Genomic DNA, 226,498 nt, shown 5'->3' with positions numbered 1-226,498 from the left:
TGGCTAGACCACATCAGCTTTAGTTTCAGATACTGATCATATGTCATCCAGTAGTCACCATTTGCTCACCCACAGAAAACCCTATTTAATCAGCCTTGGTACTATAAGAGGGTTTTGGTCGCTTCTGGTGTGAGAGAATTGGTCATTTGCAAAGATGTTGCCCAAGGGATGCCCAGATGTTTTACCCTCCTGTGGGAAGCTTCTCTTGTGTCCCTGCATGAGAAGCTGGAGCTGACAGAGGGGAGCTCACCACGCTCCCCGAATTCGAATCACAGACCTTTTGGTTAGCAGTCCTGCTGGCACAAGGGACGTGAGAGGAAATCCACTCCTAGGAAGGGGAATTCATTCCTGAAAGAATTATCATGGGGATAAGATGCCTCCACTGAACCTTTATCACCAGTTCTTGTTCCCTCAACAACCCAAAATGTTCAAAATCCAGATGTCCCAAAAACAGAAACTGAGGTGACATCTCAACAGTGGCACAGACAGTTAAACAAACATTACATGGAAATTAACATTTCCCTGTTTTTTTTTAGAAAAAGGCTGAAGTTACATTTAAAAAAATATCTGTTCTGCATGGCCATCTGTTGGGAGGACTTTGATGGTGTTTTTCTGCCTGGCAGAATGGGGGTGGTTTGGATGGCCTTTGGGGTTCTCATTCAACTTAAGAACAAACTTACAGACCCTAACTCGGGAACTGCATATATATCTATATAAATAAAAATGTAATGTTCATTTGTGGGATGAACATAACTCAAAAACCACTGGGCGAATTGACACCAAATTTGGACACAAGACACCTAACAGACCAAGGAGTGGCCATCACTCATAACCCCCCCCCCACCCAAAAAAAAAACAGTGGAAAGGATTAAAAAACCCCAAAAAGCTAAATGATGAAAAGCTAAATGATGATATAGAAAAAAAAGGGAAGGAAGAGGGAGGAAAGGAAGGAGAGAAAGAGACAGAGGCAGAAGGAAGCATGGAAGCAAAGAGCGAAGGAAGAGAAGAGGTAGAGAAGGAAGAAAGGAGTGAAAGAGGAAGGAAAAGAAAAAGAGGGAAGGGAAGAAATAGGTAGAGAAGGAAGGAAGGGGAGAAGGAAAGAAAAAAAGAAAGGAAGGAAAGACGGAGCGAAGGAAAGAAGGGGAGAAAGCAGAAGGGAAGGGAAGAGAGAAGGAAGGATGGAAGCAAAAAGCGAAGGAAGGAAGGAAAGAGATAGAGAAGGAAGAAAGGAGAGAAAGATGGAGGGAAGGAAAGAAGGAAAGATAGAATGACGGATGGAAGCAAAAAATGAAGGAAGGAAAGATAGAGAAGGAAGAAAGGAGAGGAAGATGGAGGGAAAGAAAGAAGGAAAGATAGAATGAAGGATGGAAGCAAAAAGCGAAGGAAGGAAAGAGATAGAGAAGGAGGAAAGGAGAGAAAGGGAAGGAAAAGAAAAAGGGGGAAGGAAAGAGGTAGAGAAGGAAGGAAGGAGAGAAGGAAAGTAGAAAAGGGAAGGAAGGAAAGAGGGAGTGAAGGAAGGAGGAAAAGAAGGAGAGAAAGAGGGAAGGAAGGTTGACCACAGCAATGCATGCAAGCACAACTTGTGTGTGTGTGTGTGTGTATGCTCTACCAATATGCCACAGCTGCTAGCCAGCCTTCTCTCTTCCTTCCCAGTTCTGATCTTTATACCAGCTTCTAGTCCCCATGACTGAAGCTGTTCTAACACTTCATCACTGGGCCACCTTTTTGTGATTTATTCAACCTTTGCAAAGCCATGTTAGGATGAGACGCAACCACTGTGCAGGAAAGCTGAAGGTTTTAAAGCAGGTGTCGGACCACTGGTGCTAAATAACAATATTTAAATTTAATATTTACAGAGGAGTGGTTATCCTTAAACAGGAGAAATCAGCATTGTAGGTCTCAGTCCAGCAACATGAAGAGAGAGAAATGTGACTCTGTAGGAAAACTGAATGGTAACATGGATCCTTCTCTTGCTTGTTGAAGGCAGTCTTTTGGCTTCTGTAGCAGAGACACGGTTGCCTCTGGAAGACATCTGGCCAACACAGGAGCTTGCTAGGCTGTCCTTAGGAGTGATGTTCCATGTAGTCTCTTGCATTGTACTTCTTGGAGGTCTTGCTGCTTCTTACTGGCAGTAGAAGGTGAGAGCGTCTTCTTGGTTCCCTCGGATGAAGGCAACAGGTGGATGCAGCCCCTTGGAGACTGTCTCAAGCCAAGCCATGTACAGGGCGCTTGGACAGGCCCCTTTCCGCACCACAGGAAGGCTCCTAGAGGGCAAAGGAAAACAGAAAGGGGGATTAGGAAGCACCAGCAATCACAGAAACCCAAAAATGCTTTTAAGGAGGCCTAAAGCTCTGTTTCACCCTATAGACCAGGCATGGGCAAACTTCGGCTCTCCAGGTGTTTTGGACTTCGACTCCCACAATTCCTCACTATAACCTGCAATGAGAGACTCCCCCCTGGGTACACAAAAAACTGGGCGACTTGGAAGGCACTGAACAGACTTTGCTTTGGCACCACAAGATGCAGAGCCAACCTTAAGAAATGGGGCTACAAAGAGGAATCCACGGCATGCAAGTGTGGAGAAGAGCCAACCACAGACCACCTACTACAATGCAGTGTGAGTCCTGCCACATGCACAATGGAGAACCTTCTTACAGCAACAACAGAGGCACAACAAATGGCCAGCTATTGTACAAAGAACATTTAATATAATGCCAAGTTTTAAAACTTTTTTTCTTAATGCATTGAAACTGTCTGCTTGGTTCTCTCCTGATACGATAAATACATAAATAAAATCTACCTTGTTGTACAAATATGTTTCAAAAGAGAAAAGTACTACAAGGAAGGAGTGCATTTGTGTGTGTGTTGGAGGGATTGCTATACAGAAATGTCTCCTATCCTATACCACCACCTTAGTAAGAATTATGGAGTAACTCACATGACAATGAGGGCTGCATTTCGAGAGTGGTCCTGCAGGATCTCATGGAGACGCATGTGCTGTTCGGACTGGAAAAGACATTTTGGAAAACGAGGATGAGGGACTCGCAAAGCAAATGGTCATTCTTTCCCTTTTACCCATTACACAGCTTAACCCCAAACAACACTCAGAAATAACTCGGTATCTGCAGGGTCATGGTTCCAGAATCCTGAGCTGATAGCAGATGATCGAGTTCTCATTAAGAATGCCAGGCACACATTCCTCACAAGGACAAATAAAAATTAGGTTGTTGTAGGTTTTCCAGGCTGTATGGCCATGTTCTAGAAGCATTCTCTCCTGATGTTTCTCCTGCATCTATGGCAGGCATCCTCAGAGGTTGTGAGGTCTAACTTTTCATCAACCCCTTAAACATTTTCAGAAGATTGTGAAACAACCTCTGAGAATGCTTGCCACAGATGCAGGTAAAACATCAGGAGAGAATGTTTCTGGAACATGGCTATACAGCCTGAAAAACCTACAACAAGCCAGTTGTGAGGTCTGTTGGAAACTAGGAAAATTGGGTTCCCAACAAACCTCACTGCCTCCAAAGATGCCTGCCATTGATGCAGGCGAAACGTCAGGAGATAATGCTTCTAGAACATGGCCATATAACCTGAAAAACATACAACAACCCAGTTGTGAGGACTGTTGGAAACTATGAAAATTGGGTTTCAAACAGATCTCACTACCTCCGAGGATGCCTGTCATAGATGCAGGCGAAATGTCAGGAGAGAATGCTTCTGGCACATGGCCATACAACCCAAAAAACCTACAACAACCCAGTTGTGAGGTCTGTTAGAAACTAGGAAAATTGGGTTTCCAACAAACCTCATTATCTCCAAGGATGCCTGCCATAGATGCAGGCGAAACGTCAGGAGAGAATGCTTCTGGAACATGGCCATACAGCCCAGAAAACTCACAACAACCCTGTGATTCTGGCCATGAAAGCCTTTGACACTACATCAAATAAAACTTGTTTTATAAGGAGTAACAAAGGAGCAAATAAGCAACTCAGTGGGTTGATTCCTAATTGCAATGGCCATGACTCTGTAAAGGCTATAAAAAGTAATGAGGACAAACTGCTAAAAGTAATTAAAGTTAACAGTATTTTCAACAATTTAGAATTTTTACTAAAGTCTCAACTTCTGCTAGGGTTGTCCGCTCACAACCTAATAATTTCAACTTTCTAAGGAAGGAGGGAACAAGAGACATAATTTCTCCTATCTCTTCAATGCAAATGGAGGTGAACACCACCTGTGATGTGGTGACCCTATCCCACAATGCACGAATTGCATCCCACAATCTTCTGCAAAAGTTTAAGGGGTTGATGAGAAGTTAGACCTCACAACCTCTGAGGATTCCTGCCTTAGATGCAGGTGAAACGTCAGGAGAGAATGCTTCTGGAACATGGCCATACAGCCCAGAAAACACACAACAACCCAGTGATTCTGGCCATGAAAGCCTTCAACGATACACAGAAATCACTTAGTCGTACAATGGAAATGGCACCCGCAGAAGTTCACCTTTTTCTTGTAGATTCTGAGATCTTCATCTGTGACCTTCCATGGTGCTTCCATCTTCATCTCTTCCACCGTATCCACACCTTTCTGGCCTTCATTGAGTCGATACGGGGCAATCAGGTCCTCAAATTCTTTGCGACTGGAGAGAAGAAGTCACACAAAATGTGGTGAGACGAGAATAGTACAGAGGATGAGGAAAAATTAACCAGAGAGGTAGTAGACTGAAGTGGAAATGGCCTTCTATGGCTCACCACAAGTCAGGAGGTCTCAAAGCAAGAGCACTCCCTTGCAAAGTGTGTGCATATACAGCCAACCCTTCTCATTTGCTGGAATTAGGGGCAAATTTATAGTCTGCCTTTCCTCTTTTAATGGGACTAAAGAAAGCCGACAACTTATTTAAGGCAACACAAAAGCATTCATAAAAGTATAAATGTAAGATTACAAACTACCAGTTTATGAGCTTTAAACATTAAACAGTTACACAATTAATTGGCATTAAAAGACTATATAAATTAACATTTTGTGTGCAGACTCACACAGCATTAGAAGAAATAAAAACCCAATTTTGTTAGAAGTCTGATGGCACAAAAATATTTTGACTTGCTGATGGAAAGAGAGCAAGGATGGGGCCATCCTAGTCTCTCTAGGGCAGTGGTTCTCAACCTGTGGGTCCCCAGATGTTTTGGCCTTCAACTTCCAGAAATCCTAACAGCTGGTAAACTGGCTGGGGTTTCTGGGAGTTGTAGGCCAAAAACATCTGGGGACCCTAGGTTGAGAATCACTGTCTAACAGCTGGTGAACTGGCTGGGATTTCTGGGAGTTGTAAGATAAAACACCTTTGGACCCACAAGTTGAGAACCACTACTCTAGGGGTTCTCAAGAAAGTTGGTGGACAAGAAAAGAGGTTTAAAGATGGGCTTAAAGCCAACCTCAAAAACTCTGGCATACACACTGAAAGTTGGGAAGCCCTGGCCATTGAGCGCTCTAACTGGAGGTCAGCTGTGACCAGCAGTGCTGCAGAATTCGAAGAGGCACAGATGGAGAGTGAAAGGGAGAAATGTGCCAAGGAAGGCATGTCAAGCCAACCCTGACCAGGACCGCTCCCCATCTGGAAACCGATATCCGCACTATGGAAGAACATGCGGATTAAGAATAGGGCTTCACAGCCACCTACGGACCCACTGCCATGGCACCATATCTGGAAGATAATCATCCTCAAGCTATGAGGGATCGCCTAAGTAAGTAAATAAGTCTAGGGCAGTGGTTCCCAACCTTTGGTCCTTCAGTTATTTCAGACTTCAACTCCCAGAAATCCCGGCCAACTTACCAGCTGTTAGGAATTGTGGGAGCTGAAGTTCAAAACACCTGGAAGGCTAAAGGTTGGATCCACTGCTCTAGGGGGAGAGTTTCATAGTCTGGGAGCAGCTACCAAAAAGGTCTTTCCCTTGTTCCTACCAGAGAATCCTGTCCTGGAAACCCTACTATCCACCTACAGAACCATTTCTGGAGAAAAGTATGAAGCACCAGGGGATAAGGTGGATCCACAGGTACTGACCTCGTCTCTTCTGGCCTCCACATGATTTCAGGCAGCACCACAACCTCATTAAAACCCAAACGGAATTTGTTCAGCAAAGACTGAATCCTGAAAAAGAGATGGAAGAGTAAGAAGTCTTGCTCTGGTTATTAGGATTCTGTAAGCAGGGAAAGGGACTTCGAAACCCTACAACAGTGTGGTGTGGGTTTGCTCCAGATACTGTTGGGAGTGCAGTTCCCAGCACTCCTCACCATTGCCTGTTTGACTGGGAATGAAAGACTCTAAGTTCTATCATTAGACTCTTAACAAGATAAGCCAAGCCACCTGGTTTCCACTTTTGCATTAGACCATTACAAGGTGATTTGCTTCAGACACAATGGTTCCCGTAGCTTTCATTAATTGGGAACAAGGAATTTTGACAAGGGCAGCTTTTCACACACCTCTAAGGTGATGGCACAAAAATTTGGATCTGGCATAATTCTTCTAAATCTTGTTTGTGTCAAGGGACCTCTCTTTAGTATGCATGGTGAATTAATATACAGTAAGTTGTTGTAGGTTTTTTCGGGCTATATGGCCATGGTCTAGAAGCATTCTCTCCAGACGTTTTGCCTGCATCTATGGCAAGCATCCTCAGAGGTAGTGAGGTCTGTTGGAACTAGGAAAAAGGGTTTATATATCTGTGGAATGACCAGGGTGGGACAAAGGACTCTTGTCTGCTGGAGCTAGATGTGAATGTTTCAACTGACCACCTTGATTAGCATATAATTGCCTGACAGTGCCTGGAGCAAACTTTTGTTGAGAGGTGATTAGATGTCCTTGTTTATTTCCTCCCTATTGTTGTGCTGTTGTAATTTTAGAGTTTTTTAATACTAAGGTAACTCTAGGAACCCCCAGTGGCGCAGCGGGTTAAATCGCTGAGCTGCTCAACTTGCTGACCGGGAAGTGGGATGAGCTCCCGCTGTTAGCCCCAGCTTCTGCCAATCTAGTAGTTGGAAAACATGCAAATGTGAGTAGATCAATAGGTACTGCTACGACATGAATGTAACAGTGTTACATGCACTCATGCCTGCTACATGATCTTGGAGGTGTCTATGGACAACGCCGGCTCTTCGGCTTAGAAATGGAGATGAGCGACACCCCTTAGAGTCTGACTCTACTAGGCTTAATGTCAAGGCAAAATCTTTACCTTTACTAAGGCAGCTCTATAGGAAGTATAACATAAAATTGCCTGGAGAACCTAGTAAATTCCTAGAAACACCATATTTCCAGATATGAATAAATGAAACTGCAGTTATGGGTCTCACTGTATTAAAAATAAAATTGGTGAAGCTCTAATGCCTCATTTTTCAGTCCAGACCCCCACCCCACCCCAAATCCCACCCCTTACTCTTCTTTGTGCTCTTCAGCATTGGCGATTTGGCTGCTGAGGAAGACTCGGACTTTGCAGCGGCTCCAGCGTTTTCGGCGAGTAAGGAGGTAAGGAATGAGAAGGGTCAGCCCTGTGGGAACAGGCAAAGAAAGTCAGCGTGGAAGGTTGAAAAATAGCATGGCGGTTGTGGGCAGGCAACTGTTGGGGATAGATTCATTGCATCCTACAAGAAACATGGAGTCAGGCACTTCTGCCTTGTTGTTCCCCGGCAGCCTCCCCATTCCAATATCAAAATAATTGGAAGACCTTTTGTAATACAGGAATAGCATTTGGGGGTGAGGGAGACCTCTTCCAAATAGCCACTTAGGGTGAATCTGCACAGTGGAATTAATGCAGTTTGAGACCACTTTAGGCTACTTAAGGTGCATTTGCACAGTGATATTAATACAGTTTGACACCACTTTGCTATGGCTCAATGTTAAGAAAACCTGGGATTTATAGTTTGGTGAGACACCATCTTTCTTGGGCAGAGAAGGATAAAGACATTGTAAAGCTACAATTTCCATGAGTTTAGCACTGAGCTGTGACAGTTAAAGTGGTGACTAGGACGCGGAACAAGAGAGGAGATTCCATCTGAACATGAAGAAGGACTTCCTGACTGTGAGAGCCGTTCAGCAGTGGAACTCTCTGCCCCGTAGTGTGGTGGAGGCTCCTTCTTTGGAAGCTTTTAAACAGAGGCTGGATGGCCATCTGTCAGGGGTGATTTGAATGCAATATTCCTGCTTCTTGGCAGGGGTTGGACTGGATGGCCCATGAGGTCTCTTCCAACTCTTTGATTCTATGATTCTATGATTCTATGGTGTCTGTCTAACTGCATTAATTCTGCAGTGTAGATGCATCCTAAGATGTGACCTAGTGCCAGGCACGGAAGGCTCAAATTTCATGATAAGGAGCGATATACGTTCCCCATCTATGTCATAGCTTTGCCTAAACCACTAACAGCAATGCCTACTTTAATTGAGTAAGAGAAGTGATAGTTATATATCATTTTATGCTTTTTTTCCCCTCAGTGCTACGGTGTTCAGGCCAATATTTCCTCTGATCTCCAGAGAAATGGGCTACAGGCCTCCATTCCTCTAGAGCAGTGGTTCTCAACCTGTGGGTCCCCAGGTGTTTTGATCTACAACTCCCAGAAATCCCAGCCAGTTTACCAGCTGTTAGGATTTCTTGGAGTTGAAAGCCAAAACATCTGGGGACCCACAGGTTGAGAACCATTGATCTAGAAGTTGTCCAATTTGGATAGAGAGATACATACCACCATCATCGAAGAGCCAATATATGTCAATGTTTTTCTTCTTCTGGTTGCCCTGGAAATAGGTCTCCAAGTGTGTATCGGCACCAACCATTTTGAAAGTTTCACCTGTGAGCAAGAGGTAAGCAGGGAGTTTATGTAGAGTCACCATGCAGCCTTCTCATAAGATTGCCTTTTAATAATAAATTTGGAAGTTCTTTAGATCTAAATCTAGCAAACACCCCATTCAACTTCTTGCTTAGGAAGCAGACAGAAAGCCACTAGGATATTTGCTTAAATGAGTTCCATATTTGGAGAATGGTGAGATATAAATTAAATAATACACAGGACTGTTCATGGAGTTTGTCTTCAACTCAACCTGTTAAGACATATTTCTCATTATTGTGGGTTTGGGTCTTGACTTCAGAAGCCCTTAAAGTTTACAAAAAGTGTAGATATACTTGGCTGACCATGTTTGAGAGTTTAACTTCTGTGGATGTGATTATTCATAGATTTGATTAACATGGTTCCTCTCTTTCAGTGTGGTTCTATGATCAACTTCTTCTGGAAGGTGACCAGAGTAATACTGGAGAACCTAGAGTAGTGGTTCTCAACCTGTGGGTCCCCAGGTGTTTTGGCCTACAACTCCCAGAAATCCAACTGTTTACCAACTGTTAGGATTTCTGGGAGTTGAAGATCAAAACATCTGGGAACCCACAGGTTGAAAACCAATGACCTAGAGCTTCCAAGAAAGAATAGATCTCTAAGAATCCCTTGCTCTTCCAATACAATATCATGATCAACCTACAGTGGAAGTTGACATAGAGTCCCACTGGAAGACCTAGTTCTCTGCTAGAACCAAGTCTAAAAGATGGAAGCAGGAGGCTCTGCTTCATCCAGGAAACCATAGATGATTGTGAGTTCCCTATAGAGGTCTAATGAGGGACAGGAATCTGTTAAAGCAATGGTTCTCACCCTGTGATCCTCTATTTTGGAACTATAGTTCCCAGAAATTCCAGTCAACATAACCAATTCTCATGGACGCTGGGAATTGCCCAAAGAGGATTCTAGGAAAGGGTATGAAGATTTTGAACTTACTCAGTGCTTAGATACAGGGACAATGGACATGACACTATACTAGACCCCTCCAGGGTACCTTCAACTTACGTCTCTGCCTCTCCCGTCCAATGGCTCCTTCTGTATCGTCAAAGCCCATGTTCACTGACAGGGGAGAGATGAGAAGAGTTAGTCAAGGCCAGAGGCTTAAAAGCAGAAATGATCACTAGATAACACATGCCTGAAGCCCTTAACCTCTGCAGTCCTGTGGACATGGGGTGGAATTTAGGTCAGCTCCTTAGTTAAGAATAATGAAAGCTTGTTGAACATAGTTCCAGAGCTTTGGATACTATAAAATTGTGCAGGAAGACGTAGTGATGCCTAGAGAAGTGTTCTCTCTAGAGCAGGCCTGTACAACCTGCTGTTTGGGTTTCCAACTCCCAGATGCCTTAACGAGCTTGTCCAATGGCCAGGAATTCTGGAAGCTGAAGTCCAAAACACCTAGAGGACCACAGGCTGTGCAGGCCTGCTCTGGACCTTCAAGGCAATTCTGTGGTCAACTTCCAATGAAGTTCTGCCAGAGGTTGATAATAGACTCTTATTAGAGACCCAGGAGAAGACTTCTGTACTCATCATTAAGTCCCCTTGTACAAATCTATAGTATGCTTTGGCCAGAAGACTTAAGAATTTGTTCATTAAAGGTTATTAAAAATAATTTTACATGGAGGATCCTGGAATAGATCTATAGCATAATATGTGGACCTACCATAATTAACTAAGTAATCTCTCCTAGCCCAACTACCCCAAAGCTATTGTCCTTCCAATCCTGCAAAACATGGACTGTCTACAGATGTCATGCTCAACTTCTGGAACAATTCCATCAGCATTGCCTCTGGAAAATCCTGCAATGTATTCATTTATTATTTTATTTCCAACTTTTGTTCCCCGCCCTTCTCAACCCCCAAAGGGGAACTCAGGGAGGCTTACAATGACAACAATTAGATGCCAACATATACAGAATTCATACAAAATATATCAACATTACACATTAAATAAAACCATTGTTAAAATCCATTTAAAAAACATTATTAATAACCATTTAGCCAAATCAAATCCAATTCAGCGTCCCAAGACTTGGTCAGAGCCTGTCCATTGGCAGTTCACGTAAACATTGAGATCGCTATTAAGCCTGCTCCCCAAATGTCTGACCCCAGGACCATGATTTAAAATTCTTCCTGAAGGAGAAAGGAGGAGATATTGACTGTCTTCCTGCAATATCTTCCTGCAAATGTCAACATGCTAGAAGAAGCAAAGACCACTAGCATTATAGTAATGCTCCTACACCAGTGGTTCTCAACCTGGGGTCCCCAGATGTTTTTGGCCTACAACTCCCAGAAATCCCAGCTACTTTACAAGCTGTTAGGCTTTCTGGGAGTTGTAGGCCAAAAACATCTGGGGACCCTAGGTTGAGAACCACTGTCCTACACCATCAACTCCACTGGACTGGCCACATTGTCTGAATGCCCGATCACCATCTCACAAAGCAGTTACTCTACTCCCAATTCAAGAATGGAAAAAACCCTGACCAGAACTGCCTTCCACCTGGAAACTGATGCCCTCACTGTGGAAGAACATGCGAATCCAGAATAGGGTTCTACAGTCACCTATGAATCCATCACCAAGACCTTACACTTGGAAGGCAATCATATTTGGACAATGAAGGATCGCATAAGTAAGCAAGTATCCCACAATTGGACAGAGACATCATTCAACGATGTCCCTCATGCCCATTTTCTTCATGAAACAGACTAGACACAGTGCCATCTCTGGATAGACTCACCTTGGGCCTTCACCATCCGGGAAACGTCCAATCCATCACGCATCCGAAGGACACAGACTCCAACACTCAAATCAAAACAATCACTGCGAAGGAGATTGGAGAGAACGGGTCAAGACTTGATGTTCTTTCATACCCTCCCAAAGAGTTAAAGACCTTCCATCTAACATGGCTTGTTATCCTCCCCATTGTGAGAAAACCAATTAAACTGAACACCTACTGAAAACTATTTGCTAATTGAAATTTGTTCCATGCAAAAAATGTGATTTTTGTATGAAAAAAATGCCTTTTCTGTACAGAAAAGGGCATCTCAGTTCAGAAAAGGCTGTCGTCTGCTCTGAAATGTTTTCTATGACAAAACCCCCACCATGAATTTGTGTGTGTGTGTAGAATATCTAAGTCCCATATCATGAAGATTCTCAGACATCATAATTTCCTGATTCTCGGTGGTACCAGTTTTCCACGATTTTCCAAATATTTTTGAATATTCTGTCCATTCCTAATATGCACACACATGCAGCACACATTTCTGCTTCCACAGTGTTAAACTGAATCCAGACCAAAATGTTCATCCACTTCAATAGAGAAACTGGACCTCCCCCCGCCCCGGTGATGCAATGGGTTAAAGCCTTGTGCCGGCAGGACTGAAGACCGACAGGTCGGAGGTTTAAATCTGGAGAGAGCGTGGGTGAGCTCCCTCTGTCAGCTCCAGCTCCCCATGCAGGGACATGAGAGAAGCTTCCCACAAGGATGGTAAAACATCAAACATCCAGGACTCTCCTGGGCAATGTCCTTGCAGACAGCCAATTCTCTCACACCAGAAGCGACTTGCAGTTTCTCAAGTTGCTCCTGACATGAATAAATAAATAAACATATTGTAGAAGGCTTTCATGGCCGGAATCACTGGGTTGTTGTAGGTTTTTTAGGGCTATATGGCCATGGTCTAGAGGCATTCTCTCTTGACGTTTCGCCTGCATCTATGGCAAGCATCCTCACTACCATATAGCCCGAAAAAACCTACAACAACCCACTAAATAAATAAATAAATAAATAAATAAATAAATATAAACTGATGTATGTATAATAATATTCTGGCCCATATATTCCACCAGGTTGGATGGTTAGAATTCACATTTATGGACGCATCCAATATCTCTGCCCAATCTCATTCACAATCATGTTCCCCCGTTCCCCCTTCCTGTTGCTTCTTTGTCCAGTCTGTATACTTACTGGATTATGCCTACATAATTCTCCATGTTTTGGGGAGAGTCAGTTTGCCAGTTGTGTTTGTAACCCAAGACTACCGTGTTGGGTTTGAGGCGTCCCAGACCAGAGACCTGTGAGAAGAAACTGCTTTTAGCTTGCAGCTGAGAAAGGTGGAGAAGTCTACAAAGGGAAATGAGTAGAGAGTTGGAAGGGGCCACATAGGTCGTTTACTCCAACCATACATGCAGTACAGGAAGTCCAGCTAGAGCAGTGTTTCTCAACCTTCCTAATGCCATGACCCCTTAATACAGTTCCTCATGTTATGGGGACCCCAACTATAAAATTATTTTCATTGCTACTTCATAACTGTAGTTTTGCTACTGTTATGAATCGTAATGTAAATATCTGATATGCAGGATGTATTTTCATTCACTGGACCAAATTTGGCACAAATACCCGATACGCCCAAATTTGAAAACTGGTAGGGTTGGGGGAGGGGGGGGTTGATTTTGTCATTTGGGAGTTGTAGTTGCTGGGATTTATATTTAACCTGCAATCAAAGAGCATTCTGAACTCCACCAATGATGAAATCTAACCAAACTTGGCACGCAGAACTCCCATGACCAACAGAAAATACTGAAAGGGTTTGGTGGGCATTGACCTTGAGTTTTGGAGTTGTAGTTCACCTACATCATACTCGGACAATGAAGGATCACATAAAGATAATTGTTGGACTCAAACAATGATGGATCTGGACCAAATTTGGCACAAATACTCAATATGCCCAAATGTGAACACTGGTGGAGTTTGGGAAAAATAGACCTTGATATTTGGGAATTGTAGTTGCTGGGATTTATAGTTCACCTACAATGAAAGAGCATTTTGAACCCCAGCAATGATAGAATTGAGCTACACTTCCCACACAGAACCCCCATGACTAACAGAAAATACTGTGTTGTCGAAGGCTTTCATGGCCGGAATCACTGGGTTGTTGTAGGTTTTTTTCGGCTATATGGCCATGGAGATAATGCCTCTAGAACATGGCCATATAGCCCGAAAAAACCTACAACAACCCAGAAAATACTGTGTTTTCTGATGGTCTTTGATGACCCTCTGACACTCCTTGTGACCCCCCCCCCGGGGTCCCAACCCCCAGGTTGAGAAACACTGAGCTAGAGAATTCCCGGCGGTAGGTTCTCTAGCCTTTGTGAAGATATCTGGGGAACGAGAGGCCCCACTCTTCCTATCAAGTTCCTTCTAATGTTCATAAACTAGGAGACAATGTAGCAGTTTGCTTTTGCCTGAGCCTACTGGGAATGGCAAGCTTTTGCCCTGTCTTTTCCTTCTTGCTAACTACTTTTGCACGTGGAACACAGTTTACCACAAATGAAGTAAGCAGAGTACAAAGAAGGAAACAGTTAGCAGAGAAAGTAGGACGTTTTAAAGCAAGCCAAAAAAGTGAAATGGCTGAATATTAACTGAGATTTTCTCAACAAAGATGGGACAGTTACATCTTGTAGCGTACAAGGTTGGGCACTGAGACATCAACCAAGAATGGTTGGTGTCAGATGATTGGACAGCTCCCTGGACTAGAGATGCAGAGTCTCTGAAGATGTCCTCTTTGTTCAAAACAGAGCTTAGTCCATAGGTTTGGAGGACGATTCTGGGACATTTCCTTAACGTATAGTTGGAGCTTGGAGAAAATTATTTCTTTTTTGGACTATAACTCCAAGATGGCTTGGGGATTTGGGGAGTCGTGGCCCGAAAAAAAATACCTGTTCTGGCTCTATTGTACATCTTGGTCTCCTTCCCTAATTCTGGAGCTCAATATCTCCTGCAACAACCAGGAAGAACCGAGCACCTCCCAAAGTACCAGCTGCCTCTCTAGCCATGATACCTGCATGAGGCTCGTGGCTCCAGCTCTTAAGTTCTCAGTGGTAATGAAGTTGTAGAATGAGCGGATCTTGCGTGCATTAAGCCACCGGAGTTGTTCATTGTAGTTCTCGGCACATGAGAAATCGTGTGGCTGTTGATAGAGAATGGGGGATCTGTTAAAATGACAGCGTCCCTATGGTCCTGATTCCCTCCCCTGCTCCTCTCCGCCAAACCCACAAATCCCGATCTAGAGGTAAACACTCACCTCTGCCACATTCCCGCATATCATGAGGCTCACGGTTTTGGTGAAGGCGGCAACGAAGTCCACCAAGGCTGGGCGGAAGTTGGGCGGACCTGAGAGCACCAGGCATTGAGGTCTGTGAAAGAGGAAGGTTCACAAATCAGCCAGGAAGCCATAGAATCATAGACACATGGAGATGGAAAAGACCACAAGGACCATCCAATCCAACCGGCTGATAGGCAGGAAAATACAGTCTTACTACTTCATCACATTAGGCAGGGAAGTGTGTGCAGAGGAGAGCAGAGAGGAGCTCAGTCTTATTCGTTTTTTTAAGGAAACAGATGTTTTCCCTACCTTCCATCACACTGTTAAATGTCTCTCAGTTTCCTTTCAGTATTCTTTCACGCTGCAGAGATTTGGCCCTGCCCACCATCCCTCTCCTTGCTCATTGTTGAAAACCAGGAGGGAGGGAAAGCACCTATGCTCCATGCTCTTGCTCTCTCTCTTTCTTTCTCTCTGTCTCTCTCTCCCTCCCTCCCCCCTCTCTCTCTTGGCTGCCCCACAGAGAAGGGCGTTGACCTTAGAAAACTGTAACTCTCAGGACGGCATAGTATGGAGCTATGGTATGTAAAGTGGGGTCCAAAAGCATTCCTTCCTTTGTGTAAATGCATCAAGAAAAGAGTATGGACCTTGGGAAACTATAACTCCCAGGAGGACTCCTAATTTGTAAAACACCTTAATATTTTTTACAAAATAACAATTTTTAAAATAGTAATTTTCAAACACTAATAGCCACATTTCATTCCTTTGATTTAGATACCACTGAGCCAAAAACCCTTTATCTCCCAAGGAGAACAAATTCTCAAGTGTATAACTTTGTAAGTAGCTTAAATGTGTTGTAACACATGGTGTTTAATGGATATGTTCAACAAATATTGTTGTAATAACAAGTGTGAAGACTTAGCAAGTTTCTTTGAATACATTCTAGTATAAGATATTTAATATGTATATAATTGTAGCAAAATATTGATGTATACATTAATTTCAGTCCACCAGAAGAAGGCCTGAAGTAAGGCCGAAACCGGTCATGGGTGGCTGATCCATATGCAACCCAACATAAAGAAGATACGACACTGAAATTATTTTAAAGAGATTGTACCAAAATTTACACAATATTGTTTGACTGTGAAATTGAACAGTATAACATGTTTATATGACTGCATGCTGAATACTATTATTGTTTACTTTCTGCATAAGTGGTACTTGTGTTGTATTTAAAGTGGGTTGCACGGGCATTCATTCCATACTGAAAATGCACCAAGAGAAGGGTATGGGCCTTGGAAAACCTACTGGATGACCTTCTCCCAGCCTCATTGCAATGCCATGCAATGGCAAACCTCCTCTGAATTAATTTTGGCACATGATTACTTGGGAAAAACAATACTAAAGTTTTGTTTGTGATTTCCCGCTCATGCCCATTCACTGACAGCAGTCATTGCTTGACATTAAAATCATCAAATAAGGAATGGACATTGGTGAACCAGGAGGACTGAGATACACTGACCAAAAGTAAGTTTACATTTCAGGCTGTCACCCTAAATATACTTGCTCAAAAGAAAGCCCCAGTGGACGTATATTTAGTAAGGTAAAGGTAAAGGTTTTCTCCTGACATTAAGTCTAGTTGTGTCCGACTCTGGGGAGTGTTGCTCACCTCCATTTCTAAGCCGAAGAGCTGGTGTTGTCCGTAGACACCTCCAAGGTCATGTGGCCAGCATGACTGCATGGAGCGCTGTTACCTTCCCGTTGGAGCGGTATCTATTGATCTACTCACATTTGCATGTTTTCGAACTAGGTTGGCAGAAGCTGGGGCTAACAGCGGGAGCTCACACCGCTCCCTGGATTCAAACCTGCAACCTTTCAGTTAGCAAGTTTAGCAGCTCAGTGATTTAACCCAATGCGTCACCAGGGGCTCCAGTGGCTGAAACCTAATTACTAATCTTAACTAAACCCATTCAGTGGTGCGGTATGTCAACACTTATGCAAATCCTGTTGATTCATGGTGTCTAGATGGGATTAGCAGCTGGATTCAAGATAGGGGGACTTTCATTTGAGCAAACACAATTGCGTTACATCTACCCACTCCTTATCACCCCAAAAGACAAAGAGGGTCAATGAAACCCCATTGAATAAACAATAATGTTCAACTTACCGGAAGTTCTTGACATGGTCTTCCACATCACTCAGGCTCATCGCATGCGAAAGGGCCATTTGGTAGGAACCAGCTTGCACCGAGGATCCCCAGTTCACCTCTTGGGGGGAAAAGAAGGACGACACACATCAGAAACAGGTTCAGCTCAATTCTTCCCATCTCATCTTCAATGCTTATTCAAATATAATGATTATGGAAACCTGGAAATGTCACCCCACTCCCAGGAAAGATTTCACCATGCAGAAATCTGTCTCACGTCGAGATGGCATATTTACCCACTCAGCTGAGGGACAGGGGAAATGTACTAGGCAGGGAAGTGTGCTGCCAGATGCTTTTCTGTAGGTCCCCGAGACACCCTCTAAAGCCCATAAGCTTCAAAAAGGTAAGAAACAGGTAGCAGCCAGGTTTCTAACTGGAGCAATTCACAGGGAGCATACAACCCCTCTGTTGAATCAGCTCCACTGGCACAATTCAAAGTGCTGACCTTAGCCTAAATCCCTAAATGGTTGCGGTCCAGCTTACCTATCCAAATGTATCTCCCTATGAGACAGCTAGAGCATTAAGATCGGCTGAGGAGGTCCTGCTCTCAGTCCCACCACCTTCGCAGACGCGATTAGTGGGGATGAGAGACAGGACCTCCTTGGTGGTGGCGCCTTGGCGGCAGAACTCCCTCCCCAGCAAGATCAGATTGGCCTCTTTCCTTCTGACATTCAGGAAATTACTCTAAACATGGCTTTTTAAAGCAAACATTTGGAGATGAAGCAGCCAAGATAACTTTGAGATTGGCACGATGTCCAATGTTTTATGTTATGTTGTTTATAGTTGATGTTTTATAGTTCACTGATTTTAAAATATTATTATATGCCACTTTAGTTATGTGCTGTGTTATGTGCTTTGCCATTTACTTTGTTGTGAACCACTTTGAGTCCTCCTTGGGGCAAAGAAAAGTGGTATATAAATAAATACATGCATGCATGCATACATACATACGCAATTTTCCAATTTTGTTCAAGTGCTGAAGAAACCACACCAATGTTTGCGCTTTGTTTGTACCCAAAATCCCACTCAAAATGGATGTGGAAAGGTTGAAAATTAGCTAGGAATGAAGCTAAAGCAAAACTTGAAGTTTTGTTTGAACTTCATTAATATGTGGAAATGTGGTCCTGCCACTGATATTTGCTCACCTCTGATCTAACCTTCCCTCATTTTTAGGGTGGCAAAAAAAAGTATGTATTCTTGTCAGAGTGAAGAGAGAGGGGACCAGGAAGACAGCTCCACCTTGTCTCCTCTACTATGTTAATAATAATAACAATAATAATATATTATTATTATATATTATTATTATTTTGTCGTGTCAGGAGCGACCTTAGAAACTGCAAGTCGCTTCTGGTGTGAGAGAATTGGCCATCTGCAAGGACATTGCCCAAGGGATGCCCGGATGATTTGATGATTTATCATCCTTGTGGGAGACTTCTCTCATGTCCCCACATGAGGAGCTGGAGCTGATAGAGGGAGCTCATCTGCCTCTCCCCGGATTCGAATCTGTGACCTGTCGGTCTTCAGTCCTGCCGGCACAGGGCTCTAACCCACTGCACCACCAGGGGCTTTATAATATAATTTATAATATTATAATGTAACACAATATAAAACATAATATTAATACAATATTATAATTATATACTTTAAATAGTATTATTAGTACCTTTACCTTTATAATGGTATAATACAATATACTAATGTATAATACTGATATTGTGCTATGCTATTAATATATTATATTTTATGTATATATATATATATCTTGTAAGCCGCTCTGAGTTCCCTTCGGGGTGAGAAGGGCGGCATATAAATGCTGTAAATAAATAAATAAATAATTGTCAGCTCTCCAACTGAAGCTCCCAGGGATTGCATTTATATGAACGGCCAATAAAAAACCTCCCACCTCCTTATACCAGGCTCGACCAAATAGCGAATGATGCACGCAGTCTGTTGATTGATTGGCATGTTTGTACGTTTTACAAAAACATGGTGACTGAGGATTATGGGAGCTGGAGTGAGACATATCTGGAGAGCCCTGGAGATGTTCCAAGGTTGCCTCAACTACTTCGCTGAATAGGAAAGAGACTGTGGATTCTGGTCAACTTATCTCTCATCTGCCTCCACTCTCCCCAAAACACAAAAGAGATATCCTTGGCTTTTCAGGTTTAACCTCAGCCAGCCTCACCAGGTTTCTTGTAAGTGACATATGCCAAGCTGACGAAGATTATGCCAACGACGATGAGGGCCGACCACCAGGCCAGCAGGAACATGATGACCACAGAGATGATGGCTCCAAAGAGGGCTGTCCACTTGCTGAAGTACCGGAAAGAAGGCCGCCAGCCTGGTAGGACGCACGAGAAGAGAGCATTGCATGAGTTGAAGGCATCCAGGTATTCATAATAACCAAAACAAACCCTAATTCAGCTTTTCTCAACCTGGGTATTGGGATCCCTGGGAAGGTCATAAGGGGGGTGTCAGAGGGCTCATCAAAGATCATCAGAAATCACAGTATTTTTTGTTCTCCATGGTGGAAGTTTGGCTCAATTCTATCGTTGTTGGGGTTCAGAATGCTCTTTGATTGTTGGTGAACTATAAATCCCAGCAACTACAACTCCCAAATGTCAAGGTCTATTTTCCCCAAACTCCACCACTGTACACATTTGGGCATATTGAGTATTTTGCCAAGTTTGGTCCAGATCCATCATTGTTTCACTCCACCAGGAGGTAGGTGAACTACAACCCACCAAACCCTTCCAGTATTTTCTAGTCATGGGAGTTCTATGTGCCAAGCTTGCTTCAATTCCATTGCTGGTAGAGTTCAGAATGCTCTTTAATTGTTGGTGAACTATAAATCCCAGCAACTACAACTCTCAAATGACAAAATCAATCCCCCCCCCCCCCCACTAACAACCCCACCAGTATTCCAATTTGGGCATATCGGGTATTTGTGCCAAATTTGGTCCAGTGAATGAAAATACAGCCTGCATATCAGCTATTTACATTATGATTCATAACAGTAGCCAAATTACAGTTACGAAGTAGCAACGAAAATAATTTTATGGTTGGGGGTCACCACAAGATGAGGAACTGTATTAAGGGGTCGTGGCATTCAGAAGGTTGAGAACCACTGCCCTTTTTTATCCTATCCTTGGTTGATGCTCACTCAGGATCAGAGCGAAAGGATGGCAAACCCCTTCTGAACAAATCCTACCAAGAAAACCAAGTGCCTTAGAGTTGCCATAATATAGACGGACAGAAGGCACACAACAAGGGGGCAGGGACATGATCTAAAGGTGATATTGTGGAATATTGTGGAATATTGTGTCCAATTCTGGGCACCACAATTCAAGAGAGATATTGACAAGCTGGAATGTGTCCAGAGGAGGGCGACTAAAATGATCAAGGGTCTGGAGAACAAGCCCAATGAGGAGCGGCTTAAGGAGCTGGGCATGTTTAACCTGAAGAAGAAAAGGCTGAGAGGAGATATGATAGCCATGTATAAATATGTGAGAGGAAGGCACAGGGAGGAGGGAGCAAGCTTGTTTACTGCTTCCATAGAGATTAGGACAAGGAACAATGGCTTCCTGACTGCGAGAGCCATTCAGCAGTAGAACTCTCTGCCCCGGAGTGTGGTGGAGGCTCCTTCTTTGGAAGCTTTTAAACAGAGGCTTTTAAACAGAGGCCATCTGTCAGGGGTGCTTTGAATGCAATATTCCTGCTTCTTGGCAGGGGATTAGACTGGATGGCCCATGAGGTCTCTTCCAACTCTTTGATTCTATGATTCTATGATGACAATACGGCTTCTGGAAGTAAATGGGATATGCAAAGCCAAACATTTGGGGCTGAACTTTGCCCTTGACAAAATCTAAGCCATCTTCAAACCTGATCTAGTAATCCTTCCACCAGTCAGAACCGAGTAAATCCAGTTTGCTGAGCAGCTTCAAAGCTGGTCTTTCCTACTCAATTTAATCTACTCAGAGAACAAGACCTTCCCATTCAGCCACCCCACACTTCAACTTCCCAGACAAATTCATTATCAGTGTGATCGCTGCACTCAATGTGTAACTGAAAGAATGGCAAATTCCTTGTCTGTTTACTTCCACTGTTTACTCTTTCCACCACACTTCCTTCCCCTTTCTTTGCACCCTGCAACATCAGGAACCTGCCCCCATTTGCGCCCAGGTAAATCCATGTGCAATGTATTAGCCAACATATTTTAATGTTACCCTACCATAAAGCCATAGAATCATAGAGTTGGAAGAGACCTCGTGGGTTTTCCAGTCCAACCCCCTGCCAAGAAGCAGGAAAATTGCATTCAAAGCACCCTAGCATTTCTGTGCTCTCAAATAATATGCTGTGTCTAAGTTGGTTCATCAAGTGCTCTGCTATGGCTGACTTCTCTGATTGAATTAGTCTTTCATGTTCCTTGATTCGTGTTTGAGCACTGCTGAATTTGGAGGTCCCTATATAGACTTGTCCACAGCTGCATGGTATATGGTAGACTCCTGCAGGGGTGAGAGGATCCCTCTTGTCCATTGAGAACATTCAAATCACTCTAACAACCACCATGTCAGACTACACAGAGAAGCCACTGAATTCCACAGGAAACATTGAAATTGAGCACAGTCTGGCTACCAGTATTTTAAAAATACTCTAAAATCAGAACAGTAAAGAACACCACTCAAAAACAGGGGAATTCCAGAGAAGAAACAATCAGGAACAGCTAATCACCTCCCAACAAAGGATTCCCCCAGGCAGGAAGCAGCCAAGCCTTGAAGCTGCAAGGCTTTTCAATGCTAATCAATGCTAATTGCAGCAATCACACTTGCCTCCAACAGACAAGAGTTCTTTCTCCCACCCTGGGCATTCCACAGATATATAAACCCCACTTGCCTAGTTTCCAACAGACCCCACAACCTCTGAGGATGCCTGCCATAGATGTGGGTGAAGTGTCAGGAGAGAATGCTTCTGGAACATGGCCATACAGCCTGGAAAACTCACAGTAATCCAGTAATTCTGTCCATAAAAGCCTTGGACAACACATTGCTTATGTTTATTCAACAGTGAATTGACTGCCTTGAAAAGTGGTGCAGTCTCTTTCTTTGGAGGTCTTTAAATGGACATCTTTTTAGGTGCGTTAGTTGTATATTCCTGCATGGACTAGATGGCTTTGTGGTGTCTTCCAACTCCACAATTCCATCATTTCACAACAGAGCACCAACACAATGTCCACACATCTATTTTTTTACTGCATTCCACCCCAACCATTTCCTGGATACTGTCCCACCACCATTGCCTTACCTGGGGACTTGGTGATGGTGGCATGGAAGCAGCTGAAATTGATCAGGGCGTAAGAGCACAAAAAGAAATTAGAGATGATGGGTGCAATGGTGTTCAGCTCAGCTGGGGAGGCAAAGAAGAGGAAAATCAGCAAAGAGGCACCATCTTCCAACACAGAAGAGGGATGGGAGGAGATGTTCACTTGGGTGTACCAATCAATGTGCATGTGCTCACTTATTTTCAATAGTACTCACTTCTTGTTTATTTAGTTTCATGGTACATTTTCTCTTCCTTTACACAATTTGAGTCCTTGGTCATTAAATTTATTTAAAAATTCCTATCCCACAGAGTTGGAGGTACAATACTGCTTCTCACCTACTCCTTTGCCCTCGTCTCACTTGCCATTCTTCTTCCCTTGCGCAAGAACGATCTCACTTACCAATGAGGATGAAGGCAACTGCCAGGATGAAAGTCAAAGCATAGGCTCTCAAGGGCTCCTGGTTCTTTCCGTATCCCTTGGCAAAGAAGCCGATGAGAGGATAGAGGTTGTCCTGGCAGAGGCACTGTAAGAAAAAAGTTGAACCAATATTAGGTCTTGTCAACCTGGGTTGATATCTGTTTCTGCGTGATGAATACAGCAGGCCTTGGAGATGGCTTAGCAATGTCCTAGTTCGAAACCCACTGTTCCTCCATATTCCTTGGGACTAGACATATTTATTTATTTATTTACAGTATTTCTATCCTGCTCTATCTCACAGCAGATGGGACTCAGAGTGGCTTCCAGTTTTGGTAAATATTCTATATTCTATATGCTATATTTTGGTCTTGAGAGACAATATTAGCTTTTGTGCTCCTCACACAAAAGTGGAATAGTGTCAGACTTCTGCATTTTCAAGTTTAAGTTTTGTGGATTTGATTCCTCATAGGTTTGAGTAATATGGTCTCTCTAAGAATCTCTAGGTCCTTCAGTGGCACTCTTTAGTCAACTTCGGCAAAGGTTGGCAATTAAGTCTCACTGGAGGACCTGGAGATTCTTGGAAAGGTATTTCTTAAAGTTTGTTTTATTCATGTTTCCCACTTCCACAGAGGTCCTGCTCCCCAGATCTTCATGAATGTGGAAGGCTGATTGCACTTGGGGACAATCAATGGAATTTATTAGGCATATTCTGGATCGATTCAAAAGGTAGCAGTTGTTGTTGTGTACCTTCAAGTCATTTATGGTGACCCTAAGGTGGGTTTCTTAGCAAGACTTATTTATATTCATTGGGAGTTTGCCATTGCCTTTGGATGGCTAAATGAGAGTGACTTGAACAAAGTGGTTTTCCTTGGTTGGACAAGGATTCAAATTCTGATCTCCAGAGTCGATGTCCTTCATATAAACCACTTTTATTTATTATTTATTTACATTATTTATATTCCGTCCTCACTCCATAGGGGACTCAGAGAAGATCACAGAACACATATACAGCAAACATTCAATGCTATTATACGTATAACGACAAGACAGACAACTGTACATAGATATATAGGCTTTCCCATCTTCAGCATCTTGGAGGCTGTGCTTGGTTCCAGCCACAGGGGGGTGCTGTCGCTCCATCTTCCCTGCCGAAGAGCTTTTGTTTATACACTTCCTCCTTGATCAAATCACCAGCATTTCCTGGCATTTCCTTATGGATGCCTTAAATACTTCCCTGCTTAAAGCGGTACCTATTTATCTCCTCACAATTGCTGTTTTCGATCTGATAGGTAGGCAGAAGCTGGACTGAAAGGCCAACTCACCCCGACCCAGGCTTCGAACTGTCAGCCTTTCAGTTGGCAAGATTTACTGCATTTGGCGGTTAACCTGCTGTGCTAAAGCCCAGCCCTTTCCCCAAGTTGGTTGCCAGAAGAATTCCAAAATCTTTATTTTCACCACTCCAGGACCTTATTGTCCTGTTTGGCCACATTTTCTTGGTCAGGCCAAAGAAGCAGGCTAGGTTATTGTTGAGTCAAGCTGGGGCTAAAGCTGATAGCGAGGACAATGGGGAAATGATAACAGAGGCTGAGAACTGGGGATTTTCCCGATCAAAACAGTAGAATATAGTGGTCATGGCTGTGTTTACATCTCCATTCTACTCTTCAATCTCTTTCTCCAATGTACCTGGAAGACTTTGGGAGCAGAGACGAGGCAGGCCAAGGCAGAAGAGAGGGTGGCAGCAAAAATCCCAGCTGTGATGAGAGGGCTGAATGCTGACACCATGCTCATGGTCTAGAGAGAAACAAGGAGATCAAACTTTAGTAGGGAAAGAGGTCTCAGCTTCAGAAGCATTTTCATCCAATGAACAATAAGGTGAGAAAGAGCATATCTAAACTGCAGACTTAATGTTGTTTGATGCCACTTTAACTGCCATAGCTCAATGCTATGGAATAAGGGGAATTGTAGTTCAGTGAGGCACCAGCATTCCTTGACTAAGAAAGCTAAGGACCAAGTAAAATTACTGTTCTCATGATTCCATAGCATTAAACCATGGCCGTTAAAGTGATGTCAAACCGCATTAATTTAGCTGCACCATAAAATAATCAAAACAGGATGCTGAAAGAGATAAAAACAAGGTAAGCAAGGCAAAAACAAACAACGAAGCTCACATAATGCTCTCGTTCACATTATGACCTTGTCCCACACCATAAAACCCACTGAAAAAGGATCCTGGCTTTTCCTACCTGGTAATCATTGGCCAAGCCATATTCGCAAGTTCCAGACAAGGTGCACTCGGTGAAGTTCCAGCCGTAGTTACAGCCCAAGCCGACGCAATCCCCACCGGTGAAATTGCCAGCTCCCAGAGTGTCGTTTATGCTACCGGTGGCATCACGGATCACACAGGAACCTGGGGAAAAAGAGAGAGAAAAGACCACCTTGTAGGGCTAAGCATCTGGGATTGCTCCATGGAGTCCCTTTGCAAATTGTAGACTCATTACCAATGGTGGCAGCAATAGCCAGGTATGTCAACGTGGTTAGGAAGATGGCCATTAGAGTTCCTTGAGGGATGGCCACTGCTGGGTCCTGCAAAGGAAAAAGAAAGAGAGAGAGACAGTCAATTATATGTTAGGGCATGTAAAAATCCTTATGGTGAGTATGTTAACTGTAAATGCAAAGCATGAAGCTGATTGGTTGGGCCACACCCTAGAGCGGGGGTCCTCAAACTTTTTAAACAGAGGGCCAGGTCACAGTCCCTCAAACTGTTGGAGGGCCGGATTATAATTTGAAAAAAGTATAAATGAATTCCTATGCACACTGCACATATCTTATTTGTAGTGCAAAAACACTTTAAAAATACAATAATTAAAATGAAGAACAAGTTTAACAAATATAAACTTATTAGTATTTCAATGGGAAGTGTGGGCCTGCTTTTGGCTGATGAGATAGGGTTGTTGTTGTGGTGGTGGTGTGCTTTCAAGTCGTTTCAGACAGGTTGATCCTGAGCGACGGCCAGGTAAATGACCTTGTAGGGCCATATTCGTCCCCCGGGCCTTAGTTTGAGGACCCCTGCCCTAGAGGCTAGCTGAACCTGGGAGTTTTGGCAACAGTTACATTTTTGGCCAGTTAGCTGTGCAGAAGCTTACAGAGACAGAGAGCTTCTGAAAGAAGGTCTCCCACATGGACTCCTAAAGACCATTTGAATTTCTCTCAGAGACATTGCAACTGTTCACATGACTGTATATATGTTGCTCTGCAAAGAGTAAACTTTTTGTATTTTGTGACCTCACCTCTGAGGATGCTTGCCATAGATGCAGGCGAAACGTCAGGAGAAATGCCTCTAGAACATGGCCATATAGCCCGAAAAAACCCACAAGAACTGAGTAAACTTTTTGTTTAATCTGCGTGGCATATTTCTCTGGCAAAAAAAGTGTGTGGGCTGGTGAAACGTTAACTACGATGATTTTCATTCTGATACACTATACCAGGGGTCCTCAAACTTTTTAACCAGATGGCCAGGTCAAAGTCCCTCAAACTGCTGGAGGGCTGGATTATAATTTGAAAAAAAAATGTATGCAAAAAACACTTAAAAACCATACAATAATTGAAATGAAGAACAATGTTAACAAATATAAACTTATTAGTATTTCAATGGGAAGTGTGGATCTGCTTTTGGCTGTTGAGATAGGATTGTTGTTATTGTTATGTGCTTTCAAGTCGTTTCAGACTTAGGTTGACCCTGAGCGAGGGCCGGTTAGATGACCTTGGAGGGCTGTATCCGGCCCTTGGGCCGTAGTTTGAGGACCCCTGCACTATAGTCATACAGTGGGCCTTTGAGATCTTCAAGAGTTTGTTCCAGGATGCCCTGTAGATACCAAAATCCATGGATGCTCAAGTCCTGTTATATGCAGTGGCATCCCTTATATAAAATGGTAATCAAATGGCATTGAGAGCCTGAAGCTCTGTGAAATATGAAGTCTGCTTTTGCTCAAGGGCACGATTCCTCTCCCTCCTCTCTTCTCTGTTGCGTTAATGGAGTGCCAATAAATCATGGATTCTGTAGTTTTACAAGGTCTGTAGCCTTCTCTGCCATGTAGTGCTGATGCCTCACAAAACTACAACTCCCACAATTCAATAATGTTGAGTGGTTGGCTTTAAAGTTGTGTCCAACTGCATCCATTCTACGATGCAGACGCACCCTAAGAACACGTTGGCATTTCCTTCCACTTCATATATAGAAGTGCCATCCACACACCTTTAGATCTCCTGAGATGTTGGCACCAGCTAAGATCCCTGTGGCTGATGGGAAGAAAATGGAGAACATGCCAAAGAAGCTTCCAGATTCGCCTCTCCACTCGGGCCCAATGTTCTCCAGAAAAATGTCGCCTATGAGGGAAAAAAAGGGAGCAAAATAGTCTAGTGATTGATCCAAACACAGTGGGGAAGAAGCAGACCATGAGGAAATGTTGTTTGGGGACTACAGCTCTTACCACGATAGCTGAAGTAGCCTTTGGCCATCCGCTCCGGCGAGGCTGGGATCAGTGTCCCAACGAAGTAGTTGACGAAAGAGACCATGATGACAAAGAAGAACACAACCTGAGCCTGGAAAAATAAAAAAGAAGAAATAATTAGGAACTGTGGGAGTTGAAGTCCAAAACATCTGGAAAACCGACATTTGCCCATGCCTGGCATAGATGCACTTCACACTCTCTCAGGGTCAGAAGAAGACAATGGAAAAGGTTCGGTTAAGGATCACCATAGGTCGGAAAGACACACAAAAAGGACATATTTAAAGCTATGCTTCAAAAAGACTCAATTATTATTTCATCCCAAGGTTCCCAGATATCCCATATTTCAGCTTTAACTACCTCATTTAATTCCTTCCTTGGAAAATGATTACAAACCCAATTGTTGTTTTCCTTCTCTTACCTTCGCCTCCCATTCCATGCCAGCCAGAGCAATGCCCATCAAACCCGTGACAGTGATCACACCCACAATACGGATGTCGTTCACTGGGTCAGTCATGATTGAATCAGTCTCCTGTTGGAATATAATAATGGAAGTGAGAAAGAACTCAACTGTAGAACTAATGCACCAAACTGCCTTTCCTTGAAGTGTTTTGCTTGGTTCATCGACCCTACCAGCTGTTAGGGATTGTGGGAGTTGAAGTCCAAAACACCTGGAGGGCCAAAGTTTGCCCATGACTGGTGTACACAAACTCTACATAGATATGACCCATGGTTGGTGGCAAGAGAAGGAAGAAGGACCCAACAGAGTTGGGGAAATTTGAAACATTTCAAGAAAGAATTTGGATGCAAAACCACAAATACGTAGCTAAAACCAAAACAAAAAGAACCGCAAAGTCTCAGTACTTCCAGGGAGCTTTCTCTAGTCTGGATAAGCCAAAAACTGGACAAAGAAGAACATCTAGAGAACCTGATTTGGGGTCAGGGAAAACTAGGATGGGATCAGGTTGCACCATACGTACCACCAGAAGATCCTTGACTGTTTCTGAGAATCCCACCACATGCATAGCCACTGCGACAGCGTTGGCAAAGGAGAAGAGAAGACCGATGGAGCCACCAAGTTCTGGTCCCAAGCTGCGGGAGATGAGGAAGTAGGTGCCTCCTGCAAGAGAAGCCATTCAGGCATCAGTCACTGCTCAAGGCTGGCCCATCCATTACTTAATTATCTACTGAATTTAATTCCCACATTTCTATCAAAGTAGAACCCAAGGCAGCTCATAGACAACATTTGTTTAAACTAATCTTTCTTATGGTCAAATTCTGCCAAGATGTCGAGGGCAGAGTTGTGTTGGTGGACCTTCAGGTTCCTAGAGATGTGTTATTTCCAGATTTAGAGAAAGTGGGTTTTTAAAATTGTTTATATTTTATATTTATATTTCAGTTTTTAATTTTTTTCTCTCTACAGAAAATTGCTTCCTATCTTGGAAATTCTGTGATTTATAATATAATCATAAAATTGTAGAGTTGGAAGAGATCTCGTGGGCCATCCAGTCCAACCCCATTCTGCCAAGAAGCAGGAAAATCATATTCAAAGCACCCCCGACAAATGGCCATCCAGCCTCTGTTTAAAAGCCTCCAAAGAAGGAGCCTCCACCACACTCTGGAGCAGAGAGTTCCACTGCTGAACAGCTCTCACTGTTAGGAAGTTCTTCCTCATGTTCAGGTGGAATCTCATTTCTTGTACTTTGAAGCTATTCTTCTGCGTCGTAGATTCCAGGGCAGGAGAAAACAAGCTTGCTCCCTCCTCCCGATAACTTCCCCTCACATATTTATACATGGCCCTCATCATGTCTCCTCTCAGCCTTTTCTTCTGCATGCTAAACATGCCCAGCTCTTTAAGCCGCTCCTCATAGGGCTTGTTCTCCAGACCCTGGATCCTTTTAGTTGCTCTCCTCTGGACACATTTCAGCTTAGAGTCAACATCTCCCTTCAATTGTGGTGCCCAGAATTGGACACAGTGTTATTCCAGGTGTGGTCTAACCAAGGCAGAATAGAGGAGTAGCATGACTACCCTGGATCTAGACACTAGACTCCTATTTATGCAGGCCAAAATCCCAGTGGCCTTTTTAGCTGTCGCAAGACACTGTTGGCTCATGTTCACCCTCCTCCCCACGAGGACTCCAAGATCTTTTTCACCCGGACCGCTGTAGAGCTAGGCATCGTCCCCGTTTCTGTATCTTTGCATTTCATTTTTTCTGCCTAACTGGAGTATCTTGCATTTGTCCCTTTTGAAGTTCATTTTGTTAGTTTTGGCCAATCATCTCTCTAATCTGTGAAGATCATTTTGAATTTTGCTCCTGTCTTCTGAATTATTGGCTCTCCCTCCCAATTTGGTGTTGTCTGCAAACTTGATGATCTTGCCTTCTATCCTTCATCTAAGTCCTTAATAAATATGTTGAACAGGACCATTCAATTTTATCCATTCTTGTCCCTAGAACAGGTCACCAAAATGCAGAAATAAGACTCTAAAGAACTGTTCCAGGGCTCCAATCACTAGACTTCTACAGAGTAAAGTTGGATAGGGTCTTCACAAATGTGCAAAATTGTGCCAAAAATTGGGTTTCTTGGAAATTTCCTTACCCGCTTTGACTTTGCCATTGGTGGAGATGGCTGAAATGGAGAGGCCAGTGATGCTGGTCACGATGGAAGACATTATAATGATCAACCAAGTTAACCCTGAGGAAAGAAAGAGAAATCCATGGGTTGGAGGAAACATAATCAGATGACCCATGTTATACCTCTTCTCTTTGAACCCATTTTTTCAAAAGACTTCCCCAAATTTCCCTTCCAAAATACCCAAAATTCTCTAATTGCTCTCCAGAATCTCGTGATGAATATGTTTCATCCTTGAAGGAAACCTTTAAGAAGTTCTCCAGAAGGTTCAAAATGTTTTTGTTTAACTATGCAATGTTTACCTGACCCAACTGCTTCATATGTGAATATAGTGTTAATTTCGAATGAAATGTTTGCTGAAACATATTGAACTGTTCTTTTTTGTGTAGGACTACCTATATGCTTTTGTGTAGGACCTTATCTTTATTTTTTCTTGTTATTTCTACTTCTGATACCAAACTTGCTGCTAAACAAGTCATACCAAGGAACACATCAACTTTGTCAACTGAGATGTATCTCTATAGTGCTATAATTGTGTAAAGATGGTTCATTTCCACAAATTTAATCCCAAGCCTCCTTATATCGGAAAATACTCTTACCTATCCCAGCCTGAGCAGTTATCCATGGCAAACGGAGATAAAGGATCACGCCCCAAATGTTCAACATGCACCGGATCTTTGGAAACAAAAGAACGTAAAATTGAGAACCTGGGCACATTGGTAGATTACATAATAATGGGAGGAGACAACTCAGTGTCCACCCATATGGCAGAATTATAACAGTTTGACAGCACTTTAACTGACATAGTACCATCCTAGGGTACCTTGGGAGTTATAGTTTGCGATGGCACCAGAGCCCTCTAACAAGCAACTACCTATTAATCCAAGAATCCCATAGCATTGAGCCAAGGTTGTTAATATGGTGTCGAACTGCTATTATTCTGTAGTGCGGAGACAGCCTGCCTTTATTCCCAATTGTCTCCACAATTGGAGGGCTCATCTTGCTCCTCCTGGTTCTAATGTATTCATTCTTTTCATTTGCCGACTTTACCATGACTCCGGTCACCCAACCAAAACGAACAGGTTCTGTTTCTGGTTCTTCGTCAGCTTCCACATCTTTGTCTTCCCCATCCTTGGTACTGGAATCATGAGATGACTGAATAAACAAAACAGGGAGGAAAGGAAAGGCTAAATACACTTCTGACAATTGGGGAAATATATGAAATTTCTCAAAACGTGGCAAACGTTGACCGTAGAAGATTGGAAGACCTAGAAATTGCTAGTGGTCCCTGGTCAAGTGGTCCCTGGTCAAAGGGGTCTTTGGTCAAAGAGGTCCCTGGTCAAAGTGGTCTCAGGTCAAAGTGGTCTTTGGTCAAAGTGATCCCTGGTCCAAGTGGTTCCTGGTCAAAGGGGTCTCTGGTCAAAGTGGTCCCTGGTCAAAGTGGTCCCTGGTCAAAGGGGTCCCTGGTCAAAGTGGTCCCTGGTCAAAGGGGTCTCTGGTCAAAGTGGGCCCTGGTCAAAGGGGTCCCTGGTCAAAGAGGTCCCTGGTCAAAGGGGTCTCTGGTCAAAGGGGTCCCTGGTCAAAGGGGTCCCTGGTCAAAGAGGTCCCTGGTCAAAGGGGTCCCTGGTCAAAGGGGTCTCTGGTCAAAGGGGTCCCAGGTCAAAGTGGGCCCTGGTCAAAGGGGTCCCTGGTCAAAGGGGTCTCTGGTCAAAGGGGTCCCTGGTCAAAGTGGTCCCTGGTCAAAGGGGTCTCTGGTCAAAGGGGTCCCAGGTCAAAGTGGGCCCTGGTCAAAGGGGTCCCTGGTCAAAGTGGTCCTTAGTCAAAAAAAGTTTGGGAACCACTGACTTACAGATACCCCTCAGGTAAAAATTCTGTTTTTAATTAATGTTTTTCCACAAATATTTGCCGAGATTCAAAACCCCACAAACATGAAGGACTGACTGCAAAAGTAAGCACGTCACCTCTGCATGAAGACAACTAGAATTAAAAAAGGTTGACTCATCACCTTGCTATTATGTTTTTGGACTTTTAAGGGTTTTTCCAGTTTAACATCAGAAAGCATTTCAAAAGTCAGTCTGATGTTATCACCCAGCATAACTCTGGGGTGGATGCTGACCTAGATATACCATATTAATTAAATATGCAAATAATAACCAAACCAATTTATGTTATCATCTCAGATCAGGACTGAACTTTTGGAGCGCAGGTCAAAGATAACACTGGCCAATAAACATTCAGGTGCCTCAAATGTTAGCCCTGTTTATGGGTATATTTGACCTGCTGATTCCATAAACACCATCAGATTTCTCCTGTCAGCTCTAGTTTTTGAGATACAGAACATATGCCATATCCCACTGTTCATCTGTTCGCCATAGAAAATAAGGATTACCATCTTTAAGCAACTAGGTGTGGTCTAACCAATGCAATTTTCTGAATCGATGTCCCAAAGATACCCTAATCAGGTCTACAAACCAATATAACAAGAAAAAAAACTATAGTTCAATAAAATGACCCCCAAAAATCTGATCAGAGGAAGGCTAATTTGGATGACCATCACTCTTCAATGAAGGGCACCCCTTAATTTCTCACCGGTTCTGCATTTCTGAGCATGTCCAGTGACGGCCGGACTTTCCGACGCCCAGGCGGTGCTGAGTTGGCATAGAATTCATACCGCGGGCAGGCATCAATGGTGGTCTCATAATCGGGTGGGGCCGAGCCATCTTCCTCCATCTGAGAAGCAGCTATGATATCTGCAGGGATTTGGGGCGCAGCTTTAGCTTGTTCCATTGGGGGTTCATTCTGTTGCTTCCGGATCTTGAACGGCCCCAGTGAAAAGACAGTTTTGTACGACTCTGAATCCTCCATGTTCTAATTCGGATTGTTCTCGTCTCCTGTTAGGAAATAAACAAAGGACAGTCCAGAGTTAAAAGCTGAGTCTCACGTTAGTTATGACTCATGTTAGTTCTTGGATTCAGAAACAATACATCTACACCCACAATTAATGCCGTTTGATACCATTGCAGTACCATGGCTCAATGCTGTGGAGCACTGGATGTTGAGGTTTGGGGAAACATCAGCACTCTTGAGCAAAAAAAGAATAAAAGATCCTTCGAAACTTCAGCTTACAGGAGTCCATAGCATTGAGTCAAGGCAGTTAAAGCGATGTTGAACTGCATTCATTCTACAGCAGTGGTTCTCAACCTTCCTAATGCTGCAACCCCTTAATACAGTTCCTCTTGTTGTGGTGACTCCCAAACATAAAATTATTTTCGTTGCTATTTCATAATTGTAATTTTGTTACTGTTATGGATCATAATGTAAATATCTGACATGCAAGATGTATTTTCAGTCACTGGACCAAATTTGGCACAAATACCTGATATGCCCAAATTTGAATACTGGTGGGGTTTGGGGGAAGGGGATTGATTTTGTCATTTGGGAGTTGTAGTTTCTGGGATTTAAGTTCACCTACAATCAAAGAGCATTCTGAACTCCACCAACGATGGAATTGAACCAAACTTGGCACACAGAACTCCCATGGCCAACAGAAAATACTGGAAGGGTTTGGTGGGCATTAACTTTGAGTTTTGGAATTGTAGTTCACCTACATGTAAAGAGCACTGTGGACTCAACCAATGATGGATCTGGACCAAACTTGGCACAAATACTCTATATGCCCAAATGTGAACACTGGTGGAGTTTGGGGAAAATAGGCCTTGACATTTGGGAGTTGTAGTTGCTGGGATTTATAGTTCACCTACAATCACAGAGTATTCTGAACCCCACCAATGATAACATTGGGCAAAACTTCCAACACAGAGCCCCATGTTGTTGTTAATTCGTTCAGTCGTTTCCGACTCTTCATGACTTTGTGAGCCCCCATGACCAACAGAAAATACTGTGTTTCCTATGGTCGTTTGTGACCCCCCCCCCCCGACACCTCCTTGCAACCCCCTCAGGGGTACTGACCTCCAAGTTGACAAATGCTGTTTTATAGTGTAGATGCAACCTAAGACAATAGTTAAGACAAACCTTAGTTATTGTCTAATGTCTAGTGCTATTTGTTTTAATGTTATTGTTTTGTTTTATGAGTTTATGTATTGTTGCATTTGTTATGCTGTTGTTTTACTGATGTATTGGGCCTCGGCCTTTTGTAAGCCGCACCGAGTCCTTTGGGAGATGTTAGCGGGGTATAAATAAAGGTTTATTATTATTATTATAAGAGTGCTTAGACCAAGAATATTTAATTTCCGAATAAAATTATAGAATTACAGAGTTGAATCTAGCCCTCTATTCAAAGAACCTCAGCAGAAGCATTCCAAAAACGTAGCTGTCTAGATTCATTTTGATGTTCTGAATTGTAGTTTTATCAGGTCTTTTGACTTATCTGCAGAGGAGTTCTGGTATCTCACCAAACTGCAAATCCCAGGATTTCATAGCAATGAGCCACAGCAGTTAAGGTGGGGCCAAACTGCCTTAATTCTGCTGTATCAATGCATTCAAAGATTTGTCTTCTATGAAGTTTTTTTTTTAAGGGTTGCATTTTTTAAAGTACAAAAGTTTGGTACAATAATGAAAGCATTTTTTTTTAAAAAAAAAAAGAACACCACACAAGTCTATCCATTTTCCAGGATATCTGATTGATAGACTCCAACAGACTCTTCTAGAACTTTACGACAAACAGATAAGAAAAGGGATTAACTCAGTCTTTTCCCAGCAAAGAAGATCTTGTTTGAACCACCAAAGAGTAATTGTCGTCAGTAAGTGACATTACACTGATCCAGAAGAGATAAAGACCGGCAATCAAACAGTGGTTTGCCGGCAGCGGAAATGCTGAGCTGAGGATATAAAGAAAGCAATGACCAAATAGTTAAAAGTTGCCAGTAGGTGATATGGAACACACAAGAGATGGAAAAGTGCAATCTAAATACGGGTTAACATGGACAGTAAACGGTATTATACTGTTAAACTGTGCTTGAAAAGCACCCCCCTGAATAGCTAGAGCTAACAGCAGCAAGTGATACAACAAATAGAGAGAGTCAAGCATATATTTAAGCTGACAGCAAAAGATATAAAACAAATTAGACGCAGCATTTCCCGGGGGGGGGGGGGAGGTGGTTGCGAGGGGATGTCAGAGGGGTTGCCAAAGACCATCAGAAAACACAGTATTTTCTGTTGGTCATGGGGGTTCTGTGTGGGAAGTTTGGCCCAATTTTATCATTGGTGGGGTTCTAGAGGCTCTTTGATTGTAGGTGAACTATAAATTCCAGCAACTAAAACTGTCAAATGTCCTGGTCTATTTTCCCCAAACCCCACCAGTGTTCACATTTGGGCATATTGAGTATTCATGCCAAGTTTGTTCCAGGCCCATCATTGTTTGAGTCCACAATGGTCCCTGGATACAAGTGAATTACAACTCCAAAAGTCAATGTCAATGCCCACCAAACACAGTATTTTCTGTTGGGAGTTCTGTGTGCCAAGACTGGTTCAATTCAATCATTAAAGGAGCTCAGAATGCTCTTTCATTGTGTTGTTGTTCATTCGTTCAGTCATTTCCAACTCTATGTGACCTAATGGACCAGCCCATGCCAGAGCTCCCTGTCGACCGTCACCACCCCCAGCTCCTTCAAGGTCAATCCAGTCACTTCAAGGATCCCATCCATCCACCTTTCATTGTAGGTGAACTATAAATCCCAGCAACTACAACTCCCAAATGACAAAATCAGTCCCTTCCCTCAACCCCACCAATATTCAAATTTGGGCGTTTCAAGGATTTATGCCAAATTTGGTCCAGTGAAGGAAAATACATCCTGCATATCAGATATTTACATTACGATTCATGACAGTAGCAAAATTACAGTTATGGTACAAAAATAATGTTATGGTTGGGGGTCACCACAACATGAGGAACTGTATTAAGGGGTCGTGGCATTAGGAAGGTTGAGAACCACTGAGCTCGAGGTAAGAAGAAGAGAGCCACTGAAAATAAGTTGACATTAGATGGTATTATACTGCGCAGAGGAGATTAAAAGGACAAACTATCAAATGGTTAGAGTTGAAAGCAAATAACTAGAAGACAGAGCCAAACAAAATGTAAAGTTGGTGCAGAAGATACCATACAAAACAAAGGCGTAAACCAAAATCTTAGTGAAATAGTTCAAGTTGACAACAAGAACGCTTGGGTACACCAACAACACCAGATCCCATCTGATATTGGAAATTAAGCGGAGCCTGTCCTGGTTAATATGTAGACGGGAAACCACCAACAAATAACTTACCCTGTAGTTTGTATTTCAGAAAAACGAACTGGCAAAACCAACTCTGAATACTCCTAGGAAAACTTTATGAAATTCATTGGGTCGCTATAAGTAAACTTGATGGCACATGTATAGAAAGGTTATTATACCAACCAAGTGGGGATACATGTAGTTGAAGGAGGAGAACAAATGGAAAAAAATGCAATTATGGGGAGAACAGAAAAATATGGAGATGACAGAGAAGAGATAGATGAAAGAGATGGAGGGACAGGTGTCTGTTTCCGTACCTGGTCTTTTTGTGTGTCTCTGCGATTCTGTCTCCGTCCTCAAGTAGTGGGTTCAACTCCTATCCCTCCTTGCCTTATAAAGGTCCTGGAGAATATCAGCGGCTGGGCTTAACTCTCCAGAACTGGACCCGACAGCCTATGTCTGCCCCCTTGATCCCTTCTACCGATCCCTTTACTAATACCCTCGCCTCCATCTCCAACTCCTCCTCCTTCTCCAAACAGACAAAACTTTCCAAGTGCACAGCAGGTGGGTGGAAGGGATTGAGAAGGAACATCTTCAACCCCCCTGCACACACCCCTTGTGCACACAGGGCTAACTTTGGCCCCTGTTTGCTTGCCTTATCTCTCGGATTCCCTTGCAATGGTGTTCTTTCCACTGGGCAATGGAAACTCAACAAGACAATGGAAGGAAGGGGAGTGTTGGAGACTCTGAGATCTGCCCTGCGGTGAACACGCTGAGCCCACGCACCCGTAGGACCAGGCCAAAGGGTCAAGACCATAGGCAGACCAACTGAGGCAATACGCAGGGGGCAACACTCAATTTGACCATAACTTTGGCCAAGAGCTGGACAGTCCTGGCATTTCTGTGCAACTTCATGTGCAACTTCATGACATAAAGCAGTGGTTCTCATCCTTCCTAATGCCACGACGCCTTAACACAGTTTCTCATGTTGTGATGACCCCCAACCATAACATTTTCGTTGCTACTTCATAACTGTAATTTTGCTACTGTTATGAATCGTAATGTAAACATCTGATATGCAAGGTGTATTGTCATTCACTGGACCAAAATTTGGCACAAATACCCGATATGCCCAAAATTGTGGAGTTGGAAAGGTGAACTGATTTTGCCCTTGGGAGTTGTAGTTGCTGGAATTTATAATTGACCTACAATCAAAGAGCATTCTGAACTCTACCAACGATGGTACTGAGCCACAGAACCTCCTTGACCAACAGAAAATACTGGAAGTGTTTGATGGGCACTGACCTTGAATTTTGGCATTATAGTTCACCTACATCCAGATAACACAACAATGATAGATCTGGACCATACTTGGCATAAATATTCAATATGCCCAAATGTGCCCACTGGTGTAGTTTGGGGAAAACAGACCTTGACATTTGGGAGTTGTGGTTGCTGAGATTTATATTTCACCTACAATCAAAGAGCATTCTGAACCCCACCAATGATAGAATTGGGCCAAACGTCCCACACAGAACCCTCATGACCAACAGAAAACACTGTGTTTTCTGATGGTCTTTGGAGACCCCTCTGACACTCCCTCGTGACCCTCAGGTTGAGAAATGCTGACTTCAGGGTGCATTTACACTGCAGAATGAGTGCAAACTGACAACTTCAGATGCCATGGCTCAGTGCTAAGTAATATTGGAATTCCATAGTTTGGGGTGGCACCAACATTCCATGGCAGGGAAACTAAACACCCTGAAAAACTACAACTTACAGGATTGCATAGTATTGAGTTAGACCTCACAAACAGATATTGACAAGATCAGAGGCGGCCCTAGGTAATTTTCAATGGTAAGCAAACAGTATTTTGGCACCCCCCCCCCCCCAAACCAATCATTGATATATATTTTCTGTTCGTCATGGGAGTTCTGTGTGCCATATTTGGTTCAATTCCATCATTGGTGGAGTTCAGAATGCTCTTTGATTGTAGGTGAACTATACATCCCAGTAACTACAACTCGCATATGTCAAGGTCTATTTTCCCCCAAGAGCGCCTCAAGAGCGTCCCTGGGCAAAATCAACTATACAGCAAATGCTTACTTTGCGTAATGGGTTGAGCCGCCCCTGGACAAGATGGAGGTCAATATCTAAAGGACAACTAAAACGATCAAAGGTTTGGAGACCATGAATCCCAAACAATGGTTTTCAGCCTGTGGGTCCCCAGGTGTTTTGGCCTACAACTTCCAGAAATCCCAGCCAGTTTACCAGCTGTTAGTATTTCTGGAAAGTTGAAGGCCAAAACATCTGGGGACCGACAGGTTGAGAACCATTGCCCTATGAGGAGCGTTTTAAAGAACTGGGTATGTTTAGTCTGCAGAAGGTTGAGAGGAGACATGATAACCATGTATAAATATATGAAAAGGTGTTATAAGGAAGAGGGAGCAAACTTGTTTTCTGCTGCCCTTGAAATTAGAACTAGGAGCAATGGGTTCAAATTACAGGAAGAGAGATTCCACCTAAACATTACAAAGAACTTATTGAACTCTCTGCCTTGGAGTGTGGTGGAAGCTCCTTCCTTGGAAACTTTTAAACAGAGGCTGGATGGCCATCCGTCAAGGATACTTTGATTATTGTGCTTTTCCTGCATGGCAGGGGATAGGGCTAGATGGTCCCATGTGGTCTCTTCCAACTCTATGATTCATGGCAGTTGAGCTGGTGTCAAGCAGTGGAGATGCACCCTCAATCAAAGTTGAATTGAAGACCCTGTAAAGCTACAACTCCCAGGATTCCATAATATGGATCCATGGTAGTGAAAGTGGTGTCGACCTGCATTAATTCCACAGTATAGATGACCCATAGTGTACCTCCTCCTACAATCACAGATGGTTGTATTCAGGATCACATTTGCTGGATCAATTCTGTAGTTGATAGGCTTTGGGTTTGTTTTGGTTCCTTATTAAAACCATGAGGTCCCCCAACGTGAGAAGGTTGCAAAATGGTTGCAAAATGGTGTAGTTAATGACTGCATCGTATGAGTCAGATGTACTAGGACAGCCTGTACACAGAGCATACTCTTCAATTATCCCAACTGGAAGGGACAGACCAATTAACCCTTTGTCATCCCACTATTTTCTGCTGCCCCAGCTATACTGCAATATAACGAAGCTTTAAACTAAATCATCAGGAGAGGAGAGACAGAATTGTGCCTTTCTTATGCTACGTCTATACCATAGAATTAATGCAGTTCATTCCCCACTTTAACTGCCATGACTCTATGCTATAGAGTTGTAGTTTTCCAAGTTCTTTAGCATTCTTGGCCAAAAGTGCTGGTGCCTCAACAAAAGACAGCTCCTAGGGTTTCATAACATTGAGCATTGACAGTATGGGATCAAACTGCATTAATTCTACAGTGCAGATGCACCCACAGAGAAAGCCAACGTGGAATAACATGAGCTTGGCTGCATTAAAAAACAAGATAGGCTTGAAACAATGTCAACATTGAAGCGTATGTGGAAATTTAATTCAAGCAACACTTGTTTTCTCTCTTCTGTTCAAATATAAAAGGCATGAAAGCTGTTCTATTGGTCATACAATCATAAGGTTGAAGAGACCTCTTGGGCCATCCAGTCCAACCCCAATCTGCCAAGAAGCAGGAGAATTGCATTCAAAGCATCCCTGACAGATGGCCATCTAGCCTCTGTTTAAAACCTCCAAAGAAGGAGCCTCCACCATACTTTGGGGCAGAGAGTTCCACTGCTGAACAGCTCTCATAGTTAGGAAGTTCTTCCTTATGTTCAGGTGGAATCTCCTTTCCTGTAGTTTGAAGCCATTGTTCCACAATCTAGTCTTCAGGGCAGCAGAAAACAAACTTGCTCCCTCCTCCCTATGACTTCCACTCACATATTTAAACATGGCCCTTATCATGTCTCCTCTCAGCCTTCTCTTCTGAAGGCTAAACATGCCCAGCTCTTTAAGCCGCTCCTCATAGGGCTTGTTCTCCAGACCGTTGATCATTTGAGTCGCTCTCCTCTGAACACATTCCAGCTTAGAGTCAACATCTCCCTTCCATTGCAATGCCCAGAATTGGACACAGTGTGATTCCAGGTGTGGTCTGACCAAGGCAGAATAGAGGGGCTGCATGACTTCCCTGGATCTAGACATTAGACTCTTATTTATGCAGGCCAAAATCCCATTGGCTTTTTTCCCTGCTGCATGACATTGGTCCCTCGAAGAGCACCACTACCACCATAAAGCTTAGCTTTGAAAGTCACTGAAAAACAGCAATTAATTTTATAGGTCATTATTACCACTTACTTTAAAAATTGCTCAGATATGTAATGATGCTTGTAAAGAAAAGATCAGTAAAATTAATTACCAATGCTCTTTTATCCTGCTTTTAACAGGATGTCGAAAACAATCAGATGAAAGCTTTCAATGACATCTAAAAACCATGTGCTCACAAATGCCAAGAGCATTGCTACTAGTGGCAGAGGAGATGGTGGTGGTGAAAAAATGGCAATGAATTTAAAATACCAGGTGTATACATGTATGTATGCCTTGAGACTGATGGTTTAACTGATGGTTTAGAGGGGATTGTGGGTTTTCCTGTGGCACAAAGTAATGGGCCCTTAAGTCTAGGGAATTCAGGTCTTGAAAATGATGGTTCTCTCTGTGAGAAAACTGGCTCAGAAAATGCAGGGCCTCAAGGTCAGTCAGAGGAGCCAGAAGGAGCAACAACAGATAAGGAATCGAGTGAAGAGCTGAGTGATAAGGAGGGCTCCCAGGAGAAACCACTTGTGGCTATGGAGTCACCAAACGTTTTTGTTTACAAATCAGAGCCGATAATAGATGATGTCAGTCTGAGATATTACGTGGGAAAGTTGTGAAAAAAATTAACGGGAGACGTAATGATTTCATCGGTATACTAAACAACAAGTTATTTATCTTAAGGGCAGTTCAGGCAGCACTGCATTACAGTGAGAAGTTAAGCCTGAGTTCTTTTGTTCCTGGTTCAAACCTTGATTTTAGATTCTAATATCTTGGAAGTTTTCCATGTTCCTGTTCATGTACTCCTGTTCAAGTTTTTGCTAGTTTTATCTTCTAGCTTGTGAATTTATGCTGTCCCTGTGATTTCTGGTTGTTCCTGGACTTTGTAACCTCTTGAACTTTATGAGACATTTGGATTATTGTTTGGCACAGACAGCCAATTATCTCACACCAGAACCCTACTTGCAGTTTCTCAAGTCGCTCCTGACATGAAAAAAATCACCTGTTGCAAAACCTTTTTGGATTATATATCTTTCCTTCTTATTCCTGCTTTTTATATGTTTTACAATACACTGTTTGCTTATATTCCTGGACTCTTGTACGGTGTGGTGGTCATAGGTGTTTCCAGCTCTGGAGTGCAACAATTCCCATCAATTTCATAGGATTTTCTTAGGCAAGGAATGCTCAGAGGTGGTTTTCCCAGTTCATTCACCTGAAATATAGCTTACAGCACCTGATATTCTTTGGAAGTCTCCCATCCAAATACTAACCAGAGCTCTTGCATTCTTCAGCCATGGTAAATGGAAAACAAAATAGCAAAAACTCAAACAGAGACAATGGCTCTTCTAGATTGGTTCAAAGTAATGTCAATTCTCATGATAAAGCTCTTTGAATTTTTCTGGTTACGATTATCTCTGAGTCTACTATTCCATTGTTTTGGGACGTTTTGCACAATTGTTCCTGGATCTGTGGTATGACTCTTCTTTTTCTACTACTACTGAGAATACTACTACTACTACTTCCTCCTCCCCACATCCTTATCCTCCTCCTCTTCTTCTTTTTCACCCTCCTCTTCTTTCACTTCTTCTTTATCTTCCTCTTCCTCCTATTCACTCTTTCTTCTTCACTTTCCTCTTCCTCTTCTTTCCCTTCCTCTTCTTCCTCCTCTTCTTCTTCTTCACCTTCATTCTCCTATTCTTTTTCAAATTCCTCTTTCTCTTCTTCAACTTCCTTTTCTTCCCCTTCCTCCTCTCCACCTTCCTCTCCCTCTTCCTCTTCAAATGCTTCCTCTTCCCCTTCCCTTTCTTCTTCACCTTCTCTCGCCTCTTCCTAGGAGAGTCTGGACAGAGTTGTTTTTTTAACAAAAAAGCTGATCCCCCCCAAAAGTGTCCAGACCCTCCTAGAAAACCACAATTACTATGCAGAGCTTCAAGGCAGGAAAAGTAGATGAAGGAGGCCAAAGAATGGTTTAACCCAAGGCAGCATTCTTGCACCAACCTTGTTTAACATCTTTACTAATAATAAGCCACAGCCACCACTAACGAAGAGCTTTATATATGCTGATGACCTTGGCCTAGCAACATAAGCAAAAGACTTTGAAACAGTTGAAAACATATTTACTAATGCCTTGAAAGTTCTCTCCAGCTACTAAAAAGATAACCACCTGAAGCCTAACTCTGCCAAGACACAAGTTTGTGCTTTCCACCTACATAACCATGAAGTCAACAGGAAATTGAAAGTTACCTGGGAAGGCCAAGAGCTCAAACATTGTTTCCATCCAAAATTTCTTGGTGTCGCTTTAGACTGAACACTAACATTTAGGAAACATTGCATGAACATCAAAGTAGTTGCACGCAATAACATTCTGCAGTTGAGTTGTCTTACTCAACTGTTGAGCATGGCTGCCCTGTTTTGCACAAGCCTGCCCACATGAAGCAGGTGAATATAGCACTGAAAGAAACATGTAGAATAATCACAGGATGTCTTAAATCTATAACTGTTGATAGACTCTACAAGTTAGCTGGCATTGCCCCCCATGATATGCGACGGGAAGTTGCAGCTAACTGTGAGAGAAATAAGGTTGATCACTGTGATAGCCATCCACTGCATGGATATCGGCCTCCTCCCAGTAGACTTAAATCAAGGAAAAGGTTCATGAGAACCACCACTCTTCTTGATGTCCCTAGAGCAAGAGTATCCCTCTGGGCAGCTAAACAAGGAAATCCCAACTGGATGCCCCCCCCCCCCCCCCCCCGCGAAGGTCTTCCTCCAGGGCCAAACCAAGAATGGGCAGCTTGGAAGTCCCTGAACAGACTCAGAAGTGCAGTGGGCAGATCAAAAGACAGCCTGGCTAAATGGCACTACCTAGAATAGTGTTTCCCAACCTTCCTAATGCCACAACCCCTTAATACAGTTCCTCATGTTGTGGTGACCCCCAACCATAACATTATTTTTGTTACTACTTATAAAATAACTGGTAATTTTGCTACTGTTACAAATCGTAATGTAACTATCTGATATGCAGGATGTATTTTCATTCACTGGGTCAAATTTGGCACAAATACCCATCACGCCAAAATTCAAATACTGTTGGGGTTGAAGAAGAATTGATTTTGTCATTTGGGAGTTGTAGTTGTTGGGATTTATAGTTCACCTACAATCAAAGAGCATTCTGAACTCTTTGGCACAAACTTGGCACACAGATCTCCCATGACCAACAGAAAATATGGGAAGGGGTTTGGTGGGCATTGACTTTGAGTTTTGGAGTTGTAGTTCACCTACATCCAGAGAGCACTGTGGACTCAAACAATGATGGATCTGGACCAAACTTGACATGAATACTCAATATGCCCAAATGTGAACACTGGTGGAGTTTGGGGAAAATAGAGCTTGACATTTGGGAGTTGTAGTTGCTGGGATTTATAGTTCACCTACAATCAAAGAGCATTCTGAACCCCAACAATAGAATTGGGTCAAACTTCCCACACAGAACCCTCATGACCAACAGAAAATACTGTGTTTTGTGATGGTCTTTGGTGACCCCTCTGACACCCCTTCGCGATCCCCTCAGGGGCCCAGGCTCCCAGGTTGAGAAACAGAAACAATCCTCCACCTTGTGCAACTCTGGAGCAGAACAAACAACTCAGCATCTGAATGCTTGCCCACAATGACCTGCCTCATGCACAGAGGAAGAGCTGTTTAAAGCTACAGACAATGTAGTTGCTGTTGTCTATTTTTGATCAAAAATTATTTAATGTATTGTCGAAGGCTTTCATGGCTGGAATCACTAGTTTCTTGTGGGTTTTTTCGGGCTATAGAGCCATGTTCTAGAGGCATTTCTCCTGACGTTTCGCCTGCATCTATGGCAAGCATCCTCACAACCTCTGAGGATGCTTGCCATAGATGCAGGCGAAACGTCAGGAGAAATGCCTCTAGAACATGGCTCTATAGCCCGAAAAAACCCACAAGAAACTAAAAATTATTTAGCCATTTAGTCACCACTTCTATTTTTATCAGTTTTATACTTATTTATGCAATCCTTTTGACATGAAACTAACGAATGTCTCCTCCTCTAATCCTCTTCTGCTCCTTCGCCTCCTCTTTGTAATGCAGGATCATAACCTTCTTCTTTCCATCTTACTTCTGCCTCTGGCATCATATTTTCCATTGAAGACAGACTGCCCTGGAGCACACCTCCTTTGTTGACTGATACACCTAGACAACTTTAGCATGTCTTCTCCTCCTTTTATTTTAACAGCAAGTATTAATTGTTTTATTTGTGTTGCAAGTTTATAATTACCTATTGTTAGCATCATCCTTGTTATTGTTGCTGTCATTATATTGCCCTTCCTTGTTGTACACTGCTTTGAAAATCCTCAATAAAAATTGAAGTAACATAATAGACACGATGCTTTGGCCTGGAAACTATTCTTGTTTCGATTTCCAGCCAGGCAATATGATTATTGGTTGAGGTTTGTTCTTTGTTCTTGGCTTCCCATAAAGTTAAGCAAGGCGTTTTGGAAAAATCATTTTACAAGATTGTTGTATTGATTCTGGATTGCAGAAGTATGTTGCTGATGTTATCTTCTTTTCTCATCCACCATCCTTTTCTTCTTCTTTTCTTTACGATTAGATCTATGTGCATATCAAGAATTCAACTGGTATAGGATGATCCTTTCTTGGAGGTAAGAGTATTGAGACTTTGGACCAAAATACAGTGTAAAATAGGATAAATAACAAACAGTAAGCTTTCAAAAGTTGTATGATTCCCCGTATCTATGTTCCCAGTCTTTGCACGGATAATTGCAAGCACTTTCATTTCAATGAGAACCATACTCTATTTTTGGAAAAGTGAAAAATGGCTCTTCATGTACAATTGGGGAAATGGAATATATGAAGATGCGGAATCTGGAGACTACAAAAACATCTGGAAGCTACTTCTCACTTTTTTCCTTCTAGGGATGTACAATGTATTTTCTAAGCAATGTATTTTCTACCCATAGTTTTTTGTCCTATTGATATTGTATGTGTTATTGGTTTATTGTTTGTTATTTTAAATTGCTTGTATTGTTATTGTTATTGCTTGTATTGTTGTATTTTGGGCTCCGCCTCATGTAAGCCGCACCGAGTCCCTTGGGGAGATGGTAGCGGGGTATAAATAAAGTGTTGTTGTTATTATTATTATTATTATTATTATTATTGCTTGAGTAGCAGCCCATCCCACCTCTGAATTATAGCAGTTTTACACCACTATCTATCATGGCTTCATCTTATGCAATCTGGGATTTGATTTAGCACTCATGCTCTCTATGACAGAAAAAAGGTACCGTATATACTTGAATATAAGCCTAGTTTTTCAGCCCTATTTTTAGGCTCAAAAAGCCCCCCCTCAGCTTATACTTAAGTCAAGGTTATTTATTATTGTACTCTGTTATTATTATTATTTTAGTTACATTTATTATTTTACTCTAATTATTATTATTATTATTATTATTATTATTATTATTATTACATAGAATCATAGAATCAAAGAGTTGGAAGAGACCTCATGGGCCATCCAGTCCAACCCCCTGCCAAGAAGCAGGAACATTGCATTCAAATCACCCCTGACAGATGGCCATCCAGTTTAAAAGCTTCCAAAGAAGGAGCCTCCACCAATGAACTAAGAATCAATTGACTCATGTACCTGTACTGGAGGAAAAGGAGCAGGGCCGTAGCCAGAAAAAAATTTCGGGGAGGGTTGACAATTTCAGGGGGGGGGTTGAAAATTTTGGGGAGGGTTGAAAATTTCAGGGGGGGGGGGGATGAAACTTGCCTCCTAGCTCACGCTGAAGCAAAGAGCATAGCAGGGGGCAATGCAGCCTTCCATAGCCTGCAGCTCTGACCCTGTCAACCACCTCCACCAAGTCTGGCCTCCTTAATGAGAGCATTCAACACACACACACACACAACTTGGTTGCTTCACTACACCACACTCCGGGGCAGAGAGTTCCACTGCCGAAATCTATTATTTTATTACATTTAGTATTTCACTTTATTATTTTTGTTATTGTTACATTTATTATTTTACTCTATTTATTATTGTTATTCTTACACCAGCCATCCCCTGCCACACGTTATTGTGGCCCAGTTGGTGTATATGTGTTTTGTGTGTGTATACAGTATGTGTGTATATATTTTTGTATAGATGTGTATATATGTGTATTTGCATGTGTGTGTGTGTGTGTGTGTGTGTGTGGTTTTGCGAATGTGTTTAATGTGGGTTTTTTGCTTTTTAAGTTTTTCTACTGTGGTTTTCAGTGTTTTTATGAGTGATGATAACTTGTTGGCCTGATAGGAGTATTGTGTCCAAATTTGGTGTCAATTCGCCCAGTGGTTTTTGAGTTATGTTAATCCCACAAACTAACATTACATTTTTATTTACACGTGCCTTTCATCTCAAGAACAGAGAAGCATCCCGAGCTCTGAAGATCACCTGGGAAGGAATCCCACTGGAGCATTGCAGCGCACCCAAATACCTGGGAGTCACTCTGGACCATGCTCTTACCTACAAGAAGCACTGCCAGAACATCAAGCAAAAAGTGGGTGCTAGAAACAATATCATACGAAAGCTGACTGGCACAACCTGGGGATCACAACCAGATACAGTGAAGACATCTGCCCTTGCGCTGTGCTACTCTGCTGCTGAGTATGCATGCCCAGTGTGGAACACATCTCACCACACTAAAACAGTGGATGTGGCTCTTAATGAGACATGCCGCATTAACACGGGGTGCCTGCGCCCTACACCACTGGAGAAATTACACTGCTTATTCAAAAACATTTAACCTACTGATGCCCCAATTAATGTTATTTGTATCAATTTTTATTTTGAAATTTACCCATAGCTGCTGCTTTTCCCACTCTTGGCTTATACTCGAGTCAATACATTTTCCCAGCTTTTGTGGTAAAATTAGGTGCCTCGGCTTATATTCGGATTGGCTTATATTCGGGTATATACGGTAGGTAATATCTCAAAAAACAACACATTCCAACATTCCACAACAGTGAGCCATGGCACTAAATGTAGTGTCAAATGACTATAATAAATTTTCCAGAACATGGAGATAAGCATTTCCCCTATTACTCTTTTCCACCCAAGCTGCTCTGAAAGACAGGAGCCAGTCTCAAATGTCATACCATTATATCTTGGCAAAGGTGTGCTTGCCGTTACATAATATGCAAAACAGGAACTGGGCGGTGGCATTTCGGGAAGAGTTGAATGCGGCATTCCGACTCATGAGGATTACCTTGCTGTGCGGTCTGTTTACTTCGATTATGCTGCTGGCATTATGACATGTCAAGAAGCATGAATATAGTTGCCAACTTCTATTATTGACTTGCGTGGCTCCGCCACTTAGGACGTTGGTGTTCTGGTGATTTCCCCGTGCTCTTGCAAAAAGGCACAGGAGGTTGTTTCCTCATCGATCAGCAACCTTACCTAAAATATATAGTTCACCTGCAATCAAAGAACAGTCTGGACCCCACCGATGATGGAGGGATTTGACGGGACTGACCCACCATGGTGGGAGTGGTAATTCATCCTCCAGATGGAGAGCATACTGAATTCCACCAATGATGCATCTAGAGCAGTGGTTCTCAACCTCCCTAATGCCGCGACCCCTTAATACAGTTCCTCATGTTGTGGTGACCCCCAACCAGCAAATTATTTTCATGACAACTTCACAACTGTAATTTTGCTACGGTTATGAAGCCTAGTCAAAGCCATGGTATTCCCTGTAGTAACCTACGGATGTGAGAGCTGGACCGTTGGGAAGGCTGAGCGAAGGAAGATCGATGCTTTTGAGCTGTGGTGTTGGAGGAAGGTTCTGAGAGTGCCTTGGACTGCGAGAAGATCCAACCAGTCCATCCTCCAGGAAATAAGGCCCGGCTGCTCACTGGAGGGAAGGATACTAGAGACAAAGTTGAAGTACTTTGGCCACATCATGAGGAGACAGGAAAGCCTGGAGAAGACAATTATGCTGGGGAAAGTGGAAGGCAAAAGGAAGAGGGGCCGACCAAGGGCAAGATGGATGGATGGCATCCTTGAAGTGACTGGACTGACCTTGAAGGAGCTGGGGGTGGTGACGGCCGACAGGGAGCTCTGGCGTGGGCTGGTCCATGAGGTCACGAAGAGTAGGAGACAACTGAACGAATGAACAACAACAACATGAAGCATAATGTAAATATCTGATATGCAGGATGTATTTTCATTCCCCATACACCCAAATACCCGATACACCCAAATTTGAACACTGGTGGCGTTGGGTGAGGTACTGATTTTGTCGTTTGAGAGTTGTAGTTGCTGGGATTTATAGTTCACTTACAATCAAAGAGCATTCTGAACTCCACCAACGATGGAATTGAACCAAAGTTGGCACACAGAATTCCCATGACCAACAGAAAATACTGGAAGGGTTTGATGGGCATTGACCTTGAGTTTTGGAGTTGTAGTTCACCTACATCCCGAGAGCACTGTGTACTCAAACAATAATGGATCTGGAACAAATTTGGCATGACAATCAATATGCCCAAATGTGAACTCTGCTGGAGTTTGGTAAAATAGACCTTGACATTGGGAATTGTAGTTACTGGGATTTATAGTTCATCTACAATTAAAGAGCATTCTGAACCCCACCAAGGTTAGAATTGGGCCAAACTTCCCACACAGAACCCCCATGACAACCAGAAAATACTGTGTCTTTGGTGACCCCTCTGACACCCCCTTGCGACCCCCTCCAGGGGTCCCGACCCCTAGGCTGAGAAACGCTGATCTAGAGCAAACATTCCCAAAAAACTTTAAGTATTGATGGAGTTTTGAGGGTTAATCTGGCATGATGTGAGTTGTAGTACACCCACAGCCTTATGCATTTTGTAAAATAAAAAAATACCACATCAAATAACCTGGGCAACGCCAAGTACTCAAGCTAATAGTGATATAATGGCAGTGGTGGCTATAACATGGTGACATTGAAATCCAAATCTGAATTTTGGGGATGTTCGGTAGGGCAAATGTCCCATGTATCCCTTGAGCCTTTGCTAGGACTAGATTAAAGTTTGATGGAAGATCGATATTACAACGCTATGATTCCATGTCACCTTATATTTTGGGAGAGAATCTATATTTTTGTGTGTGCATTTGTGCCAAATCATGAAAAGGGACAGGATTGATGCCTTGCAGGAGAATACGGGACAGTCCAGAATGCAGTGTGCATTGCAATTTTAGCACAAACTGATGCTGCAATTTCACAATCATGCTGAAGTAATTAATGGCAGGGGGGAAAGTAATCCCATTTAAATTGCAGAGAATGCAACTGTATCAGGAGGGGAGATCCATGCAATCTAGAGAGAATGCCTAGCATTTCAAACTACGCTTCCCAGCTGGTGCAAGTATAAAATAATAACATAACACTTTATTTATATTCCTCTCTATCTCCCCGAGGGGACTCAGAGTGGATTAGAACATATACAAATAGGCAAACATTCAATGCCTTTAATACAGTGGAATAACAACGACACACAAATACACAGAACAAAGGTAAAGGTTTCCCCTTTCATTGCCGGCTTTTGGAGGTGGTGCTCAACTCTGTCCATGGGGAGGTGCTCTTGTTTCATTTCCAAGCCATAGAGCCTGTTCCTGGTTGTGTTGCCGGCATAGGCGCCTTTATTACCTTCCCGTCAAAGCGGTAACTATTGATCTACACACTGTGCTGTCACACGCTGGGCCTGTGCATAAGACTGTAGACAGGACACATATTCCGTGTGCCCAACGGGACGCCGGGGCTGCTTCAGATTAAAGGCCCTTGGATTTCCTTAAAACAGAGTCGTTAGATTGCTTAAAGGTTCAACAAAGTTCTTTAATAATGAAAACAAACAGGTACTTTAAGGCTTTCTTAACAGTCTATTGGCTCCTTCTCAATCTTGTCCACAGGGAACAGGCACTGTCTTCATAAGTGTAACTAATGGGGAAATCCTTTATGGGGAAATCCTTCTAATCTGGGCAGTCTGTCTTTGCCTCTGTTGGCATGGAGCCCCTGCACCCAGTACCAAATGCTTCTGGCTTCCGCAAGTGACCCTTACCAAGCAGAGCTTTGTAGACTTCCAGGGGAAAAAGAACTCAGGTTTCCATGATGGCTGACTGAGGTCCTTCAGCAAAGGAAATGTAGGGCTGTATAACCCCGGCCAAGCTGTGGGCTGTATATCTCCCCGGCCAAGCCGTAGAAGACGAAGCTTTCTACAGGAGCTCTTGGTATTATGTCCTGCATGAAAAGCTTCTCTGTGTGGACTGAACCCAAAATGGCTCCTATTCCCTCTAAAACCCAAAAGGGGGGGGGGCTGGACCAGGGAACCTAACTATAATTGACAGGTGGCTTGCCCTATGATTGCAGCCAAAAGAAACCACCTATCTGCAGAGTCCCTGAAACTTAGGACCACAACAAACATTCAATGCAAAGCAAGCAAAATTGGAGCTCCAGGTACAGTTGTACCTGCACACACACATTTGCATGTTTTCGAACTGCTAGGTTGGCAGGAGCTAGGGCTAACAGTGGGAGCTCATCCTGACCCACTGCTTCAGACTGCCAACCTTTAGGTCAGCAGTTTCAACTGTTTAACCCACTGCGCCACCACAACACCACTGCAGCCCTTATGAGATGTATTGAATGTATCTATTTCTTTTGCTCCCCTTGAACAAACTGAATATTCTGAGAAATAGTGAGCAATGGCACTACCAGGAACTCTTGAGTCTGCAAAATCTAAAAATAAGGAAAAAGGATCAAGCCTAGAGGGAAAAAAGAACTGTGTACATATTTTGAAGGGGGAGGGATAGGCATAAATAAGTCCAATCCAAATAGTCCATGGTTCTATGACCTCATTAGTGCCCTATATTTTCTGATCCGTTGTACCTCCCAACTCTCCCAATTTGGCAGAGAAGGTGTTAGTTAATCCTCTGTTGCCCCACTTTTTTACTGGCGTTTAGTACGTTTCTGTTTCTCTTTCCTCCTCTCCTTTTGTCCTCAGCTCACTTCCAATGCTGAAAATGTGAAGTGTAAAGATAGTTGGGAAGTCAGACTTCGCCATGGTGGTCCACGCTCCTGTCACGTCCTGGATAGACTACTGTAATGCACTCTACATGGGGTTGCCTTTGAAGACTGTTTGGAAGCTTCAAGTGGTTCAACGAGTGGCAGCCAGATTGCTCATTGGAGTGGTGTACAGGGAGCATACAAGTCCTCTGTTGCATCGCCTTCACTGGCTGCCAGTCTCCTACTGAGCACAATTCAAAGTGTTGGCTTTAGCCTCTAAAGCCTTAAACTAGGTGTTTTGGCCTACAACTTCCAGAAATCCCAGCCAATTTACCAGATATTAGGATTTCTGGGAGTTGAAAGCCAAAACATCTGGGGACTCACAGTTTAAGAAACACTGCAAGGTTCTGTCCCAGCTTACCTGTCTGAACGTATCTCCCTCTATGATCCACCCCGGAGGCTAAGATCATCTGAGGAGGCCCTGCTCTCAGTTCCACCACCTTCGCAGGGGTGACTGGTAGGGATGAAAGACAGGGCCTTCTCAGTGGTGGCCCCTTGTCTATGGAAGTCCCTCCCCAGTGAAATTAGATCGGCCCCATCCCTCCTGATGTTCAGGAAGAAAAGTAAAAACATGGCTTTGGGACCAAGCTTTTGGTCAGTAAAGTGGATCAGTGCAAGAAGAGATTATAAATAACGTAATGATGACTTGGATCAGACCTGGAGTACGACTTGGAGTGTGTGATTTTAATTGATGTTTGAATATTTATGTTTTTAATTGGTTTGGATTTGAATGCATTTGTTCATTTATCGATATGTATATGTATATATGGCATCACATTGTTACCTTTCTAAGGCCACTCTGAGTCCCCTTCAGTGTGAGAAGGGCAAGATACAAATGTGGTAAATAAAATAAAATAATTTGCACTTAGTTAATTCAGCAGAAGGGAGAAGAGCCGGAATTGCATTCCAATGCTCAAGCCAAGTGTCCTTCCAATCCATCATTCAGCTACTGAAATGAAGAAGCTCTGCTTCTCTAACAGCTAGCTTTTGAAAACCCTGTAGAAATTCTTCTGGTGCAGCTGGAGCAGCTTTTCTCAACATGGGGTTCGGGACCCCTGGGGAGGTTGCAAGGGGGTGTCAGAGGGGTCGCCAAAGACCATCAGAAAACACAGTATTTTCTGTTGGTCATTTGGTTCTGTGTGGGAAGTTTGGCCCAATTCTATCATTTGTGGTGTTCAGAATGCTCTTTGATTGTAGGTGAACTATAAATCCCAGCAACTACATCTCCCAAATGTCAAAGTCTATTTTCTCCAAACTCCACCAGTGTTCATATTTGGGCATATTGAGTATTTGTGCCAGATTTGGTCCAGATCCATCATTGTTTGAGTCCACAGTGCTCTCTTGATGTAGGTGAACTACAACTCCAAAACTCAAGGTCAATGCACAGCAAACCCAGTATTTTCTGTTGGTCATGGGGGTTCTGCATGCCAAGTTTGGTTAGATTCCATCATTGGTGGAGTTCAGAATGCTCTTTGATTGTAGGTGAACTATAAATCCCAGCAACTACAACTCCCAAATGACAAAATCGATCCCCCCCAACCCCACCGGTATTCAGATTTGGGCATATCGAGTATTTGTGCCAAATTGGGTCCAGTGAATGAAAATACATCCTGCATATCAGATATTTACATAACGATTTTAAACAGAGGCTGGATGGCCATCTGTCAGGGGTGATTTGAATGCAATATTCCTGCTTCTTGGCAGGGGGTTGGAATGGATGGCCCATGAGGTCTCTTCCAACTCTTTGATTCTTTGATTCTATGATTCATAACAGTAGCAAAAATACAGTTGTGAAATAGTAATAAAAATAATGTTATGGTTGGGGGTCACCACAACATGAGGAACTGTATTAAGGGGTCACGTCATTAGGAAGGTTGAGAACCACTAATAGTGGTAATGGTTATCTTGATGTTCTAGACCAAGCATAATTTGGAAAGCCCTCTCATAGCCACAAATGGATAGGCTGGGTGGGATTGGGGAGGGTGGGTATGAGTTTAGAAGGCCCCTTTATACTATTTACTGTATTTGAATTCTGTTTTTACCACACGGTTACTATTTAATTGTTTTTTAACTTTTGTATTGCATCCTTTAATCTTGTCTAGTGTGGAGTGTTAACCACTGGGAGAAAGGTGGGGTATAAACAAAGATAATAATTACAATTACAATAACAATAAAAATGCACAGAAAGGAACAGACCACCACCATCACCTCTTCCTCCACATTATTACAGTAGAGTCTCGCTTATCCAATATAAATGGGCCGGCAGAACATTGGATAAGCCAAAATGTTGGATAATAAGGAGAGATTCAGGAAAAGCCTATTAAACGTCAAATTATGTTAAGATTTTACAAATTAAGCACCAAAACATCATGTTTTCCAACAAATTGACAGAAAAAGCAGTTCAATACACTGTGACGTTATGTAGTAATTACTATATTTACGAATTCAGCACCCAAACATCGCAATGTATTGGAACAGCTGTGGATCCAAGTGGGAGACAGACTGCGTTGGATAATACAGAACGTTGGATAAGCGAAGGTTGGATAAGCGAGTCTCTACCTTACTAAATTTCCTCTATATCCTGCCTTTTCCCAGTACTTGGTTGGTTCCGAGACCTCTTACAAATTATGAAAGCCAGAGAGAACTACAAAAAAATTGAAGATTAATATTCCATGGAAACCAGAACTATTCTTGCTAGGAATGCATGGACTCGACATAGAACAAAATACGGACAAGTTACTATTTCTGATTACGACGGCTGCTAGAATTTGCTATGCAAGAAGATGGAAGCAAAAAGAAACCCCAGATGAAAATGAGCATCTAACGAAGATATTGGAGATCAAGAACATGGATAGGCTTACCTTTCTTATATCAAAAAGTAGAGGAATAAACATGAAAGAAACAAATTGGGAAAAAGTAACTGAATACTGCAAAGAAAGAAACAAGATCTTATTATAATAATTTAAAAAAATAGTAAAAACACGGCAAGAGAGTAAGGAGAGAGAGGAAGGAACAAATAAGAAACAGAAGATGAGGGGAGAGAGGAAGAAGAAAGAAAAGAGATGCCCATTTAGAAGATACCGGGAAGTCAAAACAACTGCCTTGTCTTTCTATCTTTTTTCTTTTCTTTTTTTCTTTTTCTTCTTTAATGGTTTCTCTCCTTTTTTTAAAAATTATTACTCTATTTTATTATTTTTCTTTTTCTATTCCTTAGTACCTCTTTATTCTTTTTATTTTCCTGCTATGTTCTTCTCTTTTTTTGTTTTAACTATATTGGAAAACTTCAATAAAGATTATTAAAAACAAACAAACCACTACATATCCATAAATTATATTTATGCGTTATTGAAAATGTTCAATAATGAATGAAAACCATTGAAAACACATTAAAAGGCAGAATATCAGAAGCCAACAAAACACCATGCCATTATGAGAACCTTGGAATCACACTCAAACTTAGGACCACAGGGAAGGACTGCAAAGAGAGAGCCTTCCTTTAGGGAGGAGTTGCAAAATATGAGACCCATCATCAAGAGTCCTTCCACACAGCCATATAACCCAGATTGTTAAGGCAGAAAATCCCACAATATCTGCTTTGAACTGGGTTATCTGAGTCCACACTGCCATATATCCCAATAAATGTGGGATTTCATTTAGCTGTGTGGATGGGGCCCCAGACAGTCCTTTTCCTTGTTCCCAATGAATGCAGTTTGAAAGGTTGAGGAAATGTAGAGTTGGCTCTGCAGTTTAGACCTTGAAGAAGTTCATAGAGGGAGACATGGTCCTTCAAAGAGGCTAGATCTGAGCTCTCAAAGTCCAAACCCTCTCAAAGTCCAAACCAACCAATCTGAGCTCTCAAAGTCCAAACCCTCTCAAAGTCCAAACCAACCAATCACCAACCAACCAAAATATCAACCTCAGTCCACCTTTCTACTCACTCAACTCTGAAAACAACGCATGGATGACTGGCTGGTGACAGTTCACTCCAATCCCGGAGCACAAAATGGAAATGTCTTCCTGATTGATTGGTTGACTCCCAGCTGATAAAGCCACAGAAGGATGATCCTAGGTTGTAGGTCTCCGCCCCACTGGGCTTTTGTAGACGTCCATCAGATCCAAAACCACAGGCCACGAAGCCTAGCACCCCACAGGGACCGTCGAAACTTGAGCCCCACCCCAATCAGAGATGTTCCTCTTATGAAACTGGCGTGGCTTTCTAGACCTGAAGACCTGATGCTTGGACAAGGTTAATGTAGATTAATTTGCTATTCTAACCAGGGCAAGTTGGCACAACCGGAGGGCGGAGAAGACAGCGCCAAGCCCTGCCGACTGGTAATTAACCACACATATAAGTATTTTTTTAATGGGGCTCAAGCGCTTCCAAGAATATTGGCTGAAACTAGTTAGCTTGGGAAAGGAAGGGGAAATCCTTGCCTGCAAGGGATGTTACAGACAGAAATTAAACATTCTCCTGCCAGAGCAAACAAACAGAACCCTGAAACTATTCAAGAACCTGTCTAGATCTCATCTAATCTTGGAAGCAAAAAAAGGTCAGCCCTGGTTAGTACTTAGATGGGTGATGATAATCAGTGAATAATACCAGGTGCTGTGGGCTCTATTTCAAGTGACAGAATTGGCAAAACTCTTGAGTCTTTGAGAATTTCAAGGTAGAAAATCAACATTATCTGATTTGAACTGGATCTGCGGGCTCATCCATCCAGCACTATATCCCAGAATATCAAGGCAGAAAATCCCACAATATCCGCTTTTAACTGGGCTATCTTTGTACACACACAGATAATGTGGGATTTTCTGCCTTGATATTCTGGGATATAGGGCTGTATGGAAGAGCCATGAGTCTACACTGCCATATGATCCAGTTCAAAGCAGATAATCTGGATTTTATTAGCTGTGTAGAAGGTGCCAAAAAAACCTTACACAATTCATGATCAACGGATGATTTGAAGGCACACACACGTCATATGCAATGTTGTTATCATGTGCCTTCAAGTCCACTGCAAATCCCAGAATTCCCCGGCATGATTTCAACTGTTATGGCAACATCTCTTGAGAAATCTTGGGAAGTGCAGTTGAAGAAAGAATAAAGTATGGCCCCTGTATCTGCAGACTCAGTGTCCACATTCGACTTACTCAGACTTCAAATTATGCTCCCTGGAAGTGTTTATGGGGCCTTCCTCTCTTCTCCAGTGCAATTTTCCAGCCAAAGTATGTACAGTATGACTCCCATATCCAAGGGAGAGGCTTTCCAAGACCCCTGTGGATACCTGAAACTGTGGATAATAGCAAAGCCTGTATTGTGATTATACTAGAGCTGGAAGCAGATCACAGAATCACACTGGTGGAGAGAGACCAACAAACACTTCGGTGAGGGAATGAATATATTTTGGAACATGAGTAAGTGAAATGGTGGATATTAAATTCACGGATAATAGGGTCTTATTGTAAATTGGAAGCATAGGTTTTGCTATTATCTATGGTTTCAAGTACACTGTTTGCACTATCCCTTGCCCAGCCCTTTAGTTGCCTATGGCCTCTTGGTAGTCCTAGCCAGTGGTTTTATTGAGCCTAGACTGATGGAGTTATAATTGCAATTGGTTTACATTTTTATTGTGATGTTCTAGTATGATTTTTGTATTTTATGATGCTTTTATTTTAATCCGTTTGTATGATTTTCTTCCTGGACACTGAATGTTTTGTGTTTTATGTTGGAAACTGCCCTGCAGGGCAGTTTCCAACATATAACACAAAACATTCAGTGTCCAGGAAGAAAATCATACAAATGGATTAAAATAAAAGCATCATAAAATACAAAAATCGGGGAGATAGGGCATTATACAAATAATGTTTTTTATTATTTCTTATATATCCATAGAGACATCCCTAGTGCTCACCAAAATGCAAACTCCAGAATTCCATAAGAAGTTGCCATGATCATTATAAAATTATTGCCTTAAATCAAGAAATAGTTTTGTAAGATCTACAGAGATACATGCAGGAACACCTCAGCAAGCGAGAGTCCAAAAGTGGCAGGCTAAAACCCAGAACTTCAAGCCATGGCTGATATCGAATGAGAGACTCCCTCCTGGGCACACAGAAGACTGGGCAACCTGGAAGGCACTGAACAGATGGTGCTCTGGCACCACAAGATGCAGAGCCAACCTTAAGAAATGGGGCCACAAAGTGGAGTCCACAACATGTGGGTGTGGAGAAGAGCAACCCACAGACCACCTATTACAATGCAGTCTGAGCCCTGCCACATGCACAATGGAGGACCTTCTTATATCAACACCAGAGGCACTCCAAGAAGCCAGCTACTGGTCAAAGGACATTTAATATAATGCCAAGTTTGCAAACTTTGTTTGTGTTTTTAAATATATTACAACTGTACCCTCGGTTCACTTCTGACACGATATATAAATAACTTATAAAATTATAGTGTTACTATTCTATTGTGAAAGACCCCCAGAGAGAGGTCCTTTTCTACCCCTGTCGTTCTCCCGACTCTCCTTCTCTCATCTCTAGTTCTTCTCTTGCCTTGTTTATCCACCAAGCTGTCCTGCTTCTGCAAATCCCTTTGTCTCTTTCTAACCCTCTTTATTGTTTAATGGAAAAAACAGTGTGAACAAAAGTTTTCCAAGACCAGTAAGAGACTGGATTTTCTTCATCTCTTGACACGCAATTAGGAGCACAGATAGGAGATAAAAGATCTCTTTTCCAGGGGTGTTGTCCTGTCTGATTGGGTTCCTGGCAGAACATACCACATAGTTTACATATCCATTCTCCTACCACAACTAATTTCTTGTGCCCATGGACCTGATGAACTTCTCAAAGGGCTGAGAAGGAAACTGGCAACATACGGCCAATCCTTTCTAGGTGATCATAGTTTGCCAATTCAGGGTTGTCTTCGGCTTTGTGATTTCTTGGCCGAAATCTAAGATATAAGGACAGCACCTGGAGATAAAGGTTATGGATTCAATGCCAACCACATTTGCTGACAACTTTTCATCCACAGAAAGAAAAACATGTTTATAGGTCAAGGTTTTCCCTTGACATTAAGTTTAGTCGTGTCCGACTCTGGGGGGTGGTGCTCATCTTCATTTCTAAGCCAAAGAGTCAGTGTTGTCCATAGACACCTCCATGATCTTGTGGCTAGCATGACTGCATGGACTGCCGTTACCTTCCCACTGGAGTGGTACCTATTAATCTACTCACATTTGCATGTCTTCGAACTGCTACTTTGCCAGAAATTGGGGCTATCAACAGAAGCTCACCCTGACCATGGGTTTGAACCACCGACCTTCAATTTAGCAAGTTCTGCAGCTTAGTGGTTTAGCCCACTGCACCATCATGGCCCTAAAACATTGTTTATCTGTTTGCAAATTAAGACAGAAATTTTAGGGAAAAGACTGTTCCCAGATCAAGGTGAAATGAGAGAATTATTGGGTTGTTGTAGGTTTTTTCGGGCTATATGGCCATGGTCTCAAACTTTTTAAACAGAGGGCCAGGTCACAGTTCCTCAAGCTGTTGGAGGGCTGGATTATAATTTGAAAAAGCATGAATGAATTCCTTTGCACACTGCACATATTTTATTTGTAATGCAAAAAAAAAACACTTAAAAACAATACAACAATTAAAATGAGGAACGGTTTTAACAAATATAAACTTAGTATTTCAATGTGAAGTGTGGGCCTGCTTTTGGCTGCTGAGATAGAATTGTTGTTGTTGTGTGCTTTCAAGTCGTTTCAGACTTAGGTTGACCCTGAGCAAGGGCTGGGTAAATGACCTTGGAGAGCCGTATCTGGCCCTCGGGCCTTAGTTTGAGGACCCCTGGTTTAAACCATTGCACCATGTTGGGTGCTTTCAAGTCATTTCAGACTTAGGTTGACCCTGAGCGAGGGCTGGTTAAATGACCTTGGAGGGCCGTATCTGGCCCTCGGGCCTTAGTTTGAGGACCCCTGGTATAGAGGCATTCTCTCATGGTCTAAAGAATGCCTCTAGACCATGGCCATATAGCCCGAAAAAAAAACTACAACAACCCAGTGATTCCGGCCATGAAAGCCTTCGACAATACGAGAGAATTATTCTTTCTCACTTATTCAGAGAGATAGATACAACCCCCGAAACCCTGTGACTCAATGGCCTAAGGGTTGTCATAATTCAGAAACTGCAGTATTTGAAGGCATACTGCAAGAAGGGTTAATAATTATTATTTTAAAAATATTCAGGACCATCCAGTAGCCTGAGCCACCAAATAGAGTCTGAAACGCTCAATCTGAAAAAGAATTTCATGTTAATTTCCAAGTTTTCTCTGTTGAGAATGAGACTATAACTATTATTTGGGGAGGGAGTACAGCAGTAACTTCAGACATTGAGTCCCCACTCCTCTACCTATCTTGTCCTACTTGGCCTTGACTATAATTAACTTTCCAAGCTGTTGCCTGGGCTATTGGCCAACATTCCCTAGCGGTCACCCATTTGTAGCTACGGATATCAGGCAGGCCCAAGAAAGCTCTAAACAGAGCAAGCTCCAAAGGTGAGAGGATTGGGATAGGGATCTTCAACAGGACAAAAAACAGCTTGGAAATCCTTGGAGACCAATTAGGAGATTAATGTGAGGGTGGGTCCACATGGGAGGGATGGGATTTCAATATCCATGCTGCTTTGGTCTTCTGAAATGACATAGATCAGCACTTCTCAACCTGGGGGTTGGGACCCCGGGGGGGGGGGGTTGTGAGGGGGTGTCAGAGGGGTCACTAAAGACCATCAGAAAACACAGTATTCTGTTGGTCATAGGAGTTCTGTGTGGGAAGCTTGGCCCCATTCTATCATTGGTGGGGTTCAAAATGCTCTCTGATTGTAGGCTAACTATAAATCCCAGCAACTACAACTCCCAAATGTCAAGGTCTATTTTCCTCAAACTCCACCAGTGTTCACATTTGGGCATATTGAGTATTCATGCCAAGTTTGGTCCAGACCCATCATTGTTTAAGTCCACAGTACTCTCTGGATGTAGGTGAACTACAACTCCAAAACCCAAGTACAATGCCCACCAAACCCTTCCAGTAATTTCTGTTGTTCATAGGGGTTTTGTGTGCCAAGTTTGGTTCAATTCCATCTTTGGCTGAGTTTAGAATGCTCTTTGATTGTAGGCCAACTATAAATCCCAGCAACTACAACTCCCAAATGTCAAGGTCTATTTCCTCCAAATTCCACCAGTGTTCACATTTGGGCATATTGAGTATTCATGCCAATTTTGGTCCAGACCCATCATTGTTTGTGTCCACAGTGCTCTCTGGATGTAGATGAACTACAACTCCAAAACTCAAGGACAATGCCCACCAAAACCTTCCAGTAATTTCTGTTGTTCATGGGAGTTTTGTGTGCCAAGTTTGGTTCAATTCTATCTTTGGCTGAGTTTAGAATGCTCTTTGTAGGTCAACTATAAATCCCAGCAACTACAACTCCCAAATAACAAAATCAATCCCCCCCCCCCCCAACACAACCAGTATTCAAATTTGGGTATATTGGGTATTTGTGGCAAATTTGGTACAGTGAATTAAAATACATCCTGCATTGTATATATTTACATTACAATTCATAACAGTAGCAAAATGACAGTTATGAAGTAGCAACAAAAATAATGTTATGGTTGGGTGTCGCCACAACATGAGGAACTGTATTAAGGGGTTGTGACATCAGGAAGGTTGAGAACCACTGACGTAGATCATAACTACATCTCTGCACAAAATGTGCAATATATGCTTCAGTGGCTAATTAAACCAATCTTAGTGTAAACATATCCCACAAATAGAGGTTTAGGTCTCATCATCGTTGGTATTGTGTGGCTTCAAGCCATCCGAGTGTATGGCGACCCGAAGACAAAGCTATCACAAGGTTTTCTTGGCTAGCTTTGTTCAGAGGCAGTTTGCCTTTACCTCCCTCTGAAGCAGAAAGAGAGTGATTGGGAGTCTTTGCCTGCTATTTTACATTTTTTGGAACATGATGACATGGCTAATGAAGAGAAAGCAACCCAGTTGACATTAATATATTCTCACTTCGCAGCCAATTGCTCTGGTTTGTGTCATGCTTTTGGTTTGGGTGACTGCAGGGTGCATTTTCATGTATGTCAGCTTCCAGTTCTGCCACATTCCTTCACCTGTTTCTTTGTTTCCTAGTTGTCTTTTCCAACAGATTACTCCTTTTTGGGGGCAATGTCATGCACTGACAGCCCTCCGGTGAATGCTGCAGCCAAGCACCAGTGGAAACTACGTAATGAAGGCCACGCAGACAGTTTCTTTGCTGCAGCTTTGCACCTGAGAGAACACCACCATCTTGTGGACGTGACAGTGTCCCTTGGCTTGAAGACCTATGAAGCCCATGGTCCCCTCTTGGCTGCTGTGAGCTCCATCTTCCGGCAGCGTTTGGAATGTGGGGAACAAGATGTGATGGAGTTGGATGGAGTGACTACACGACGAGGCTGGGAGGCCATACTGAATTTTGTCTACACTGGAGAGTTACAGGCTACATCAGAATTCACCGGGGAGATCTTAGACGCAGCTGAAGCACTGGGCGTCCCACGCGTGGCTGAGATTTGCAAGACTGCATTGCTTGGGATAGAAATAGAGGGCAGGTTGAGTCCAGCGGAAGAGAAATGGGAGACGCTCCGGAACCTGGAAGAGCTTTATGTCAAAGGCATAGGCTGGAACCTGGAGCTCAAGGCTGAAGAAGAAACATTCCGAGGTGAACAAGGCAAAGAACCGAGTGGCAGCTTAATATGCAGATATAATAGGTTCTGTGGGTTGAGGTGAAATTGGAAACCTACATTTCTATACCTTCCAACTGTCCTGATTTGGCAGGGTCAGTACCAATTAATGCTCTCCCTTCCTCTTTTTTGTGCACTGCTTTTAAAACATCTCTGTTTCCATTTCCGCCTCCCACTTTTCTCTTTTATCCCCACCGTGAGTTCAAAGTGCAAAGGTTGCATTCAATTAACTCAGCAAGGAGAGATGAGAGAGCAGAATCTTACCCTTCCCTGTAAGCCCAGGGCAAAAGCAACCTGTGGCAGTTTCTCCTAGCCCAGGGGTCAGGACCCCTGGGGAGGGGTTAACGAGGGGCTGTTGGAGGGGTCACCAAAGACCATCAGGAAACACCTTATTTTCTGTTGGTCATAGGGATTCTGTGTGGGAGGTTTGGCCCAATTCTATTGTTGGTGGGGTTCAAAATGCTCTTTGATTCTAGGTGAACTATAAATCCCAACAACTACAACTCCCAAATGTCAAGGTCTATTTTCCGCAAATTCCACCAGTGTGCACATTTGGGCATATTGAGGATTTGTGCCAAGTTTATTCCAGATCCATCATTGTTTTAGTCCTCAGTGCTCTCTGTATATTGGTGAACTCCAAAACTCAAGGTCAATGCCCACCAAACCCTTCCAGTATTTTCTGTTGGTCAGGCGAGTTCTGTATGCCAAGTTTGGTTCAATTCCATCCTTGGTAGAGCTCAGAATGATATTTGATTGTAGATGAACTATAAATCCCAGCAACTACAACTCACAAATGACAAAATCAATTATTCTCCAACTCCACCAGTATTCGAATTTGGGCATATTGGGTATTTGTGCCAAATTTGGTCCAGTGAATGAAAATACACCCTGCATATCAGATATTTACATTATGATTCATAACAGTAGCAAAATTACAGTTGTGAAGTAGCAACTAAAATAATGTTATGGTTGGGACCCACCACAATATGAGGAACTGTATTAAGGGGTCACAGCACTAGGAAGGTTGGGAACCACTGTCCTAGCCTATTCTCTCAGTAATAACATTGGCTGTCTTGATCATACACCGATGTTGATTTGGCGCATGTGGCATGCTTTCCATTTGTAAGATGTTAGAGGATATGGATTTGGATTGAGAGGCTGAGACTTGAAATGGTGACCAAAATATGGCCATTGGTTTGCCTGATCTCATCTTCCCTTTTTCCAGTTCACCGTGTGGCTTTGGCATGCGGTTGTGAGTTCTTCCATGGCATGTTCACCAGTGGCATGAAGGAATCCCGTCAGGGGGATGCCCCTCTCTGTACCCGCTTTACGTCCACTGACCTGAGCATAGTCATCTCCTTTGCCTACTCTGGAGTTCTGGCTGGTGGATGGGATTATCTCTTTGATGCTGCCCAAGCGGCTCTGCAGTACCAAGTCTCGGGCATCTTGGACCTCTGTCTCAATTTCTTCCATCATAGTCTGAGCCCTGAATCTAGTCTGGATGTCTTATCCTTTGCCCGTGCCTATGGTTTACATGATCTGGAAAGCACTGCTGAGAACTATGTCTTGAGGAACTTTGCTCTTGTCATGGAAACCCCCAAGTTTTTGGATCTTCCTGTCAACCAGCTGGTGGATTTCCTCAGTTCTGATGCCCTCTATATCCTCAATGAACTAGAGGCCTTTAAAGGAGCTGTCCGGTGGCTGGATGCTGACCAGGATGGACGGATGGACTGCGCAGAGAGAGTCATGCGCTGCATTAGATTCCCCTTGATGTCCACTCGGGAGTTCAAGCAGGTGCGGACAGAAGAGATGATGGCCTCCCCAGGTCGCCTCTATAACCTCATGGTTGAGTCTTTAGCCAGCCTCCCACCAGGTCCCTCCAAGATGGAACAACTCCCTTGCCGGGTGAGATATCCCAAGAAAGTGATTGTCATCAGTGGAGGAGATCTTATGGCCAAAAATATGGCCACTCGCAGCCCTACTGCAGATGTTTGGTTTTCCCACAGCTTTCGCAATGGCATTGGGTTGGTCAAGCAAGTCGAATGGCGACGTTTAGAGGATCTCCCCGAAGGGCCACGTTTCCGGCACGCTGTGGCAGTCAAGGATAATGTGATGTACATATTTGGAGGAAAACATTACTATGGCGTCAGGGACACCATGTGCTCTGTATTCAAGTGAGATGGGAATCTTACTACTTGGATTATGGGAGGTCCACCTTGCAGGCATAATAGTAGAGGGGGCTGGAAATAAAATTGGCCTTATTATTATCAATTGCTTCAACAAACTGGGTTAATAAAATTTTATCTGGAGATAATTATTATTTTCATGTCTGTTGGAACAGAGACCACAGTTTAGGAAAGCTCTAGAAGAATGTTATGTGCAATCCAAAGATGGAAAGTCCCAAAGGCAGGGCAAGCTAGTGTCAGAGATAATATCTTGACGCTCAGCAATCAAAACTAGCTTGAGCTGACCTGACTTCTGAAGTTTATATAGGCCTCTCCCACCAATCAGAAGGCCAAGTTGGGAGCCAATCATATCTGATAAATCATTAAAGGGATTGAGAGGGTTGGAATAGTCTCATGCTTCTCTATCCTGTCACAAGTTGATTGGCTGTAGTTTCCACCAATGGACACTGAGGACAACTCTAGTAGATCTTGCCTCCCCATCTGATGTGCCCATTCTCAGAGATTCTGTAACCAGATAAAATGGAAAATAGGGCGCCTTGCCCTTCTAGGAATCAGACTCTCATTAGGGTTTTAGATTTGGGTGGCCTAGACGAGAGATAGGCATATGTGGGAGGCGAGTGGGGAATTTTAGTCCATGTGGAAACCTTGGATGGCTGCAGTCATTGCAAAACAAATTACATTTTGTGCCCCAAATGCCTCCAAACACCCTCTAGAGAACCTGGGGACCATTTCCCATTGTTTTTAGACATTTTAGGCAAAGTAAGAGTGCTTTTTAAACTGAGGGGAGGCTCACAAACATAGGAAATGTCCTCCCATTCATGGAGGGCATTTGAGTGGAGGAAAATCGAAATAGTTGACTCTATGGGGCAGAGGCCCACAAAAATAGACCTAGGGGACTCCTTGGGGTGGACATTGACTACCTTCAATCTAGAAGTTTGAAAGCCATGGGCTGGTGGATCAGTTAAGCCTATTGAGACAAATGCGAAAGGACAGGAAAGATAATGTGTATAATGAGAACTATTTTTGCAAGTTTGATCCAGAAATGGGAACAGAATCGTTGTCCATCCCACCCAACTGAGACCCCTTCCACACAGCTGAATAAAATCCCACCTTATCTGCTTTGAACTGGAACATATGGCAGTGTGGACTCAGATAACCCAGTTCAAAGCAGATATTGTGGGATTTTCTGCCTTGATATTCTGGGTTAAATAGTTACGTGTAAGGGCCCTGATACTATGTTCCTTGGTGTGTTACAGATTTGATCCCCTCTGTCAGCATTGGGAGAGATTGGCTGACATGACAAGTCTCCGGAGCTATTTCCCCGTGGTCTTTCTGGATGGCTTCTTCTATGCTCTGGGAGGTGGCTCCAACGATGTCTATTGCCTGGATTCGGTGGAGTGTTATGAACCCAAGACCAATACCTGGAGGTAAGGGGCCAGGAATTTTTCAGAATTCATTTGGGCATACCTTTAGAAAGAATGCATAGGAAATTAGAACAATTTCAGAGAGGGTTCTTGAAAATAGTCAGGAAATGTTGAAGGAGTTGCAGTTGTTTAACCTGGAGGAGAGCAGCATGAAAATGGGCAGAGGATGAGAGAATCATTCAAATCCTTTGAGGATTGCCAAACACAAGAGAGTAAAGGAAAAGTCCTTTGTGCTGTCCAGAAGACAAGATAAGAACTTATGGAAAGATGAACTTTGGTTGAACATTATGAGGAATGTCTTTGAATCATAGAACCATAGTTGGAAGAGACCACATGGACCATCTACTCCAACCCCATGCCATGCAGGAAAAGCACAGTCAAAGCACCTCCGACAGATGGCCAACCAGCCTTTCTAGGAAAGCCTCCAGAGGAGGAGTCTCCACCAGACTCCAAAGCAGAGATTTCCACTGTTGAACAACTCTTATGGTCAGAAAGTTTTGCTAATGTTCAGGTGACATCTCCTTTCCTGTAAGTTGAACCATTTGCTCAGAGTCCTAGTTTCCATGGCAGCAGAAAACAAGCCTGCTCCCTCTTCCTTATGACATCCTTTCACATATACATGGCTATCATGTCTCCTCTCTGCCTTCTCTTCTGTAGGCTACACATACCCAGCTCTCTAAGGGCCCTTCCACACAGCCCTATATCCCAGAATATCAAGGCAGAAAATCCCTCAATATCTGCTTTGAACTGGGTTATCTGAGTCCACACTCAGATAATGTGGGATTTCTTGACTTGATATTCTGGGATGTAGGGCTGTGTGGAAGCGCCCTAAGCCTCTCCTCAGAGGACATGGTCTCCAGACCTTGGATGATTTTAGTCGTCCTCCTCTGGACCCCTTCCAGCTTGTCCGTATCTCTCTTAAATGCCCAGAATTATTTATTTATTTATGTAAAACATTTATATTCCGCCCTTCTCTCCCTAAAGGGGACTCAGGGCAGAGCACAGCATATATACGGCAAACATTCAATGCCAGGACAAGAATTCATATTTGCATACATAATTAAAAACATTTATCTCAATATTAAAATACACCATTTAAAACCATCCTGGTCATTAGCGTCAAATCTAATTGGCCTGGTAAAGTTTCATATCTCTGGGTTGTTGTAGGTTTTTCGGGCTATATGGCCATGTTCTAGAGGCATTTTCTCCTGACGTTTCGCCTGCATCTATGGCAAGCATCCTGAGAGGTAGGTCTGTTGGAATTAGGATAATGGAAGTAGGAAAAGCCATTAAATGCTAATCAAGGTGGTCAGTTGAAACATTCACACCTAGCTCCAGAAGACAAAAGTCCTTTGTCCCACCCTGGTCATTTCACAGATATATAAACCCATTTTCCTACTTCCAACAGACCTCACTACCTCTGAGGATGCTTGCCATAGATGCAGGCGAAATGTCAGGAGAAAATGCCTCTAGAACATGGCCATATAGCCCGAAAAACCTACAACAACCCAGTGATTCCGGCCATGAAAGCCTTCGACAATACATTTTTCCTATCTCTGCTTTATTGTCCTGTCCCAAAGCCTTGGTCCCACAGCCAAGTTTTGACCATCCTTCTGAAAGACAGGAGTGAGGGGGCCAATCTGATCTCACCAGGAAGAGAGTTCCATAGCTGGGGGGCAATCACCGAGAAGGCCCTGTCTCACATCCCTACCAATTGCACCTGTGACAATAGAGGGATGGAAAGCAGGGCCTCCCTGGAGGATCTTAATCTCTGTGATAGTTCATAGGAGGAGATGCATTCGGACAGATAAATTGAGCCAGGGCCTTTTAGGGCTTTATAGGCCAAATCCAGCACTTTGAATTGTGCCCAGTAGCAAACTGGCAGCCAGTGGAGTTGGCGTAATATGGAAGTTGTTTGCTCCCTGCATGCTGCCCCAGTTATTAACCTGGCTGCCTCTCGTTGGACTATTTGAAGCTTCCGAGCAGTCTTCAAAGGCAACCCCATGTAGAGAGCATTGCAGTAGTCTATCCTAGATGTAAGGAGAGCATGGACTACCGTGGCCAAGTCTGTCTTCCCAAGGTATGAGCGCAGCTTTTTCTGTCGTACGCTGGGCCTGTATTTGGTTGACTTTAAAAATAGGATGTGTAACCTTTCCCCAGCGGGAAGCCAGGGGCCCAAGGAGAAATTCTCAGAGGTTTCCACTACAAAGAATCTTCAGATGGCTTGAGAAGTACAACAAAGTATTTTATTAATTAAATCAAACAGGTACTTCAAGGCTTACTTGATAAACCATTGGCTCTCTCAATCTTGTCCACAGGGGACAGGCACTATCTTCAATAACATTTTCTTTAAAGGAAAATTCCCCTTTTTAACATCTCCCAGGCTGACTGAAATCCAACCCTCACTGATGTGAGCTCCGCTACTGGGCCGAACTGCATCTCGGACGCCGAGTGGACCTACCAGCAAGGCAGTGGATATTCTCCAGCTGGAGTTCTTTAGTCTTTAAGGCTGTTTTCCTGGAAATTTTTAAAGCTGTAGGAATGCTTCCCTGGAGTTCTTAAAGGTTGAAGCTTTTGTACAGGGGACGTTACACACATCCTATACATCCTATACAGATGCAGAGCCTTCACAGCAGTGTCACCGTCACTCTGGAATACTCTGCCACCTGAAGTCCGTGCCTTGCGGGACTTACCAGCTTTCCGCAGGGCATGTAAGACATACCTGTTTCGACAGGCTTTTAATGTTTGATATTGTTGTTTTTAAATTGTTTTAAACGGCTTTTAAATTTTGTTAGATTTTAGCTATTCTTGTAAGCCGCTCCAAGCCCCAGGGGAGTGGCGGCATATAAGTTTAAATAATAAAATAAATAAATAAGTTAACCTGACTGAGACTAACTAACAAAATGGCCCACTTCCCTTCCCAATTGCCCTGAGCAAGGGGCAGGACCAAAACTTAACGATGACGGACAGGTGGCCTGCCCTATGACTGCAGCCAAAAGAAGCCACCTATCTGCAGAGTCCCCGAAACTAAGGACTACAAACAAACATTCAATGCAAAGCAAACAAAATTGGAGCTCCTGGTACAGCTGTTCTTGAACACAGCTGGTGCATAAGTTTTAATTGTGTGAAAGCTCCCCTGGCCACCGCTGCAACCTGGGATTCCAGGCTCAGTGATGAGTCCAGGAGGACCCCCAAGTTTCGAATTGGACATAGTATTCCAGCAAGGTTTGACCAAATTGGAATAGAGGGGCCCCATTATGCCTTTGATGTAGCCGCTATACTCCCCATCTTGTTTTTCCCCTCCCTTTTCTTCTCTCCAGGTCCTGTGAACCCCTGCCTGCTTCACTCTGTGGCCATGCAGCTTGCGTCTTAAATGGTGCCATTTATGTTTCCGGAGGTAGCGATGGCTCGTGCCGCTGCCACTCCACCTTGATCCAGTATCGCCCAGGTGCACCTCCCATCCTGCTGTCCACCATGCGAGAGGAAAGGGCAGGACATGTTATGGAAGTCTTGGATGGCCGACTCTACGTGGCAGGGGGCTTGCGTTGGCGGGACGGCCATGGAGGTTATGCTGATCAACTGGCCTGCGAAGTGTATGACCCCAGCCTCGACCTATGGCTCGCCCTCAGTCCTCTGCCACAGGCCCACGTCATTGCCGCCTCCGCCGTCCTGGAAGGCGAGCTCTACATCTTGGGGGGCTACAGCCACAACACCTATCGCGACACTCACCTGATTCACTGCTATAACGCCATTCATGACCGATGGGTCAGTGTTGGGACATTGCCTCAAGCTTATGCCGACCTCAGGGCTTGCATCTTAGAAGTCCCCACTAGTTTGAGGAGAAAAGAGGCTTTGCATCTAGATGCTCCCAGTTTGGAAATCCCTGAGGATCCTTCCACAGAGTACCCACATTCATGCTGTAGTTAAGTGTTTCTGATTCAGCCACAATATAAATAAGCATCCCTTTGGCTCTCTAAATCAGACATGGGCACACTTTGGCCCTCCAGGTGTTTTGGACTTCAATTCCCACAATTCCTAACAGCCGATAGGCTGTTAGGAATTGTGGGAATTGAAGTCCAAAACACCTGGAGGGCCAAAGTGTGCCCATGCCTGCTCTAGATGCTTTGGGTTTCAAATCTCCGGATCTCCAATTGTGATTGTAAGGGATTTAGGAAACTATAGTCCGGTGGCGCAGTGGGTTAAAGCACTGAGCTGCTGAGCTTGTTGACCAAAAGGTCGCAGGCTCGATTCCGGGGAGCGGTGTGAACATCTGCTGTCAGCCCCAGCTTCTGCCAACCTAGCAGTTCGAAAACATGCAAATGTGAGTAGATCAATAGGTACCTCTCCAGCAGGAAGGTAATGGCACTCCATGCAATCATGCTCGCCACATGATCTTGGAAGTGTCTATGGACAACGCCAGCTCTTCAGCTTAGAAATGGAGATGAGCACCACACCCTAGAGTCAAACATGACTGGACTTAATGTCAGGGGACAACCTTTACCTTTTAGTCCAACACATCTGAATGCAATCTACTTTCAAAGATATATTTGCAGCATCTGAGATAAGCTGAGGACAAAGGGGGAAAAGGTAGATGGAGAGAGAGGCCAAGACATTTTAAAAGCAGTTGAAAAAATGGGATGACAGAGGAGTAATTAAAACCTTAAGTGCATCTGCACTGTAGAATGAATGGATTTTCCCAACACTTTTAACTGCCTTTGCTCAATGCTATGGAAGCCTAGAAGTTGTCGTTTCCTGAGGAATCGTCACTTTTTGGCAGAAAAGGCTAAAGACCTTTTAAAACCACAACTTCCATGCTTACATAGCATTGAGCCATGACAGATAAAGTGGAGTCAAACTTCATTAATTCTACAATGTAGATGCAGCCTAGGAGTTTGAACTTCAATATGAGGATTATTATCCCCCCCCCCCCTTGTCAGGAGCAACGTGAGAAACTGCAAGTTGCTTCTGGTGTGAGAGAATTGGCAGTCTGCAAGGACGTTGCCTAGGAGATGCCCAAATTTTTGATGTTTTACCATTCTTATGGGAGGCTTCTCTCATGTCCCCACATGGAGAGCTGGAGCTGACAGAGGGAGCTCATCCGTGCTCTCCCCGGATTCGAACCTCTGACCTGTCTGTCTTCAGTCCTGCCGGCACAAGGGTTTAACCCATTGCACCATGGGGAGCTCCTCAATATGGGATCTATAGACCAATTTGCATAAGTACAACAAACTTTAATTACTGTCATCAGAAAGTGGAAACCAATTACGCATGAAAGTATTGAAGTGGAGATGATAGAAAAAGAGTATCTATAATGTTCAAGAGTCCTTTGGTTATGGTTATTACCTGGTTATTCACATGTGTGAACTGGCCTTGTGCAAACAAAAATCTGATGGGTTGTAGGTTTTTTCGGGCTATATGGCCATGTTCTAGAGGCATTCTCTCCTGACGTTTCGCCTGCATCTATGGTAAGCATCCTCAGAGGTAGTGAGGTCTGTTGGAACTAGGAAAAAGGGTTTATATATCTGTGGAATGACCAGGGTGGGACAAAGGACTCTTGTCTGTTGGAGCTAGGTGTGAATGTTTCAACTGACCACCTTGATTAGCATTTGATCAAAAAACCTACAACAACCCAGTGATTCCGGCCATGAAAGCCTCCGACAATACATTAAAAATCTGATGTCCACATTTCCCAATCTTCTGCATTTATACTGCACTAGATTTTAATTAGAATTTTATTTGTTGTACTTTATATACTAATAAAGAAATGTATGTTTTTTTCCTGCATCTGTGTGTCTCTACTGCATCTCCAAAAACATGACCCCTGATATTTAGCCTATTCTCTCAGTAATAACATTGGCTGTCTTGATCATACACCGATGTTGATTTGCCACATGTGACATGCTTTCCATTTTTTAAATATTAGCAGATGTGGATTTGGATTGAGAGGTTGAGACTTGAAAGGGTAACCAAGATATGGCCACTGGTTTGCCTGATCTCATCTTCCCTTTTTCCAGTTCACCGTGTGGCTTTGGCATGCGGTTGTGAGTTCTTCCATGGCATGTTCACCAGTGGCATGAAGGAATCCCGTCAGGGGGATGTCCCTCTCTGTACCCGCTTTACGTCCACTGACCTGAGCATAGTCATCTCCTTTGCCTACTCTGGAGTTCTGGCTGGTGGATGGGATTATCTCTTTGATGCTGCCCAAGCGGCTCTGCAGTACCAAGTCTCGGGCATCTTGGACCTCTGTCTCAATTTCTTCCATCATAGTCTGAGCCCTGAATCTAGTCTGGATGTCTTATCCTTTGCCCGTGCCTATGGTTTACATGATCTGGAAAGCACTGCTGAGAACTATGTCTTGAGGAACTTTGCTCTTGTCATGGAAACACCCAAGTTTTTGGACCTTCCTGTCAACCAGCTGGTGGATTTCCTCAGTTCTGATGCCCTCTATATCCTCAATGAACTAGAGGCCTTTAAAGGAGCTGTCCGGTGGCTGGATGCTGACCAGGATGGACGGATGGACTGCGCAGAGAGAATCATGCGCTGCATTAGATTCCCCTTGATGTCCACTCGGGAGTTCAAGCAGGTGCGGACAGAAAAGATGATGGCCTCCCCAGGTCGCCTCTATAACCTCATGGTTGAGTCTTTAGCCAGCCTCCCACCAGGTCCCTCCAAGATGGATATTTAGCATGCAAAAGATCTTAGTAGTGTGTGCCTTGAGGTTATTGCTTTTTAAAATAAATGAATTACATTTACATACTATTTACACTCATTGTAAATAGTATGTAATGCCCCTGGTGGCTCAGTGGGTTAAACCGCTGAGCTGCTGAACTTGCTGACCGAAAGGTCGCCAGTTCAAATCCGGGGAGTGGTGTTAGCCCCAGCTGCTGCCAACCTAGCAGTTTGAAAACATGCAAATGTGAGTAGATCAATAGGTACCGTTTTGGCAGGAAGGTAACGGCATTTCATGAACTCATGCCAGCCACATGATCTTGGAGGTGTCTATGGACAATGCCGGCTCTTTGGCTTAGAAATAGAGATGAGCACCAACCCTCAGAGTCGGACACGACTGGACTTAATGTCAGGGGAAAATCTTTACCTTTACGTACACTAATTGGTGGATCTTAGTAGTGTGCGCCTTGAGGCTATTTGGTTTTTAAAATAGATGAGTTATATTTACATACTATTTACACTCATTGGTGGGTGTGAGAGCTCAGAAACAAGTTAAGGCTTAGTGTCTGTCATCCGTCTCACACTCCGTAGGCCAATGCTTGGAGCACAACCAATGGGCATGGCTGGCTGACATGAGAGCAAAGTGGAGCATCTGTGGGGAGTGTTCATGAGGGGCCACGACGTTTTGGATTTGTTGCTGCTGAGGGGGCCGACCATGGCGAAGAGTCACAGAGGAGGAGGTGGATGGGGAGGGTGCTACCAGGGCCCCTTTGCTGGCCTCCAATGGCATGGGCTTCAAGCAGCATGCCCTGTTGGCTGAGGAGGAGGAAGAGGCCAGGGAGATGGACTCTTTTGGGACAGCAGTAAGGTTGAATGGTGTGTCAACAAATCCGGCTTCTTGGTGGCCGATGATGGCAATGGAGCCGAGCAGGAGGTGCTGTAAGTGAAGCTGTTGGGAATTGTGGGAGTTGAAGTTCAAAGGCTGTTAGGAATTGTGGATATTGAAGTTCAAAACACCTGGAGGGCTGAAGTTTGCCCATCCCTGCTCTAGAGCCTGGAAAGTGAAAACTTGTGCATCTGCACAATCCACGGTTCTGAAGTAGTTACAAAACTAAAGTTCTGGTGGTGAAAACTAGGGAGCGATGGTGCTTTCCTTCTACAGTGTTGCTAAAGTTCTGGTGGTGAAAATTTCAAAACTCTAACAAACCTTTCCAAATTTTGTTATAGATGGCAGTTCCTAATTTGTTCTGTCACAAAAATCGCCAATAACGAAATAATAATGAAATTTTCATAACACTAACAAAACTTTCAAAATTTCGTTATAAATGGCAGTTCCTAATTGGTTCTGTCATAAAAATCACCAATAACGAAATAATAATGAAATTTTCATAACACTAACAAAACTTTCAAAATTTCGTTATAGATGGCAGTTCCTAATTTGTTCTGTCACAAAAATCGCCAATAACAAAATAATAATGAAATTTTCATAACACTAACAAAACTTTCAAAATTTCGTTATAAATGGCAGTTCCTAATTGGTTCTGTCTTAAAAATCACCAATAATGAAATAATAATGAAATTTTGTAAGTTTTGTTAGAGTTCTGAAATTTTCACCACCAGAACTTTAGCAACACTGTAGAAGCCAAGCACCAGCACCCCCTAGTTTTTACCACCAGAACTTTAGAATCATAGAATTGGAAGAGACCTCATGGGCCATCCAATCCAACCCCCGGCCAAGAAGCAGGAAAATTGCATTCAAAGCATCCCCGACAGATGGCCATCTAGCCTCTGTTTAAAAGCTTCCAAAGAAGGAGCCTCTACCATACTCCGAGGCAGAGAGTTCCACTGCTGAACAGCTTTCACAGTCAGGAAGTTTTTTCCTAAGGTTCAGATGGAATCTCCTTTCTTGTAGTTTGAAGCATCCTAGTCTCCAGGGCAGCAGAAAACAAGCTTGCTCCCTCCTCCCTGTGACTTCCTCTCATATATTTATACATGGCTATCATGCCTCCTCTCAGCCTTCTCTTCTTCAGGCTAAACATGCCCAGCTCCTTAAGCCACTCCTCATAGGGCTTGTTCTCCAGACCCTTGATCATTTTAATCGCCCTCCTCTGGACACATTCCAGCTTGTCAATATCTCCCTTGAATTGTAGTGCCCAGAATTGGACACAATATTCCAGACGTGGTCTAACCAAAGCAGAATAGAGGGGTAGCATTACTTCCTTAGATCTAGACACTATGCTCCTATTGATGCAGGCCAAAATCCCATTGGCTTTTTTTGCCGCCACATCACATTGTTGGCTCATGTTTAACTTGTTGTCCACGAGGACTCCAAGATCTTTTTCACACGTACTGCTCTCGAGCCAGGCATTGTCCCCCATTTTGTATCTTTGCATTTTGTTTTTCCTGCCAAAGTGGAGGCTGGATGGCCATCTGTCAGGGGTGATTTGAATGCAATGTTCCTGCTTCTTGGCAAGGGGTTGGACTGGATGGCCCATGAGGTCCCTTCTCTACCAAAAGAGTGCAAGCCACCATTCCTAGATGTCCATAGCATTCAGCCAGGGCGGTTCAAGTGGTGTTTGGTGCATTAATCCCACAGTGTAGAAGATGCAGTGACTCTCTCTACCTCCCCACCACAAATACAAAGAAGTGCACTCCAATTGCAAGGGGTTAAGAAGCTAAGAGGCTTTCCTCGTGGATGTGGGATAGGGAGGGGTTAAATAAGCAATGCCTGGTTGCCAAGCCAGCCTTGGAGGAGAGGCGGAGCAAAGGAAGGGGAGCAGAGCCGCGCCCCATGGACTGCAGCCCTGGAAGAGTTGCAGTCTTCCCTCGCCGGTGCTGATCTGGAGCCCTTTGGGAAGGAAAGGGTGAGCTTGAGAGAGTCAGACAGCAGAGGCTGCCCCAGGTTCCCTGCCTTCCCCATTTTCCTGGGCTGACTTACAAGTCAATTTGCCTCCAACAAGCCTGGGCAAACTTGGGCCCTCCAGGTGTTTTGGACTTCAACTCCCACAATTCCTAACAGCCGATAGGCTGTTAGGAATTGTGGTAGTTGAAGTCCAAAACACCTGGAGGGCCCAAGTTTGCCCAGGCCTGCCCTAGAGGGAAGGGAGCAGTCCTGGAAAAAAGTAGTCACTTCCTGCTTTGGGTGTGGCTAAGAGAGGGTGTGTCCACACTATAGGATTATGTGGATTTGAACTTCCCTTCTCTGAAATGCCTGGGAACCCCAAGTATTTTTAAGGTGGCATTTTAATATTGCAATATTTTCAGGTGTACGCACATATCTGTATTGCATGAAAGTTGACTCTTAAGATACCTACCTTTTTCCTACATATATACTTATTTGCATGCATACTCACACTTATATGTATGCAATCCAAATCTCTGTCTCTATTTGGGCATTATATCTTAGAGCGGGCCCCCTTGATGGCGCAGTGGGTTAAACCACTGAGCTGCTGAACTTGCTGAAGGATGGTTGGTGGTTCGAACCCGTGGACTGGGGTGAGCTCCTGCTGTTAGCCCCAGTTTATGCAACCCAAATCTCTGTCTCTATTTGGTCATTATATCTTAGAACGGCCCCCCCCTGATGGCGCAGCGGGTTAAACCACTGAGCTGCTGAACTTGCTGACCGATGGTCGGCGGTTCGAACCCGTGGAGTGGGGTGAGCTCCTGCTGTTAGCCCCAGCTTATGCAATCCAAATCTCTGTCTCTATTTGGTCATTATATCTTAGAGCGGGCCCCCTTGATGGCGCAGCGGGTTAAACCACTGAGCTGCTGAACTTGTTGACCAAAAGTTGGCGGTTCAAACCCGTGGAGTGGGGTGAGCTCCTGCTGTTAGCCCCAGCTTATGCAATCCAAATCTCTGTCTCTATTTGGTCATGATATCTTGCCCCCCTGATGGCGCAGCGGGTTAAACCACTGAGCTGCTGAACTTGCTGACCGAAGGTCGGCGGTTCGAACCCGTGGAGTGAGCTCCCGCAGTTAGCCCCAGCTTATGCAATCCAAATCTATGTCTCTATTTGGACATGATATCTTAGAGCGGACCCCCTTGATGGCACAGCGGGTTAAACCACTGAGCTGCTGAACTTGCTGACCGAAGGTTGGTGGTTCGAATCCGTGGAGTGGGGTGAGCTCCTGCTGTTAGCCCCAGCTTATGCAATCCAAATCTCTGTCTCTATTTGGTCATTATATCTTAGAACAAGCCCCCTTGATGGCGCAGTGGGTTAAACCACTGAGCTGCTGAACTTGCTGACCGAAGGTTGGTGGTTCGAATCCGTGGAGTGGGGTGAGCTCCCGCTGTTAGCCCCAGCTTCTGCCAACCTATCAATTCAAAAATGCAAATGTGAGTAGATCAGTAGGAACTGCTTCTGCGGGAAAGTATCGGCGCTATAAGCATTCATGCTGGCCACAGGACCTTTGAGGTGTCTACGGACAACACTGGTTCTTCGGCTTAGAAATGGAGTTGAGCACCAACACCCAGAGTTGGATAGGACTAGACTTAACTGTTAAGATACCTAGCTTTTTCCTACATATATACTTATATGCATACATACATACTCACACTTATATGTATGCAATCCAAATTTCTTGTTTCTATTTGGACATGATATCTTAGAGCGGGCCCCCCTGATGGCACAGCAGGTTAAACCACTGAGCTGCTGAACTCACTGACCGATGGTTGGCAGTTCGAACCCAGGGAGTGGGGTGAGCTCCCGCTGTTAGCCCCAGCTTCTGCCAACCTAGCAGTTCAAAAATGCAAATGTGAGTAGATCAGTAGGAACTGCTTCTGCAGGAAGGTAAGGGCGCTCTATGCATTCATGCTGGCCACATGACCTTGGAGTTGTCCATGGACAACACCGGTTCTTTGGCTTAGAAATGGAGCTGAGCACCAACTCCCAGAGTCGGACACAACTAGACTTAACGTCAGGGAAAACCTTTACCTTAACTATCTTAGAGCCAGCATGTTTGCAATGCCAATATACCCCTCAACCTCTGAGGATGCCTCCATAGATGTGGGTGAAACGTCAGGAGAGAATGCTTCTGGAACATGGCATATACAGCAACCATGAAATGCCTTTGGATTGAAACTTCATCCATGTTTCACATTCACCTTAGACACAAGATAATGCCTTGCATGGTATTTTTAAATAATTTTGTGCATGGAGGAATGTTTGTCATCATGGCAAATGTGTATTTCATAGTATTGCAGACAATTTTTGCAGGACCTTTAGATTCCCATCCCTGAACGTTTCAACCACAACACTATGCTGTTTTCTCCTCTCATTCTCATTACTCAGTGTTATTATTTTTTCCAATGAGTCATGTTGTCTCATGATACCTTCAGAGCCTCAGCTCAGTTGTTTTGGGAACCAAACATTACTATTGAAAGTTGCTCCAGAAAACAAGCTTGCTCCCTCCTCCCCGTGGCTTCCTCTCACATATTTATACATGGCTATCATATCTCCTCTCAGCCGTCTCTTCTTCAGGCTAAACATGCCCAGCTCCTTAAGCCGTTCCTCATAGGGCTTGTTCTCCAGACCCTTGATCATTTTAGTCGCCCTCCTCTGGACACATTCCAGCTTGTCAATATCTCTCTTGAATTGTGGTGCCCAGAATTGGACACAATATTCCAGGTGTGGTCTAACCAAAGCGGCATAGAGGGGTAGCATGACTTCCCTAGATCTAGATACTATGCTCCTATTGATGCAGGCCAAAACCCCATTGGCTTTTTTTGCCGCCACATCACATTGTTGGCTCATGTTTAACTTGTTGTCCATGAGGACCCCAAGATCTTTTTCACAAGTACTGCTCTCGAGCGAGGCCTCCCCCATTCTGTATCTTTGCATTATTATTATTATTTTGCCTAAGTGGAGTATCTTGCATTTGTCACTGTTGAACTTCATTTTGTTAGTTTTGGCCCATCTCTCTAATCTGTCAAGATCGTTTTGAAGTCTGCTCCTGTCCTCTGGAGTATTGGCTATCCCTCCCAATTTGGTGTCGTAAAAGAAGCATTTCATCTCTTGCGTTATGGCCACCTTTTCCTTGTGCCGTTGTGACCGACTTCTCTTTGTGCCGTTGAATGTATCATTTTTTTCCTTGAGAAGGGTGGTGCCGTTTTGTTTTTCATGAGAACAATTGATTGTTCGTTCTGGCAGAAATCTGGATTACCAGCCAACTGGAACAATAAGCAAACCCAAGCCAGTCTGTGCCTCTACCTTTAAGAAAGTCTTTTCCTCTTGGCTCATACCTTTCCAACAGTCTCAGGTGTGGTGAGCATGAGCACTGAAGCAAGTAATTGATTATACTAATGGTAATCAGAGTTTCCTTCTCCAAGTGTTTTGTCATTAATTGTTTTGTTAGATTTCTACAACAATAATAAAAATCAAACACTAACTCAAAAATAACTCCATAATAGTCTCCTTTGAAGCTCTGCAATGGAAAAATAAGTGCCAAATACTGCATTTGTGCATCTGTTTTCAAGTTGTCTGTCTTTTTATGGCAACTCAGTGAATGTTAGGCAAAAGTATGATAGATGGGACCCAATACCGAGACAGTGCAGCGAGTGAGAGATGCAGGTGCAACAGCGTCGTGGCAAGATAGTTTGCCAGAAAAAGGGGGGAGGGACAACAAACAAGCATAGTGCTTAAGGCTATCCGGATATCGTATGCAAACACGTTCAAATACATAACATCTTCGCTTCTCTAATTCTGACCTGTGTTGCGCAACCAGCATTGGGTCCCAGCTATCATACTTTTTCCAAATGTTAAAGGGAATGCTTAGGGATATGTTGAAATATAACTTACAGTACCTAGTAGTCATTGATGGACTCCCATCCAAATAGTAACCAGGGTTATCTGTTGACTTTATGGTAATTTGGCCCTTGGGTATTTTATATTGCCCTCCCAAATGGTTACGGGAGTTTTCATTGGGGTGGTCCCTTCTTTCCCTTTGAATGGGAATTATATTTTGTGACTTTTATACTCCACAAATAGTTTTGCATTTATACTTGTGTACTCTCTGCCTTTTTTGGCTTTCCGATATAAACTGCAGAACCATTCTTTATTTTTAGGACATTAATTAATGCATCAGTTGGCAAGTCTTTTCATCGTGAACTGGATGATGACAGGGAAATGAGGCAGAGCTTCTTTGCAGACACACCACCACAGTGAAATGGGCAAACAGAAGGCAGGTTGTGTTGTTGAAGGCTTTCATGGCTGGGATCACTGGATTGCTGTGAGAATAACTGAGAATGCCATGCTCCAGAAGCATTCTCTCCTGATGTTTTACCCACATTTATGGCAGGCATCCTCAGAGGTTGTGAGGTCTGTTGGAAACTAGACAAGTAAGGTTTATATATCTGTGTAATGTCCAAGATGGGAGAAAGAACTCTTGTCTGCTTGAGGCAAGTGTGAATGTTGCAGTTGGCCACCTTGATTAGCATTTAATGGCCTTGCAGCTTCAAAGCCTGGCTGCTTCCTACCTGGCTGACTCCTTTGTTGGGAGGTGTTAGCTGGCTCTGGCAGGTTCTTCCATCCTCTGGACTAGAAACACGGACTGCAAAGTAGCAAAAGAAGCTAAATAAAGATTGCAAGCATTGTGCAAGTCTGTGTGATTCAAGGGACCTTTGGACAAGATGGACTCCAGTACAGAAATATTTTATTATGTCAGCGCTTTACATTAGCTGAGATTAGGAACATAGGACCAGTGAAAGTGCAAATAAAAATTTACTATTTTTTATAACCTTTCCACGGATGTTGACCATAGGGTCACACATAGAGATGTGTTTTTTGTTGGAATCTGTAGGTCATCTGGTATAACTCTGTGGTTACCTTCTGCAGAAGATTGACCATAGAGATTCCTGTTGAAAATCTTTAAATCAAATCTGTGAATAAGTTATATCTACAAAAGTGCCAACTATGTTTTGAATTTTTTTTTAATCGTGTCAGAAGTGACTTGAGGAACTGCAAGTTGTTTCTGGTGTGAGAGAATTGGTTGTCTGCAGGGACATTTCCCACGGGGCACAGGGATGTGTTACCATCCTGTGGGAGGCTTCTCTCATGTCCCCGCATGGCACATCCTTTGAATGTGCAACTGTCATTTAAACAGCTTCTGGCTCATTTAATAACATTAAGGAGCTAAAGGAGGATAAAGCATATTTAAAAGTAAATATTTGGAAGGTCAACAGCTTGAAATTTAATTATTTCTAAGTAAATTGAGCTAAGATTCTGTTGTGAGGATGCGCTCTGTCAATTGTATCATCAATAACTAGCTGTGTGAGCTTTTAAAAGTTGTGAAGGATTGTATAAATCTAAGTGATAATGATTCCAAAGTAAAATGCCAGGATTAGATGACGGATCTAACCTAATGTGTGTTGGTTCGCTGTTGTGGGGGTCTTGGGATGGTGATTGTTGTCTGTTTGTGCACGTGTTTGTTTTTGTTTTTAATGCTGATGCGTTCAATAGACTATTCAATAAACTTTGCTTTGCTTTGCCAGGATTAGATGTTGGGCATATTTCGTAATATGCAAATACAGTGAACCAATCTGTAGTTTCAATTATCTGTGGCATGTTCCAGAACTAAACCCGTGTGGATCTGGAGAGCACCCAGTACATGGATATATAATATTTACTAACTGAGCTTTAAGTGCACTATTTCATTGTTTTTGATATACCTATGGAGAATTATAGTTACTAAGAAATTTATGGAAAACCATTGAATATCAAGGAGATAGATTTGGTGTGTCACAGTTGTGCCATCTATTCCTATATCTCTTAAAAGATCGTAAGGTTAAGTCTCCTTTAAGGACGTTGTTGAATGTTTTCGAGGTCCGGACTGGATAGTATGGACCTGGACTGCAGGAGGATACCAGCATCAATACAGTTGGCTGTGGTCCACTTGCTTTTGTGTCATTTGGGAACAGTGCCATGTAAAAACAACTGAGAAAAATCGGTGTAATTAATTATCAGTTTATGTAGACTTCCTGCATTCATTCTTTTCTTTTGATCCCAGCAGAAGATTCTGCTTCTTGCTTCCTGAGCTCAACGGATCCCACTGCTCTTCCCAGTATGGAGACGACCACATACCCCACTTCCAGTCCTGTTTCCTCCATCCTCCAAGATCTGGAAGAATCCCGCAGCCGACTCTTATGTCCCATTACCCCCAAGGCCTCATGGACAATCGCAATGCAAACTCCCAGCTCCTGGAACGAGCTGAAGCCAGATCAGTTGGCCACAATGGGAGCTTTGAGTATCCAGAAACGTTGTGGTTTGCTCTCTGGACCAGCACAGGTAAGGTCAAGTCTGAATTTGTGTCAACTACAAGTAGTCTTTGTCATTAGGATTATAACATACATTCTATGTCTAAATACTGTGTGCATTACAGTATTGTGCATTTTATTATCTAAGTTGTGTTGAAATGTGCAATTTGTTTTTCTGGGTTTTGACTTTCGTGGATTTGATTAATATAATCTGTCTAGTAATCTCTGTGACAAAATGTAAAATCATGCGTAATTCACGTCTGACCAGTCCACACACTGTATTGCCAGAGAAAAAAATATGCCATGCACATGATCAATAAAGAACAAGTAGTTTACTCTTTGTAATACAGAATAACATATATACAATTATGTGATCAGTTGCATGGACTCACATAAGTCCTTTTATAAGAGATTTAAAATGGTCTTTCTTCCTCACTACCTCTGAGGATGCTTGCCATAGATGCAGGCGAAACGTCAGGAGAGAATGCCTCTAGACCATGGCCATATATCCCGAAAAAACCTACAACAACCCAGTGATTCCGGCCATGAAAGCCTTCGACAATACATGGTCTTTCTTTGTCCATATGGAGAAACTCCTTTCAGCAGCTCATGAAGCAAGAGCACACTCCAAACTCTCTCAGCTTCTCTTCAAAGCACATGTAGTTTGCAAACTACAGATGATCTGCTGCGATGCAACTTGAGCACAATGGAGGACCTTGCATGCACAATGGAGGACCTTCTTATAGTAACACCAGAGGCACTCCAAGTGGCCAGCTACTGGTCAAAGGACATTTAATCAACTACCAAGCTTGCAAACTATGTGTTTTGTTTGTTTGTTTGTTTAAAATGCAATACGACTGTTTGGCTTGCTCCTGACACAATAAATAAATATTCAAGCACCTGCATAGCTCAAGCTGGAAAAATGTAACAGTATCCAAAAGTCCTAGGCTCAGCCAGCTCCCTGGGCATAGCCCAACCAATCAGCTCTGTGCATCTTATTTTACAGTTGACACTCACGCACTAACTGAGTTCTTACATGCTCCAACAATCTCTAGGTTCTCCAGCATGAATTTGTGGTCAGTGTCCACTAGATATTGATCACAGCATCATGCTGGAGGACCTAGAAATATTTAGAGAGACTTCTTTGGGCATTTGTAGATCCAACAGTACAATTCTGCGGTCAACATCTCAAGGGGTGTTCTCAGTCCCACCTCTGTCTCAAGCATGGTTGATGGGAACGAGAGAGGGGACCTTCTCCAGGATCGCTCCCCATCTATGGAACTCTCTCCCTAAAGAATTAGAAAACATACCCTCCTCGCCTTTAAAAAACTCTTAAAAACTTATTTATTCACTTTGGCTTGTGGAGAGGAGGGCAATTAGTAAATCTCCAAACGCTTGCCTAGATAGTACTGGAAACTCACCTCAGTCTGTTGGAACTTGTAAACTTTTTCATATTTTAATGTTTTCTTAGCTTAACTTATTAGATTTTATCATGTAGTTAAATGTGTTTGGATATGTTACGTTATGCTTACTTGTTTTAATTTTGTTATTCTTTGCTCAGTTTTATATAGTCTTAGGTTGTTTTATTGTATTTGATTTATTTTATACTTGTTTGCTTTGGCATTCAATGTTTGCCAATTTGTTGCATTGCTGGAAACTGCTCGGGGAGGTAGGGCAGATTATAAATAAAGTAGTAATATTATTAGTGTCCCAGATAATAACAGGTGGTTTAATTTTTTTTTTTACAGTGGTCCTGCATTTCTAAGCCCCACAAAGGGATTATAATAGTATTATGTGTGTTCATTTATAATAATAATAATAATAATAATAATTCAACATACAATCATGTTATCTCTTATCTGACTGTATTTATCTGTGTTATTTATTTTTGGGGATCCCATTAGGTAGTTTCCTTGGGAAGATTTGCTCAGAATGGTTTGCTGTTACCTGCCACTGTGGCTGAGAGTGTGTGATTTGTCCAAGATCTCTTGATGAATGGAGTTTTGAACCTGGGTCCTAGTCTAGTACTGAAGCCACTGTTCCATGTTGGCTCTAAAACAGTGGTTCTCAACCTGTGGGTCCCCAGGTGTTTTGGCCTACAACTTCCAGAAATCCCAGCCGGTTTACCAGTTTTTAGGATTTCTGGGAGTTGAAGGCCAAAACATCTGGGGACCCACAGGTTGAGAACCACTGCTCTAATATGTAGTGTAATATATGTAAAGGTAAAGATTTCCTCTTGATGTTAGGTCTAGTTAAGTCCAACTGGGGGGTGGTGCTCAGCTCAATTTCTAAGCTGAAGAGCCGGCATTGTCTGTAGACACCTCCAAGGTCATGTGGCCAGCATGACTACATGGAGCATTGTTACTTTCCCGCAGAAGCAGTATCTATTGATCTACTCACATTTGCATGTTTACAAACTGCTAGGTTGGCAGAAACTGGGGCTTAGGACTGGAGCTCACCCCACTCCTTGGATTTGAACCACCAACCTTTTGGTTAGCAAGTTCTGCAGCTCACTGTGGCCACTATATATGTACTGTGCTTATATTATAGGCAGCAAACATGGAATTGTAGTTTGAGTGTTGGATTAGGATTCCAGGAAATTGGGGTTCAAATCCCTACTCCACTGTGGAAACTGGTTGACTTTGGGCAAGTCACACTCTCTCAGCCTCAGGGAAAGAAAGATGGCAAGGCTCCTCTCAATAAATCTGGTTAAGAAAACTATAGAGCACAATCAAGTTCAAAGCACATAATAAAATGTATTTATTACAAGAAATATTCAGTTTTAGTGAACGGCTGATTTTAGTGTATATCCAGAAAGTATTTCATTGTCTTGCCTTCTTTCTCACTCTCCAAGCAGTATTAGGAAATATAATTTTGTGGAACTGCTTGCAACAACAAATTTGTCACAAATGAAAAATACTTAGAAAAGGGAAACCAGTTAGTGAGAACAGTGTGAGAATAATAATAATAATAATAATAATAATAATAATAATGCAAAGACTGGCACAAGCCAGTAAAGGTGGTCCCAGTGGTGATTGGCACACTGGGTGCAGTGCCTAAAGACCTTGGCCTGCACTTAAACACAATCAGCACTGACAAAATTACCATCTGTTAGCTGCAAAAGGCCACCCTACTTGGATCTGTACGCATTATTTGCTGATACATCGCACAGTCCCCGACACTTGGGAAGTATCCGATGTGTGATCAAATACAAACGCTTACATAGTGATCTTGTTTGCTGTGTACTCATCTTGTTGTGTTTCTAAACTCTTCCAGTATGTTTAGTTGCTGATTATTCTTCTCTGTTTGTTGTGCAGACAGAGTTGAATAGCGTAGGAAAGGGAGAAGCAGTGGGTGGGATCATGCAAATTCCACACCAATGGAGAGAATAAGAAACCCTGGGATGTCTCTGTAGTGGAGGAGACAAGTACAATCTAGGATGAAATTGTCCCCAAATGAAAGCATTCCTTGAGTGGTGAGCAAGTATGGTGTTTGGAGAGGACCTTGGCAGGGCTCTTGTACATGTTCATAGCACTCACTATAACCTGCAGTGTCATTGGAGGAAGGGCCTTTGGTGTCTCCTGATTCGTGAGAGCTATAGTTCTTTGTGGAGGTGGGAGCTTGTCTGTGGAAATAGACACTCCACCCACATAAACACATATTTTCACTTTTATTATGTGTATAGATATAATTCCCTCCAGGGTATATGTATTTAAGGCATATGAAACATAAACAAACATTGTTTTTGGAATTTAATCCTATCTCCAAGTGCCATTATGCATATGCAAACATTCCAAAATCCAAAACGCTTTTGAGGGATGGTCACCCTATACATTGAAGCATTTAAAATGCATTAAAAACTATATATGATCCTTAACAATAAAATCTCACAGTGTTCAAAAGACTTTTATCTGCTGAGGGGGGCAAAGCAAGGATGGGGCCACCCTGACCTACCTGTGGGAGCTGCCACTAAGAAGGCCCTCTCCTTTGTTCCCCCAAGTGATGATGGCACAAAGAGAAGGGCTCCTCTGAATGTTATTTTCTTCTTTACTTTGTCTTCCAGATAGCACCATGTCCAACAGCTGGTGCCAAGAAACCTCTGCCTTATTCTCCATTCTCTGACTCTAACCCACAGTGGTTGGAAAATCCCTTCTTGAAGCAACCGATTTCTACTCCCTTGGTTCTCCAGGGGCTGGAGGAATCCAGAGCTCGCCTGTTGCGACCTATTGCTGTCTCTGCCCCCAAACTGGCTTCTGTGGAGCCTTCAGAAGTGCAGGTCTGCTTCCAAATGGATCCTCAGCACAATCTCTTTATCCAGACATGCCCAGGGTGGCAACCAGCCTACGGAGCTCAGGATGATGCTCTGGAAGTGGAGCCACTGCAGGTAAGAGTGAAGCTGAAAGTGAGTTAGGAACTCATAAAAGCCATGGCCTCTGATAGCCAAAGTTGTGCAAAAAGAATCATAGAATCATAGAGTTGGAAGAGACCTCATGGGCCTTCCAGTCCAACCTCCTGCCAAGAAGCAGGAATATTGCATTCAAATCACCCCTGACAGATGGCCATCCAGAAGTGCTATGGAAAGAGTTTTGACCTGATAACTTTGATCAGCCAGAGAAGATTGGAAGGAATAAACAGGGCTTCCAATTCTGTGGTGGACAAGACCATCCAAAGGCATTTTGTTGTTCAGAGATGATGACTCCTCACATTACCTTTACAAAAGTCAATTGGGTTGGTGGTTATTTCTGCGTTCACTACTAGGAATGGGATACTATTATCTGCCACGCTTGAACGCAGACTGTTTGTCAGATGTATGCCTTCTCCATTTCAGGAAATAAGATCACTTTGAGACAGTAAAGCTCTAGTTAAGAAAAAACAGGAACATGTTATTGTATCCCAGTTATTGAATAATAATAATAATAATAATAATAATAATAGGCTTCCCTCTCTCCAAGATTACCCCCCAATTGCAAACCTGTGTCTTCAGAGGGAGTGTGATCCCGTCCAGCACAAGCTGTATTTATTTATTTATCTATTTATTTAAAACTTTTATATCCCAATCTTCTCAGCTCCGTAGAGGGACTCAGTCGGCTTACAGCAAGGATTCAATGCTACTAATACAAATTAAAACATCATACAACAATACAAGATTAAAATACATATAGATAAAATACATATATACCAAATCACCATGGTAAAATCATGTTCAACTCAGCCCACAGTCTGTAACCCTATGCCCTGTTGTGCCTTTCGTCTGACCAGGAGTACCTTTGTCTTGTCTGGATTTAGTTTCAGCTTGTTGACCCTCATCCAGTCCATATATACCTCCATTAGTCAAAATGCAATAGAAGGTATACTTTTTCCTTCATTTGACCAGATAATCAAAACACCTTCCCATTCCCACTCTCTGTTTTCACATGACAAAAAGCATACTTTGCTCTCTTAACAAAGCCCATCACTCAGTCTGAACAAGATATTCCCAGATCCCTAGCTAAGGAGATGTTGGCCGTACCACCCTACTACCAAGTAATTTATTTTACTAACAGGTTTCCTACATTACACATGACCCCATTACATATACAAGCATTAAAGCAAATATAATATAATATAATATAATAATCACAATGATGGGTATTATACACATATAATTGGGTAGCTGATACATACTGTAGTACAGTGCTATACAGAAAGCATGTGTGGCTATACGCAATAGCCATGTATGGTTATTTATTATATTATTTATTATTTACTATATTTGTATACTGCCCTTCTCAGCCTTTCAGGTGACTCAGGGTGGTTTACAGAGGCAACAATTCAATGCCCCAAAACATCATAAAACATTTAAAACGTTAACACATGATATAAAACCATAACAAGAGTAATAAAAACATAGATCATTTGTGTCTTCTAATTATAAACTGATTATATATGGCAAAGGTACATTTCGGGACAGAGTGAGCAAGGCACAACTTAAGGATAGGATTGTGACACTGTCTTAGAAGGTCCAGAGCAGGACAAAGAGCACAAAGCCTTCTCCTTTAACACCTTGCCACCCCGTTATCTCCGATTGGGTAAAAGTAGGTATGCTTTCTGCTTCCCATGTAGCATCAACAAGATGGAGATGAGATGGACTTCGATGGAACGATGCCAGAGTATGTTTTGACAATCCCAGAAGACAAGTTGAAGGTGCAGCAGGATGAGAGCGAGCTCTCTGGAGAAGAATTAGCATTGGAGATTGAAGATCAGGATGTGAAAGAACAAAAGGTAGGTATGGTAGTAACATGCCCTGTTTGATGAATGGACTCTCATATCCCTAGGGGAAAAAAATATTTTATCTGTCTAGATTATATTCTACACAGATAATAATAAAATAATAATAAAACTTTATTTATATACCGCTCTATCTCCCCGAGGGGACACAGAGCGGTTCTCAGGTAAAAATCACAGAACATACAAAGCAAAAACAACATAACCATAAGATTAACAAAACAAAATATGCATAAAAATTGTCGCCATAACACACATATATTGAAAGTAATCCTGCCTGTTCAAGGCAATTTAAAAAATTTAAAAGGCCGGGCCAAGATTTGTGCAAGCCCAAAAACTCTAGGAGGGCTGGGAATAAAATGCAATGCTATGGCAGGCAACAACAATATGAAGTACAGGTCTGTGGCTGTTCATTCCAGGGCCGACTAGAGGAAATGATCTGGGTAATTGGTAGGAAGAATAAGGCCGTATTCGACAATGTGTAGGGCTGAGTTAGAACTGGCTATTTTCAAAGGCTTGTTGAAACCACCAGGTCTTCAAGCTCTTACGAAAGGAGGGGAGGGATGGGGCCTGTCTTATTTCCCTTGGAAGGGCGTTCCAGAGGTGGGGGGCCACCACTGAGAAGGCCCTCTCTCTCATCCCTACCAACCGTGCTTGAGACGGTAGCGGGACCGAGAGGAGGGCCTCCCCGGAAGATCTTAGAGTTCGCGCCAGTTCATAGAAAGAGATGTGATTGCGGAGATAGGCGGGGCCCGAACCATTTAGGTATAGTGGTTTGACTGCTGAATTACGGTTTGAATCACCAGTCAATCATGGAAAATTGCTATAAGACCTTGGGCAGGTCACATAAAAGGAAGGCAGTGACAAACATCTTCTGCATACAGTACAATCCATGGGATTGGAATTTGCAGTCTCACTTATCTGACAAAATATGCCTCTAGGCATTTTCTGGATCTTCCAGTGCGACCCTATGGTATTCTTAGGCTTAAAGTAATTCATTTTGTTAGGATTTGCTATTATTTACACGGTATATCTCTGTGAAGCCCAGGAACGTATCCCCTTCAGATATGGAGGTCAGAATGTGTATCTTGCCAATATAGGTCTATGATGGACTTAGGTCTATGATGCATAAACTTGCTCCGTGATACATATCACCTTGAGCTTTGTATCTGTGATGCTAGCCTATGATTTGAGGCTCTCACCAACTCCTAAATCTGGCCTTTGGAGAAACTTCATACTGAATCTCTGTTCAGTATTAAAAGTAGGAGGTGGTGCCTGGTAGACCAGAACTTTGCAATTTCCTGCATAGGGTCAGGCAGGAGATCTCCAATGGAGAACCCTACACAGCCTTTCCCCTTTCTTTCTTTCTTTCTGTCTCTTTTTAGCTGATGCTGTTGAGCTTGGCCTGCTGCTCACTGGTGGAAGGAGCAAAGTTCGGGAACCCTCCTGGAGAGCTGCAGCAAGCATTGACGCAAGTTTGCAAAAGTCTCTCAGAACACGATCCTGAATTCATCCTCAAGGTAAACAGGGAAGATACTGGAAGCCCAATTTCTGGCACTGCATCCAAAGACTTAGAAAGGGAATGAAGTATTATGAGTAACCCTGCACTGCAGGTCAATTTGAACCCAAGTGAGTGAGCCATGACAAAACCTGCATTTTTTCCCTTGCCATCTGCTTTGCTGCAATTGCATAGTTGGTTTCCAGGGAGATCATTGCAAATCAGAGATGGCTGGGAAGGGATTTGCAAGTTTATTTAATTTATATTTTGCCTTGGGTATACTTCAAGAACAACTATTATCAGCCAATTTCAATTTGTTTTAATTGTTGTTATCATTTGAAATGTTTTAATGTTGAGTATGTGATTAATGTAGCCAGTTTCTATGTGATTATTTGTATCTTGTTTTTCATTTGGATATCAATTTTTATACAATAAGTTCACAATCATTATTATATTTATTCAACTGCAGTATTGCAATTGTTTTTTTTTTTTTTTTGCATTTGTTTGGGCATTGAATGTTTGCTGTTTTGTATTGTAAATCGCCCTGAGTGCCCTCGGGGAGAGAGAGAGGTCTATAAATAAAGTTATATTATTATTATTATTTGAAACATGACTCCACAGCAGACACTCTGCTGGATGTTGAATTGGATCACACGTCAGACACTTCCCAAGTGTCTAGGACTGTGTGATGTATCGGCGAATAATGCGTGCAGATCCCAGTAAGGTGGCCTTCTGCAGCTGACAGATGGTAATTTTATCAGCGCCAATTGTGTTTAAGTGCAGGCCAAGGTGTTTAGGCACTGCACCCAGTGTGCCGATCATCACTGGGACCACCTTGACTGGCTTGTGCCAGAGTCTTTGCAGTTCGATCTTTAAATCCTCATATCGTGTGATCTTTTCCAGTTGTTTCTCTTCAATCCTGCTGTCACCTGGGATTGCAACATCGACAATCCATACTTTGTTTTTTAACATGATTGTGAGGTCAGGAGTGTTGTGCTCCAAAACTCTGTCTGAATTCGGAAGTCCCAGAGTAGCTTGACATGTTCATTCTTTGTAACCTTTTCTGGCTTGTGATCCCACCAGTTCTTTGTCACAGGCCGATGGTCTTTGTGGCACAAGTTCCAATGAATCATCTGAGCAACGGTGTTATGCCTCTGCTTGTAATCTGTCTGCGCGATCTTCTTGCAGCAGCTGAGGATGTGATCTGTTGTTTCATCTGCTTCCTTGCAGAGTCTACACTTGGGATTTGTTGTCGACTTTTCAATTCTGGCTTTGATGACATTGGTTCTAATGGCTTGTTCTTGGCCTGCCAGAATCAGGCCCTCCATCTCCTTTTATTATTATTAACTAGCTGTCCCCTGCCACGCGTTGCTGTGGCCCAGTCTGTTGATCTGGAAAATAAAGTAATGAGAAAGTGTTGGTTTCTAATATATGTAATGTCTTCCTGCTTGTGGGTAAACAGTATTTCTTGCTGTTTCTTTGTCAGTGTTGATGTGGAGTGTCTGGTTTGCCTACTCTGGAACATGTAACATACGATTGTCCTTCTTCAGAGGTCCCTGTGTGTGTGGGAATCATATTTATATCTATGGCTGGATGGCTCTTTGTCAGGAGGGCTTTGATTACGTTTTCTTACCCTGATGAAGGGAGTTGGACTGGATAGCCTTGAGTATTCTCTGTTGGTCATGGGGGTTCTGTGTGGGAAGTTTGGCCCAATTCTGTCGTTGGTGGGGTTCGGAACGCTCTTTGATTGTACGTGAACTATAAATCCCAGTAACTACAACTCCCCAATGTCAAGGCCTATTTCCCCCAAACTCCATCTGTGTTCATATTTGGGCATATTGAGTTCTTGTGGCAAGTTTGGTCCAGATTCATCATTGTTTGAGTCCAGAGTGTTCTCTGGATGTAGATGAACTACAACTCCCAAACTCAAGGTCAATGCCTACCAAACCCTTCCAGTATTTTCTGTTGGTTATGGAAGTTCTGTGTGCCAAGTTTGGTTCAATTCCATCGTTGATGGAGTTCAGAATGCTCTTTGATTGGAGGTGAACTATAAATCCCAGCAACTACAACTCCCAAATGACAAAATCATAATTTTTTAGAGTGATTGTCACTCCTTGTGTTGTGAGACGCTTTGTTGCCAAATTTGGTGTGATTTCGTTCATTGGTTCTTTTGTTTTTAAGGAACTCATTATGCACAGAGCATTTATACATACATACATACATACATATATATATATATATATATATATAATCATTATTATTATTATTATATGGTGTCATGGTTTGATAATTGGACTAAAACTGGAAAAAGGATTCTATTCCTTAATGGTCTGTGGAAACCTTGGGCAAGTCATAATCTCCCAGCCTCAAAGGAAAGCAAAAGCAAATCTCCACTGAACAAATCCTTCTAGGAAAACCCTGTTTACTGTAGGGTACATTGGCTGAGAGAGCATGACCTCCCTAAGATCTTCCAGTGAGTTCCTAGGGTTGAGCAGGGATTTGGACCCTGGTCTCCCAGCACCTTCTTCCAGCATCTACGACAACATCCTTCTTGGGTCTCCTTTTAAAAGTCTTTTTGACTATTGGTGATGTCCTTCTATTTGGGAGAACTTCAGAGATGTCCTTATCCTCTGTGGGTGACACTTTCTCTTACAGGTTGCCTTGTACACTCGCCAAGAGCTGAATATCCGCAGCACTGCCAATTTCCTCCTGGCTCTGTCTTCTCGCATTCTGCCCTGCCGCCCTCACCTTCGGCGCTATTTCTGCCACGCGATGCAACTGCCATCTGACTGGATGGAGGTGGCCAGGATCCATCAGGTAGGAGAGAGTATGCTTATTCCTCTGCTGTGCCATTTTCCTTTGGCAGGGTGTTCCAGCGCTAATCTAATGATACCAAACTCTTCTTATTTATTTACGTCACTTTTATCCCGCCCCTATCAGCCCAAAGGCGACTCAGGGTGGCATACCAATCGGCACAATTAGATGCCATATATAAATACATACATTGGTTAGAAACAAAAAATCATACATTTAAAATCATAAAAGCAATAATGAATAAAAATTATAAAAATCGATGTCTTCTGGTTCAGTTCCTAAACCGTTCCATCGTCTTGGCCGTTCCTAGTTCATATTCCAGTTTGAGATTATTTGGTCATGCTGAAGTTCAAAACGCTTGCTCAAAGAGCCAGGTTTTTACTCTTCTCTGAAAGGTCAGGAGAGAGGGGGCCAATCTAATATCCCTAGGCAGGGAGTTCCACAGCCGAGGGGCCACCCCAGAGAAGGTCCTGTCTCTTGTCCCACCAAATGCACCTGTGAGGCAGGTGGGATTGAGAGCAGGGCCTCCTCAGACGATCTCAACTTCCTGGAAGGTTCTTAGGGAGAGATGCGGTTGGATAGATAAGCCGGGCTGGAACCGTTTAGGGCATTATAGGCTAAAGTCAGCATTTTGAATTGTTTTCTGCCCATGTGTCACTCATCTTCGTTGCTGTTCTCGTTGGTTTTTAGAGCCTCACAGGGGGAGGTGAAAAGGTGGCTTCCATGCCATCCTGCCTCCGTGCTTCTATGGCAGATAAATTCCGACAGTTTGACGCCTACCAACTGGCCAAATATAACACCCGCAAAAGCAGAGGGAAAAAACGTTGTCGACGGAAGATCAAGGTAGGATTTATGTCTTAAAACAGTTTGTTTAAGTATTGTTGCCTGTTTCATGTCGACACGTCTTGTGTCTCTGCACCAAAATTGTTTACTAGAATTTCTTGTCTTCTCAGCAAGAGCTAGAAGTTTATCCTGAGGAAGAACTGGAAAAGTTCTCGACGACTAAGAATTCAGTGAAGCTGAAAGATCTCCAAAGAATTGTAAGCACTTCCTGGGGCCGGATGGGGGTGGGTGAGTGCGGGGGACAGAGGTCAGGAACTCCAATTCACCTTTCAAGGCATTGAAGTCCATAATCATAGTTGGTTCAGGGCCAAAGAATATGACGTTACCGTATTTGCTCGAGTATGCGCTGAGTTTTTTGGCCCTTTTTTAAGTCTCGAGGATAAGCCCCTTCTTGGCTTATGCTTGAGTTAAGGTTATTTATTATTTTACACTGTTATTATTATTTTTATTACATTTATTAATTACTCTATTATTATTACATTTATTCTATTATTGATGTTTTTATATTTATTATATTTCTCTATGTATTGTTACCATTACTATTACATTTATTATTTTACTCCATTTATTATTATTATTATTATTACATTTATTATTTTACTCTATTGTTATTATTACATTCAAATTATTTTACTTTATTATTATTATTACATTTATTATTTTACTCTATTTATTATTATTATTACATTTTTATTTCACTCCATTTATTATTATTATTATAATTATATTTTTATTCTATTATTAGTGTTATTATTGCATTTCCATTATTTTACTGTATTGTTTTTGTTACATTTATTATTTTACTCTATAATTATTGGAAGGATAAGGTAAAGGTTTTCCCCTGTCATTAAGTTCAGTCATGTCCAACTCTGGGGGTTGGTGCTCATCTCCATTTATAAGCTGAAGAGCTGGCATTGTCCATAGACACCTCCAAGGTCATGTGGCCAGCATGACTGCCTGGAAGGATACATAAGCACATTTACATTGAAGAAGGTTAAATAATGGTTTAATCATAGTTGGACAGTTTCATCTTAAATTACAGTTTTATGTAAATTTTTAAAAACATTTAACCTACTGATACATCAATTAATGCAATTTTATTGGTATCTTTATTTTGAAATTTACCAGTATCTACTGCATTTCCCACCCTCGGCTTATACTCGAGTCAATGCATTTTCCTGTTTTGTTTTGTTTTGGTAAATTTAGGTTTTGCTTTTGTTTTTTTTGTGTGTGTGTGTCAGGAGCGACTTGAGAAACTGCAAGTCACTTCTGGTGTGAGAGAATTGGCCGTCTGCAAGGATGTTGCCCAGGGGACACCCGAATGATTTGATGTTTTTATCATCCTTCTGGGAGGCTTCTCTCATGTCCCCGGTAAATTTAGGTGCCTCAGCTTATATTTGGGTTGGCTTATACTCGAGTATATATGGTATTTGTAGGGTTTGAAGATTTATAAGAAATACATGAAATGAAATTATATATAAATGGGATAACGATTCAGATTTGATTGCTTTTCATTAAGTATATTTTAGTGCCTCTGTAGTTGCAAGGAGAGGAAAAGGTTGACTTAGAGATAATTCTAGGCATAATGGGTACATAAGACTAAAATGGTTGTTACGTGAAATGTGATAGATGCCACAACATGTAAAATGGAACATTTATACTCAACTAGCTGTCCCCTGCCACACATTGCCGTTGCCATCTGTTGATCTGGAAAATAAAGTAATAAGAAAGTGTTGGTTTCTAATATATGTAATGTCTTTATGCTTGTGGGTAAACAGTATTTCTTGGTGCTTCTTTGTCAGTGTTGATGTGGAGAGTGTCTGGTTTGCCCCCACTGGAACATGCAACATATCATTGTCCTTCTTTAAGGGTCCCTTTCAAATCTATGATACTATATCTGTGTGTGAATCATATCTATTTATATCTACGGCTGGATGGCTCTTTGTCAGGAGGATTTTGATTACATTTTCTTGCCCTGATGAAGGGAGTTGGATTGGATGGCCTTAAGTATTTTCTGTTGGTCATGGGGGTTCTGTGTGGGAAGTTTGCCCCGATACTGTCATTCGTGGGGTTCAGAATGCTCTTTGATTGTAGGTGAACTGTGAATCCCAGTGACTACAACTTCCAAATGTCAAGGTCTATTTCCCCAAAACTCCACCTGTGTTCATATTTGGGCGTATTGAGTGCTTGTGCCAAGTTTGGTCCAGATCCATCATTGTTTGAGTCCACGGTGCTCTCTAAATGTAGGTGAACTACAACTCCCAAACTCAAAGTCAATGCCCACCAAACCCTTCCAATATTTTCTGTTGGTCATGGGAGTTCTGTGTGCCAAGTTTGGTTCAATTACATTATTGCTGGAGTTCAGAATGCTCTTTGATTGTAGGTGAACTATAAATCCCAGCAACTACAACTCACAAATGAGTGCTTCTGCCAAGTTTGGTCCAGATCCATCATTGTTTGAGTCCACAGTGCTCTCTAAATGTAGGTGAACTACAACTCCCAAACTCAAGGTCAATGTCCACCAAACCCTTCCAATATTTTCTGTTGGTCATGGGAGTTCTGTGTGCCAAGTTTGGTTCAATTACATCATTGCTGGAGTTCAGAATGCTCTTTGATTGTATAAATCCCAGCAACTACAACTCCCAAATGACAAAATCATAATTTTTGAGTGATGGTCACTCCTTGTGTTGTGAGACGTTTTGTTGCCAAATTTGGTGTGATTTCGTTCATTGGTTCGTTTGTTTTTAAGGTACTCATTATGCACAGAGCATTTTTATATATAGATAAAATAAAATAAAAAGATAGTTGAGGACTAAAGAAATCTGAAGTATGGATGAGGCCAGGGGTCAGAGGTGAAGGTGATAGATCGGCACTCGTTGTGCTTTCTGTCCAGTTCCAAAAATTCTGTAAAAATCCTCAGTTTTCCCTTGATTCTTTCTCCATCAACCCACAGTTTCGACAGAAGATGTATTCCAGAAAGGAGTATCCGGCACCACCAAAAGATCCCTTCTCCCTCAAGGCTTTGATCCAGCGCCTTCACATCTCTGAACCAGCTCAGCATGTAATGAGTCTCCTGGGACGGAGGTGAGGCTCCTTATTGCTCAAGTCATTAAATTACATTAATTGAGGAATCAGTAGGTTATATATTTTTGAATATTTACAAAAATGGTAATTTAAGATAAGACTGTCCAACACTGATTATATGATTATGTACCTTCTTCAGTCCATCCTGTCCAACCCCCTGCCAAGAAGCAGGAAAATTGCATTCAAAGCATCCCCGACAGATAGCCATCCAGCCTCCAAAGAAAGAGCCTCCACCATACTCTGGGGCAGAGAGTTCCACTGCTGAACAGCTCTCACAGTCAGGAGGTTCTTCCTAATGTTGCATGATATTGGGGAGGAAGGAGGACCAAACCACCACATTTGGGTGGTTTTCTACCAGTACCAGCCAGAAGAAAATCAGGAAAAATTAAGAAAAAAATTAAAATGCCCGGAGAGGGTTATTTGGGGGTGGAGTAGTTCCTGGAAGGCTTTAGCAGCTGGAAAACAGGATCTGGGAGCCGCATGCAGCATTTGGGCCTCCCTCTCTGGACTTAGCTGCAATTATCACAGATGTAAAAGGAAACTGGATTTTTCTGCAACGACAATATATATTTTCTCTTCCTATGTTATCAAGGTGGCTTGACCATTAACTTTGCTGAAGACTGCTCCTGGTGGAGACTGAGCCTGTTAGAGCTGGATTGCTGGCTAAAGTTGGGGAAAGAAAGTAACCAGGAGATTGGACACAGAGCTTAGTGGGATTGTACTTGCTGGGAACATGTTTTGTGCTTCTCTTTCCCCACCTCCGTAGACCTTTCCAGCCAAAGTCCAGCGTACTAGCCTCCACTGAGTATACTAAAGCAATTTCTTTGCTTAGCTTACTATGCTACAAAGACCTTCTGATACTACTGTGTGTACTGCTGCTTGTGTGTGTACACAGACACATGCCATATGCAGCAGGCATGGGGAAACTTTAGCAGACTGTTAGGAATTGTGGGAGTTGGAGTCCAAAATACCTGGAGGGCCTAGGTTTCCTCCCCATGCCTGATGTACAGGCAGTCCCCGAGTCACAATCAAATGACTCCTAGTTAGGAACAGGACTGAGAAAGCAGGAAATGAGAGAAATCTCCCCTTCCGAAAGGAAATTCACTCCTGAAAGAACTGTCATGGGAAAAAGGGGTCTTAAAAGGTAAAGGTTGTCCCTCGACATTAAGTCCAGTCATGTCTGACTCTGAGGGGTGGTGCTCATCTCCATTTCTAAGCCAAAGAGCCGGCGTTGTCCATAGACACCTTCAAGGTCATGTGGCCAGCATAGCTGCATGGAGTGCCATTACCTTCCCACCGGAGAGGTACCTATTGATCTACTCACATTTGCATGTTTACGAACTGCTAGGTTGGCAGAAGCTAGGGCTGACAGCAGCAGCTCACGCCGTTCCCCGGAATTGAACCTGCGACCTTTCGGTCAACAAGCTCAGCGCTTTAACCCACTGTGCCACTGGGGTCTCCAGAGGTGTATTAGCTGAAACTTTATCACTGATCCTTGTTTCCACAACACACCAATGTTGTCAAAGTCCAATTATCACAGGGGTAGAAAGTGAGGTGAAATCTTTCAAACAGGGACACAGAAAGCAAAACAAACACTGCAGGGGTGTTAACCCTTCCCTATGGGGGGAACCCCCAGTGGCGCAGTGGGTTAAACCACTGAGCTGCTGAACTTGCTTACCGAAAGGTCACAGGTTCGAATCCGGGGAGCGGGGAGAGCTCCCACTGTCAGCCCCAGCTTCTGCCAACCTAGCAGTTCAAAAACATGCAAATGTGAGTAGATCAATAGGGAAGGTAACGGCACTCCATGCAGTCATGCTGACCACATGACCTTGGGGGTGTCTACGGATGACGCCAGCTCTTCAGCTTAGAAATTGAGATGAACACCAACCCCCAGAGTTGGACACAGCTGGACTTAATGTCAGGGGAAACCTTTACCTTTACTATGCTATCCAAACCAAAACATATATATTTTTTGCTGGAGTTACACTTTAAAAATGTACCTGTTCTATTCTGACTTACCTGTTCTGACTTAAGTGTCTGAGGGGGAAATGTAAGGGGCCTGAGGCTGTTAGGAATTGAAGGAGTTGAAGTCCTAAACACCTGGAGGGCCAAAGTTTGCCCAGGCCTGTTCTACAGTGTAGGTTCACCCTGTGTCTGCTTGAAAAGAAGGTAGACCATAGTGTGCCTCTGTTTAACTTCTGATCCACCTCATTCCAGGTACCCTTCGGACTTGCAAACCTTCTCCCGAAGTCGCCTTCCAGGGCCCTGGGACTCCCGCCTTGCCGGCACTCGCATGAAATTGGCAAAACCCCAAACTTGGGATCGAGAGTTGAGCCAAAAGGGAAACCAAGCCTATGTCTGGGAGAAACTGATTGGTAGGTCCAAAGTTTTAAAAGACTTATTTTGCTGATCTCACAGTAGTCTTTCAAACCTGGTCGCACAATAGTCTTTCGTGATCAGTGCAGGTCGAGTTTCAAATTGGTTTCCTCTTAAGGCCATACAAATATTTCCTAATCAAACATTCTGGAGCAATTGTTGGGGGGGCGGGGGGAGGCGGTGGAGGGGGGGGACTTTTCTAATTCAATTTCAGGCTTAATTCTTTCCACTGGGTCATAAAACTGTGTGCCTTGTGATGCAAATATACAATTGGGTGTTTTGCTTTTCATGTCAGGCACTACTTGAGAAACTGCAAGTGGCTTCTGGTGTGAAAGAATTGGCTGCCTGCAAGGACATTGCCCAGGAGACGCCCAGATTTTTATTTTATATATATATATATATTACCATTTTTGTAGAATTCTTCTCTCATGTCCCTGCATGGGAAGCTGGAGCTGACAGAGGGAGCTCAACTCATTCTCCCTGGATGCGAACTGCTGACCTACTGGTCAGCAGTCCTGCCACCACAAGGGTTTAACCCATTGTGCCACCGGGGGCTCCTGATGGTGATGGTGATCATTTAGCTACTACTAAATGATTTTTATTTCCTTGTTTTGGAACAATCAAGTTTCCGGTCCTCAATGTGTCTGCAGTGAAATCTCAAAAGCAGACTAGAAAGGAGTTTCTTTGAGGCTATTTTTGGTTCCCCAGTGAAGTGGAAGCCAAACCTGAAACTATGGGTCTCCATTCTTTAAAATCTTCTACCTGGCTTCTATGGGATTCTGGGGGTTGTAGTTTGGCATGGCACCAGCACTCTTTAGCAGAGAAGGCTAAAGACCTTGTAACATTAGCACTGAGCTATGGCAGTTAAAGTGGTGCCAAACCCCAATAATTTTTCAGTGCATTCAGTGGCTTGAATGTGATTTTTTTGGTTCTTGGCAGGGAGTTGGACTGAATGGCCCATGAGGTCTCTTCCAACTCCATGATTCTATGATTCTCCTTGACAGATTCTGGGAAGCTACCTTTCATGGCCATGCTGAGAAACCTACGCAATATTATTAAGTCTGGAGTGAGTGAGAAACACCACGAACGTCTGCTGAAGCGCCTGGAAGGCAAAGTAAGGCCCTGTGTTTATATATTTTTATAAAGCCATAGCAATAGAATTTCCTAACTGAGCTCAGTGTTGTCTATTCTGACTGGCATGAAGAGATCTTCGCATCTTCTTCTCCCTGGGCGTTTTAATTAAGAGATGTATTCCATGCAAAGCACTGAGTTAGGTCTTATGGATATACCCTGCTGTCACTAAAAAAATTAAAAAATATCTTTCTGTTTCGAAAGTATTATTTCCTGTTTAATTGTGCACTTCTTACTTTCAAAGTAGTTGTTAAACTCCAGAAACTTCATTTTTGTGGCTGCCACAAACTAGATTGAATTGGTTGAGACTCAATGAGATATTCATGGAAAAACTAGAGTCAAATGTGCTGCAGGATACAGGATAAACTTTCCCCATGTTTTTATGACAGAACGAATTAGGACATTACATTTATAACCCAGGAACAAAAATCGTGTTAATAGTGTAATTAAGAGGTTGTTTGACTGTGTCATAGCTCCAAGGCTTTGGAACATAGATCCCAGAAGCATAATGACATATAAAAGAAAGAGATCTTAGTGATGTGCTTTGGAAATCCAGGCGTTATTTGAAACATACTAGTCTTGCACTTTTATCGTACAATGGGCTGGGGTTTAGCACAGCTGGTAAATCACCAGCAATGATAAGATCTATCAACTGAAAGGTTGCCAGTTTGAAGCCATGGGTCGGCATGAGCTGCCAAATATTAGCCCAGCTTACTGTTGACCTAAGCAGTTCAAAAACAGCTTTAGCTGTAATTAGGTACTTCTAAAAGCAGAGGAGTTATTTTATAATGCCATAAAGAAAGAAGATCAGAAAATACTAGGTGACCAAAAGGAAGGAGGAAGTCCTGATGGCTCTTCCTCATAGGGGATGGAGCGACAGGACCCCCTGTGGCTGGATTCGAGCCCAACCTTCCATGGCAACAAAAAGCTGGACATTGGGTCAAAACCACACACCTTCTTCTGTTCTGTCTGTTTCTGTATTGTCTATAGAAAAAACCAGCATTGAATGTTTGCCATGTATGTGTACTGTGATCTGCCCTGAGTCCCCTTCAGGGTGAGAAGGGCGGAATATAAATAAATTGTTGTTGTTGTTGTTGTATCTAGTTAGTTTTGGTGTGTTATTGTTGGAAATACCAACCTTTTTCAAGCCTCCTCTAGTAATTTGTTTGTATATGATTCTGTTTGCTTACTGTATTGTATATGTATGTTTTAGTATGCAGCTTTTCCTTTACTCTATGTTTCTTGAGGTTGTGGGAGGAGCTGCGGACTGCATGATCAGATCTGAGTCTGCTCAGAGCTCAGATTCCATTAGGGTCTCAGACTGTTAAAAGCAAAAGAAAGATGCCCTGTGTTATTTGCACAGAAAAACCACTTCAAACCTATCTGTAACTGGACTGACAAGTTATGTACTTGTATGCTGAATACATGAAGGTTGTGAGTAAACCAGATATGTTACTTGTAACGAAGTGTACTTTTTTTTTGTCTCTTGAGAGCATGATATAGAAACAAGATATTGTATGGGAGAGTAGATTTTTTGGACACTGAGAAAGAACACTTCTGAAGAACAGCTATACTTTTGTATGTTTGCATAATCTCTGTTCCTAACAGATCAGAAACATCTAGGTTATCAGTCTAACAACTGAAAGCAAAATTGCCTTGCATAAGTACACGTAGATATATACCACTGGAGAGAAGACTTTACTCAAACAAGTTTTTTAACATGTTATGATTTTGAGTGACTGTGAGTTTTCTGGGCTGTATGGCCATGTTCCAGAACCATTCCCTCCTGACGTTTCACCCACATCTATGGCAGGTAACCTCAGAGGTTGTGAGGTCTCTTGGAAACTAGGAAAGGTCATGCGTTCTCTTCTTGGTACCTCTCAACAGAACATTTTCCCAGGCTCAGCCAGGCCTTCAAATGCTAATGAAGGTGGTCAGCTGTAACATTCACACCTAGCTTCAGCAGAGAGCTCTTTGCCCCACCCCAGTCATTCCACAGATATATAAACCCATTTTCCTATTTCCAACAGACCTCACTACCTCTGAGGATGCTTGCCATAGATGCAGGTGAAACGTCAGGAGAAATGCCTCTAGAACATGGCCCTATAGCCCGAAAAAACCTACAAGGACTTAATGATGATGGATGTTTCTTTCTTCCTTCTCTACCTCCCAGGATTCTGTGATCCGCAGCAAACAGCTCCCATTTCGCTTCTTGGCAGCCTACAAGGTCATTTGGGGGCTGGAGAAAAACATCAAAGATAGTGGTGAGGCCTCACTAATTGGATTATTTTTGTTTGATTTGTGTGTGTGATATATTTTTGTTTCTAATGGCAATCACTGAATCTTAATCACAATCAGTTAATTGCATACCACATCAGAATATGTTCAAGAAGGCACTGATTGCTACACTTAGAATCCAGGAAGCCACTGTGTTCATCACATTAGGTTGGTTTCAAGTGTGGGATACAGCATTCTTTGCGTATTTCAAAAGACGTCTTCACTTGCCTGCCCAAAAGGGAACACATTGAGAGCCAGTTCCGATTCCCATAGAAGGGAATTGAGTTTGTAGTTACAGAACAGGTGGCCTAAGATAGGAAAGGAAGCCTCCAACTGAATCTTTGTTTCTCTCTTCTGATAGAAAAGAGCTTCCCAACCATTCCTAAAATCATCCAAAAGATCCTGAAAGAATTTGGTGCCAGGGTCTCCTCAAAATCTGCTCGCTTTTGGAGCACGCAAGACCAGCATATGTGCATGCAGATCCCCGTGGTCAACCGCTTGGTGATGATCAAGATGAAAAAACTGCGCAAGGCCAGGTGAGGATTGCACAGCGGTGGAAACTGTAAGCCTATAAGCATGAAACACAAGGGTTTGAGGATGGGATGGGCATTAATGTGCTTGTGCACAAAACCCAAAGTCCTTGCTTCGACCAAGAGATCAGAGATCAGTCTAGCTTAAGCAACTGAGGGAGGAAGAGGGCTGAGGCTGTTAGGAATGTCTGTTTGAGGCAATTGTGAATGTTGCAATTAATTGCCTTGGTTAGCATCGAAAAGCCTTGCATCTTCAAGGCCTGGCTGATTCCAGCCTGGGAGAATCCTTTGTTGGGAAGTATTAGCTGGCCCTGATTCTTTCATGTCTGGAATTCCCCTCAGTGTCCAAAAAATCTACTCTCCCATAAAATATCTTGTTCTTTATTTATTATCTTGTTCTTTATTTATTATCCTGATTTTAGGTTGTTTTTTTTTAATTCTGGTAGCTAGATTTTGTTCATTTTCATGATTTCCTCCTTTCTGTTGATACTGCCCAAATGCTTGTGGATTTCAATGGCTTCTCTGTCTAATCTGACATGGTGGTTGTTACAGTGGTCTAGCATTTTGGTGTTCATCTTTTGGGGCCGGAGGTTTAGCACAGCTGGTAAATCATCGGTAATTATAAGATCTATCGAAGTTTGAAGCCCCGGGTTGGCATGAGCTGCCAAGTGTCAACCCCAGCTCATTGTTTACCTAAGCAATTTGAAACAGCTTTAGCTGTGATTAGAGAAATTAGGTGCCACTAAAAAAGCAGAGGAAGTGTTTTACGATGCCATAAAGAAAGATCAGAAAATGCTGAGTGACCTAAAGGAAGAAGGAAGTCCTGACATAGAGGATAGAGCAACAACACCCACTGGACTTGAGCCCAACCTTCCATGGCACCTCCTGTTTTGTTCTGTCTGTCTGTGTATTGTCTATACAAAGCGGCATTGAATGTTTGCCGTGTATGTGTACTATTGTTTTTGTTTTTTTTGTCGTGTCATAGAATCATAGAATTGTAGAATGAAAGAGTTGGAAGAGACCTCATGGGCCATCCAGTCCAACCCCCTGCCAAGAAGCAGGAATATTGCATTCAAATCACCCCTGACAGATGGCCATCCAGCCTCTGTTTAAAAGCTTCCAAAGTAGGAGCTTCCACCACACTCTGGGGCAGAGAGTTCCACTGCTGAACGGCTCTCACAGTCAGGAAGTTCTTCCTCATGTTCAGATGGAATCTCCTCTCTTGTAGTTTGAAGCCGTTGTTCCGGTCCTAGTCTCCAGGGAAGTCTCAGGAGCGACTTGAGAAACTGCAAGTCGCTTCTGGTGTGAGAGAATTGGCCGTCTGCAAGGATGTTGCCCAGGGGATGCCTGGATGATTTGATGTTTTTATCATCCTTGTGGGAGGCTTCTCTCATGTCCCCGCATGAGGAGCTGGAGCTGATAGAGGGAACTCATCTGCCCCTCCCCGGATTTGAACCTGCAACCTGTCGGTCTTCAGTCCTGCCGGTTTAACCCACTGCGCCACCGAGGGCTCCATGTGTACTGTGATCCGCCTTGAGTCCCCTTCAGGGTGAGAAGGGCGGAATATAAATAAAGTGTTGTTGTTGTTGTTGTTGTTATCATCAAATACTATGTTGTGTCCAGGTTGGTTCATCAGGTCATCTGCTATGGTTGACTTCTCAGGTTGAATTCGTCTGCAGTGCCTTTCATATTCCTTGATTTGTGTTTGGGCAATGCTGCATTTATGTAGACTTGTCCACAGCTGTTTTTTTATAAAGGCTAAAATTGACCAAAATGGTGACTGAAAATGAAATTGAATTTAAAACTCTTATGAGGATGGGGGACTGTTTTTGGAGCTTCGCTACCTTATTACAACATTGATTGTTAATCAATGAAGGTTGGATTGTTCATCGGTGTGCTTTCTTCCCCTTCTCTGTGCATCTCTCTCCCATTGCAGATGTGTGCTCTACAGCCAAGGCACCCTGGAGCGCTACTGCCAGGCTCTGGAGACCGCGATCCGTATCTCTGTCCGCCATAACTTGCCTCCGATTCCTGGCCGCACCCTCATCCTGATTTCGTGTGCCCCGGAAATGTACGGCTCTTACATGAAAGCCCAGGAGCTCTGCTTCCCAGGTTCAGACCAGGAGGACGTTGAGACAAGGACCCGCGATCCACCCACAGTTAGTAAAACAAATAATCATAAAATCTCTGCATAACTATAGGGTTTGCTGTTGTGCGCAGTTTCCTATTTTCACAATAAATTGATAAACATATCCCTCTTTGCTTTTTCAATTTCTGGTAACCCTACCACAGGTGGATGCAAGAAGATAGCTGAGTGAAGGTCCAATGATTGCAGAAGCACAATAGCATTATCTATGTCCTGAATGAAACGATTCTTCTTCTTCCCTCCCTACTCTTTAACATGAGTCTGCTATACAAAACAGATACTGAATTATTCACATGGCAAAAGGATTAAGGGCAGAGAAGGTCTCTCATAGGGTCTGCGTAAGTCAAGGTTGACTTGATGGTCATTAACAAGAATAAAGTTTATGGTTAGCCCTCCACCATGAAAATGAATATTTGTGAATGTTGTCAAGCAGGAATGTGTCCAGTGGAAGGTGTATAAAATGATCAAGGACTATGAGAACAAGCCCTATGAGGAACGGCTTAAAGAGCTGGGCATGTTTAGCCTGAAGAAGAGAAGGCTGAGAGGAGACATGATGAGGGCCATGTATAAATATGTGAGAGGAAGTCATAGGGAGAAGGGAGCAAGCTTGTTTTCTGCTGTCCTGGAGACTAGGATGTGGAGCAATGGCTTCAAACTACAGGAAAGGATATTCCACCTGAATTTCTTGTCTGGGGGTTGGACTGGATGGCCCACGAGGTCTCTTCCAACTCTATGATTCTATGATTCCATAAATAAAAGAAATGCTTTTAATTTTACCTAAGGGAGCACCTCTCTGGCACAGAATTGCACTGGATGACCTAGAGATTCCTGGAGAGGTGTTTTCTCTAGGAATCTTTAGGTCCACCGGCACAAATCTAGCATAGACACACATGGAGAGACCTAGAGATTCCTAGTGAGAGGTTCTTTCTAAGAATCTCTGAGTATTCCAGTATTCCAGTATGACTCTGTGGTTAGTGTCCATTGGAAGCTGACCATGTGGTTGCACTGGAGGACATAGAGATTTGAAACAAATACCCCAAAATCAAACCCATAAACATCAACCAAGTAGAAACAGTAAGAACAGACCATGGAACAACAGACTGGTTTAAGATTGGGAAAGGAGTACGGCAGGGCTGTATACTTTCACCCGACCTATTCAACTTGTATGCAGAATACATCATGCGATGTGCAGGGCTTGATGAATCCAAGGCTGGAGTTAAAATTGCTGGAAGAAACATTAACAACCTTGGATATGCAGATGATACCACTTTGATGGCACAAAAAGAGGAGGAACTGAGGAGCCTGATGACCAAGGTGAAAGAAGAAAGTTCAAAAGCCGGATTGCAGTTAAACATTAAAAAAAAAAAAAGATTATGGCAACCAGACTGATTGATAACTGGCAAATAGAGGGAGAAAACGTGGAGGCCATGACAGACTTTGCATTTCTAGGCATGCAGACTGCAGACGTAGACTGCAGCCAGGAAATCAGAAGATGTTTACTTCTTGGGAGGAGAGCAATGGCCAATCTCAATAAAATAGTGAAGAGTAGAGACAACACACTGATAACGAAGATTTGCATAGTTAAAGCAATGGTATTCCCCATAGTTACCTATGGATGCAAGAGCTGGACCATAAGGAAGGCTGAGCGGAGGAAGGTAGATGCTTTTGAACTGTAATGCTGGAGGAAAGTTCTGAGAGTGCCTTGGACCACGAGAAGATCCAACCAGTCCATCCTCCAGGAAATAAAGCCCCACTTCTCCCGGGAGACAAAGATGAAGTACTTTGGCCACATCATGAGAAGACAGGAAAGCTTAGAGAAGACAGTGATGCTGGGTAAAATGGAAGGAAAAAGGAAGAAGAGCCAACAAGGGCAAAATGGATGGATTGTATCCTTGAAGTGACTGGCTTGACCTTGAAGGAGATGAGAATGGCCACAGCCGACAGGGAGCCCCGGCATGGGCTTGTCCAGGAGGTCACGAAGAGTCGGAAGCAACCGAATGAACAACCAACAACAAAAGTTACTACGTATTCTCGTATTAACTAACCTTGCTTCTTCACCTAATTAAGAAACTGTTTTTTATCCCAAGCCAGGTCCTTGATGTATCTTGTCCAATTGTGAGTATGGACTTCAAAAGGACTAATTCAGGCATGGGCCAACTTGGGTCCTCCAGGTGTTTTGGACTTCAACTCCTACCATTCCTAACAGCCGCGGCCCCTTTCCTTTCCCCCTTCAGCTGCTTAGGAATGGTGGGAGTTGGAGTCCAAAACAGCTGGAGGGCCCAAGTTGGCCCATGCCTGGACTAGAGCCTTATGCCTGAATTTAAATTATTTCCTCCCTTTCTAGAAACTGGAGGTGGCCATGTTGTTAGGCTCCATGGCATACTCAGCTGCCGAAAAGGCCCAGGTCTTCCTCTGTGACCAGTCCAATATCTTGGAGCCTGTTCCCCTGACGGGGTCTGTGTTGAAGGATGCGCAAACTCTAAAAAGTCTGGTAAGACCTGAACTGAGGAGGGGAGGGCTGTCTGGCGTTCAGCACCTAGACTAGAGACGCGGTAGTCTCCATCAGATCTTTTGTATGGGAATGGAGGTTTTCATATTAATCCTTCCCTCAAATACAAGAAAAATTATAAGTGGAAATTGGTCATTGATCCACATTCCCTATTGAGAGAATTAAAAGAGATTCTAGTTAAACATTAGGAAAAACAACTGGAGGGTTAAAAAAATGGGAGGATGGTGGATTCCCTTTATTTGGACACAGATAGGAAACCACATCTCAGGAGTGATTTAATTGTGTATGCCTGCATAATAGGGGGCTGGAATAGATGTCCCTTGTGACACTTTCCAAATCTGCAATTCTGTGGAAATTGCCCTTGTGACAATTAGCCTCAGACAGTTCAAGGGGCTAGTCCCCATTGTTCTCTTTGGACATTTAGAACATAGAACACCCCCATCTTTACAGCAAAACACTAATCTGTATTGAAAGCCAACACATTCTAGTGTTTTGAGAGTTTATTTATTTATTTACAGCATTTTTATCCCGCTCTTTTTAGCCCGAAAGCGACTCAGGACAGTGTAGAGATTGGCAACTTAGATGCCACAACATACATACATACATCAATAAAAACATTTAATATCCCATAATAAAAATAATATAAAACCATTAAAACTATAATCTATAGTTATATAACTATATAATCTATAGATTATATAACTATATAATCTATAGATTATATAACTATATAATTTATATAATATAATCTGGACTACAGTTCTGGATACGAAGGTAGAATCCACATTTGGCCACAGAAACTGTGACCTTCAGCAAGTCACACTCTCTTAGCCTCAGGGGAAGACTTCCTCTGAAACAAATCTTGCTAAGGAAACCCTATGATAGCTTTGTCTTAATCATCATTTGTCAGCAACTACAACAACTAGGTGACAGTTAGTTGACATAGAGACATAGTGGTGCCCAGTGTAGCTGAAACAGCCTTTTTTGCTTATCCAAATATTCTATAGAGTCCCTAAAGATTCATTAAATCTTTTAAAGAGTCTGATATTTTAGTTGTGTGTGTGTTTGTGCAAATGTCCATGTTATAGGAGTCCCAGACTCCCTCTTTGCTCATTCCTTTTCTAGGAAATACATTCCTATGGTGAGAAGAAACGCACAGTCAGCGACATTGTCACAGACCTCCTCACTCGGCGACAGCATGTGAGTCTTGGAGAAGTTTGGAATATGTGCATCATGTAATCATCCTCATTAGTGGGTTGACTCCTTATCAAACATGTTGGCTAGGGCTGATGGGGGTTATAGTTCAGAAACATCTGAAGCACTGCACTTTGCCCCATTCCTGATTTATATCCCAAAACTTGGAAATAACTCCTCAAATGAGAAGTTGTATTCCAGAAATAGTAACTTTCCCATGCTCAGATACCTGATGGATTGCATGTTAATGGAGGCTGAAGGTCTTGTTAAGATGTGATGAACATCATGATCCGTAGGCTCTGCTGCTTTTGGGTTGCTGTGAGTTTTCTGGGCTATATGGCCATGTTCCAGAAACATTCTCTCCTGACGTTTTGCCCACATCTATGGCAGGCACCCTCAGAGATTGTGAGGTCTGTTGGAAACTAAGCAAGTGAAGTTTATATATCTGTGGTATGTCCAGTATGGGAGAAAGAACTCTTGTTTGTTGAGGCAAGTGTGAATGTTGCAATTGGATTGCATTGATTAGCATTTAATGCCCTTGTAGCTTCAAAACCTGGCTGATTGCTGCCTGGGGGATCCTTTCTTGGAAGGTGTTAGCTGACCCTGATTGATTCTTGTCTGGAATTCCACTGTTTTTTGAGTGTTGCTCTTTATTTTCGGCTGCTTTTATTATGAAACGTTTCAGGAGATGACTGTGGTCTTTGGGCAGAGTTTTCAGAGTTCTTGCAAGCTCTGTATTTTAATTCCCCGTTCCAGGTGGATACGATTCTCTTGCTCAGCAATCAACCCGAGAAGATTCGTGGTTCTTGCCTGTGGCTCTATCGTGATCAAGTGTCTCCGGGCTGCCTCTTTGTGAATGTCTGTGCCGAAGCCGTGTAAGTAGCAAGTAGCCTGCTTTGGTCAGCCCAAATCACAAAACAAAACACTCCTCCTCCCTCCTTTCATTCCTTTTCTGCACAGAAAAGCCAAGAGGACCAATACTCAAAACTTTATTCTATACTTTTTCCAAGATCACATCCTCCACTGCAGTTGGAAACAGCAGGTCACTTTAAGGCAGTGGTTCCCAACATTTTGTCCTCCAGCTCCTTGAAATCTGGAGTGTTGTCCAAACTGGCTGTAGCTTCATGTGTCCAAAACACTGGGAAACCAAAGTTTGGAAACCAAACCATTGCTTGAAGGGTTTTTGGACAATCTAGATGAGATATAGCTATCTCTATCTGGATGACTGATCTCTTAAAGAGCTGACATGATACCATGTTCAAAGATAGCATACTGGGGATAGATTCAGATAGTTTTCTGTTGCTCCAGTATATAGGGCGTGGAGTAACATATTCAGTCTGTGGAAAAAGAGATTTCACTAAACATTTAAGAAAAAAACTTCCTGATTGCAAGAGCTCTTTGATAGTGGAATATTCTGCTTTGGAATCTGATGAAGTCTTCTTCTCTGGAGGTTTTTAAACAAAGACTGGATGGTCTTCTGTCAGAAATGGTTTGATTGTGTATTCTGGCATAGCAGAAGTGGGTTGGTCTAGATTACCTCTTCCAATTTTGTGATTCCATGATTCTTGCACATCACCTTACTGCCATCTCCCACAATCTGCTTCCTGAGGCTACACCCTTATGATTTGTACTATGAGTACTATTGTAGGAGGATGGCTGCTATGGGATTGTTGTAAGTTTTTCGGGCTGTTTGGCCATGTTCTAGAACAGTGATTCTCAACCTGGGGTCCCCAGATGTTTTTGGCCTACAACTCCCAAAAATCCCAGCCAGTTTACCAGCTGTTAGGATTTCTGGGAGTTGAAGGCCAAAAACATCTGGGGACCCCAGGTTGAAAACCACTGTTCTAGAAGCATTCTCTCCTGACACTTTGCCTGTGTCTACGGCGGGCATCCTCAGAGGTTGTGAGGTATGCTGCTATTTCCTGGATTCTTACTTATGACTTATCTTTGTTTCGCATATTTAGAAAGAATGTCATATAATGTACTGAATGTTCTTCACTCCTACTCCCCCCCCCCCCCCCATATTTCAATTTCAGGAGATCAAGGACATTTGATTGTAGAAATGAAGTGGTGATGGGTGGATTCAATGAACAAGTCCTCAGGTGAGTCTCATGGATGTTGAGTCAGGTGAGCATAAGTATGGAGAACCTACTTGTTTGGTGCAGGTATCAATATTTAGCTGCTATCATATGAAGGTGAGGACCACAAAGTGCTTTGTGGCCTTAATGAGGTTTATTTCATGAGCACTGATGACTGGTGGCAACCAAGTCTTGAAGAAGAAGTCGAAATGGACACTGCAAAGTAGTTGTTGTATACCAGCCTGTTCAGCGTGTGATTATGTCTGATGTTCATGTTGATATTCATGATGAGAATTGGGATGATGTTCATGATGGGAATGGGGATGTGGATCTGGATCCTGGGTCAGGGTCTGTTGGATTTGGGGATTATGAGTCGTTTGGGCCTAAATGGATTTTAAAAGAGAGACTTGAATTGCTGCAACAGGATTCTCAAGGTCCCGGGCTTGGGAAAGGCCTCTCACCCTGAGCAGTTATCTGAGAAAGAAGCTGATTTTGATGTACCAGGTGCAGGAGTTAATGATGAGAGCAAGACCTTGAACAGGAAAAGAAATTTTAGTAAACTGAGGAAGTTCGGGCAACAATTAAGGCGCTCAGCTCAGATTCAACAGAAGATAGATAGTAAACCGAAACTAAGAAAGAATCCATTCCTAGCAGTTTTGGAGTCAGGGTTTATAATGATTTGTGAGAGATGATTGCTTCAATTGAGGCAACATCAGGATAACACCAAGTTTCATGCACCAAGGTCTGCCTAGCTCATGTTTTGCCTACGGGATATACTTTTGTATTGTTCAAATAATAATAATAATAATAATAATAATAATAATAATAATAATAATAATAAAAACGTTATTTGTACCCCGCTACCATCTCCCCAAGGGACTCGGTGCGGCTTATATGAGGCCAAGCCCGCAGTACATCAATAAAATGAAGGCAGTAACAAAATAATCAATACAAAACAGTAAAATAAATCTCAAAACAAAAATAAACAATAACAATGAACAATAACATTCAAGCATTTAAAAACCTATGGCTGGGCCAAATGTAATAATTTAAAATTTACAAAATAATGCTGGGCATGAACAAGGTAGGGTATAACTAGGATAGGGTTTTCAAAGAGAGATGAGGGTGCGCAGGCAATCCTAAATCAATGTTAAAGTGCATTTGAGGACATATTGCTAAGGGTTTTCATTATTCTGGGAAGGCACACTGGAACAACCACATTTTCAGGCTCCTCCTAAAGACTGCCAGTGTTGGGGTATGTCTGATGTCCTTGGGAAGTGAGTTCCAGAGTCGGGGGGCCACCACCGAAAAGGCCCTCTCCCTCGTCCCCACCAATCGCGCCTGCGAAGGAGGTGGGGGTGCGAGCAGGGCCTCTCCAGACGATCAAAGAGATTGTTTAGGTTTGTACACAGAAATGTGATCACGCAGGTAGGCGGGTCCCAAATCATTCAGGGCTTTGTAGTTGAGAACCTGCAGCTTGAATTGGGACCGGAAAATAAATGGCAGCCAGTGGAGCTCCTTGAACAGGAAGGTTGGCCGCTCCCTGTAAGAAGGATTCAAGTGCCTAGTTTCATGGATTTCCTTTGACTCTTCATTCCTGTCTTCCTTTGTATCTGATGAGCTAAATTGGATTACTTTTACTGTGGATTACTTTTTACTGCTTTGGCTACATATATTCCTAAATAAACTGATTGCTGATTTTACCCAGCTGGTGCGGTGTTTGAAGTCAGAGGTGATTTCTGCTCTGGAATACGACAGTAGTCATGAAAGGTGTGTGCATTTTTACTAAGATTCAAGTAGATGCTTAATTTTTTAATATCTTCATCAGGTTCATGGCAGAATGTGGTGACTCCCGGTTCCTTGATCATGTTGAGAAAGTTGACGAGCTCCATGGCCTGCCCAAGAAGCAGGGAGTAGTGATGGCCAAGCAGGAAACTGGGGCTGCACCATTGATACTTGGCCCCAAGACCAGGTGATCCTGAGGAATAGCAGGGCTTCGTGGGTTGACTTTAAATAGGGAATTTGGGCTTGACCTCATGTTTTTCCTTTTAGGTGGCATTCGGTCAGAGTTTTTGTCTCTTCCACCTTCCGGGACATGCATGGTGAACGAGACCTGCTGATCCGCTCCGTCTTTCCTGAATTAAGGGCACGGGCAGCTCAGTTCTGCCTGGCAGTGGAAGATATTGACCTGCGATGGGGGATCACCGAATATGAGAGCCAGAGGAACAGGTATGAGACAGGTGGAGAAGAGCATGGTGTCTCTGTGGCCAAGGAATTTCACGAAGATGAGGCCTAGGGAAAAAGGAGAAGGCACGCTATAACTATATTTGTATATACTATACGTATGTTGGGATAAGATGTGTCACAAAATTCAAAAGTGGCGGGATCAAACCCCCCACCTCAATCCGTGATGAGATACCAGATGAGAGACTCCCCCCTGGGTACACAGAAGACTGGCGACTTGGAAGGCGCTGAACAGACTGCGCTCTGGCACCACGAGATGCAGAGCCAATCTTAAGAAATGGGGCTACAGGGTGGAATCCACGACATGCGAGTGTGGAGAAGAGCAAACCATTGACCACCTGCTGCAATGCAACCTGAGCCCTGCCACATGCACAAGGGAGGACCTTCTTGCGGCAACACCAGAGGCACTCCAAGTGGCCAGATACTGGTCAAAGGACATTTAATCAGCTACCAAGTTTGCAAAATTTGTGTTTTTTTTTAATCTGTTTGTTTGTTTTGTTCTGTTAGAATTGTAATACAATGTTCTGGTTGCGGATGACACGATAAATAAATAAAAATAAATAAATAGCCACTGAGCAACTTGAGAAAAGCCACTGCACAAGGAAGTATTTAATATCTCTTTGCACAATATTGTTAAAATGTTTTATTTTTGTATGATCCCTTGTTACACTGCCAGAAGTCATCGGGAGGATTTTGTCAGAAATCTGAAAACCTGTATAAAATATATATTGTCAGTCCCCCACATTTGCTGAATTTAACTTTTACAGATTTGATTATACTGGGATGTAATGAATAGGGTTTTTATAGTCTTGCGTTCTCATTCCTGTTCTTGCCCTCTTTGTCTCCAGGCAGCTAGAACTCTGCTTGTCTGAAGTCTCTCAGAGTCAGCTGTTCATTGGACTTCTTGGGGAACGTTATGGTCACGTCCCTAAGGAGTATTCCTTACCAGATGAACCCCAGTATGAATGGGTGAGTATTTCTAGTACAGGCAGAGCACCCTGTACCCAGAATTTTAACATCCAAAAGAGAGTTAGCGGAGATGGTGGGGGGGGGGAGGGGCGGCGGTGTGCAGCCACTCCTGCAGTGAGGCTTGCCTTGCAGTCCTCTGGTCTTGGGGGAAGAGTTGCCTGGTAGCCACATGGGCCTCATGGAGCCATGCGGTGGCTCATTGGTGGGGTTCAGAATGCTTTATAATTGTAGGTGAACTATAAATCCCAGCAACTACAACTCCCAAATTTCAAGGTCTGTTTACCCCCAATCTCCACCTGTGTTCACATTTGGGCATATTGAGTATTCGTGCCAAGTTTGGTCCAGATTCATCATTGTTTGAGTCCACAGTGCTCTCTGGATGTGGGTGAACTACAACTCCAAAACTCAAGGTCAATGCCCACCAAACCCTTCCAGTATTTTCTGTTGGTCATGGGAGTTCTGTGTGCCAAGTTTGGTTCAATTCCATCGTTGGTGGAGTTCAGAATGCTCTTTGATTGTATGTGAATTATAAATCCCAGTGACTACAACTCCCAGGTGACAAAATCAATGCTCCCACCCCCAACCCCACCAGTATTCAAATTTGGGCGTATCGGGTATTTGTGCCAAATTTGGTCCAGTGAATGAAAATACATCCTGCATATCAAATATTTACATTAGGATTCATAACTAGCAAAATTACAGTTATGAAGTAGCAACGAAAATAATGTTATGGTTGGGGGTCACCACAATACGAGGGGTGTGTTAAGAGGTCGTGGTATTAGGAAGGTTGAGAAACACTGATCTAGAGCCCTGCATCCTGTTTGTGTACCTGAAAGAAGATGTACTCTTTGCATTGTGAAAAGTAAACATGGATTTGCAATGCATTTTATACTGGAGGAAATAGCAGGGATGGCATTGGAAAGAATGCCTTGCAGACTAGCAAGTAGAAATCAAAACTAGAATTTCCTGATCCAAGAGGCATGCATTTTGAAAGCAGTAAGAGAGGACCAAGAGCAAATCAAACAGCAGACATTTGTGGACTTTTAAAGGAATGTTTGAGTTAACAGAGTTTGTGTCTTGCCTTTGCAGATAAAATCCTATCCCGCAGGCCGCTCTATCACCGAACTGGAGGCTCTTCAATTCCTGACTGGCTGTAAGGATCCCACGGCAGCATCCAAAGCATTCTTCTACATCCGAGAGCCAGACTTCCTTGAGTAATGCATTTTATTTTGAAGTTGTATATAGAGTTGAGAACTAGAGGATATAGTTCAGCTCATTTAATTTTATTCCCATGTTGTTGAAAACAAATTTGTTGTTGATTGCTATCAAACCCACTTATGGTGATCCTATAATGGAGAGAGCTCAAAGTCATTGTGCTCAGGCCTTGGAGATTCAGGGCCATGACTTCTGTGCTGGTACGGCTGTACTAGGAGCTCCAACTTCTTTTCCTTTCTATTGTTTGCGTGTATTCCAAAGTTCCATGCATTTTGCAATAAGGTGGCTTCCCTTGGTTTGCAATAATAGGGTTGTTGTAGGTTTTTTGGGCTGTATGGCCATGGTCTAGAGGCATTCTCTCCTGACGTTCGCCTGCATCTATCGCAAGCATCCTCAGAGGAGTTCCAACATACCTCACTACCTCTGAGGATGCTTGCCATAGATGCAGGCGAAACGTCAGGAGAGAATGCCTCTAGACCATGGCCATACAGCCCGAAAAAACCTACAACAACCCAGTGATTCCGGCCATGAAAGCCTTCGACAATAAAATTATCATTATGTTCTTTAGTTCTGCCCCTTTTTTCTGGGTCAAGGAGGGAAAAGGGGGACCTTTAGTTCAGTTCACACAGAGAAGCCTTTCGTACAGGACTTGAATCAGTTCCACCTGTAGAAAGCTTCGTTTTTTACAGCTTTGCTGGGGGGATCCAGTCCCACAGCTCTACAGAGAACTACAGCATAGCCTTTGTTGGGGAATTTCATTCCACAATTCTACAGCCAGCTCTTTGCTGGAGAAATACAGCTCCAGGGTTTTACAGCCAGCCTTCGCTGGGAATTGAAAGCCTTCTTTCCTCTTGGAAATCTACTAAAGGACTCTGTTTGGTAAAGACCACACGCGGCAGCCATAAAGCAATTTGGACCGGGTGTAGGGGCCCACGCCAACAGAGCCTAAGCCAGATTGCCCAGGTAGAGGTCAAGGATTTCCCTTCTAGAAGGAAGAAACAGTTTATGAAGAAGGTTGCCTGTCCCTTGTGGACAAGATTTAAGCAAGCCACTAGTTGATTCAAAGCCTTGAAGTATTTGTTTGATTTATTGAAGATTTAAGCATCAATAAAAACTTTGTTGAACTTTCTAAGTCTTTAAAAGAACTTTGTGTGGGGAAATCCGAAAGGCCTCTCAGCTGAGGCACCCCCAGCGTCCCGTTGGGCATTCAGAAAACATGTCCTGTCTACAGACTCTTTCACGGGCCCAGCACGTGACAGCACAGCTTCCTTGATTGTAATATAGTCTTCCTTTTTTCCTATTGCATTTCTGAGCAGAGTGATGAAAGGCAAGCACTTAATCTATCTTGGGAGAACCTATAAGAAGCAACAACTCTCTTCTCTCGACTCTGTCAGCCATGGCATTGCCCTTGTGAATGTCAGAGCAGGGAAATGGTAGCGCTCCGATGGTTAGTCTCCTGAAGCATCACTAGTGTTTTTCTCCTCTGCGAAATGACCCTTAACTTATCCATAGGTCATATCGGAATCCATAATATTGGCCCCAGAACTGCTCTTGACTTATACATCAGGTCAACTTCTACATGAATATATATATGGTAGATTTTCAGACCTGCAGAATTGGACCTTTTCATCTATTCCTCACCTTCTCCCCTATCCTCTTCATTTGGTCTTTGGCCAGTTCTGTGCCAAAAGCATGGAAAGCAGATTTTTTGGCCGAGTCAGATGAAGCCAAGCATCGAGTGGCAGACCTGAAGGAGCGCATTGAGAAGCATGAAGGCCTGGCCTCACTCAGCAGGTAATGTAAAGAGCCGGTGGTGGGTGCAGTGGGATAGCTCGGCTTTTGAGCAATATCTCCTTAATGATATCTCCCTTTTACAGATACATGTGCCAGTGGGGTGGAGTAGCCCAAGGCCGGCCTTATGTCAAGGGCTTGGAGGAGTTTGGCACCAGGGTCTTGCAGGACATTTGGGAATGCCTCTGGCACCAGTTTATACAGGTAGGCTCTTCTTACAGGTGTGGGAGGCGCAAGTATAATCAGATATGAACTGAGTTTACAAATGTCTTCTTTGTTTCTGGTTAATATATAAGGGGAAGAAGGGCTACACTCTCAAAGTCACCATGTCGAGTGGCCTGTCGATATTTTTGAAGACTAAACTCTGGATGCAACTTTCCCAAGAGGATTGGCAATCCTACACAAATGGGCTTCATTGTTGTGTGGAGTCTCCCTTATTCAGACTCTTGACAAAACATAGTGGCTGTGAGGTCAGAACTGGAGGAGAACACATTGACATTGGAGATGTCAGTATGTTTCAGCTCCATCAGAAACTATGAGTACAAGTAATGTCCTCAGAATCCATGATAATAGGAGCCAGGTGAGAGAAACTCAAGTTAATATGCCATGGTTACTTCTGGGAGTTTCAGGTAACTTGTCTCACCAGTTGTCATGGATACTGGAGTGGGAAACAAATAGAAATATGTGCATGCACTAAATGCATGGATATACAATTTAGTAAACAAAATAAATGAATTACATATAATAATAATAATAATAATAATAATAATAATAATAATAATAATGATAATGTATTGTCGAAGGCTTTCATGGCCAGAATCACTGGGTTGTTGTAGGTTTTTTTGGGCTATATGGCCATGTTCTAGAGGCATTCTCTCCTGACGTTTCGCCTGCATCTGTGGCAAGCCTCCTCAGACGTAGTGACCTCACTACCTCTGAGGATGCTTGCTACAGATGCAGGCAAAACGTCAGGAGAGAATGCCTCTAGAACATGGTCATATAAGCCCAAAAAAACCTACAACAACCCAATAATAATAATAATAATAATAATAATAATAATGCAAGAAGATCGCACAGACTATAAGCAGAGGCACAACACCGTTGCTCAGATGATTCATTGGAACCTGTGCCACAAATACCATCTGCCTGCAACAAAGAACTGGTGGGAACACAAGCCTGAAAAAGTTACAGAAAATGAACATGTCAAACTACTCTGGGACTTCCGGATTCAGACAGACAGAGTTCTGGAGCACAATACTTCTAACCTCATGATCGTGGGGGAAAAACAAAGTATGGATCATCGATGTTGCAATACCAGGTGACAGCAGGATTGAAGAGAAACAACTGGAAAAGCTGACACAATATGAGGATTTAAAGATCGAACTGGCACAAGCCAGTCAAGGTGGTCCCAGTGGTGATTGGCACACTGGTTGCAGTGCCTAAAGACCTTGGCCTGCACTTAAACACAATTGGTGCTGACAAAATTACCATCTGCCAGCTGCAGAAGGCCACCTTACTAGGATCGCACGCATTATTTGCCAATACATCACACAGTCCTAGACACTTGGGAAGTGTCCGACGTGTGATCCAATTCAACAAACAGCATAGTGATCTTGTTTGCTGTGTACTAATCTTGTTGCAAGAAGATCGCACAGATGGACTACAAGAAGAGGCACAACACCGTTGCTCAGATGATCCATTGGAACTTGTGCCACAAATACCATCTGACTGTGACAAAGAACTGGTGGGATCACAAGCCTGAAAAAGTTATGGAAAATGAACACATCAAACTACTCTGGGACTTCCGAATTCAGATAGACAGAGTTTTGGAGCACAATACTCCTGACCTCATGATTGTGAGGGGGGAAACAAGTATAGATTGTTGATGTTGCAATCCCAGGTGACAGCAGAATTCATGAGAAGCAACCGGAAAAGCTTACACAATATGAGGATTTAAAGATAGAACTGCAAAGACTCTGGCACAAACCAGTCAAGGTGGTGATTGGCACACTGGGTGCAGTGCCTAAAGACCTTGGCCTGCACTTAAAAACAATGGGTGCTGATAAGAGTACCATCTGTCAGCTGCAAATGACCACCCTACTAGGATCTGCCCACATTATTCACCGATACATCACACTTGGGAAGTGTCCGACGTGTGATCAAATACAAAAGCCAGCATAGTGATCTTCTTTGCTGTGTACTAATCTCATGATGTATCAAATAATAATCTTTATTTATATCCTGTACCTTCTCCCCGAAAGAACTCAATACACACAGTATTGTGATATTTACGTTGTGTGCCTTCAAGTTGTTTCTGATTTAGAAATCCCCAAAACTCACGGGGTTTCCCTGGCAAGGTAGATTCAGAGTGCGTTTGCCATTGGCTTCCTCCGAGGCTGAGAGAGTGTGACTAGCTGTCAAATCTGCTAGAGTGACATGTTAAAATGGGGGTATTAACTGTATATATTTTCTACAATGCTGTTGACTATCTGTCTCATGCTTACTTAGAAAGAGGGCACGATCCTTGCTGATGAAACAGAGGAGGGGGAAGAACACCAAAATGTTTTGCAAGAATCTTTCCAGGAGTTGCAGCAGAAGAGATTCTGTGCCCGGGCCAAACTCCTCCATGCGACGGCTGCCCAGCTGCAGGGTGGCAGGCTGTATGTTGTGAGCAGTGAACCAGGCCAAGGGAAGACCGTCTTTTTGGTAAGCAAAGGAAGGTAGAAATGGAATGGCAAAGATTTGGGACAAAGAGGAGCTGCAGGGGCAAGGAAGTCTCAACGAGAGCATTTTACTAAATATTCATAGTAGAATTGTTCTCCCATTGTGGATCATTATTTAGTTGGAGTAGCACCATTCACAATTACGTGGGAAGGCATTGATTCATTTGAGTAAATCATACATTTGAGAGTTTCATAAAAAAAATGTGTGTGTGTGTGGGGGGGGGGGGGGTATATGGGAACATTTGTTGTTGGGTTGTTGTGAGTTTTCCAGGCTGCATGGCCATGTTCCAGAAGCATTCTGACGTTTTGCCCACATCTGTGATTGAGATTGAGGGGTCTGTTGGAAACTAGGCAAGTGAGGTTTATATATCCGTGGAATGTCCAGGGTGGGAGAAAGAACTCTTGTCTGCTGGAGACAAGTGTGAATGTTACAATTGCCCACCTTGATTTGCATTTAATGGCCTTGCAGCTTCAAAGCCTGGCTGGTTGCTCTCTGGGGGAATCCTCTATTTATTTATTTACTATATTTATATGCCATCCCTCTCAGCCCACAGGCGACTCGGGGCTGTTTACAATTGGTGGCAAGACCATAAAATACAATTTCAATACAATAAAAACAATCTATATAAATAAAAATGTAATGTTCGTTTGTGATGTTCACAGAACTCAAAAACCACTGGGGGAATTGATACCAAATTTGGACACAAGGCACCTAACAACCCAATGTATGTCCTTCAGTCAAAAAAATGATTTTGTCATTTGGGAGGGAGCTGATCTGATATCCTTAGGGAGGGCGTTCCATAGCCGACAGGCCACCACTGAGAAGGCCCTGTCTCTCGTCCCCGCCAGCTGTACTTGTGACAAAGGCAGGACCGAGAGCAGGGCCTCCCCAGATGATCTTAAAGTCCTGGAGGGTTCATAAAGGGATGCTATGCCCAGCTATAGTATTGCAGAAGAAACACCAAATAATAATGTCTTACATAACCTACTGATTGATAGAGTGATTTTCCTAATAGTGTTGGTTGGTTTCAGTTGACAGAATAGCCTGGCATGTCTTGGTTGAGAGCTTTGACTGACACTTTTTCCTTCCTCTTCCTGCCATATTCTTTTACCTTAGGCGGCCCTTGCTCAGGCGCTCCGAACAAAGACCCTGCCCCAAGGAGATGGACTTGCTCCCAGTTGCCACGTTGTGGCCCACTTCACAAGAGCCCGGCCCGATCAGTCCAAAGCCCATGTAGTGTTGGGCCGTCTTTGTAGCTTGCTGAGGAAGTTTCTGGAACAGCCCCCAGCCCCTCCAAGAAGTTACAGGTTGGCATGGGTTTAATTCCAAGAAGCACTGTGGAGGGATGCCCTCAAGGAGGTTCTGCCTCTTGCTGGGGGTCAACAAGTCCAAGCTTCGAATAGCTACTCTTACAGATGACAATCCTCAGACCTCTGAGGAAATCTGGCAATAACAATCCGGAAAAGTAACTTTTACAAGCTTTACTAGGTAGAGAAAATTGTAAAACGATACTAGAAATTGGAATGTTTTTTCTTGCAGAGGTCTGGTTGGTCAGTTTGAATCCCTCCTACACTCTGTGGCTCAGTCGCTGAAACGTGGTCGGTCTCTAGTCATTTTGATAGATGGTGCTGACCTCATCCATGCAACCAGTGGGCAACTGGTTTCCGATTGGCTGCCTGAGCAGTTGCCCCAGGTAAGCTTTGGCCCTCTCCCCTGTATTTCGGGCAGGAGATATAATGCCTCTGCACCTACCATACAGAGGAAGCATTCAGAACTTCTTTACCTCCTTCTCACATATGCTCTGTTTGGCTATAACCATGCAGCGGGTCAGCCTTGTTCTCAGCGTCTCGGAGGAATCGGCTCTTCTCGGGTCCCTCAAGCGAAGGAAAGATGCAGTCTCCATCTCTCTGGGACCTCTGGACCCCCCTGACCGAGCCGCCGTTGTCCGTAAAGACCTGGCCTTGTATGGGAAAAAGCTGGAGGAGTCTGCTTTCAATAACCAGGTAAATAGGAACCCCCGGTGGTGCAATGGGTTAAACCCTTGTGCCGGTAGGACTGCTGAGGTTCGAATATGGGGAGTGGGGTTATTTATTTGTCGTACCAGGGCAACCAGTCAATTATATTACATTTCTAACAGAACAAAGCAAAACAAACAGACAAAATACAAAATTTGTGAGTTTGGTAGTTGATGAAATGTCCTTTGACCAGTATCTGGCCACTTGGAGTGCTTCTGGTGTTGCTGCAAGAAGGTCCTCCATTGTGCATGTGGCAGGGCTCAGGGTGCATTGTAGCAGGTGGTCAGTGGTTTGCTCTTCTCCACACTCGCATGTCATGGATTCCATTTTGTGGCCCCATTTCTTGAGGTTGGCTCTGCATCTCGTGTTGCCAGAGCGCAGTCTGTTCAGCGGCTTCCAAGTCACCCAGTCTTTTGTGTGCCCAGGGGGGAGTCTCTTATTTGGTATCAGCCATTGGTTGAGGTTCTGGGTTTGAGCCTGCCACTTTTGGACTCTCGCTTGCTGAGGTGTTCCAGCGAGTGTCTCTGTAGATCTTAGAAAACTATTTCTTGATTTAAGTCGTTGACGTGCTGGCTGATACCCAAACAGGGGATGAGCTGGAGATGTCTCTGCCTTGGTCCTTTCACTATTGGCTGCTACTTCCCGGCGGATGCCAGGTGGTGCAATACCGGCTAAGAAGTGTAATTTCTCCAGTGGTGTAGGGCACAGACACCCCGTGATAATGTGGCATGTCTCATTAAGAGCCACATCTACTGTTTTAGTGGGGTGAGCTCCCATCTGTCTGCCCCAGCTTCCCATGTGGGGGTGTGGGAGAAGCCTCCCACAGGATGATAACACATCCAGGCGTCCCCTGGACAATGTCTTTGTCCAGGGGTTTTGGCCCAACTTACCTGTCCAAACGTGTCTCCCCTTACAAACCATCGAGGACTCTAAGATCGTCTGGGGAGGCCCTGCTCTCAGTCCTGCCTTCGTCACAAGTACGTTTGGTGGGGACGAGAGACAGGGCCTTCTCAGTGGTGGCCCCTCGGCTATGGAACACCCTCCCTAGGGAGATCAGATCTGCTCCTTCCCTCTTAACGATTCGGAGGCAAGTTGAAACATGGCTGTTGGAGCAAGCATTTACAAATGCAGAGTAGCTAATATAGGAAATCGAATGATTTAACAATGGAACTGGACAATGCTTGATAATAATGAGACCCTAATGATGTTGTTCTTTTAATTGCTTTTGTGGTGTTTTATACTGTCTAATGTTTTAATCTGCATTGTGTTCTTATATGTACTGATTCGTTGGAAACCGCCTTGAGTCGCCGATTGGCTGAGAAAGGCGGTATACAAATAAATAAATAAATTGTAGACTGCCAATTCTCTCACACCAGAAGCGACTTGCAGTTATCTTAAGCTGCTTCTGACACGATTTAAAAAAAAACAAACCAAACCAGGTAAATTGTAATTTTTTAAAGAATGGGAAGGCGACCACAGTAGACAATTTTGAGAACCAGGTTTGGGTACCTCGAAAAAGGACGAGGTCATAGAAGGTGGTAGAGAACAAACCAAAGAAAGCATGGGTCTAAGTTTCTGTTTTATTTCTCCATCTCTTTCCCCAATAGATGCGGCTTGTGCTCCTGAAACGTGGCTCCCGACAACCATTGTACCTGACTCTGTTGACTCAGGATTTGCGGCTCTTTGCTCTTTATGAGAAGGTCAGGCAACAGCTGAGAATGACTGTGGGTGGGCAGGCAGGAGGGATGGGGACTACTACTGCTGCTACTACTACTTCTTGCCCTTCCTCATCCTCTTCTTTCTTCCCCTTCCTCTCCCTCTCCTCCTCCTCCGCTTCCTCACTGTATCAACCCAGGTTCCACTACAGTTCAAGTCTCAAGCTTGGTTTCTCAGTTTCTCTAGCTTTCCACCCTATTTCTCTTCCAGCTCTCAGAAAGGATCCAGAAACTGCCAGTCTCTCTTCCTCTGTTGCTGCAGCACCTTTTGGGGTGCCTGGAGGAAGATCATGGGTCAGAACAGGTTGCGGTCACTTTCGTTTCTCTCTGGGCCAGCAGAGACGGTAAGGCATCCACAAAAGGGCATTGTAAGGGGAGAAGTCATCCTTCCACATTTGTAGGGGCACAGCACTGCTTGAGAAAGTGGGAAAAATGGTTTAAAAACCTCCAGAGAAGGCACTTTATTAGACAAGACTAACCAAGAGAGAAATCTTTCTAATGTTTCAGTGGAATCTCTTTTCCTGCAGTTTGATTCCATTGTTCCATGTCCTTGTCTCCAGAGTTATCTGAGAAGACAGGGAACTCTCTGTCCTCCAGCATGACTCCGTGGTCAACTTCCAGTGGAATTGTTCTGGAGGACCTATAAATACCTTGGAATTGTTCCTTTTAGGGATTTCTAGGTCCTCCAGCATGACTCTGTGGTCAACTTCCAGTAGAATTGTTTTGGAGGACCTATAAATACCTTGGAATTGTTCCTTTTAGGGATTTCTAGGTCCTCCATCATGACTCTGTGGTCAACTTCCAGTAGAATTGTTCTGGAGGACCTATAAATAACTTGGAATTGTTCCTTTTAGGGATTTCTAGGACCTCCAGCATGACTCTGTGGTCAACTTCCAGTAGAATTGTTCTGGAGGACCTATAAATACTTTGGAATTGTTCCTTTTAGGGATTTCTAGGTCCTCCAGCATGACTCTGTGGTCAACTTCCAGTAGAATTGTTCTGGAGGACCTATAAATACCTTGGAATAGTTCCTTTTAGGGATTTCTAGGTCCTCCAGCATGACTCCATGGTCAACTTCCAATATAATTGTTCCGGAGGACCTATAAATACCTTGGAATTGTTCCTTTTAGGGATTTCTAGGTCCTCCAGCATGACTCTGTGGTTAACTTCCAGTAGAATTGTTCTGGAGGACCTATAAATACCTTGGAATTGTTCCTTTTAGGGATTTCTAGGACCTCCAGCATGACTCTGTGGTTAACTTCCAGTAGAATTGTTCTGGAGGACCTATAAATACTTTGGAATTGTTCCTTTTAGGGATTTCTAGGACCTCCAGCATGACTCTGTGGTCAACTTCCAGTAGAATTGTTCTGGAGGACCTATAAATACCTTGGAATTGTTCCTTTTAGGGATTTCTAGGTCCTCCAGCATGACTCTGTGGTTAACTTCCAGTAGAATTGTTCTGGAGGACCTATAAATACCTTGGAATTGTTCCTTTTAGGGATTTCTAGGTCCTCCAGCATGACTCTGTGGTTAACTTCCAGTAGAATTGTTCTGGAGGACCTATAAATACTTTGGAATTGTTCCTTTTAGGGATTTCTAGGACCTCCAGCATGACTCTGTGGTCAACTTCCAGTAGAATTGTTCTGGAGGACCTATAAATACCTTGGAATAGTTCCTTTTAGGGATTTCTAGGTCCTCCAGCATGACTCCATGGTCAACTTCCAATATAATTGTTCCGGAGGACCTATAAATACCTTGGAATTGTTCCTTTTAGGGATTTCTAGGTCCTCCAGCATGACTCTGTGGTTAACTTCCAGTAGAATTGTTCTGGAGGACCTATAAATACCTTGGAATTGTTCCTTTTAGAGATTTCTAGGTCCTCCAGCATGACTCTGTGGTCAACTTCCAGTAGAATTGTTCTGGAGGACCTATAAATACCTTGGAATTGTTCCTTTTAGGGATTTCAAGGTTCTCCAGCGTAACTCTGTAGTTAGTTCCCACTGGATGTTGACCATACTGTGGTGCTGGTGAAACTAAAGATTCCTAGAGAGGATATATTAATCAGTTGGCAAACGTGAAACCAGAAAACAAGGTCAGATTGTATAACACCAATGCCTTTCCCCAGAACCTTGAGATGTTGCAAAGTTTTTTTGGGATGGATGCATCTCTTCAAGATTTTTTTACTGGTGGCTGCGTACTTACAGGGCTAACTGAGCGAGATCTATATGGCATCCTTGCTACTTGGAAAGAACTGAACACAGTTGGCATAACCTTTGAAGAAGCCATAATGGTTGGAAGGCAAAACCGAAGCTATCCCGTTGGCCCCTTCCTTGACTTTCTGCGGAGCTTAAGAGGGTGAGCAAGTTTGCCTTTGGCGTGTGCAGCGAAGAACGCTTGAACCAACTTCGAAGCTCTTTTAAAGGGATAATGTTTGTAGATTTTGCGTTCCCTTTTCATTCCTTTTTCAAGAGGGAGCAGATTCTATTTAGCAAACTGGGCCAATAGCCCTCAAACAGATCTATCTTCATAGAAATGTAACCATATGGGTCATCTATTAACTAGGCAGCATGCTTCCTTGTGATGTATTTCTAAATTTAGGAAATTTATTAACAGTAGCTAGACCTCCCGGTGGCGCAGTGAGTTAAAGCGCTGAGCTGCTTAACTTGCTAACCAAAAGGTTGAAGGTTTGAATCCGGCGAGCTGCGTGAGCTCCCGCTGTTAGCCCCAGTCTGCCAACCTAGCCATTTGAAAACATGCAAATGTGAATAGTTAAATAGGGACTGCTCCAGTAGGAAGGTAACAGTGCTCCATGCAGTCATGCTGACCACAGGACCTTAGAGGTGTCTACGGACAACGCCGGCTCTACTAACATTGCACTGCTGAAGTAGTTTGATTGCATTTTAAACTATCATGTACCCCAGTGAACTTGCTGACCAAAAGGTCAGTGGTTCAAATCCGGGGAGCAGGGTGAGCTCCCACTGTCAGCTCCAGCTTCTGCCAACTTAGTTCAAAAACATGCAAATGTGAGTAGATCAATAGGTACAGCTATGGCAGGAAGGTAATGGCACTTGACCTTGCCAGCATGCAGTCATGCTGGCAACTTGACCTTGGCGGCGTCTACAGACAACGCCGACTCTTCAGCTTAGAAATTGAGATGAGCACCAACCATCAGAGTCGGACACCGCTGGACAATGTCAGGGGGAAAACTTTACCTTACCTATTAACAGTAACTAGTCCGGTTTCTCAATTAGGGAAGAATTTGGGCAGGTGTTTATTAGCTTCCATTGAATTATTGGCATGTTTCTCCATATGGCATGGAGTCTTAGGTCTTCAGAAGACACCAAGGGTTGAAAGAAGTGTTTACCTGGGACCTAGAGCTTTGGCAATTGACTGGGGAGCTGAAGTCCTGTGGCTACAACAACTTACTTTTGATGTGCATCAATGGGGACCGAGTGTGGGATCCCAGCATGTTTCAACATGGTCTGTGTTGTTCAGGACTGCTACGTTTTATTATTGTAATAACTGGAGGCTGCATTTTGCTCATTTCCAATGTAGGCTGGGATCTACGTAAATATAGTTTAGATCAGTGTGATCCTCAAGCTTTGGATCTCCAGATGTTTGAACCTATAGCCTCTGAATATTGGCAAGGGTTAACATAGGGCTTCTGGGAATAAGGTCCAACCACTTTAGGGCCTCCAAAATGGAGAACCACATGAGATGAAAGATTTTTGGCTTTGATTCCTCCACCTCCCCTTGAAGAAAGAGGAAATTAGTGTAACTTGCCCACTTATTTGGACTGGGCTTTAGCACAGCTGGTAAATCCCCAGCAATGATAAGATCTACCAACTGAAAGGTTGCCAGTTTGAAGTCCTGGGTCAGTGTGAGTACCCGACTGTCAGCCCAGCTCACTGTTTACCTAAGCAGTTCAAAAACAGCTTAGCTGCAAGTAGAGAAATTAGGTACCACTAAAAAGCGGGGGACGTATTTTATGACACCATAAAGGAAAAAGATCAGAAAATACCCTGCAACCAAAAGGAAGTCCTGATGGCTCTTTGTCATAGAGTATGGAGCGATAGCACCCTCCTGTGGCTGGATTTGAGCACAACCTCCAAGGCACCAAAAAGCTGGACATTGAATCGAAACCACACACCTCCTTTCTGCTCTTTTTGTCTCTGTCCTGTCTGTCCAAAACATCATTTAATGTTTGCCTTGTATGTGCACTGAGCCACCCTGAGTCCCCTTGGGGAGATAGGGCAGCATATAAATAACGTGTTGTTGTTGTTACTATTATTTATTTATTTATTTATATTATTTTATGATTATTATTTTCTCCCACAGCTTGCTTGGGGCTTGCGGTTGTCCCTCAGAGAGCCCAGGTTCTCGCCTTCATCTCTATGGCATGCCCTTGAGGACAGCAGTAGAGCGACGCTACCTGAAAAAACCAGGCCTGGACCGGACAGCTCATGTGCTTTTGGCAGGTAACTATCAGTGCCATGCTCTTTATTGTCTGTCGTGGAATCCTGTCCTATAGTATTTCCCAATTTTCTCCATTTTTGGCTGGGGTTTTAAAAAATCAGTCAATGGTTCCATCTTTTTTTGGGTAGGTCTTTAGGAGACTGGGTTGATGCTCCACCAAGAAGCATTGTAGTTCTATCCGGCATCCTAGATGGTGTAGATGGTGTTAACTTCACCCAATACTTTTTGCTCCTATATAGCTCAGTGGTGGAAGCTGGCAGATCCAGATGGTTCCAGGACTTTCCGGAACTGTGAAGCAGAGTCTTTGATAGCACTTCCTTATCACTTGGTAAGTGGCAACCTGCATAAAAAGTTGGTGTGTAATTACTAATAGAGAGCCAGCATGCTGGAATAGTTTGAGCATTGGATTATGAGAACAAGCCCTATGAGGAGCGGCTTAAGGAGCTGGGCATGTTTAGCCTGAAGAAGAGAAGGCTGAGAGGAGATATGATAGCCATGTATAAATATGTGAGGGGAAGTCATGGGGAGGAGGGAGCAAGCTTGTTTTTGCTGCCCTGGAGACTAGGACGCGGAACAATGGCTTCAAACTACAAGAAAGGAGATTCCATCTGAACATGAGGAAGAACTTCCTGACTGTGAGAGCCGTTCAGCAGTGGAACTCTCTGCCCTGGAGTGTGATAGAGGCTCCTTCTTTGGAAGCTTTTAAACAGAGGCTGGGTGGCCATCTGTCAGGGGTGATTTGAATGCAATATTCCTGCTTCTTGGCAGGGGGTTGGACTGGATGGCCCATGAGATCTCTTCCAACGCTTTGATTCTATGATGATTTGGGAGACCAGGATTTGTATCCCTGCTTGGCCATGGAAACCCACTGAGTGAACTTGTGTAACTCAACTCATACTCAGAATTGAATACTTGTGCTGAAATTCTGTAGAACTGTTGACAAAATTGAAGCTATTCTCTGGATTATTGTTGGAGGCTTTCATGGCCGGAATCACTGGGTTGTGAGTTTTTCAGGCTGTATGTGCACTTTTGTGAGTTTTTCAAGTTGTTTGAGGTAGGTGTGAATGTTTCAGTTGGCCACCTTGGAACATTTCCTGGAAATTCCCCTGTTTTTGAGTGTTGTTCTTTGGTTACTGTTATGATTTAAGAATTTTTTAAATACTGGTAGCCAGAAACATCAGGACCAGCTAATCACCTTCCAACAAAGGATTCCCCCAGGCACTAAGAAGCCACACCTTGAAACTGCTAGGCCATTAAATGCTAATCAAGGTGGCCAATTGAAACATTCATACCTAGCTCCAACAGACAAGAGTTCTTTCTCCCACCCTGGACATCCCACAGATATAAAACTCCATTTGCCTAGTTTCCAACAAACCTCTGAGGATGTTTGCTATAGATTCAGGCAAAATGTCAGGAGAGAATGCTTCTCGAACACGGCCATACAGCCCGAAAAACTCACAACAACCTAATTCTCTGGATACCTCTTTGAGCGATGACTCCTTCTTCCATCAGGTCCAAAGCGGCCTCTTCAACATCCTCGCCTCTTTCCTGACTGACCTGAGAGTTGTGAGCGCCCATGTCCATCTGGGTCTCCTCCATCGCCTCTCTGAATCCTATGCACTCTATGGTGAGTTTTTGATCTGCCCTAATGGCTGGAATGGAGATCATAAGAAGGAAATACAATACGATCTCCATATCTACAGCGGATACCTTATTGCCCAGACTGTAGTTGAATTGTGTCCAATACTGTGAATCGTCCTGAGTCCCTTTCGGGGTTGAAAAAAGCGGTATACAAATACCCCAAATAAATAAATAGTTACAAGCAACCCCATACGCCATTAAATTACCTTTATTTGGGTGCCAGTGTACACCAAGAGCCCCCCATGTCTCAATAGGTTAAACCCTTCTGCTGGCAGGACTGCTGATTGGAATGTCGGCGGTTCGAATCCACGGAGTGGGGTGAGCTCTAGTCTGTCAGCTCCAGCTTCTCATGCAGGGACATGAGAGAAGCCTCCCACAGGATGGCAACACATCTGGGCGTTCCCTGGGCAACATCCTTGCAGACGGCCAATTCTCTCACACCAGAAGCAACTTGCAGTTTCTCAAGTCACTCCTGTATAATAGAATTGCGTTGGAAGTCATAGAAGGTTATCTTCCCTAGGAACTTACCTTACCTTGTTCTTGTTCATGTTCCTAGCTTACCTTACCTTGTTCATGTCCAGCATTTTAAATGTTAATTATTACACTTGGCCCGGCCATTGGTTTTTAAATGCTGTATGTTATTGTTATTGATATTGCTTATTCTGTATTTTTTTGGTTTTGAGTTTTATTTTATTTACCTGTTTTGTATTGATTACTTGTTATCGCCTTTGTTTATTGATGTGCTGTGGGCTTGGCCTCATGTAAGCCGCACCAAGTCCCTTGGGGAGATGGTAGCGGGGTACAAATAAAGTATTATTATTATTATTATTATTATTATTATTAATGTATTGTCAAAGGCTTTCATGGCCGGAATCACTGGGTTGTTGTAGGTTTTTCCGGGCTATATGGCCATGTTCTAGAGGCATTCTCTCCTGACGTTTTGTCTGCATCTATGGCAAGCATCCTCAGAGGTAGTGACCTCACTACCTCTGAGGATGCTTGCCATAGATGCAGGCGAAACGTCAGGAGAGAATGCCTCTAGAACATGGCCATATAGCCCGGAAAAACCTACAACAACCCACTGTTATTATTAACTTGCTAGCTTCTCCAATGCAACTCTGTGGTAACTTCTGGGGAAAATATTTCATAGAGTCACCTGGAGGACTTAGCAAATTCCTATAGAGACTATTTCCCCCACAAGTGTGGGTAAGTGAAACTGCAGATATGCATATTGTGGGTCTCCATATAATACATTTGTATACTGCCTTTCTCCTCCAGCCAAGCGGGGAAATTTCCAGATTGGTTTACTGGAACTCATTATGTTGGGTTGGGGTATAAAGTGTTCCAAAAATGCTGTTTTGAGTCTAAATGTGAATTAAAAAAATATTGTAAATATGCGTCTCCATTGACTTTGGCTCTTTCCCTTCTGCCAGAATCCACTGCTGGCTCAGAGCGCGATGAGACAGTGGGTTTCTTCCATGCCTTCCTCCAAAGAAACATGGGGCTGCTTTCTCAGCACCCTCTGCTGCTTCTGCAGCAGGCAGCCAACGAACCAGATTCCTCGGACCTCTGCTCCCAAGCCCAGGCTGCTCTCCTGCGAAATAAAAGGCCTTTCTTGAAATGGATCAACAAGCCTGAAAAAAATCAAAAGACTAACAGGTAATTCCCAGAACACGGCATTGCCCAGTGTCTTGTCTTGTCTCTCCCTATATGACTCATGGTTGGTTTGTATTTTTGTTTTTTTTCTCACACACAGCCTCACTCTGACCTTACCTGCCACTCCATCCTGTGTCTCAGTTTCTCCTTCTGGAAAATTGGCTGCTGTGGGCACCACTGAGGGAACTCTGCATATCTTGGATGTGGAGACAGGGCAGGTAAAAAGAGTAAAACTCGTACAACTTATCAGAATCAGCCAGATAGATACAAAATTGGTTAAAAGTGATAGTTACAGTCATATTACAACTAGATCCAAATCTATTTTAACTGGAACTTCCAAACGAACAAGCAAAAGGCACGAATTTCAAGTCATTACATTATTTGATGATTGCAGCAAGACTGCACTATGCACAAAAATGGAAAATGAAAAAACTGTCCCCTAAAAGAAAATTGGATTACAAAAGCTTTAGAGTTGGCAGAAATGGACAAGATATCTTGCTTGACAAAGGAGAAATCAACTGATAACTTTTAAAAAAGTAACCATTTACCTGTATATACTCGAGTATAAGTTGACCCGAATATAAGCTGAGGAACCTAATTTTACCACAAAAAAAACTGGGAAAATGCATTGACTCGAGTACAAGCCAAGGGTGGGAAATGCAGCAGCTACTGGTAAATTTCAAAATAAAAATAGATACCAATAAAATTACATTAATTGAGGCACCAGTAGGTTAAAGATTTTTTTAGTATTTGCATAAAACTTTAATTTAAGATAAAACTGTCCAACTCGGATTAAACCTTGATTCTAACTTTCTTCAGTGTAAATGTGTTTACATATCCTTCCAGTAATAATAGAGTAAAATAATAAATGTAATAATAATAATAGAGTAAAATAATGTAAATGTAATAATAACAATAATAAATAGAGCAAAATAATAATTGTAATAATAATAAATAGAGTAAAATCATAAATGTAATAATAATAATAATAATAATAATAATAATAAGAGTAAAATAATAAAATTAATAATAATAAATAGAGTAATAGTCCTAAAAGCTTGGGAAGTGTTTGACTTGTGATTCTGTGATACGAAATCCAGCATATATATCTCGTTTGCTGTGTCATAGTGTGTTTTTGTGTCAGTAAAATAATAGAGTAAAATAATGTAAATGTAATAATAATAGTAATAAGTAAAGAAAAATAATAAATGTAACAATAATAATAATAATAATAATAATAATAGATCTGTCATCTGCGAAAGGCCACCTTACATAGATCTGCACGCATCATTCGAAAATATATCACACAGTCCTAGACTCTTGGGAAGTGTTCGACTTGTGATTTTGTGTGTCAGTAAAATAATAATAGAGTAAATTATTAAATGTAACAAAAATAATAGAGTAAAATAATGTAAATGTAATAATAATAATAATAACTCAGTAAAATAATAAATAACTTTGACTCAAGTATAAGCCAAGATGGGACTTTTTCATCCTAAAAAAAGGGCTGAAAAACTTGGCTTATACTCGAGTATATACAGTAGATCCAACTCTATTTTATCTGGGACTTCCAAATGAACAAACAAAAGCTTCAAATTTCAAGTCAGTACATTATTTGATTATTACAGCAAGACTACGCTATGCATAAAAATGCATAAAAATGGAAAACTAAAAAAACTAATAAAACTGCCTCTTAAAAGGAAATGGATTGCAAACATTTTAGAGTTGGCAGAAAAGGCTGCTGGCCTTCTCCCCCGTGCCGCTGGGCCGCTGAATCATCGCCGCCGCCGCCGCTAAGCCGCTGAACCGCTGAGCAGCCGCTCCGGACCACCGCCGCCGCCGCCGGCCGCCGGGTGGGGGGCTGGGCGCTCCCTAGCCCCCGCAACCGCGGCCGGTGGAGAGTCATCCCTTCTGCTGGGCTGCTGAGCCGCAGCTGGGCGGCTGGGCCGCTGGCCCGTTCTGCCAGCAGGCGAGCCCGTCTCCATCCTCCATCTTGGACGAGCTTACAGCGAGCTCCCCCAGTGGCGACCAAAGCCCATCCCGCCTCTCATCTTCGGGCGAATCTGCCCGCCAGCACAGAGGATCACCTGCTGCCACCCTCCACCAGGCTTCTGCTGACCATCGAGGGCCGCTCGGCCGGAAAGAGGGGCCGAGTGCTACCAGCTGCAAAGTGGTGAAGCCGGATGCGGGGCCGCCGCCGCTGAGCCGCCGCTGAGCCGCCGCCGCCCGCCGCCCGCCGCCGGCCGCCGGGTGGGGAGACCAGATGTTCCTGACCTCCGCAACCGCCGCCGGTGGGAAAGTCATCGTTGCTGGGCCCAACTGGGTGGCTGGGCCGCTGTTGGGCCGCTGAGCTATTCCATCCTTGGGCGAGTCCGCTTTTACTGAGTGCTTCTCCTGTGTAGACAGCTGTGTGGACCTCTGCCAGCCATTCGTTTGTGGTTTTGTGTGGAGACCTTTAAGCTGGCTTCTTCGCTGTGATTTACTGAGCAAAGTGTGACTAACCATCTGTGCTGCCCCACCTCCGAGTTATCAACTCCGGAAGCCTATCCGCTGGTTCATTAACCGTCAAAGTCTTATTGGGGTCATAGCAATATTAGTTAATTACCACCATTATCGTATACGGGTAGTCGAATAATATCAACTAGTACCATCCGGTAGTCTTGTTTGTTGTCATTGTCATCATTGTAATAAGAACGTTTTAGTGCACCTAGGCGCCTGCCATCTGCTGCTAGATTGCATCAGCACTTTCACCTCTTCCCTGTCCCTCTGTGCCGCACTTTATACCGCTAAGGAGAGCACTTTAGACCTAGCACTTGTCCATGTGCCTTGAATGTGTATTGCTGCTAAGTAAATTACGATCATCCTTCGCTCATTGACGGACTGCTCCGAAATTTTTGCACTTTAAGGACTTTAAAAACTGGCACTTTAAGACCTGGCGATATTTGCACTTTAAGAACTGGCTATATCGTTACCATCATCCGAATCGCCGCTACCCATGTGGTCCCCTGCCCCCCTTTGGATACTGTTTACGCTGCTCTGGTGTGGTGGAGGGGGCGGAAGAGGAGGTGGTCCGGAGCCTGGGATTGAGAGTGTGGCGGGGAGGGGGGAGGAGGGGGAGGAGGGATGCTGGCAAGAACTAATAAGCTTAACAACAAGCATAGGAGAAAACACTCTTATGACTCACAACTGCGGCATGGAGGGGGGGAGATGTTCCATTAGCCGAGGGGCCCCCATAGAGGTCGTGGTGGGAAGGAGGAGATGCGGGAGAAGGAGACCCCGAATTCGGCCTAATTCGGACCGCTTTCCCAAATTAACTATTCCCAATAGGTCTCCTAAGGTAATTTGGTGTAACCAGGTGAGCGGGCCCTCTGGCTTGAAGGTGGTGTTGTTGAACGCCAGATCTGTCAACGGAAAAACAACTTGGATCCAGGACTTAATCCTGGAGGAGCGGGCAGATCTGGCGTGCATCACGGAGACCTGGCTGGATGAAGCGGGGGGCGTAAACCTCTCCCAGCTTTGTCCTCCAGGTTTCTCCGTGCAACACCAACCCAGAGCCGGAGGACGGGGAGGCGGGGTCGCAGTGGTCTACAGAGATTCCATCCATCTAACCAGGAGCCCCATCCCGCAGACCACAAATTTTGAATGCGTCCACCTGAGGGTGGGTGACCGGGACAGAATAGGGATTCTGTTAGTGTACCGTCCACCTCGCTGCACTACAGTCTCCCTACCTGAGCTAGCGGGGGTTGTCTCGAGCCTGGCGGTGGAGTCCCAACGGCTCCTTGTGCTGGGGGACTTCAACATCCACGCCGAGGCACCCCTCACAGGTGCGGCTCAGGACTTCATGTCTGCCATGGCAACCATGGGGCTGTCCCAACAAATAACTGGCCCCACCCACTGCGCTGGACACACATTGGACTTGGTCTTCTGCCAGGGATGGGAGCAGGGTGGCGGTGTGGAGGAGTTGTCCATCTCTCCGTTGCCGTGGACCGACCACTTCCTGATTAGATTTAGGCTCACTGCGCCCCCTAACCTCCGCAAGGGTGGAGGACCCATTAAGATGGTCCGCCCCAGGAGGCTTATGGATCCGAATGGATTCCTGACGGCTCTTGGGGAGTTTCCCGCCACCATGGTAGGTGATAGTGTCGAGGCCTTGGTCGCTCTCTGGAATGGGGAGATGACCAGGGCTATTGACAAGATCGCTCCGGAACGTCCCCTCTCGAGTAACCGAGCTAAACCAGCCCCTTGGTTCACTGAGGAGCTGGCAGCGATGAAGCGAAAGAAGAGGGTTCTAGAGAGCGTGTGGCGATCGGACCCAAGCGAGTCAAACCGAACACGGTTTGTGTCCTTTTTGAGGGCATATGCCGCGGCAATAAAAGCCGCAAAGAAAACTTTCTTTGCGGCTACTATTGCGTCTGCAAAAAACCGTCCGGCGGAGTTGTTCCGGGTTGTCAGAGGTCTTTTAACTCCCCCTACGGGTGGGAGCCCTGACAACTCGGCAGCACGCTGTGAAGCATTTGCTCGGTTCTTTGCAGACAAAGTCGCTTTGATCCGCGCTGGGCTGGACGCCACATTAGATGCAGTCTCCGTGGATTTGACACAAGCACCTGCTTGTCAGATTTTGTTGGATTCTTTTCAGTTTGTGAAACCCGAGGATGTGGACAAGATACTTGGAGGAATGAGACCCACCACGTCCATCCTAGACCCCTGCCCATCCTGGCTTCTGAAGGAGGCCAGAGGGGGATTGGCCGAGTGGGTAACGGTGGTGGTTAATGCCTCCCTTCGGGAAGGCAAGATTCCAGCGAGCCTAAAACAGGCTGTTATAAAGCCGCTGTTGAAGAAACCATCACTTGACCCCACTAAATTGGACAACTTTCGGCCTGTTTCCAATCTTCCCTTCTTGGGCAAAGTCATGGAAAGCGTGGTGGCCTCACAACTCCAGGTATTCTTGGGAGACACGGATTATCTGGATCCGGCACAGTCTGGTTTCAGACCGGGACATGGTACCGAGACGGTCTTGGTCGCCTTAGTGGATGATCTGCGCCGGGAGCTAGACAGGGGGAGTGTGTCCCTGTTGGTGCTCCTGGACCTCTCAGCGGCCTTCGATACCGTCGACCACGGTATTCTTCTGGGGCGCCTTGCAGAGATGGGTCTTGGGGGCACTGCTCTGCAGTGGCTCCGGTCGTTTCTGGAGGGTCGTACTCAGAAGGTGTTATTGGGGGACTCCTGTTCAACGCCGCAGCCGTTGACCTGTGGCGTTCCTCAGGGTTCCATCCTGTCCCCCTTGCTGTTTAACATCTACATGAAGCCGCTGGGTGAGATCATCCGGAGTTTCGGGGTGCGGTGTCACCTGTACGCAGATGACGTCCAGCTCTGTCACTCCTTCCCACCTGCTACTAAGGAGGCCGTCGAAGTCCTGAACCGGTGCCTGGCCGCTGTAATGGTCTGGATGAGGGCGAACAAACTGAAATTAAATCCAGACAAGACAGAGGTACTCCTGGTCAGTCGCAAGGCCGAACAGGGTATAGGGTTACAGCCTGTGCTGGACGGGGTCGCACTCCCCTTGAAGGCACAGGTTCGCAGCTTGGGTGTGACCCTGGACTCGTCGCTGAGCCTGGAGCCTCAGGTTTCAGCGGTGACCAGGGGAGCATTTGCACAGCTTAGGCTCGTGCGCCAGCTGCGCCCGTATCTTGGGAAGTCTGACTTGGCCACGGTGGTACACGCTTTGGTCACATCCCGCCTCGACTACTGCAACGCTCTCTACGTGGGGCTGCCCTTGAAGACGGCCCGGAAGCTTCAGCTAGTCCAGCGCGCGGCAGCCATGTTGTTAACGGGAGCTGGACGCAGAGAGCATACAACGCCTCTGCTGTCCCAGCTCCACTGGCTGCCGATCTGCTACCGGGCCCAATTTAAGGTGCTGGTGTTATCCTACAAAGCCCTAAACGGTTCCGGCCCAAAATACCTTGCAGACCGCATCTCGGCCTACGAGCCCACGAGGGCCTTGAGATCTTCCGGGGAGGCCCTTCTCTCGGTCCCGCCTGCCTCTCAGGCACGCCTGGCGGGGACGAGGGAGCGGGCCTTCTCGGTGGTGGCCCCCCGGCTGTGGAACACTCTCCCTGTTGAAGTTAGGCAGGCGCCCTCCTTGATGGCCTTTCGTAGGAGCCTGAAAACATGGCTCTTCGAGCAGGCCTTCAACTGAGTGTAGTTGAATTGACACTGGAATGAACTAGGACTACGAATTTTGGCTATGACCCCAGGACTTGACGAAGCGGATTTTTAGTATAAGTATATGTTATGTTGTATTTGTTTGGTTTGTATTGTCTTGAGTCACTGTACACTGTCTTTCTTGTTGTTGTCCACCGCCCCGAGTCGCCCCCGGGCTGAGAGGGGCGGTCAATAAATGCAAGAAATAAATAAATAAATAATAATAAATAAGATGTCTTGCTTGATAAAGGTCAACTTTTTACCATTTTGAAAGGGACTGTAAACAAAAATAGAGGTTTTGGGCTGCTTTTGTGTGCTTGTGGGATATTTGTGTGTGTGTTTTGAGAATTTGAAAGGTTTTCTGCGTGATTTGGTGGCAAATAATGGTGCCATTTTAAAAATAAATTGATAACAAGAGACTTGGAGAGACTGACGAGGAGCTCTACGGCTGTAAACATGGGGCCACCAGCTTCATTTTGCCCTCACCTAAATGGTGACTCATGGAAATGGAACTGATGGATGTTTTCAGAGTCTGATTTCATGAAAACCATCACACCTTGGTGTTTTCCAAACATTGCGGTCAGCCACTCCTGGAATTCCTGGAATAGTTTATAAAGCTATTGTCCTCCCAACCCTGCTATACGCCTGCGAGATGTGGATTATCTATAGAAGTCACATGCAACTCCTAGAACGATTCCATCAGCACTGCCTCTTGCAAATCTCTTGGGACCAGCAGACAAATATCAGTATGCTGGAAGAAGTAAAGACCACCACCATTGAAGCGATGGCCCTCCGTCATCAACTCCGCTGCACCAGCCACGTTGTCCGGATACCCGACCACTGTCTCCCAAAGCAGTTGCTCTACTCCAAACTCAAGAATGGAAAACTGAATGTTGGTGGGCAGGAAAAGATACTTAAAGATGGGCTCAAAGCCAACCTTAAAAACTCTGGGATAGACACTGAGAATTGGGAAGCCCTGGCCCTTGATTGCTCCAGCTGGAGGTCAGCTGTGACCAGCAGTGCTGTAGAATTTGAAGAGGCTTGAATGGAGGGCAAAAGAGAGAAACATGCCAAGAGGAAGGCGCATCAAGCCAACCCTGGCCAGGACCGCCTTCCACCTGGAAACCAATGCCCTCACTGCGGGAAAACATGCAGATCAAGAGTGGGTTCCACAGTCCCTTATGGACCCACCGCCAGGACACAGATCTTGCAAGACAATCCTACTCTGATAACGAGGGATCACCTAAGTAAGGAAGGAATTCCTGATTATGATAGTTGGAGATTATGAGGAATCTGTAACATCGAGGCTCACACTCAAGGAAAATGCATTTACACATATTTCTCCATATCTTCAAATAGGAACTGAAATCCTTGCTGAGTGCCTGCGATGGAGTCTCGGCTTGTGCATTCCCATCAGAGACCACTGTTTGCATCGGGGCTTTCAATGGACGCTTGGAGCTTTGGAGTCTGAGGGAAGGATGCAGGTAATAAGAAGTTGAAATTAGTTTTATAGCATGGGCAGTGCTAATCATTACCAGAGGCAAAACAATCCCTAGCAATCCACATGCCAACTTTTATATTGCCAAAATAACAGAGTTGGTAGAGTCTGCAATGTAATGGAATCTAAAATGGCACATCAAGTGGTGGCTTCTGCTCAGCTGCCTGCTCTAATTGTGATTTCCCTGTCTTATATCGTGATTGCAACATCTAATTGAATGCCACCAAACATTCAGGAGGGTCACCAACTGGATGCCGCCACAAACAGCTTTTCTTTTTCTGTTGGTTTTAGGTTGATGGGCATGGATGCGCACAGAGCCCAAGTTATGGACTGCTGCACTAGTCCAGACCGGAGACTTCTAGCAACTGTGTCACTGGATGGCTTTCTGAAAGTACTGCTTGTCTCCTAAACTTCCTTTTTAATTTTTTTAATGTTCCTGTACTGCGAAAACTTCTTCCAGATCTTGGAAAGCATTAAGCTATGGCAGTCCAAAAGTGATGTCAGACTGCATTTAATTCTACAGTGTAGATACAGTTGTTGAAATTATATTATCTGCAGGATGTAGTGGATTATCTAGTTCCAGAAAATCCATCTAAACTTGCAGGCTGCTTTATTTATTATTATTATTTATTTATTTCTAGTATTTCTATCCTGTTCCTTCTCAACCACCGAAGAGGGACTGAGGATGGCTTACATTTGGCAGCAATTCGATGCCACTACATATAACAGAGCAATATAATAACAATTAAAACAATAAATAAAACATTCATTAAAACCAGTGGTTCTCAACCTGGGGGTCGGGACCCCTGAGGGGGTCGTGAGGGGGTGTTAGAGGGGTCGCCAAACACCATCAGAAAACACAGTATGTTGTGTTGGTCATGGGGGTTCTGAGTGGGAAGTTTGGGCCAATTCTATCATTGATGGGGTTCAGAATGCTCTTTGATGGTAGGTGAACTATAAATCCCAGCAACTACAACTCCCAAATGTCAAGATCTATTTTCCCCAAACGCCACATTTGGGCATATTGAGTATTTGTGCCAAGTTAGGTCCAGATCCATCATTGTTTGAGTCCACAGTGCTCTCTGGATCTAGGTGAACTACAACTCCCAAACTCAAGGTCAGTGCCCACCAAACCTTTCCAGTATTTTCTGTTGGTCGTGGGACTTCTGTGTGCCAAGTTAGGTTAAATTCCATCATTGGTGGAGTTGATTTTAGGTGAACTATAAATCCCAGCAACTACAACTCCCAATTGACAAAATCAACCCCTCGCCCAACCCCACTAGTATTCAAATGTGGGTGTATTAGGTATTTGTGCCAAATTTGGTCCAGTGAATGAAAATACATCCTGCATATTGGATATTTACATTACAATTCATAATAGTAGTAATTTTACAGTTATGAAGCAACAACGAAAATAATATTATGGTTGGGGGTCACCATAACATGAGGATCTGTATTAAGGGGTCGCGGCATTAGGGAGGTTGAGAAACATTGATTAAAACAGTAAAAAACAGTATTAATAGCCCTATCTCCATTCCAGTCAATTCCATATCCAATTCCATGTCCAAAGTGCTATCTATGTCTGTTGTCCAAAAGCTTGGTCCCAGAACCACGACTTCAATTTCTTCCTAAATGACAGGAGGGACGGAGCCTATCTTACCTCAGTGGGAAGTGAGTTCCACAGGTGGGGGGCCATAGCCAAGAAGGCCCTGACTCTTGTCCCTGCCAGGTGTATTTGTGACACTGGCAGGAGCGAGAGCAGGGCCTCCCCGGATGGTCTTAAACTGCAAGGCGGGACGTAGAGGGAGATGCATTCGGACAAGCAAACTGGGCCAGAACCATATAGGACTTTATAGGTCAAAACCAGCACTTTGAATTGAGCTCGGAAGTGGACCGGCAGCCAGTGGAGTTGGCACAACAAGGGAGTGGTATGCTCCCTGTATGTCACTCCAGTTAGCAATCTGGCTGCCGCCCATTGGACTAGTTGTAATTTCCGAACAATCTTCAAAGGCAGCCCCACATAGAGTTTGTTGCAGTAATCTATACGGGATATAACAAGAGCATGGACCAACGGAGCCAGATCAGACTTCCCAAGGTACGGGTATGCCTTGTGGAAAAGACCTAAAATGGTAAATAATCTAGGAACTCATTTCATGTAACTTTTCTCTTCCAGCTCTGGGACACTACTCATGGTCATCAGACACGCAAACGAGACTGTTTGTGTCCTTTGAACTGTGTGACGTTTCACCCAAAGGGTCAGTTTGTGGCTACGGGAGGCTGGTATAAAGCAGTCACCATCTGGGATGCCAGCGACATGAGCAAAATCTCGGTGAGTCGAAGACTCCGAAATCAAACTCTGGAAGGCCACAAAATTCTCATTGCTGCTCCAACACTGGCTAATTAGAAATAATAAGCCTTCATCTGAAACCTCCCAGAGAATTGTGCCATTTTCTTTCTTCTGCAGGTGATGAAAGGGCACGATGCCTCCATCCAGTCCATTTCTTTCTCTTCTGCTGGGAACATTTTGGCCGTTGGGTCCTTGGCTGGATCCGTCCGTCTCTGGTCGTGGCGGGAGTCCGTCACCGTGGCCACCTTCTTGGCTCATTCGGGCTCTGTCTCCACTACTCTGTTCCTTTCAGGAGGACAACTTCTCACCACGGGAGAAGACTGTAAGGTACCGTGTTTATGATGTTGAACAACCTTGAATAATAGTGGGAGGCCGGCAGAAGCGTAAGTAAAGTTGGGGAGAGGTACATCTTGGCCTTACATCAAGGTTGATCATTTGATATTTCTGGTAGAAAAAAAAAATCCATAAGTGGTCAGCTTTTCAAAACACCAACTTATTTTGAGGTTAATCATGGCTAAAGATGAATTGTTCTAGCTTTGAGTTTCTCAGATACTCAGGGGTAAAGATAGACTCTGTATCCCAAGTATAATAACCCTGCATCTATCTTTGCCTCCATTAAGTATTTGGTCTAGCAAGACTCCAAAAGAGGAATCGAGCTAGAGGTAACATGCAGAAGAAAGATACTACTAACATCATACTTATTAGGGTTTTACTTCACTTTTCACTTCACTTCACTTTATTTCTTAATTAGTCGCTCTCCACCAAGGTGCTCAGAGCGACTTACAATCTAAAATAGCATTCACACAATATAAAAACATTCAACATAAAAACATTCAACAGTGACTATTTGGCAAATTAGATCTGATTACTTAAATGCACAACCAAACAGCCAAGTCTTGAGTGCCTTTACAAAAGGTTGCAACTCCGACATTGCTCTAATGTATGGAGGCAATGAGTTCCACAGAATGGGAGCATAGGTCGAAAAAGCTCTACGCCTTGTAGCCTCCAGGTGTACCTCCCTAGGGCCCGGTATGTATAGGAGATTTTCCTGGGTGGATCGAGGTGACCACTGATGGAGAAAAGGAATGAGGCGGTCCCTAAGATATAAAGGTCGTTGGCCATTTTGAGCGCTAAATGTCAGGATCAGTATCGTGTAAGAGATCCGATGTTCTATTGGTAGCCAATGCAGTTGTTGCAGAATCAGTGTGATACGGGATCTTATAGATGATCCTGCTAGCAGGACCATCCGAATCTTCTGGGTTGTTGACTTTGGAAGGCTGGCATATAAGGCATTGCAATAGTCCAACCTCGTGGTGACTGTTGCGTGGATTACTGATGCCAATGCTTCTACCGAAAGGTAGGATGCCAATTTCCTTGCCTGGCGAAGATGAAAAAAAGCCTGCTTACTTATGGCAGTGATCTGGGCCTCCATCGTCAGCGATGAGTCCAACACAACCCCAAGGCTTTTAACAGTGGCAGATGGAACCAGAGCTTTCCCATTTAGTCCAATCCCTTGACATGAACTGAAGCATTTTCAAAAAAAGCTGTCCAGACTCCATAGAAACTAAACTTACCATTTTCCAAATTAGACTAATAATAATAATAATAATAATAATAATAATAATAATAATTTTATTTATTATTATTAAAATAACAACTTTATTTTTAATCTCCCTCTTTCCCCAAGGGGACTCAGAGTGCCTTCAACAATAATATGGCAAACATACAATGCTGGTACAAACATAATAAACAAATTCACAACCAATAAAAATAAAATTATTTCACTGCTAAGTAGGTCTTACCATCAAGGAATTCTTAAAGTGTATAAAAATCCTTGCTGTCCTGTAACTATTATTTTCTTGAGACCTGATCTAATGAATATACTTTCTCTCTTTATGTCCTGTAGGTCCAGCTTTGGGCAGGCCACCTGGGACAGTTCTGTGGCACTTTAGGATCCACGTCTCTCTCTCCAGCTCTGTGTGCTGCACCAAGCCTTGACGGCAACCATTTGGCAGTGGGGTACCATTCAGATGACGTTTGGATCTACAGATTCCCATGGGGTGCTTTTTCATTTCTTTATGTATTAGGCTGGCAATATCTGATGGGTCCCCACTATCCTGAGGGAATATCGAAAAATATGAAAAATTTAAAGTAATTATTATTAATAATAATCTTTATTTATACCCCGCCACCATCTCCCCAAAGGGGACTCGGGGCGGCTAACATGTGGCCAAGCCCAGAATTACATTAAAACAAAATAAAATATAAACAGCAAATAATAACATCAAAATAAAATACATAAAATAACAGAAAATGAAATAAACAGATGCAAACTAACGTAGTGAAGAAATAAAATAAAAGCACGGTGAGTGAGCCAAATGCACATAATAAGATTGATAAAACTCTGGGTGAGGTAAGTAAATGGAGAAATATGTGTGTGGGGGAGCTCAGAAGGGGTGAACAATGGGATTGAGCCTTCATTATAGACAAGGGAAAGTGCGTCATGAGGACAGAACTGTAGGTGGGATGGACATGATATGGGAATATGTGTTCAGTTACTAATAACTGTCAATAGATCAGAAACTCTTAATTACAAAATTCTTAATGTTTTGGTTTTTAGGCCTGTTCCTGGGGTTTTGGGGAGCGTTGATTCAGAAAACTGCATTAGATAGATGATATCAGCTATAGTTTCTTAGATATGGTTATCATGGTTTTCTTTGAGTGAGCAGCTGGTGAGTGGTAGATGGCATATGTTCTGTATCTCACAAACCAGAGCTAAAATGGGAAACTTGGTGCCATTTTTTGAATCTGCAGGTCAAATATACTTAGATATAGGTTTTGAGGAACCAAACTGTATATTGTCCAGTGTTATCTTTGGCCTTTAGAAGAAGAAAATGAACACAGATGGAAAGACATCTTACAAAACAGGGAGGAGGGTCACATATGTCACTCTGAGAACTGGATATGAGTCTAGGAATCTCAATAGGTTCCTTGCTATGGACAAGAGTGACCAGTGTGAACCTTAAGGGGACATAATGGGGAATGTGGAGAACCAGTTAGGGTCCAAGACCTGGTGTTCTGGTTTCTAAGTCATCCAGATTGCGTTCCATCTTCACTGTTACTTCTCCGCTCTCTTTCAGATGACAGCATTGGTCCAACTCACTGCCAAGCTAGTGGGGTGGCCATCTGTAGCTTGGCATGGCTGGACAGTGTCTTCTTGGTTGGGGGCAGGAACGATGGATCCCTGTGTGTCTGGAATACCACAGAAGTTCTTCCCTCTTGTCCTTGTCCACTGAAGGCCCACGAAAAAGCTGTGACGGGGCTGGCTGTTTTCAAGACGCTGGTGGCCTCAACATCAGGTAAGCCTAATAATGTTTACGTTTTCCATTGTGACTCTGTGGTCAACCTTCTCCACGCATTGGCTGGGCAATGGACTGATAAGGGACCTATAGGCAGGTCTAGTAACAAGGCCTTCAATTACATCCTCTCACCACTTCTAAATATATGCTGGCTGTTTTGGCCTGAATTTTTGAGATCTCCAGACTAATTCTTGAGATCTCCAGAGAAGGCTGAGAGGAGACATGATAGCCATGTATAAATACATGAAAGGAAGTCATAGGGAGGAGGAAGCAAGCTTGTTTTCTGCTGTACTGGAGACCAGAACGCAAAACTACAAGAAAGGAGATTCCACCTGAACTTCCTGACTGTGAGACCTGTTCAGCAGTGGAACACACTGCCGTGGAGTATGGTGGAAACTCCTTCTTTGGAGGCTTTTAAACAGAGGCTGGATGGCCATCTGTCAAGGGTGCTTTGAATGTGTTTTTCCTGCTTCTTGGCAGGGGGTTGGACTTGGTGGCCCACGAGGTCTCTTCCAACTCTATGATTCTAGGATTCTGATTCTATTATTTTGTTGTTTGCTTTCTGTTTTGTCTCTCTATGTTCCCTTAAGAGGATTTCACTGTCCGTCTGTGGCTTTCGGAAGCATTGAAGCCTGTTACTGGTACTACAGATACCAATGTTTCCCCACTTGCTGTCCTTCGGGGCCACACAGCAGGTGTGACTTGTTGTGCCTTCAGTCTTGATGGCTGCTACCTTGCCACTGGAGGCAAAGACCAGGTAAGGCTCTTTAAGATAGTGCAAGAAATCCAAACTCCTTGATGGCCAGCTTCATTAAATGAGACTTACTAGAGACTTTTCTCCCCATTACAACCAGACTTCGAGAACTGTTTACCTGGAACTATCTTGGTGTACTGGAGATTAGAAAAGACATTATTTTGGAGCTACATTTCCCATAATCCCTCCAGCCAGAATCTAGACCAGTGTTTCTCAACCTGGGGGTTGGGACCCTTGTGGGGGTCTTGAGGGGGGTCAGAATCTAGACCAGTGTTTCTCAACCTGGGGGTTGGGACCCTTGTGGGGGTCTTGAGGGGGGTGTCAGAGGGGTCACCAAAGACAATCAGAAAACACAGTATTTTTATTTATTCTGTTGGTCATGGGGGTTCTGTGTGGGAAGTTTGGCCCAATTCTATCATTGGTGGTGTTCAGAATGCTCTTTGATTGTAGGTAAACTATAAATTGTGAGTGAACTAACAATCCCAGCAACGACAACTCCCAAATGTCAAGATCTATTTCTCCCAAACTCCACCAGTGTTCACTTTTGGGCATACTGATGATTCGTGCCAAGTTTGGTCCAGATCCATTATTGTTTCACAGTGATCTCTGGGTTTAGGTGAACTACAACTCCAAAACTCAAAGTCAATGCCCACCAAACCCTTCCAGTATTTTCCATTAGTCATGGAAGTTCTGTGTGCCAAGTTTGGTTCAATTCCATCATTGGTGGAGTTCAGAATGCTCTTTGATTGTAGGTGAACTATAAATCCCAAATTTAAGTACAATTCCCAAATGACAAAATCAATCAAAATCAATGACAAGCCTTCCAGGTGTTTTGGACTTCAACTTCCACAATTCCTAACAGCCTACCGGCTGTTAGGAATTGTGGAAATTGAAGTCCAAAACACCTGGAAGGCTGAAGTTTGCCCATTCCTGATCTAACCTTTGTTTTGTTTAATAATACAGTCAAGATGGAAGAATTATGTGCCCCAGAATCCTTTGGAATGCAGGATTGTTTTGATAGGGGAAGAACTTGTTCTGGATACAGAGGTCAAGAGGCCAGGCAGAATATAGATGCATCCTGCCAGAAGCCCCTTTTGCTGATAAAAATGTTCTATTGCCCATTTCTAGGCCTTGTTTATCTGGGATGTAAAGGACCTATCCCAGAAGAAGCCCACCCTCTGGTGCTCGTTGCCTTTCTGCCACCAGGACTGGATCTCCAGTTGCACTTGGTCCGGTGACAAGTTGGTAAGTTTGGATGTCCATGTTGAGAATGCAGGTGAGGTTTCTTGCCATGTGGAAGGAAGCATCCCAAAAATCAGAGATGGGTCCAAGGTAATTTATAGTAAAGGTAAAGGTTTTCTCCTCACATTAAGTTTCTCCTCACATTAAGTCCAGTTGTGTCTGACTCAAGGGCGTGGTGCTTATCTCTATTTCTAAACTGAAGAGCCAGCGTTGTCTGTAGACACCTCCAAGGTCATATGGCCAGCATAATTGCATGGAATGCCGTTATCTTCCCACAGAAGGATCTACTCATATTTGCATACTATTGATCTACTCATATTTGCATATTTTTGAACTGCTAGGTTGGCAGAAGCTGGGCCTAACAGCGGGAGCTCACCCCAGGTTCTAACTGCTGACCTTCCAGTCAGCAAGTTCTACAGCTCAGCAGTTTAACCTGCTGCATCACCCATAGACCTGCGATCGGGTGGACCCACCTAGCTTAAGTACATAAGGGGTCCCATAGCTTTTGAGTAACTGAATTTTCCCCAGTTAGAGAAGATACTAAACAAAACAGTCAGGTGCTGACATCAACCTGATGGTGAATTATTGTGCTGAACATGGAAACTCTTGATGCCTCTCATCTCGGAGTGAGGACACTGTGGTGGCCAGAGGACCACATCCCCTCCACCATTTCAGCCTCCTCCAGAGCTTTGGAGGTCAAATTCAGATTCTTCAGATATTTGGAGACACCTCTGTAGCTCTGAGGATCCACTTCAAACTCCTCCAGAGCTTTGGAGATCTGCAGCACATCACTGGCTTCTGTTTTGCCTACAGGAAGTGCTGTTTTATTACTTTGGGGTCCCTTTTGGGAGGATACCGGTTGTTTCAGAATGGGAACCCCACCAAAACAGCATTTTGAAGAGTTCTTGTGCAGCAGGGAGTAGGCTTTTTTTTTGCCTGAAAGCCACCCCCAAGTTCTAATCAGAGGAATGGGGTGATGTCGGGGCATTTGTGGGTCTGATGAGTTTCAGAGAGCCACAGTGAAGCCTTAAAAGCCTCATAATGACCTACAGGCAACACCATTTACATTCCTGTTCTAGTCTTCCAAAAATTAAATTGAAGTGGGTGGAAATATAATGTGCTCAGCTATTTAAATCTAGCAGTATTGAAAAGGGATGGAGAGAATAAGCATACAAAACTATATGCTTTCCCCCTTCTTTTTCATCTCTTACCATCCGTATTACATCACAAACAGCTCTCTGGCTCCAACGATGGTACCGTTTGTCTCTGGGATCCCAAAACCAGCCAACGCCTCCAAGAGTTTTTGGGCCACCAAAGCCCAGTCAGTGGCGTCACAAGTGAGGTAAGAGTCACTGATGGCACAAACATTCTTATATCTGGAACTGGTCAGCAGTCTATGCCAAGTTAGTCGACCTAGGCTGGTTCATGAAGTCCTCTACTATAGCGGGTTGAATTAGTCTGCATTGCCTTTCATGTTCTTTGATTCGTGTTTGGGCAATGATGCATTTGATGGTCCCTATGTAGACTTGTCCACAGCTGCATATTACACTGTAGACTCTTGCAGAGGTTCGAGGATGCCTCTTATCCTTTGCTGAATCTAGCATTGTTCTATTTTCTTAGTGGGTCTGTGATTGTTTGTAGGTTGTGTTTCTTCATCAGCTTCCCTATGCAATCAGTGGTTCCCGTGATGTATTGTAAGAACACTTTTTCTCTCATGTTCTTGGTCTTGCAGCTCTTGTGTGGCTTGTATCTGGAAGGTCACAGTATCTGGAAGGTCACATGTCTTTCACCCCTGCCTTAATCCAACTGAATACAGGGCTTGAGAAACTTGGTTTCTTAATAAATCTGTATACTTTCCCATCTCTGTTCATTCTTCTGACCTCTACTTTGTCTGGCTCATGTGGCAGAAGCATCATGTGATCTCCGTGGACAGGGATGGGCTCCTGGTGGCATGGGATCTACAAGGAGTGGAGAAAACCCGCTTCTTGGCTCACCCTGGGCGGGCCAACCACTGCACAGGCTTCAGCAAAACACGTAAGAATGAAGGAGAAGCTTAGAATTTATACATTTTTGAAAGTGGGAAGATATATTATTAAGGAGGCGGCTGTACTCTTTTCTCAAACAGCCGATTTGCTTTATGTCCTCTCGGCATTGTGCTTTTTGCAAAGTTCTTCTCACCTTCTTTTCTGCAGGGGAGAAAGAATTCACACTGGCAGCAGCTGGCAATGATGGGACAGTGAAACTTTGGAAACCCCTGAAGGTAAGAGATGGGAATCCATTGAGTGGGTTGGACTGCCCCCAAAGTCTTGTTCCTGAACTTGGTCTGGTTTCTCCAAGGAGCCACATGATCACTTGTTACCCTATGGCTGTATTTCTCAACCTGGGGATCAGGACCACTATGGGGATCACGAGGGGGGTGTCAGAGGGGTCACCAAACACAATCAGAAATCACCATAGTTTTATTTATTCTGTTGGCCATGGGGATTCTGTGTGGGAAGTTTGGCCCAATTCATTGGTGGGGTTCAGAAGGCTCTTTGATTTAGGTGAACTATAAATCCCAGAAACGACAACTTGCAAATGTCAAAGTCTATTTCCCCCAAACTCCAACAGTGTTCACTTTTGGGCATATTGAGGATTCGTGCCAAGTTTGATCCAGATCCATTATTGTTTCACAGTGATCTCTGGATGTAGGTGAACTACAACTCCAAAACGCAAAGTCAAGGCCTACAAAACCCTTCCAGTATTTTCCATTAGTCATGGAAGTTCTGTGTGCCAAGTTTGGTCCAATTCCACCATAGGTGGAGTTCAGAATGCTCTTTGATTGTAGGTGAACTACAACTCCCAAATGACAAAATCAATCCCCCCCTCCCAACCCCACCAGTATTCAAATTTGGGCATATCAGGTATTTGTGCCAAATTTGGTCCAATGAATTGAAATACATTTTGCATATCAGATATTTACATTACGACTCATAACAGTAGCAAAATAACAGTTATGAAGTAGCAACAAAATAATGTTATGGTTGGGGTTCACCACAACATGAGGAGCTGTATTAAGGGGTCGCGGCATTAGGAAGGTTGAGAACCACTGCCCTATGGCTTCATAATGTCACCAAGGTGTACTCAGAGAAATGCATCTTTGCAGCATTCCTGGATTTTCTTGAATCAACTGTATGGAAATACAGATAAAATGTTGACCTGTCCCTACCTGTATCTTTCAAAAACTCTTATCTGTTTTGTTTTTTTTCAACAGATGGAGCAACCCCAGGTCCTTTCTGGGCATTGTGCTGCTGTCTGTGGGTCGGCTGCTTCCCCAATGTCTTTCCTGACAATATCCAAAGACAACACTGTCCGTTTTTGGAGCCTTCCCGAGAAGGAAGGTTAGTAGTTAGTTAGTAGCCTTCATACTCTTCCTGTGCTTATGCAACAAACCAAAAAGTGTCTATAGGTGGAAGAATGGCAAAAGTACATCCCTCTGTAATCGAGTCTTCTACACAAGTTGATTGTTTAGCCTATTTGTCTAAACAATCTGGAGGAATGTGTTACATTTAGGTAAAGGTTTTCCCCTGACATTAAGTCCAATCGTGTCTGACTCTGGGGGTTGGTGCTCATCTCCATTTCTAAGCCAAAGAGCCGGCGTTGTTTATAGACACCTCCAAGGTCATGTGGCCGGCATGACTGCATGGAGCACCCTTACATTTATAACTTACTTTTTCTCCAGTTAGCTCAAGGCAACAAACATGCCCCACTTTCCTTCCTGTTGGGTAGAAATTGCTCACATAGACCTCAAATAAAGATTATTGTGTATACATTAGATATAGAAAAACAGGTTTTCTCATGTGCACTTTTTCATTATCCTGGTAGCTCAGAAATTCTGGAAAACGCTGGTGTTTAAAATAACCTTTCTTTAGAACAAGTAAATTGGACTGAAAGCAGTGCCAGGACTTGGTGAATCCTCTGGCCAAAATGATTGTTTGTTATCTGTCTTTCTCAGTTTCAGGGTTCGTTGCAGTTCCCTATTCTACCTGGGGATACAGTAGGAGTGACAATTCAGTCCTATCAGAGAATCTCACTTATATCTTCACTAAAACCCTGTGAGGTTGGCCAGAGTAACACAGAAATTTGACTTAGCAAAACCCAGAAAGTTTCACGAGTTCAGTATCAACTATTGAACTTCCAGAATTATGCTGCCCTGATTTTAATTTTCACTGATGGATTTATTCACTGGATGAGACCAAAATGTTTCGTAGTCTGGAAGTCTTAATACAATTTATTTTACATATATAGTATATACTTGAGTATATGTTGACCCGAATATAAGCTGAGGCACTTAATTTTGCCACAAAAAACTGGGAAACTGTATTGACTCGAGTATAAACCCAGGGTGGGAAATGCAGCAGCTACTGGTACATTTCAAAATAAAAATAGATACCAATAAAATACCATTAATTGAGGCATCAATAGGCTAAAGGTTTTGGAATATTTACATAAAACTGTAATTTAAGATAAGACTGTCCAACACTGATAATAATAATAATAATAATAATAATAATAATAATAATAATCTTTATTTATACCCCACTACCATCTCCCGAGGGACTTACATGAGGCCGAGCCCACAATACATCGATGATAAAGCAATAACAACCATTAATAGAGACAATGAAATAAAACTCATAACAAAAAATAAACAATAAACAATAGCAGTAATACAACGACGTTTAAAACCTATGGCAGGGCCAAATGTAATAATTAAAATGTAAGAATAATGCTGAGCATGAACAGATGAAATATGAACTAGGATAGAGTTTTCAGAGAGGGATGGGGCGTGCAGACATTCCTAGATCAATAGTAAATTGCATTTCGAGGACATATTGCTTAAACCATTATTCCATGTACTTACGTATCCTTCCAATAATAATAAAGAGATTAAAGTCATAAATGTAATAAAAATAAGAATAATAGAGTAAAATAATGGAAATGTAATAATAACAGTTATAATAAGAGTAAAATAATAAATGTAATAATAGAATAAAATAATAAATGTAATAATACAAATAGAGTAAAATAATAAATGTAATTTTAATAATAAATAGAGTAAAATAATAAGTGCAATAAAATAATAGAGTAAAATAATGTAAATGTAATAATAATAATAGAGTAAAATAATAAATAACTTTGACTCGAGCATAAGCCAAGGGGTTTTTTTCAGCCAAAAGTAAAGGTCTGAAAAAACTCAGCTTATATTATAATAGTATATACGGTACTTATACTATTTTATTGAAGAGGACCCAGTGTGGTGTAATGACTGGAGTGTTGCATTAGTACTATGGCAAACCAGGGCTTGCATTCCTGCTTGGCCACAGAAATCTTCTAGGTGACCTTAGGCAAGTCACATCATCTCAGCTTCAGAGTAAGACAAAGACAAATACCCTATGAGTAAATCTTACTAAGAAAAAAAAGCCCTCTGATAGGTCCAATTGAGGGTCTCCGTATGCTAGGGATTTCTAAACTGCCAACTGGTTGCCTTGGAGTTTACTTGCTGAGTTGATTTGCCTCTTTTTCCTCACCAGCAGGCACAAGAGATTTTCCACCTCATTCCGGGGCCATCACAGCTTTGGCCTGGTCCCCAGATGGAGAATTTGCGGCATCCGGTGGGGAACATGGAGACCTGATTATCTGGCGGCAGGCCCAGGCTGCAGGGAAAGCAAAGGTATTCAGAGGCATATGGTGGAGATGTAGACATGCATCTTCTAAGGCAGGAGTGCATAATATGGTGCTTTCCAGATATTTATTTATTTATTTGCACCATTAATATTCCACCCTTCTCACCCTGAAGGGGACTCAAGGTAGATCACAGAACACAGTTGAAACCCAGCTGATCCCTAAATCAATCCATCTAAAACACAGACATGTGCTTTTCACCCTAAGAACAGACAAACATCCTGAGTCTGATTACCTGGGAAGGAATCCCACTGGAGCATTGCAGTGCACCCAAATACCTGGGAGTCACTGTGGACCGTGCTCTGACCTACAAGAAGCACTGCCTGAATATCAAGCAAAAAGTGGGTGCTATAAACAATCTCATACAAAAGCTGACTGGCACAACCTGGGGATCACAACCAGATACAGTGAAGACATCTGCCCTTGCGCTATGCTACTTTGCTGCTGAGTATGCATGCCCAGTGTGGAACACATCTCACCACGCTAAAACAGTGGATGTGTCTCTTAATGAGACATGCTGCATTATCACGGGGAGTCTGCCCCCTACACCACTGGAAATTACATGTCTAGCCAATATTGCACCTCTTGACATCCGCCGGGAAGTAGCAGCCAATAGTGAAAAGACCAAGGCAGTGACATCTCCAGCCCATCCTCTGTTTGGGTATCAGCCAGCACGTCAACGACTTAAATCAAGAAATAGTTTTCTAAGATCTACAGATACACTCACTGGAACACCCCAGCAAGGGAGAGTCCAAAAGTGGCAGGATGTATAGCTGCTGGTGATTAACCACTGTGCTAAAGCCCAGCCCTAATATATACTACTATATGATCCATCAGTCCACATGCTCTAGTTTACAGTCATGATCAACAACAGTCATCATAGTTCGAGATCCCTGATCTACCCAATTCCTAAACCAACTAAGGCTTGAGAAAATTGAGTCAGTCATGCAGAAATAAAACCTAAAGACTAAGACCAAGTTAATGTATTGTTGAAGGCATTCATGGAATCACTGGGTTGTTGTGAGTTTTCCGGGCTGTATGGCCATGTTCTAGAGGCATTCTCTCCTGATGTTTCGCCTGCATCTATGGCAAGCATTCTCAGACCTCACTACCTCTGAGGATGTTTGCCATAGATGCAGGCGAAACGTCAGGAGAGAATGCCTCTAGAACATGGCCATATAACCCAAAAAACCCTACAACAACCCAGTAAAACCAAGTTAACTCACATCATTTCAATAACAGCTGGTATTCTCCAGTGGACACATGATGAAGCAGATTTCAGGCTAACGGACAGGGTTCCTGGCTGGACTATGACCAGTTGCACCCCATCAGGATGAGACCAAATATTCCTGATCTTTAAATCCTCTTTCTCCCATGTTTTGGAAAGTGTTGGTGCTTTCCCAAGCAAGGGCAGGGTAATATGCACACATACCAAAGGTGTTGTGGTTTGAGAGTTGACTGTGAATTTGGAGACTAGGATTCGAATCCCTGCTCTGCTGTGGAAGCCACTGAATGCATCACACTCTCCCATCCTCAGAAGAAGGAAATGCAACCTCACTCTGAACAAACCTTGTCAAGGAAACCCTCATATGTCAGAAATGACTCAAAGGCTGGCAGCAACCATTCCAAAAGCTTCTTTGTTTTGTCCCCCTTCCAGGTTGGCTCCAGTTACATCAGTGCTTTGGCCTTCACTGCTCCATGGACAATCCTTGTGGTAGCTGATGAAATTAGTCTCTGGGACCTAAAACCCAGGGGACAGCAAGGCGGAGGAGTCAGGTAAAGCCAAACCAAACCATTAGCAGGGGAGATGGGTGTTTCTGGTCTAGGGTGTGAAATTATTCCAGGTTTTCACCAGAGCCTGAAAGGTTCTATCAAGCCCCCAAACTGGTCAAGCAATCGGAATACCTTCTTCAAAGTTCTTGCTAAAATCTGGAATAGATTCACCATCCCACTGGCATTGGACTTACTAGATCCCACTGGCTGCTAGTAGCTCATTTCCAGAACCCCTTCATTTTCATTTGATACTGTAATAAAAACATCTGAAGACTTCCCAACTAAATACTGATTTGCAGTATTTAGTTGGAAAATGAAATGTTTCCTCCAAAGGCTGCGTAATCTGAGTGCGGGAGCAATGGTCTGTTTTATATAATGTGATTGTGGCTGCAAGTAAGGTTGCCTAAAAAGAGTTTAACTAATGCAATGTTTCTCAACCTGGAAGTCGGGACCCTTAGGGAGGTTGTGAGGGGGTTTCAGAGGGGTCGCCAAACACCATCAGAAAACATATATTTCTGATGGTTTTAGGAACCCCTTTGGCAGAGAAGGCTGAAGATCTCTCAGCATGTCCTTCTCTTTCTTTTTGGAAACAGACAGCCAATCCTCCCACCAAAAGCCCTCCTCTGCTATGATTGGCTGGCCTTTCAGCTGGCCTCTCAGCCAAGGGAAGGGCTGATTCTGGGACACTACACAGGGAGGGGAGAGAAGGGCTGCTCTCCCCTAAATCACTGTAAATTCCTCCCAAATTCCTCCAGTATTTTCTGTTGGTCATGGGAGTTCTGTGTGCCAAGTTTGGTTCAATTCCATAGTTGGTGGAGTTCAGAGTGCTCTTTGATTGCAGGTGAACTATAAATCCCAGCAGTTACAATTCCCAAATGACAAAATCAATCAACCCCCCTCCCTCCAACTCCACCAGTATTCAAATTTGGGTGCATCGGGTATTTGTGCCAAATTTGGTCCAGTGAATGAAAATACATCCTGCACATCAGATATTACAATTCATACCAGTAGCAAAATTATTCAGATCTTCAGAGGTCTATTCTTCATACCTCTCTCTTGCTTTGTTAGCACAGCAAATTTCTGACATTGTGCCTCTCTCTTGCTCTTCTCCTTGTTGCTTAGCCTGACACTCAGGAAAGTCCTGCGCCAAGCTGGGGAGGCTCCGGTGCTCTGCATGGGAATGCCAAGACCTCGCGGGCCTTTAGTCCTTGGACTGGCTAATGGTGGCCACCTGGTGCTGAAGCTGGGAGCTGAGAATTTCCAGGAAACTCTGTGAGTAAAAGGGAGAAATGGGCAACTGTGAGCAGTGCCAGGGAGGGGACGGCATGACTCAAGGCTTTGCAACTTCAGAAGACTTGTTTTCTGCATATGAGACATTCAGAGGGCCATATAGAGTGCCAGAAATGCAGCAAAAGTAAAAGGAGAGGAAATTTATAAATGGACAAAAGTCGCTTTGTAAGTATTTTCTGCTATAGAGGAGGTATTACAAGAAATGTGAATGATGAAGGAGACTTCCAGGATTCTTCATTTTAACCCTTGATCTTCTGAGGATTACCTGCGAAGGAATCCCACTGGAGCATTGCAGCACACCCAAATACCTGGGAGTTGTTCTGGACCGTGCTCTGACCTACAAGAAGCACTGCCTGAATATCAAGCAAAAATGGGCGCTAGAAATAATAACATACGAAAGCTGACTGGTACAACCTGGGGATCACAACCAGACACAGTGAAGACATCTGCCCTTGCGCTATTCTACTCTGCTGCTGAGTATGCATGCCCAGTGTGGAACACATCTCACCATGCTAAGAGTGGATGTGGCTCTTAATAAGACATGCCGCATTATCACGGGGTGTCTGCGCCCTACACCACTAGAGAAATTACACTGTTTAGCCGGTATTGCACCACCTGACATCAGCCGGGGAGTAGCAACCAATAGTGAAATGACCAAGGCAGTGATATCTCTGGCCCATTCTCTGTTTGGGTATCAAGAAATCGTTTGCTAAGATCTACAGAGACACTCGCTGGAACTCCTCAGCAAGCGAGAGTCCAAAAGTGGCAGGCTCAAACCCAGAATCTCAATCAATGGCTGATACCAAATGAGACTCCCTCCTGGGCACACAGAAAACTGGGCAACTTGGAAGGCACTGAACTGACTGTGCTCTGGCACCACAAGATGCAGAGCCAACCTTAAGAAATGGGGCTACAAAGTGGAATCCACAACATGTGAGTGTGGAGGAGAGCAAACCACTGACCACCTACTGCAATGCAACCTAAGCCCTGCCACATGCACAATGGAGGACCTTCTTGCAGCAACACCAGAGGCACTCCAACTGGCCAGCTACTGGTCAAATGTTATTTAATAGAATACCAAGTCTGCAAATTTTGTGTTTTGTTTGGGTTTTTTTGTCTGTTTTTTAAAGCAATACAGCTGGTTTGGTTCGCTCCTGACACAATAAATAAATAACCCTTGATTTTGCGTAGATTGAGGACCACAAAAATCAACTTAAAGTTGCATCTAGCCGCGCTACTGCACTTTGCCCATTCTGTTTTGTTGGAAATCACAATCTTCTACAAGCTTCCTTTACTAGTTACCAGATTTACGTATATAATTGAGATTGCTTACGATATTGTATGTATATATTGATATGTAGTTTTCTCTTAACTATGTTGTTTGAGATTGTGGGAGGGACTGCAGACCATGTGACCAGATCTGGGATTATTCAGACTGAGACTCCATTTTAGAAACCAGTTTGCATCAGAAACAGTACAGTTTAGAAGTCAGTCAGTACACTGTGCAATTATCAGTGTTAGTGTAAAGTTAGTGTTAGTATGCTGCAGTGTGTAGTCAGTCTGTATTGAGTCAGTGTTCAGTAATGTAGTAGACTGAAGAGAGTGTTAGTCTGTATGCAACAAAGAGACTGAAACAGTATGCTTTGGAGAACTTGCTGTTCAAACTCTCAGCCAATAAGAAATGTACCTATGTGGCCTCAAACTTCTCTTACATGAAGTAAGTAAATCTACTATGTTACTTTTAATGAACACTACTTATTTTTGGTCTCTTGAGAGCATGATTTAAAAACAATATATTTTATGGGAGAGTAGATGTTTTTGGGCAACTGAAATAACACTTCAGAAGATCTATATATTTTGTGCATTGGCACATCTTTGTTCCTAATTGTTCAGAGAGATAACCAGGTATATCAGTCTAACAACTGAGAAGCCTAATTTGCCTTGTATGAGTACTAGTGGATATTTACCACTAAGGAGAAGATTCACTCAAATGAATATTTAACTCTTCTCAGGAAGATCATTATTTACAAAAGGGTTATGATTATTCCAAATAGTGTGAATGCCGATTAATTTCCAAAAGGGTTGTGTTTACTAAAGGCTATAGGGATTTCTAGGTTTTCCAAAAGGTTATGGTCTCTAAAAGGTCATGCCTTTCCAAAATGTTTTACGTGATCTTTGCCCCTCTTCCTAGGAGCAAAGGCGGAGCGCAGGATGAGGAGGTTCATTTGAGCTTTGACATCTCTGCTTCTTCGGAGGATGGCATTCTTCATGTCTGGGACTCCATGGACCGACCTTCATTGCTCAAGATGGTGTGTGACTGTTGAAGATAACAGCAAAATAACATTTAAGGACATATTGCCCCTGGTTTCAGCCAACAGTGTGGGTTCTGAGCCCACTAAGTTGCCTCTCCTTCCATTTCCTAAATCTGGGCTATTTACTCAGCCCATATGCAGTCTTCAACTTGCCCCACTGCAGTACAGTCATACTGGAGATGGAAATATACTCCCTGTACTGTTATCACACTTTGATACCCCTTTAACTGCCATGACTGCCTGTTAAGGAATCTTGAGTTTTGTAGACTGGGATAGAAAACCTTGAGAAGCCATAATGGTTCTCCAGTGGAAAATTCTAAGCCTCTCAACAAAGTAGGTAAAGGTAAAGTTTTCCCCCTGACATTAAGTCTAGTCATGTCCGACTCTGGGGGTTGGTGCTCATCTCCATTTCTAAGCTGAAGAGCCGGCGTTGTCTGTAGACGTCTCCAAGGTCAAGTTGCTAGCATGACTATATAACTGGTATATAATATATACCAATTGGTATAATATAATTGATATAGTACAATATAGCAATATTTAAAACTGATATTGTACTATGCTAATAATATAATATATTGTATGTATATATACCTTGTAAGCCGCTCTGAGTCCCCTTCGGGGTGAGAAGGGTGGCATATCAATGTTGTAAATAAATGACATGAAGTGCCATTACCTTCCTGCCAGACTGTACCTATTGATCTACTCACGTTTGCATGTTTTCGAACTGCTAAGATGGCAGAAGCTGGAGCTAACATTGCTCTCTGTATTCGAACCACAGACCTTTCGGTCAGCAAGTTCAGCAGCTCAGCGGTTTAACCTGCTGTGCCACTGGGGTACATGATAGTTTAAAATGCAATCAAACTGCTTCAGCGGTGCAATGTTACTAGATCTTGCAGTTGAAATATTATGGAATGAAGTTGTATTTGCATTATAATAGGGAGGAGGCAACCTGGTGTACTCCAGATGTTTTCAACTATCAGCTGCAACTACCATAACCAAGTGTCAGGGATGATGGGAGTAACAATCCTTAGCCAACTCCATGTTGTATGCTTCCGTTCTAAAGCTATGGTCTTGACCTGAATGCCTCACAGCTGTTGGTGGCTTTCTGCATCTCCACATTAGAACTCAGTCTTGTTTGGTTTTGATTTCCTTAGAAAGTGACTGAGTCTGGGGAGCTGAAGGAAGTCCAGGAGTCGGAGCACATACCTTGGAAACCCAACCAAAACTCTGGATGGGTCACTGTTGCTCATCTGGTGAAAGGTAAGAGTGAGGTAGAGGTGTTTTTCCAGTAAGTCAAAACTGAACGCTGATAGACCATATACTCAAAGGCTGTAGTCCTGACATCTCTCAAACACTGTGTGAATATCCAAATGCAGAGATACACCACATCAGCCCTACATGGAATGTCAGCATTGTGCCAGACTTGGTAATGACTAGGTATTATGACACAGGTTTACATGCCTGTATAAATACTTTTGTGTTAGCACAGAAGTTAATTATTGAGTTAAGCCAAGTTCTGTAAAATAAACCATGTGTAGTTCATGTTTGATCAGCCCCCACTGCCTTGCCAGAGAAAGAAAATATGCCACACGGGTGAATAGTAAAGAACAAGTATTTTACTCTTCTTAGTTCAGAACAACATATGTACAATATGATCAGTTGCACCAACTCACATGTCATTTCATGAGGGATTTAAATGGGTTTTCCTTTGTCCATTTTGATAAACTCCTTCAGCAGCTCATAAGGATACATTCCAAACTCTGTCTCTCTCTGCTTGTCTCTTCTCTCTCTGAACACTTGCATAGCATGAGCCTGAACAAAAATGAAAGAGTAACCAAAAGTCCCAGGCTCAGCCTGCTCCCCTGGCATTGCCTAACCAATCAGCTTCATGCATCTTATTTTACAGTTGACACACACACACTCACTGATTCCTTGCATGCTCCACAAGCCCTATACGGAAAGGCAGCATTGTGCCAAACATGATAATGATGTGGTGTTGTGATGCAGGTTTTACATGCCTGTATAAATAGTTTTGTGTTCGCACAGAAGTTAATTATTGAGTTCAGCCAATTTCAGATGATGGATTTGTCTAGAGCAGAACTGACAAATCTTGAAAGAGCAAATGAAGGAAGATTTAAGTGCCTTGGTGGTACAGATGCATTTCTAACACATTCACTCTTCGCTTTCTGGCAGATAAGTTCCTGATCTATGCAGATTCGGAAGGATCTCTTTGGACTCAGACCAGGCAGGATGAGGAAGGGGTCCCTAGATGGGGGATTGATGGCTGGTTGAGGAGAAAGGTGAGCATTATGGATTGAGAGATGGGGTTTATATTAGCAGGAGACCTCAGGGTGATGGAGCCAGAAAAATAATGGCAAGGGGGTTTTCTTCTTCAGCCACAAAGGAACATGGTTGTTCTTACCCCTTCTTGTTGTGTTATTCATTTCAGATCCACAGTGATAAAATCACCGCTCTGCATATTCTTGGAGACAGGATTGTGACAGCATCTCATGATCGGGATGTGAAGATTTGGGAAAGCAGCACGATGAAGCTGGTGAGTGGCCTGCAGAATTGTATGGTACTTCTTTGCCACAATTCACATTGCAACCTCATTTTGTGGGACAGCAAATGCAAGCTGGATCCCACCTACTATTTTGAACGACAACTCCCATAATATGTTACCATTGCTTATTTCGGCTAGGGCTTTTGGGGGAGTTGTAGTCCTTCAAATCGGGAAATCAGGAAGGCACTTCAGAAGTTAATACCTGGATTCCCAACCATGTATATTAAGTAGTCACAAAGACATACTTACTCCTTGGTAACTTGAGATTTGGTGTGTTTGTGTGTGTATACACAGTGTTCCCTCGCTACTTCATAAATTTCAAAAAATATTAATTTTATTTAAAATATATATATCATGGCATTTTCACTGTTTTGTGGGTTTTTGCCACCGCCGCTCTCCAAGGCGCTTTCCCTCCTCAGTCCTCCCTCCCTCCAGCCTTGAAGGGTCTTTCCTTCCCTTCCTTCACTTTATTTTAAGTGTATAAAGACTTAAAATAGTGCATAACTACTAAAATCTATAAAAATAAAAATGTAATGTTCGTTTGTGGGATTAACATAACTCAAAAACCACTGGATGAATTGACACCAAATTTGAACACAATACATCTATCAGGCCAACGAGTGACCATCACTCATAAAAACACTGAAAAACACAGTGGAAGGGACTTTAAAAGCTAAAAAATAAAAAATAAATTACAACGCATGCACAAAACCACTCACACACACACACACACACACACACACACACACATATATATATATATATATATATATGCAAACACACATATACACAAATATATACACATGTATATATACACACAAAACACATGGAGCATAGCAACGCATGGCAGGGGATGGCTAGTAATGTATAAATATTAAAATAAATAGAGCATTCCTACATTGTGGTTTTTCACTTATTGCAGGAGGTCCTAGAATGTAACTCCCGCAATAAATGAGGGAACACTGTGTACACACACACACAATATATATATAGAAGCTTCAGATAGCCTAGAGAAGGGTTAACACCTCTGTGGTGTTTGTTTTGCTGTCTGTGCAACTGTTCAGAATATTTCACCTCACTTTCTGTCCCTGTGAGAATTGGATTTTAAAAAAATGGCTTGTTGTGAAAACTGTTAGGGAATTCTCCCAAAATAGCAGAGCACCCAAAAATACAAACAGGATACTTAATTGAGCAGTCAGCTCACAGCAAGCAGAAAAGCAAAGTGTTGTGTGACTGCAAAGGAATTTAGCAGGCAAAAATGCAGAGTTCAATCTTTAAAGTTACCCAATAAAAGGTTTATTTACAAATAACTACATTCCTTAATAGGAAAGAATTGGGTCTAAGCTTCTCTATAACTTCATAACTTCTAAGTTCCAAAACAAGAGGAAAAACCTCCAAACATTAAATCTCTTCAAACACACAGAGTAGAGAGGTCCTAGGGCAACCTGAAGAGCATCCATTCCACACCACCAATCAGAATGGGAGGAGAAAGAGAACAAATGCATTCCAACTAAGATTCAGGAGTTAGTGGGGAAATGATTCCCTCAGCCTATTCTAAAGCTAACTAACTGTTCCTCATTGAGGACTGCAGGCTTGGGCAGTGTGGGGTTGAAATCCAACAGAAAAAAAGGATTGGTGATCAAGCTTCAATTGAGATAATTCTTTCAGGAGTAAATTTCCCTTCCGAGGGGTAGATTTATCTCACTTCCTTTTGTCTCACCCCGATTCTTACCTATGAGATGTTTGTAACTCAGGGACTACCTCAGTGTTTCTCAACCTGGGGGTGGGACTCCTGGGGGGGGGGGGTCACGAGGCAGTATCAGGGAGGTCACCAAAGACCATCAGAAAACACAGTATTTTCTGTTGGTCATGGGGCTTCTCTGTGGGAAGTTTTCGCCCAATTCTATTGTTGGTGGGGTTCAGAATAATCTGAGTGTAGGTGAACTATAAATCCCAGAAATTACAACTCCCAAATGTCAAGGTCTATTTTCCCCAAACTCCACCAGTGTTCACAGTTGGGCATAACTGAGCATCCGAGCCAAGTTTGGTCCAGATCTATCATTGTTTGAGTTCACAGTGCTCTCTCGATGTAGGTTAACTCCAAAACTCAAGGTCGGTGCCCACCAAACACTTCCAGTATTTTCTGTTGGTCATTGGAGTTCTGTGTGCCAAATTTGGTTAAATTCCATCATTTTTGGAGTTCAGAATGCTCTCTGAGTGTAGGTAACCTACAAATCCCAGAACTACAACTTCCAAATGACAAAATCAATCCCCCCCCCCAACCCCACCAGTATTCAAATTTGGGCCTATCAGGCATTTGTGCCAAATTTGGTCCAGTGAATGAAAATATATCCTGCATAGCAGGTATTTACACTGCAATTCAGAACAGTAACAAAATTACAGTTATGAAATAGCAACTAAAATAATGTTATGGCTGAGTGTCACCACAACATGAGGAACTGTATTAAGGGGTCGCAGCATTAGGAAGGTTGAGAACCACTGGACTACCTGTACTGAGTTATTTGCTTCCTTAACCACACCATTTCATTCCCTTTTCCTGGGGATGGGGGACATTTTGGTTCTCCAAATGTTTTGGAACGCAACTCAAAGTCCCAAACTTCCAAAGAGTTGTCAACCCATGGCTTAACCATATCTTGTCCTTTATGCTCTCTGGTCTGATTCTCTCTTTGTCTTTTCTACAGCTGGGCCAGTTTCGCTGCAATGCCCCCGTTTCGCATCTCCAGCCTTGCCCTCAGACGGACTTCCCATTCCTCCTCTTGGCTGGGGACACGTTGGGCAATGTGTACTTCCTGGAGTGGAGCTGTCTTCGTGGTTGAGGAACCACCTTCTCCCTTTCCATTGTACACAAGGCCACCAATGCCTCTTCTATGGCTTCTTGGGAAATGAGAATTTCAATAGAGGCAAGGGATGCTTAGCAGAGGTTATCCTGGCAGCCTTGGTTGAGTCAAACTGGTATGGATGTAAAATAAACACTTGCTTGAAAACAAAGCTGATCCTCTTGGCTTTCTAATTGGTATCAACTCACTTTCTGACTGCCCAGGGAGCAGACAATAAAACTCCAAATGCATTCCTTTCCTCAGTAGAAGGCAATTTTCCATTGAGTTTCAAGCTAGTTGGCTTACTTATTTGAACATAATTTTAAGCCTTCTGCAGCTTTAAAAAGTATTTCAAACATTTGTTTGTATATGATACTAGCTTAGGTACCCAGTGATGATTGGGTTAGGTATTTTGTAATTATAAATATTAGAAATAGCCATTGTTTTGCTTTTGGATGTTATGATTATGAATGGTGCAATTAGAAAAACACACAGGTCTTTGGATGTGGGTAGACTACAACTCTCATCACTCTGGGTCAATTCCACCCAAACCCCACCAATATTTAAAGGTAGTCATGACAGGTATGTGTGCCAAGTTCGATCCCGATCCATTGTTGATGGGTTCATCGTGGTGTCTGGATGTGTTAGCCATTTTGGAAAATACATACATACAAACATAGATGCATACATCCATATAGTTTGACTTATATACATAGATTTATAGATTTTTATGAAAAAAGACATTGTGGTTCAGAAACAAGAGTACTGGGACTTACCATATATACTCAAGTATAAGCCGACCTGAATATAAGCCGAGGCACCTAATTTTACAACAAAAAAACTGGGGAAACGTATTGACTTAAGTATAAGTTGAGGGTGGGAAATGCAGCAGCTACTGGTAAATTTCAAACAACAATAGATAGCAATAAAATTACATTAATTGAGGCCTCAGTAGGTTAAATGTTTCTGAATATTTACATAAAACTGTAATTTAAGATAACTGTCCAACTCTGATTAAATCCTTATTCAAACCTTCTTCAATGTAAACATGCTTACATATCCTTCCAGTAATAATAGAGTAAAATAATACATGTAATAATAACAATGATAGAATAAAATAATAAATGTAATAATAGTAAATAGTAAACTAATAAATGTAATAAGAGTAAAATAATAAATGTAATAAGTATCTGGGAGTGCTGCCATGTTTTTTTCTGGAATTCATGGTCTCCATCAGTCCATCTCAGCTCACAGCAAAAGATCAGATCATAGAATCATAGAATAAGAGTTGGAAGAGACCTCATGGGACATCCAGTCCAACCCCCTGCCAAGAAGCAGAAATATTGCATTCTGTCAGGGGTGATTTGAATGCAATATTCCTGCTTCTTGGCAGGGGGTTGGACTGGATGGCCCATGAGGTCTCTTCCAACTCTTTGATTCTATGATCTGATCTTTTGCTGTGAGCTGAGTGTGGGCAGGTTCACTTTCCCAGTCACCCATATGCATCTGTCATCAGTTGAGAAAGCTGCTTTTCTGGGACTAAAACTACCTAAATGCCCCACGATCCTTCATCTTATAGTCCAAAACCTAGGCTACCAAGACTCTAGGAAGACTGAGATTCTTGGTGGCAGTGAAGAGCCTTGTAAGAGGTGAGGGAGGAGAGGAAGTGCACGCGGGGCAAGGGAGGAGGGAAAGTGCATGCAGGGCAAGAGAGATGAAGCGTGTGAGGGAGAAGGAGGGAGGGTGTGTGTAGGCCAATGGAGGAGATGAGAGGAAGCATGTGCAGGGTAAGAGAGGAGACAAAACATGTGAGGGAGGAGGAGCAGGGAAAGTGTGTGTGGGGCAAGGGAGGAGAGGAAGTGCATGCAGGCGAGGGAGGAGACAAAACGTGCACAGGGTGAGGAAGGAGGGCGAGTGCGTGCGGGACGAGGAGAGGAAATGCACCTGGGGTGAGGAAGGACAGCATAGTCACTCTGCAGAGAGGTGAAGGTCCTGGTAGGAAGGCGTGGGGCTAAAAAAAGCCCTGTTCAACCCCCCTGTTCAAACAGCTCCACTGCGTACCGATAAGTTTCTGGTCCCAATTCAAGTTGCAGGTTATTACCTATAAAGCTCTAAACGGTTCAGGACCTGCCTAATTTCGTGACTGCATCCTCCCCTACAAGCCCACACGGTCCTTAAGATCTTCCAGGGATGCTCTTCTCTCGCTCCCATCCCCGTCTCAGCCACGGTTGGTGGTGGCCCCTCATCTCTGGAACTCCCTCCCCAGGGAAATTAGGCTAGCACCCTTCCTATCCACATTCCATAAGGAACTAATGACGTGGATGTTTTGTTGTGCATTTGATCGACGACTCCTGTGACAGATGATCCAATAAACTTTTTGCAAATATTAATCTTGACTTTTTTTTCAGACCCTAACTCAAGACTTATGTTGTACACATCAGTTAATATACAGTCAAAAGGGTAGACCTGATATGGAACTTTTTTTCCCCTTCTGTTAAAATAATGCCAAACTTAGCATAATAACAAAATGTACATCCATGAGCTCATACCAGACTCAAGACAAAGGCATTTCCTTCATATTTATTGGAAAGTAGGGATGTTAGCCATGTTGTATTTTTCTACAACTGAAGCAAGAAAAACAGGGAGAAATTGGGCACCTTCATTGTTTATTTTCACTAAGCCTTCTCAATCACTTTGCCCCTTTTTTGTGAATAAGTATTAATTGCAACCTAGTGGTTTGAATTAATTATCACATTTTTTTCTCAACGGTAATCTTGTCATCAAAGTCTGTCGAAGGGCGAAATCTCTCTTGAACTGGAAGGCACTTGAAATGTTTCTTTTTGGAGCAGATGCCAGTAGTTCTTTGACGTAGTAGTCCATTTTGAGTTTCACCAGAGCTGGGTATAATTGAAGCGCACCTTGAGGAGGTACTTCATGCGCACCTGTCGCGGATCATAGACGATGAACTCATTGTAGTTCAGGGTGTAGCCGTGAGGGTTCACTACTCCAGTGTCTATCGCAGGCCCCAAGGGAACCACAGATCCATGCCTGGCAGGAAAGATAAACATTACCCAAAATCAACAAGGTCAGGCATGGGCAAACTTGGGCCCTCCAGGTGTTTTGGACTTCAACTCCCACAATTCCTAGCAGCCGGTAGGCTGCTAGGAATTGTGGGAGTTGAAGTCCAAAACACCTGGAGGGCCCAAGTTTGCCCATGCCTGGCCTACCTCTACTGAAAACTCCTCTCCCAATCTATAATACGTTAAGCACACAAAGCTGCATTTTGATACAGACCAGCCCCCCCCAAAACAAACTCACAGTGTGACATTGTTGGTTGGGGATGGAGCTAGCTTTCCGAGGCCTTTAGTACTATGCTTGCCGACCAGCAATTTCTCTGCTTCGTGATTTGCTTCCAACAATTCATTGCATTCGCCCAGAGCCACCTGCAAGACGTTGAGAACTTCATTACCAATTCATGTGTTATATATAGTGTATAGTGTTCCAAAACAATGCAAGTGAACATGTAGCAGACACATTCCATGAAGACTGTAACTGTATATTAGGGTTGGACTAGATGGCCTTTGTGTCCCCTTCCAACTCATAGCATGCCTTCACACAGTATCTGCTTGGTCCCTGTCAGCATGTGCCACAATAAATGTGTTCGTCTATAAAGATGTCAAAGGATTCTGTTGATTAATCCCACGCAAAAAATCTCACCTCTGAAAGCAACAGCAGGCCAATGTCTTTTTCCCGGGTTGCAAAGCAGTAATTAGCACTCTTAGAGGACATGTCTGCAAAATAGATCCCTTTTCCAAACTGGAGATGGAAAGGAAGAAGAAGAAAAAAGCAAAATATTGGAGGAAAATGTAACTTGACCCAAAAAAGAGGGCCTAAATCAAAGACGAAGATATTATTAAAATCCTTATATAGCACCTGACATTATAGAATCACTGGTTGGATCTACACCACCATATAGCGAAGTTTAGAGCTGCGTTATATGATTGGTGTAGACTTATAAAATGCAGTTAACTGCCTTGAACTGCATTACACGAGTCTACACCAGTGTTTCTCAACCTGGGGGTCGGGACCCCTGGGGGGGTCGCGAGGGGGTGTCAGAGGGGTCACCAAAGACCATCAGAAAACACAGTATTTTCTGTTAGTCACGGGGGTTGTGTGTGGGAAGTTTGGCCCAATTCTGTCATTGGTGGGATTCAAGGGGCTCTTTGATTGTAGTTGAACTGTAAATCCCAGCAACGACAACTCCCAAATATCAAGGTCTATTTTCCCCAAACTCCACCAGTGTTCACATTTTGGCATATTGAGTATTGGTGCCAAGTTTGGTCCAGATCCATCATTGTTTGACTCCACAGTGCTTTCTGGGTGCAGGTGAACTACAACTTCCAAACGCAAGGTCAATGCCCACCAAACTCTTCTAGTGTTTTCTGGTGGTCATGGGAGTTCGGTGTGCCAAGGTTTGTTCAATTCCATCGTTGGTGGAAGTTTTCTTAGATCTACAGAGACACTCGCTGGAACACCTCAGCAAGCGAGAGTCCCAAAGTGGCAGGCCCAAACCCAGCACCTCAATCCGTGGGTGATACCTGATGAGAGACTCCCCCCTGGGCACACAGAAGACTGGGCGACTTGGAAGGCGCTGAACAGACTGCGCTCTGGCACCATGAGATGCAGAGCCAACCTTAAGAAATGTGGCTACAGGGTGGAATCCACGACATGCGAGTGTGGAGAAGAACAAACCACTGACCACCTGCTACAATGCACCCTGAGCCCTGCCACATGCACGATGGAGGACCTTCTTGCGGCAACACCAGAGGTACTCCAAGTGGCCTGATACTGGTCAAAGGACATTTAACCAACTACCAAGTTGGCAAAATCTGTGTTTTGTTCTTTTTGTTTTTTTAATCTGTTTGTTTGTTTTGTTCTGTTAGAAATGTAATACAATGGTATGGTTGCTGATGACATGATAAAATAAATCGTTGGTAGAGTTCAGAATGCTCTATGATTGTAGGTGAACTATAAATCCCAGCAACTACAACTCCCAAATGACAAAATCAATCTCTCCCAACCCCACCAGTATTCAAATTTGGGCATATTGGGTATTTGTGCCAAGTGTGAATGAAAATGCATCCTGCTTATTGGATATTTACATTAGGATTCATAACATGAGCAAAATTACAGTTATGATGTAGCAACAAAAATAATTTGATGGTTGGGAGTCACCATGACATGAGGAACTGTATCAAGGGGTCGCAGCATTAGGAAGGTGGAGAAACTCTGGTCTACACTAACTATGGAATGCAGTCACAAAATTATTTGGCAGTGTAAATGGGCCCTCAGACGTGCAGGAAATAAAACCAATTTAAACAATTTGGCAAAATATCAGGAATATATTGAACAAAACACTAGGGATATATTAAGCAATAAGTTAAAGCAACACAATTTAAAATCCTGGTCAGTCGTAAGGTGGGTCAGGGTGTGGGGTTACAGCCTGTGTTGGATGGGGTCAAAGAACTGCCTACAAAGGCATGCTTTTCCTTGGTACTAAAATGACACCAGCATTGGTACCGCTCAGGCCCAAAAAGAAGGATTTCCACAAGTGGGGGACCAAGTGGAGGAGGCCCTCTCCCATCTCCTCCATCAGCAAAATCCCCACATTTGTAGGATACAAAAGGGGTCCCCTCCCAAAATTTTAAATCAGACTCACCATGTAGCCAGTGACAGGTGCCTCTGGTGGTGCCACCCGCAATCCTTGGCTCAGGATCCCTGCCCAGTTGCCCAAGCGGGATCCGTGCCAAAGCAGCATCCTGGAAATGAAGGGAAACATAGGAAAAAGCATTCATTAAAAGAGTACATCTTGCTGGGCAAGTGGACATTAACAAAAGAGCCTCCTCGTAAATGTACAGCAGCATGACACAGCACCAGTAGTCCAAAGTGATAAAATGAACAAAAACACACAGACCATTGTTATGTCTTCCTTAGGAGGCTTTTCTTTATAGCAAAATAATATGGTTGTGCCATTTATAAGAACAAGGTTTCCATAACACAAATGAAGTTCGAGCTTCACACACAAGACCTTCTCATACTGAGGCTTCCCTTACACACAAGAGTCTCTCACAGATTAAGGCCTACCTCACACTGTGAGGCCTTGTCACAGACTGAGGCCTTTCTCCCACTGAGGTTTACCTCAGACTGACAGCTACTGAGCTACAGGCACACCTGCTTATATAGAACTGCAGCTTTTGCTGAGTCATTGCATCCATTTAACTCTCTCAGCACTTAACTCACATTTTTGTAATTAATTATTTTGTAATTAAAAATATCTAGTTGATTTTTAATATTTCTGACACATCTGTGGGTCTGGTTTCTCTCATCTGCTCTGCTCCGGTCCACTCGTTCCACTCACCGGTTGGGAAGGTCAGAACAGAAGACAGAGTCGGAATCAGCGTTCTCCTTCTTCAGGACAAAGACCTCTAGTAGGGTCATGGTGTAGTCCTGGTGGGTCGGGGCATGAGTGGAGGACAGGTAGCGCTCGAGGACCTGTGAAGGACCACAGAGGAGGGAATGTAAGAAAGAGACAGAAGGCTCTCACAAGTTACTTAAGAAGTGGCTCAGGTCAATTGGGGAGCCTTGGCTTCAGAATTCCTTACCCAGAATGGACAATGGTGAGAAATCATGGGAGTTGTAATCTAAACCATCTAGCAAGCCAAATATTTTCCCCAGCCCTGGCACAGGTCCTCCCATCTTTTCACACTGTTGTATCCGCAACACACACCTGGTAGTCAGGACTCTCCTTCTCCAAGGGCTGGAGGTCACAGTTTAGTCCACGGTAACTGCGGTCAAGCGGGTGCTCCTGGTCCAGCTGCTCTGACCGCACCGCTTTGATGCCGATCCGGATCTCACTGAGGGCCTTGAGAAGCAAAAGCAGACCAGAAGTACACAAATGAGGCTGGAACAGATTTTGGTCTCAAGTCAATCCATTACCATGTCTTTCATGATGAAACCATTTGCTACTTTTGATTATGAGGGCCCTTCCATCCAAATATTCAGGAGGTCCTATGTTTTTGTTTTAGCTATGCCACTGCACCTAAGTAATAATGCTACTACTACTACTACTACTACTACTAATAAGTTTCCTTACCTCCAGCAGCTGCACCTTCTCTTTCAGTTCCTTTTCTGTGTGTATCAGTGGAGGAGTTTTCAGCCTGGAAAGAAGAGGAGAAACTGAGCTTAGGAAAAACCACAAAACAGAATGCACATGTGCCCAGACAAAACGTCCTCTCAGGGAGTGGAGCACATTTCTACATTTTGGAGCCCACTGGTCTGAAGTGTACCAATCTGCACCTGTGCTTATTACACACCATAGCGCAACAGTCACCTATATGTTGCAACATCGCAGCAACTCCAAGGTCATATGGAAGGTGTGAAACTACGGTAATACATCTATGCCATTCAGTTCTGGGACCTTCCATGGATACAAACAAGCGCAGAAAATCACACCCCATATTAGCAAATAGCAGTAACATGAATGCACATATTGTTGGGCGAGTGGGTTTATTAACAAAAGACCCTCCTCATAAATGTACAACAGAGTAAATCATTAGCAGCAGCGTGACCCATCCCAAAGTGATCAAAAGAACAAAAACACACAGACCAATGTTATCTCTTCCATAGGAGGCTTTTCTTTATAGCAAAATAACATGGTTTCACTATACAAGAACAAGGTCTCCGTAACACAAATAAAGTTCTTTACACTTCTTTCTTTGCTTCCACGCTGGGCTTCTTCCTCATGCAGATAAACAGCTTCGCTCTCACAGAGCCTTTTCCCACACCAAAGTTACACAGGAGCTTAATACAGTAGCTTTTTACACACAGCAGCCTTCACACACAATGGCCTTCAACCTGGGGCTTCTTTCACCGAAGCCTTCTTACACCAGGCCTCTCACATACTGAGGCATACTAACTCTGAGGCCTACCACACACTGAGGTGCATTCTCATACTGAGGCAAACTAATACTGGAGCCTTCTCATACTGAGACCTTCTCATACTGAGGCTTCTCTCATACTGAGGGCAACTAACACTAAGGCATACTAAGATACAGACACACCTACTTATATAGAACTGCAGCTTTTGCTTAGTCATTGCATCAATTTATCCCTATCAGTGCTTGACTCACATTTTTGTAATGAAAAATATCTAGGATGATCTATATTCACTGGAAAACACAAGTTCAGATCCTTTGGATTCGGAGGGCCCATTATAAGTCATTTTATTTCCCACACATGTTAAGTCCCATGCTGCATTTCAGCCAATAGTTGAGAAGGATACAAACCCCAAACTGCTCTAAGAGTCAGGTTAGCACAATCCCACTTAGAGACTGATGTGGGCAAGGATGCTCCTAGCCTAGCAGTACTGACCCAAAATCGTGGGGAATCCTTGTGTAGAATTCATTGCAAGCCTCTAGCAAAGTCCGACCGGTTTGCTTCCGTTTGAGGCATGCCTCCACCTTCTGTAGGGACTGGTATCCTGCCCGGATCTGTTCGGCTGTCAGCTTTCCTTGAGGAAAGATGGGAGAGAAGACTGAGTTGGAAGCGGGTCACGTTGGTGAGGTTTGTACCTAGATCTTCTCTTGAACTATGTGTTTATGTGCAAGAGCACAGTGCCATATATTTCAGATGAGGAGTAGTGACCCTCCAAATCCTGTTGAACAGAAACCTTTAGGCTTCACCTCCAATTGATATTTTATAGAGCTAGCAGTTTTTGAGAATCATAGTAACTCCAATCCAATATATACAACTAGCCAAAATGAAATTATTTCTCTATATCAGAAATGGGAAAGTGCCTCTACTCTTTTTGCGATCCTTTTGAGAAAAAATATCAATATCCAATATCACTGTTTTCCCACCCACACATTTTAAAAGTCCAAAAATGTCACCACAGCAAAGAGAGTAAAGAGAATTGTTGTGGTATGGTCATGTTGTGAACCGCTGTGAGTCGCCTTCGGGCTGAGAACAGCGGTATATAAGTAAGGTAAATAAATAAATAAATGTTCCAGAAGCATTCTCTCCTGGTGTTTCACCTGCATCTATGGCAGGCATCCTCTGAGGTTGTGAGGTCTGTTGGAAACTGGGCGCCCTTCCACACAGCCCTATATCCCAGAATATCAAGAATCCCACCATATCTCTGAGTCCACACTCAGGTTATCTGAGTCCACACTTAGATAATGTGGAATTTTTTGCCTTGATATTCTGGGATATAAAGCTGTGCGCAAGGGCGCTAGGAAAATTGGGTTTATATTTCTGTGGAATGTCCAGGATGGGAGAAAGAACTCTTGTAGGTGTGAATGTAGCAATTGGCCACCTCAATTAGCATTTAATGCGCTAGCAGTTTTCAAGGTCTGGCTTCTGCCTGGGGGAATCCTTTGTTGGGAGGTGATGAGCTGGCACTGATTGTTTCTTGTCTGGAATTCCCATTTTTGAGTGTTATTCTTTATTTACAGTTTACTTAAATTACTTAAACTGTGTTTCCTTTAGTTCTTGGATGGATCAAGCTCTTGCCTTTCACCACTCTACATTTCTGGTAAGAATTAAGGTACAGTACTTACACTGACCCAAGGATAAGTTGATACAAGTTTTGGGGGGTTGATTTTTCTTACTAAAATGTCTATATTGACACAAGAGAATATACAGGATGTTGCACACCACCGTTAGAGAAAGGCGAGATGTATAGATGATGATGAAGATATTAATTACAGCAGCAACAACAATAAACACAACCAAGGGGCGAGGATATAATAGATTGGAACTAACTTGGCAGCCCATAACAACAAGCCCGGGCCCTTCTTACCTAAAGGAGCCTTCTTAGTATCGTATTTCATCTCCATCACCATCTCCTCCATGGTGCGGATATTACAGATCAGCTGCACCAATGCCTGAACTCGTGGCTCCAACAGTGACTCTGGCGTTGGACACGAGTTGGTTTTCTCTGAGGTAGCTTCTTCCTCACTCTAGGAAACACGTAAAATGAGTAATTATGGGGCACAACATGCTTTGGGCCACTAAACCTTCTCCCTTCTCATTCCCACCATGATGACTTACTGCGTCATTGGCTTCGTAGTCCAAGTGGAGGAGATCATATTTCCCAGGAACTTTTTCGAAGTTCTGCCGCTTGGTCCATTCATTCTTGGTTTTGTCCAGGAATCTAAAAGAAAGAGATGGATGAAATTAGCAAGTGGACACACACTGGATGGGTTGAGGAACTGTTCCAAGAGTTTCAGCTTGACTCACTTTTTGGTGAAGAGGTCTTTAGCTTTAGCTAAGGCTCCAGCAAAGCTCACAAGTGAATGCTGACCTGGTTTACCAACTAGGAAAAAAAAGAGAAAAAGACAGAGAATTAACGGACAAAATGAACAAACAAATGGGGGAAGTGGGTTGCTGTGAGTTTTCTGACCATGTTCCTCCTGATGTTTCACCCACATCTATGGCAGGCATCCTCAGAGGTTGTGAGGTTTGTTGGAGACTAGGCAAGTGTTGTTTATATGTCCAGGGTGGGAGAAAGAACTCTTGTCTGTTTGAGGCAAGTATGAATGTTGCAATTGATCACCTTGATGAGCATTTAATGGCCTTGCAGCTTCAAACCTTGGCTGCTTCCTGCATGGGGGAATCATTTGTTGGGAGGTGTTAGCTGGCCCTGATTGTTTCCAAACACAAATCAAGGAACATGAAAGGCACTGCAGACTAACTCAACCAGAGAAGTAAACATTAGCAGAGCACATGATGAACCAACCTGGACATAGCATATTATTTGAAAACACAGAAATGCTGGACCACTCTACCACCATGCCAGACTACACAGAGAAGCCACTGAAATCCACAAGCATGTGGGCAATTTCAACAGAAAGGAGGAAATCATGAAAATCTATCCCGTTCCTTCTCAAACCCTGGAGGACTCAGGACGGCTTACATTTGGCAGCAATTCAATGCCACTACATATAACAATTTATAACAATATATATAGCAATATGATAACAATTAAAACAATAAGTAAAACATTAATTAAAACAGTAAAAAACAGTATTAATAGTCGTAACATCATTCCAGAATGATGTTACAGGAATTCCAGACAAGAAACAATCAGGACCAGCTAATCACCTCCCAACAAAGGATTCCCTCAGGAAGGAAGCAGCCAAGCTTTGAAGCTGCCAGGCTATTCAATGCTAATCAAGGTGGCCAATTGCAACATTCACACTTGCCTCAAACTGACAAGAGTTCTTTCTCCCCCCCTGGACATTCCACAGATATATAAACTCCACTTGCCTAGTTTTCAACAAACCGCACAACCACCCATAGATGTGGGTGAAATGCTTCTGGAACATGGTCATACAGTCCAGAAAACCTACAGCAATCCAGTGATTTCAGTCATGAAAGCCTTCGACAACACAAAATGGGGAAAGGTTCAGAACAGTGAGATGATATGGGAAAGGAGGACCTATGTTTCCTACCAAAGAACTTGGTATTCTGTTTGAAGGGTAGAGGATTTACTTAGCCAATTAGGTCACAAGAACGTAAGATTTGCTCTGCACTATTGGGTCAGCCCAATATTCTCTGACAATGGTCAGTTAGAAATTGATGTGAGAATTTCAAGGAATGCATAAAAAAAACTAATTGCGTATACATACTTTCAACTCATTTGTTGACTTACAGCAATGCTGTAGATTTCATAGGGCCTTCTGAAGGAATAATAATAATAAACTTTATTTATTACCCCGCCACCATCTCCCCAATGGGGACTCGGAGCGGCTTACATGAGGCCAAACCCAAATGACAATACAATAAAGAAAAATCAAAAACACATAATGCCATGTCTTTCCTCTGAAATATAGCCTATGGCATCTGGTATTCATTGGTGGCGTCCCACCAAACTATTAACCCTGCTGAGCTTCCAAGATCAGGCAAGATCTGATGCCATATTGTTTGTTTTCATAATTTGCTTCCATTCCTCTCCTGCAAATTCAACCTACACAATTGCCAACGCAATTCCAAGTTCTCAGCCCTGGCTCACCTCGTCCCCAGCGCATCCACACACTGTAGTTCCTCGACCCGTCATCTTCCAACAGCTGGATGAGGTAGTATTTGTTATTGTTGAACTGGACATTTGTCTAGGAGAAGTCAGAGATAAGAAGCAGGAGTTTTGAAATGCTTCCATCCCTTTTATTTGTATTTTCTTTTCAAGAAACTAACAAAGGCACAAACTCAGATCCCTTGGAAGAATGCTCTCATAAGAGTTAATGTGACACAGCCAGCCACCATGGAAGCAGATGCTGAGAAGACAATTGGTCAGTTGCTATGTCAAGCCATATCCGATCAACTGGATACCCTTTGCTCCTGATTTTGACCATTTATGGTGCCCTCCCTCCAACGAAAACATGCAGGAGTTTCTTCACCCTTTTCCCCTCTCGTAACAATCTCTATGGTGAGTTAGGACAACATCCCACTCCATCCCATGTATAGAAGCCAATTGGATTAGAAACCGTGGCCCTTTCACACTACATAATTGTAGCACCATGATTCCATTTTTACTGCAATGGTTCCGTCCTATGGAATCCTGGAACTATCAGTTTAGGGAGAGGGATTTAGTATTATCAGCTGTAGTGCCTTGTCACAATACAAACCCCAATAAGGCATTGCTATTGCAGATAAGAGGAAAAGGGATTCAGAGACTGTTCAATGAGCCAGGGCTGACGGCACATGGTTCATATAGTGCAGTGGTTCTCAACCTTCTTAATGCCGCAACCCCTTAGTACAGTTCCTCATGTTGTGGTGGCCCCCAACCACAACATTATTTTCGTTGCTACTTCATAACTGTCATTTTGCTAATGTTATGAATCGTAATGTAACTATCTGATATGCAGGATGGATTTTCAGTCACTGGACCAAATTTGGCCCAAATACCTGATACGCCCAAATGTGAACACTGGTGGGGTTGGGGGGATTGATTTTGTCATTTGGGAGTTGTAGTTGCTGGGATTTATAGTTCGCCTACAATCAAAGAGTATTCTGAAGTTCTCCAACAATCAAAGAGTATTCTGACGTTCACCAACAATGGAATTGAACCAAACTTGGCACACAGAACTTCCATGACCAAAAGAAAATACTAGGAGGGTCTGGTGGACATTGGAGTTGTAGTTCACCTACATCCAGAGAGCACTGTGGATTCAAACAATGATGGATCTAGACTAAACTTGACACAAATACTCAATATCCCCAAATGTGAACACTGGTGGAGTTTGGGGAAAATAGACCTCAGCATTTAGGAGTTGTAGTTGCTGGGATTTATAGTTCACCCACAATGAAATAGCATTCTGAACCTCACCAACGATAGAATTAGACCAAACTTCTTACACAGAAAATGACCAACAGAAAATACTATGTTTTCTGATGGTCTTTGGCGACCCCTCTGACACCCCCTCGCGACCCCCACAGGGGTCCCGACCCCCAGGTTAAGAAACACTGATATAGTGTCTCTCTATGTAATGATATTCCATACAGGACAGAAGGCAGTTTCTGATGCCACCGTCCAATAATCCTCAAGAGCTGGAAAAAAAATAGTATAATCTGCTCACCTGATTTAACATCACATCATAAACATCATCTCCTTCACAATAAACGTGAGCCTTTTGTGGATTGGAAGCGTAGATGAAAACAGAGAAAGAGAGAGAAAAACAAAGAGCAAACAGTTATTTCCTGACAAAGGATCCCTCCAGGCAGTAAGAAGCCAGACCTTGAAACCGTGTAAGACTGTAGGATCTATATAGCAATATTAAATAAACACTCACAAGTTGGTTCTGCTTTGAAATGGATATATTGCTTGTATCTCTGCAGCAAAGAAAGACACTACTGACTTTTTCCCACCACTACTTCTCTTTATACACCTTTCCTGCCCATCTCCCCCCTCTTCTCAGTTTCCTCATTAGAGCTTGTTGCTTCACAAGTTCCAATACAAGGTTTCCAGCACCCTCTGCTGGCTTCAAAATGTCAGAGAGAGAATTGAGTCAGCCAGGATGATTCAGTCAGGAAGCCACGGAGGGTCAGAAATTGACTCCTGACAAACTGCTAGGCTATTAAATGCTAATCAAGATGGCCAATTGAAACATTCCCACCTACCTCAAGCACACAAGAGTTTTTCTCCCACCCTAGACATTCCACAGATATATAAACCCCATTTTCCTAGTTTCCAACAGATCTCACAATTTCTGAGGATGCCTGCCATAGATTTATTTATTTATTTACTGCACTTGTAGACCGCCGTTCTCAGCCCTAGGGCGACTCACGGCGGTGTACAACATATAAAAACAGTTTACAATAAAGGCAATATCACAAACAACAATAACAACATCACTATCAATAATACAATTACACTAAATCATTCGCGACGTCTCATCATAGAATCACAATCCAATCTCGTTATCCATATTCCGTTCCAATCATCATTGCCAATTGTTGTAGCACTTAGTCAAACGCCTTCTCAAACAACCACGTCTTTAGTCTCTTGCGGAATGTCATAAGGGAGGGCGCCTGTCTGATGTCTACAGGGAGGGTGTTCCACAGCTGGGGGGCCACCACCGAGAAGGCCCTATCCCTCGTCCCCGCCAGGCGTGCCTGTGAGGCAGGCGGGATCGAGAGAAGGGCCTCCCCGGACGATCTCAAAGTCCTCGTGGGCTCATAGGCCGAGATGCGGTCAGACAGGTGAAACGTCAGGAGAGAATGCTTCAGGAACATGGTCATACAGCCTGGAAAATTCACAACAACCCAGTTATTTCCTGAGCCAGGTATGAAAAAACTGAACACAAGCTGAGTTCACCTGTAAAGCTGTTATCCTAGGAAATAACTACACACCACTGATGGAAGGGCAGGTTATACAGCAACATATTCACACTGGAACAGCCCTAAGCCTGCCATGACAAGGTGAGTCATTTGGGTCATTCCACGCCAAGTGGTCTGAACTTTCCCACCATCATGTCTCCAATTTTGTTCAAATTTTAGCTGTAGCACCAGTCAGGTGTTACACTGAGTTTCCCAAAATTTGAGGTCTCTAACTGTAATAGTTGCTGATCTAGACCCCCTTATCTGAAGGGTAGGCAGTCAGTGTTTCTTATTCTGTCTGGCAACAGAATGATGCTAGACTAAATACTGTTAGGCTGATTATTCTGATCCCAAACTGTCCATTCTTATGTTCTTGGTGTGTTCTGGAAGAGATCAGGAAGGAAGGAAACTTTTTTTTAACTTCTGGAGGGCACTAAGCCCCACAAAAAGCATAAGGGCCACAAACCACATTTTCCCAATGTTATCAAGTGCGTTACCTTCCCCAGCTTAGCGGTGCATTCTGGATCTACAGGTGCTTTTCCCTTCACTATCAGCGTCTTCACCGCTTCAAGAGAGAAAAAATAAGGAGGTGATTTTAGAGCAGAAGCAAACATCTCCCATCGCTGTGTTTTGTTATTGAGGTTGTGTACCTTCAAGCGGTTTCTGACTTATGGCAGTCCTACAACAAACCTACAGTGGGGTTTTCTGAGGTTAAGTATGTACCTTGGGAAGTCTGATCTGGCCACAGTGGTCCACACTCTTGCTACATCCCGAATAATTATTGCAACGCGCTCTACGTGGGGTTGTCTTTGAAGACTGTTCGGAAACTCCCAAGTAGTCCAACGATTGGTGGCAGATTACTCACCGGAACAACTTACAGGGAGCACACCACCCGCCCCACTCCTTTGTCAGCTCCACTGGCTGCTGGTTCACTTCCGAACACAATTCAAAGTGCTGGTCTTGACCTATAAAGCCCCAAACGGTTCCGGCCCAGTTTATTTGTCTGGACGTATCTCCCTCTATGACCCACCTCGGAGTTTACAATCACTGGGGGAGGCCTTGCTCTCAATCCCGCCACCCTAGCAAGCGTGACTGGCGGAGATGACAGGGCCTTCTTGGTGGTGGCTACCTGCCTGTGGAATGGACTCCCCAGTGAAATCAAGGTGACTCCATCTCTCCTCTCTTTCAGGAAAAAAACCCAAGTCTCATCTATAATACATTCCCCATCCATCTTCCCAGCCTCCTCCTCTTTATGGCAGAGAGACGAAGAAGCCAGTCCCAGGCTGTTATGATGATCCTGACAGTCGAACTGGTATAAATCACTATCAATGATCTGCATATATCCCAAGATCCAGGCTGCTGTGCTCAAACTTATGAGGGACTACAGTCATGGATGCATGACCAGGATGCATTTCCTTAGGTCTCACCTGTGCTATCACCCTCCCCCTGAGATGCTGAAGTGCCTCCTCTGTTACGAGCCTTCTTAGCAGGTATGGGGTTAATAGTATTCACTGCATTCTTGCTCGGCTGGGACCCTTCATCCTGAACCTCTGTGGCATCTGACAACAAAGTGGAAAAACAACAATCAGGGAATTAGGACTGTGAAAGGTAAAGGTTTCCCCTGACATTAAGTCTAGTCGTCCCTGACTCTGGGAGTTGGTGCCCATCTCCATTTCTAAGCCAAAGAGCCGGTGTTGTCCATAGACACCTCCAAGGTCATGTGGCCAGCATGACTGCATGGAGCGTCATTACCTTCCTGCAGAAGTGGTACCTATTGATCTACTCACATTTGAATATTTTCGAACTGCTAGGTTGGCAGAAGCTGGGGCTAACAGCGGAAGCTCACCCTGTTCCACAAATTCGAACCGCCAACCTTTCATAGAATCATAAAGTTGGAAGAGACCTCATGGGCCATCCAGTCCAACCCCTTTTCAAGAAGCAGGAACACTGCATTCAAAGCACACCCGGCAGATGGCCATCCAGCCTCTGTTTAACAGTTTCCAAGGAAGGACCCCCCCCCCCAACACACTCCGGGGCAGAGAGTTCCATTGAGGAACAGCTGTTTCGAGTCAGCAAGTTCAGCAGCTCGGCGGTCTAATCTGCTGTGCACCGGGGGGGCCTACGGACTGTGAATGAATCAATAAATGCTCAAAATCCCGATCCCCTTCCATCACCACTATTATTTGTTTATTTATTTATTTTATTTAGTACATTTCTATACCGCCCCTCTCAGCCTTCCGGCGACTCGAGGCGGTTTACAAGGCAAGGATTCAATGCCACCAAGGACACAAATTACAATATACAATATAAAAAACACCAGTAACAATAAAAATCAAACATTATAATGAAACATACTTCAATCGATAATAATTAAAACAATGTCCAGTTCTGCCATATAGTTATTCCATTATTATATCCGTTACGCCGTATTTTCAAATGCCCGCTCAAATAGCCATGTCTTAAGATTCTTCTGGAATGATAGGAGCGAGGAAGCCGATCTCATCTCCCTAGGAAGGGTGTTCCATAGCAGGTGGGGCCACCACTGAGAAGGCCCTGTCTCTCGTTCCTGCCAACCGTACTTGTGATGATGGCAGGACCGAGAGCAGGGCCTCTCCAGATGATCTTAAAGTCCTTGCAAAAACATAGCCAGATTATTCAAATTATTTATTTGTTCAAAAACATAGCCAGATTATTCTTGAATATTAGCACATAAAGTGGTCATGTGGAACCTTGGAGACTAAATGAGAGAACAAACTTTGTAAGATAGAGTTTCCTAGATTACATTGAGGAAGTTGACTTAAGGTGCAGCTACATAGTAGAATTGATGCAGTTTGGCACCACCTGAACTGTCATGTCTCAATGCTATGTTATCATGGGAGTTGTAGCTTTATAAGCCTTTTCTGCCAGAGTGTTGGTGCCTAAACAAACTACAAATTCCAAGATTCCACAGATCTGATTAGTGTCAAAAGCTTCATTAATCTATACTACTAATATACATAAATCCTCTCCTATCCTACCTGATTCTCTGCGTTCCATCTGACGCTCAAACTCAGTCTGGGTGTTGATCTGTACCATGCGAGTTGTGTCAAGCTTGTAGTGTGTCCTGCCGACTGTCACTTCTACGATGGGCTCCCCAGGATTCTTCCTGGCAGCCTCCAAAGCCAGGCACGTGTCTGCAGGGTACGCAAACCAGGTGCCTTCTGGGTCTCCTTGCCATTGCCAGACAAAGTCTGAGTATTGGAAAACAAGGGAGGGAGCAATGAGAAGAGGCCCTGAATACTGGCTTATCTTGGCTCTGACACTCAAATAGTAAGCCAGGGTTTGTTTACACATCCTGGCTTGTTTGGGCCTTGCTGAGATAATACTCTAAACAAATGTTGCATTGTGCTACTGGAAAGAATCACCCTGGGCACAAATGTAATATAGCCCCAAACTCAAATTAGAAACTTCCCAGAAATTTTGGCTTATTGTTTAGTACAAATGACAACAAGAATTAATGAGTTACAAGTACATAATCTAGAGTTGCACATTTTGAATTGATTTGCATTCATGGTCCCCTTATATTCAATAGTTTAAGGAATGTGCAGGGATCATAAAATAATAATAATAATAATAATAATAATAATAATACTTTATTTATACGCCACCACCATCTCCCCAAGGGACTCGGAGTGGCTTACATGAGGCCAAGCCCAAAAACACATCAATAAAAGCAAGAAAGCAATAAACAAAAACAATGCAATTAGGCTTGGGCGGTTTCGTTCGTTAATTTCGTAATTCGTTATTAATTCGTATTTAAATTAGCTTACGATCAAATATTGAGCCATGCAGGACTACTGTGAGGAGTAATTAAAAATCGAAACAATTTTTCCAATTTATTTCGTATTGTTTCGTAATTGTTTCGTAATTGGTTCAAAATTGTTTCGAAATTGTTTCGTAATTGTTTCCGTATGTCTGGTGCAAGTTTTATAGTTGTTGTTTGTTTTATCAGTGATAAAAAATAAATTATCACACCAACAGTCAACAACAGAGGGAGAGGGAAGCTTCAGAAGTTCCCCTGTCCCATTTGGAGGGTTTTTTAGCATATTGCGCAATCGCGTCCGCCATTAACGAATCGATTCGTAATTTTACGAAATTTCATAAATTTCGAATTTTTTTAAAGGTAAATTTCGGAATTATTAAAAAAAACGAAACGCAAGGCCCGCCCTAAAAACGAAACGAGTTTAGAACCAAATTTTTCCGTAGTTACCCAAGCCTAAATGCAATACAATACAGTTAAAAAATCTGTTGCTGCTGCTGAAATTAGTGTGTGTCTTGCAATCAATGGCATCTTGGAACTGAAGACATGCAGTAATTAATTATAATTAATCGTATAGCAAAGGTAAAGGTTTCCCCTTGACATTAAGTCAAGTCCTGTCCAACTAGGTGGTGGTGCTCATTTCCATTTCTAAGCCGAAGAGCTGGCGTTGTCCGTAGACACCCCCAAGGTCATGTAGATAGCATGACCTCATGGAGTACCGTTACCTTCCTGCCTAAGCAACACCTATTGATCTACTCATATTTGCATGTTTTTGAACTGCTAGGTTGGCAGAAGCTGGGCCTAACAGCGGGAGCTCACCCCCCTCCCCGGATGTTCAGCAGCTCAGCAGTTTAACCTGCTGCGCCACCAGGGGGCCTCTTAATTAATTACTGCAGAGTTTCGCTTATCAACCTTCACTCATCCAACGTTCTGTATTATCCAACACAGTCTGCTTCCCACCCGGATCCACAGCTATTTCAATACATTACGATGTTTTGGTGCTCAATTCATAAGTACAGTAATTACTACATAAGTTACAGTGTATTGAACTGCTTTTCTGTTGAGTTGTTGTAAAACATGATGTTTTGGTGCTTAATTTGTAAAATCATAACGTAATTTGACGTTTAAGAAGCTTTTCCTGAATTCCTCCTTATTATCCAACATTTTACGTATCCAACGTTTTGCTGGCCCGTTTAGGTTGGATAAGCGAAACTCTACTGTACATACAATGCCTTTAAATAACGAATCTATGATAAGAGCCTAACTCACAGGAATCCTGATCCCGGACAGCTGCAGCCACATGGGTTTCCTCTCCGGTCTGTTTATCCTGCCGCACCATCCTGCGCAAATCGATACAGGACTCACCAATATCTGCGGACAGCTTCCCAGCCCTACAGGAAAGACAGGCAACCTACATGATAGAGCCTAGACCAATTCACACCTGACATGTCAACAACAGGAGACTCTCCAAACTCACCTGGCAGCTTGGCTCAAAGCTTCGTTCTCTCCAGGTGGAAACTGCTGCCATTGGTTACCACCGCTCTCCCATTCCCAGCGCAGTTCTAGCTCAGCCCCAGAGGAACTGGGCTCTCCGTTCTGGGACTCGAGGGCCTTCCGTTTCCTCCCCATCCCTGAGAGAATGACAGGGTGGGCATAAAATGGTGAATGGTTATGGAGCAATAGGAGCTGTGGTGGCGCAATGGGGTAAACCCTTGTGCCGGCTGAACTGCTGAAGGTCGACAGTTTGAATTTGTGAGACCGGGTGAGCTCCTATCTGTCAGCTCCAGCTCCTCATGTGGGGACATGAGAGAAGCCTCCCACAGCATGGTAACACATCTCAAATCACTACTGACACAATAAAAATGGAGCAATAACCTCAACAATATCTTATTACCACCATTTACATCCCACTGTTTTCCCAGTTTAGGACTTAAGGCAGTTCATGACAGCTCCACTGGCTGCCTGTCCACTTCGGAGCTCAATTCAAAGTGCTGGTTTTGACCTATAAAGCTCTATACAGTTCTGGCCCAGCTTACTTGTCCGAACGCATCTGCCTCTACGTCCCACCTCATAACTTAAGATCATCCGGGGAGGCCCTGCTCTCGCTCCCACCAACATCACAAATGTGGCTGGGGGGGGATAAGAGACAGGGCCTTCTCGGTGGTGGCCCCCCACCTGTGGAATGTGCTTCCAAGCGAGATACGATCAACCCCACCCCTCCTGGCTTTCAGGAAGAAAGTAAAATCATGGCTATGCGACCAGGCTTTCGGTCAGCAGCACTTTAGTGGAAATGGATTGGAAAAGCAATTTACATGAGGATACGATTCTATTTGGTAGCAAATGTTTTTATACTGTTTAATTAACGGCTTTTGTATGTATGTATTTTAATGTTTTAATGGTTGTTTGTATGAATTGTAGCAGAATCGAATGACTGCCATTGTAAGCCGTCCTGAGTCCCCCTTCGGGGGTGGAGAAGAGACGGGATATAAATACCATAAAGAAATAAATCACATGAGATGAAATTCATGCAGTTTGACAGCACTTGAAATGCTATGGCTCAATATTAGAGAACCGTCAGAGCTGTATTTTTAGCCTTCTCTGTCAGAGTGCTGGTGCTTAGAATCATAGAATCAAAGAGTTGGAAGAGACCTCATGGGCCATCCAGTCCAACCCCCTGCCAAGAAGCAAACTACTTCTCCAAACTACAGATCCCATGATTCCATGGCATTGAGCAGTGGCAGTTTAATTACTTCATCACACTAGAGAACGAATCCACTTTAAATCCAGTTGCTGCCTCCTGCAGAATTCTGAGGTTTGTAGTTTAGGGAGGAGCCTTTAACAGCCTCACTAAACTACAAACCCCAGAACTCTGCAGGAGGCAGAAACCGGATTTAAAGTGGATTCATTTTCTAGTGTGATGAAGTCCTGAGTGGTGCCAAGCTGCATTAATTCTACGATGAAAATATGAAAGTTTCGAAAACATGAAAAACCAGTTAAAAATGTAAACTATTTTACACAGCACAACAACAGAAAACCAGAAAATCCAGCACATTGTTTTTGTTTTTTGGTTTCATTTGTATAGTAGTATGATTCATCTACATTCAGTCCTTAAAGGTCAAACAAAACAAAAAGTTCTTGTTTATGGAACTAGAATAGAGAGGGTAACATTTTAACCCAAGTATGGCCAAACTTCAGCCGTCCAGGTGTTTTGGACTTCAACTCCCACAATTCCTAACAGCCTACCGGACTGAGGGTTGGTGCTCATCTCTACTTCTAAGCCAAAGAGCCAGAGTTGTCCGTAGATGCCTCCTGGGTCATGTGGCCAGCATGACTGCATGGAGTGCTGTTACCTTCCCACCAGAGTGGTACCTATTGATCTACTCACATTTGCATGTTTTCAAACTGCTAGGTTGGCCGAAGCTGGGCCTAACAGTGGGAGCTCACCCTGCTCTCTGGATTCGAACTGCAACCTTTCGGTCAGCAAGTTCAGTACTCAACAGGTTAACCCACTGCACCACCTGGGGAGCTTATATTATTATTACGCTTATATTATTATTACGCTTATATTATTATTATTATTATTATTATTATTATTATTATTATTATTATCAGGCTAGTTCCCACCAACTAAGCCTGCCTTCTGACTGATCAGGAGCAAGTCTATCCTGTCTGGATTAAGTTTCAACTTGTTTGCCCTCATCCAATCCATTACTGATGACAGACACTGGTTTAGGGTCAGGACAGCTTCCTTATTCTCATTTATGACTTAGATGAAAGGTTAGAAGGCATGATCATCAAGTTTGGAGACGACACCAAACTGGGAGGGATAGCCAATACTCCAGAGGACAGGAGCAGAATTCAAAACAATCTTGACAGTTTAGAGAAATGGGCCAAAACTAACAAAATGAAGTTCAACAGTGACAAATGCAAGATACTCCACTTAGGCAGAAAAAATGAAATGCAACGATACAGAATGGAGGACAATGCCTGGCTCGAGAGCAGTACGTGTGAAAAAGATCTTGGAGTCTTCTGGGGAGGAAGGTGAACATGAGCCAACAATGTGATGTGGCAGCAAAAAAAGCCAAAGGGATTTTGGCCTGCATTAATAGGAGCATAGTGTCTAGATCCAGGGAAGTCATGCTACCCCTCTATTCTGCTTTGGTTAGAACACACACGGAATATTGTGTCCAATTCTGGGCACCACAATTCAGGAGAGATATTGACAAGCTGGAATGTGTCCAGAGGAGGGCGACTAAAATGATCAAGGGTCTGGAGAACAAGCCCTATGAGGAGCACCTTAAAGAGCTGGGCATGTTTAGCCTGAAGAGAAGGCTGAGGGGAGATATGATAGCCATGTATAAATATGTGAGAGGAAGCCACAGGGAGGAGGGAGCAAGCTTGTTTACTGCTTCCCTGGAAACTAGGACGCCATGGAACAATGGCTTCAAACTACAAGAGAGGAGATTCCATCTGAACATGAGGAAGAACTTCCTGACTGTGAGAGCCGTTCAGCAGTGGAACTCTCTGCCCTGGAGTGTGGTGGAGGCTCCTTCTTTGGAAGCTTTTAAACAGAGGCTGGATGGCCATCTGTCAGGGGTGATTTGAATGCAATATTCCTGCTTCTTGGCAGGGGGTTGGACTGGATGGCCCATGAGGTCTCTTCCAACTCTAGGATTCTATTATTCTATATATTTGTCGTGTCATCCGCAACCAGAACATTGTATTACATTTCTAACAGAACAAAACAAGCAAACAGATAAAAAAACCCAAAAAAACACACAAATTTTGAAAACTTGGTAGCTGATTAAATGTCCTTTGCCCAGTATCTGGCCACTAGGAGTGCCTGTGGTGTTGCTGCAAGAAGGTCCTCCATCGTGCATGTAGCAGGGCTCAGGCTGCATTGCAGTAGGTGGTCAGTGGTTTGCTCCTCTCCACACTCGCATGTTGTGGATTCAACTTTGTAGCCCCATTTCTTAAGATTGGCTCTGCATCTCGTGGTGCCAGAGCGCAGTCTGTTCAGTGCCTTCCAAGTCGCCCAGTCTTCTGTGTGCCCAGGGGGGAGTCTCTCATCTGGTATCACCCACGGATTTAGGTGCTGGGTTTGAGCCTGCCACTTTTGGACTCTCGCTTGCTGAGGTGTTCCAGCGAGTGTCTCTGTAGATCTAAGAAAACTATTTCTTGATTTAAGTCATGGACGTGCTGGCTGAAACCCAAACAAGGGATGAGCTGGAGATGTCTCTGCCTTGGTCCTTTCACTATTGGCTGCTACTTCCTGGCGGATGTCAGGTGGTGCAATACCAGCTAAGCAGTGTAATTTCTCCAGTTGTGTAGGGCGCAGATACCCCGTGATAATGCATGTCTCATTAAGAGCCACATCCACTGTTTTAGTGTGGTGAGATGTGTTCCACACTGGGCATGCATACTTAGCAGCAGAGTAGCACAGCGCAAGGGCGGATGTCTTCACTGTATCTGGTTGTGATCCCCAGGTTGTGCCAGTCAGCTTTCGTATGATATTGTTTCTAGCACCCACTTTTTCCTTGATGTTCAGGCAGTGCTTCTTGTATGTCAGAGAACGGTCCAGAGTGACTCCCAGGTATTTGGGTGCGCTGCAATGCTCCAGTGGGATTCCTTCCCAGGTTATCCTCAGAGCTCAGAGCTATTATTCTATGATTCTTGTACAATAGGGACTCATCTGGATATATGTGGCACCACACTCCCACCACACTCCCAAAGTGACCTCACAAAAAACAACACAGCTCAGGCAAAAATACAGATCAGGCATAAACATATTGTTCACCCAACCAACCCATTCCCCCATATGATCAGATTGCAAAAATTGCCCCTTGGAAGAGGGTTATAAACAAATATAACAATAAATAATAACAAAATACAACTCCCATAATTCCACAGCATTGAGTCATGGCAGTTAAAGTGGTGCCAAACTGCATTAATGTTGCCTTAATAAATATATCTACCTTGCTTCGATTTGCACCCTCTCCCTTTTGCAACCTACCCAAGTTCCTGCTGTGCTCTTTGCAACCAATGCTGCAAACTCCGCCCCTTTTCCCCTTCTGCTTCCCTTTGCGCGCGCTCCCGGGAACGTTCTACAGGCCAGCTAGGCCCGCCTCCTCATTTGCATATACATTCGTTTGCATGTGAACTTCTAGGAGGGCGGGAAGATGTAAATTAACCGTATTGCACTATGGACTCAGGCTTCCTAGGCTTGTAAGTGTGTTTGCTTCCCCGCGGTTAAATTTTCCAGGTACAGCATTACAATTCTAAATCCTTTCAAACTGTGTGAAGCATATGCAAAGAAATTTTTAAGAAAGTCGCCCTATCTTGAAATTTATTTCAGACTCATGCTATATATACAGAAGGGATAGCGGGCTTTTCAATCAGGCTGGGAGGAAGCTCTCCGAAGAGGCCACATGCTGAGTGTACGTCACTCCCGTTGCTCCTCTGGGAAGGTCTGAGAGAAGGGCCGCTATTTCCGCCTTAGCAGGGCGCCACCTTCGGAAGGTGGGTGAGTTCCCAGCGATATGGGCCTCCGGCAGCGCCCCAGATTTGAGGCAGGAGAAGCGGGCACAGGATCCACTCCTTCCCGCGGATGCCTCCGCGGCCTGCTTGGGGTTTGGGAACGACTCACGGCCAGCAAATATGAGTACAATGGGCAGAGGTGAAGCCATGGCTTCATAACCCAATTCAGACTAGTCTCCACCCAGCAAATCCTTTTCCCCACTTTATTTAACACTAGCCCTCCCCTGCCACGCATCGCTGTGGCCCAGTCTGGTGATCACAACCAGACACAGTGAAGACATCTGCCCTTGCGCTGAGTATGCATGCCCAGATCTCACCACACTAAAACAGTAGATGTGGCTCTTAATGAGACATGCTGCATTATCACAGGGTGCCTGCCTCCAGCCCCACACCACTGGAGAAATTACACTGCTTAGCCGGTATTGCACCACCTGACATCCGCCGGGAAGTAGCAGCCAATAGTGAAAGGACCAAGGCAGAGACATCTCCAGCTCATCCCCTGTTTGGGTATCAGCCAGCACGTCAACAACTTAAATCTAGAAATATCTACAGAGACACTCGGTGGAACCACCCCAGCAAGCGAGAGTCCAAAAGTGGCAGGCCCAAACCCAGCACCTCAATTCATGGGTGATACCAGATGAGAGACTCCCCCCTGGGCACTCAGAAGACTGGGCGACTTGGAAGGCGCTGAACAGACTGCGCTCTGGCACCACGAGAAGCAGAGCCAATCTTAAGAAATGGGGCTACAAAGTGGAATCCTCAGCATGCGAGTGCGGAGAAGAACAAACCACTGACCACCTGCTGCAATGCAACCTGAGCCCTGACACATGCGCAATGGAGGACCTTCTTGCGGCAACCCCAGAGGCACTCCAAGTGGCCAGATACTGGTCAAAGGATATTTAACCAAATACCAAATCTGCAAAATCTGTGTGTTTTTTTCCCTTTTTTCCCTTTTTCTTTTTAATCTGTGTGTTTGTTTTACTCTGTTAGAATTGTAATACAATGGTTGCTGATGACACGATAAATAAATAACATATAATTGTCCTTGTATAGTCGAAGGCTTTCATAGCCGCAATCACTGGGTTGTTGTAGGTTTTTTCTAGAGGCATTTCCTCCTGACGTTTCGCCTGCATCTATGGCAAGCATCCTCTGAGGTAGTGAGGTCTGTTGGAACTAGGAAAAAGGAATGTGGAATGACCAGGGTGAGACAAAGGACTCTTGTCTGCTGGAGCTAGGTGTGAATGTTTCAACTGACCACCTTGATTAGCATACAATGGTCTGACTGTGCCTGGAGCAAACTTTTGTTGAGAGGTGATTAGATGTCATAGCATAGCATAGATGTCAGCCATAGCAGAGCACCCGATGAACCAACCTGGACACAGCATTTTATTTGAGAACACAGAAATGCTGGACCACTCTCACAACTACCATGTCAGACTACACAGAGAAGCCATTGAAATACACAAGCATGTGGACAATTTCAACAGAAAGGAGGAAACCATGAAAATGAACAAAATCTGGCTACCACTATTAAAAAATTGCAACAGCACAACAACAAAGAGGAAGCAGGCAGGGACATCGAATTACCTCTCAACAAATTGGGTCTTCTTAGGTCCACATCACATGAGCACGTAAGGAAGGAGACAGTCCCAAAAAAAGATTTAAAAACAAGGTTTATTTTAGTTTCTTCATGAACAAGACGGACAGCCTGGCAGCATACGCAGATGCTACCCTTCAAGTGACTGCCGCGCCCCTTTGGCTTTTTTTCCCCCATTAAATCTTTATTGAATTTCCAGTTTACATTTAAAATAGAGATGTGTGGCCAAAGCGCCCCCTTGGCTTTTGTACACCGTTATATACCCTCAAGTAAACAAGAACATTTTTTTTGGTCATGGAAAGTATTCTCTTTCTAGCCCCTCTCCCTTGACCTTTTGATGGAAAGTACCTTCTTGTACCTGCAGGCTCTGCGCTTAACCACAACCTTTGAACTTAACCACAACACAACTTCCTATGTAGGCTTGAACTTTGCATGACCTCTGCATGTCATATCTTGTTTCTTAAAAACATTTTCTTCCGTGTTGCTCTTTTTCTACAGAGAAAGGGTATATTTCTCTTTTGCTGTTAATTTCCTTCAAATCCCCTTGCTTAGCATTTGGAAATTTCACTCAAAGACCTTTTCAGGTGAACTATAAATCCCAGCAACTACAACTCCCAAATGACAAAATCAATCCCCCTCCCAATGCCACCGGTATTTAAATTTGTACGTATTGGGTATTTGTGCTCAATTTTGTGGAGTGAATGAAAATTCATCCTGCATATCAGATATTTACATTACGATCCATAACAGTAGCAAAATTACAGTTATGAAGTAGCAACGAAAATAATTTTATGTTTGGGGGTCATCACAACATGAGGAACTGCATTAAGGGGTCACTGCATTAGGAAGGTTGAGAGCCACTGAATTAAGAAATGCCATTTATAACCCAGGAACAAAAATTGAGTTACATAGTGTTATCAGTCTTGCATTTGCCTCACTTGCTAAGCGGCTTTGTTCCAGTCTTATCCTTTGCTTCGTTTGGGTTTGTTTTACTTCTGCAGTTGGAAGTCTTCCTGAAACATATGAGACAAAGATAAAGCACGGAATGGGGAACTGGTGTTGTTGAAATATGATGTTGGCAGCTGTAAGGGGACATAGTCATAGCAACTGGGGCCTCCCAAGGTGCGTCCGCACTCCAACGAGTAAGAAAATTCGATGTGTCCATAACGTGAATAACAGGTGAGCCCAACGGTGCCTCCTCCGGCCACCAAATTGCCACGACATTTCTGCAGCAGGTCATCATGCCAGACGTCATCGTCCCACAGTTCCACCAGAAAAGGGTTGTGGTCCATCAGCGTCACAGCCCCAAAATCCACAGTTTCAGTCCAGTTGGGGTGGTTGTTGTTCCAGACAACCTTGGTTCGCCTTTCCTGGTCTTGGAAGAAAACCTTGACGTAGGCGTCGGTGGCGGTGAATTGATCGCCCCAAAGGTTGGCACCAGTGGAAATGGTGAAGCTGAGACGTGCCCGGCCTCGTTCCCAGGCACAGCACATGTCATTCACGATGGCATCAGCTTGGCATTTACATGTGCAGCTCTTCTCTGTGTTTTGGGTGCTCCAGGATGGGCAGTCTTGTGGGCAGTCCCTCTTAAGGGCTCTCTGGCTGATATGACCCACAACGGCTCGCTTCAACAAGTCCCTCCTTGGATCTGTTCGGGGCAACAACATATGAAGAGGTAGGAGGGAGAACGAGATCAAACCGGGCTTTGTTTTTGCCGTCTCCATCCATTCTGAAAAGCGCTGGACTTCTCCAGTTTGCGAGAAGAGCATCTCCACTCGCTGGTCTCCTCCCACCACCTCTGTGCGTTGTCCACTGTAGATGTCATAAAAGTTTCCCCAGCCCTTCGCTCCCCAGAGCTCTTGGCACTTGGACTTGAGGGAACTGGATCCAAAGAGCAATTCGTGCCCCAGACTAACCTCCCAATTCAGGCAGTCCTTGATCTTGGAAATGGTGAAACCTGCCAAGGCCATAGTGCAAGTGCGCACAGCTAAGAGGTGGCGCACTCGCCCTCCCAAACGGACGTGGCTGATATAGTGCGTGCCATAGATGTTGATAAACTGCTGGTACTCCTCAAGGTTGGACTTCCTTGGCAGCCTCTCCAGCGCACGAGAGAAGTACTGGGACAGAAGGGGAGGATTCTGGAGCCTTAACCTGCTCAGGAAAAAAAGAAAGAGAATATGAGAAAATATGCCTCTTTGGGGGCATCTACATTTTATACATTTTATACAGATTTTAATTAACAGGATTGCTTCCTGAGTAATCTGGAGATTTCTTGTTTCATGAAATATTTGGGCTTCTCTCAGGTTGCATCAACACTGGCAATTCCTAAATTCTGCTCCTCCGGGTGTTTTGGATGTCAACTCCGAGCAGCCTCAATCACTTTGGCCGAAGGTTGCAGATTCACAATAGAGGACCACGGTTTGGGAATGACTGGTCTACATTGTAGAATTAATGCAGCTTGATGCCACTTTAACTGCCATGGTTCAATGCTATGGAATTACAGGAGTTGCAGTTTTACAAGGTCTTTAGCCATCTCTACCAAAGCGTGCTGATGCCTCACCAAATGCCAAATTCCAGGTTCCATAGCATCGAGCCCTGGCAGTTAAAGTGATTTCAAACTGCACTAATTCTACAGTATAATGTACCCCTAGAGCAAGGGTCCTCAAACTTTTTAAACAGAGGGCCAGGTCACAGTCCCTCAAACTGTTTGAGGGCCGGATTATAATTTGAAACAGCATGAATGAATTCCTATGCACACTGCACGCATCTTATTTGTAGTGCAAAAACCACTTAAAAACAATACAATAATTAAAATGAAGAACAATTGTAACAAACATAAACTTATTAGTATTTCAATGGGAAGTATAGAGCTGCTTTTGGCTGATGAGATAGGATTGTTGTTGAGGTGTGCTTTCAAGTCGTTTCAGACAGGTTGACCCTGAGCAAGGGCTGGGTAAATGAACTTGGTGGGCCGTATCCGGCCCCCGGGCCTTAGTTTGAGGACCCCTGCCCTAGAGTGTCTAGTTTATTCCCCTGAAGTACTGAATAGCTTTATTATTGTACTATTGCACAATGAAAGTAAATGCCTTCACTAGCACATACCAAAACCACACACCCATCCCTCCACACCCCAGGCAACACCACAGAGCCCCCAATGCCACATCAATGCAAATTCACTGAGTTCAACATAGCCACAGCTCTAGGATAAAAACTATCTCTCAAGTCTGTTTGTCCTTGTCTTTGTCACCCTGTACCATCTGCCAGATCACAAGTATTATGAGTCTGAGAAAAACTACTGAGAACTAAATCAGTCTATCTTGGAAGATCTAGTACAGAGGAGTGGGTTGGATCTCCTGAGAAACAACTCTTAAGTAACGTTGGACCCCTGCATTTGCACATTTAACTTTTGTGCATTTGATTTTATATTGATGCAATTAAAACATTATCTACAAAAATGTTTAGGTCTTGTAGGATGACTCTATGGCCGATCTCTGGCAGAAATTGACCACAGAATTGCGCTGAAAGACCTAGAGATTCCATGAGTGGAGGACTTAGAGATTAATGGACCTCATCACACTAGAGAATGAATCCACTTTAAATCTGGTTTCTGCCTCCTGCAGAATTCTGGGGTTTTGTAGTTTAGGGAGGTGCCTTTAATAGCCTCACAAAACTACAAACCCCAGAATTCTGCAGGATGCAGAAACCAGATTTTAAGTGGATTCATTTTCTAATGTGATTAGGTCCTTAGTTTTCCCACTTTTGGTGAAGTCCTGGGCCACACAAAAGTGGAGAGCCTAGTGTAACTCACCATTGAAAGATAGATCCCAGGATTCTCCAGAATGAAGTTAAAATGATATCAAACTAATAAACCTCTGTAGTATATCTCAAGCTACTGGCAAAACTGCTCCCATGCTCTGCAGAGATTGTTGCAGGTAAAACAAATGTTCAGTTCTTGGGGAGTGAGGGTTGCAGCATAAGACTTAATGCAGAAACAGCAGAGACAGGATAATGAGAGACCCCTCCTAGCTCCTCTTAAATCCATTGTGGTGCCAGTACTGCTAGTGATGCTTACCGGTAGTATTCACAGGAGATCTCCTGCTTCACAAAGCTGTGTCTATCCCGCAGAGATTTGTCATGTGCATAGAGAGTCATTTGGGACTGAGATCCAGCAAAGGCTATCCGTGCCTTGGAAATCCCTAGCTCTTTTAGCCCATCATTTGGTGCCTCTGTAGGCAACCCCAGTTCAATTTCCCAGTCGTTGCTCACATCCTTGGCCATGGCGTGGGCCACGTCCACATCTGAGTTCTCCACTGAGCTGCTCACTTGCCGATGGCAATTGCCATGCGCCCGCCAGTCCACACTGGTCAAGGGGAGTCTCTGAAGCTGCCCATCCATTAGAGGGTTTCGGCACAAGGTGCATGTCCCATTGGGTCCATGCCATCGGCTGGCATCCACGACATATGCCCCCTTCCTGGCCAAAGTAGTGATATCAACCCCTTCACCAATGAAATTATAGCCAGGAACAAAGGGAGCCGACTTCCTGCAAATGGATCTTGGAAACAGCTGACAATGGCCTGTGGCTACTGGCTGGAAAAAAGAAAGCAAAAGCAGGAGAGAATCCAGGAAGAGGTGATGCTTAGACATAGTAGTTCTGGTAGGATCCTTCATCCCAGAGGGGAAAAGTTGGCCCTAAATCATTCCGGGAAGAAGAAAAGAGAGAGCTTGGTTATGTTTTTCATGTATTCCTTATTGCACTAGAGCCCTGAAATATCTTTTTACCACAAACCAAACTCTGTTCAGGTATTCCAGTAATTAAAAGTTTATTTAAAGAAGAGTATATAAAAATAAGCAAATGCAAAAGAGAATCAAAGTTCAAAAGGTTACTTCCAAGATAGCTGAGAGTCCAAAATCCTTTCAAATATAGTCTCCAGAGTCAATCCACAAAAATATCCACAAACAAGATAGCATGAATCGAGGCAACATATGCCACACATAAACTAGAAGCAAGTACAAACTTGGAAACTTGAATACATGAATTCCAAGAACATAGGACCCAAAAACTGAGAGCTGTTCACCCAAATACAATGTTGCTCTCACAACATTGTATCAGCAGGAACCACTTTAAAAGGTCTCAATCCCTCCCATAACATCATTTCTCATGACCTGCTTTCCTCTCCTTATCTCTAAACCTTTGGGAAAAGCGAGTTTGTCTTTGTTGCATGTTCTTTCTCCGCAGTTCCAGGCGCTTTGACCTAGACAAACATTTGTCTCCCACTTTTCTCTCAGCCTGCACTTCTGGCAGGTTCTCATGAGAACTGATATTGCTTTCTCCAGTCTCATGGGAACTGAGAGGAGATTCCAAAACAACTCTCTCTAGGCCATGTCTATTCTCCTTTGGGCTCTGAATCTACCCCAGTGTCCCCTTCCCCATCTTCTGAACACTCAGAATCTGACCAGGCTACAGCATTCATCAACTTTGCATTTCACTATTCCGCCAAAGAACCCAATGAAGAACTCATTAAACATATAGGAGCCTTCACCACTTTTAATTGTAGAAACTGGTGCATTTACAATGTAGAATGCCATTCTAGGGAAGTCATGCTACCCCTCTATTCTGCTTTGGTTAGACCACAACCTGGAATATTGTGTCCAATTCTGGGCACCACAATTCAAGAGAGATATTGACAAGCTGGAATGTGTCCAGAGGAGAGCGACTAAAATGATAAAAGGTCGGGAGAACAAGCCCTATGAGGAGCGGCTAAAGGATCTGGGCATGTTTAGCCTGAAGAAGAGAAGGCTGAGAGGGGATATGATAGCCATGTATAAATATGTGAGAGGAAGCCACAGGGAGCAGGGAGCAAGTTTGTTTTCTGCTTCCCTGGAGACTAGGACGTGGAACAATGGCTTCAAACTACAAGAGAGGAGATTCCATCTGAACATGAGGAAGAACTTCCTGACTGTGAGAGCCGTTCAGCAGCGGAACTCTCTGCCCCGGAGTGTGGTGGAGGCTCCTTCTTTGGAAGCTTTTAAACAGAGGCTGAATGGCCATCTGTCAGGGGTGATTTGAATGCAATATTCCTGCTTCTTGGCAGGGGGTTGGACTGGATGGCCCATGAAGTCTCTTCCAACTCTTTGATTCTATGATTCTATGATTTGACATAACTTTAACTGCTATGGCTCAATGCTATGGAATCACAGGAGTGGTAGTTTTACAAGCATTTTTTTTGCCAAAGAGTGCTGGTGCCTCACCAAGCTACAATTCCCATGATTTTATAGGAGTGTTATAAATTCTATAACTATACAGTGCAGATGCACTCACCTTCAAATTAAAATCCAAGCCTTGAAGAGTTAAACATAAAAAATGGCCAGTCTGGGTTTCCTGGCATACAGATATTTTAAATCTCACATTCTGTCTATTCCAGATATGAGGACAACTGTGGTTTTGGGCAACCAAGGGAGATGAAATGCTTGCCCATCCCTACTCACAACAATAGAGTGCTTTGGGGGAAAACATTCCTACACTGGGCCGCTATGAGCGAGTTTCAGCAAAACACAGACGGATCGGGGAAAACTGAAAGGCACAACAGATTGTGTCATTGTCCATTTTGGACAATGACACCATATGTTGTGCTTTTCAGTTTTCCCCGATCCATCTGAGTTTTGCTTAAACTCGCTCATAGCAGATCAGTGAAGGAATATTTATTTAAGGGACTCTGACATCCATAGCTCTGTCACCCAGCTTCTCTCATTTCCAAAGTGCACCAGACCGCTTGACAACAATTGTCCTTTTGATCTCCATCTTTCCCAGCACTGTCTGTTTCAAATCCCTTCCTGTCTTGCTGACCTACTTTCCTCCTTAGCTTCTCTGAGTCAAGTTTATGAACATACGGAGGGGATTTTTAACTCACCGGCTCCTTCTTTCAGCAGACAAGGCTGTTTCCAATGACAAGCTCAGCAAATGCGGTCGGTCTGCCTGTTTTTTGTTTTTTTTTTCCTTTCGAGTGGCTCCAAATTCCACTTTCTGCACATTTGGCTCGAATTATTGAGGGATCGGAAAAAGAAGAGGGAAAAAAAACCCAAAAGGGAGGACTTCTCTGTTAGCTCTTCTGAATGGTGGTCTGTCTGTGTGCGGAGGTTTTAATATTCTGTAAGCTGCCCTGAGCCTGAATATGTGGAGGTGGGGGAGTGGGATGTACATGAATGAAACTGGATGAAATAAAAAGAAGTCAATTCTTAAGAGCTGGCATCATCTTTGGCATGATTCCTTCAGCTTTTCCATCACAAAGATCATCTAGTATCATGATTCAATATGAAAGGCTGGTGTTTTTTCTCCCCAATTTGCATTAGCCAATTGGAAACAATTGTTATAACAAGAAAGAACTCATTGCTATTTTGTTATTCTAATTTTTGCAGGAAAATTTGCCATTTAACAGAGTTTAACAGCAAGGAGGTATTTCCAAGTCTGTAGAATAGGAAGTCAATGTTTTATATTCTCCTCTGTCAGACTGTAGACTTAAAATAATCAAGTCAGAAGGGAGGAAAAGGAAATGAAGGAGAATGTATTGTCGAAGGGTTTCATGGCCGGAATCACTGGAGTGTTGTGAGTTTTCTGTATGGCCATGTTCCAGAAACACTCTCCTGACGTTTCGCCTGCATCTGTGGCCGGCATCCTCAGAGGTTGTGAGGCGTGTTGGAAACTAGAAAAGGTTTTGGGTTGTTTCCACAACCTAGTTTCCAACAGACCTCACAACTTCTGAGGATGCCTGCCATAGATGCAGGCGAAATGTCAGGAGAGAATGCTTCTGAAACATGACCATACAGCCCCAAAAAATCACAACAACTCAGAAATAAAGGAGTGTGGCTCATTTTTCTATTATTTTATAGCAGTGGTTCAGTTGCTTTCTTCGTGACCTCATGGACCAGCCCTCACCAGAGCTCTCTGTCGGCCGTCACCACCCCCAGCACCTTCAAGATCGAGCCAGTCACCATCCATCCATCCATCCATCCATCATGCCCTTGGTTGCCCCCTCTTCCTTTTTCCTTCCTTTTTCCCAGTATCATTGTCTTCTCTAAGCTTTCCTGTCTTCTCATGATGTGGCCAAAGTACTTCAACTTTGCCTCTAATATCCTTCCCTTCAGTGAGCAGTAGGGCTTTATTTCCTGAATTATGTACTGGTTGGATCCTCTCGCGGTCCAAGGCACTCTCAGAACTTTCCTCCAACACCACAGTTCAAAAGCACCTATATTCCTTTTGTTATAAATATATGAGATATAGAGCATAAAGCTTGATTAAATGTACACACCATCTAACATGTGTGGTTGTTAGCCCTTCTACAGATTGGCCAAAACTTAATTCTTGTTATATCATTCCAGCCTGGTACCCTTGGCAAAACTATGAATTCCCTGATTATAAACTATCTTTTATTGGGGGGGGGGGGGTCATGTTCGACAACACAGTGGTTCCCAACCTGTGGTCCGTGGATCAACAGTGGTATCCCAAGAACTAAAATTTGGTCCGCAGCCTCACCGTTACTGCACTATTGCAATGAGAGTGACTGGTCTCACGAAACCCTCTTATAGTGCTGAAGCAATGGGGATGTCAGGAGGGGAGAGCCTGACTACCCATGAAAAGGTGCAACAAGCCTCCTGACTGCTGATTCTCCTCCTCCCTCCTCTGAAAGGTACCTGGAAGTGGGGGGGGGGGTGCTTGGTGTCTTTGTTTTTAGGTCTATTCCGGGGGTTATTTGGGGTGCTGATTTGGAAAACTACATTGGATAAACCACATCAGCTCTAGATTATTAAATATGGTTTTCTGTGGGCGAGCAAACAGCGACTATTGGATGGCATATGTTCTGTATCAGAAATTAGAGCTGATGTGGTCTATCCAATGCAATTTTCTGAATCAGCACCCCAAATAACCAAACCAAATCTAAAGGTGACCAAAACCCTTTTGGGACTAATGTTGGAGAGTGGTCCCTGGTCACAAAAAGTTTGGGAACCACTGTTATAGCGCCATGGTTTGAACGCCGCAGTTTGACCTCACTTTAATAATAATAATACATTTTATTTATTACCCACCTCTTTAGATGGTCCAAGACAAGGTACAACAAAGTAAAATGCTGTTAAACTGGATTAATTCTACAGTGTAGATGCACCCCAAGTGCAAGCCAGCTTCCTATGTTCATAAGAATCCTTTTTCATGTGCAAAACTAAATTATTCAGTAAATCCGGGATGGTCTTAAGAGCCATAGCCTATTATCCATTGGTTCATTTATTTAAATAACATAAATTACATATTACCATAAAGCAGTTAGCACCCTTAGACCAACCTGGCCCCTATTTACACTTTGTAACACGATTTAAAGGAATGATCTGTTTCTGGTTTGAAAGTGCTATTTCCTGTTTAATTGTGTGGTACTTCCTTTGAATGTAGTTTTTATACTCCAAGAACTTCATTTTTGTGGCTGCCACAAACTACGAGGGGTATTTTTTAAGTAAGGTCCGTTTTGTTGTAGACACTAGTAGTTTGCACGCATACCGCAACGAGCGCGTGTGTCATGTACCGGCATGCTTCGGGAACAACTGTGCTCAGTTTCCGCTCTGCAGCTAACCTGTACGGTTCTGTTCTGTGCTTTAAAAATGTTTAAGACTATCAACTCACCCTCCGCATGTGAGGTTCGCTCAGTGATACGGTTTTTGTCAGCAAGGAACTTGCCTGCTGCAGAAATTCATCGACAGATTTGTGAAGTGTATGGTGATACTGTTATGAGTGAAAGCAAAGTGCGTAAGTGGGTACGACAATTCAAAGATGGCCGTGACAACGTCCATGATGAGGACCGCTCCGGTCGCCCTTCTTTGATTACAGTGAACTCTTGGTTATCGGAGCAGGCGGCAAGTTTTTATGAAGAGGGTATTTTAAAATTGGTTCAGAGGTATGATAAGTGTTTGAGCAAACTTGGCAACTATGTCGAAAAATAGAGTGAAGTATGTACTTTCTGAAAATAAATTTACTTTTTTAAAATAAACTTTTGTTGTGTACTTATGTTCAAACGGACCTTACTTTAAAAATACCCCTCGTATGTTGAATTGGTTGAGACCCTATGAGACAGTCACTGAAAAACAATAGCAAAATGTGCTGCAGGATGTTCATAAACTTGGCTCAGAGAAGCCAAGGAGAAAAGTAGGTCAGCAAGATAGGGAAAGATTTGAAACAGACAGTACTGCAAAGAAGTTTTGTCCCACTAAAACAAAGGTTTTGCAGTTTAATAAACCTTTTCCATGTTTTTATGATAGAACCAATTAGGAAATGACAGTTATGGCAGTAGCTAAGGAAAGAACATTGATATTATTGGGATTTGATCTAAGAGTAGGCTGGCATGCCTATTTATGGTATAAAAAGAAAAAAATTGGAAAGAAAATTGTCAATCATTTTATTAGACCGGCCTTAATGAAAGATGGGAGAATATAAAAAAGACTATATACAAAAACACCAATGTGGATGTCACTATTAGAAGCATCACAGAGAAGAATTTTGGGTTGGGAAAACTGACCGATCTATAAAGAGATTAAAAAAAACAAAACAAGGGATGGAGTGTGTAATAAAAATCCAGGACAAAATAAAAATATGAAAAAAAATTGGTTTCCTTATAGACAATTAAAAGAATATTATAAGGACAGATAAAGGAACGTTCTGGGACAAAATAATGTTAACAGAGAAAAATTAATCACAAAAATATCTAAAAAACTTCTGGAATGGAACACCAAAACAGAACAGGTCAAGGAATTTGTGAATAAATGGACTATTAACATAGAACGTCCAATACAACTTGAGTAATGGGAAGACATTTGGAACAGGAAACTAACATTTACTTATGTGTATGACCTAAAGGAAAATTGGTGTAAAATGATGTACCGGTGGTACATCAGTCCCCTAAAATTAGGAAAATGCTACAAAAATGTAGAAATAAAATGTTGGAAATGTGAAATACAGGAAGGTACGTTCTACCACATGTGGTGGCTGTGCAAATCAGCAAGAGAATTCTGGAAAGAAATACATGCAACAATACAAACAATATTAAAGATCAAAATAGAAATGAAACCAGAAATCTTCTAATTAGGAATCACTGATAGAAAACTGGATAAGAACAAAGAAAAGCTTTTAAATTGTTTAATAAACTGCAAGAATAGTATTGGCAAAAAATTGGAGATTAAAACAAGTAAGCAATGGATAATAAAAGTTCTCAAAATAAGGAATATGGACAAGCTGACACAATTAATGACAAAATGCCAAGGAACACCAATAAAAGAAACTGATTGGAATTTAGTAAATAAGTATGTAAATACAACAAGGAAAGAAAAGAAAGACGACATAGATCAATAGAATAGACATAAGAAATACTGCGCTGAGAAGAGGAACGAAGAGGAGAATACATAGATATACTTGTAGCAAATGACTAGAGTGAAGGAAAAAAAACTACAATGAAGACCAGAAGCTGAACCAAAACCTTTATTTTTTTTCCTTTTTCTCTTTTTTTATATACCGTATATAGAAAATCTTAATAAACTTTTTTTCAAAATGGACATGACATTTATGATCAGGAACAAAAATGGAGTTACATAGTGTTATCAGGCTTGAATTTTCCTCACTTGCTAAGCAGTTTGTTCCAGTCTTGTCCTTTGCTTCAGTTGGATTTGCTCTACTTTTGCAGTTGGAAATCTTCTTGAAACCTATGAGACAAAGATAAAGCAGGGAACGGGGATCTGGAATTGCTGAAATATGATGTTGGCAGCTGCAAAGGGACATAGTCATAACAACGGGGACCTCCCAAGGTGCGCCCGCACTCCAACAAGTAAGAAAATTTGATGTGCCCATGACGCAAATAACAGATAAGCCTAACGGTGCCTCTTCCGGCCACCAAATTGCCACGACATTTCTGCAGCAGGTCGTCATGCCAGACATCAGCGTCCCACAGTTCAACCATAAAAGTGTTGTGGGCCATCAACGTCACGTCCCCAAAATCAATGGTTTCAGTCCAGTTGGGGTTGTTGTTGTTCAAGACAACCTTGGTCCGCCTTTCCTGATCCTGGAAGAAAACCTTGACGTAGGCGTCAACGGCGGAGAAGTAGTCACCCCAAAGGTTGGCACCCGTGGAAATGGTGAAGCTGAGACGTGCCCGACCTCGTTCCCAGGCACAGCACATGTCATTCACGATGGCATCGGCTTGGCATTTACATGTACAGCTCTTCTCTGAGTTTTGGGTGCTCCAGGATGAGCAGTCTTGTGGGCAGTCCCTCTTAAGGGCTCTCTGGCTGATATGACCCACAATGGCTTGTTTCAACAAATTCCTTCTTGGATCTGTTCGGGGCAGCAACATATGAAGAGGCAGGAGGGAGAAGGAAATCAAACCAGGCTTTCCTTTCACCGTCTCCATCCATTCCGAAAAGCGCTGGACCTCTCCAGTTTGCGAGAAGAGCATCTCCACCTGTTGGTCTCCTCCCACCACCTCTGTGCCTACTCTACTGTAGATGTCATAAAAGTTACTCCAGCCCTTTGCTCCCCAGAGCTCTCGGCACTTGGATTTGAAGGAAACGGGTCCAATCACGCTAACGTTCCATTTCAGGCAGTTCTCGATATCGGAAATGGTGAAACCTGCCAAGGCCATAGCGCAGGTGCGCACAGCGAAAAGGTGGCGCACTCGCCCTCCCAACCGGACATGGCTGATATAGTGCGTGCCATAGATGTTGATAAACTGTTGGTACTCCTCAAGGCTGGACTTCCTTGGCAGCCTCTTCAGCGCATGGGAAAAGTACTGGGACAGACGGGGACGATTTTTTAATCTTAACCTGCTCAGGACAAAAAGAAAAAAAAAAGAGAAAATAATGCGTCTTTGGGTGCATCTGCATTAAGTATTTATACAGATTTTAATTAATACAATTGCTTCCTGAGGAATCTGGAGATTTGTTGATGTTTTGGACTTTTCTCTTGGGTTGCAGCTACATTGGTGATTCCTAAACCCTGCTCCTCCATGTGTTTTGGGCTTCAACTTCTAGCAGCCTCAGCCACTTTGGCCGAAGGTTGCAGATTCACAATAGAGGAGCACAGTTTGGGAATGTGCTGTTGTGTCAGCTCCACTGGCTGCCGATCCAGTTCCGAGCACAATTCAAAGTGCTGGTTTTGACCTACAAAACCCTATACGGTTCCGGCCCAGTGTATCTGTCCAAACGGATCTCCCTCTACGTCCCACTCCGGAATCTAAGATCTTCTGGGGAGGCCCTGCTCTCGACCCCGCCTCTATCACAAGTGAGATTGGCGGGGACGAGGAGCAGGGCCCTCTCGGTGGTGGCCCCCCACCTGTGGAATTCACTCCCCGGGGAAATTAGATCTGCAACATCGCTCCTTTCCTTTAGGAAAACACTAAAAACATGGATCTGGGACCAGGCATTCGGACAATCGGGCAGATAAAGAAAGAACTTTGACGATGACTAGGAAATGATTAATGGATTAGATCTATGGAACTCTGAAAGACGAAACGCTGATCACGAGAATGGTTTTATATGATGTTTTATATAATGTGTTATGTACTGGTTGTTTGACTGTTTTAACTGTGATAATTGCTTTTAACTATGGTTTTGTATATTATGTGTAATTTGTATAGGCATTGAATTGTGCCTTTTTTGTAAGCCGCCCTGAGACCTCCTTCGGGGGTTGAGAAGGGCGGGGTAAAAGCACCCGAAATAAATAAATAAATAAATAAATAAATAAATAAATAAATAAATGACTGGATTACACTCATGCTGCAACCCCTTAATACAGTTCCTCATATTGTGGTAACCGCCAACCATAAAATTATTTTCGTTGCTACTTCATAATTGTAATTTTGCTACTGTTATGAATCATATGCACGATGCATTTTCAGTCACTGGATCAAATTTGGCACAAATACCCGTTATGCCCAAATTTGAATACTGGTCAGGTTGGGGGAAATAGACCTTGACATTTGGGAGTTGTAATTTCTGGGATTTGTAGTTCACCTACAATCCAAGAGCATTCTGAGCTCCGCCAACAATGGAACTGAACCAAACTTGGCACACAGAACTCCCATGACCAACAGAAAATACAGTAGGCTGAGAGGCCAGCCAATCACAGCAGAATTTGCCTTCTGTTTCCAAAAATGAAGACAAGGACAGGTGGAGAGATCTTCAGCCTTCTCTGCCAAAGGGGTTTCTAAGACCATCAGAAATATGTGTTTTCTGATGATCTTTCGTGACCACTCTGAAACCTCCCTTTGCCATCTCCCCCCCGAGCCCCAGGTCCCGACTACCAGGTTGAGATACACTGCTCTAGAGAGTCTAGTTCATTGCCCTGAAGTATAAAATAGTTTATTGTCATACTATTGCTCAATGAAATTAAATGACTTTTCCAGCACACGCACACCCATCCACACCCCAACCACCACCACAAGGCTCCAAATGCCACATGAGTGTGAAACCATGGAGTTCAACATAGCCACAGCTCTAGGATTAAAAACTATCTCAGTCTGTTTGCCCTTGTCTCCCTTTACCATCTGCCAGTTGGCAAGTATGACTCTTAGTTTGAGAACTTCTGGGGAGGTCCTGCTCACGACCCCGCCCCTATCACAAGTGAGATTGGCGGGGACGAGGAGCAGGGCCTTCTCGGTGGTGGCCCCTCACCTGTGGAACTCACTCCCGGGTGAAATTAGATCAGCGACATCCCTCCTTTGAAAAACTATTGAGAACTAAATCAGACTATCTTGGAAGATATAGTACAGAGGATTGAACTGGAGCTCTTGATAAAAGACTAAGTAATGTCAGACCCCTGCATTTGCGTATTTAACTTTTGTGAATTTGATTATATGTGGATGCGATTAAGATGTTTTCTATAAGAATGTCTAGGTCTTGTAGGATGACTCTATGGCCAGTCTCTGGAAGATGACCACAGAATTGTGCCGAAAGACCTAGAGATTCCTCGAGATAACACTTCCCCAGGAAGCTCTAGACAGGGCTGTAGCCAGAAAAAGAAATTCGGGAGGGGTTGAAATTTGGGGGGGGGGGGGGTGTTGAAAATTTCGTGGGCGGGGGGGGGAGGGGTTGAAAACTGCCTCCTAGCTCACGCTGAAGCAAAGAGCACAGCAGGGGGCAGAGCAGCCTTCCATAGCCTGCAGCTCCACCCCTGCCAACCACCTCCACCAAGTCTGGCCTCCTTAATGAGAGCATTCAACACACACACAAACCCAACTTGGTTGCTTCGCTACATCGGCTATTGCTGCAAGTAATGACAGTGTGAATAAATTGTCAATATTTGCTTGAGATAGTGCTTGCACTTCTGGAGGGACTCTTGATTTTTGCATCTCATAGACTTAGCATGGGGATTTGGTTAACCAGTTAAAATTCATGAGTAAACCAGTTTTTTTTTAAAAAAAAAATCTGAAACATTTCGGGGAGGGGGTTAAACCCCTTACCCCCCCCCCCTCGCTACAGGCCTGGCTCTAGATCTTCCAGTGGAGGACAGATATTCTTGGAGAGGTGTTCTCTCAGGTACAGAAAAGTTGATTTTTTAAAAAAAGGAATCATGGTTTTTCCACTTTTGCTGGAATCCTGACCCACACAAAAGTGGAGAGCCTACTGTACCTCACCATCAAAAATGTTTATTTATTACATTTATATCCCACCCTTCTCACTCCAAAGTGGACTCAAAGTGGCCAGGATTCTCCAGAATGGTGTTAAAAGTGATATCAGACTAATATATAATTGTGTGGTTATACCTCAAACTACCTGGCAAAACTGCCCCCATGTTCTTGGAATGGGGGGAGGGTTTGTGTGCTGCAGCATAACACTCTTAACGAGAGACACCTTCTCTTAAATCCATTGCATTAACTTTTTGTGGTGCCAAAGATGCTTACTGGTAGTATTCACAGGAGATCTGCTGCATCACAAAGCTGTACCTGTCCTGCAGAGATTTCTCATATGCATTGAGAGTCATTCGGGACTGAGATCCAGCAAAGGCTACCTGGGCCTTGGAAAGCACTAGCTCTTTTGGCCAGTCATTTGATGCCTCTGTATGCAACCCGAGTTCGATTTCCCAGTTGTTGCTCACATCCTTGGCCAAGGCATGGGCCACGTCCACATCTGAGTTCTCCACCGAGCTGCTCACTGGCCGATCGCAATTGCCATGCGCCCGCCAGTCCACACTGGTCAAGGGGAGTCTCTGTAGCTGCCCATCCATTCGAGGGTTTTGGCACAAGGTGCATGTCCCATTGGGTTCATGCCACTGGCTGGCATCCACGACATATGCCCCCTTCCTGGCCAGAGTAGTGATATCAACCCCTTCACCAATGAAATTATAGCCAGGAACAAAGGGAGCTGGCTTCCTGCAGGTGGATCTTGGGTACAGCTGGCAATGGCCTGTGGCTACTGGCTGGAAAAAAGAAAGCAAAAGCAGGAGAGAATCCAGGAAGAGGTGTTGCTTGGACATGGTAGTTCTGGTAGGATCCTTCATTCCAGAGGGGGAAAGTTAGCTCTTAAATCATCCTGGGAAAAAGAAAAGAAAGGACTTCATGTTTTCCTCAACTTTGCATTCCTCCAAGGAACCCATTAAACATGCAGGAGCCTTCTCCATTTTTAATTGTAGCAACCGGCGCACTTACACTGTAGAATGTAGTTTGACACCACTTTAACTGCCATGGCTCAAGGCTATGGAATCATAGGAGTGGTAGTTTCACATGCCTTCTCTGCCAAAGAGTGCTGTTGCCTCACCAAGCTACAATTCCCATGGTTCTATAGTGGAGGAGACGTGGTTTTAAAAGGGGAATTTTTAGATATTTCCCCATTGCCCATATGTCATGATTTACTGCCATATTGGCCTATTTCTGCAGTAGGCCTATGTTCACAGAAAATGCTGATTGTTTGAGAAATCAGTGCTCAAAGAAGAAGTTACTACTCAAGGATAACAGTATATCCGGACAAAACCAGCTAGCTGTTGGCTAGTTAGAACCCCCAAGTTTCCCAGTCGCTCTAAAGCCATGTTTGCAACAGACTAACAGATAAGATACAGTCATGGTCAGAGAACAATGGACTGTAGTTATGTTATAGTTGTGCCATTGTTAGGATCCCACGTGTGCTATAATGTCAATCAAAATCATAAACAACTAATGAACAACTGTATAGCTAACTTAGACCAATGAAATGATTTGTATTTGGGAACCAATGAAAATGTATATTCCATTTACTATAAATGCTCTGCAGCCCCATTGGGGTTGCGACAAACCCTTTGATTGCATCCCTGTATGCTTGTTTGTCGTTATTGCTATGGCCACGCAATAATAAATAGTTTTTTGCAGTTTAAAGGATTCAACTTTCGTGGTGTCCATCCTTGCCCTCCCTATTGGAAAGGGGGCTTTTGCCTTTTGGGAAATATTTTGGTTTCGTTGCCCCTACAATAGGAGTGTTAAACTGCACTAATTCTACAGTGCAGATACACACACCTTCAAATTAAAATCCAAGCCTTGAAGAATTAAACATCAAAAACGGGCCGGTCTGAGTTTCCTGGCATTCAGATATTTTAAATCTCATATTCTGTCTATTCCAGATATGAGGACAATTGTGGGTTTGAGCGATGAGATGAAATGCTCGCCCATCCCTACTCACAACAATAGAGTGCTCCAGGGGGGAAAAATACTGATCTGCAATGAGCGAGTTTCAGTAAAACCCAAATGGATTGGGGAAAAGTGAAAGGCACAAAAGATTGTGTCATTGTCCATTTCCAATGCAGGAATGAATCTATCTATCTATCTATCTATCTATCTATCTATCTATCTATCTATCTATCTATGGGACTCCCAGCTTCTCTCATTTCCAAAGTGCATCAGACTGCTTGATCTCCATCTTTCCCAGCACTGTTCCAAATCCCTCCCTGTCTTGCTAACCTACTTTCCTCCTTAGCTTCTCTGAGCCAAGTTTATGAACTTATAGAGGGGATTTTTAACTCACCGGCTCCTTCTTTCAGCGGACAAGGCCGTTTCCAATGGCAAGCTCAGCAAATGCAGTTGGTCTGCCTGTTAAAAATTCCACTTTCAGTATTTGGCTTGAATTATTGAAGAATCGGAAAAAGAAGGGAAAAACGCCCAAGATGGAGGACTTCACTGTTGGCTCTTCTGAATGGTGGTCTGTAGGTGTGCGGAGGTTTTAATATTCTGTAAGCTGCCCTGAGCCTGGATATGTGGAAGTGGGAGTGGTTGGGATGTACATAAATAAAATTGGATGAAACAAAAAGAAGTCAATTCTTAAGCGCTGGCATCATCTTTGGCATCATCTAGCATCTGGATTGAATTTGATGGGCTATTGTTTTTCTCCCCAATTTGTGGTTATGGGAATTGGGTATGTTTAGTTTGGAGAAAAGATGCTGAGAGGGGACATGAGTGCCATGTTTACATATATGAAAGAATTTCACATTGAGGAGGGGACAAGCTTTATGCTGATCCAGAGAAACTAGGATGCAATGGAGCAATTGATTCAAATTTTAGGAAAAGTGATTCTATGCAAAAATTAGGACGAATTTCCTGATGGTAAGAGCTGGTCTACAATGGAATATGCTGCTTGGTGTAGTAAAATCTGGATGGCCATCTGACGGGAAGGCTTTGGTTGTGTTCCTGAATAGCAGGGTCTGGACTGGATGGCCTTTGCGGTTTCTTCCAACTTTGGGAAAAATATACTTATTTCCAGCACCACAAACTTACTCAGGACAATGATGGTATCTTCTTCTGCCATGGCTGAAATTTCATGTTGATTTGGATATCCCACTTCTGCAGGCCAAAAGAAAATGTACCAGGAGAATATCTAGAAAACAAGTTCTCAGCTTACTTTGTTCCTAATCATTTTGCTTTGCTGTTCAAATTTCATGCCTGTCTGTTTACAGATAAATGCTGCTGATGTTTTGCTTTGCTCCGAACCTGTGATCATGGTGACACTGCTGCATAAACAGCATGCAGCCTGACTCACTCTCATGATTAATTACAGATTGCAATAGACAATATCAAACAGAAATACTAGGCTTTCTGGTTTTTTTCCCACTTGTAAACAAACAGCATAAAAATGGACAAAGAACAGTGTTTGTTTAGCTGAAAGCTCGAGAATAATGCATTGCTACACAAAAACTGGAATTTGGCAAAGGAGCTGATCTGTTTAAGCCTAGGTTTCAGTGCTATATTACAAGAAATGTAGTTTTGCAAGGTCTTTAGCTTTTTTTGCCAAATCTACAAGTTTTGTAAGGTCTTTAGCTTTTTCTGCCAGATCTACAAGTTTTGCAAGGTCTTTAGCTTTTTCTGCCAAATCTACAAGTTCCAGGATCGCCTAGCATTGAGCCATGATAGTTCAAAGTGGTGCTAAACTGCATTAATTCTACAGTGGATGCATCCCCAGAATCTGAGCTAGTGAAAGCTCTGCTTCCCGCCTTCAGGGGAAGAAGTGATTGGCTCACCCTCTCAGCCAATAGCAAGGCAAGGTGCTACTACTTCCTCTCCTGCTTTTCCTCTTCCTCTTTCTTCTTGCTCTCTTCCTTGGCAGTGGTGTGGCTGGGTTTGACCTCTGCAATTGCATCCATTGCTAATCCAAGGTGAGTTTTTGCCATCCGTCTTTATTATGATTTTGGAAAGAGTCACAACAGGAAGAGGGATGGAGGGGAGGTTTATTTTTTTGCATTAAATAATAATATATGCAACGCTGCAATGTGTAACGCGTTGCTCGTTATTTTGGACCCCTGGCGCTTTTAACATGCTGTTCAGTATCTTGGAAAGAATATTTTTATTAATATTTACATGCACCAAAACTACATTTAACACTCAACAAATGCAAGCCAAAAAGGACATGCTTACAATACAAAAATATTAGAAAACAAACCACTGTTAGAATATGTAAACTACCATGCTATCTAAAAGTGATATGCAGATATATTTTATGCAGTCATAATCCTATATCCAGCTCCATTTGAAATACAGCAAGTAATTAATTGCAAGTTAAGACTAATAAAGAGAAGCCTAACTTGATGCAATGCAGTTGTTTAAAAACAGCTTTGTGGATGCAGTTTGCAATTTCTATTAAACAAGCAATTAAATTTATTTTATTTTAATTTGCACTTAAAGTATTTTTCATAGAGTTAGAAGAGACCTCGTGGGCCATCTAGTCCAACCCCCTGCCAAGAAGCAGGAAAACAACTTCAATTTTTTGGTTGGATGTTTGAGAGTTTGAGTTGTTTTGAGCTCCAGTAAAGTCAGAATCTACCATATAAATATTGGTATCCAAATTAGTATTTCAATTATTTATTATTATTAACTTTGTTTGTACCCCGCTAGCATCTCCCAAAGGACTCGATGCGGCTTACAAAGGCCAAGGCCTCAATACACAACATAACAATACAAAACCTAAAGCAAATAAAAAACTATTAAAGCAATATTAAACAACAACAATAAACAATACATCAAAACACAATAAAACTGGGCCGGGCCAGAGTAATGGGTACAGAATTAAAAGTGCTGATGTGACACTGGTATATAAGGATTATAGGGTAAGTGCAGTGTGCGGCAATCTAGTTCTAACAAAGTGCATCTGGGACTTGGTATTGGAGATTCCTATTCTGGGAAGGCACATCGGAACAGCCAGGTCTTCAAGTTTTTTCTAAAGACTGTCAAAGTAGGGGCCTGTCTTTGGGGAGGGTGTTCCAGAGTCGGGGGGCCACCACAAAAAAGGCCCTGTCTCGTGTCCCCACCAAACTCGCTTGCGACGCAGGCGGGATCACGAGCAGGGCCTCTCCAGATGAACATAGTGAACGCGTGGGTTCGTAAACGGAGATGCGGTCACGCAGGTAGGATGGTCCCAAACCGTTCAGGGCTTTGTAGGTAAGCACCTGCACCTTAAATTGGGCTCGGAAAATAAACTGCAGCCAGTGGAGCTCCTTGAACAGAAGGGTTGACCTCTCTGTAGATGCTTATTCCAAATAACTTGGATTAGTCTAACCATGCCAGCTTTGGACAGCTTTCCTTTCCTATCTTCAAATTAGCTTAACATTGAAATGCCTTTTTCTTTGCTGAGTCCCTTTAACCTTTGAGCCATCCAAGTTTTCTTTTTACCTTTACATGTGTGTTCTGTTAATATTTCTCCCTCTCTTCTGTTCAGGAAGGGAAAAAAATGGACAGGTTGAAGCACCTGCGTCATCAAAACAGTATCAGATCTCAACGGAAAGCACTTTTTTGGCATGAACACCTTGCAAGTTTCTGAGAAGCAGCTGCATTCCAAGATGGACTGAGCAAATACTGAAAACGCCCCGGTTTTTAATAACCTGGTAGCAGTATAGGAAAGGTATGATCTTGATTTCTTGTGTGAAGTAGTAGAAACTCAGTTGGTTTCTTCCTTTTTGACTGAGAAGTTTAGCAAGTCTGCTATGATGAACTGCATGTTCTGTCCGTGTTTCACCTGATTAACCCTGATTATAAACATGCCCTGAGCAGATGCTTCTCCTTTTGCACAGTGGTCCTCTCCACAAAATGGCTGATATTTGTCAGTAATATAAGAATTATCTTCATCCAGGCATGATGTTAACATGTTCTGGTTATAAGTTGTTATGCTATACAAAGATGGCAGGTAAAGATAACTTAATCTTAAAGATGACTACCAGACAATGTTACCCTTATGTGAGAACTAAGCCAGGCCAGCCCTGGTTAGTACTTGGGTTGGGGGCTACCTAGAAATCCCATATGCTGTATGCTAATATTTTAGAGTAAGCATGAGCAAACTTGGGCTCTCGGGGTGTTTTGGACTTCAATTGCAGCAATACCTAACAGCTGGTAGGCTGTTAGGAATTGTGGGACTTGTAGTCCAAAACACCTGGAGGGCCCAAGTTTGCCATGTCTGTTTTAGAGAAAAGAACTGACAAAACTTGCAATATTTCTTGCCTGATACAACACAGAAATTCATGCAGTCTCTTTAAGCTAATAAGTGACTTGAAAGCACATAAACACACACTAAAAAGGCTAAGCGTTGGAAGTTCAGGCATTGATCAGATATCTCTAAAAGGAATAAGGAAACATATTTATTACGGCGCAGTGGGTTAAAGCACTGAGCTGCTGAGCTTGTTGATCGAAAGGTTGCAGGTTCGATTCCGGGGAGCGGCGTGAGCTTCTGCTGTCAGCCCTAGCTTCTGTCAACCTAGCAGTTCGAAAACATGCAAATATGAGTAGATCAATAGGTACCGCTCCGATGGGAAGGTAAGGGCGCTCCATGCAGTCATGCCGGCCACATGACCTTGGAGGTGTCTGCGGACAATGCCGGCTCTTCGGCTTAGAAATGGAGATGAGCACCACACCCCAGAGTCAGACATGACTGGACTTAATGTCAGGGGACAACCTTTACCTTTAGTGGTTTAATAATAACACTATGTAACACAATTGTTGTTCCCTGGTTATAAATGCCATTTCCAAATGGGTTCTAGCATAAAAATGTAAAAAAGGTTTATTAAACTGCAAAAACTTTGTTTTTGCGGGGCATCCCGCGGCACATTTTGCTGTAGTTTTTCAATGAATATCTCATCGAGTCTCAACCAATTCAGCATAGTTTGTGGCCGCCACGAAAATGAAGTTTCTGGAGTATACTTTCAAAGTCAACATCGCACAATTATACAGAAAATAAAACTTCCAAACCAGGAACAGATTTTTTTTCAGTTTTGGTTACATACCGTAATAATACGGTTTAGAAAGCTGGATGTTAGTTTTCAGTTAACAGAATTCTTAGACAACGTTGCATCAGGTACGTGAGACTTTCACTTCATTACATCTTAAACTGTGTATCAACAAAGTCTGTAGTAGAAAGTGAAGAAATGGGCCTTTGTAGCATAAAAGGAATTGTAGGTGTGATTAAGAGATTAATGCATTTTTAGTATCAATAGTTGAAGATTTGTTATTTATTACAGGGATGAGAGATCTGAAGAAGTAGGAACACAGTGTGGATGTGTCCTCTCTCCTTCATAAATAATGTAAGTATGGAATTTCCGTCCGAGGCAAGTGTTTGGCTATTTATGTACCTACATGTTAGGACGAGGCTTTCCTGAGATTCAGTGCCTCATAAAAAGTAGAGATTATGGGGGAATGGGCATTAACTTAGTATGATAAACATAGAAACTCATGATGACCGTTCCTCTTGCTGTCATAAGCCTTGGACAGTAAGATTTTGTGTCATCAAATATAAACATTGGCCTTTCTTCACTCAAGGTGTCTTTGGATGGGTTGGCTGTCCAGTGGCACCGTTGAACTTTGCGGGGTCAAACATTCTGGGAAAGGGAGGACTTTTAGAACATGACTTGAAATTGCTCTCTTTTAGTGGGTAATATGAACGAGTGTGCAAAATAGAATTCTTCCATACAATGAGGATTTTGATGTTTGTTTTCTTCATGGATTAACTTATTTTAAAATATTTGCATTTCCCCCCACAGGGTTGTTGAAGATGAGCTTTAAAAGGAAAGGTTTCCCGGTTTCCTGCAGGAAAAGTTGAGTGGAAGAGAGCATTTTACCTATAAATACATCCTTAGTTTCTTTTGGAAGAGATGTGCGGAACCCATTTGCAATAAAAAAAGTTAATTTCTGAATGAATTTAACAGTTCTCTATTGTCACATTTAACAGGTTTAAACTTAATAAAGTAAATTATTGACTTTTTTCTGGAACCGTTCTTTTCTTAACATTGACTGTGCATCAAGTTGCCTAAAATAAATGGCTGACTTTCTGGAACTGAAGTTTCCTTAACATTGACTGCATCAAGTTATCTAAAATAAATTTTGACATGTTTCTGGGACTCACTTTTTTTAATATTGACTACATCACTCGGCGATCCCTCATTGTCCGAGTATGATGGCCTTCCAAGTGTAGTGCCTTCGCAGTGGAAGTGTAGGTTACTGTGGAGCCCTATTCTTGATCTACATGTTCTTCCACAGTAAGGACATTGGTTTCCAGTTGGAAAGCAATCCCAGTTAGGATGGCTTAATGCGTATTCCTCTTGGCACGGTGTCTATGCCAGAGTTTCTCCTTTTCGCCCTCCATTTGTGCCTCTTTGAATTCCGCAGCACTACTAGTCACAGCTGACCTCCAGTTAGAGCGGTCAAGGGCCAGGGCTTCCCAGTTCTCAGAGTTTGTACACTGGGCATTCATACTCAGCAGCAGAGTAGCAAAGCACAAGGGCAGAGGTCTTCACTGTATCCGGTTGTGATCTCCAGGATGTGCCAGCTTTTGTATGATATTTCTAGCACCCACTTTTTGCTTGATATTCAAGCAGTGCTTCTTGTAGGTTCAAGTCCATGGTAACTCCCATGTATTTTGAGTGTGCTGTGATGCTCCAGTGGGATTCTTTCCCAGATAATCCCCAGAGCTCAAGTTGCTTGTCTGTTCTTAAGATGAAAAGCAAATGTCTGTTTTAGATAGATTATGAATCAGCTAGTTTTTCCTGCAATAGGTATTAAGAGCACCTAAAGCTTCAGAGAGCTGTTTAACCATTTCAGAGCTCCCTGCTTGGGCGATGATGACAGGATCATCGGCATAGATGAAACTGTCCCTTCTGGCAGTGGCTGATAATTCGTGTGAATCTTAAACATTGATTGAACAAGGAGCCCCCGGTGGCGCAGTGGGTTAAACCCCTGTGCTGGCAGGATAGAAGACCGACAGGTCGCAGGTTCGAATCCAGGGAGAGCGCGGATGAGCTCCCTCTATCAGTTCCAGCTCCTCATGAGGGGACATGAGAGAAGCCTCCCACAAGGATGATAAAACATCAAAACATCCAGGCGTCACCTGGGTGATGGCCAATTCTCTCACACCAGAAGCGACTTGCAGTTTCTTAAGTCGCTCCTGACACGACAAAAAAAAAATTGATTGAGCACACTCCCATGAGGCAGGCCATTCTTCTGTTTTCGCCATCTGCTTCTCTGGCCCTGGAACTCAATAAAAAAGCTGTTTTGTCACAGATTTCCTATGAAGCAGGTGAGGTGGCAGTCCTTTGTGATAGGTTTTTCTCAGGAGAAGGTGATTTGCAGAGTTATAAGCTGCTGATGGTGATGAAGACAGCTTCTGTAATCTGCCCTTCAATGTGCTGAGTCGGGTTCAACACTTGTGATGCGCATATTTTGCCTTTCTTGAAGCCAGTTTGCTGTGGAATCATGCATGGGCCTATTTTTTCCATAATTCTCTGCAAAATAAGTATCTCCAGAACTTTGCAAAGATGGCAGCGTCCTTAGGCGATACCTCGTCCAAGTAGCATAGTCTTCCAGGATCAGTGTGCTGGTGGGACCATAGGTGACACTGGAGCCCGTATGGAGGGCATCGGTTTCCAGGTGAAAGGTGGTCTCGGTCGGGGTTGGCTTGACACACCTTCCTCTTGGCACGTTTCTATCTTTCGCCCTCCATTCGTGCCTCTTCAAATTCTGCAACACTGCTGGTCACAGCTGACCTCTTGATCTGCATCTTCCGCAGTGAGGGCATTGGTTTCCAGGTGGAAGGCGGTCTCGGTTGGGGTTGGCTTGACGTGCCTTCCTCTTGGCACGTTTCTCTCTTTCGCTCTCCATTCGTGCCTCTTCAAATTCTGCAGCACTGCTAGTCACAGCTGACCTCCACCTGGAGCGCTCAAGGGCCAGGGCTTCCCAGTTCTCAGTGTCTATGGCAGAGTTTTTAAGCTTGGCTTTGAGCCTATCTTTAAATCTCTTTTCCTGTCCTCCAACTTTCCGTTTTCCGTTCTTGAGTTCGAAGTAGAGCAACTGCTTTGGGAGACGGTGGTCGGGCATCCGGACAATCTGGCTGGTCCAGCGAAGTTGATGATGGAGGACCATCGCTTCAATGCTGGTGGCCTTTAATAATAATAATAAAACTTTATTTGTACCCCGCTACCATCTTCCCAAGGGACTCGGTGCGGCTTACATGAGGCCGAGCCCACAATACAACAACAAAAACAATAGCAACAGTAATACAAAACAATAAATAAACTCATAAGCAGAAAATAAGCAATAAACATTAACAATAACACGACGACGTTTAAAACCTATGGCTGGGCCAAATGTAATAATTAAAATTTAAAAATAATGCTGGGCATGACCAGGTGATGTATAGCTAGAATAGAAATTTTTGAGAGGGATGAAATGTGCAGACAATCCTAGATCACTAATAAAGTGCGTTATGGGACATATTGCTGGGAGTTTCCTTATTCTGGGAAGGCACACTGAAACAACCATGTTTTCAGACTCCTCTTTGCTTCTTCCAGCATTCTGACATTTGTCCGCCTGTCTTCCCAAGAGATTTGCAGGATTTTCCGGAGGCAGCGCTGATGGAATCGTTCCAGGAATTGCATGTGACGTCTGTAGACAGTCCATGTTTCGCAGGCATATAGCAGGGTTGGAAGGACAATAGCTTTATAAACAAGCACCTTGGTCTACCTACGGATGTCCCACTTCTCAAACACTCTCTGCTGCACTCGCAGAGCTCAGGCAGTGTATTTCAGTGTCGATGCTGACTTTGGTGGAGAGGTGGCTGCCAAGGTAGCGGAAATGGTCAACATTTTCTAATGTTACACCATGGCATTGGAGAGGGACATATGGACATTGGGAACATGAGGTTCTTGTGGGTTTCTTCAAGCTATAGGGCCATGTTCTAGAGGCATTTTCTCCTGACGTTTCGCCTGCATCTATGGCAAGCATCCTCAGAGGTAGTGAGGTCTGTTGGAAATAGGACAATGGGTTTATATATCTGTGGAATGGCTGGGGTGGGGCAAAGAGCTCTTCTCTGCTGGAGCTAGGTGTGAATGTTTCAACTGACCACCTTCATTAGCATTTGAAGGCCTGGCTGAGCCTGGGAAAATCTCCCCTGCCTTTCAGAGAATGGTATGCTCCATTGCTATACTATCTCCCCCACCCCTCTCAGTCATTACAATGGTTGCTTCCAGGTCCCTCAGACAGGGCTTAATAGAGAAGGCGGAGCTTAATAGAAAAGGCGGGAAAAACAAAGTGACAGGAAGCTTCAGACACAAAGGAGTGTGTTTCACCTCAGCATTACCTTTTCCTGCCTTTGTTCAAACGTGTTTCAATGAGATAATATTACCATATTGTCTCTCACACACACAAACAACCCAATCTTAACTCTAAGAGATTGTATCTATACCAGGCATGGGCAAATTTGGGCCTTCCTGGTGTTTTGGACTCCAACTCCCACCATTCCTAACAGCCTCAGGCCCTTTATTTTTCCCCCTCAGCCGCTTAAGCGGCTGAGGGGGAAAAATAAAGGGCCTGAGGCTGTTAGGAATGGTGGGAGTTGGAGTCCAAAACACCTGAAAGGCCCAAATTTGCTCATGCCTGGACTTCACAGACTTGTGTAATGTCAGCTAAATTCATGACAGGATGCTCCCAACCAAATATGGACAGTTGGATTTGCTGTATTATTATTATTTTTACAGTATTATTATTATCTCACTTTAAGACTCAAGTCAGAGAGATAAAGCAACACTATTGAACTTGAAAAGCCTTGGGAAATATTATTTTCCTTCATGATCCTTGGGTTGGATTGACACTGCCATATAATCCATCGCAAAGCTTTTTGACGAATGAATTCAATTGAGGTCAATTTACACATCGCTTAGCAAAATATACTATTTCATCGATGAGTCTGCATAATAATTGTAATTGGTCTTAAATGTCATACTACCCCTCTGTTCTACGAGGGTTGAATGAAAAATAATGCCTCCAACTTCGTAACTCCTCAACAGATCGCAGTACAGGTACTGGCTTGTTCAGTAGACTCTCCTCTACAGTTCCATTTTGGCGGGAAGCCTTAGCATTGAACGGTTATGTTGTTAAAGTGCGAAGTGTGGAACCCTGTGCAGACGGTCGGTCAATGCGACTTAAGCAACGTTACAGGTACTGGCTTGTTCAGTAGACTCTCCTCTACAGTTCCATTTTGGCGGGAAGCCTTAGCATTGAACGGTTATGTTGTTAAAGTGCGAAGTGTGGAACCCTGTGCAGACGGTCGGTCAATGCGACTTAAGCAACGTTACAGGTACTGGCTTGTTCAGTAGACTCTCCTCTACAGTTCCATTTTGGCGGGAAGCCTTAGCATTGAACGGTTATGTTGTTAAAGTGCGAAGTATGGAACCCTGTGCAGACGGTTGGTCAATGCAACGTAAGCAATGTGCGGTCATTGAATTCTTGACAGAAGAAGATGTCGCCTCAATATCTTTAAACTTACTCACCCAACGACACACAGTACTCACATCAACACAATCAACATAAACGGCTTGCATTCTCTGATTAATCTCCTTTGGGGTGACACCTTCTGCGCAGGGTTCCATACTTTGCATTTTAACAACACAACCGTTCAATGCTAAGACTTCCCGTCAACATGGAACTGTAGAGGAGAGTCTACTGAACAAGCCAGTACCTGCCGCATACCAGTACTGCCATCTGTTGAGGAGTTACAAAGGTGGAGGCATTACTTTTCATTCAACCCTCATACCTTGGTCAGACCTTAACTGGAATCACACTGTGTCCAATTCCAGGCACCGGAATTAAAGGGAGATGCTGACCAGCTGGAATGTGTCCAGAGGAGGGTGACTCAAAGGATCAAAGGTCTGGAGAAAAAGCCCTATGAGGAGTGGCTTAAAGAGCTGGGCATGGTTAGCCTTCAGAAGAGAAGGCTGAGAGGAAACATGATGAGGGACATGTATAAATATGTGAGGGGAAGTCATAGGGAGGAGGGAGCAAGCTTGTTTTCTGCTGCCCTGGAGACTCAGACACGGAACAATGCCTTCAAACTACAGGAAAGGAGATTCCACCTAACATTAGGAAAAACTTCCTGACTGTGAGAGCCGTTCAGCAGTGGAACTCTCTGTCCCAGAGTGTGGTCGAGGTTGCTTCTTTGGAGGCTTTTAAGCAGAGCTGGATGGCCATCTGTCGGGGGTGCTTTCAATGAATTTTCCTGCTTCTTGGCAAGGGGTTGGACTGGATGGCCCATGAGGTCTCTTCCAAGTCTATGATTCTATGTATCTATGATTCTAATGCTTAATATATATTTATATCCGGGTGTTATTGTGCTTTGTGTGATTTTTGTCTTGCCTTTTATGTTAAAATGTGCTTTGATTTGTATTGTATTATGTTGTGAACCACTTTGGGTCCTGTTAGGGAGAAAAGCGGAATATAAATAAGATTTATTATTATTATTATTATTATTATTATTATTATTATTATTATTTGAAACGCAACAAGATGAGTCCACAGCAGACACTCTGCTGGCTGTTGTATTGGATCACACGTCAGACACTTCCCAAGTGTATAGGACTGTGTGATGTATCGGCGAATAATGCGTGCAGATCCCAGTAAGGTGGCCTTTTGCAGCTGGCAGATGGTAATTTTGTCAGCGCTGATTGTGTTTAAGTGCAGGCCAAGGTCTTTAGCCACTGCACCCAGTGTGCCTATCACCATTGGGACCACCTTGACTGGTTTGTGCCAGAGTCTTTGCAGTTCGATCTTTAAATCCTCGTATCATGTCATCTTTTCCAGTTGTTTCTCTGTTTGCATTTGAGAGAAAATCTCAACTCTGATTGTGATACTATAAATGGAGGGACTAAATGTTCATGAATGATGCTCTCTACCATTTGGCATAAGGAATTTTGAAATATTTTTTTAATGGGTTGTTGTAGGTTTTTTCGGGCTGTATGGCCATGGTCTAGAGGCATTCTCTCCTGACGTTTCGCCTGCATCTATGGCAAGCATCCTCAGAGGAAGTGAGGCCTGTTGGAAGTAGGAAAAAGGGTTTATGTATCTGTGGAATGACCAGGGTGAGACAAAGGAGACTTGTCTGCTGGAGCTAGGTGTGAATGTTTCAACTGACCACCTTGATTAGCATACAATGGGCTGACTGTGCCTGGAGCAAACTTTTGTTGAGAGGTAATTAGATCTTCCTGCCTGCTTCCTCTCTGTTGTTGTGCTGTTGCAATTTTAGAGTTTTTCAATACTGGTAGCCAGATTTTGTTCATTTTCATGGTTTCCTCCTTTCTGTTGAAATCGTCCACATGCTTGTGTATTTCAATGGCTTCTCTGTGTAGTCTGACATGGTAGTTGTGAGAGTGGTCCAGCATTTCTGTGTTCTCAAATAATATGCTGTGTCCAGGTTGGTTCATCAGGTGCTCTGCTATGGCTGACTTCTCTGGTTGGAGTAGTCTGCAGTGCCTTTCATGTTCCTTGATTCGTGTTTGGGCAATGTTGCGTTTGGTGGTCCCTATGTAGACTTGTCCACAGCTGCATGATACACGGTAGACTCCTGCAGAAGTGAGAGGATCCCTCTTGTCCTTTGCTGAACGTAGCATTTGTTGGATTTTCTTGTTTTAATATTTCTTTTGCTTCATAGGTGCGTCGAATGCTATACACTCTCCTATAGAAAGTGCATGTAATATATTTGCAGCCGCCCCATCATCATGTCTGTCTGTGAGGACATGCTTCTCTGCAATTACCGCAAGTGCCGTGTCAAACTTTCTGGCTATGCGTGGGTCACGGCCTGCTCCCACATTTTCTGCGACCAACACGGCAGTGGGGAGTTCAGCCGTTCGCCAGCTGTCTGCCCGGCTTGCTCCAGCGCCCTCTCCGGCAAATTGGATATTGTCCGGACAGAACTCAGTCCTTCCGAGGAATACAAGGCCATGGTTTTATCTGGACTGAGGCCAGAGATTATCCTAGACATTAGTTCCAGGGCTCTGGCTTTTTGGACCTACCAGGTAAACACATTTTGATAGATGGAGAAGACCTAGGGCAGGCAAGGGCAAACTTCGGCCCTCCAGATGTTTTGGACTTCAACTTCCACAAGGAATTGTGGGAGTTGAAGTCTAAAACACCTGGAGGGCCGAAGTTTGATCATGCCTGGCCTGGGGGGAAGCATTATTGGAAATATTATTTTAAAGCACCAAGCCTTTATAAATATGACCTAAATAACTTGGACCAAAATGCTGTGACAATTGTTTAAGTAGTTAATATTGCTATATAGTCCAATCCAATACCAAAAATGACATCAAAAATAAGTCACGACATCAGACAGCAAATTCATACTGATCAGAATATCTATTAATATAATAAGCAATCATTGGACAAATGCAATACTTCTAATGAGCATAACCTCTGAAGATGCTTGCCATAGATGCAGGCGAAACGTCAGGAGAGAATGCCTCTAGAACATGGCCATATAGCCCGAAAAAACCTACAACAACCCAATAACAAATAAATTTAGGTGCTCATGTGTATCAAAAAGTTCCAGCGTATGAAAGGCATTTAAATCTCATTATGCAAAAGAGTACATGAAATGAATTTTTTTCCAACCTGGCACCATCTCCATTTTCCTTGTGAAGAAAGGAATTTGAACACTGTCTGAAAAATATATAAGTTTCTCATAGTTCTTCTCAGCTGCTCGTGTTTTGGTTTTTTGTGTGTGTCAGGAGCAACTTGAAAAACTGCAAGTCGCTTATGGTCTGAGAGAATTGATTGCAAGGATGTTGCCCAAGGGACTGTGGGAGGCTTCTCTCATGTCCCTGCATAAGAAGCTGGAGCTGACAGACAGGAGCTCACCCCACTCCCTGGATTTGAACTGTCAACCTTTCAGTCAGCGGTCCTGCCTGCACAAGGGTTTAACCCATTGTGCCACCCAGGCTCCAATAGTGTTTTGTTTTGCCCTTGACTATCTCAAACAACATAATGCACAATATTTTTATTTATTTATTTATTTATTTATTTATTTATTTATTGCTTTTATAACCCGGTCTTCTCGACCTCCGAAGAGGGACTCAGGCCGGCTAACAGCAGAAAATTCAACACAAATATAGTAAACATAATAGCATCATAATACATCAATACAAAATACATTAAAATACAGATCATACAATATCATACAATTACAAAAGCCAGGTCGTCAGAATAAAATCACAAATTCATCAATATGCCTCTCTCTGTTTTTCTCAAACTCTATTGAAGTAGAAGGAACGTCATGAGACATCTAGTCCAGCCCTCTTTTTAGAGAAAAAAGAAAATGCAATATATGCTGCTATCAGTATGTATCAAATATTTAACTCAAGACTTCTTTGGTACAAATAGAAGCAGATTTTAGTTTGTCAAAGAACAAAACATCCTATTGTCAAAATAATCTGTGACTCTTCTAAAATGATTATAATGAGATCTATACAATTTTGTGCTATTGAGTATGTTTTAATTGAGTTACTGCACAGCTTAAACATTTGGGAATCGTGCCCAAAAAAGAAGAGAAAGCTAGCTGCAGGGTTAGGATGGTGCATCTGAATGTCGCATATACTGACACTAGATCCCTTTTAAAAATGTGCTGTCATGCTTCCCATTTGTTTGTTTTCAGGTTCATCAGGAGCGTTTGTACCAAGAATATACCTATAGCAAAGCGCAGGGCCACCTGAAACAGATGGAGAAAGTCTACACCCAGCAACTGCAGAGTAAAGACATTGAGCTGTCCTCCATGAAAAGCGAGGTCTCCTCTTTGAAGAAAGTCCTGGAGGAATACAAAAAGAAATTCACAGAACTCTCGGAGAAACTCATGGAGCGCAACCGCCAGTACCAGAAACTGCAGGGATTGTATGACAGCCTGCGTTTGCGCAACATAGCAGTAGCCAGCCAAGAAGCTGCCCAGGAGCCTCCCATGATGCCTCAGCCTGCTGTCTTTGGTTTCCCTTTGGGTGAGGACAATGGTGCTTCGCTTTGGTAGTTCACATATACAATACAAGGTCATTGCCCACCAAACCCTTCCAATATTTTCTGTTGGTCATTGAAGTTCTGAGTGCTAGGTTTGGTCCAATTCCATCGTTGGTAGAATTCAGAATGCCCTTTGATTGTCGGTGAACTATAAATCCCAGCAACTACAACTCCCAAATGACAAAATCAACCCCTCTTTCCCCAACTCCACCAGTATTCAAATTTTGGCAAATTTGTGCCAAATTTGGTCCAGTAAATTAAAATACATCCTGCATATTGGATGTTTACATTACGATTCATAACAGTCGCAAAACTACAGTTAAGAAGTAGCAACGAAAATAATTTTATGGTTGGGGGTCACCACAGCATGAGGAACTGTATTAAGGGGTCTCGGCATTAGGAAGGTTGAGAAACACTGCTCTAGTGCGAATCTACGGTATATTTCTTGCCCAATTATAATTAAAATATAGGATTTGCTATTATCCACAGTTTCAGGTATCCTTTGGGAGGTCTTGAAGCATATCCTCCATTTATCCAGGGGTTGTATTGTTTTAATATTTTCAGCAGTAGGGTGAAGAATGCTCAAATGTAATAAAGTTAAAGTAATTAAGGACAAAGGATAGTATAGCAGAGCAAAAGGGTCTTGAGAAAATACTACATACATTACAAAACTGCCTCTTTCGCTAAACCTACCTCAATTACATTCCCATTACAGTATTTATTTATTTATTTACTTTATTTGTATACCGCTGTTTCTCAGCCCTTAGGCGACTCAACGCGGTTAACAGCAGCAGCAGCAAAAATTCAATGCTAGCATCATACAAACCATTTAAAAACAATTAACACAATAAGTAATTACACATCAGTAAACAACTCATTAGCGTCTCATAACTAGAATCATGATCCAGCTCGTCATCCGTAGTTCCGTTTTCCTATATTCATTGCACTGCCTATTCAAACGCCTGTTCAAATAACCAGGTTTTCACTTTTCTCCGAAATACCATTAGTGAGGGGGCCAATCTAATGTCCGTGGGAAGGGCGTTCCACAGCCGAGGGGCCACCACTGAGAAGGCCCTGTCCTTCGTCCCAGCCAAACGTGCCTGTGTTGCAGGCGGGATCGAGAGCAGGGCCTCCCCAGAAGATCTCAAAGTCCTAGTGGGTTTGTAGGCGGAGATGCGTTCGGATAGGTAACTTAGGCCTTCCAGTACTCATGTATTGGATGGAGAACCACTGCGGTGGTCTATAACTGTTCAAATTCCTGCCATGGAAAGTCTGTTTTGCTGTTTGACAATTGAATATGCTGCCTCAGAGTGTGATAGAGTCTCCTTCTCTGCTGCTTTTAAGCAGAGGCTGGATGGAGTGTTTTGATGGTTCCTGCATGGCAGGGTATTGGACTGAGTGGCTCTTTGGTCTCCGTCTCTTTGGTTCTATATCATTGTGTTCTGTGTATTGACATACTAATCTACTTAACAATATTTTATTTGAAGTCTCCAGTGGGGCAGTGGGTTAAACCGCTGAGCTGCTGAACTTGCTGAACGAAAGGTCGCCAGTTGAATCTGGGGAGCAGGGTGAGCTGCTGTTAGCCCCAGCTTCTGCTAACCTAGCAGTTCAAAAACATGCAAATAGATCAATAGTTATCGCTCCGGCAGGAAGTTGATGGTGCTCCATGCAGTCATGCCAACCACATGACCTTGGAGGTGTCTACAGACAATGCTGGCTCTTCGGCTTAGAAATGGAGATGAGCACCAACCCCTAGAGTTGGACACGACTGGACTTAATGTCAGCAGAAAACCTTTACCTTTACCTAATGTTTTATTTGTAAGGGACCAAGGACCTTTAAGTAATCACACATTTCTCACTTGCATATTCTAGGTAATATTGCCAGACGCCCTGGGGACACGACTCCCACAAGTATCCAGGGCCAGCATGGCGAGGGAGACTTCCATTTCAAACCTTTCTTCGACTCTTCTCCACCAATGGCTGAGTCTGGGCACAGCTTCTTTTCCTTCGTCTCACCTGGCAACAATCCGGAACAACAACAACCGGGAGGCAACAGAGCCTACAAGATTAAGAGAATGTGAACTGTAATATGTGTCAATCTTCTTGCTGCTGACCCTTTTGAAATTATAATTTAAGCATTTTTTTTCCTAAAATGTTATGTTTTAAACAAAGGAAATACAAACTCAGTGAAATTCAGAAGGTGTTGTTTGACTCTCAAAACGTCCCTGCCATAGAAACCTTAAACCAAGGCATCCAATATTGAAGAGCAGATGTTCCAGTGACAATTCTTGTTGAAGACTTCCTTCTTCTGTCATGCCCACATATTTTGTGTTCTTGTTGTTGATGTTGCCATAGAGGCCACCCTTCAAAATGTATTATTATGGCTCTGTTTATGATACTGTGTATATTTCCTAAAGTAAAATATGTTGAAGACTGTTTCACCGTCTCATTTTCCCCCTCAGTTCTGAAAGCATAATTGTGGCAACATTATTTATACTTCCTCTTCTTTTGATTGCTGCTTCCAACAATTTAATTTTATTGTATAAAGCTCTCCCTCTTCGAGCTATGTTATAAACACATATGTAAGGCATTCTTGTTGTTAGTTTTTGCTTGGAGATGCCTGGAAAAAACACTCCTTTTCTGTTTAGTGTTTCTGCCTCTAATTTAATATCTGTACTTTTCCGGTAGTTCATATTACTGGGTTGCTGTGAGTTTTCCAGGCTCTATGGCCATGTTCCAGAAGCATTCTCTCCTGCTGTTTTGTCCATATCTATGGCAGGCATCCTCAGAGGTTGTGAGGTCTGTTGTAACTAGGCAAGTGGAGTTCATATATCTGTGGAGAAGAACTCATCTGCTTGAGGCAAATGTGAACGTTGCAATTGGCCACCTTGATTAGCATTGAATGGCCTTGTGGCTTCAAAGCCTGACTGGTTGCTGTCTGGGGGATCCTTTGTTGGGAGGTGTTAGCTAGCCCTGATTGATTCAGGCAGCAACCAGCCAGGCTTTGAAGTTACAAGGCCATTCAATGCTAATCAAGGTGGCCAATTGCAACATTCACTCTTGCCTCAAGCAGACAAAACCTCACAACCTCTGAGGATACCTTTGTTGGGAGATGTTAGCTGGCCCAGATTGAATCAAGCAGCAACCAGTAGCTACAAGGCCATTCAGTGCTAATCAAGGTGACCAGTTGCAACATTCACACTTGCCTCAAGCAGACAAGAGTCCTTTCTCCCACCCTGGAAAACCCCACTTGTTCAGTTTCCAACAGACCTCACAACCTCTGAGGATGCCTGCCACAGATGTGGGTGAAACCTCAGGAGATAATGCTTCTGGAACATAGCCATACAGCCCGGAAAACTCACAGCAACCCAGTGATTCCAGCCATGAAAGCCTTTGGCAGTTCATATTACTCACTTCTAGTTTTTGCCACTGATTAAGTTCTGACATTTTTTTCCTGTTTAGAGAATTTAAAAAAAAATGTATAATTCCTGACACATTGACCACAACTATGAGGAAAGCTGAATCACTTTGTGGAATGCATTATAGCTCTGCCAGTAACTTTGATTTTAAGCATTTCTCTACATTAATTTTGACCAGATGTTATGCTAATTCTTAGTAATGTCCTGATCAAGGGATGATTCATGTAAAGGCTAACTGGTCCGCATTTATTTCTGGTCATATCACACCCTTCTTTACAAAGAGCTGAATCCAATTATGTTGTGTGCCTTCACATGCAACTCCTAGAACAATTCTATCAGTGTTGCCTCCGAAAAATCTTGCAAATCTCTTGGAAAGACAAGCGGACAAATGTCAGCATGCTGGAAGAAGCAAAGACCACCAGCATTGAAGCGATGGTCCTCCGCCATCAACTC

General features: G+C 43.3%; 7 protein-coding genes, 1 long non-coding RNA gene and 2 other non-coding genes across 12 annotated transcripts; 6 read left to right on the top strand and 4 right to left on the bottom strand.

Annotated features, from left to right (window-relative positions):
* Window positions 1–2,082: 2,082 nt before the first annotated feature.
* Window positions 2,083–31,175, bottom strand: LOC132777715 (solute carrier family 12 member 3-like). The gene is made up of 25 exons (XM_060780135.2): window positions 31,078–31,175; window positions 30,627–30,702; window positions 29,995–30,090; window positions 28,377–28,516; window positions 27,818–27,928; window positions 27,379–27,490; window positions 27,144–27,274; window positions 25,390–25,474; window positions 25,135–25,298; window positions 24,575–24,682; window positions 22,874–22,997; window positions 22,456–22,557; window positions 19,340–19,495; window positions 17,116–17,215; window positions 14,931–15,042; window positions 14,688–14,816; window positions 12,815–12,921; window positions 11,588–11,670; window positions 9,859–9,912; window positions 8,716–8,820; window positions 7,419–7,530; window positions 6,053–6,139; window positions 4,501–4,636; window positions 2,939–3,006; window positions 2,083–2,264 (listed from the first exon to the last, which is right to left on the bottom strand). The coding sequence occupies exons 1-25, from the start codon at window positions 31,078–31,080 to the stop codon at window positions 2,123–2,125; spliced, it is 2,643 nt and encodes an 880-aa protein (XP_060636118.2). The 5' UTR covers window positions 31,081–31,175; the 3' UTR covers window positions 2,083–2,122.
* Window positions 31,176–60,141: 28,966 nt separating this feature from the next.
* On the top strand, window positions 60,142–70,054 carry KLHL33 (kelch like family member 33). The gene is made up of 5 exons (XM_060783022.2): window positions 60,142–60,200; window positions 61,843–62,407; window positions 63,655–64,603; window positions 65,872–66,042; window positions 69,360–70,054. The coding sequence occupies exons 2-5, from the start codon at window positions 61,879–61,881 to the stop codon at window positions 69,964–69,966; spliced, it is 2,256 nt and encodes a 751-aa protein (XP_060639005.2). The 5' UTR covers window positions 60,142–60,200; window positions 61,843–61,878; the 3' UTR covers window positions 69,967–70,054.
* Window positions 70,055–75,473: 5,419 nt separating this feature from the next.
* TEP1 (telomerase associated protein 1) lies at window positions 75,474–163,220 on the top strand. 2 transcript variants are annotated; one of them, XM_067469799.1, is made up of 56 exons: window positions 75,474–75,572; window positions 81,715–81,989; window positions 86,022–86,342; window positions 88,061–88,219; window positions 89,608–89,742; window positions 92,376–92,537; window positions 93,225–93,377; window positions 93,488–93,574; window positions 96,331–96,461; window positions 98,679–98,836; window positions 99,842–99,951; window positions 102,142–102,232; window positions 102,607–102,781; window positions 104,712–104,934; window positions 107,266–107,412; window positions 108,556–108,630; window positions 109,381–109,499; window positions 110,661–110,726; window positions 112,531–112,674; window positions 112,755–112,931; window positions 113,795–113,915; window positions 115,005–115,129; window positions 116,808–116,924; window positions 117,008–117,125; window positions 119,430–119,627; window positions 120,762–120,952; window positions 121,185–121,338; window positions 121,469–121,648; window positions 123,268–123,360; window positions 123,587–123,719; window positions 125,580–125,730; window positions 127,714–127,853; window positions 128,091–128,179; window positions 129,364–129,478; window positions 130,926–131,151; window positions 131,249–131,366; window positions 138,709–138,833; window positions 139,139–139,238; window positions 141,021–141,176; window positions 141,312–141,521; window positions 143,101–143,254; window positions 144,335–144,553; window positions 145,144–145,310; window positions 146,436–146,552; window positions 147,784–147,891; window positions 148,457–148,583; window positions 148,742–148,809; window positions 149,803–149,929; window positions 152,123–152,262; window positions 153,931–154,049; window positions 155,169–155,318; window positions 157,528–157,645; window positions 158,803–158,908; window positions 159,842–159,948; window positions 160,098–160,202; window positions 162,914–163,220. In XM_067469799.1, the coding sequence occupies exons 2-56, from the start codon at window positions 81,768–81,770 to the stop codon at window positions 163,046–163,048; spliced, it is 7,782 nt and encodes a 2,593-aa protein (XP_067325900.1). In that variant the 5' UTR covers window positions 75,474–75,572; window positions 81,715–81,767; the 3' UTR covers window positions 163,049–163,220. The 2 variants fall into 2 exon arrangements, with proteins under 2 accessions (XP_067325900.1, XP_067325899.1); XM_067469798.1 differs by having other exon boundaries at window positions 75,483–75,572; window positions 81,712–81,989.
* Window positions 163,221–165,612: 2,392 nt separating this feature from the next.
* Window positions 165,613–187,853, bottom strand: PARP2 (poly(ADP-ribose) polymerase 2). Of its 2 annotated transcripts, none has more exons than XM_067469797.1 (19): window positions 187,697–187,853; window positions 183,199–183,352; window positions 182,991–183,112; window positions 180,940–181,152; window positions 179,350–179,481; window positions 178,420–178,487; window positions 176,683–176,733; window positions 175,122–175,218; window positions 173,348–173,423; window positions 173,159–173,261; window positions 172,908–173,067; window positions 171,479–171,617; window positions 170,202–170,265; window positions 169,836–169,970; window positions 169,467–169,600; window positions 168,768–168,867; window positions 166,766–166,864; window positions 166,367–166,491; window positions 165,613–166,096 (listed from the first exon to the last, which is right to left on the bottom strand). In XM_067469797.1, exons 2-19 carry the CDS (start codon window positions 183,348–183,350, stop codon window positions 165,937–165,939), a joined length of 2,130 nt encoding a protein of 709 aa, XP_067325898.1. In that variant the 5' UTR covers window positions 183,351–183,352; window positions 187,697–187,853; the 3' UTR covers window positions 165,613–165,936. The 2 variants fall into 2 exon arrangements, with proteins under 2 accessions (XP_067325898.1, XP_060636115.2); XM_060780132.2 differs by having other exon boundaries at window positions 187,735–187,853.
* A 2,766-nt stretch (window positions 187,854–190,619) lies between these two features.
* Window positions 190,620–197,071, bottom strand: LOC132777711 (perforin-1-like). Its single transcript, XM_067469796.1, has 3 exons — window positions 196,764–197,071; window positions 193,928–194,544; window positions 190,620–192,006 (listed from the first exon to the last, which is right to left on the bottom strand). Exons 2-3 carry the CDS (start codon window positions 194,521–194,523, stop codon window positions 190,845–190,847), a joined length of 1,758 nt encoding a protein of 585 aa, XP_067325897.1. The 5' UTR covers window positions 194,524–194,544; window positions 196,764–197,071; the 3' UTR covers window positions 190,620–190,844.
* Window positions 197,072–201,551: 4,480 nt separating this feature from the next.
* Window positions 201,552–208,021, bottom strand: LOC132779328 (perforin-1-like). Its single transcript, XM_060783021.2, has 3 exons — window positions 207,862–208,021; window positions 205,776–206,403; window positions 201,552–202,698 (listed from the first exon to the last, which is right to left on the bottom strand). Exons 2-3 carry the CDS (start codon window positions 206,369–206,371, stop codon window positions 201,552–201,554), a joined length of 1,743 nt encoding a protein of 580 aa, XP_060639004.2. The 5' UTR covers window positions 206,372–206,403; window positions 207,862–208,021.
* Window positions 208,022–209,405: 1,384 nt separating this feature from the next.
* LOC132777710 (uncharacterized) lies at window positions 209,406–213,567 on the top strand. Its single transcript, XR_009631709.2, has 4 exons — window positions 209,406–209,482; window positions 211,039–211,221; window positions 212,828–212,890; window positions 213,347–213,567. It is a non-coding gene; the product is annotated as an uncharacterized lncRNA (long non-coding RNA).
* LOC132779879 (small nucleolar RNA SNORD126) lies at window positions 211,296–211,373 on the top strand. The gene has a single exon (XR_009631866.1). It is a non-coding gene; the product is annotated as a small nucleolar RNA SNORD126 (small nucleolar RNA).
* On the top strand, window positions 213,040–213,185 carry LOC132779872 (small nucleolar RNA SNORA79). The gene has a single exon (XR_009631860.2). It is a non-coding gene; the product is annotated as a small nucleolar RNA SNORA79 (small nucleolar RNA).
* A 6,308-nt stretch (window positions 213,568–219,875) lies between the features above and the next one.
* On the top strand, window positions 219,876–224,766 carry CCNB1IP1 (cyclin B1 interacting protein 1). The gene is made up of 3 exons (XM_060783020.2): window positions 219,876–220,642; window positions 222,277–222,610; window positions 224,499–224,766. Exons 1-3 carry the CDS (start codon window positions 220,346–220,348, stop codon window positions 224,705–224,707), a joined length of 840 nt encoding a protein of 279 aa, XP_060639003.2. The 5' UTR covers window positions 219,876–220,345; the 3' UTR covers window positions 224,708–224,766.
* Window positions 224,767–226,498: the final 1,732 nt, after the last annotated feature.

The sequence above is a fragment of the Anolis sagrei genome, chromosome 6 (assembly GCF_037176765.1).
Source record: "Anolis sagrei isolate rAnoSag1 chromosome 6, rAnoSag1.mat, whole genome shotgun sequence".
NCBI lineage: Eukaryota > Metazoa > Chordata > Lepidosauria > Squamata > Dactyloidae > Anolis > Anolis sagrei.
Note: the sequence above shows the minus strand (reverse complement) of the source record. Positions and strands in the feature narration are given on the sequence as shown.

Bases quoted from the DNA above. Each gene is read 5' to 3' on its own strand.
- LOC132777715 (XM_060780135.2), bottom strand. The intron at 27,275-27,378 runs GTAAGAGCTGTA...TTTCCCTCATAG, and splicing joins AGGCTACTTCAGCTATCGTG to GCGACATTTTTCTGGAGAAC. The intron at 14,817-14,930 runs GTGAGTGTTTAC...CTCTATCAACAG, and splicing joins TATGCGGGAATGTGGCAGAG to CCACACGATTTCTCATGTGC.
- KLHL33 (XM_060783022.2), top strand. From the start codon at position 61,879: ATGTCATGCACTGACAGCCCTCCGGTGAATGCTGCAGCCAAGCACCAG. The intron at 62,408-63,654 runs GTGAACAAGGCA...CCCTTTTTCCAG, and splicing joins TGAAGAAGAAACATTCCGAG to TTCACCGTGTGGCTTTGGCA. The intron at 66,043-69,359 runs GTAAGGGGCCAG...TCTTCTCTCCAG, and splicing joins CCCAAGACCAATACCTGGAG to GTCCTGTGAACCCCTGCCTG.
- TEP1 (XM_067469799.1), top strand. From the start codon at position 81,768: ATGGAGACGACCACATACCCCACTTCCAGTCCTGTTTCCTCCATCCTC. The intron at 119,628-120,761 runs GTAAGCAAAGGA...CTTTTACCTTAG, and splicing joins AAGGGAAGACCGTCTTTTTG to GCGGCCCTTGCTCAGGCGCT. The intron at 152,263-153,930 runs GTATTCAGAGGC...TCCCCCTTCCAG, and splicing joins AGGCTGCAGGGAAAGCAAAG to GTTGGCTCCAGTTACATCAG.
- PARP2 (XM_067469797.1), bottom strand. From the start codon at position 183,350: ATGGGGAGGAAACGGAAGGCCCTCGAGTCCCAGAACGGAGAGCCCAGT. The intron at 178,488-179,349 runs GTGAGACCTAAG...TCTCTCTTGAAG, and splicing joins GGGGGAGGGTGATAGCACAG to CGGTGAAGACGCTGATAGTG. The intron at 175,219-176,682 runs GTGAGCAGATTA...GACTTCTCCTAG, and splicing joins ATGATGTGATGTTAAATCAG to ACAAATGTCCAGTTCAACAA.
- LOC132777711 (XM_067469796.1), bottom strand. From the start codon at position 194,523: ATGAAGGATCCTACCAGAACTACTATGTCTAAGCATCACCTCTTCCTG. The intron at 192,007-193,927 runs GTAAGCATCACT...TTTCCTGAGCAG, and splicing joins ATCTCCTGTGAATACTACCG to GTTAAGGCTCCAGAATCCTC.
- LOC132779328 (XM_060783021.2), bottom strand. From the start codon at position 206,371: ATGAAGGATCCTACCAGAACTACCATGTCCAAGCAACACCTCTTCCTG. The intron at 202,699-205,775 runs GTAAGCATCTTT...TGTCCTGAGCAG, and splicing joins ATCTCCTGTGAATACTACCA to GTTAAGATTAAAAAATCGTC.
- CCNB1IP1 (XM_060783020.2), top strand. From the start codon at position 220,346: ATGTCTGTCTGTGAGGACATGCTTCTCTGCAATTACCGCAAGTGCCGT. The intron at 220,643-222,276 runs GTAAACACATTT...GTTTGTTTTCAG, and splicing joins TGGCTTTTTGGACCTACCAG to GTTCATCAGGAGCGTTTGTA. The intron at 222,611-224,498 runs GTGAGGACAATG...TGCATATTCTAG, and splicing joins TGTCTTTGGTTTCCCTTTGG to GTAATATTGCCAGACGCCCT.